Raw genomic sequence first — 208,025 nt, 5'->3', positions numbered from 1 at the left:
CAAAAGTAATAGCTAAAAGCTCTTTTTCTATCTGAGCATAATTTTTCTGACTTTTTGTTAGTGCTCTGGAAGCATAAGCAATTGGTTGGTTTTCTTGTAGTAAAACAGCACCTAATCCTTCAGAACTTGCATCTACTGAAAGAGTTACATCCTTATTAACATCATAGAATTTTAATACGGGTGCTTTTGCAATCAATTCTTTAAGTGTTTCGAAAGCTTTTTGATGCTTTTCAGTCCAGCGGCAGAGGACATTTTTCTCAAGTAACTGTCTTAATGGTGCAGTAATAGTACTTAAGTTAGGAATAAATTTGGCTAAATAATTAATCATTCCCAAAAATCTTTGTAGTGAAGGGACATCTGTAGGTTCTGGCATTTTAACAATTGCTTCCACTTTAGAAAAATCAGGTTTTAGTCCATTTTCACTTAACTCGTGCCCTATATAATTCACACAATTAACTTTTATTTTACATTTAGCCTTATTGAACTTCAAATTATTTTCTCGTGCTCTCTGGAGTACTTTTTTAAGTCGTAGCTCACATTCCTTTTCATTAGATCCCCATATTAAGATATCATGTATAATACATTCAACGCCTTCTAGACCTTCTATTATTTGGCTTAATTTTCTTTGGCAAATTTCTGGAGCTGAACATATGCCAAAAGGTAATCTTTTAAATTTGTATCTGCCAAATGGTGTATTGAATGTACACAAATTACTACTTTCTTCATCAAGCTGGATTTGCCAAAAAGCACTATTAGCATCTAAAGCAAGAAATATTTGTGCGTTAGGCATTCTAGTGACAACTTCGTCAATGTTTAACATCGGATAATGTTCTTGTTTTATAGCTTTATTTAAATCTCTAGCATCTAAACATATTCTTATTTTGTTCGGTTTGACAACTGTGACCATTGAATTTACCCATTCAGTTGGTTCTCTTACTTTCTCAATAACATTTAAATTTTCCATTCTTTGTAATTCTTTCTTAACTTTATCACGTATAGCTATGGGTATTTTTCTTGGAGGATGAATGACTGGTGTTACATCTTGTTTTAACTGGATTTTATATTCTCTATTCAAACAACCTAAGCCTTCAAATACATCTTTGTATTCCTCCAGTAAGTCTTCAGTGTAAACAGACATTACTTTCTGAATCAAACCTAGTTGCAAACATGATTTTAATCCTAATATAGAAGGTACTTCTGTGTCAATAACTTGGAATTCCACAACATAATTATTTTTTCCATATTGGCAGTTAAGTACTACTTTTCCTAAAGTATCCATTTTATTCCCAGAGAATGTAACTAATCTTTTAATTTCAGACTTCTGTATCGGAACATTTAGCAATTTCACTTTGGTTTTAGAAATAACATTGCACATTGCTCCAGTATCTAACTGCAAATTTAGTTTACTTTTATTTACATTAACGTCAACAGTCCATTTCTCTTCCTTGTTATCTGAATTAAGGTTTAATGTGCCAACATAAAATTCTAACTCTTCCTCAGAGTCATGATTTATTAATTTAATTTGTCTATCTTTTTTGTTTACCTTGACTGCTTCATTTTTTATTATATTGCTTTTACACTGACTCGCGAAATGATTTGCCTTTTTACATATATGACAGATTTTTCCATATGCTGGACACATTCGATACTCATGAGATGTTCCACATTTAGAACAAATTTTTGTCTTTTGTTTATCGGTATTTACCTCTTTGTAAGTATTCTTATAATGTTTACTTAGTTTCTTTTTCACTAAGTTTACAGCAGTTTCCTCATCTTTTATGATTTTCATTTGATGTGCACTTATTTCAGCAGATCTGCATATATTAAGAGCTTTTTCTAATGTTAATTCTGTTTCATGAAACAATCTTGCTCTCACTATATCATCTTTAATACCACAAACAATTTTATCCTTTATTAAACTATCCGTTAATTGTGCAAACTCGCATGTTCTAGCTTTATTTCGATGGTCAGTTACGTATTCATCTATGGTTTCTGACGCGGTTTGATTTCTAGTAAAGAATAAATGTCTTTCATATGTAATATTTTTCTTAGGAATACAATATTCCGTAAATTTTGTTTTAATTTCACTTAATTTAATTTCTTTACCCTCTTCTATAGGAAATGTATTATATATTTCAAGACCACAAATTCCTATTACATGAAGAAAAGTATTAACTCTTACCTTCTCTTCTTTATTATGTAATTCACTAGCTACTTCATATATTTCAAATGATTGCAGCCATCTCTGCCAATTCCAAGCTAGATTTCCATCAAATTTCATCGGCTCTGGTGGTTTTAAACTTTCCATTTTGAAAGCAAAACACTCCTGACACCATATAAAATTATGAGGGTACACTTTTAGCTTTTAGAAACTATTTATTTACAATCTTAGAATGTATAATCACAGAGAACTGCAATACCAGCATAGTTCTATTTTTCAAATCTGTATCCAAAGTGTTGTTAATTACAAGTTACTAAATATTAAGTGTTACCATTTACAAATTATTAAATATTACAATTACGAGGAGGAGGCTAAGCATTTTCCTCTCTGTCTGGCCTAGTATTTTCCTTGCCTAATGGGGTCTTCTCTTCCCAACAGGTCAGTGTAATTGCAATTCCTGTGTATAAACCAATTTTGTTTCAGTTTTTTCCGAATTTAGATTCTCTCTATGAAGTGCTGTTTCTCTTAAAACCATTGAAAGTTAAATGTTGAACAAAAAAGAAATGTAAATAAAAATTTAATGAGTACTCATAAAGAAAGTTAGTGGGGCCAAATTGTCTTCTGTTAAGGCTGCTCAAAATGTGTTTTTATTAGTTGTTTTAAGCATACTTTATTATATTTTTCCCTTAATCTCAACTATTTTGGCATATTGTGAAGTTTTATGAACCTATTTGCGAAGATCTATTTAAAATTGATTCCACAAATAAAAATTCGTTTTGAAATAAAATAAGAGATGTTTTATTATTATCGAAGTAAAATTCTGCAGAATAACTTTCCACTTTGTTTTGCAAAGCACTCTGAAAGTTTCTTTTGGACTTCTTTCCGTTCTCTTGGCAAATGCATGACAGAATTATTTTTTGAGAAAGCTGATGTCTTTTGCTTATAAGAATGATTGATGCAACTGTATGAGTGTCGCTGTAAAGAGCACATGTTTCCCAGTGTCCTTAATTGGGTTTTTCTTCCTTAATAATTCCAGTTTCTTCCTTAATTGGGTCATTCTCCGCTAGATCAGACATTGCTTTTGTGTTATTTAACAATTCCTTCATCTTATCTTCAGTTAAAAGCTCTTCTTCATAATGAGCACTTTTATTATCAAGGAGTTTTATAAGACCTCAATTCTTCTTTTGTAATTTTCTGATTCATTGTTTGACTTCTCTGTCTTCCATATGTGAAAATTCTTTGGCATCGATTGCTTTTGAAATTTGTAAGATTTTTCGGACTTCATTTTCAGTCGATGGAAATTGTTTAAAGTAGCAGATAAATTCTTTCCGGTGTTGATGGATGAATGTAGCACCACGTATGAATGAAATTCTAGCAGTGGACAAATTAAATGGGATCCTTTAAGGTACTGCTATACGCGAAATCACGCTTTACAATTCTGCGCTGAGCAAGTACCTGCCGTATTAAAAATGATAGACTACGAAATATGACTTGAAGAATTGTATGAGTTATTTGGAATGCAGATTGGGAGTTTAGTCGTGATAGGTAAACAGTCTATACAGATGACCGGAAATAATAAAAATTTAGATGGGTGTACTATAAAGTATTTTACTCCTGGACCATGGATTAGTCATAAACAGTACTTGTGTAAAAACAGATTAAAGTATATGAATTCCCTGTTTAAGAAAGGAATTTCTCTATGACAGTATGCAGTCTGTATCGTAGCTGGAATCGCGAGGTGTTGTGTCTTCAGGGAAACAAAATCTGTTATTCTGTAATTTTTCCTGAAAATGTGTGTTTAAATTTTGTTACCTAGGTAACCTATTTTTAACTCTTTCTATATGAAAATGAAACCAAATACAGACAAAGAAATAAAATTGCATTCCTTCCCTTGGTGCAGTTATTAACAACTTTAACTTAATGGGAGCCAATTTTAAGTTTATAAAATTTTGGCTAGCTGCAATTATATATTGCACTTTTAATATATCAGTTATAAGTGCATTACATAAAGTATAAAAATGTGTGGTATAATATCTTAAATAAAAGGTATACTCTTTGTATTATTTACAAAAAAATTCAGCAAGATGAAAATTAAATACAGGGAAATCATATTTTAATGTGAAATTTAACATTGCATTTCTTCTGAGAGTTTTTTTTTCTCCCTCTGGTACAGGCGATGTTATTGCTAAATCCATGCAGTCGTCCGGATGTTTGTTTGTTATTCTCTATCTGAACATTGATTTTAACAAGTTTGTTGTTGAAAATCCTCTTTCACATTTTTAGTAGGTCAAAAGCAGGAATTTATCTTTTTGAAAGTTTAACAGTTCATGATTTTTCTGATCTAGGACTATTCAAATGGCTTTTTGTGATATTCTTCATCTTAATTAGGATGAAAACCAATTATTTCTATTTCTAGATCAGTAGAATTGTTAACATATTTGAAATCTTTTACCATTTTTCTTAAATACTAGTCTTATGTAATGGGTTTGAAGTGAACGTAGTAGTTGGCCAATTTTAAATACACTCAAAACATCTAATTTAGAAACTGATTTAAGCTCGATGAGATTTTCCAAATGTTTGTTTCAGTTTTCTTATATTTCACGCTTTAGTTCTCCAGATTTTCAAAGTGGCAAAATGTACATTGCATTATGGTAAAAATGTATATTCCTTATATTTGTGTAATATTTTAACAAAATTAATTCTGATTTAAAATTAATTAAAAATACCCTTAAATCCAAAAATTGTAGTTCAGTTCTCTCCCCCCCCTTCAAGTTTAAGATTTTAGTTATTATGTCTGTAAGAATGACTAAATCATAGAACCAATTATGGTCGATAATTTCTTCATAAGTTTCGTTTCTAGATTTTTAAAATTCTTCTATGAAAGTTTTGTAACAGAAGCTGGTATGGAACCCAGGCAGCCAGACAGAATGTCCCTTCCCTGAGTGAAAATTTCTATCATTTCACTGAAAGTGACATTATTATATTTCAGAATAAACCCTCGTAACACTAATAAATGTATGTAGATTTTTTTTTTAATGTTTATATAATGCGTGTTTGGTTCTTACAACATTTTGCGCTATTATATTACTAATTCTGTATGTGAGCTAAGACAGTTTAATATAGAACATCTGCTTCAAGACTAAAAGTAAAGTATTTGAATTGTGTTTTACCTTTCGTGTGTTTTGAGAGGTACGTTCTAATCTACAATTTATGGTATTTCTCGGTATTGGACATCTCACATAGCTGACAAAATTTCATTCCTATGTTTAGGTTTTATAGTACAATAAGTTGAGCATCCCTACATTAGTATATGACTTTGATTCCTTCGAAAGAAAAAAAGAGTATCTTAGTTTTGTTGAATTTTTGGTCAAAATTTTAGTATATAGGTAATTGCAATAGCTCATTCACGAAATTTTATTTAAATTTTTTGCAACATTTCAAAATGGTATATCATTCAATGGCATTTGATGTGTTTTGGCTTGCTGTATTAAAGCTGGGCTCGAACTTGGGCAGCTAGACAATATGTTCTTTCCCTGAGTGAAATATTGCTATAATTTCATTAAAGTGACGTGGTAATATTACAGGATAATTTCTTGAACATTCGACTAAGCTCTCCTCTCTCATGGATGAGTGTACCTAAGTAAAGAACTTAAAATTAGAAACGGTTTTTGCGTTAAAATTCTGAATGAAATATTTATTTTATGGTTTATGACTTTTCTTTCCAAGATGTTTTTCGAAATCTGTTTTTAGAATGGTGTTTTTGAACCCTTTCTTAAAAAAAAAAAAAAAAAAAAAAAAAAAAAAAGCAATAAAAGTATATATGTATAGCTCTTTTAGTGTCAATATATTGCGAGTTTGATTCTTACTCTTTTTTGATCTGTTATGTCACTAATTCTGTGTGTGAATTAAGATAGTTTTATATATAACACCTGCTTCAAAGCTAACAGTAAAGTTTATTTTGTTTATTTGTCATTTAAAATTACCTGCTTATTGACTTTCGGTGCCATTTTTGTACCAGCGCTAAAATTATTTACTTTTCTCGAAGATCATTATCCCTTTTATTCTGTGTATCTGTAATAACTGTATAATTTTTTTTTTCTTTCATTGTTCATGTTGTACCCATACATTAAAAACCTCTTTCGCTTACTGTACACCTGTCGTATAAGGAAAATCATTTGCTTTTCTATCGACTGCAATCATGATTTTTGTAACAATGTAGCACATTGCTGGAATTTAAAACAAAGAAGGCTACTTTCGAAGTTTTATATATTAAGAAACAATATTAGATATTTCTCTTTGTGTATAGATATTCTTTAATTTCAAAGTAGTTAAAATCTAATGATTTCTTCCCCCCCCCCCATGGCCTCTTCTAGTGTAATTTGTCATCACTTTTGTGCACTCTTGGATTGCAGAACATATCATGAAAGAAAAAGAACGGAGAAATAGTGCAGAGCAAAAAGACATCTGTGGCTGGTAATTCTTGTTTTATATTAACTTTATTTTCACTAGAAAAGCTTGAATGTTATAATTTGTAGGTCCCTTTTCACATGTTGCTTTATATTGGAGTTTTACTACTTATTTATTTTACGTGAACGCTTCACATTATGTTTTAATATTTAGTGTAGCGTCTATGCATTAATTTCTTAGGTTTTGAATTCCATATTGAAGTGTCTGAATTGGTTCTTTCTTTATATTGTATTGTAATATTCGAAGTGAGGTTGAACTGTTAATCACACTATAATTATCAGAAGCCTGAAATTTGTTAGAGTTCTGTTGCTTCTTAGTGGTTTCAAAATTACTGCTGTAGTGTAATTTTTTCTAAGTGGCCTCCTTTCGCATTACGAGAAGGAGGCTAAGCCTTTTCCTCTCTGTCTGGCCTAATATTTTTCTTGTCCAACAGGGTCTTCTCTTCCCAGCAGGTCAGTGTAATTACTCTGCCTGTGTATAAACCAATTTTGTTTCAGTTTTTTCCAAATTTAGAGTCTGTCTATCAAGTGCTGTTCCTCTTAAAACCATTGAAAGTTAAATGTTGAACAAAAAAGAAATGTAAATAAAAATTTAATGTGTACTTGTAATGAAAGTTAGTGGGGCCAAATTGTCTTCTGTTAAGGCTGCTCAAAATGTGCTTTTTATTAGTTGTTTTAAGCATACTTTATTAAATTTTTCCCTTAATCTGAATTATTTTGGCATATTGGGAAGTTTTATGAACCTATTTGCGAAGATCTATTTAAAATTGATTTCACAAATAAAAATTCGTTTTGAAATCAAATCAGAGATTTTTTATTATTATCGAAGTAAATTTCTGCAGAATAACTTTCCACTTTGTTTTGCAAAGCACTCTGAAAGTTTGTTTTGGACTTCTTTCCGTTCTCTTGGCAAATGCATGACAGAAATATTTTTTGAGAAAGCTGATGTCTTTTGCTTATAAGAATGATTGATGCAACTGTATGCGTGCTGCTGTAAAGAGCACATGTTTTTTCTTTAATTGGGTAATTCTTTGCTAGAAGATCAGACATTGCTTTTTGTGTTATTTAACAATTACTTCATCTTATCTTCAGTTAAAAGCTCTTCTTCATAATGAGCGCTTTTATTATCAAGGGGTTTTATAAGACCCCAATTCTTCTTTTGTAATTTTCTGATTCATTGTTTGACTTCTCTGTCTTCCATATGTGAAAATTCTTCGGCATCGATTGCTTTTGAAATTTGTAAGATTTTTCGGACTTCATTTTCAGTCGATGGAAATTGTTTAAAGTAGCAGATAAATTCTTTCCGGTGTTGATGGATGAATGTTGCACCACGTATAAACGAAATTCTAGCAGTGGACAAATAAAATGGGATCCTTTAAGGTACTGCTATACGGAAAATCACGCTTTACAAGTCTGCGCTCAGCAAGTACCTGCCGTATTAAAAATGATAGACTACGAAATATGACTTGAAGAATGGTATGAGTTATTTGGAATGCAGATTGGGAGTTTAGTCGTGATAGGTAAATAGTCTATACAGATGACCGGAAATAAGAAAAATTTAGATGGGTGTACTATAAAGTATTTTACTCCTGGACCATGGATTAATCATAAACGGTACTTGTGTAAAAACAGATTAAAGTATATGAATTCCCTGTTTAAGAAAGGAATTTCTCTATGACAGTATGCAGTCTGTATCATAGCTGGAATAGTGAGGTGTTGTGTCTTCAGGAAAACAAAATCTGTTATTCTGTAATTTTTCCTGAAAATGTGTGTTTAAATTTTGTTACCTAGGTAACCTATTTTTAACTCTTTCTATATGAAAATGAAACTAAATACAGACAAAGAAATAAAATTGCATTCCTTCCCTTGGTGCAGTTATTAACAACTTTAACTTAATGGGAGCCAATTTTAAGTTTATAAAATTTTGGCTAGCTGCAATTATATATTGCACTTTTAATATTTTAGTTATAAGTGCATTACACAAAGTATAAAAATGTGTGGTATAATATCTTAAAGAAAAGATATACTCTTTGTATTATTTACAAAAAAATTCAGCAAGATGAAAATTAAATACAGGGAAATCATATTTTACTGTGAAATTTAACATTGCATTTCTTCTGAGAGTTTTTTTTTTCTCCCTCTGGTACATGCGATGTTATTGCTAAATCCATGCAATCGTCCGGATGTTTGTTTGTTATTCTGTATCTGAACATTGATTTTAACAAGTTTGTTGTTGAAAATCCTCTTTCACATTTTTAGTAGGTCGAAAGCAGGAATTTATCTTTTTGAAAGTTTAACAGTTCATGATTTTTCTGATCTAGGACTATTCAAATGGCTTTTTGTGATATTCTTCATCTTAATTAGGATGAAAACCAATTATTTCTATTTCTAGATCAGTAGAATTGTTAACATATTTGAAATCTTTTACCATTTTTCTTAAATACTAGTCTTATGTAATGGGTTTGAAGTGAACGTAGTAGTTGGCCAATTTTAAATACACTCAAAACATCTAATTTAGAAACTGATTTAAGCTCGAGGAGATTTTCCAAATGTTTGTTTCAGTTTTCTTATATTTCACGCTTTAGTTCTCCAGATTTTCAAAGTGGCAAAATGTACATTGCATTATGGTAAAAATGTATATTCCTTATATTTGTGTAATATTTTAACAAAATTAATTCTGATTTAAAATTAATTAAAAATACCCTTAAATCCAAAAATTGTAGTTCAGTTCTCTCCCCCCCCCTTCAAGTTTAAGATTTTAGTTATTATGTCTGTAAGAATGACTAAATCATAGAACCAATTATGGTCGATAATTTCTTCATAAGTTTCGTTTCTAGATTTTTAAAATTCTTCTATGAAAGTTTTGTAACAGAAGCTGGTATGGAACCCAGGCAGCCAGACAGAATGTCCCTTCCCTGAGTGAAAATTTCTATCATTTCACTGAAAGTGACATTATTATATTTCAGAATAAACCCTCGTAACACTAATAAATGTATGTAGATTTTTTTTTTAATGTTTATATAATGTGTGTTTGGTTCTTACAACATTTTGCGCTATTATATTACTAATTCTGTATGTGAGCTAAGACAGTTTAATATAGAACATCTGCTTCAAGACTAAAAGTAAAGTATTTGAATTGTGTTTTACCTTTCGTGTGTTTTGAGAGGTACGTTCTAATCTACAATTTATGGTATTTCTCGGTATTGGACATCTCACATAGCTGACAAAATTTCATTCCTATGTTTAGGTTTTATAGTACAATAAGTTGAGCATCCCTACATTAGTATATGACTTTGATTCCTTCGAAAGAAAAAAAGAGTATCTTAGTTTTGTTGAATTTTTGGTCAAAATTTTAGTATATAGGTAATTGCAATAGCTCATTCACGAAATTTTATTTAAATTTTTTGCAACATTTCAAAATGGTATATCATTCAATGGCATTTGATGTGTTTTGGCTTGCTGTATTAAAGCTGGGCTCGAACTTGGGCAGCTAGACAATATGTTCTTTCCCTGAGTGAAATATTGCTATAATTTCATTAAAGTGACGTGGTAATATTACAGGATAATTTCTTGAACATTCGACTAAGCTCTCCTCTCTCATGGATGAGTGTACCTAAGTAAAGAACTTAAAATTAGAAACGGTTTTTGCGTTAAAATTCTGAATGAAATATTTATTTTATGGTTTATGACTTTTCTTTCCAAGATGTTTTTCGAAATCTGATTTTAGAATGGTGTTTTTGAACCCTTTCTTAAAAAAAAAAAAAAAAAAAAAGCAATAAAATTATATATGTATAGCTCTTTTAGTGTCAATATATTGCGAGTTTGATTCTTACTCTTTTTTGATCTGTTATGTCACTAATTCTGTGTGTGAATTAAGATAGTTTTATATATAACACCTGCTTCAAAGCTAACAGTAAAGTTTATTTTGTTTATTTGTCATTTAAAATTACCTGCTTATTGACTTTCGGTGCCATTTTTGTACCAGCGCTAAAATTATTTACTTTTCTCGAAGATCATTATCCCTTTTATTCTGTGTATCTGTAATAACTGTATAATTTTTTTTTTTCTTTCATTGTTCATGTTGTACCCATACATTAAAAACCTCTTTCGCTTACTGTACACCTGTCGTATAAGGAAAATCATTTGCTTTTCTATCGACTGCAATCATGATTTTTGTAACAATGTAGCACATTGCTGGAATTTAAAACAAAGAAGGCTACTTTCGAAGTTTTATATATTAAGAAACAATATTAGATATTTCTCTTTGTGTATAGATATTCTTTAATTTCAAAGTAGTTAAAATCTAATGATTTCTTCCCCCCCCCCTTGGCCTCTTCTAGTGTAATTTGTCATCACTTTTGTGCACTCTTGGATTGCAGAACATATCATGAAAGAAAAAGAACGGAGAAATAGTGCAGAGCAAAAAGACATCTGTGGCTGGTAATTCTTGTTTTATATTAACTTTATTTTCACTAGAAAAGCTTGAATGTTATAATTTGTAGGTCCCTTTTCACATGTTGCTTTATATTGGAGTTTTACTACTTATTTATTTTACGTGAACGCTTCACATTATGTTTTAATATTTAGCGTAGCGTCTATGCATTAATTTCTTAGGTTTTGAATTCCATATTGAAGTGTCTGAATTGGTTCTTTCTTTATATTGTATTGTAATATTCGAAGTGAGGTTGAACTGTTAATCACACTATAATTATCAGAAGCCTGAAATTTGTTAGAGTTCTGTTGCTTCTTAGTGGTTTCAAAATTACTGCTGTAGTGTAATTTTTTCTAAGTGGCCTCCTTTCGCATTACGAGAAGGAGGCTAAGCCTTTTCCTCTCTGTCTGGCCTAATATTTTCCTTGTCCAACAGGGTCTTCTCTTCCCAGCAGGTCAGTGTAATTACTCTGCCTGTGTATAAACCAATTTTGTTTCAGTTTTTTCCAAATTTAGAGTCTGTCTATCAAGTGCTGTTCCTCTTAAAACCATTGAAAGTTAAATGTTGAACAAAAAAGAAATGTAAATAAAAATTTAATGTGTACTTGTAATGAAAGTTAGTGGGGCCAAATTGTCTTCTGTTAAGGCTGCTCAAAATGTGCTTTTTATTAGTTGTTTTAAGCATACTTTATTAAATTTTTCCCTTAATCTGAATTATTTTGGCATATTGGGAAGTTTTATGAACCTATTTGCGAAGATCTATTTAAAATTGATTTCACAAATAAAAATTCGTTTTGAAATCAAATCAGAGATTTTTTATTATTATCGAAGTAAATTTCTGCAGAATAACTTTCCACTTTGTTTTGCAAAGCACTCTGAAAGTTTGTTTTGGACTTCTTTCCGTTCTCTTGGCAAATGCATGACAGAAATATTTTTTGAGAAAGCTGATGTCTTTTGCTTATAAGAATGATTGATGCAACTGTATGCGTGCTGCTGTAAAGAGCACATGTTTTTTCTTTAATTGGGTAATTCTTTGCTAGAAGATCAGACATTGCTTTTTGTGTTATTTAACAATTACTTCATCTTATCTTCAGTTAAAAGCTCTTCTTCATAATGAGCGCTTTTATTATCAAGGGGTTTTATAAGACCCCAATTCTTCTTTTGTAATTTTCTGATTCATTGTTTGACTTCTCTGTCTTCCATATGTGAAAATTCTTCGGCATCGATTGCTTTTGAAATTTGTAAGATTTTTCGGACTTCATTTTCAGTCGATGGAAATTGTTTAAAGTAGCAGATAAATTCTTTCCGGTGTTGATGGATGAATGTTGCACCACGTATGAATGAAATTTTAGCAGTGGACAAATAAAATGGGATCCTTTAAGGTACTGCTATGCGCAAAATCACGCTTTACAAGTCCGCGCTCAGCAAGTACCTGCCATATTAAAAATGATAGACTATGAAATATGACTTGAAGAATTGTATGAGTTATTTGGAATGCAGATTGGGAGTTTAGTCGTGATAGGTAAACAGTCTATACAGATGACCGGAAATAATAAAAATTTAGATGGGTGTACTATAAAGTATTTTACTCCTGGACCATGGATTAGTCATAAACAGTACTTGTGTAAAAACAGATTAAAGTATATGAATTCCCTGTTTAAGAAAGGAATTTCTCTATGACAGTATGCAGTCTGTATCATAGCTGGAATAGCGAGGTGTTGTGTCTTCATGGAAACAAAATCTGTTATTCTGTAATTTTTCCTGAAAATGTGTGTTTAAATTTTGTTACCTAGGTAACCTATTTTTAACTCTTTCTATATGAAAATGAAACCAAATACAGACAAAGAAATAAAATTGCATTCCTTCCCTTGGTGCAGTTATTAACAACTTTAACTTACTGGGAGCCAATTTTAAGTTTATAAAATTTTGGCTAGCTGCAATTATATATTGCACTTTTAATATTTCAGTTATAAGTGCATTACACAAAGTATAAAAATGTGTGGTATAATATGTTAAAGAAAAGGTATACTCTTTGTATTATTTACAAAAAAATTCAGCAAGATGAAAATTAAATACAGGGAAATCATATTTTAATGTGAAATTTAACATTGCATTTCTTCTGAGAGTTTTTTTTTCTCCCTCAGGTACATGCGATGTTATTGCTAAATCCATGCAGTCGTCCGGATGTTTGTTTGTTATTCTGTATCTGAACATTGATTTTAACAAGTTTGTTGTTGAAAATCTTCTTTCACATTTTTAAGCAGATCGAAAGCAGGAATTTATCTTTTTAAAAGTTTAACAGTTCATGATTTTTCTGATCTAGGACTATTCAAATGGCTTTTTGTGATATTCTTCATCTTAATTAGGATGAAAACCAATTATTTCTATTTCTAGATCAGTAGAATTGTTAAAATATTTGAAATCTTTTACCATTTTTCTTAAATATTAGTCTTATTTAATGGGTTTGAAGTGAACGTAGTAGTTGGCCTAATTTTAAATACACTCAAAACATCTAATTTAGAAACTAATTTAAGCTCGATGAGATTTTCCAAATGTTTGTTTCAGTTTTCTTATATTTTACGCTTTAGTTCTCCAGATTTTCAAAGTGGCAAAATGTACATTGCATTATGGTAAAAATGTATATTCCTTATATTTGTGTTATATTTTTACAAAATTAATTCTGATTTAAAATTAATTTAAAATACCCTTAAATTCAAAAACTTTAGTTTAGTTCTCTCCCCCCCCTCAAGTTTAAGATTTTAGTTTTTATGTCTGTAAGAATGACTAAATCATAGAACCAATTATGGTCGATAATTTCTTCATAAGTTTCATTTCTAGATTTTTAAAATTCTTCTATGAAACTTTTGTAACAGAAGCTGGGCTGGAACCCAGGCAGCCAGACAGAATGTCCCTTCCCTGAGTGAAAATTTCTATCATTTCACTGAAAGTGACATTATTATATTTCAGAATAAACCCTCATAACACTAATAAATGTATGTAGATTTTTTTTTAATGTTTATATAATGCGTGTTTGGTTCTTACAACATTTTGAGCTAATTTATTACTAATTCTGTATGTGAGCTAAGACAGTTTAATATAGAACATCTGCTTCAAGACTAAAAGTAAAGTATTTGAATTGTGTTTTACCTTTCGTGTGTTTTGAGAGGTACGTTCTAATCTACAATTTATGGAATTTCTCGGTATTGGACATCTCACATAGCTGACAAAATTTCATTCCTATGTTTAGGTTTTATAGTACAATAAGTTGAGCATCCCTACATTAGTATATGACTTTGATTCCTACGAAAGAAAAAAAGAGTATCTTAGTTTTGTTGAATTTTTGGTCAAAATTTTAGTATATAGGTAATTGCAATAGCTCATTCACGAAATTTTATTTAAATTTTTTGCAACATTTCAAAATGGTATATCATTCAATGGCATTTGATGTGTTTTGGCTTGCTGTATTAAAGCTGGGCTCGAACCCGGGCAGCTAGACAATATGTTCTTTCCCTGAGTGAAATATTGCTATAATTTCATTAAAGTGACGTGGTAATATTACAGGATAATTTCTTGTACATTGGACTAAGCTGTCCTCTCTCATGGATGAGTGTACCTAAGTAAAGAACTTAAAATTAGAAACGGTTTTTGCGTTAAAATTCTGAATGAAATATTTATTTTATGGTTTATGACTTTTCTTTCCAAGATGTTTTTCGAAATCTGCTTTTAGAATGGTGTATTTGAGCCCTTTCTAAAAAAAAAAAAAAAAAAAAAAAAAAAAAGCTATAAAAGTATATATGTATAGCTCTTTTAATGTCAATATATTGCGAGTTTGATTCTTACTCTTTTTTGATCTGTTATGTCACTAATTCTGTGTGTGAATTAAGATAGTTTTATATATAACATCTGCTTCAAAGCTAACAGTAAAGTTTATTTTGTTTATTTGTCATTTAAAATTACCTGCTTATTGACTTTCGGTGCCATTTTTGTACCAGCGCTAAAATTATTTACTTTTCTCGAAGATCATTATCCCTTTTATTCTGTGTATCTGTAATAACTGTATAGTTTTTTTTTTCTTTCATTGTTCATGTTGTACCCATACATTAAAAACCTCTTTCGCTTACTGTACTTCTGTCGTATTAGGAAAATCATTTGCTTTTCTATCGACTGCAGTCATGATTTTAGTAACAATGTAGAACATTGCTGGAATTTAAAACAAAGAAGGCTACTTTTGAAGTTTTATAAATTAAGAAACCATATTAGAAATTTCTCTTTGTGTATAATTATTCTTTAATTTCAAGGTAGTTAATATCTAATAATTCCTTCCCTCCCCCCTTGGCCTCTTCTAGTGTAATTTGTCATCATTTTTGTGCACTCTTGGATTGCAGAACATTATATCATGAAAGAAAAAGAACGAAGATGAAAAGAACGGAGAAATAGTGCAGAGCAAAAAGACATCTGTGGCTGGTAATTCTTGTTTTATATTAACTTTACTTTCACTAGAAATGCTTGAATGTTATAATTTGTAGTTTTTTCACATGTTGCTTTATATTGGATTTTTACTAGTTATTTATTTTATGTGAACGCTTCACATTATGTTTTAATGTTTAGGGTAGCATTTATGCATTAATTTCTTAGGTTTTGAATTCCATATTGAAGTGTTTGATTTGGTGCTTTCTTTATATTGTATTGTAATATTCGAAGTGAGGTTGAACTGTTAATCACACTATAATTATCAGAAGTCTGAAATTTGTTAGAGTTCTGTTGCTTCTTAGTGGTTTCAAAATTACTGCTGTAGTGTAAGTTTTTTCCAAGTGGCCTCCTTTCGCATTACGAGGAGGAGGCTAAGCATTTTCCTCTCTGTCTGGCCTAATATTTTCCTTGTCCAACGGGGTCTTCTCTTCCCAGCAGGTCAGTGTAATTACTCTGCCTGTGTATAAACCAATTTTGTTTCAGTTTTTTTCCGAATTTAGAGTCTGTCTATCAAGTGCTGTTTCTCTTAAAACCATTGAAAGTTAAAAAATGTAAATAAAAATTTAATGAGTACTCGTAATGAAAGTTAGTGGGGCCAAATTGTCTTCTGTTAAGGCTGCTCAAAATGTGCTTTTTATTAGTTGTTTTAAGCATACTTTATTAAATTTTTCCCTTAATCTGAAGTATTTTGGCATATTGGGAAGTTTTATGAACCTATTTGCGAAGATCTATTTAAAATTGATTTCACAAATAAAAATTCGTTTTGAAATCAAATCAGAGATGTTTTATTATTATCAAAGTAAAATTCTGCAGAATAACTTTCCACTTTGTTTTGCAAAGCACTCTGAAAGTTTGTTTTGGACTTCTTTCCGTTCTCTTGGCAAATGCATGACAGAAATATTTTTTGAGAAAGCTGATGTCTTTTGCTTATAAGAATGATTGATGCAACTGTATGCGTGCCGCTGTAAAGAGCACCTGTTTTTTCTTGAATCGGGTAATTCTTCGCTAGAAGATCAGACATTGCTTTTTGTGTTATTTAACAATTTCTTCATCTTATCTTCAGTTAAAAGCTCTTCTTTATAATGAGCGCTTATCCCAATTCTTCTTTTGTAATTTTCTGATTCATTGTTTGACTTCTCTGTCTTCCATATGTGAAAATTCTTCGGCATCGATTGCTTTTGAAATTTGTAAGATTTTTCGGACTTCATTTTCAGTCGATGGAAATTGTTTAAAGTAGCAGATAAATTCTTTCCGGTGTTGATGGATGAATGTTGCACCACGTATGAATGAAATTTTAGCAGTGGACAAATAAAATGGGATCCTTTAAGGTACTGCTATGCGCAAAATCACGCTTTACAAGTCCGCGCTCAGCAAGTACCTGCCATATTAAAAATGATAGACTATGAAATATGACTTGAAGAATTGTATGAGTTATTTGGAATGCAGATTGGGAGTTTAGTCGTGATAGGTAAACAGTCTATACAGATGACCGGAAATAATAAAAATTTAGATGGGTGTACTATAAAGTATTTTACTCCTGGACCATGGATTAGTCATAAACAGTACTTGTGTAAAAACAGATTAAAGTATATGAATTCCCTGTTTAAGAAAGGAATTTCTCTATGACAGTATGCAGTCTGTATCATAGCTGGAATAGCGAGGTGTTGTGTCTTCATGGAAACAAAATCTGTTATTCTGTAATTTTTCCTGAAAATGTGTGTTTAAATTTTGTTACCTAGGTAACCTATTTTTAACTCTTTCTATATGAAAATGAAACCAAATACAGACAAAGAAATAAAATTGCATTCCTTCCCTTGGTGCAGTTATTAACAACTTTAACTTACTGGGAGCCAATTTTAAGTTTATAAAATTTTGGCTAGCTGCAATTATATATTGCACTTTTAATATTTCAGTTATAAGTGCATTACACAAAGTATAAAAATGTGTGGTATAATATGTTAAAGAAAAGGTATACTCTTTGTATTATTTACAAAAAAATTCAGCAAGATGAAAATTAAATACAGGGAAATCATATTTTAATGTGAAATTTAACATTGCATTTCTTCTGAGAGTTTTTTTTTCTCCCTCAGGTACATGCGATGTTATTGCTAAATCCATGCAGTCGTCCGGATGTTTGTTTGTTATTCTGTATCTGAACATTGATTTTAACAAGTTTGTTGTTGAAAATCTTCTTTCACATTTTTAAGCAGATCGAAAGCAGGAATTTATCTTTTTAAAAGTTTAACAGTTCATGATTTTTCTGATCTAGGACTATTCAAATGGCTTTTTGTGATATTCTTCATCTTAATTAGGATGAAAACCAATTATTTCTATTTCTAGATCAGTAGAATTGTTAAAATATTTGCAATCTTTTACCATTTTTCTTAAATATTAGTCTTATTTAATGGGTTTGAAGTGAACGTAGTAGTTGGCCTAATTTTAAATACACTCAAAACATCTAATTTAGAAACTAATTTAAGCTCGATGAGATTTTCCAAATGTTTGTTTCAGTTTTCTTATATTTTACGCTTTAGTTCTCCAGATTTTCAAAGTGGCAAAATGTACATTGCATTATGGTAAAAATGTATATTCCTTATATTTGTGTTATATTTTTACAAAATTAATTCTGATTTAAAATTAATTTAAAATACCCTTAAATTCAAAAACTTTAGTTTAGTTCTCTCCCCCCCCTCAAGTTTAAGATTTTAGTTTTTATGTCTGTAAGAATGACTAAATCATAGAACCAATTATGGTCGATAATTTCTTCATAAGTTTCATTTCTAGATTTTTAAAATTCTTCTATGAAACTTTTGTAACAGAAGCTGGGCTGGAACCCAGGCAGCCAGACAGAATGTCCCTTCCCTGAGTGAAAATTTCTATCATTTCACTGAAAGTGACATTATTATATTTCAGAATAAACCCTCATAACACTAATAAATGTATGTAGATTTTTTTTTAATGTTTATATAATGCGTGTTTGGTTCTTACAACATTTTGAGCTAATTTATTACTAATTCTGTATGTGAGCTAAGACAGTTTAATATAGAACATCTGCTTCAAGACTAAAAGTAAAGTATTTGAATTGTGTTTTACCTTTCGTGTGTTTTGAGAGGTACGTTCTAATCTACAATTTATGGAATTTCTCGGTATTGGACATCTCACATAGCTGACAAAATTTCATTCCTATGTTTAGGTTTTATAGTACAATAAGTTGAGCATCCCTACATTAGTATATGACTTTGATTCCTACGAAAGAAAAAAAGAGTATCTTAGTTTTGTTGAATTTTTGGTCAAAATTTTAGTATATAGGTAATTGCAATAGCTCATTCACGAAATTTTATTTAAATTTTTTGCAACATTTCAAAATGGTATATCATTCAATGGCATTTGATGTGTTTTGGCTTGCTGTATTAAAGCTGGGCTCGAACCCGGGCAGCTAGACAATATGTTCTTTCCCTGAGTGAAATATTGCTATAATTTCATTAAAGTGACGTGGTAATATTACAGGATAATTTCTTGTACATTGGACTAAGCTGTCCTCTCTCATGGATGAGTGTACCTAAGTAAAGAACTTAAAATTAGAAACGGTTTTTGCGTTAAAATTCTGAATGAAATATTTATTTTATGGTTTATGACTTTTCTTTCCAAGATGTTTTTCGAAATCTGCTTTTAGAATGGTGTATTTGAGCCCTTTCTAAAAAAAAAAAAAAAAAAAAAAAAAAAGCTATAAAAGTATATATGTATAGCTCTTTTAATGTCAATATATTGCGAGTTTGATTCTTACTCTTTTTTGATCTGTTATGTCACTAATTCTGTGTGTGAATTAAGATAGTTTTATATATAACATCTGCTTCAAAGCTAACAGTAAAGTTTATTTTGTTTATTTGTCATTTAAAATTACCTGCTTATTGACTTTCGGTGCCATTTTTGTACCAGCGCTAAAATTATTTACTTTTCTCGAAGATCATTATCCCTTTTATTCTGTGTATCTGTAATAACTGTATAGTTTTTTTTTTCTTTCATTGTTCATGTTGTACCCATACATTAAAAACCTCTTTCGCTTACTGTACTTCTGTCGTATTAGGAAAATCATTTGCTTTTCTATCGACTGCAGTCATGATTTTAGTAACAATGTAGAACATTGCTGGAATTTAAAACAAAGAAGGCTACTTTTGAAGTTTTATAAATTAAGAAACCATATTAGAAATTTCTCTTTGTGTATAATTATTCTTTAATTTCAAGGTAGTTAATATCTAATAATTCCTTCCCTCCCCCCTTGGCCTCTTCTAGTGTAATTTGTCATCATTTTTGTGCACTCTTGGATTGCAGAACATTATATCATGAAAGAAAAAGAACGAAGATGAAAAGAACGGAGAAATAGTGCAGAGCAAAAAGACATCTGTGGCTGGTAATTCTTGTTTTATATTAACTTTACTTTCACTAGAAATGCTTGAATGTTATAATTTGTAGTTTTTTCACATGTTGCTTTATATTGGATTTTTACTAGTTATTTATTTTATGTGAACGCTTCACATTATGTTTTAATGTTTAGGGTAGCATTTATGCATTAATTTCTTAGGTTTTGAATTCCATATTGAAGTGTTTGATTTGGTGCTTTCTTTATATTGTATTGTAATATTCGAAGTGAGTTTGAACTGTTAATCACACTATAATTATCAGAAGTCTGAAATTTGTTAGAGTTCTGTTGCTTCTTAGTGGTTTCAAAATTACTGCTGTAGTGTAAGTTTTTTCCAAGTGGCCTCCTTTCGCATTACGAGGAGGAGGCTAAGCATTTTCCTCTCTGTCTGGCCTAATATTTTCCTTGTCCAACGGGGTCTTCTCTTCCCAGCAGGTCAGTGTAATTACTCTGCCTGTGTATAAACCAATTTTGTTTCAGTTTTTTTCCGAATTTAGAGTCTGTCTATCAAGTGCTGTTTCTCTTAAAACCATTGAAAGTTAAAAAATGTAAATAAAAATTTAATGAGTACTCGTAATGAAAGTTAGTGGGGCCAAATTGTCTTCTGTTAAGGCTGCTCAAAATGTGCTTTTTATTAGTTGTTTTAAGCATACTTTATTAAATTTTTCCCTTAATCTGAAGTATTTTGGCATATTGGGAAGTTTTATGAACCTATTTGCGAAGATCTATTTAAAATTGATTTCACAAATAAAAATTCGTTTTGAAATCAAATCAGAGATGTTTTATTATTATCAAAGTAAAATTCTGCAGAATAACTTTCCACTTTGTTTTGCAAAGCACTCTGAAAGTTTGTTTTGGACTTCTTTCCGTTCTCTTGGCAAATGCATGACAGAAATATTTTTTGAGAAAGCTGATGTCTTTTGCTTATAAGAATGATTGATGCAACTGTATGCGTGCCGCTGTAAAGAGCACCTGTTTTTTCTTGAATCGGGTAATTCTTCGCTAGAAGATCAGACATTGCTTTTTGTGTTATTTAACAATTTCTTCATCTTATCTTCAGTTAAAAGCTCTTCTTTATAATGAGCGCTTATCCCAATTCTTCTTTTGTAATTTTCTGATTCATTGTTTGACTTCTCTGTCTTCCATATGTGAAAATTCTTCGGCATCGATTGCTTTTGAAATTTGTAAGATTTTTCGGACTTCATTTTCAGTCGATGGAAATTGTTTAAAGTAGCAGATAAATTCTTTCCGGTGTTGATGGATGAATGTTGCACCACGTATGAATGAAATTTTAGCAGTGGACAAATAAAATGGGATCCTTTAAGGTACTGCTATGCGCAAAATCACGCTTTACAAGTCCGCGCTCAGCAAGTACCTGCCATATTAAAAATGATAGACTATGAAATATGACTTGAAGAATTGTATGAGTTATTTGGAATGCAGATTGGGAGTTTAGTCGTGATAGGTAAACAGTCTATACAGATGACCGGAAATAATAAAAATTTAGATGGGTGTACTATAAAGTATTTTACTCCTGGACCATGGATTAGTCATAAACAGTACTTGTGTAAAAACAGATTAAAGTATATGAATTCCCTGTTTAAGAAAGGAATTTCTCTATGACAGTATGCAGTCTGTATCATAGCTGGAATAGCGAGGTGTTGTGTCTTCATGGAAACAAAATCTGTTATTCTGTAATTTTTCCTGAAAATGTGTGTTTAAATTTTGTTACCTAGGTAACCTATTTTTAACTCTTTCTATATGAAAATGAAACCAAATACAGACAAAGAAATAAAATTGCATTCCTTCCCTTGGTGCAGTTATTAACAACTTTAACTTACTGGGAGCCAATTTTAAGTTTATAAAATTTTGGCTAGCTGCAATTATATATTGCACTTTTAATATTTCAGTTATAAGTGCATTACACAAAGTATAAAAATGTGTGGTATAATATGTTAAAGAAAAGGTATACTCTTTGTATTATTTACAAAAAAATTCAGCAAGATGAAAATTAAATACAGGGAAATCATATTTTAATGTGAAATTTAACATTGCATTTCTTCTGAGAGTTTTTTTTTCTCCCTCAGGTACATGCGATGTTATTGCTAAATCCATGCAGTCGTCCGGATGTTTGTTTGTTATTCTGTATCTGAACATTGATTTTAACAAGTTTGTTGTTGAAAATCTTCTTTCACATTTTTAAGCAGATCGAAAGCAGGAATTTATCTTTTTAAAAGTTTAACAGTTCATGATTTTTCTGATCTAGGACTATTCAAATGGCTTTTTGTGATATTCTTCATCTTAATTAGGATGAAAACCAATTATTTCTATTTCTAGATCAGTAGAATTGTTAAAATATTTGCAATCTTTTACCATTTTTCTTAAATATTAGTCTTATTTAATGGGTTTGAAGTGAACGTAGTAGTTGGCCTAATTTTAAATACACTCAAAACATCTAATTTAGAAACTAATTTAAGCTCGATGAGATTTTCCAAATGTTTGTTTCAGTTTTCTTATATTTTACGCTTTAGTTCTCCAGATTTTCAAAGTGGCAAAATGTACATTGCATTATGGTAAAAATGTATATTCCTTATATTTGTGTTATATTTTTACAAAATTAATTCTGATTTAAAATTAATTTAAAATACCCTTAAATTCAAAAACTTTAGTTTAGTTCTCTCCCCCCCCCCCTCAAGTTTAAGATTTTAGTTTTTATGTCTGTAAGAATGACTAAATCATAGAACCAATTATGGTCGATAATTTCTTCATAAGTTTCATTTCTAGATTTTTAAAATTCTTCTATGAAACTTTTGTAACAGAAGCTGGGCTGGAACCCAGGCAGCCAGACAGAATGTCCCTTCCCTGAGTGAAAATTTCTATCATTTCACTGAAAGTGACATTATTATATTTCAGAATAAACCCTCGTAACACTAATAAATGTATGTAGATTTTTTTTTAATGTTTATATAATGCGTGTTTGGTTCTTACAACATTTTGAGCTATTATATTACTAATTCTGTATGTGAGCTAAGACAGTTTAATATAGAACATCTGCTTCAAGACTAAAAGTAAAGTATTTGAATTGTGTTTTACCTTTCGTGTGTTTTGAGAGGTACGTTCTAATCTACAATTTATGGAATTTCTCGGTATTGGACATCTCACATAGCTGACAAAATTTCATTCCTATGTTTAGGTTTTATAGTACAATAAGTTGAGCATCCCTACATTAGTATATGACTTTGATTCCTACGAAAGAAAAAAAGAGTATCTTAGTTTTGTTGAATTTTTGGTCAAAATTTTAGTATATAGGTAATTGCAATAGCTCATTCACGAAATTTATTTAAATTTTTTGCAACATTTCAAAATGTTGGATGTGTTTTGGCTTGCTGTATTAAAGCTGGGCTCGAACCCGGGCAGCTAGACAATATGTTCTTTCCCTGAGTGAAATATTGCTATAATTTCATTAAAGTGATGTGGTAATATTACAGGATAATTTCTTGTACATTGGACTAAGCTGTCCTCTCTCATGGATGAGTGTACCTAAGTAAAGAACTTAAAATTAGAAACGGTTTTTGCATTAAAATTCTGAATGAAATATTTATTTTATGGTTTATGACTTTTCTTTCCAAGATGTTTTTCGAAATCTGCTTTTAGAATGGTGTATTTGAGCCCTTTCTAAAAAAAAAAAAAAAAAAAAAAAAAAAAAAAAAAAAAAAGCTATAAAAGTATATATGTATAGCTCTTTTAATGTCAATATATTGCGAGTTTGATTCTTACTCTTTTTTGATCTGTTATGTCACTAATTCTGTGTGTGAATTAAGATAGTTTTATATATAACATCTGCTTCAAAGCTAACAGTAAAGTTTATTTTCTTTATTTGTCATTTAAAATTACCTGCTTATTGACTTTCGGTGCCATTTTTGTACCAGCGCTAAAATTATTTACTTTTCTCGAAGATCATTATCCCTTTTATTCTGTGTATCTGTAATAACTGTATAGTTTTTTTTTTCTTTCATTGTTCATGTTGTACCCATACATTAAAAACCTCTTTCGCTTACTGTACTTCTGTCGTATTAGGAAAATCATTTGCTTTTCTATCGACTGCAGTCATGATTTTAGTAACAATGTAGAACATTGCTGGAATTTAAAACAAAGAAGGCTACTTTTGAAGTTTTATAAATTAAGAAACCATATTAGAAATTTCTCTTTGTGTATAATTATTCTTTAATTTCAAGGTAGTTAATATCTAATGATTCCTTCCCTCCCCCCTTGGCCTCTTCTAGTGTAATTTGTCATCATTTTTGTGCACTCTTGGATTGCAGAACATTATATCATGAAAGAAAAAGAACGAAGATGAAAAGAACGGAGAAATAGTGCAGAGCAAAAAGACATCTGTGGCTGGTAATTCTTGTTTTATATTAACTTTACTTTCACTAGAAATGCTTGAATGTTATAATTTGTAGTTTTTTCACATGTTGCTTTATATTGGATTTTTACTAGTTATTTATTTTACGTGAACGCTTCACATTATGTTTTAATGTTTAGGGTAGCGTCTATGCATTAATTTCTTAGGTTTTGAATTCCATATTGAAGTGTTTGATTTGGTGCTTTCTTTATATTGTATTGTAATATTCGAAGTGAGGTTGAACTGTTAATCACACTATAATTATCAGAAGTCTGAGATTTGTTAGAATTCTGTTGCTTCATAGTGGTTTCAAAATTACTGCTGTTATGTAATTTTTTCCCAAGTGGCCTCCTTTCGCATTACGAGAGGAGGCTATGAATTTTCCTCTCTGTCTGGCCTAATATTTTCCTTGTCCAACGGTGTCTTGTCTTCCCAACAGGTCAGTGTAATTGCACTGCCTGTGTATAAACCAATTTTTTTTCAGCTTTTTCCGAATTTAGAGTCTCACTATCAAGTGCTGTTTTCTCTTAAAACCAATGAAATTTAAATGTTGAACAAAAAAAAGAAGCGTAAATAAAAATTTATTTAGGAAGTTATTTGGCTTAATTTTAAACACACTCAAAACATCTAATTGAGAAACTAATTTAAGCTCGATGAGATTTTCCAAATGTTTGTTTCAGTTTTCTTTTATTTCGCGCTTTAGTTCTCCACATTTTCAAAGTGACAAATCGTAGATTACATTATAGTAAAAATGTATATTCCTTCAATTTGTGTAATATTTTCACAAAATTAATTTTGTTTTAAAATGAGTTTATAATACCCTTTACCCCGTTCAGTACAGGCGTGTGATCATATGTGCATCAGCAGCGAACATTACCTCAAGGCTGGGTATGTTATATTTGAATCGCCATTTAATTCACTGTATCGACCGGGTGTACCACATTTGACTTTTTAGCCGCTAGATGTAGCTGTATGCCTGTTATGGGGAAATATATGGAAAGTTAAGTATGGTTACCTTCATTCCTATGCAATGATTTTTATTTTTGGTATTTTGTTTCCGAATGCGAGTGAGATTTGTGGGTGGGTGTTGAGCAATGTAATGTCTCTTAAACGGGCTCTCCCTGCATTGAGGTACCATTTTTATTTTTGGGATATAGTGAGGTAGAGGTTCTATCATTAGAGTATTTTTTTATTATTATTACTCTGATATTTTCCCTCCCTTGTTTTTATTTATTTTATTACTCTTAGATTTTTGGTGCTTTGTGATGAATATTTTTAATCCTCAGCGAAACATACAGGGGTTGGACAAAAATATGGAAACACCTTTAAAAAAACATGTTTCTTTGCTTAATATGGTGTAGGAAACTCGTTGGCATCAAAAACAGCTTGCAGTCTTCTCGGAATGGATAAATACAGTTCCTGTATGTTTGCCAAGGGAATATTATACCATTCTTCCTGCAAAACGGTGGCAAGTTCAGATAACGATGTTGGCGGTGGATAACGAGAACACACTTTCCGTTCCAATGTAGATCACAAAGGTTTGATAATATTCAGGTCTGGTGACTGTGATGGCCAGGGGAGATGGGACAACTCATCCTCGTGCTCAGAAAACCAGTCCTGGACAATGTGAGCTGTGTGAACAGGGGCTTTGTTGTCTTGGAAGACACCATCACCATCGGGAAACAAAGTTTGTACCATGGAATGAACTTGATCGGCCAAAATGTTCACATAAGTCTTGGCAGTCATGTGCCCTGACACAGTTATCATGGGGCTAGCAGAGAACCACGATATGGCTGCCCAAACCATAACAGAACCCTGCCATGTTTCACTCTTGGCAACAAGCAGTCTGTATTATAGGCTTGAGATGGCGTTCTTCAAACGTAAACTCGGCCAGAAGTGGGAAACAATGTGAAAGAAGACTCGTCAGACAATATTACTCGCTTCCACTGCTCTATAGCCCAGGCTTTATGACTTAAACACCACCTTTTCATGTTACGGGCATTAGCATCACCGATGAGTGGCTTCTCAATTGCAGCACGGCCAGCAATTCCCTGTTTATGAAGCTCCCTTCTAATTGTTTTGGTACTCACAGGGTTCAGTAACACAACATTCATTTCAGGAGTAACTTTTGCAGCTGTGGTCTTCTTATTTTTCGTCACAATTGCCCTTAATGATCGTCTGTTACGATCACTCAGGACACACTTTCATCTGCGCTGTGATTTAGCAGATGATGTTTTTCAGCTTTTCAAATATGCGGAATAAATCTTCGATACAGTACCTCTTGAAACACTAAACACCTCGGCTACCTTGCTTACGGAAGCACCTACCATACGTGCTCCAACAATTTGCCCACGTTCGAAGTCTGTTAACTCTGACATAATGCAATGACAACCTCACATAACAGTACTCCGACAACAACTGGACTGTTTAGCACATTTACGAAGTTGTATAGGTGGTGTCAGTAGTCAAAAACGCCAGCGCCACCTACATATTTCATTAAAATCAATCTTTCTTTTCAAACATGCATTTCACAAGGTGTTTCCATATTTTGGTCCATCCACTGTATATCTTTTTTTAATGGCAAACGAAAGCAATCTAAACTAAATGTGTAGAATATACACAATCACTAAGTGTTGAGTAATGTAATGGGTCATTTTATATAAACAAATGAATGTAGAATTTATTTTCGTAATATGAGGAGAGCACGGATATTGCATTATTAAAAGCTTTATTTTACTAATAAGAAATATATGAAAGTAATAAAGGTAAGTCAAGTAAAAATTAATATTGCAGGTGATGTCATGATAGTTAAACTCAGTCCACAGGATTCATGTAATGATGAACATTTCAGTCCTATACACATGCAACATCCACAGCTATTTTAGATAATATGATCAGCTTGGCTACATGGAACTTAAACATCAAAGGAAATTGTCTGTTTCCACCAACTCTTGGAGAATTTACAAGCCATCTGATTGCCTCTGCTCGTCCCCCCGTCTGGACGCTATCTCGCATTGGTCTCGACTGCTCCGCACTGTGCTAAGCTGGGATGACGTCACCTCCCTAGGTATTCTAAGTCAGCATTGGTCGTCGATGATTTCTACATGAATATGTTCTGGATGCTCTGGAATACTTTTAATTTAATTTATTAATTTGTCTTATTTTTATTATCGGTTATAGTGAAGTAGATGTTCAATTATTAAAGACTTTTTTGTTACTCTGAGTTTTCCGGCATTGAGAGGAATATTTTGTATCGCTTAGTGAAAGTTTTTTTAATGGCGATATGAAAGCTCTATCTGACCGTATAACATATACAAATGCTAAATGAGTCAAATTTGCTGAGTAAAATATCAGCAGATATTATATTCCTGTGACTAATGCAAGGTTGGACTTTGTGTACAGCTATGTTTCAAAGAATATCATACACTGTCTCATTTTGAAACATTGCTTACTTTTCGTTGTTTGCTCGTTGAATTTTATGAAACATGCTTTTAATATTTTTTAATTGTGTGTTGTGTTAAATAAAATTTGCGATTGTTTGGATATTTTTTCATGTATATTTATTTGTGGGAAAAGGGCAAAATTATATTATTTTAGAAGGAGTATTTTATAAAATCTTTAAGGAAAATATAATAATAAAGGTTTAGAATTAATTCTGACGACTACATGAATGTTCTTCTCATAATGTAACTAAAATTATAAGACGAATTTCATTTATCTTTTTTTTTTTTTTTTAAGTTAGGCTTAGCATAGTAAATTGCCCATCGTGAACGGGTTAATTCAAAGACTTTAGTTCTCCCCCTTCCTTGAAGTTTAAGATTTAGTTATTATGTCTGTAAGAATGGCTAAATCATAGAACCAGGTAAGTTCAATAATTTCTTCGTTAGTTTCTTTCCTGGAATTTTAAAATTCTACTATGAAACTTATGTTACAGAAGCTGGGATGGAACACGGGCAGCCAGAGAGAATGTCCCTTCCCTGAGTGAAATGTTTCTATCATTTCTTTGAAAGTGACCTTATAATATTTCAGTATCAATCCTCGTACACTAATAAATGTATATAGATTTTTTTAATGTTAATACAGTCAAAAGTCGTTAATCCAGAATGATCTATAATCCGGACCTCAAAGCTACAAACTTTCTGCGCATGTGTTGTGCGTACGGCAACGCAGTTGATAAACAGACGGCGCGCAATGAACTGTAAGTTGATCTGTCAGCACTATCCTTATCTTCAGGGCAGATGTTTTTATTTTATTCGGCTTATAATGTAGATTTCATCTCGATGTACTCAGTCTTTGATATGATTTAAATCAAATTCCTCGTCATTATAAATATCACGAATACAAATCAAATAGTTTTCTGGTTGCAATTTTCTACTTTCGACTATGCGTAATGTATGCTTTACGCATGCGCGCGTTGAAAGAAATGTTTAATAAAGTAAACAAATAAATATTAAGCTTTTTTTTTTTTTGTAAATTTTGATACCCTTTAGATCATAATTGCTCTTTATTTCATAAATTACGGTTTCATATTTTTCATTTTATAATTTCTGCATGCCATCTTACCAGATTTAAACTGATGATCTATAATCCGTAAAAATCGATAATTCGGAATCGCCGAAGTCCCGACGAGTCCGGATTAAAGACTTTTGACTGTATAATGCGTGTTTGATTCTTACAATATTTTGAGCTATTATATCACTAATTCTGTATGTGAATTAAGACAGTTTAATATAGAACACCTGCTTCCAGGCTAAAAGTAAAGTATTTGAATTATGTTTTACCTGTCATCTGTTTTCAGACGCAGGTTCTATTCTACAATATATAGAATTTCTAGGTATTGGACATCTCAGATAGCTGACATAATTTCATTCTTATGTTTAGGTTTTATAGTACAATAAGTTGAGCAATCCCTATATTAGTATATGACTTTTGTTCATTGGAAAGAAAAGGGAGTATCTTTGTTTTCTTGAATTTTTGGTCAAAGTTTTAGTATGTAGGTAATTGCAATAGCTCTTACACAAAATTGCATTTAAAATTTTTGCAACATTTTAAAATGCTGTATCATTCAATTGTATTTGATGTGTTTTGGCTTTCTGTATTAAAGCTGGGCTGAAACCCGGGCAGCTAGACAACATGTTCTTTCCCTGAGTAAAAATTAATTCTGTTAAAAATACATTTATGTCATTAAATGAAGAGGTTAGATGAAATATTCAAATCGTCTAGCTTCTACATTTAGTTTGACAGTAAAAAGTCTGAAAATAATATTAATTCTTTGGTGAAAAATATCTTTATTTATACCAAGTGTTGCAAATCAATGTTAAGTTATTTCTCAGCATAATATATAAAAACTGTTACCCTCTAGCTACATTCCTGAAAGTAAGCATTAAGTATTTAACCTTTTCGCGACGGCGCACCTTTGTTTAAAACGCTCGAGCGGGATGGAAGAGAATCGAAGGCAGTCACCGTACAGGACGGAGGTTTTGCATCATTAAGCCTAATTTTATAACAAAAATCAGAAAAACAAAAGTTTCGCTTCTAGCATCGTAATTTTTGGTATCATTTTAGATTATTACTTGAGCTCTTATATATGTTAAAATTAGCCCTTAAAACATTTATTTCTTTATTTTACATGGAAATATACTTAAAAAATTGCTTATCTTCCATAATACTTTTCGGAAGAGCTATTCAAATTATTCTAAAGTTTTAATTGATAAAATCCATCAATAAAGTTTAAAATTATTAAAAAGAACACAATAAAGACTATTTACAGTAAGAAGTAACAAAATTTAAAATGAAAACGAGCGTGGTAAATTTCGAAGCACAGAGAAGTATCACCTTGTAACTCTTAGAAAAAGTATCACTTTTTAACTCCTTAGAAAATGAATCAGTACTCTCATTTACGTTAGTAAATGGTTCACTAACCATACTAGGGTATTCTTCCTCTGATAAATAGGGCCTCCTTCCCGTCATAATAGACTGGAGGTGAGGCTTTCCTAAATAAAAAAAGAAGGAACGGAAATATATCTGAAGACAATGCAAAACGTAAAAAAACTCCGCACAGTAACCCTAAAAGACCGTACAAAGTAGAGGGAAAAAATAGAATAAAAAAGGAATTGGATATAAATCAGATACGAGAATGTTTTCATTAGCACGCAGCGATTTAAAGAGCCGAGCTGCGTTTGTTTACATTACGATTTCCCCCTACCCCAGCCACAGCTGACAAGCAAAATACAGCCAGAATATAAACAATCTGAAGGTCAGAATACTAAAACTACGTTCAGTTTAAATGTAATGGACACAGAGTGCCAACTAGTGGCTATTAAAAATTGTTTCAGCTTAAAATGCATATCTGCACTGCCCGTTCACTTGGCCAGTTCTCCAGGAGTGCACGGGTGAACCGCCCGGGCCTCACATGCGTCCGTACGAAATGCATATATGATTCGCCCGTCGCGAAGAGGTTAACAAATAGATTTGATCATATTTTATGCATCATGCAGACTATATTTCCAGCTCTTTCATTAAAGTGCAATTTATTTTCAGTGTATGAACATGAAATATCTTCTAAAATACTGTACAAGCCCAGTCACTTATTCGAAATTTAATTCAGTTTTCATATAAGAATTAAAATTTGCCAGACAATTGCTTTCTTAACAGTTGTAATTTAACACTTTTGACTTTAATGTTTCAGAAATTTGCTAAATCGAGTTTATCTTTGTGTGACCTTGCATCAAAGGCACCGATAATAAATTTGTTTTGGCATTCACTGGTTAAATTTTTAAAGAAAACTTATTGATGTAAAAGAAGGAACAAATTATACTTATCTTGGTAGTATGTCTTATGATATTGTCTTAAGTTATCGCGTCTTATGGTTATTTATGGTGTCTCATGATATTGCAGTAACTTAAAGTGCATTTCATAGAACTTGTTGTTTCTTAAGTTGCATAACCTATTTTCATAGCTTCTTGTGATCTTTATGTTTTACTGTTCCATGTTATCAAATATATATAAAAGGTAAATTTCTAATTAAATATTCTTCCATTCACAGCACAGTGATATAATGTGTGTTCGCATTTATTATACAGTTATGATCATTATTCATTATAGAGTTTTATATATTTATTATATGTATTTAATTTATATCATTATGTATTATATAATTTTGCTTTTAGAATACAGTAAGACCCCGCTTAACGCTGTTTCGGTTTAGCGCTCTTTTATTTCAAACCGGGGATTCCACGAAATCGCTCGCAGCATACGGGGATTGCCCGAAATATTATGCAGCGATAGGTTTCAAATACATATCCGAAAGAGTGTACTTGTATTTCTTGTTTGGTGCGGTATTTTACAGACATATTTTGAAGGGGTAAATGTGGAAGATGTCGAAGAAATAATTCAAGAAGCAGCGGCTAGTCTTTCTAATGATGAGCTCAAGGAATTAACTGAACAAGAAGAAAACAAAAATGTTGACAGCAGTGATTCAGAAGAAGAGCAAAATGAATTTTCGATGGCGTTTGTAAAAAGGAGTTTGTCTACCATAACTGAAATAATGGATCAATTCATTGAAAATGATCCGAATTTTGACAGGAGCTCAAAAGTAAGGCGTGGTGTGAGAGATGCTCTATCCGTTTATGAAGAACTTTTAAGAGAACAACGCAAAAGAAAAAGGCACCAACATTAGATGCTTTTGTCACAAAAAGGCAGAACACTGAAAACGCGGAAGGCTAACTAAATATGACTGACTTAGAATTTTATTTGTTTTTTTTAAGAATATTCGTTTTGTTATTTATATTTTGTTTTTATTTTTGCAAGAAATAATAATGTGGTATTAATTTGGGCTTTAAGAAATAAATGTTTGGTTTTATTTTTATTAAAAAAACATACTTTTTAAATTTAATACCTAACCAATTTCCTAGCCATCTTCCTCTAACCCCAAAATTTACATGTAAAGATAGCCTCGTTTAGCGCTGTTTCGCATTACGCTCTATTTTAATGGAACGTATCCCCTGCGTTAAGCGGGGTCTTACTGTATATCACAATATATAATTTGAATTGCTTATAGAACTATTATGTTTTTCATATGTTAATGAGATCTGTGTGTCTTTTAGGTTAATTATTTTCATAAAGGAATTAAAATAAAATCATACCCTTTTAATGCAATTCACATTTTACTATAAAAAAAAAGAATTTTTTAAAGTCACATTTGATAACAATATAAAAAATGTTGACAGAAACTTTAAAATTATTCCTATTTTTATTGGCAAGTTTAAATATTCTTCACAAAATTCCATTTCTCAGCACACACCATCACAATTAATTTAATCAGTTTCCAAATAGAAATTAAATTCAGTATGTCGCAGAGTAAGTACCAGAAGTAGAACTGCATGAAACACACAAGAACATATCCATATTTAGCCAATCACTATTCATTTCTAACTGTTAATGATTGAATAAAGGAAAATACAAGTATAAAATTCTATGAATAAAAGAACAGTTACACTAAAGAAAAATTTTTTAATATATATTACATCTTAATTCTATACAATTATTCTTTTGTTTTTGACTTGCTCTTGACATTAGTTGATGACAGCTGATTCATATCAGAAATATTGTTCATTATAAAAAAATACACACATAAATTTTATGTTTTATTATATAGAAAAATCTATGTACTCTTCTGTTATAGGGACTGGATTCAGAAATGTGTGTATGCACTTTTATATGTGTGTTTATATACAAACATACATGCATACGTACATATATACGTGCATATGTGAACGCATTCATACATACATTTCTGAATTCGGTCCTGAGAACAGAAGTGTACCAAATTTTGCCGCAGTTGTTAAATGAATAGTCTAAGGTAAAATGGTTATGGTTTATTTGATTACAGTAAAGCTTGCTCAGGCTCATCTATACCTAAGGGTGTAGATGATGCCCTTGTGTAGTGCTTTCGATTGAAAACTGGCACACATTAATATTACATGTGTATAATCAGCTATGAAATATGCACCAAGAAACTGAAATTGTCAACAGTAATTTAGTATACTTTATTCTGTGTTACGTACGAATAGTACATTGTTTTTGGACAAAGCTATATAAAGCATACACAATCAACTTCATTCAAATACTAAATATTTAAGTATTTTCTGATTATCCAAACCCTAGTTTCAGCATTTTATAAAAGTGTTAGGTTTTTTTTTTTATGCATTCCTGGTACACATGCGACCAAAGACAGTGCATACAAATGGTTATATTATACAAATGGTTATGATTTTATAGTTAACCGTTATTTTGCTGGCAAATGCCTTTTTTATTATAATTATTAGAATTCTGGAGTCTATGTACTTATAAGAAAGAAAGCGTCGTCTTTCTTTCAAAATACAATGTTTTCCGTAAGAATAAAGAATAAAAAATGTGCATTATATGAAATTGTACTTTTTAAATGATCAAATTTCTACTAAAGTGCTTTTAATATTCTGTGATGGGTGGAATTCTCTTATGAAAATTATATTATGGTACTTGAAATGGTTTCTTGTTTGCTTAAGAATTTTAACCAGATAATGAAGCTCTTACAACAAATTTTATCTGATTAATGTAATTTATGCCTTTTTTTTTTAATGAAATGGCTGTTGTATATAATGATTGTAGTTGTTTATCTAAGAGGTGTGTTATATTTTCCCATGAAACTGTTATGGCATACTAAAATTCATTTGATAAATATTTTTTTTTTGGGGGGGGGGTATTATATTTCTGTTGCAAAGATATTAAGGTATATTGATGATTATCTTCAAACTCCTAATATTTTTACTCAACCTTCGACCATTTCGGGCAAACATAAACTGATAACAATGTATGTTAGCCCCAATAATGGATAAACATGATATCGAAACATACTCATAAATTCTCGTTGGTTTCTTATAGCACTGAGAAATTTTTAATAAACCACTTTTACCTCTTGATTATCGAACCAAATAAATTTCCCCAAATTTCCACAAGTTTCAACATATAATTTTTCAAAGTTTTTTTATACGCTATAGCTGTATAGTTTCTGTTGATCATGTAACTCAAAAAGAAATATATGTTTCTCCAAATATATGTCAGAATAATTTTTGTAAGAACAATATTTCCATCAATCTTCTTGACTGACAGGAAAACACATGTGTAGATAATGTGTAAAGTTATTATAGCACAAAGACATGGCACCAGTTTTACAACAAATCTGAAATTTTTTTTTATGTGTCTTTCTTTACTCTAAATGCTATAGTTTATTCAGGAAATTTAAATAATTCTTTGGCATAATGTAATTTATATTATCTATGTTGCTACAATTCTGTTTCAGTACAAGACCATTATGTCAGTGTAAGATTTTGTAAGTGGAGACTTGGTTTCTAATCTTTGTGTAATATAATACGGAGAAGCTCTTACTGTGAATTTTGATATGTATAATTCATTCTTGTATTAGATTGAAATGGACTCGGTGTTTTCATTTAGGATGTTTCATATTCAAAGAGTTAGTTCAGTGTTTCATATTCAAAGATGATGAAGTTCATACAATGTTATTAATTAATAGACTTATCACACAGACCTTTTTAATAGACTTAATCTTAAATTTTTTGTTCAGACATAATGTTACTAATTAAAAACAGCATTAGAAAAGCAAATCTGGTTAAAAGAAAACTTCAGTTATTTTTAAAATTGATATTTTATATTTAAATGCTTTTGTTAATATAAAAACAACAATAAACGCATTTCTAAATAATAAGGTTATTAAGAATCCTTAAGAAAATTTGGAACATTTATAAAGGTTTGCAAGGTGAAAACATCGATTTTGTTATCAATCACATGGATTTGACGTTTTGAGTATGCTCCTGCTGGATTGGTAGAAGCTTGGTGATCCTGTTATGAACAAATCTTAACAGATAAAGATATAACATGTGAATATGGAATCTAAAGGAAAGGTAAGGTTAGATTACGGTCTTTGAATATGACTAAGCACATTGGTTATCAGCCTGAAGAAGAATGCTTTATGAAGAACTTTATAGGGAAAACTCGCTTGTATTCGGAAAAAAAAAAAAACTGCACTGCTTGTTCACCCGGATTTGAGCTGAGATTGAACTATCAGTTTTAACCACTCGTAGGACAAATCTAAAGAAAATGCTTGTACTATTATGTAATCAAAAATTAACTACACGTTATATGGCAGGATTGCTTTATAGTACTGAGTACTGAAGTAGAAAATACTTAATCTGCTTTTTTTTTTTTTTTTTTCTTTTTTTTTGAAGTGTTTGGTAATGGTATTATTCATTTCATGTATTTTCTAGAATACATATAGAACACTAATATTTCTTTTACAAGTGTCTTTTTTTCATTTTTAAGTGGTTTGCTTGTTGATATTCTCAAAATTGCATCTGATAAGTAGTGCTATTATGTATATAATAGCCAGTGCTTAAAATGCATTAGAGCCCAGCACCGGTACTTCTCAATTTTTAAAATAAATTACAATTCTAGCTGGAGGGCACCGGAGCCCTAACTAAGATGAGGTCCGGTACTTCATTTTACAAAACTGAACTACAATTTCAAGGGGAAAAGAGTAGAATTCCTAACGTTTTAGTTTAACAATAAGCAGATCTTGCAATACTCAATTTCCCTAGAAATGCGAACTAATGAGAACATGAGACATTCAAGTAAAGTCCCCTCACTGATATTCGGAAACCTTTCCCTTTAGGAATGGCTATAAATTTGGGCGACTTGAGTTGGAACGCGTAAATTTCTCGCCATGCTATCGTATCTAGTGTATTGTTATCGATGGTTAGAGTTAGTTATCCTCGCAGGAAGGAAAATTTGTGTTCTTAAATGTGCGTAAAGTGACAACGAGTACAATAAGAGTGAAATACTGCAATAAATGGCTCATTGCTTCTATACATCGTCTTGTCACAGTATCCACAAGTGTAACCAAATACGGGGAGCGAAAAGTGTAACCAGTAACTTTACATTCATCCTTAGGATTCAGATTGAGGACTCATTTTACCCGTGACACACATCCGTTTAATGGCTATAATTATATCAACAAAAAGCCGCGGTCAAAGAAAACATTCTCTTTCACCAAGATTTCCCTCATTTTTTGTTTCCACCCTCTCATACGCTAACACCGTCATTCTCTTTTGCCCTGTTTTCAGCATTATCTGAATTTTCATCAGCTATACTTTATAAATTTTAATTATTACTTTATATTATTTTAATAATATTTAATTTTTGTGATGATAAAAGAAGTTTTTTCACCCTACGATCAGAGCTTAAATTGGGCCGGAGCTTCCCGGATCCCGGCTCCGATGCTTCTTAGATTTTGTAAAAAATCATAATTCCAGCCGGAGTGCACCAGAGCTCTAAAGAAGAAGGATGCTGCACTTGTAATTGAATATTGTAATTGCAGCTTTTATGTAATTGAATAACAATTTCAGTAGGAATTCTATCTTGAAAATTTTATTTTTAGCAATAAATTTATATTAAAAATCGCTTATTAAATTGAAATTTATCTGTTTACATTTAATTTAATTTTAAATATTTAATTACTTTAATTATTAAATCTTTCAATAAATAATTAACTAATTATCTAATAGCTATCAATTAAATTTAATTAATTATATATAATTATTGATTAAATAGCATTTAATAAACAATAATTAGGTAGATATTAATTAATTTGATAATAATTGACTATTGAATTTTAAAATTATTAATTAGTTTAATAGTCGTTTTATTTATTTACTCTTGTTCCCTATTTGCTGACGGTCTTCCATAGGGCTCCGGCACTTCTAATTTTAGAAATTAAGCTAAATAGCTATATATTATGTATAAATTATAATATAATATATAACATATAATGCTATGTATTATGTGTGCTATTATGTATGTATAAATACAATAAACGCATATATAGATCAATATATTTTTAGTATATAATGATTCAAAATAAATTTTATGGAAAAAAAACACACTTTTGACAGCAAAGAATTTCTGGACATCCCAAGTTAAATACATATGAAATCATTTGCTTACATTCAGTGAACGTTAAAATCAAAACAGCGACACAATGCTTACAACAGCCAGCAATTCCTCCTTTACATGAACAAGAAATTTAAAAAAAAAAATAATAAATTATTTTTCCTTTTCCAACAATGAAATGTCCGTCGATTTCATGCGATCATTACACTATAGAACTTACCCTTCAATAGGAAGTCAAAATTTGTACATTGGGTTTTTCAAGTAAAATTCCGTGCTTTACCAAATTATGCGCTTTTTAAAATTCTCTCTGCTTCAGTAATATAGCGAGAATTTACGCCTCCTTGAACAAAATCAAACATTTCGCAAAAGCTAAGCAACTCCATTTTTGGATGGACGAAGTCAGATCACAAATCAAAATACCGGTTTTTATCCGCCATACCTACATGCGAATTTAATCGCGGATAAAAAGATAAGGAAAAGTAGTAGAAAATATCATATCTAGAGCTTTAGCAACTTTCCACACAGAATGGTCGGTGCGCGAAAGACTTTCAATGAAGTTATCCCAGCAATTGTTTCTGTACTCTTGGATAAGTTTTCTGAGGTTCTGATTGGCAGCATTAAATCTTCTTTTGTCTTGGGTGGAGTGAGAACGTTGATAAATTTTTGTTAGTCTATTTTTCTCTGTAATTTTCTGTCTAATATTCTGTGGGACCGTATAATTAGTCTCTTTTGGAATAAATTTGGCGTGGTTGATGGCTTCGTTGATTTTACTGCTAAGATAGACTGTGGCATCATGAATATCGCTTTTATTAGTCATTTTAGTGGTAGCAGATATGTTTTCTTCAAGGTGTTAAGCATAGTTTTCCCAATTAATGCGGCACTTTATAGGCGGAAGATCATGCTTTAAGCCATACAAAGTGAAGCGTACTGGTAGGTGATCTGAAGAAAGTTCATTATCCACTTGGAGAAAAGGTATTTGAGGAACATTGAAGGTAATTAAGATGTCTAATACATCAGAAGTATTTGAGATTTGATGAAGATGCGTAGGTTCATCTGGACCATAAATATTGATATCAGGGTTGTTGATGATGTAATTATTAAGAATAATTCCGTCTGGATTATTTCGCCTGGAGTTCCAGTTAGCGTCCTTACAATTTAGGTCCCCCGCAATAATAGTTGGATAACTTGAGAATATAGTCAAGATCTTGAGTGTTGAGGCTACTGTTGAGTGGCTTATAAACAGCAATGATGAGATATTCTTTATTATCACTGTTCAAATTAGATACACTTGCTTCAAAGCTCATAAGGGGAAGAGGAAAGATGGTACTGTTCAGACATTTTTTCATGAGAATAGCTGTACCGCCACTACGATTATGAAGACGGTCAGTCATAAAATTACATCCAGACTGTGCTGGCTGAACATCACTGGCAGAACTACTTTTTCGACCTGTAAACAGGTTCCCCCTCCCTCCCACCTCGAAGAACGCGCATCGGAATTCCCCTGCGTATTCTTCATCTGACGTATGCTAAAAATCATTATCAAGGTTCAAGGAAACTTCACCTTTTATTTTTCTAGTCAAATTTTTATGGCTGACCCTATCTAAAGTATTCTGGCCCTTTTTCGGCGCAAAATTAAGACCTTCTGAGTTTTTTGCCTTTTTTTGACTCAGTGTGAAGGCACTTACTCCAAGTCATTCGGCTTATCAAAATTTTTACCCTATTTGACAATCCCCTCTTTCGGATGATTTAATTTCCTTTGAAGATGTGGAGGTAAAGGCGTAATTGCCTATGAACTCAGTAAATTGCACTTCCTTGATCCTTGATCCTTACGTGATTGGCTGAGAGTAGACTGAGTGTGTTGATTTTGCATATTTGGGGAATTTTTTGGTGTTTCTTCATTAATTTTTTCAATATCTATATTTCCTGGTCTTTAGGGACCTTCCTTTTGGCTCGTATGCACGTTACACATGGGAAAACCACGAAAACGCCCATGCAGCCAGCCCGTTCGCGGGATTCGAACCTCGGACCGAACTACCAGTGTTCAGCGACTTTACCGCTCGGCCGCTGGTGAGTAGATAGTAATAGGACTGAATGCTGTATGTGTTTGTTTTGGTATCAAAAAAGAAATATGTATATATTATAACTTAAATGTTACATTTTATTTAGCATATTCAGTTTAACCATTCTATGAATGAAAAAAAATTAGAGTTATCAGTTTAGTTGTGGAAAAATATTATTCATACACAGATAAATACACTCATAAATACATTATGCAGTTTATCTTAACGTCATTTGACTGTCATCGTGCTTTCTGTGAACACATGGAAAAAGGGTGGATGTTTATTTAATATGATGACCTGTGTACAATATCCCCACAGACATAATGATTACATTCGTAGATACTAGCAAAATATAATTCTGCAGGTAAATTTATATAATTAAATGCGAAAGTCAAATTTGGTAATAAATTTTAAACACTACATTCCACAAAATATGGATCTTAATTTTATAAAGGAAATTTTGTATGAAATATATCATGGTGCACTGTATAGTAATGGAATGCAAATTTTAAAACTATAATAAATAAAATATTTGCTTAAGTTATATTATTCATTCATAATACAAATCATAACAGATAGAAAATGAAATTTTATATTTTACAAGAATTTTAGCATATTTGTTTTTTAAACGTTTCTATATTCTTAAATCATACATTTCCTAAATTTTGATTGCATTTAAATGCATGCTCTGTATTACTCTGTTTTCAAATAATATGAAAGAAAAAGCCTTAATAATTAGAAAATTAATATTGCTGAAGGAACTGCTTTACTATCTTTGCAAAATTACTGTAACTAAATTATCCAGAACTGATAGCCTTAAGTATAATAATACAACTTAATTTGCTCGCCAAATGAATTGTGGACTTCTATGTTGCTTTCTGTACTCTGCGGTGTTGTTAGTCCTTCTTATTATTTATATGTATCCCGTGTATTAATGATATTGTATTTCTGGCATGTACCATATTAACAGTACAATAGGCTCAAATTCTAAGTAATTGACAAGGCTCATCAGCTGAACACTGGTGGTTTGACTTCAATTCCTGGAGAAAAGGCTGGTTGCATGGCCATTTTTAGAGGAGCCTTAACTCTGCCAACACCGACTCTACTTCAAGCCTAAGCGCGCGGTTCGAAAATTCGTGTGACGTCACGACTTCTGGTCATAATAAACTTCGGAACACATGCAGTGGCTCTTTGCTGATTGCTGAAGCTTCTTACGTTGTGCGAACGCTGAAGCAGAATACTTTGATTTTTTTATGGTTTTAAGGTTGGATGTATTTTAGAGAGGTAAGAATACATTACTTTACTTCTGTAAAGTTATATTTTTCTAATTATATCAACGTTTTTAGGCGTATGTTCTAGTATACATGTGTTATTTCTGGTAGAGACAAGGCTGCTGTGCTATGTATAATTTCTTTTTGAATAATGTTGTGTCAGCCCATCGTAGAATAAACGGGCTTTGCATAATTATATTACCTGATCTGTTTCAGAATAAAACATTTTTTTATGGACCTGTATAAATTTGATGTTATAATATAAGCTAACACAGCTTATTCTTAAAATTTTACATGCCATTAGCTATACACTATAACTATTTACTCCCTTTTATATTTAGAAATAATTAATTTATATTTTATACATAACTATTTACTCCCTTTTATATATTAATTTAAATAAAAACATTTCAGTTATTAAAATGCCGGGTAGATGCTGTGTACCATTATGTAAGGGAAACTACCCAACAGGACCAAAAGTGTCTGTATTCTCCTTTCCTAAAAATGAAGATTTGAAGAGAGAGTGGCTTTCTGCAATCCAACGGAAAGACTTTTCACCCAAAAAGAGTTCAAAGGTAAGTAAAGTAGAGTTATTAATTAATAGTGTAGATTCTAATTACATATAAGGGTTCATTCAGAAATTTTTAACTGATAATATTTTGTTACATAAACCAGGATATACAGAAATAAAGGATTGAAATAGAGCTTTAATCACTGCAAATATTCTCTGGTTCTATCTGTGAAATGAATATTCTTTACTACAAATGCTCAGAATGAACCGTCTGATTTTTAAACTATTACTATTAACATAATGTTTTTTTTTTTTTTTTTTTTTTAATTTTCTCTAAAGGTTTGTGAATTGCATTTCAAGAAAAGTGATTTTAAAGTTGAAGCTTCAGCATTTGATTCTAAGAATGGAATTTTAATTTCTGCTCCACTTCAGGTGCGTAGATTAAAAGAAAATACAGTGCCATCAATATTTAAGGACTATCCATCTGTATACAGTTCAAAAAGTAGCACCATTGTACGAGAAGATCCTGATGCAAAAAAAACTGTCCGCGAGTGCTATAATTTACAGAAAGCATTGCGTGAAAGCCTTAAAGAATATGAAATGTATAATAATGATTTGAAAATTAATTGTTCTAATGATATTTTGTCATGTATTGATCGCTATGGAATATCAGCATTTTGGCATGTATACACAGTTCCAGATACCTCAACTGTTTGCTTTATTCATATTGTTTTTAGTCCTGGGCCATCAATTGATTATTCTGTAGTTGTGAATGACAATCAAGAAATGTCTGTATTTATTAAAGAAAAATCTATTATGCAATTATCTCCCTACACATTCCCACATAAAGTTACAAATTTTAATGAAATTAGGACTGTTTTAGATAAATTGGCTAATCTTCAAACCAAAAAGTTAAATTCAAAATTAACCATAACAATTGATATAATTAATGAATTACTGCAAACTATTTCTAACGACAAAAATGAGAGCATTATTAAATTTTTGCAAGACCAGATGAATCTTTTACTTTGCCCTAAAAATAATTTTAGATACAATCCTGATGTACTAGTGTTAGCATGCTTGTTAAATACTATATCACCACATGCATATAAATTTTTAAGGGATAGTAGCAGTATTATTATGCCTCATCCTTTGACTTTAAAAAAAATTTGTAGCAATTTAGTACAATGTACTAGTGTTAGCATGCTTGTTAAATACTATATCACCACATGCATATAAATTTTTAAGGGATAGTAGCAGTATTATTATGCCTCATCCTTCGACTTTAAAAAAAATTTGTAGCAATTTAGTATTGTCACCATGTAATGAAACTATTGATGAAAATTTTTTAAAATATATAAAAAATCGTGTAACTTTCCTTGAGGATCGAGAAAGAAAAGTGATTCTTTTGGTAGATGAAATTTATGTTCAGCCATATTTTGATTACAAAGGAGGCTCTGTCGTTGGGGCTGCATTTGATTCTTCCAGTCCTGCAACCAGTGCATTTGCTTTTATGATATCCAGTTTGGAATCATCATTCAAAGAGGTAGTACATATTATGCCTGTTAACACAATAAATTTTGAAACATTACATTATGTAATTAAAAAAGTGATTAGAGGTCTTGAAAATATGGGAATTATTGTTATTTGTGTTATTACAGACAACAATGCAATAAATAGAAAAGCCATGAGTTTGTTTTCAAATCCACCACGTAATTCATTTGTTTACAAACATCCAATGAATGGGAATAGGCCTCTTTTCTACATAATAGGTGCAGTTCATTTATTTAAAAATATAAGGAACAATTGGCTGAACCAGAAAAATCCTGGTACATGTATGTTTTTTCCAAATATTGAAGGTCTTTCAAAGAAGCACTTCAAAACTGCTTCGTTTATGTCTTTGAGAAAGCTACATGAAATTGAAAATGACCAACTGATTACATTTTCTAATGGTTTAACTCTAAAAAGTCTTTCACCTTCTAATTTAGAGAAACAAAACATTAAACTGGTTCTTAAGATTTTCAATAAATTTACTATTGAAGGTCTGATTCATTTGGGTCCTTTGCATGAAATACCACACTATTCAGATACATCTGAGTTTATATCCATAATATGCAAATGGTGGGATATTATGAATGTTAAAACTATGTTTAAAGGTATACATCAAAAGAGTGAATTTATGAAGCCATTAACAGCAGATGATTCTGATCTAAAAGTTATTTTCCTCAATCAGTTTCTTAACTGGTTAGATGCATGGGAATCAATGAAATGTTCAACAGGCATGCTTACAAAAGAAACTCATGCAGCTCTCAAACTACTTATGCTATACTGGAGTTGACTAGATATTGTGTTGAAGAGCTTGGAATGAAATATATACTTCCAGGAAAAATTCAGACTGATGCTCTTGAAGCCCGGTTTGGTAAATACAGACAACTTTCTGGTTCTCAGTATCATATTTCAATGAGACAGTTAATAGAATGTGAAAAAAAATTAAGAATACAATCAAGTATTAAGTTAGAATTGATTATTAAAAATACTACTGTCCCTTTAACATCATTTGAATATGATGATAATCTTCATGATATTATAGAATTAGATAATACAGTATATTATCCATCATTAAATATTACGGAGAGTGATGTGAAGGGCATTAGTAGCCATCTGCCAGTTCTGACTTATTTGGGTGGTTACTGTTGTCATGCAGTTTTAAAGAAAGTGAAATGCTGTACCTGCAAACAAAACATTACAATAAATTCCACAGTTAATCATGATCAAACGTAAGCTGTGTAGTGAAGAATATGAAGATTTTTTGTTGGAACAAAATCAGAGGAAAATTGTTGCAAATTTGACTTTTAAAATTTTAGAATTAAAAGAAATGCTCTTTGATGATATTATTTGTGATAATGGTCATACAAGTGAAAGTATAAGCAAACTGATAATTTGGATATCAACAAATATCATGCTCAAGAATCTTTGAAATAGGAAAAATGACGATATTAAGTCCAATAAAGAAAAAAAAAGAAAACTTCAGACACTTGCAAAGTAACATTGATGCTGTCTTTAAAAGTAATTTTTAAAGTTCTCTTAAACTGCATCTTTGCTAAATATCTACGTGTCATCTTTGGTGAGCAGCTGAGATTTAAGAAGCATGTTTGTTATACATTTAAATTGCTTTATGCCAAAATTTATTTTGGACTTGTATATATTATTCTTTGCTTATTTAACCAAGTTTTTAATATTACTCAAGATTTTATATAATTTTTAATTTGCTTTATACTAAGTTACTTCTCAAGGTCCTGAAATTTCTATATTGTATTTACAAGCGCCTTTGCTAAATATCTACGTGTCATCGTTGCTGAGCAGCTGAGATTTAAGAAGCATATTTATTATACATTTACATGCTAAATATCATAATTTATTCTGGACTTGTAGATATTATTCTTTGCTTATTTAGTTATTTAACCAAGTTTTTGGTATTACTGAAGATTTTATATTATTTAAAATTTTCTTTATACTCAGTTACTTCTCAAGTTCCCAAAGTTTCTATTTTGTATTTCAATTGTGTTTCTTAAAATGTTCATCATTATTTAAGATTTTGTATCCTGCAATTACATGGCATAGTGTAGTCATAGTGTAGTAGTGTAGAAAGAACATATTACATGGCATAGTGTAGTAGTGTAAAAAAAAGACAAATTCCATAATGTCTTCTTTCTGCACAATCTAACTCTAATATTTCTATTTATGCAATAATTGTATGGACTCTTTCTGGATAGTACTACATGTTCAGCTCAAGTAATATTTGCTCTTCACATTATTCAAAGTGAATAAGCACAAATCAATCTACTAATATACCTGTGTGGTGACTGGGTATGAAAGAATAGTCCCAATGTAGCTCATATACGAGGGCCATCCAGGAAGTAGATTACGTTTCCGTCTGTGTCCGCTAGGGGCGGGGCTAGTGCGGCCATCTTGGACTAGCGTCTACGGAGAGAAGGCAACTTTTGGGATTGTGATCTGATCCTCCTGTGCGCATCTCAATTTGCGCATATGCTGCCGTGCACTTCGTGAAATTTTGTTTATTTACGTGAAGTACTTTGTGGTTTTGAAATTTGCGTTATGTGTTGAGAATGGATGAAATTGTATTACATCTGTATTTGATCTACAGTGAAATACAGTTCAATTAATAAATTGGTGTTTGTTAAAAAAATTAATTTATGCTTAGAGATAAAAAAATAAAATTTTTGCTAATGAAAGTTATTAAGTAATGCACTTTTCATTAAAAAAGTTCATTTCTTTTTATACATTAAACATTAAATTAATTATATACATTAAAAAATAATGAAATATTACCTATGATTGTTGTTAATTAAGCATGCCTATCTTCTGTAAATTATTGCTAAAACGTGCAAATAATGAGGAAATATACGTTATGCTAGTTTATTTCTTAGCAGGTAATCACAGGACCATGATAGAGAGTGTCTATTATTTGTTCCTGAAATTTCTTTATTGCTTATACTAAGCTTATGCGTTAAAGTGTATTAAAAAGCTTATTTACGACACATATGAGCACATTCTGTTGCATCAGCTATGTGATAAGTTGGTGTTACAACTGGCATTTCAACTATGAATTAAACTATTGACATTTCATCATCTGTACAAGAGATTTTAATTATATCATTAAGTCGTGCATGTGAGACAAATGCATTAAATTGTTATTACAATAGTGTGAAAACAAGAAAATTAAAGTCAATTTCTTTGAAAAAACTGTTACTTTTTGGAAAAAATAAATACTTTAGACATTCATATTCATCATGTTATTCTCAATATATTTACAATGTCAAGCTAATAATACCTAAGTATTATTTGTGATAATTTATCATTTTAAAAGAGGTATATTATATGTCAAGGACAAGGTTGACAAAGAAAGTATAAGAATTCTTTCTGTAACTAAACATGATTCACTACTCAGTACTAAAATAAAGAGGTTTATCAATCCATGAATAACGTGTTTTTATGTACATTATCTTACTGGATGGTTGCTGCCAATGAATCGACTGTCTGTGTAACAGCTGGAGAACAAGGTGCTCAGAATTATCATTGATGCTCTGTGTTTTGTCTTAAAAAACATACATCAACCTGGATTTTAAAATGAAATTAATAGACATGAAGCTTAAATAGAAGTATCTAATTTTAAAATAACTGTAAGAGCCATAGCTGCAGTTTACTTAATAGTTCAGATATTTATGATTTTATCATTGAGGAGCCTTTCAATGGCTAAGGATTATGTAACATAACAGTATAGTAGTAGACTACAGTTAGTAAATTTGCAACATTTTTATTGCTAGTTCATAGTTGAGATATTAGTAAAGACCATTTCAGGTTGAATGTTAGCTATAACATTCTACCTGAACTGCCTACAGTACTTCGATCTTGCATGTATTTTCACTTACTGTCTCCAGAGGCAGTATTTTTGTTTTTACATCCAGAGCTCTTTGATAGTGTTTTTTCCACACATGACAGTTCAACACAAATCGAAAACGGGGGACACTTCTACATAAAAGAAACATTCAATTGTTGGATGGATAATAGTACTTTGTACAGTTTGGTGGCATTTATGTAAAAATTATGTGTTGGTTATTTTTCAATAACTTGCAACAGTGATTTTGATTATAAATTTGTTTTAGGAAATTCTAAGCTACTGGATAACAAAAATATAGATTTTAGCAAAATGTTCATGTTATGCGTAAAAAATGAAAAATACCTTAAGATACATTTAAAATGTCAAAATTTCGGAAAAATATAACACTCTTTAAACCTCAGTTTCCTTACATCTAAATAGTATTAAGTGTGAAAATTTGTATAATTTATATATTTTTAATTACTTGTATAATGTATGCACTTGTGAATTCAGATCAATTAGTTGTTTTAACTGTTTTAAAAAATGAAGCAATATTATGCAGAGTAAGGAAATCAAGATTGTGATCCGATGACAATGAGATTAATGTTTAAATGTGAAATGGAAAGTTGTTATTTATTATATTATCAGAGAATTATTAAACTGGGCATAATCGCCAAGGAAGGTATTGAATGCTACGTGAAAATATGTTTACTAAAAAATTTGAATTTCATAATGAATGTATCCAAACACATGTTTTGAGTCAAAAGTTTGAAACTTGATGGCTGAGTGTAAATATAAAATTATGGATGTTTAAATACTTTGTAATTAGGCACATAGGTCAGGTTAATCTTTTTAAATAAGGTAAGGAATGCAAGAGCTATATGCCTAAAGGAAAATATGCCTTCATGGAGGAATTTCAAGGCAAAACTGACGTTTGAGTGCATATTAAAAAATAATACATCTAATTTTCATTCAATTTATACATATTTCATATGTAAAAAATTCTGATATATGCTACATTACTGTTAATTACTTGACTTGAAAAATATAGTAAATACACAGAAATTTAAGATTTGCACATTTCAAAAAATATTAAATATATGAGTATACATTATCCTTGTGAAAAGCATAAAATACATAAATATTTATTAAATTATTATAAATGTATTTGGAAATGAAGGATTTATTCTTTCATAAACCCCTGTTAACGTTATTGTGAAGAAATCTAGTTATTAAATATCTCTAAATTTATAATGATTATAAATATTATTTAAATATATAATAACCTTAACATTTAATTGTAAACATAAATTGAAAATTTTTAGCAGGAATTTTTTATTTGCTATTTCAGCAAGAATTATTCATACTGGAAAGCAATCTGTTAAAAAGTGCTGTAAAGCACAGTCTACAAGATGTGTACTTAATTTTATCTATCAAATGCCTGGCTATTGACCATTAAAGTGCAGAGCACATGTCCAGATGAGCAGTGTCCATGACTTGTCCAGAAACACACAAAGTACATAAAAGTGAGGTAGACAGATGTGTACTTAAGGAATTAGTAAAAAATAATTTTTAGAATATGCATTGTTGAAATTAAGGATATAAAAAAATATAATACAGTTAAAAGTCTTTAATCTGGACTCGTCGGGACTTCAGTGATTCCGGATTAGGGGTTTTTCCAGATTATAGATCATAAATTTAAATCTGGTAAGATGGCATGCAGAAATTATACAATTAAAAATATGAAACCATAATTTCTGTGTTGACGCATGCGCAGAAAGTTTGTAGCTTTGAGGTCCGGATTATGGACGTCCAGATTAAAGACTTTTGACTGTAAGTATCAAAAGAATTCTTTCCTTACATTTTGTAATAAATCAGTTACAAGTTTTAAACAATATTAAAAATAAACTTTTTTAATCCGTTTCAAAAATACTCATAGAAAGTTAAGTACATGGAAATCAGTAGCAATATTTAACGTATTTTACTATGGAAATAACAGCTGCTCTAATTTGAAATTAACTGAACTGAGCATTAATTATAAAGTAACTCTGATTTTTAAAGGATGCCTCAGAAGCTAAAAAATCATTCTGCATTTGAGAAGGTATTTCAGGAAGAAGCTCTGTAAATAGGAAAGAAATAATGCATAATTTTGATTTTAGTATTATAATAAACTTTGATCTTAATTTTTGTAATTATTAACCAAATAAAATCAAATTAACCTAAAATTTCTTTGTAATGTAATTAACAAGAACGTGTGAAAATATTTCATTCAAATTAAACTTTTCTGGGAAAGTATAGCATTTAATTCCGCTCAGAATAAAACATTGTTTTAAAATATTTTCTTTTTACATACTTATGACTTTGAAGTATTACGGAAAAAGAAAATATATATATTTATATGTATATTTACGATGTAATTACAAAATGTTTACCGCCGATTATGTTAAAACCTATTGATCTTAATGGATAGTCACTGAATAGTTTGGTTTCCACGAGAGGTGCACTACTGCTTCAGGGCAGTACACGAGGAAAACCAGTTAAGACCTCTCCTCTTATTTCTACCTCCATTATTTAAATTGAGGATTTTGGATCTTTAGAGAGTGTTTCTGGCATCTGTGTTGGATGGTCAGATTCTTCCAGCTCTAGTATAATTAAAAGTATCAGCTTTGTGTTCTCATGCCACCGATACTTTAATCTGATGTGCCAGTAAATTAGTGGCTAGCTTAATAATTAACTATGTAGTCTTAGACTACTGATCAACATTTTTCATTTATTTGATTGTTCGCATTTATTTGCATCGCCACTAGCCGTGGTTATGCTCTAAGTTCAGGCCATGCTCTGTTTTGTTAAAAGTTCAGTTTAAATAAAAAGGTTGTTTTAAAATCTTTCATAAAGCTTTGTCATAATATCTCAAGTGATAATTATATTAGGGTTATAAGACTAAAATTCCATTATTAGACCAAGAATAACCTTATAACTTAATGGAAGTTTAAGATATTCATAATGACTAAATGTGTAAGTTTATTAAAAAGTTAATAGAGACAGAGCTTAAATTGCAACGGAGCCTGGCTCCGGTACTTCTTAGTTTTTGGAATAAATCATAAATATAGCCGGAGCCCTAAATAAGAAGGCTCCGGCACTTCTTTTATGCAACCGAACAAAAATTTGATCTCAAACATTTAATTTTTTGCAGTAAAACTGTATTACAAATCGCTTATTAAATTTTAATTTATCTCTTTACATTTTACTTAATTTTAATTACTTTAATAATTTATTTAATTAAATAACAATCATTAATTAAAAATAATCGATACTTATTAATATTAATTAAATAATAATGAATTAATTTGGTATTAATTAACTATTTAATTTTTAAATTATTAATGATTGTAACAATCATTTTATTTATTTATTTACTTTTCTTCCCCTTTGCTGACAGTTTAGCATAGGGTTCTGGCACTTCTAAGTTTAGAAATTAAGTCCTGAATAAGGATATTTATTAATTATAGGAACTTGATAAGTAACCTTCACCAGCAATTTAATAGCCAGTTGATTGTGTTGTTGCCAAAGTAATTTTGTCATGATTTGAATATGGTTATCTTCCACTGTCGGGGCCGTTCCTAGCGCGGTGCAGCTGTAAAATTATGCAACAACTGAACACTCGCGATACCACAACTAAATATTTTTAATTCATTGTACTTGTCACATGTAAATACTTTTTATACAATTTGTCACATATAAGTACTTAGTGAGTATGAAATAAAAATTCAACTAATCATTAAGAATTTTTTTTTTTTTTTAATTTGGGCACTGTATTCTTAGGAAAGTACACAGGCAGCCAATGGCCTAAAGACGGCCCTGTCCACTGGTGTAAATCTGTGGTGTTAGTCCAGCTGACAAGTATTTCATATTTCTGGTGTATAACTCTCAAGCTACGTTCTGCAGTAGAATTGCTTAAAAGTAAGAATGAAACAGGGATAACACATATGTCATTCATTTGCTGCACAAAGTATAACTCAAGATATTTGAAGTTAAAGCTCAGTTATATTCACTGCATTGCAACATGTCGAGAGAAAGGCAATTTTTATCCTTACCGTCCTACACCAGGGATGGCCAACACACGGCTTTTACTTTTTATGCAGCAACTACAGAAAAGTATATCATTTTTAATAAAATTCCCAGCAAGTCTGTAAATTACTTCCAGAGAACAGGCTCTAAACAATAATGATATTGCTAATATGAGCTCTAAACAATCATGCATACTGCTTTATTTCAAGCCTTTCACATTAACTATTACAGACTTTGATTTAATATTGAAGCAAATAGACATAGAAGATATGCAAATTCTAGTGATCTGTTTGCTCTAATGCGTACCAATGATGGTGATATGTTACTTAGGGTTATCATGTTTTAGGTTTGAAAATGCTAGACTGTAGGAATCTGCAGGAAACGGGAAAATGAACACTTTCCCCCTCCTCCAGAATTGAGTAAAAAATATATTTTTGCATCAATATAATATTGTATATTTCATAATCTGCTATAAAATCTTCAAAATGTGTGCGTGTGATTATGGCAAAGCCTCGAGGGCTATCTGCCTAAGAGGAGGGATGCCTTCGTGGAGGACTTTCTATGGAAAACTGGCTCCTATACACGTTACACATGGGAAAACCACGAAAACGCCCATGCAGCCAGCCCGTTCACGGGATTCGAACTTCAGACCGAACTACTAGTGTTCAGCGACTTTATCGCTCGCTCGGCCGCTGGTGGGCCCAAAAATCTTCAAATTAAGTAGTTAAATAACAATGTGTTGATTTGATTGTTGGAACTGGAATATGGGAAAGATCATGTGGGGGAAGAAATACCTTCATGGAAGACTTTTTAATCAAAACTAGTTTGTTGGTTTGGTTTATTTTATTATGGCAAAGCACTTGATGGCCATCTGCCTAAGGGGAGGGATGCCTTTGTGGAGGACATTCTAAGGGAAACTGGCTCGTATACACATTACACATGGGGAAAACATGGAAATGCCCATGCAGACAGCCCATTTGAGGGACTTGAACCTCGGACCAAACTACCAGCGTTCAGTGACTTTACCGTTCGGCCGCTGGTGAGCCAAAACTAGCTTGTATTCATATTCATAAATATTTCGGGTGTTAACTGACATATTTATCTTTCAGATGTGCAAAGAAAACAGACAAAACTTCCTGCTCACTTCTGTTTGTAATAATAAATGCACAGGGAAAGCCGTGAAGCAAAGCATCAAGTAAAAGCAGTGTGATTAATTCAATTCTGTAACCGTTCAACCTATGTGTACCATTTATACATATATAGTCTGATCCCAACTTCTGAAGAAAGTGCCTGTGGGAGTCATTCATTTTCATTAATGTGAAATCATCATTTTAAAATTCAGGATAACTTTCTAAAATTTTATTTTAAGGCTTATAAAATAAAAGAGTTGTTATCCTCACTAGTAATTTCATTAACCCCAGGCATTTCATTAACATTTATACAATCATTTTTATGCCTTACAGCATTTGATTGTGGATTATAAGAATTTTCGGTACACTTCTGATACTGGGACCAGATTCAGAAATGTATACATTCATATGTACATATATATATGCATACATGAACACATCCATCCAGCCATACATGCATACATTTCTGATTCTGGTTCTGATAACGGAAGAGTACCGAATTTTCAATATTCCATAAATCATTCTTTGTCAAAAGATGCAGTATCATATACAGAATCTTGAATTTTATCTAAAATTTTATCAAAAGATATTTTTCCAGCAATTTAAGTTACATAAATTAACATTAGAATGGTATAACTGCCGTTCTAATTTTGTAAGAGACAGATGCCCTATACCCTTTCTATGACTTACAATGGGTTTTTCTATATAAGCAGTACATTTTCCATTATTAAACTGGCTTACTGGGCAATAAGCATTAATTTTGTTACTCCCTTGTATTTTTAAATGTCCCATACCTTGCACTTTAGATATAAAATAATGTCCTGAATGATGGCATACAAAATAAATATCTTTTACATGTAATGGGTCATGTTTCTTTGTAAGTTAAAAAAATTTAGATTATGTTTCCATTTCAAAATTCTCCTTTCACAACATGAAATCATTAAACACAGAGAAATCTCTCTCTTCTTTTTAAATGACTATTTCATGTTCCATTTGCAAATGTAATGAAAAGTTTTCCTTTGGAAAACCTTCATCACATAATGTGCATTTATATAATTTTTTAATGATGAACACTCAAGGGCAGTAAATGCACTATCTGATTGTGAAAATAATAAATTTTTATTATTGTTGAACTGACGACTATATAAACTGCATTTAAATTGGAAAACTTTATTTTTACTTGCTTTGAGTAATGTTGTTTGTTGTGATATATGCAATTTCATGCAGTGACATTTTAGATTGCTGTTACTTGAGAAACATTTTTTTGGAATCAGGGCAGCTAAAACTTTTTTGAAGTTATACTGGATTTTGAAGCAAAAGTATATGAAATCGAATTACCATTGACGACTTTATAAAATGCATGATCTGAATTGGAATTAAATATTTCAGCAGTAGAAATATGCTTTTTATTGGAATGTATGTTCTTCAAATGATGCTATAAATTGCTGGCATTTGAAAAACACTTTTTGCAAATAGAACAGTTGTAAGATTTTGAAATTACAGTTTTCTGAAAGATGTTACCAATCGTAATCAAAGCGGAAATGTGAATTTCAGATCTATTGTCTTGAATGATCATTGATATCACCACCCAGCTCATTTAAATTGGTGCTATATATTCTAATATTCTGAAGCAGAATCCTCACAATATTCCTAAGTATTTGGCCGTGAGAAGGGTCTTTTATTGAGAGATTCTTCAGTTCATTATAAATATGTGAAAGCAAAATTCACATACTAACGAAGCATAAAACGCACGAAGTCAAATGCAAAATGTAAACAGACACATTTTTGACGTATCTGTTAACGTCACATGATGCGCAAACTGAGATGCGCGTAAGACGGGAGGATCAGATTCATGATCCCAAAAGTTGCCTTCTCTCCGTAGACGCTTGTCCATCTTGGGGTCAGAGCGTTGCGCAGCTCAGTCTGCATCTAGCCGTGCTAGTGAGAGGTTCGTGCTGTGCTCCGTTCAGATACTGTGACGGTTTGAAATGTCTGCGTTAATTGAAAATCCCGCGAGGTGCGCTCAGTAATAAGGTTTCTGACTGCAAAAAACTGTAAACCGATAGAAATCTATCGGCAGCTTCGTGAAGTGTATGGGGACAACATTATCACTGAAGGTGGAGTGCGTCAGTGGGTCATAAGATTTCAAAATGGCCGAACCAATGTTCACGACGAAGATCGAAGTGGGAGACCCAGCATAGTGACCGCCGAACTTCTCGAAAAAGTCGATGCTAAAGTCCGTGAAAATCGAAATTTCACAATAACGGAACTTTCTTTGAGTTTTCCACAAATTTCGCGAAGTTTGTTGCACGAAATCATCAGCGAAAAGCTTGGTTACCACAAGTTTTGTGCAAGATGGAAGGCAAGAAGAGGTAACGAAGTGGTTGAAGGCGCAGGCGGCCGAATTTTTCGACGAAGGAATTTCCAAGCTCGTACATCGCTACGATAAATGCCTTAATTTGTCTGGTGACTATGTAGAAAAGTAGTATTTGAGTGTGGCTTTCATCTGTATATAATAAAATTTGTTTCCTATACTTTGTTTATTATTTTATTCCAAAACGTAATCTACTTTCTGGATAGCCCTCGTATGTCGTAAAAGGCGACTAAAATGGGTACCCAGCGTCTGGGGGTATAGCCGGGCACCCTGCCCCTGGGGATTATATCAGGGAACTGGTGCTCCAGGTTGGGTGTGGGGCTAACTACCCCACCCCATAAAAAATCTCACTGTTAAGAAATCCAAATATAGAATTAGCCGGACTGCTTCTACTGGAAAACGACTTGGAAATGGCCTAGGGAATTTCCTTTTGGAACATGAAAAATAAGCAAACAGACTAAAAGTTTGAAAAGTTATTGAAATAATTAAATAAAGAATGATGAAGTGTGACTGCAAGGGACGTCCGGTATCCTTTTCTGTCATTGCACTTTTCCTGACATGATAAGGCTCTACCACGTACACTTTGGTAACGAGGCTTGGAAACCTCGGCTAACACCTTGTTGTTTATTAAAAAGAAAAAGAGACATACAGCAATAATTATATTTCATAATAATAATTTTGACCCAAGCCCTATAAATATATTATGATATTAATTTATAAGTCTTTACAAAGTTACATACATAGGTCTTTATAACATTTCACCTGTATAATAGTTATATGATATATGATTTTAAAGACTAAAAAATAAATTTGTTCTGTTTTTTTCTTTGTTTCAGGTATTCATAACAAAGAAAGGAGTGTTTTTATCATGAAATGGCTCTCAGGTGTAAAAATGCATAGGATATATCTTAGTTTATTGAAGTTAAGAATTGGTGCTTTGTGGACTAAAAAATATGTGCAATATCCATTGTCACACCACTCTGTTCAAGAATATCGATCAGTCCTGAATGATAAAGAAAATGATTAACAAAGGAATATCTAGAACTTGATTGTGTGCATGATTTAATTCCAAATATAAGTATTGGAATAATTCATCCTCCTTATTTTCAACAAAAACTCTTCATTTGGTAATATACATTTGTGCTTATCAGTGTGGTGTCTTGTGTAACAAATCGTCAGTATTATAAAATAGATGGAAAGATCTTTGATTATTGCAAGAGCTTTATGTGCTGAAGAAGTAAAAAAATGTCCCAGATAATTGTGGATATTATGAAACTGAGTATCATAAGAATGGAAAAATATTTCTTAAACAAATTACCTTGTGATACATGTAATGGGTATGTTTATTTTATTTCATATAACTGTAAATTTAATTATTGATAATAAGCAAACTTTTTTTTCCCCTAAAATGCCATTGGTGTATTGTCATTATTCTATATTGACATGTATTCTCTTACATTTATCATTGAAACCAGAGATTTTATAATAGAATATGGGAAACTTGTGTTGAAGGCCTGTTGATTGAAATACAAGTGACCATTACATCTTTGGAATTTGCATTCTCATTGCCAATTTTGAAAAGACATTCTTTTACATTTTCTTAAAAAAGTTAACATTATAATGACTTTAGAAGTAAACATTGGTGACTTCATATGAACCAGTCTCTTGGCGAGTTTAGCAAAAAATTTGCCGATGGCTTCCCCATAACAGAACTGTACTGGATTCTATACCTGAATATTGCATTAAAAGGAGAGAAAACCATTTATTATGAAGATAATAAATGATTCATATTACGAATGTTCATTTCTTATAATGATCGAGTTTTATATTCTTGCTTTGTATTTCTTTTGTGTCAACACAGAATAAATTGTGTCGGATTTCAGTTATAATGATATGTGTAAAGATGCTGTAATAAAATTTGTTATAAATGTACTGTTGTGTATTTTTCTTTAGCAGTTGAATTTATGAAAATTTGTATTATTTTCTAACAAATAAAATTTTATATTTTAATATAAATCCATCTATGGACATTACAACAGATATATTCTGGAAAATAATTTATTATGCCTTTTCGAAACTAAGTTTAAAATGAAAACAAACTTGAATGCATAATAATTTTTAATGAATAAATAAAATGTGAAATATGAAAAGTGTTCTGACATGTTACATTAAGACTGCAATCAAATAAAGGATTCTTTATACGTGCATTGGTTTTTGTTTACAATTTGCATAGTCTTGAATATTTTACTGATCTAAATTCATTTTAAAAAATTTGGTGTCATGATGAGTAGTGATTTTAGGTAAAAGTTTACAATTGGGTGTCCCTTGTATTTTGGCGATTCTTTTTTGACACCAAGATTGGCGTCAGGAAGGCACAATTTCAAAATGGCTGCTATACAAAACCAAAATAAGAAGTCAAAGAATCGGACAAGCCCACCATTGGGCAAGCGGTAAAAGCCGCTGAACACTGATAGTTCGGTCCAGGGTTCGAATCCCGGCAAATGGGCTGGCTGCATGGGCGTTTTCGTGGCTTTCCCCATGTGTAACTTGGATATGAGCCAGTTTACCTTAAAAAGACCTTGGTTTAATCCTAGTATCCGGTGCACACAGGATTTGGCTACTTTTGGCGACTTTGTGATGAGCAGTAAAAACGGGACATATATGATGAGTAGTAAATGCGTCATTCAAAGAATATATATAGTTATACATAGCATATACTATGTATATAGTGTATAGTATATACATAGACGTTCTTTGGGTCATTTTTGGTGTTGGCGATAAGTTTCAAAATCGCACCAAGGCTGCACCGTATACTAGGATTTTAAAAGTTTAATCCTAGTATTTGGTGCACAAGGGATTTGGCTACTTTTGCCCACTTTATGATGAGCAGTAAACGGGACATATACGATGAGTAGTTAAACAGGTCATTTTGATGTTGGCGATAATTTCAAAATTGTACCAAGGCTGCACCGTATACTAGGATTTTAGCAAGACCTCCACGGGGCATTCCTCCTTTTCCTGTAGTGCCTAAAGGCGGAGCATGTAATAAGTAAAAGGGAAAAAAAAGAATTGCACAAACTCTGTGTCCATGTACACATCGATATGTTTTCACTTAAAAAAGCATCCTAGAATTACACAAACTAGGCATTGCGCACTGCCTTAAATTTGTCCATGTACACATCAATCTATTTCCATTTAAATAAGGAAGCTAAAACAAAGTTAAAACTATCATGGTAACCTGAAGCGAGGTTTCATTGCCAAAAAAAAAAAAAAATGTTGCTAATCAAAGGGGCACCCAATTCTACACTAGAGCCTGATTTTATTTTCTTAATATATATATATAATGTTTAAAAACTGATACCATTTTTACTTTAAACAATATTTCCGAAAATATATGCTCTCTTTTGTGAAATGTTTACTTTATAATCTGTGCAAAATATTACCATAAATAAAAAAACTTAATTATTTCTTAAATATAAAGTAATTAAATACTTTCGTTATCCCTATGATTATAAGAATTATAACTGAAAGGGCATAAACAAAAACACAATTAAAGGAAATGCAGTACTGAAAGTTTCTGGTTAGTGAAAAATTTGCAATAGAGCATGCCATTACAATACTATAAGAATTGATTAGTAAGGTAAACATTAGTTGAGCATTCTTTCACAGTAGCAATAAATTTTTCATTTATAATTCTTAAAACACGCCAAAACAGATTCACGATTGGTGCCTCTGATTTAAGGTCACACAAAAGTAAATTTGATTTAGCAGACCAAGAGATATTCCATGTCAAATTTACGAGAAAGATCTTCACCAATGTTAAGCTTATTATCTAATATTCATAACAGTTTGGTTAATTGACTATCACAAAGCTCAAAAGTGCTATCTGCTCATGGTGAAGGACTTTCTAATGAGAATTGGCTTGTATTCACTTTATACGCAAAAAAAACTAAAAAAAAAACCATGCAGACAGCATGTTCAGAAAAAGAACAGAAAATGTACTCTTACCATTCAGTAACCTTAACCATTCAGCTACTCGTGGGTATAACTATTGTTCTAAGAGATAAGCAACAATTTTTCAGCAATAACTAATGTACTTTTTCACAGACAGAACTGAACAGTAAAAACTTCTTAAACTGTTGATTCAGATTCTAATTTAGTTTCTTCCTTTTAAAAGCAGGAGCTTCAAAACTCTCCTCATGCTGCTTTTTATTTTGAATAAGCTTCTTGAAAAAAAAATTCCACGTGCAGTCCAACATTTTATGATCTTTGTTTTGATATTGTAACAGGATGGAATATTTACCTCATCTGATTTTGCATATTTATAAATTCTTCGTCCATAGTTATATTTCCACATATTATTTTGTCTTGAAAATTTTGAATTATTTTTTCACATAGAAAGCATAATTTAAAAATTTCAGGAGGACTTTTAAATCCCCCCTAAATTTGCAAAATTAATTAATTAATACTGCTAATTAAAACATATTTCCTGTTCACACATTGAAAATAAATTTAAAGTAACTATAGTTAGAAATACAACATGAAGGTTTACTATAACATAAAAGCATGATAATAGGATCAAAATGATGCATAGAATATTTAAATTAATACTTCTTCAAAATGCCTAGACAAATACACTATTTATTTATCTTAATATAACGAAAAACCTAAATAATTTATAATTTAGATCATAACTATGTATCCAATTTTTAACAAAGGTGCAAACCAATAGGTTTGGTGACAATACATCAAAATATAGCATGCGACTTTAAATTGGGAAATTTTCCGTAACCGGCCCTTGGCTATTTTTTGGCCATGGCGGCCAAAATTGTTTTCCCTGTCCGAGGGAAATCGGAAAGGGAAAACAACTCTGACCTACCAAACATGGAAAAAACAAGAAAAAACGAACTTACCGAATTTATGGTGCCATCCTGAAGGCTACTCATCGCTGTTCCTTCAGATATCTATCAGGATACCTGCAAATAATAAGAAAAACAAAATATAATATTTTTTTGCTGAGCACAAGTTTAAGAAATATTAAATGAAATTGTTTAAATTACATTAAATACAACTGCTTAGCAGAACTGCAAATTATAAAATATATATATATAATATTTTTTTGCTGGGCAAAAGTTTAAGAAATAATAAATGAAATTAATTAAATTACATTAAATACAACTGCTTAATATTTTCAAATATGCGATTATTAAAAAATATATATATAATATTTTTTTGCTGGGCAAAAGTTTAAGAAATAATAAACGAAATTGCTTAAATTACATTAAATACAACTACTTACTTAGACCATCAATACTTTTTCACAGCATTCTGATGAGGTTCAGAAAATTAGAAAGTACCAAAATTCATCATTTTAGAATTATTTTGAGTAAGTTATACACTTTGTGAACTGTGATGAACAAAAATTAATAAGCTGTGCTTCCCTCAAACCAATTTCCTTTCTTCCACATAATGATTTATTTGCACATATCAGAACTTTACTATTGCAATATGCTTTTGGAATGATTATTATTTCAATTTATGAGATTTTTATTTTACCACCAAAGAAAACGCACAGACATCATTGCTGGGAAATAACTACCTCTAAAAATCTTACATGTATTAATAATAAATAGATACCTTTGTCACAATTTGAATTATCATTTTTAAAGCATATATGCTTTATACTTTATATTTATTTATGTTAAAAAAAAAAAAAAAAAAAAAGCACTATCCTACTTGATCTGGTTTTCCTACCTGAGTTGGTGAATGAACTCACTAGTTTGACTCATTTATTAAGATAACATAATCTGTATGTATGGCTGTTACAGTTATATTATTCTTCAGTTCAGAACTAAGTAAGTGCTACATAGCAAAAAGTTAAAGTAGTTTTTTTTAAAGTGACCATTGTTTCAGCTAACTTTGGTAGAAAACATAAGCAGCCCTTAGATGCTTTGCCATGTTCAAGTAACCTAACCAAACCCTCGTTAGAACATTATAAGTGACTACAGCTATAGTTGTGCATAGAACTTTGCAAATAGAAGGATAAATAATATAAATGAATTTTTTCCAGATGAATCTTAATACATCAACACCATCAAGGATCACATCCATGGTCTGCATCAAAAAAATGCCACGTTATGTCATGCATTATGCATCCCCATACAGGTCTGAAACCAAGTGTAATCGTATGGTCCATTACATTCCAGTTGCCTTCACGTTTAATGCTCATCGGTGGCCAGGGCAACCTGTATGAGTGCAATGGGCAGCAAGACATAGGAGCGTCAAAATTTTTAGAATTTTGGCAAGAACTGGAAGGCATAATTTGCAAGCAGCAGTTATTCTATTTAGGTGATAAAATATCTAGCTCTGGCTTCGCTAGCAGCCAAGCAGTAAAGTAATTGAATACTGATAATTCGACCTGGGTTTACATTCTAGCGAACAGGTTGGCTGCACGTGTGTTTTCATAGTTTTCTGCATATATGAAATATGTATAAGCTAACTTCTCTTTGAAAGTACCTCTAACCTTAGCCAAGTTACTATACTGTAATCAAATAAATTAAACACCCCCCCCCAAAAAAAACAGCCTCCATGTTTAATGTGCAGTTGAACAGGTGCCATTGTTTAGGGCTACTGTAAATGATTTATCAGATTTAAAAATTCTAATATCGAAAATATTATGCATATTATAATGATTGAATCCAAGTAAAGAATGAGAAATTATCCAAATTTTCTTTACGTACAACAAATGTTTTGCTGTGTATGTTATGTGAGCACCAGCTACATTGTGTACAGAAATACCATGTGAGCACCAGGTGCATTTTGTACATAACATATTAACAGTACATTATGTACAAAAATGCACTCCTTAATGTTTGCCCAATCGAAGACTTCAAATGTGATAGATGATGCAGTATGGAAACTCGTACAAAAAATGTGAAATCAATAGCCATTTGGAAGTGTGCTATGTGATCAATGTTCATAAAATGTATGTAGCATGCGAGGTAATTTTTTAGTTTCTAGTTCATTTCCAAAAATTGATTATTGTATGTATACCATTTATGAAAAGGCAGTGTTTTTAAAATCTGATGAATCATTTATTATTACTCTGAGGTTTTCGAAGCTCACTGCTGTCTATCTTTAGAGGTTGTCTAGAACTAGTGATCAACAAGGAATGTATGGCACATAACAGAGAACAAATCCTAAATTCCCACCATTTTTTTTATTGATCTATTAATTCCTTGATCTATGATTTCATCAGATCTGTTATCTACTGAATATATCAGGCCTATGATTATAAAAAAACTAACATACCACAGTCTACCCATGGCTACATCAGCTGAAAACTGGTAATAACTGAAATCTACTTTTCTCACATATTCTAGGTGCACATCCAGTATCTGTTTATCTTCATGCAATGATTGTACGAGGTGATATACTCCAAGTTTAACTGTTTTTTAAACCATGTACTTTAAGTCTAACTGATTTGCTTACACATGTACAGTTAAACCATGTATTAAAATTTATTTGTATAATAAATATGGCTTTATCTCCCGTCTTCAATAATGTTATGCTTTTGCCATCAGTGTTTTAAGATTACAACAGTTATTTATATTAATGTTAACCCCCAAAATATTAAATCATTGTGGAAATCTACAAATTAGACAAACTGCAATTATCATTTTCTTCTAATATTTAATCTAAAGCAACGGTTCTCAACCTTTTGACTAACACGTACCATCTAAACAAAAATTGAAAACCTTTAATATCACCACCACTCCTGAACAAAGCTCAAATCACATAAATTTACAAGTGTTAGAAAAAAAACTCAATCAGGATGTTGGGTTTTAATTTTTTAATTAATAGTTAAAAATACTTTGCTTCTTTGTATACCATGGTTGAAAACCCCTGATCTAAAGAAATGTTCCTATGTTGTTTAGATTCATCCACACTCATTCTGCAAATAAATTGAGGAAATTTTTATATTTTTGTCTATTAACAGTCAAATGGTAACTGCATTAAGTGATAATATCAGTAGAACATATTCGCTGTACTGATGATTTTCATAGTCTTTCTCAAATGTACACATAACTACTAATAATTTATTCATAGTAAATCATTAATAGAAGATTTTACTCTTTGATGAAACACATTTTACTTAACTTATCTTTTATGCACTTTTGTAACATACATGTTAAACGTCAGTTTACATATTTTCTAATTAATATTTTTTTCACTTAAATCATCATTTCCTAGAAACCGGTATTGCTGTTTGTTATTAATTTTTCATTAAAATGCTTTCATAAGTTTTTTTTTTTTTCCTTCTCAGAATTTTACTTCATGTGATGAATAAGCATTATTTCCATTAAGTTGGAAAATTTGGATCTAGGAAAATATAAAGTTTGTCCAGTTTTGTCTGACATCATTCTAAATCTCAAAACAAATCTATAGCACATTACTTTAGAGACAATTTTGATTAAAAAATCTGTGCAAAATAACATTAACAAGAGAAGTTATCCTAGCTGTATCTAAGCAAATGTTCTGTGATACATATTTATGCAGTGGCGTAGCAAGCATAACTGGCGCCCGGGGCAAAATACATTTTTGGCGCCCCCCACAATAAAAACTTTCAGTAATATAATGTATAGAATATATTCGTAATAAGAAAACAATGCAAATAATAATAAAATGTCGAATCTGCCATCTCAAAAATATATCAAGAATAGTCACTACCTAACTACACTAGCCTTGGATTCGGAAATGCATCTGTGTGGGCGGAAAAATCAGACATACGATGATCTAGAATTAGTTAAAATGGTGTTATTTATTTTACATATTTATACAAGTGTTTTTAAAAAGTACAGTTTTTAAACAATTAAAAGTTTAATATACATTATAGATAAATAGATATGCGGCAACTTGCCTACTACAACTCAACTCTGCCAGTCTGGTAACAAATAGCAACCAAAAACAAAATAATATTTATTCTATTCAGTTGTTATAATTATTTAATGATCTGTCTCAAAAAATTGTAATACCATAATTGGTGACACGTATTTATTACGAATAGCAACCTTCAATGTTGCACGAATATGGAGTTTATATGTCAAAATAGCAGCAGTAAGTTACCCAGTGTGATGAGATGCAAGTAAAACATTTCTCCTGTCATTTCCAGCGTTGTGCCGCATTCCGGTGAGTCAACATATTTCTGTCATAATTTCAGTGGATATATGTTGAGCATTTGAGCCGCCAATTTCTCTGATTTCAAGTACCAAGAAACTGTGTCACTATATACATATTGATTATTTTTCTATACATATTATTATTGTGCATATTTGATTGATCTAAAGCGGTTGACAACGATGCTGCTTCACAATTGGCGTGAGTGGCAGTTAAGCCACCACCTTTTTGTCGCCGAGACCCATCGTTATAGTTCATTCAATTGGATGCGCATTTGAGTCACATTACTGCCGACGAAACTCAATTTTATACAGCGATCGCCGCGTTAGAATAAGAGGTACTGCAATCAGCTCGTGAAATAATTTTGAATTCACCGGTGACGGACAAATACAAATCTTTTAAAAAAATTAATTTCTGTTTATGAAGAATCCGAGACAGAATCAAGCAGTTGTTGCATGATTTACGGTTGGATGATATGAGGCCTTCTCAATAGCTGTCTAAAATGTCAGACTTAGCCGCCGGTAACCTAACGGATAACATTCTTAAAACAAAATATGGATGAATAGACTCCCATCTAACATGCAAACTATTTTAGCGGCCAGTAGGAAGACACTTAAAAATATTCCCGAAATCGCTGATAAAATTCACGAGCTGGCCATTCTAGCGCAAATACACGCAGGGCAGGCTCCTGCTATTGTGGGGTTACAGGCTCAAATTGATGATTTGTCCAAACAGGTTGCTCAGTTAGTAGCCATCCAAGCTGAACCTTTTCAGCGCAACCGCTCCACATCACGTGGTCGAAATAGACGTCGTAGCCCACTGAGGAAACGTTATGAAAGCCAGGTATTCATAACCCGGCTATTTGTTTTTACCACCACAAATTTGGAAACAAGGCGAACAAATGCCGCCCACCGTGTCGTTATAACGACCAGGGAAACTAGAAGGGTTGTTGCTCGAAGTTGTGAACGACAGCGGCCGGAATTTTGCACGCCTTTTCGTCATCGAAAAGAATTCGGGCTCAATCTTTCTTGTAGACACCGGGGCTGATGTTTCTGTCGTTCCACCACATTTTCACGAACAAAAGGCCTTACCAAGTTACAACTTTATGTATAAAATGGAACTCCTATTCAAACTTTTGGTGAACGCCTGATATCTGTTGATTTAGAATTGCGCCGCAGCATCCAATGGCCATTCATTATTGCTACTGTTTCAAGTCCTATTAGTGGCGCTGACTTTTTTCAAAAATTTTCTTTGCTTGTCGATCTTAAGAATCGCCGTTTGATAGATTCCACAACCAACTTAACTTATCCGGGAGTAATTCGCAATAGTCAAGATTTGAGCATTAAACTGATTTCGGGTAACTCCCCATGGCATCATTTTCTCAGAGAATTCCCTACAAACACGCGCCCAGTTATGGGTATTTCCGAACCCAAGCACGATGTACTACACTATATTGAAACTACCGCATCTCCAATTGCAGCTAAACCAAGACGCTTACCTCCGGACAAGCTTAAAGCCGCCAAAGAGGAATTTCAATACATGATGGAACAGGGATTTTGCCGTCCTTCAAAAAGTTCATGGGCCAGTCCGCTCCATCTAGTTCGGAAACGAAATGGTAACTGGCGCCCGTGTGGCCATTATCGTCGGTTAAATGCAGCTACAATTCCTGATCGTTACCCAGTCCCCCACATTCAAAGCTGTATGCAAGTTTCAGAGGGAAAAGCTATTTTTACAACACTTGATCTTGAGCGGGCGTATCACCAAGTGCCCGTTAACCCAGCTGATATTCCAAAAACTGCGGTTATTCCGCCTTTTGGACCATTTGAGTTTCCGGTCATGACTTTCGGCTTATGCAATGCTGCTCAAACGTTCCAACTCTTCATGAATCAGGTGTTAATCTGACTCGACTTTTATGTACCTTATTTTGATGACGTCTAATCTCCTCCTCTTCAGAGCAAGAACACCTATCACATTTGAGAACAGTTTTTGAACGGTTTTCAAAGGTACGTTGTCAGTCTTAATCCTTCCAAATGCTTTTTTGGCCAACCAAGAGTACTTTCTAGGTCATGAAATTTTCGCTGATGGCGTTCGACCCCTTCCAGATAGAGTCATGGCTATCCGCGATATACCTGAACCATCTTCAGTGAAGGACTTGAATCTTGCTATGCTCAATTTTTATCGACGTTTCTTACCTCATGCAGCGACCATACAAGCACCTCTAAATTCTTTTTTGGTTGGAAGCAAAAAAACGATAAACGTGTTATAACCTGGACCACAGAATCTCGCGGAGCGGTCCAAAAATGCAAAAATGATTTAATTTCGGCAACAAATTTTCGGTATCCTTCCGCATCTAAACCATTATCACTCTACGTTTATAAGTTATTTCTCTCGCTTTCCTAGCATGCCTTCGTGGTGTAGTGGTTCTGCACGCTGGGCCGGTACTCCAGAAGTCCGCGGTTCGATTCCCGGCGAGGGCGTTCCATATTTTTCATATCTTCTGCTTCCAAAAAATAACCTGATGTCTCTACACGTTGACGCATCAACAACAGGTATAGGAGCAGTTTTACAACAGAAATATCAAGAATTATGGAGACCACTTTCATATTTTTCTAAAAAACTCTCACCAGCACAAACTAGATACAGCACTCACGATCGCGAATTATTAGGAATTTATGAAGTTGTCAAATGTTTTCGACATATGCTAGAGGAACGCGTTTTCATGATCTTCACAGATCACAAACCCTTAACCTATGCTTTTCAACAGCGTTCGGATAAAGCTTCTCCTCGTCAAATGAGACACTTAGACTTAATAGGGCAATTTTCAACGGATATCCGTTATATTGAGGGTTCGCAGAATATTGCTGCAGACATCTTGTCTCGCATTGAACAACTAGCCGTTCCTTCGCCAATAAACTTTGCTGCCCTTGCGGAAGAACAACACCGGGATTCAGAACTACAAACCCCCTTGAAAAGCAAATCTTCCACCAATCTCAACTTGCAGCCTATGCAGCTGTCACCTGGAAAATCACTTTATTGTGATGTTCAGGATTCAAGATTTCGACTTTATGTTCCCTCCGGGTTTCGCCATGCCATTTTTAGTCAATTATATCGTCTGTCACATCCTGGCATCAAGGCTTCGAGGAAACTGATACAGCAACGTATCGTATGGCCTAGCATGCAAAAGGACATAGCCAACCGGACACGTTTGTGCTTGGAGTGCCAAAGATCTAAAATTGTCAGACACACCACCAGCCAACTTAAAAATTTTAATTTGCCCTCATCTCGCTTCAGTCACGTGCACCTCGACTTGATCGGGCACTTATATTTATTAATAATAATATAATACATGAATACAATTAATTACTGTGTATACATTTTTCTTACCTTGGATGAAGCACATTTATCATTTACTTCATCAAAGTCGATCCTTTCAAATGTTTCTCTTTCCACACTTAAAAATGCTAGCTGACTTAGGGGATCTTGGCCCATCGTTGATTATAAATATGTGAAAATTTATTTTAATTTGCTGAACAAACGTTCATTTGATAATGAAATAGTAAGTAGTATTTGAAGTGCGACTTTTAGGTTTAGAAAAACATTTTCTCTATAGATTTGTAGTGGAGTTTTAGGTTCCGTTTCTTTTCTACTGCGGAGTAACGTCATGCAGTCACATTCAGTGCTCAAAACAATTAGGGGATATTGTGGGTTCGGTATGAAATAACCATATAATCGATAACCTTTTTGAACAAAAGGAAATAGAAGAGATTATAAAGGGAAATTATAACGTTTACAAAGTTGGGAATATGCAAATTTAGCCTGTGACGTCGAAAACTGCGTTTAAGATAAGGAGTGAAAAGCGACCTGCAGCATTCCTTTTGTAGTAGGAGATTAAAAACAATTGACAAGAGTTGACTGTTTGTAGCAGTCAGTCCGATGTCTCAGCAAGATGACTTAGTTGAATCGGTAGCCTGGGAGGCCATCAGTCGTTTACAGGAGAGTCAAACGCAATCCATTGTAGCGGAAGCGTTAGGATTTTTCCAAAATGTCATTTTCAGATTATGGAATCGGATTTCGGAAACTGGATGTGTTTGAGAAATTCGGGACAAGGTCGTGTTATCGTTTTAAAATAAAAAGCTGGAGGTATACGTGCATTTCGTTTAAAAAAATAAAAATATATCTCTACTTTGGAGAAATAAAATGGTCAGAAAGAACGTTTTGGTTGATGTACTGCAAACATTTTATTACACATTTTATCAGACAAATCAAGAAAATAAATAATTAATTATATTACAATAATTATTAATTTTAAATTTATTTTCTAGAAATCGATCAAAATAAAAACTGAAATTTTACGGAAAATCTAGTTTGGAGACCATTTGGCGCCCCTCTACGAGCGGCGCCCGGGGCATCATGCACCCCCTTGCCCCCCCCTCGCTACGCCACTGCATTTATGTAGGTATAATATATTTATGATATATTTTATTATAAAGATTAAGAGTTTTACTAAACATACATCACTTAACCTAGCTTCATATTTAAAGACACAAAACATTTGTACTGTAGCGATTTTAGCTGTAGCAATTATTATTGGTAGCGTAATTAAAAATAAGGTAAGTGTTAAATTTCACAAATTGAATTTTAAGGTAAGTTCAACTGCTTATCATAACAAAGTAGTTTGCTTAGCAAAGTAGTCCATTTCCAATAGGAAACGATAATCACTTGAGTTCAAACAGAGGTAGCGGAGAAAAAGTCTGGCTACGCTTCTTTGAGGGTTTCTTTTTCCGCTCTTGACAGAGCTTAGTAGCGACTCGGGACGAGCCGTAAAATACACAAGAGAGAAAGGGGCTCTCTAAAGCTTACTAGCGACTCGGGAAGGGCCGTAAAATACAAGAGAAAGGCTCTCTCTTCTCTACGCAACGACTGCGTATTCTTCAGACTAAAAAAAAAAAACCTCTCTAATTATTTTCACTCACTGTTTTTATGTCCAGGTTTTCTGGGCGTGTCTTGTGCGTCTGCTGCAGTGATTCGCTAAACGTCTTTTTCGGAGCATCTCTCCATTGGTCAACAGGCGCTGATTTGTTCTCAGATACTGTCTTGACAGCCTGAGAAACTGAAATTTTCCGTGGGAAAAATTCAGAACGTCTTTTTGGGAGGTCTACATAAATTATTTCGAAAAACAGGCAGTTGGCGACAGTCTATCGCATACACACAATGGACAGTCCACAACCCGTGAGAACTTGTATGAAAGTTTTCTCCTTTCGTAAAAACAATATGCTTTCCGCACTTTGTTGGGTGTCACGTTCGACCTCAAGAATTCGTAAGTGTCATCACGGTGGTCATCTGGCGCCCATTTGAAGTCTCCTTTTCCCAGACTTCGTGGGAGCCCGTGGGAAAATAGCTGACGACGTTACAGCTATAGATTCTTTCCCCCTTCGGAAGAACTTTTCTCGAGTTGAAACGAAGAGGAAAGTTCTCCTCATCATTTCACTAACTTAAAAAATGACACGAAATAAACTGTTCTCTCGATAACACTTTCAAACACACCTTTACAGGAACACAGCTACATTGATTAATAACAGTACTAGTAATGTCACTATTGAAAAGTTCACATATAAGTCAATAAGGCATTAACTCTAGAGGCGAGAATTAATGGAATTTTTAAAATCAGAATCACATACATATATATATACACATACACATCACAAATATTCTTAACAAAGGGACAAAGTGACTGATGATATATACTTATATTACACTTTGACTGTATACAAAATACTTATTCAGATAAGAAACTGGCATGATCACCTCTTTACACTCTATGTTTCGCCCGATTCGAAACGACTCAGCCCATCAGCATTTTTATTCAATTTGCCTGGGCGGTAAACTACCTCAAAGTTGCAAGGCTGCAACTGTACTATAAAGCTAAGGAACACAATAAATCCTAAGTAATTCTAAAAGGATCAACACTCAATATACAAATACAAAGTACTACAATAAACAAAACAAACAAAAAATTATTGTACTCAAAACAAGCTGTCGGCTCCTATTGGTACCTAATTCAGATAAAATCTCAATTTATTTGGTGCGTTTTCGCACCTATGATCTTTCATTATGTCTGTGGGTTTCCCACTTACGGCTAAATATTTTGTGTTTCTATCTTGAAAACTACTTTGCCAGTGATCTGTTCGATTTCGATGTTCAGTTTCAGGTTTCCGAACAGCACATCGTGAATGGAAACGCTCCGGGGGTCTTCCTGCACTTCTTTCTTTCCGAGTTTTTTCTTCCGGGATTCCAGACAAAAATTCGTCCTGATGGACCAGCGTTTTTTTCTTAGAAATGTTTCGCTTTCTTCGTAAATCTAAAGAAGTCCATGCACTTCGTGGGTTAATGACCGCTTTTGTTATCTTGATTTGTCCATTTCTTGACATATTCTCCGAACGGTGAGGACACTTCACCCTTTCTTTGCCTCTTGCGTTAGCTGACTGGACGGGGAAAATTTCACCCTCCTCCTCGTCATTCATTTGCCCCGCGGGGCGCTCAACTTCTTTGTTCTCTGGACCTTGGCTAGGGGAATTTTCTTTCCTGCTGCAAGCTTTCGTTTGACTGCGAGTCATAACAGCATTGATTTTATGGGGCTGCATTTTATTCTGTTCTATCAATCGGGCTGTTCGATTTCCCAGCAGATAATATTTTTGATTCAGGTCGGAGCTAATCACTGCGGCTTTAGTAATGACTTTCCCAAAGTCCTCTCCCTCTAATTCAATTCGAGCCAAGGGTAAACACCAGGGATGTAAATCTAGCGGCTGCTTAACCCACACTGTCTCTCCTAGAAGCATCTGATGTGTTACTTGGTCCCATCCGATCAGATCGATAGTGGAGCCAGTATCTCGGAGTACAGGCATTTCTCGATTATTTACTCTTGCTATACTCATATAGGGAGCTAGCCATGTATCTGGAGATTCTGAAGTGCCTAGTTTGTTTACTACTTCAGCGGCCTCTTGTCTTTTTCACCGAGGACACTGAGGTCGGAGATGACTATCTAAATTACATTCATAACATCTAGGTATTCTCCGTTGTTCGAAAACACTTGACTTCCATTTCTCCGCGGTTTTTTCTTTCGAAACATTATCATGGCGACGTACTCGATCTGAAAATTCTCCTTTTTTCCTTTCGTTAATATTTGAATCCTGTTCGGTATTTTTAGTAAAACCTGTTGGTTTTTTTTACGGACTTTCGTACTGCTTCATATTCATCTAATTTCTTCACTAGTTCGGCAGAAGATATTATACGCGGCCACTCATCCACGAAGTGTTCGCGAATTTCGCTGTTTACTCGACGTTTAATTTGATCCGTCAACATTAAGTCTTTTAGCGCATCGAAATCTCGTACGTCTACTCCGTTTAACCATTCATCTAGATAGTTTTTTAACTCAAAAGCAAAGTCTTTATATAAACTACCCGCACGACGCTGGTGTTGAACAAATTTGACGCGGAACGCCTCTGTGTTCAACTTAAACCGCTGCAAAAGAATTTTCTTTACGTAGGAGTAATTATCTAGCTCCTGTTCCGGCTCTCGTAGAATAATAGAAACAATGTCCATTGGCAATAGAGCCATCAAATGTGACACCCAGTCTCCTTCCTCTACCTTCGCTTTGCGAGCCTGACGCTCAAACATCGCTAAGTAAAGCGAAATATCCGATGATTCGGGATTATATCTCTGCATTAAATTTTGCAAATCTCTCATAGATCTCGGAATATTATTTTGAGAATTTTCTCTGCCATTATTGGCGTTTGTCAACCTTAGACGTTCTAATTCAAATTCTCTCTCCCTTTCCCTTTCAAGTTTACGCTCTTCGGCTTCTTCGAGTCTATGCTGTTCGATTCGCGCTTCGATAATCGACTCTAGTGTTGCCTCGACGAATTTTTCGTCATACTGAGGGCTCTGTACAATGAGGTTTTTAAGATCTTGTATTTTTGCATTTGGGGGAACTTCTAGACCTAATTCTACAGACAGATTTATGAGGTCTTGCTTTCTAACCTTGCCAAGATATGACATTTTGCCAGCGGCAAAATTTTAAAGTGATACAATAAAATAAAACTAAAGGTACCAGTTTGTCTACTCTGAAAGTTTCACACTATCCAGAAATACTACAGTAAAACAACATAGCAATGCAATTTATGGTATGTATGACATAAAATACGTACCATTAGCAACATAAAAAAAATTTAAGTAAATTAAGCATTTCTTAAATAATCTGTTGCAACTTAACACATAACCATACTTAATGCAGTATATAAAAAAATTTGCTAAATACTTACTGGCAAAAGAATATTAGTCACAAAGAGCAATACTTATTGACTCAATTTACAACTGATGCGTGCTTTCTAAAGGTTGAAAATACTATTATAAAATTCTCTACTCATCAAAAACAAAACATTTACGAGTAACCATTTAAACATATAATTTCGATACACGAAAAACAAACTCCATTAAAATGCCTCTTTAAAAAGATAATGCCATATCAACTTACCCATTGCAGACAAAAAAATAACAGCTCTTCTTTCCTTTCTTTTCTATTTGCACACGCGATTCAATGACCGAAGAAGGAAACCAATTGAACAATAGTCGACTGGGCGATTCTTCTTTCACTAAACACCAAAAGCACTTTCACTGCACAGAGGGTGGTAAACACCAAACGCGAATTCACAACACTTCACTCTTGTCTGGACTTCTTGTGTCTTGTCTTTACACCCGAGGGAGAATTTTACTTCACACTCTTTCCCAGGCACTTCCGGAACTAGTCTTTGTAGTAGTTGATTCTTCACGAACGCTTCTCATTGATGATCCCTTTTCAGCTGCTGGTTAAACTCTCCAAACTTTACTGCGAAAGAATTCTTTTCCACTGCTAGAATCGGCTGATTCTGAATGAAGATAAGAACCGGGACGGTTCTCCAAAACGATCACGTCTTTCTTTGTCTATTGGGTTTTTACGATCCCACCGCTGCCACCAATTAACACATACCTTCTAGCTGTAGCGATTTTAGCTGTAGCAATTATTATTGGTAGCGTAATTAAAAATAAGGTAAGTGTTAAATTTCACAAATTGAATTTTAAGGTAAGTTCAACTACAATCAATCATAACAATGTAGTTTGCTTAGCAAAGTAGTCCATTTCCAATAGGAAACGATAATCACTTGAGTTCAAACAGAGGTAGCGGAGAGAAGTCCGGCTACGCTTCTTTGAGGGTTTCTTTTTCCGCTCTTGACAAAGCTTAGTAGCGACTCGGGACGAGCCGTAAAATACACAAGAGAGAAAGGGGCTCTCTAAAGCTTACTAGCGACTCGGGAAGAGCCGTAAAATACAAGAGAAAGGCTCTCTCTTCTCTACGCAACGATTGCGTATTCTTCAGACTAAAAAAAAACTCTCTAATTATTTTCACTCACTGTTTTTATGTCCAGGTTTTCTGGGTGTGTCTTGTGCGTCTGCTGCAGTGATTCGCTAAACGTCTTTTTCGGAGCATCTCTCCATTGGTCAACAGGCGCTGATTTGTTCTCAGATACTGTCTTGACAGCCTGAGAAACTGAAATTTTCCGTGGGAAAAATTCAGAACGTCTTTTTGGGAGGTCTATCTAAATTATTTCGAGAAACAGGCAGTTGGCGACAGTCTATCGCATACACACAATGGACACTCCACAACCCGTGAGAACTTGTATGAAAGTTTTCTCCTTTCGTAAAAACAATATGCTTTCCGCACTTTGTTGGGGGTCACGTTCGACCTCAAGAATTCGTAAGTGTCATCACGGTGGTCATCTGGCGCCCATTTGAAGTCTCCTTTTCCCAGACTTCGTGGGAGCCCGTGGGAAAATAGCTGAGGACGTTACAGTACACTGATCTCAGGCAGGTCATGGCTGGCTTGGTCTTTCATGTATTTTCTATTCAGAAAAGCAGGTATGAGACAAATATCATTTAGTAGCTTCCATGAGAGCATCTCTCAAGTAAAATACTTGTCAAAATTAATTAATTAGCTTTTAAGGGTACATTAAAAGCATGATGTTATGAAGAAGAGAAAAGTTTCACAAAGCAGAAAAAAAATCTAAATTACAAATTAGCAGGAAATCCAGCCTTAGTCCTACGAAGCTTTATTATAGCACTATTATATTTATTGTTTTAAACTCTAATTCATTTACTCAGAGAAACCATTCTATTAAGAAATTTTATATAACCATCATTAAGAAAAATATATTGTTTTGGAAGCACTTCCGCAGAGGATCCGTTAAATGTAAACATTGCCAAAATTGGCGATAACAGTTCAAAGTTGGTAACCCGGCGAATTCGGTGGTCGTAGGTAGCAACCTGATTCCTCAAACGCTTAGACAACGAATCTGTTCTCGTATGTTCTGTGCGTGCTCCGTTTTGCCGCTGGCTGGTGGTGCATCACTACCGGATGCGTAATGGCAGACCGCACATTGAGTTGAACAGTGTTAAGCGAATTTCGCTTACTGCGCATGCTTGATGGTGTACCTTTGGCGCGGGAAGAAATATTGGCGACTAAAAGCAACCCTACGCTAGCTCATTCGTGATCTCCATGGCTGTCGCGTGATGTGTACAACTGCAATGTTGTGGAACTTTGTTTATTAGTTATTTTAACGTTCATACCGATTGCACTTGCTTATTTTTCTAATATATGTTTCATTTTAATTTGTCTAACAGTGCATTTAATAATTGTTACCATATATTGTGCTTAATAATTCGTTATTTAGATGTAATTTGTTTACATGTTGTAATTCTCAGTAATGTAAACTGAATTTTCCCGCTTAGTTTGTTAACGTATATTCGCGCTTTTATTTCTTATTTAAAAGAATTAAATAAACAGCATTAAGGAATTGTAAAATTTCTTCAATGTTATTTGCAAACACTTGCTATATTTTTTACGTATGTCCGTGTTTCTTTGCGTACGTACGACCGTAAGGCAGTTTTCGGATAACCGGCTCTTGGCGACCTCGCTACGGCGGCCGGTGGTGGCGATTTCCGCTAAACCCGGCTACCCACCCCGACAACTTTCTGCTGACGTTTAGGTTACTGTAGAATCCGGAGTATCGGGAGGGATTTAGGGAAAACTTCTGTGTGCTCATATTGAAGGTCACGTGACCATTTTTCTTCGCTTCTGCTGCGTGGTTAGAAGTTGAGAAGTTTGTCTCCTACTTGATCGGAGCGTAATAAATAATAGTGTTAAATGCGAATTAAAACCGATAATTATAAATAAATAATAATGTTAAATGGGAATTAAAACCGATAATTATAAATAAATAATAATGTTAAATGGGAATTAAAACCGATAATTATAAATAAATAATAATGTAATTAATTATTATTTTTATATGTTTCTTTCCCTTTTGCTTTTCATTTCTTACATATATACGGATAATTAAATATAATAAGAAGATTAATTATTATTTTTATGTTTTTCCCTTTTGCTTTTCATTTTTTACATATATTGTTCGTAATTGGAGTTTCAATAAAAAAAATTTAAATTCCCTTTTGCTTTTCATTTTTATTTTTAGAATTAAAACGGATAATTAAATAAATGATAAATTATTAATGTAAATAATAAATTAATGCATGTAAATTCGGTGTCTCCTACTTGATCGGAGCGTACGCAAATAAAAAGGCGACCCACCCTTTAAGGAAATGTTCCTCTTTTTGCAATCACAACTCGAAAATTATAAATCAGAGAAGTAACTAGGCAGGATTCTGATACTTAATTTGGAATGAACTTTGCAAGTCATTCCGTAGCGTTTAATTTTTTTCATATCTTGAATCTCTTACTATCATTAAATAAGGAAGAAATTGCAGGTTTAAATGTATAGTTCTCACAATGTAATAAACGACAGTACTTGCAACCTGTGCAATCGCACGAAGAGGCATGGTTAGGGACAGAAAAAGTTTGGATTTAGAAGTACGATTGACATTACCAAATGGCAAAGTTAAAGGCAGATAGATTTTTTCTCTGTTATTTACACTAATAAGCGGGAGGGCAAGAACGCCTTTCTAATTGTTATTTGAAATTAAATTTTAAAATTTACTTTACTTTTGCTTTTAATTTACTTTCTACAGCATTCAGTACGTGAAACCGTCAATAATAATATAATAATGATAATAAAAATGGTATCACACAACTAAAAGTATATACTACTTCGTAAATTTCGATAAATTAATTACTGAAAATATTAAGCATATCAATGGCAGCGTTGGACCTAATAGTTTTAAGTTGCATTTCAACATTTGAAAGAACGCGAATTACATTGCTATTTTCACCACACAAACGAATGGAATATTTCAGAAAAGAATTCTCCCCCGTTATTACAATATTTCAATAATTTTCGCAAATTAAAAAATTTATTTAATACGTTTTAATAATAAATGAAGCGATTTTCACTCATATAATCCCTTTGTACATTACTATCTTTCATTTCAGAACCACTGCATAACTTTTCTAAGACATAAATAGCTTCCGTTAATATATGTTCCCATACATTATATTTATTTTTTTATATTTTTGTCTTTAATAAATTAATGATAGATAGATAAAAAAAATTGATACTGCTTAATTTATAAGCAGCGTAAGAACTGGAAATCTGAGGTCATTAATTTCCGAGACATTAATAGTTTTTCAAGATGCAAATAAAGCAGATAACAATAATCATAAATATTAATGCTCCTAAAATATATCCGCTTAACCTAATTGATTTTTGCTTTTTGATCCACCACAAACCTATTTTCATTAAATGAAGTTTTGCGCATTTCTCTGCAAAGTACGCAAAACTTGTTTCATACAACTTTATTTTAACTAAACGTTATACTTCTTTAGGGAAGTATAAAACAAGTATTTATGTGTACTACTTTTAAAATCCATGTGACAGAGTGTGAGTTCTCATCTTGAAATATACGTTGTGTCGATGAGCTTAACTACAAATTATTAAACATTTCTGGCAAAATGCCAAAAATTAAAAACAAAATTTTTTAAACATGTCCTGCGCTGTATCTGCAGGATCTATCAATCAATCAATCGACTCGACAATCGAAAATCAATCGACTCGACAATCGAAAATCAATCGACTTGACTGGAGCTCACCAACATGTAAAAAGCGTTTCTATTAATATGCAAGATATGAGAAAGAAGTTTGAAGACATTATGAAAGAAGCAGAGTTTTGAATATACAAAAATACAAATTTATATACAAATTTTTGTATATAAAATAAATGGGACATAGAAACTAAATTTGAAAAATGGAAGAAAATAAAAACAAGAAAATATTGATGAGTTATGTGAGGATAACAGGCTTGAAAATTCCGAAATGTCTTTTAAAGTAACAGTTTTTTATGCTGCTCTCGACATTTTAAATACTCAGTTAAAATACAGAATGACTGGAATAACAAAAATCGCAATGATGTTTTCATTTTTGAAACTTAAATTTCCGTATTTGTCATTGTTAACAAATACGGAAATTATTAATAACTAGCGGGCTGAAGCCCGCTTTTAATTGTTGGCGTGTATAAGAGTTCCTATGTTAAATATCACCGTTATGCCATAGTTGGACCGAACTACCAGGGTTCAGCGGTTTTGCGCGGGTTCCCCCTGCTTTATTCCCGTGCGCATCCAGAAGATACTGCATACACGTGAGACATGCGTAAAATCACGAAAACACCTAAGCAGGCAGCCCGCTCGCCGGAATTCGAACTTTGGACCGAACTACCTGTGTTCAGCGGATTTGCGTGGTCTGCGCCCGCTTTATTCACTTGTGCATCCAGAAGATACTGCATTCCCAATACACATGTGGAAAATCACTGAAACACATATAGAGTCAGCCTGTTGGCCGGGATTCAAAAGTTGGACCGAACTACCAGCGTTTAACGGTTTTGACCGGGTTACGCCTGCTTTATTCACGTATTCATCCAGAAGATACTCCGCACACAATACACATGCGTAAAATCACGAAAACACCCATGCAGCCAACCCGCTAGCCGGTATTCGTAAGTTGGACCGAATAACCAGCGTTCAACGGTTTTTCGCGGGATTCATCCGCTTTATGCACCTATGCATCCAGAAGATACTACATACACGGTACACATACGTAAAATCACCCAAACACCCATGGACCCAGCCTGTTTTCCGGGATTCGAAAGTTGGACCGAACTACCAGCGTTAAACGGTTTTGCGCGAGCTACACCCGCTTTATTCACGTATGCATCCAGAAGATACTGCAAACATCATACACATGCGGAAAATCAAGAAAACACGCATTCAGCCAGCCCGTTAGCCGGGATTTGAACGTTGGACCGAATTACCAGTGTTCAGCGGTCTAAGCGGGCTGCGCCCGCTTTATTCACATATGCATCCACAACATACTTCATAAACGTTACACATGCGGAAAATCACGAATATTTGTCATTGTTAACAAATACGGAAATTATTAATAATGTTTCAAAAATACAGAAAAAAATATAAAGAAGACTTTGCTAATGTACTAGAAGTACAACTTTTATTATTTATAAATACTTTCAGAACAGATATCCAAAATTTGAAATCCGTTAAGGATTTAGCTAAATTAGCAATGGTAAAATACTATGACATGACAAGCAGTTAATCGGGAGTGCAATTAACTTATATTGTATTTATCATTCATTATCTGTAACCAAAGCCACGAGCGAGAGGTCATTTTCAATAATAAAAACATATTTAAGAAACACTATGATACAAGATCGGTTGTTAAACCTATCACTATTGAGCTTTGAAGATGACTTGGCTGTGAAAATGGACGTCCAGGTATTGATAAACAATTTTGCGGAAATGAAGGTTAGGAGACGCAAATTTTAATAAAAAAGATTTTTGTCTTTATGATGAATTTCGGTCACCAGTGTTATAATTACACTTATTGGGGGGGGGGAATTAGAGAAGAACAGCAGTACGGGCTGAGGGAAAATTAAAAAGAAACAGGAAAAATCTTTAGCATTCATGTTTTTTTATAAAAATAATGTATTCAAGTAGTTTAGTGTACCAAAAGGATTTTTAAAAGGACAGCAAAAATATTACATATTTTCTACTAAAATTGTATATTCAAATAGTTTTCTTTATGAAGTTTATGATAAATATGTTTTATATTTAACAAATGTACTTGTATATTATTGCATAAATTATGTTCGTAAGTTGAGTAAAATCACAGAGTACTATCTATTGATGTAATATTTTTTCTGTACGTTTATCAATTATCTTGTCTGTCAATATCAATTATCTATCACTCACACGCACGCACACAAAAAGTCTTAAATTACAGAATTAAAATCATCTGACGTCAAATACCCAGACTAAAGCAAATTTGCATTTCACCAGTTAGCAAAGGAAAAATATTTTCCTTTTTATTCTTTATTCATATTACATAACTTTCAAATGGTTCCCTGAGAACGTGCTTTTATTTTTTAACAATTAATCCAGATGTGATAAAAATCATGAAAACATTGGCTCCAGGAATCCTTGATTTTTTTTTTTTTTTTTTTTTTTACTTTTCACGTTTTTTTCTTTAGTTTAATTTTTATTTTTAAGCACATTAAATTTATTGGTTTAGGGACCCAGGAAATTATTTTGCATACGGGACCAAGAATTCTAGTTACACCACTGTCTATAATGTATATATGCGTAGCTAGTATATGTGTAATGAGATGAACTACCAGTGCTTACATACTTTACCGCCAGGCCGCTGCTGAACCCTTCATTAATTAATGACATAATCACACAAAGCCACGCATTTACACACAACTCCTGAACATAACAAGCAACCAGCGCATTAGCGGGATTCGAACTTCGGAGAGAACTACCAGTGCTCACACACTTTACCGCCAGGCCGCTGCTGAAATCTTCATTAATTAATTACATAATCACACAAAGCCACGCATTTACACACAACTCGTGAACATAACAAGCAACCGGCGCATTAGCGGGATTCGAACTTCGGACAGAACTACCAGTGCTCACACACTTTACCGCCAGGCCGCTGCTGAAATCTTCATTAATTAATTACATAATCACACAAAGCCACGCATTTACACACAACTCGTGAACATAACAAGCAACCGGCGCATTAGCGGGATTCGAACTTCGGACAGAACTACCAGTGCTCACACACTTTACCGCCAGGCCGCTGCTGAAATCTTCATTAATTAATTACATAATCACACAAAGCCACGCATTTACACACAACTTGTGAACATAACAACCAACCCAATTATTCTACACTTATATAATAATTCTATAATTATTCACATTATTTAAGTGATATGATTCATTAGTGTAATTGTACTGGCTCGTATACACACGAGGAAAACCACGAAATTTCCAATGCAGCCAGGGCAATATGAAAGACAAAAAATGTAACAAATAACCAACAATTAAAGGTTACCAATAATAGTGTACAACAGAGATGTATACCTCTCGCCAACTGAAAACAACTGTTAAATTCAATGGAAATGAATTTTCAAAATCAACAGACATGCGGTCTTTAAATTTTGTACATCCGAACTGTCTTCTCTCTTAAGCAGCAATATGACAAAATATTTAAAAGAAGAGCATATCTTTAGAATTTCCGATAGACAGTCTTGCGCCGAACAGTGTTGCCATTGCTCGCTTAGAAATCGTCGAGTTTCTTAATCAAAAACACATAAATGCTTTACAAAATGTTAAATAGTTAATAAAACAAATTACAAATTTGAGCTTTCAGATGCCCATATTCGGGTGGTGACGTACATATTCAAAATTTCATAGCTGTAGGTACCGTTGTTTTATCACAGTATCTGCATAAATGTTATGTACGTTAAACATACGTATATTTATGCTGATTCTTTATTATTAAATATCTTTAAATATAACACACAGCGATAATATTCGGTAGAAACAGTTCAACGCAAAATGCGAAAACGAAATTAATAGCCCTTCTGGGCTAACGCGCTTTGGGATAAAAACGCAAAAATAGAACATAACAGCTTTCATTGTCAGTGCTTAAAAAAAAAAAAAAAAAAAAAAAAAAAAAGATAGGCCTTATTTAATTTAATAAAATCGAAAAGTTGAGCAAGTTGCATATTTTTGAGAGGATAAATATGCCACGAAACCTTCAAAATCATTTTTTAGTTCATCACGCACGCATATCTGCACACAAAAATAACAATAGCTATTATTCTTCTGCATCTCTGTTTAAAAATGTTTTAAAAAAACATATGTACCGAAAAACATTTATTTGTAAAGTAAAATTTTTTTTTTTTTCGAAAATATTTTAAATAAATTTAAAACAGAAGATTTTTCGCGATCATATTTTGCCGCGGTTAAGCCCGTGCAGCTGTCTGTCTGTCAGATACTGAAAAAAATCAGTACCTCGGTACTTACGTGAAAACTAAGTTTACTTTTAATCTATTTTCATCCATTACATTTTTTAATATTATTTTTCACTTGCAATTTGTTTTAATACTTTGTTTTCATAGATACATATCATTACTATTATTTTTATTTTCCTTTTTTTTTTTTTTTTTTTTTGTAACAGTACTTTCTAGTTTGAACTTTTCACTTCTCTATCTTCCTATAATGAACTAATATTGTTTAATTAAATTTATAATTACTTTTCATCTTTATTAAACTTTTTTATTTCTGATAGTTTTGACTTTTGCATAATTGCCAAGTTTCTGAAATTTCTAACAATAAATTTCATTAAACTATTTCTGTCACTGTACTGACTTTTTTGAATATGGCTTCTTTGCATGAAAAACTGAAATATTTCTGTTTAATTACTGATATGCATTTAATTAATACAGAGGCAGCTGCACTCGAGTTTGCCACCGATGCTGGACTTCTTCCCAGAGAGGATGAGGCACCACCTTGCCCCAAGTGCCACGCACCGATGAGAAGCAACAAGAGAAAGGAATCAAAGCTCGGATGGCGTTGGGTCTGCAGCCTGAGAAATCGCAACAACTGCTCTGGCATGATTAACCCCATTGAAAATACATTTTTTGATGGTACAAAAATCCCAATAAGGGAAGCTTTAGTCATAACTGTGTACTTTGTTCTAGATCACAGTTTCAGTTACATAAATCAGCAGCTAAAGCTATGGAAGGAAAAGCAAAAATTACCAGTAATTGCAAATGAGACTATTGTTGACTTTTTATCATATTGTTGTGAGGTATGTGAAATTTTTGCCTCTCATCATAGCAGAATGTTAGGTGGTAAAGGAAAATCTATTAATTGATGAAACATTTTTGACCCGCCGCAAGTACAACCGCGGCAGGGTAACCAAAAATATGACCATCGTAGTTTTAGGCATCTACTGTCGAGAAGACAAAGAAGGATTATTTTTCAAGGTTAAAGGAAAAAGCAAAAGGCATTTGTGGCCTTACATTAAACGTCATGTTCACCCAGAAACCACCTTCATATACACTGACTCTGCTCCACAATATAAAAGGATAGAAAATTTATTTCCGGCAGCAACACATAAAGCTACCAATCACAAGAAAGGTAAATATGTGTCTTTTTTTTTAATGAGTGACATTTTTTTTCGCATCCTTAACATTCATTAATCCTTTATTTACAGGCGTATTCGTAGATCCCGATGATAAACAGAATACTATAAATGATCTTGAGGGTGAAAACAAACTTTTTAAGAGGTCTATAAAGAGCAAGAGAACAGATGATATTTGCACGCAGTACATGGCTGTACATTATTACAGGCGGTTCCGCTTGAAGCCCTTTACTTATGATGGAGAAAGACTTGCTCAGTTTCTACAGGACATTAAAGTTGTGTATCCAGGCCATGGAAAAGTCGGCCTTGAACTTAAAATGTTGGACGAACCAACATCAGAAAGCGAAGGAATTGAGGACCTGATGCCTCCAAAGAAATCAGCCCGACAAGATGATGATATACCATTCATTCAGGAAGATGATGATAAATGGGGTAAAAGCAACAAATATAACTTTATTTTTGACATAATTTATTTATTTACATATATATACATACAAAAATTGCATTTAAATATTAAATTACATACCATTATAATCTATGTGCTTATTTTTCAGAGTAAGGGAACACAGACCAAGTTTTAAAACTGGAATAAATGATAAGAAAAGCATACAAGTAAATTGTTTACTATAATTTGTGTAAATGTTCAGATGGTCCACAAATTTTGATTTAATACCTTTTTGTTTTTCACTACATGAAATTGTTATTTTTTATTTCCTTTTAGAATTCAACCAAAAAACAGAGCCCAGAAAACAAAAGGATGGAAATGTTGCGAAAATGTTGCATATCTTTTACAGAAAGAGGTAAATGTGTATTTCAGTTATTCTCAACTTTTATTTTGACGTGAGAGCTATTCTTTATATATTTTCTTATTCCTTCATTAAAATAAACTTTCTTTCACAGCTGCAGATCCAAAATGTCATGAAATACTATGACAGAGGTAAGACAAAATTTTAACCATTCACAGCTTATGTTTCAAATTAGTGCTTCACTTTATTTTAATACTACTCCTTCAGTAAAAGTAACTGTAAAATTTATTTAGTTATTATTAGTATAAGTTTACCTACTTATTTTTCAGTAAAAAAAATTTATTGCAAATTAGGTAATCCAAAAAAAAAATAAATAAATAAATAAATAAATAAATAAAAGAAAGAAGAAAACTAATTTTGACAGATAAATTGACAAACATAGAGGTGAGTTGATTAATTTAAAGGTTTCCAGCCTACTTCTTACCAGAAAACATTTTATTGTTAAGGATAATTTATCACCCCTTTCAGGTAAAGAATATTGCAGAAATGAGAAATGAATCATGGAAAGAAATGAATCTTCAGTCAGAAAACATACAGGTGAATTCATTACTTTTAATGTTTCCAGCCTGTTTATTTTAATTATGTATTTTCATACTACGTTTAGTATTTTAATTTTACCGTTTATTTATTATTTTAAATATAAGGATTCAATCTTACATTATTAACTTCTTAAACTTGCCACCCTTTTGTGGTAATTGTGTATTTTTGTACTATGTTCAATTATTATTTTCTAGTTAAAAAGAGTATGTAGTTAACAAAAGATTAAAACTAAACAACAGAAAGAACACTTTTAGAAAAAATATTAAAACATTTAATAAAAGTGTTTACATATACGCTAACTTATGTTTTCATTATCGTAACCTTGTTTAGTTATCTTGTATTATGAATATGCATAATATGGATATTTTGTTTAGGGACTTCAAAAATAACATTTTGCTGCCACTTAGACGAGGGAAGAAGCAGATGGAGAAATCAATTCGGATGACAAACCCAGTACCTGGGGGTATAGCCAGGTTTTTCTTTCAAGAAACACATCCGAGTTGAAACGACTGATGCAGGCCACACCTGAAAGCGAAGGAACTGAGCAACTGCTGCCACCGCAGGAAATCTCGACGATCATGAAATTTAAAATCTTGTTTACTTATCTTGTATTTTGAATATGCATAATATGGATATTTTGTTTAGGGAATTCAAAAATAACATTTTGCTGCCACTTAGACGAGGGAAGAAGCAGATGGAGAAATCAACTCGGATGACAAACCCAGTACCTGGGGGTATAGCCAGGTTTTTCTTTCAAGAAACACATCCGAGTTGAAACGACTGATGCGGGCCACACCTGAAAGCGAAGGAACTGAGCAACTGCTGCCACCACAGGAAATCTCGACGATCATGAAATTTAAAATCTTGTTTATTTATCTCATATTCTGAACATATATAACATGGATATTTTCTCTACAAAAAACTCCAAATAGTGAATTGCCAAGTAATACTGCTGAAAACTGCAAAATGTGGTGCTGAATGGTAAGTAATATAAAATATATGTGTACACATTAAAATTAGAGGATTATGGCTCCTGGCGAAACCTCGTAAAAAAAAACGCATCAGGATTCCTACCTCCTAGTCTTACACATACTAGCTTAAAAATTGGGATTATTTGTAACTATTTTGTTTCACTAATACCATTAATCACATTTCTTACTGTTTCTATTTTTTTTTTATCAAATTTAGATTTAATTAAAAATCACTTTAACCTGCATGTAACGTCAAGTAATGTGAAAATAGATAGTGCCTATTTTTTAAACGAAATTATATGATAATACCCGCATAAATATATTTTTTATAAATAATTGATTTAAATATAATTATAAAAACTCTAATTTACAAAATTTGGTAATGCTTCAATTAAAATGAATAGTCAAAAAGCAGAAGAAAAGATTTTTCTTTTTTTAAGTACGTGTAAGTCTTAAGGTGATGTGGAAATGGAATCATTTCTAATTTCAAAATGCAAAATGCTTGTAAAAATTGTTCTTTTTCAGATCTGATGAACAGGCCTCGATCTATAAGAGTGGAGTTCAGTGAAACGAAGTATTGGATTTTAACAAGGAATGAATCTATAACAGTTTTTCTTGTGAAAAAATGAAATTTTATAAGTTATCGGCAGAGTCATAGTTACTGTTTTCAGCGCCCAGGGACAACTGAAGATTTTGTGCCCCTCATTCCGACTACTGGCCAAAAATGGAAAACATTCAACTCTAAAAATTCGTAACATCATTTTGGCTTCCCTTGGATGATGTGCCCACGGACATATGCCCCCTTTCTAGCCCTGGTTATCATATACACAGTTTCTTGTGAACTTGTTGACTGTGAGAACCTGGATACATATTTTCTTGCAAAACTATGAGAAACTAGATAAAAATTTTCTTGTGAAAAGATGAAACTGTGAGAACCTGGATAAAAATATTCTTGTGAAAAGGTGAAACTGTGAGAACCTGGATAAAAATTTTCTTGTGAAAAAGTGAAATTTTTATATAAATATAAATAACATAATTTAAGAAGACAAAGATTGTACAAGCAATGTCATCTAGGGGTAAGTACCTTCATTTTGCAATATATGTTTACATTGATAAATTAAAAAATATGAAATTCTAGCATATTGAAACATAAGTTAAGAAATATTTGTTTAAATTTATTAATTAAAAAAGGTGAAATTCTTACATATTGAAACAAAAGTTAAGAAATATATGTTTAAATTGATTAATTAAAAGAGTTGAAATTCTTGCATATTGAAAAATAAGTTAAGAAATGTATGTTTAAATTGATTAATTAAAAAAAAGTTGAAATTCTAACACAGGGAAAAATAGAAAATATATGTTCAAATTGATTAATTAATAAAAAAAATGAGTGCTATATACTGAAAAATAAGTTTCTTAAAAAGAACTTAGCATATTACAAATACCTTAATAAATGTTCTAATTTTTCATTTCTCATCCATATATATCATGTTTAACTATCATACACTTACCTGCATAACATAATTAATTTAAATATAAATTCATTATTAATTTAAATGCCAAATAATATAATGCCGAAATTACATGCAAGTCAAATTTTTAGGTTGAAAGCTTTCTTTTAAATCGATTGTTTACAGTTTGAGCATAAGTACTTCTTCGCCCTATAGCGTTTCATGCAAAACATTTCACTCATTAAAGTACACGTTAATTAAAAGTTCTTGTTCTATTACTTTAGACTGAATTACAATTAGTAAGTTATCATATCATGCTTAGTAATATAACATTAACTATGTTGTACAACATTGAAGAAATAGGGAATGTCAGGCGTCATCATGTCAACATGAACAAGGGTAAGTTCAATTTTTCCTTTTGGCAGTTCCGAATTGTTTTCCTTCGAAGATGGCGGCCAAATTCAGCCAAGAGCCGGGTATCCGAAATGAGCCGAATGTAACGTATGGTAAATTCTGAATTGTTTTTATTCCTTAAAAGTGTAACTAATATATCCTGAATTTCAGTCTTTTTCTGAGCGAAAATTCGTACAGTTCCAAAGTGAAGTGCAGAATTTCATAAGTATAACATCTTACATTTTGAATGCAAACACTGCTTCACATTATTTCGTAATAATTATTTACATCTTCTCCATCTATGCCTGTATCAATTTTTTCATCGGGTTATTTATCAATAATTCCTGGTAGAATTAGAAATATATTATTAGAAAAGGTTTTTCCTGTATCATCTGCAAGGAACAGAAATTTAAAGCGATGAATTATTGGAATGAATTTTAGCCAGCATTTGAAGTTATTTAGATTTCTGTTGCATTAAAAATTATTTAAAAGCTGCATAGAAATATTATTTTGAAATGCAAACATTTTAAGTGCCAAAATTAAAAGTATTTAAAAGGTAGCTATTGTCATTGATGATAGATTAATTGACTTGTCAAGGGAACCAAACCAAAACTTCAGTACATAAACAATATAATTTTTATTCTGGGGGGGTGAACATTGTTATTAATGGTGATATAATCAAATAAATAACAAAGAATCTGCAAGTGAAACGTATTTTACCATTTCTTTGAATTTAGATATTTTTCCGAATATTCCAAGCATTTAAAAGAAATATATTTTACATATTTTGTAACTGTGAATGTATTCGTAGTTCCGGAAGTTCTGAATATCTGCAGAAACACATATTTCGGTCTATGACTTAGCTGGCTTAGTTAAGTTAAGAAATTAATTTTTCCTTTAATATTAACAAATGATTATATATTAATAAGAAATTGGTACATTTGTAATTCCCCCCAAAAATTCTATAAGAGTGGCAAATACGTACATAAATTTGATTCCTCTCCAGTATGTGTGACGAGTACGTTCCATTAGACTTCATGATTATTTTGTAACAGCTCTACTTATTGCCAAAATTGGGTCTTTATGCATATATATATGTATAACGCATACAACATACATGCAATTATGATAGCTGTTAATATATCATAATTGACTAAACACTACGAATACTGTTTCTCTTTCAAGACATGTACTCTCAAATGTTTTCATAACAACTTCTGTATTTATTTAGGAAAAATTCTACTGATAAAATACTACACACAGAAATATTTTTAAAATGGTGTTTAAGAATGCTGTTGATTTTTCAGAGACACAGTAACAATTTAACTGGTTATAACCTTAACAGAGCAGAGATGTCAAACAGAAAAAGAAATGCCATTAGAAATGCTCAAATGCCAAATTAAAATATTTGATCATAAAACAAATGCAATTACAGTTAACTTATTTTCAAAGTTGAAGATTGATTATCAAGTATAAGTTAATGCTTAATAAAAGAATTTCATGAAAACAACCTAAATTTGAAGTACAATGAAAATAGCTTAGTACAATGATTTTGTCAATGTATTCTTTATGTTTATTTATGGGAAATTAACAGAATGTAACCTATGTTATGAATATAAAGGTAATTTTTATTTTAAACTCTCGCTAATTAAATATAAAACAGTTACAAAAGTCTGAATATTTGGTGTAAAATTCGATTTTTCATTATTAAGATTAAATGCCTTTTCCACCGATTACTTTTCTTGATTTAATAAATCTCCTTTTGGTCTTTCTTACACCTTATACGAGTTTCACCCACTTTGGTAATATATACTGTGTGAGAACTCTGGAAAACTTAAGCGACTTCTCGTTATGTTTTGGAAATTACAACAGAGGTTTGGAATAGGTGTAAAAAAAACCTTTTATAGACTCAGACAAATTAACAGAATGCACAGCTTGTTCATACAGAATCAGCTAGCATTTATGGCGTAAATCAAAAGTAACGAAATGAATTCACCTCATTTGAATACACTCAAAATTAGCATCCTGGCAGGAAAATGGAAAGGAAGAAAGAAAAGCTAATTATCATAAAATAGCTGGTTAATAAAAATAAATGAGAACTCTACAACCTCAATTCACTATTTTAATTTAGCCATTTTCATTTTTATGCAGCCTTTATATCGAAGTATGCATTTTTTTTGGTGTCAATAAACTTAATTCTTTCATTTTTTACTTGATTACATAACATCACATGCAACAGCTGTAAATATTAAAAACACATGCATATATCCAGCATCATGTTAATTTCTTTTGAATATATGGTGTCTGTCATCTACAAAAGAAAACTGTAAATTCAAAATATAAGATGTGAACATAGGTCTTCTGTTGGATAATATAAGAAAGTCACACTTTCTGGTATTATTATTATTTTTTATTATTTGTAGGACCTCAGGTCCAACAAATAATAAAAAATAATAATTAAAAATTAAACATTGTGTAGAGAGTAAAAAGCATAACGCAGAAACTTGTTGAAAAATTAACATGTATATCACTTTGCCTGAATGTTATGGTCAGAATCCCATTCTGTATAATAATATATGCTTTTGACATTATTAGATATTGCTAATTAAATTAACATTTAAATACTTCAATGAAATATTAAGAAAATGAGAAAAATTATGAATACTACTGACTATATGATATGAATTTTTTAAAAGTGAGCTAATTAATAAACAAAGAGCAAAATATATAGTTCCATATTCCTTACGCTGAAGTCTACTTCATGCTGATTATATCATCATTAGTTATGAGGGCAGAACATTTGTGGTCTTCACCTTGCAAAATCTTGAGGAACATTTTAATAATATAGGAAAATTTCATATAATGGCTAGTAGCTGAACTGAATGAAATGAGTATTTTAAATTCACTAGAAATTTAGGGTCGTGTAATGTTTAAATATTTCAAGTTTGGAAGAAACTATTTAAAATGTCTTCCTTTTTGGAGGTGGGTTGCTTTAACTGCTTTTGGGCTACAGATTCCAGCCATATAATCTCATAAATAGGATTTAAAGATTAATTTTTTAACCCAGGCTGATCATATTTCTTCATATGAAATTATTGTTCAAAATTTATTCACTGCCTTACTTATTCATTACACACAGTATATTCATATACTAATTAATCATATATTAAAACAATATTCAAATACTAATAATTAAATCCTTAAAAAATGTTCCTCTATTAAAAGGAAAAACATTTTAAAATGTCCAATTGAGCAGTATTTATTTTACCTCAAAATATGTCACTCTTGTATTATTTTTCAAATTCGCTATTAATACATGAATTAAGTAAACTCAAGTATTATTTAGAATTGAGGATTAGTGATATGGGATGTTTAGAATGCTCAGGGTTTTATGGAAAAGTACTACTGAATGGTAAAAAGGTTTATTAAAATTCAAATACAGTAATTCAATGAAGTAATATACACATATAATTAATATGCACAACAAACAATTAGTATGAAATGCATGACAGAGCAAGAATGAAAACATACATGAATTTACAATAACATAAGTTGCAAAATAAACAGAATACAGGAAAACTCGCATAAATTTACAATAATACGAAACAATTAAGTGTTATGAGTAATAATATTAGTCAGATTTTTCTTTATAGTTAAATCTTCATTTTCATTGCTCTTTTAATATCTTGTGTTGGTGGTTGGCCTGTACGCATTCTTTAAGCGATAATCTCTGTGGCACTTCATCAAACCCTAAATTGTTGAAACAAACATTATCAAATGCTAACTTGTAATGACATTAATACATGAATCATAACAAATACACAATGAATATTAAGAAAATGTTAATGTACCAATATTTCTTGTTTCAGTAGTATCAATTATTGAAATATCATAAAAGAGGAATTAGACATTTTTGATTAAACATTCAATTATACATCTATCAATTTCAGTGTTATAGTGTGGCACCAGGGTAACTATGCGAGACACACTAATCCCCTCGAAGATTTCTGATTTACAAAATAATTTTGGCAGTAACTTGTAAAGGTTAAATAATATTATCAAAAAGATACAATTCTTAAGTAATTATGTATATTTTGCAGAAATACTTTGGAACTGTTTGAGCTGGTATTCGTGAGAATCCTTGAGTAATTTTTTGAATGCAGAATAGTTTAACTGAGAAACAACAGAATGCAGCCAAATGATATCCCTAAGTATTATTTCATTTCACTTTCTAATGCATGCATAATAGCATTAATTAAGAATTTAATAAAAACATTAAAAATAATTACATGAAGCAAGATCTCTAAAATTTCAAAATTGCATATAAAAATCTAGTTTAATATCTGCAATACATTTTTAACTCATCATATTTTCATAAATTTAACTTTACTATCTAAGACTAATTACAATAAAGCATACTTTATGACACAAGAATATGAACTTCCAGATAATGTGTATCATTTAGTCTGAGATTAAAAACTATGCTAGGAAACATTCTGGAAAACCATATTTAATACGTTTTAAACTATTTTACTTTCCTAGATAATCTCATCAAAATTATTAAATATTCATCAATCTTTTGATCGTCAGTTTCTGTTACCTGCCAGCGAGGTAGAATGTATTCACCAAGACACAAAGAATATGTATTACAGTGGGTAAAAAAAGTATTTGCACACCTTGTAGGTGTGCAAATACTTTTCCTTTCCTTTTGTTTGCAGTTCATAAAAAAAAGCATTAAGAAATAAAAAAATTGGTATTGCCAAATCAGAATAAGTTTAATCATCCAAAACAAACAGAAAAATTACAATAATATAAATAACAATGCTTTTTTTGTAACAAAATTAAAATATCTCGTATCAAAAAAGTATTTGCACACTTGCATGAATACAAAAGAAATAAAATATATAAGCAAATTTCAAATAACTAATATTTAGTATGCATGCCTTTAGCATCTATTACTGCTTGTAATCTTGCTGGCATTGATTTAATTAAATTTTCTGTAACAGTAGGCTCAGTATTCGGTCACCCTTCAATAAGGGCTTGTTTAAGGGCAGATTTGCTTGAAATCTTCCTTTTTCTTATTTTTAAATCCAAAGAATTCCACAGATTTTCCAAAGGATTTAAGTCTGGTGATTGTGGTGGAGCGGCAAGTTTTCTGGGTACATTATAAAGCAACCACATACGAGTTATACCGGCAGTGTGCTTGGGAGCATTGTCTTGCTGAAAATAGTACGAATTACTGATACCCAATTTTATTGCACTTTGTGGCGAGTTATCTCGCAACACATCAATATAGGTTCGAGCTGTCATATTCCCATCAATGAAACACAAATTACCAATTCCTTTGCTAGCCACGCAACCCCAAATCATAACAGAACCTCCTCCATGTTCAACTGTAGGTAACACATTTTTGGTATGAAAAGCAGCACAAGGTTTTCTCCAAACTAATTTTCTGCGATCTGATTTAAAGATATTGAACTCACTCTCGTCGGAGAATATGACATTTTTCCAAAAATCTATTGGCTTATTGATATATTCCTTAGTGAATTCAAGTCTCTTCAGTCTGTTTCGTTCAGTTAGGAGAGGTTTTTTTCCTTGGTGATCTCCCATAAATGTGTGCATCGTGCAGGACATTTCGAACATTTTGGGCACAGATTCGAACTCCAGATGTTGAAGTGACATCATTGGCTAAAGTAATTGCACTAACAAATGGATTTTTTTATGCTTCTCTTATGATTTTTCGCTTCATTCGCAGTGAAAGTTTCTTTGGGCGTCCAGAGCACAAGTTATTTGATGTAGATCCTCTTTCTTTATAACATACCAAATAGTAGAGAAGCAAACATTTACTTTTTTACCTATTTCTTGATAACTTAGGCCATTTTCAGGTAGAGAAAAAAAATTTTCTCGCAATGAAATCAACAATTCAGATTTCTTAGGTGCCATTACAATTTGAATCGGCAATCAACTGATAACGTTTCGACAACACCTCCTTTTATAGTCGTCTTACATATATTATTTACTGCGGGATGACTGTCAAATAATAGCATAAAATGCAAATTTGCTAGGTTGAGTTGAGTGTACAAATACTTTTTTGACATAAGCTATTTTAATATTGTTGCAAAAAAAGTTTTTTATTAATATTATTGTATTTTTTGTAATTAATTTAAATGAATAGGCTTATTCTATTTTTAAATGCCAATTTTTGTATTTATTAATGCATTTTATTATAAATTGTGAACAAAAATGTATGTGTGCAAATACTTTTTGTACCCACTGTATATACATGTAAAATATAGAAAATACAGTGGCTTTGCTCTGCGAAAGAAATATAGAAAATACAGTGGCTTTCCTTTGTTAAAGCAGATATGACGTAAAGTCTAAATTTAATCTTACTTAGTTTAAATCAATATTGAATATATAATTTTGAGAATTTCATCTAAAGGCAAAGTGATCTGCTGAGAGAATTGAATAAAGATGTGGGATCTAAAAAGCTAAATCCTTCTTTGTCGTCATTTTGCAACCTTCTATCCAGCCATAACAATGCCTGGCCATACAATGATGTAGTTATATCGTCAAGCTTTGGTCATTCCTGTGCCTGCCAAAATATTACATATACACGTATGAAAATTATTAATATAAGCTACATAATGTAATATTAATAATTTTCACATGTGTATAATTTTCTAATGATTGTTTTGTCACAGTAATTACAATAAAAGTCTGAAATATTGCCATGTCTTGCAAAATATCAACTAAATCTGTACACAAGATAAGAAATATCAACTAAATCTATACACAAGAATTTTCCATTAAAAATTTCTGTACAGACCTGATAATCATTATATATACTGCTCTTTGTATAATGTACTGAACTGTAAAGCTCCAGGTATACAAAACATTTCAAGACACTCGATATTTATTCTGTTGCAGAAGCAAACTGTTTATTTTCAATATATATAATAATAAGCAAAGATGATACGTGACAAATCTTTCAGTTCTATAATTTTTATATCTAATATTCAGTGCACTATTATGCTAATAAGCAATCTTTATTCTCAAATCCTTGCATTATATGTTGGTGATTATGGGTGGTCTATTATTCATCTGTTTTCTTATCCGTCATGGGGACTACGCTAAGTCTGTTAATCAAAGCTCAAATGTATGCCTGTCTCGTGTAATTTTAAAGAAGATTGAAATATTTAAGATATTTGAAGGAAAGATAGGTTAAATTACATAATAATTATACATACTTTGCCTGTGTGTTTAGAGTCAGACATAATATTCAACAACTAATATGCTTGAAAATGAAAATGCCCAAGTGGGATTTGAATGGCTTCAATAACATATACTGGAAAATTAAATAAAAGTATTATAAAAATATTGTGCCCATTTGGATGGCTTAAATAATAGTTGTGTAATAAAAGAACATTTTAGTTTTGATATTAACTAATTGTTTTTTTTTTTTTTTTTTTTTTTTTATCTTTTTGACCTTTAAAATGAAGAGGTAATGTTTCTAGTTGATATTATGTGAAAACCTGAAAAGCAAACAAAAACTACACTAAATCTAAAAATGTTTCCAAAGTTCACACATCTGCAAGAAACTAATAAGGGCAACAATGCCTGATTAACTGAATTTGTTGGCAGATGATGATTCAAATCTGAATATAGAAGACATGTAAACAATATAAAAGCATATCAAATTTATATCAGTGTACGAGTCATCATATGTGTGAATGAGTGCGTACTATAAATTAAGTACAAGTCTTACTCTGAACTATTTAGTATGCTTATACACTAATTTTTGCATTTTCTTAATTCATATTTTTAATTAGCATTATTACAAAATTAAATAATATTTGTAATAATTGTAACTGAAACAATTGTATTTGAAATTTCACCTCTTTCATAATAGCCACAATTGCCTAGTACATATTCATTAGCAAAGCATACAATTAAGTGCTTCACAGTATTATTAACAGTAAGGATGCTATCACATGTCAGTTTGTTTCGGAAGAATAACTGTTTGGCACAATTTTTCTGCTTTGTCACAACAGCCAATTATCATAGATCACTTTGGGGTTAACATGGGAACTGGTTCCCCATTACAAACAAGCTGATAGTTGATTGATTGAAAATGAACAATTTGCAATTTTTTTAGAAAGGAAGGAAAACGTTGCATGTCTTTCTTTCAATAGTAAACCAGGCAGAAAAATTGTCCGAAACAAGTTGTTCATGTGAAACAAATGCCGTGTGATAAGGGTCTCAGACATCATTACTTACATCTAACATTTCACTTCCAGAAACAAGGGTCAAAATTTTTCAGCTGCCGTTCACTGTGCCAATGCCTGAAATTAAAAAAATCATTTTATAAAAATCTTTAAAAGGATGATTCAAGTATTGAAAAATCTTAGATCATAACTTGGTCATACACACAAAATATATTATTTTTTATACCAATAAAATAATATGTTGTTCAGTGCTGAATGAATTATTTAACAATAGGAGAGGGTCAATGGTTGTGAAATCACATCATAATAATAAGAGAATTTATAAAAAATGAAATAAGGCGTTTTATTTAAATTTTATTATTTAGTTAAGAATAATTATCCTACAAACTTTAATTCATATATTCAACTCTGAAACACACTTTCTACAACTTATCTTTGGCTACTATAGTCTATGTAGTCAGCTTGACAGATACAGTCAGCAAATGATGATTGACAGTCATAATTGTTATCTTGTCGTCCTGGTACATGTGCAGTACATGTACATGTTTTCCTACAACTTGCATGATCGCATACATACTTTTTCACAGCAGAAATATACAATTTTATGAAGAACTAATTTGCAATAATATATAGTATACATGAAAATAATCCAAGCATACTTTATATTAAAGTGCAATTTTATGTAATCATTGATGAAAATTACATACATCAAAATATACTTTATTGTTGACTTTACTATTACTTTAGGATTATTAAAAATCATCATCAATTCCTACATGCTGTACAATCATCTGCCTTTTAAAAATAGAACTTGTTACATTTTATAGTTCAACAGGTTTTTCTATTCAATAGATATTTGATAATATAAGGAGTTAAGTAAATTTGAGCTAATTATATTTTATTTTTACCAATTCTTTACAGTTATACCACAATTCATTACATTATTTTATATTAACTTCAACCAAAACATTTCAGCAGATTTTGAGATAAAAGACTCAAGTACCTTGCATCAGTTTTAGCTGTAATAAAATTACGCTAATAACTTTCTTCTTGAAATTTCTCGAAAATGATGTTTCTTTTCGAAAAAATTAAAACAGTAAGGAAACAAATTTCTTAAAACATCTTTCTTAATGCTACATTATATAGAAATTTAGGAAATGTTAATGAACTGTATATGTGTTAAAATACAATATATCACATATTGCACATATAACATATCAAATTTACTGAAATGGGAAAATATATACATACCTGAAAGCAATCTCGCAATAGCATTTGGTTTGAAGCTCGCGCTATCCACTGGAGCATCTGCATTTACGCTACTTCCTTTACCCATTTTGTGCACTCTTCAATCGAATTCAAACTTGATCGTATCGTTCAACTTTCCAGTTGTTGGAGCAGTACAGGAAAAAAATCTAATTTTACACAGTAATTACTTTACATTGCACATATACTCTACGAAGATTTAAACGCCGGATTTGTTTACAATCAGATGGCGGTACATCTACCACATACCGTATTTATCCTCTTTTCAAATCGCGCCAACATAATAATTACGCCAAATTTGTTTCTGGTCATGCGCAGTATGCGACATTCGTTTAACACTGTTCAACTCAATGTGCGGTTTGCCATTACGCCTACTGGATGAGCAGGTGAAATTGCGGTGGAGGGGGGGGCTTATTGATAATTGGTAACACGCCTGTTTAGAGTAGTATGACTGTGTTCTTAATAATTAAAAGACTAAACACTCAGAACCATAAGGTACCCAAGTCCTTAAACATGATTAACGTGGGCCGCAATAATATAAGGTTTTAAATAATTGACTAAAGTTTTTATTTTTATTACTCTTATTTTTATCTAAAATAATAGGAATTACATCACTTTTCATGCTTAAAAATTTGACATATTTTTAATGTATCTTAGCAATTACCTTTCAGAAGATGCTAGGTGTTTATATATGATAGATGATTAGAATGAAATAAAGAAGTAATAATGAATAAAAAAAAGTATTATTGGTTCTCTGAGATGAGATTTAAAAAAAAAAAAAAAAAATTTCAAGATTTTTTATTGGTCATCAAAGTTAGTAAACCACTGCTTTGAGTAATTAATCAAAGTTTGACTTTTGAAAGATAACAAAATGTATAATGTTCTTATAGTTTTATTTACAATGCTACTCTAAAAGATTTGAATATTATTGAAGATTCTTGGCAATGTCCAGTTTATTGTGAAAAAGGCAGTTGTTTCAAAATAAAATATTTTAAGTTATCAGCAAGTAAATTCAAAAAATAACTTTGAAAATTGCTTGCATAAAATGGATATTTGAAATGTATTATTTTGTAATGAATCCATTAATCTATTATATGTACAGTAGCACTTAACATATGAAACACAATTTTGGGAATATTGACAAGCAAAGCACTTAATGAAAAAGACACTTTTAAATGTACTAAAATATTAGTATGTGTATGAACAACAGAAAATATATGTAATGAATAATACCATGACCAAATACCTATATAAACAAAACAAAATTAAGTATTCTCATCCTCGACACTTGAAAAAGTAATCCTGCTGTGCAACATTTAGTGAACTTCTGATTGCATGATATTGCAAGCATTTTTTTAGATTTTTCCTACAAGTGCTTAAGACCATTGAATACTGGTAGTTTGATCTGTGTTCATATCATGGTTAAAGGGCTGGCTGCATGGTTGATTTTTCTAGTTTTCCTCATACGTAATGCAAATACAAGCCAGTTTCCCTTAGAATGTTCATAAAGGCATCCTTCTTCAGGTCAACAGCTGCTATGCTTTGCCATATTCGAATAACCTAAACTTTCCTTCAGATTATACATTGAAAGGTTATATCTGTAGTAAGCAGGACAATGATCATTCAGCTTCTATCCGTGTGAAAGGAGTATATTTAAAACATGTCAGAACCATGGGATTCATAACAAAATCAACCATTAATCTTGAACATTTTATCAAGTGTGCCGCTTTTCTTACGTTATGGGTTTCACTAACAAGATATTCATACTTTTGTTCAAGTTCACAAGCAGTTCAGCAATACAATTGCTGGATACTGGTAGTTTGAATCTTCAGTACTCAGTATCTTGGGCCATCACACTGTCATGGCCCCTAAAGCTATTACTGCTTGGCATAATATAAGCAAAGCATTTACGACTCATTTATGATACAACATTCTGAGAAGTGTTTCATCTGCCTTTCTCATACACCTGAATGCATCATTCAGAAGAATTTGTTGCTGCATTTAATTTCATCAGGCCTGATGAAAGGTCTAGAATGCTGCAAGTGCTGGTTTTTTCCCACATCTGTTTTAAGGAGAAATAATTTCAGTGATATCCTGGAACTAGAATTATCCTAGTTTACATATGAATTTGTCAACAGCATATGCTATTTCCTAAAAATCAATGAAAATATTGCTTTTTTCATTCTCATTTTGGATATTCTAAAATGCAGTAATGTATATAGCATTGATTTACGTCCATTTTAAGGTAAATTTGCTGATAATTTCTTATAAGTTTCCAAACATCTTTTTAGAGATGGACTTTCTTCTTTCCAAAGTGAAATGTGTGTCAATACAATTTATTTCAAATGACTGTGGCATGACATCTAGTCTTCACTTAGGCATTCATGTTTGTTTCATTATTTTACGGAGACATTGCTATTTATTTTTAAGTGTTTTTAATGTGTTATTGAAAATATTTGTAATATACGCATTTACATAACTTTGCACTGACCAGAGATATAAAGTTAGTCTTCAGTTAAAAGACTAAAGTTTAGGATTGTGTAAAGTTGAACAATTACTTTGTTTATATAAGTTGAATAGGAGATTGTTGTTTTATGATTTTTTTTGTAATGTTGGATAGTTTCCACAGGCTTTGGGAATTTTCTTCATTTGATTATCTCTATGTAGTTGAATAGAAAAATATTTTGAAATTATCAAAATAAATAAGTTATCTATTTTGGAGATTAATTTTGATAACCAGCATTTTGTAACAGCATCATGTTCTTAGCATATGCTAAGAATATCGTCAAAAGAAAAGAGTCAACCAACGTGTGCAGATCTGTGATAAATTTTACTACTTTTTGTTATTCCCATGTATATGTAGTTATATAATGATTTGAACAACTGTAATTTTGGAACACTGAGAAACAACTGCTTCAAGTGATTGTTAGACTGTAACTAAATTACTTCAAGTTGCAAATGTAGTCTCACGGCTTCATAGTTTATATTGCAAGGCATGCTGAAAATTTCTAGTTACATTTGAATTGCATTGAAATCTGTGTTTAAACTCAAAATCAGACTCAAAATGCAGGTTTCGTTTTCAGGCTATCTTCATAACTATTGCATTTTGACATTTAAATTGTTCATATGACAAAGAAATGTGAAAAATGCTAAGTTGAAAACCATGCTGTATCAATATAAATTAAATCCTGTGACTAATCACTTACTAGCCCTGTGAAAATTTGCAAATATGACTCTGATTGCTTTCTAAATTAATTGATGCTATATATTTTAAAATTTCACACTTTTCAGAACAATGTTTCTCATTGAAGAATGGCACAAATTCGTTAATCAGTTGCCAAACTTTCTCGAAAACACATCTTGCACTAAGCCATCTTACTTTTGTTTTGTGTAATACAGCACATGCAAGTATTCAGATTTTAAGGGCTTAAGTGAATCTCGTAATTCCCTGTGGGTACATCAACAAGATTGAATACTATTCCCAAGCCTCATGGTTACATCAAGCACAGGTTTAATGTTCAATGGAAATTTAAACAGACCACTTGAAAATAGTTAAAATTTCCACATTCAAAAAAAAAAAAAAAAGATTACCTTTCTTCATTTCGTTACATTATCAGTAATTCTCGCTTTCTGGGGAATTTTCAGTGGGAGATCTAAATTTTGTTATACTTATCTGTGTTCATGATGTAACAAAGTCGATGAGCACAGTATACATGTCGATGAAGTGAGATAACAGATATTTATGTGAACTCATGTTATGCGCAAATCACGTGATATTCCTTTACGTTTTATTTATACAAATACAGTATACATTGTATAGCCAAAACAAAAATGAATATATATTTACAATATACATTATGTATTGCATAGTAAAATCCTAAATATATTTTGATAATTTGCTGAATAGAATAATATATATCTATATAGAAGCTTTAAACAGGTAGCTGTTCACTGGCCATAGTTTGTCCATCCTTGAACTCAACTTTCGGATTTGATTGAGTGAGATTGTGACTACATTTTCAGTAACTTATTTGATAAAATTATGATTTGAAAATTCAAAATAGATTTAAAATCAGAAGATGAATTTAAAAGAAATACTGTGCCTAAATATATTATTAATAATAATTAATGAGCCCAACAGCGGCCGAGCGGTAAAAGCTGCTGAACACTGGTAGTTCGATCCTGGGTTCAAGTCGCGGCGAACGGGCTGGCTGCATGCGCATTTTCGTGATTTCCCCATGTGTAACATGGATATGAGCCAGTTTCCCTTAAAAAGACCTCTACAGGGCATCCCTCCCTTTCCGTGGAGTGCCTAAGGGCGGAGCACGTAATAAGAAAAAAATAAAAATAATTAATAACAAAAAAATTAAGTAATCATATAATAAATATATGCAATATCACACTTACATGATAATTTATACAAAACTATTCCTACATGATTTTTCAATGAAATTTTTTTCTTATTCATTGATCACTCAGCATAGCTCTCCAATAACAATAACCGAAATCAGGTTAGGGTTTGAGGGTTAGTTAGGGAATATTTTGAGTTTAAAATTGCTGGTGGCATGTATCCGTTTGGTTTGGTGTGTTTTAATTATGTCAAAGCATGCAAAAAATATCTGCGTAATAGAAGGTGTGCCTTTGAGGAGAACTTTATAAGAGATTTTTGGCTTTGCATTCCTGTAACATATTGAAGCACCGTGAAAACACCCATGCAATTAGCTGTCTTTTTTTAGATTAGGACCTAAATCAAACTACCAGAATTCAGTCACAGAACATCAGTTGGAAAGTAATGAATCATAGTATGCTTGTTAGAGTTACATGCAAAAAAGTTAAATTCTGCCCTTACTGTTTCTGAGGTTAGCATGATTGTTAATAAAAATAGTGGATATGTTAGTTTTTATTTTATGACACATGCACACATAAGCACACACTTATTTATGCATGCATAAGTAAGTCAGAGCAGAATATAATTTATTCCTATACAAACTTTATTTTTTACCTAGTCAAACAGTTGCAATAGTTTATATTTCAATGAAAACATTGTTTATTTCATTTATGTGATGAGAATTTATTTTCACTCATACTTTGGATAGCATTTTGAAATTATGTAATGAAGGTACAAGTAGTAAAAGTGCCTTTTTGTTTCTCTTGTGTTTTGACAATTTCCCAAGAAACTGCACTGTTAAAAACAGGAATATTTTCTAATTTTATATTCTTAAAGCATATTTAAAGAAAGATATGAATTTCACTAAGTTATTTTTCAACAAATTGATAACTTTGCCATGAAAGACTCATTATTTGCTGTGATCTGCAAATATGATCTGGTTCTGTTTTAAATGGAGAAGACATGTATGTATCACCAAAATAGCTAATGAACAGTCAATTACGATCAAAGCATTTCGCGGAAATTCGTTAACAGGCTGTTTTTTATTACAAACAGGAAATGGCATACTGCAAGACAGAGAGAATGTGGAGTTATGGGATCTATGGGAACATAATATGCAGTCCTTTCATTGCTATTAACGATTTTCAGTTTACGGTTTGTATTACGGTTAACCTTTTTAAATATCTTGTAACGTAACTGTACACCGCTAAACTCATGATGGCCGATTAGCCGTTGACGAGCTTGGCGAGTAAATACGCTTCGCCGCCAACGGATCCTCTCCGGAAGAAAACCCATCGTTTTTATTTCATTTTAGACAACATATTACTTTATGAAGCCAAATAATAGATATACGAGACTTAGTTGAATATCAATTGTGTAGATCTTTTGAAATTTTAATATATAATTAGGTGCTTTATTAGTGTTGGAAACATGATTTTGTAAATAATTATTTTCTTCTCAGAAGACATGCTGTATTTTTGTCTTAAATCTGGCTGGTATTTTCTAGGGAAGATAATCTTTTAGAAGACTTTTGCTTACATTTTTGTTTGATTTATCCCTTAGAAAATTTCATGAATATCATGATGTTGACTGAGCAATGCTACTAAGGCATTAGTTTTATATCATTATGCACAATGGCAAATGGTATGAGAGAGACTAAATGGCTAATCAATAAGACAATGATTATTTCTGATGTTTTTTAATAAACACGATCTGTAGCTTTCATAAGTATAATAAAATCTGAGATAGAGTTAGTAATTCATCATGAATCAACTTGACTGCTTTATGTAATCTTAAACAATGCCTAAGACCAAGATGGAAAAGCCACTTTAATACGGGAGTGTACCAAGTGTCTTTCTAAATTTACAGCTGATATCACTCAAAACAGTTTTATGTATCTTATCATGCACATAAATTATGTCATGATGCAAAATATTTTCCCAACATGATGATAATGTAAGTCGAGCCTCCAGCAATGCACATTTCACATTATCAGATATACCCCATTAAATAGAGAGTTCCTGATTTCGAAGCAGAGAACCACTGTACACATATATAGCAATCCTGTAACTGTCTAGTAGTGGGTGGTTTTACTATACTTTACCTTGTTGTAATGATGCTATTAATTATATCTTCAAAGATATCCCTAATTAATATATATTCAAATATTAATTTGATCCAAGACACTCTGATATTTATTAGTAACAAAGTGTCATACACATATTATGCGAATATAATTATTTTGGCTTTGTATATATTGTTAATGTTTACTTCAGGACAGTTTGGCTATGTTGTAATTGTAAGTCACTTTGTTTTTTATTTGCAATCTACTGGTGGTTGGGAAAAGTATAAAAGAAAATCATCTAATATGAATGTGTTGTCAGCTCCATTGATGGCTTCATGAAGTCTTTAGGTGCTATCTATTCTGCATCAATAATTTTTTATACAGAAATATGCAATAGTTTTATAAACTATGTAAAGTACTTACTCTTGAAGTCTCTTAGATAACTGTTAATCAATAATACACTAATAGCCATTAAAATTGCTATAGCATGAAGGAAAGCAAATAAAAAAATTATTTGTTGTGCATAAATAGTATGGCATGAAGATAAAATGATTAAATTTGTAAGCAGCTTGGGGGTTTACAAGAGTGCGAAATCAGTCGAAACAACTGCTCCACCTGGCAGCTAAAAACGGCCCTCATCCAGTTAGGCACTGAGTAGAATTTCATTTGAATGACAGAAATCGGCATCTCATTCCATTCTGCTTCAAGTCCATGCCACACTTCATCAACCGTATTAGATGGAGAGGGTTGCTAGGCCAGTCCTCAGCAAACCACGAGCAGGTATTTTCAATGGGTGACAGATCTGGAGACCGTACAGGCCAGGGCAGCAATCAAATGCACTGCATACTGAGGAAGGTCAGAACACAATGTGCAACATGTGGTCTTGAATTATCCTGTTGGAAGATTGCATTTGGCAGGCCTCAAAGATAGAGCACAATCCCTGGATGTAAGATGTCACAAATGTACCGATCTGGCATTCAAATTACCATCGATCCGAACTAAAGATGTGTGTGCCATGTGCTCAGTGGCTGCCTATACCATCACATTACGGTTCCTATGCTGATACTGAATGCAACCAGGCGATGTGTGGTCTCCTTGGAGCCTCTAGACACTTATACGACCATCAAAATAATGCACACAGAAACGGGACTCATCTGAAAAGACAACATTGTACCCCTCCTATATCCAGCTTTGTTGTTGGACACACCACAGTAGCCATCTTTCTCTGTGCTGCATTGTTAAGGAAAGCTAAAGTAATGGACACTGTGCTGATAGTCCATGCTGATGCAAACGTTGACACACCGTACGAGCAGATACTGGGCATGCTGCAAATATGCCCGTTTTCTGGTCTGTGATGTGGTTGTAAATTTGGAGGACTGACCTCACAATATGCCTGTCCTTTCGGGTATTAATCATGGGACGGCAATGAGATCCTGCATGCCGTTCAGTATAATCCTCAGCATTCCATACATGCCATATTCGCTTAACAGTGGTTGGATGTCGACTAGTGGAACGGGCGATATCACAGAACGATAATCCACACACTCTATAGGCAACAATCCTGGCTCTAATGAATTCTGACCCTTGCTGGTAAGCATTTCTTCTTATTATTCAAGGCATACCATGATATTCTGAGCACATTCCAACCTTGCAAAGTGCTTTCCGAATGACAAATCCACTACAAAACATTTTGAAATTATTAATTCACCATGCCAAACTTTGCCTAGAAATACCATAATGACTGTTTCCAAGTTATTGAATGCTTATTTTTTTCCTGTGCTTCACATAAATTAGTATGCAACTGAATACCCACATCCAAAACTGAAACAATGTTTTTTTATACATTACTTGTGACAAAGTAGTGTTCTACTTTGCCTTTTTGTACCTTTTTAAAAGACAGACGTCATAAGAAGTTGCTCTATATTTTTAAATAATCGAAAACAATATCGATCGATATCAAGGCCCCAAATATCGATCTTGCATTATACACAGACGATACAGCCATCATTTCTCAACACTCCAACACCCTCCAGGTAATCTCACAATTGCAGAGTTATCTTTCGACCTTAGAACTCTGGCTCGGTCTGTACAAAATCAAAATTAATGTCGCAAAATGTGCTGCCACCATGTTCATCCGAAGAAACATCCCAAATTTACCTAACTTAATGCTCTTCGGTGAAACCATTCCCTGGGTCTCTTCTTACAAATATCTAGGTGTTTTACTAGACTCAAAATTAACTTGGCAGCCTCACATCCGCAAAATCATACCGGGTGCGACAGCTGTCAAAACCGCCCTACGCCCCCTTCTAGCTAGTAATAGCGACCTGTCAACTGATAACAAAATCTTGCTCTACAAATCAATGATTTGGCCGGTTCTTACGTATGCGTGTCCCGTATGGGGCCCATGTGCACTGACTAACAGAAAACGTCCAAATTTTTCAATCTAAAATGCTTCGGCAAATTCTAAAAGCTCCGTGGTTTGTACGGAACGAAGAGATTCATAACGACCTCAAAATTATGCCCATTAATCACTATATACAGCGACTTTCGGAAAAATTTTTCAAAAATATTCAACGTGTTGCAAATCCTGTGCTTCATATGCTACCCGTATACGATCCTGCTGTTGCTTCTTCCCGAAAAAGACCCAGAGCGGTTCTTAACAGGGAATATTCAGCTGTGCCATTTAAACGGGCTAGATATGAGCACACTGATAGCCACGTGAATAACTACCTCTCGTTCCTTAACCCCCCGCCTCTAAAGTTCTTTAATGCACACGGCATTAACTCGAGGAACCTCCTTAACGTTTCTTTAATAAGAAACATCACAGTCAAATAGGACTGATTTAACATACTTTAATCTATCAACTGAAATAAAACTCAAAAAGATTCTTTAAACTTTAACTTCTCTCTTCCTTTAAAAAGGAACTTTCTTAGGCGCTTAACAGCGTCCTTTTGGCTTTTAAAAACCGCATTGAATAGCGGTCAAAAATGAAACTTTTCCGTCCCAGCTGATCACTGACAGGACTACTTCTTCTAAAAAGCGACCCAGAGCAATCTTACAAGCTGATTATGCTCAACTACCTTTTAAACGGCGTCGGTATTGGAATACAGACGCCCAAGTGGATGCTTTCCTCTCGTTCCTAAACCCCAACCGCCCCCGCGTTAACAATGCGTAAGGGCATTGACCGGGGGAACCCTGTTCTTTAACTCTTTAAGAAGAGTCTTCTAACGTTTCTTTAACAAGGGACAACTTATCTCCGCAGCCGCACGCGAGTGCACTTAATTTCTCAATAGCTTCTTAAAAGCTTCTTTTCCACCCGCTAAACGGGTTGGTTTCGACCCCCTAAGGGGACCTTTTAACGTCGCACTAAATAGCGACCGATAATTTTCTTCTCCTGCTTCAGTGTATCACACTGAACTGCTACCAGAACCCGCCCAACGGGTTTCGCCCCCAGCCCTTTTTGCCCAACTCTCCGGATTGTCCTAAGGATTTTATTTTGCTGTTGATATCAAGAATCAAGGAAATGTATTGCACCTTTTTATTCTTTTCAAAACTTTTTGAATGTTGACTCCTCTCTCAAAATTTATTCCTGGCCCTTTTTAAACACAAAATTTAATTTAAAGACTTTCTAAGAGTTTTCCTTTTTTCTCATGCGGAAGGCATTATCTGAAAAGCTTTTATTTTTATAATTCGGCTTCAAAATTTTCCCTTATTAGATGAACCCCTCTTTTGATGTAATTATTCTATCTCTGATGATGCGGAGTTAATAGCCTAGGCTAGCGCACTCCGTAAATTAACTTCCTTGATCCTTGATGACGTGATTGGCTGAGAGTAGAGTGAGTCTGGTGATTTTGTATATTTGGGGAATTGTTTGGTGTTTCTTCATTAATTTTTTCAATATCTATATTTCCTGGTCTTTTGGGGCATTTCTTACTGCAAGATGCATGTCCTCCTCCACAGAGGACACATTTCGCAGGAAATTCTTTACCTGTTTGAGGGCACTGGAAGGATTTGAGATTCTCGGCGCATCTGACGTTTTGTCAACGAACGTTTCTTCTTAACACGTGTTCCTCAATTTCCTGTACAAGCGGTCACAAAAGTATTCGATTACCGGTACCCTATCAGAAAATGACAAGATGGCGTTTTTTCTCTCTATCTCTCTCGTATTATTCCATCCTAGGTTTTCTTCTTTCCCCATCTTGGAAAAGACTAAAAAATGGTCACTATCTCTCTTTGAATTGGGACGCCATTTTGAGAAAAGAGGACGACATCACCTTGGAGAAGGGATATGACCCAAGGAGGTTAGAATATAAGGAGGAGGGTTCGCAGTTTCCTCCACTATCGGGAAATGAAACTTCACCGAACAAGCGGCGTCCATGTTTGTAACTTCAAAACATTGCATTACGTCAGTGAAAAGTACGTGTTTTGAAGCTGTTCCGTGCATGTATTTTCCACTAAATATATATAAAATTTATAATGAAATTTTACATATTTTATATATGATATCTTATAAAGATGATAATACCCGTAATTTAGTACGTACAGAAAATCATTAAGAAATAGTTCGAAATCTAAATGCATGTGCATTACATTAAAGCCTTTAAAAATAGAATTTGTTTAGGTTTTATTAGCAACCTGTTGGGTGTACTTTCCAGTTTTTCCTTTAAGAAGTGATATTTCTGATTTATTCACAGTATTGTAAAATTTCAAAGAATCATTTAAAATATATTTAACCTGAAATTAATAGCAGATAATTATCTAAAAAAATAGTCACAGGTTGCATTTTTTTTTAAATGAAAGTTTTAAACTCTTTTCACAACTGACAATTTTATAACAACAAGAATATAAATATTAATAAAATAAAACAGATTTTTGTGAATTCAGTGATTTCAGTTTATGCGCGTTTCATATTTAAAAATCTGAAAGAAATTGCCTTGAATTAAGCTAAATTAGAGAAATATACCTATATTTTTGGATACATCTTTACACATGTTCAGTTGTGTAAATATTTTACTTACTTTTATTGCTATACTGCCCACAAATTTGTAAATTTATGCAGAAACATTTTAACAACAGAAAAGTTAGTTTATCTTGATCAAATGCACAAATTATATTCTTAACAGTTCAAAAATTTTAAATTGAATAATAAATAATACATAAAGAAAAGCATTACTTTATTTAATACCTTTAAAAACCATAAAAATAGTAACAATTGGTGTCTAATTTTTCATGAAAATTATCAAACGAATTACATAAAACGTTCAAATTATACAGTTTAAATCCTAGCATACATCATTGTGTGTTAAGGAACAAAGATTCCAGCTATAAACAGAGACATTAAAATGTATTTAGCATATTTTGATTATTATTAAGTCCCTTTTTTACATCTGGAAAAAACAACAACAACATGACATTGTGATATTTTTTTACCATAGTTATCAAATTACATAAAAAAAAAGATAATCAATACTTACGCGTGAAAAGTAATCCCAGGAATCTTTTTCAAAAATCTTTTTGTGCATCCATATACAAGACAAGATGACATGCTTCAAAAAGAAAAGAAAAAAAAAATATTCCAATTACAGACTTCCTTGCACAAGTCACAGCGATAACAGGAACATGGCCGCCAACCTCACCTTTTGAGTTGAACCTTCCCTCCTTCTATTCTAACCTCCTTGATATGACCAAAGAAAATGTATTGTTGTTGCATAGACATTCTTTGATATGACCGCTCACCACGCCCAAAGAATCTCCTACCCCTCTCCCTCTCTTTGAATTGGGACGCCATTTTGGGAAAAAGCGGACGACTCCATCTTGGAAAAACGGCATTAGATATGTTTTGGCTTGCTGTATTTAAGTTGGGGTGGAATCCAGTCAGCTATGCATGTTCTTTTCCTCGGTGAAATATTGCTGTCATTTCGTTGAAAGTAACCTGGTAATATTTCAGGATAAACCCTCGTACATTGGGCTAAATTGTCACCTCTCATGCATGAGAGTACCTAGGTAAAGAACTTAAAATTAGAAACGTTTCTTACGTTAAAATTCTGATTGAAATACTTCTTTTAAGTTATGTGACATAACTTTCCAAAATATCACTAATTGTGTGTGTGTGAATTAAGGTAGTTTAATATATAACACCTGCTTCAAAAATAACAGTAAAGTTTATTTTGTTTATTTGTCATTTAAAATTACCGGCTTATTGTCTTTCGGTGCCATCTTTCTACCATCGCCGAAATTATTTACTCTTCTTGAAGATCATTATCCCATTTATTCTGTGTATCCGTAATAACTGTATAATTTGTTTTTCTTTCATTGTTCATGTTGTACCCATACATTAAAAACACCATTCGCTTACTGTACTTCGTAGTATTAGGAAAATCATTTGCTTTTCTATCGACTGCAGTCATGATTTTAGTAACAATGTAGCACATTGCTGGAATTTAAAACAAAGAAGGCTACTTTTGAAGTTCTATATATATAGAAACAATATTAGATATTTCTCTTTGTGTATAATTATTCTTTAATTTCAAAGTAGTTAAAATCTAATGATTCCTTCTTTCTCCCTCTTGGCCTCTTCTAGTGTAATTTGTCATCATTTTTGTGCACTCTTGGATTGCAGAACATATCATGAAAGAAAAAGAACGGAGAAATAGTGCAGAGCAAAAAGACATCTGTGGCTGGTAATTCTTGTTTTATGTTAACTTTTTTTTCACTAGAAATGCTTGAATGTTATAATTTGTAGGTCACTTTTCACATGTTGCTTTATATTGGAGTTTTACTACTTATTTATTTTACGTGAACGCTTCACATTATGTTTAAATGTTTAGGGTAGCATTTATGCATTAATTTCTTAGGTTTTGAATTCCATATTGAAGTGTCTGAATTGGTTCTTTCTTTATATTGTATTGTAATATTTGTAGTGAGGTTGAACTGTTAATCACACTATAATTATCAGAAGTCTGAGATTTGTTAGAGTTCTGTTGCTTCTTAGTGGTTTCAAAATTACTGGTGTAGTGTAATTTTTCCCTAGTGGCCTCCTTTCGCATTACTATAAAATTATGAGGGTACACTTTTAGCTTTTAGAAACTACTTATTTACAATCTTAGAATGTATAATCACAGAGAACTGAAATACCAGCATAGTTCTATTTTTCAAATCGGTATCCAAAGTGTTGCCAATTACAAGTTACTAAATATTAAATGTTACCATTTACAAATTATTAAATATTACATCTTCCGTTTTTTTAAAGAGTTCAAAAGTTTTAATAGTCTAAAATCAGTCCAAATACCTGGCCGGCTTTCTAATCAGTCTCCGACTTCTAGTTCTTAGCTCGCCGTTCCTTGTTTCTGAGTTAGCAGAGTTTGGTAGTTGATCTTCTAAACTTTGCCCTTGAGAATATCTGGAATCATATCCTTTTACATCTGTTTTCTGTGTATTAACTCCTTGTTCTGTTCCTCTGATATTCTCATCAACAGCTGAACTGTTTTCTCTAATATCTTTTCTATTTCTTCTCAATACTGATCCACCTGATCTAAATATATATAATCTAGGCGTCTTATGCACTTCTTCTACAACTGCTGGTTTCCAGCGATTATCGTGATATATCCGAACACAATCTCCTTTATTTAGTGATGGTAATGTTTTTGTATGACGATCATAATATGACTTCTGTTGAGTTCTTTCTTGGTTGATTTTTTCTTTTACATTTCTCACAACTTGAGGTTTAAGTAATTCTTCAGATGTAGGAAGAATTGTTCTTGTTCCACTCATAAGTCGTTGAGCTGGTGATCCTAGCATCTCATTTGTTGGAGTGTTCCTATGAGCTAACAAAACTAAATAAGGATCAGCATGATCTGCTTGAGCTTTCTTTAACAATTTCTTCGCCGTTTGTACTGAACGCTCTGCTAATCCGTTCGACTGTTGATGGTATGAACTGCTTGTTATATGTTTAAATTGATATTTCTTTGCAAATTCTGAAAATTCTTTACTTGCAAACTGAGGTCCATTATCAGATATCACTATCAATGGTATACCGTATCTTGCAAAATGAGATTTCATGTAACTGATCACTGTGTGACTTCGAGTATCCGGTAGTTTGGAGATTTCAAAAAAGTTGGAATAGTAATCTACAATTAATAAATATACATCTTTGTTAATCTCAAATAAATCTGTCGCAACTAAGGTAAATTGGGAATTTCATGTGGTATCATAGGCTCTCTTATGTTTTTGTTCTGGTATTCATTACATATAGAACATTTTGAAATTTTATCTTCTATCTGCTTGTTGATAAGTGGCCAAAACAAAACATCTCTAGCTCTTTTCTTACATTTTTCTATACCAAAATGACCCTCATGAATTAAATTTAACATTTCCTTTTACATAGATAAAGGAATAATTACCCTTCCTCCTTTGAAAAATAAGTCATTTTCCATTGTCAACTCTATCTACAATTAATAAATATATCCCAAATACTTTACAAAGTCCCAAAATACTTTGACTTGAGGTTCTACCTGATGTTTCCTTTCTGGCCAGCCTCTCAGAATATATTTCTTTAAGCACTGTAGTGTAGCATCACATTCACTTTCTTTCTTCAATGCATAAATTTTGTCATCAGATGCTGGAATCAGTGTACAAATTTCTGTATCTTCATCATTATCTTCTGTTGTATTCAAATTTGCTCTACTCAAAGTGTCTGCTATTAATAAGTCTTTCCCCTTTTTGTATCGTACATCTAGATCATATTTTTGTAAATTTAACAGCATTCTTTGCAATCGCTGTGGTGCTTTAAAAAGAGGTTTCTTAGTTATGCTTTCTAATGGTCGATAATCAGTTTCAACTGTAATACGTTTGCCATATATATATTGATGAAATTTAGAACATCCAAAAGTAATAGATAAAAGCTCTTTTTCTATCTGAGCATAATTTTTCTGACTTTTTGTTAGAGCTCTGGAAGCATAAGCAATTGGTTGGTTTTCTTGTAGTAAAACAGCACCTAATCCTTCAGAACTTGCATCTACTGAAAGAGTTACATCCTTATTAACATCATAGAATTTTAATACGGGTGCTTTTGCAATCAATTCTTTAAGTGTTTCGAAAGCTTTTTGATGCTTTTCAGTCCAGTGGCAGAGGACATTTTTCTCAAGTAACTGTCTTAATGGTGCAGTAATAGTACTTAAGTTAGGAATAAATTTGGCTAAATAATTAATCATTCCCAAAAATCTTTGTAGTGAAGGGACATCTGTAGGTTCTGGCATTTTAACAATTGCTTCCACTTTAGAAAAATCAGGTTTTAGTCCATTTTCACTTAACTCGTGCCCTATATAATTCACACAATTAACTTTTATTTTACATTTAGCCTTATTGAACTTCAAATTATTTTCTCGTGATCTCTGGAGTACTTTTTTAAGTCGTAGCTCACGTTCCTTTTCATTAGATCCCCATATTAAGATATCATGTATAATACATTCAACGCCTTCTAGACCTTCTATTATTTGGCTTAATTTTCTTTGGCAAATTTCTGGAGCTGAACATATGCCAAAAGGTAATCTTTTAAATTTGTATCTGCCAAAAGGTGTATTGAATGTACACAAATTACTACTTTCTTCGTCAAGCTGGATTTGCCAAAAAGCACTATTAGCATCTAAAACAGGAAATATTTTTGCGTTAGGCATTCTAGTGACAACTTCGTCAATGGTTAACATCGGATAATGTTCTCGTTTTATAGCTTTATTTAAATCTCTAGGATCTAAACATATTCTTATTTTGTTCGGTTTGACAACTGTGACCATTGAATTTACCCATTCAGTTGGTTCTCTTACTTTCTCAATAACATTTAAATTTTCCATTCTTTGTAATTCTTTCTTAACTTTATCACGTATAGCTATGGGTATTTTTCTTGGAGGATGAATGACTGGTGTTACATCTTGTTTTAACTGGATTTTATATTCTCTATTCAAACAACCTAAGCCTTCAAATACATCTTTGTATTCCTCCAGTAAGTCTTCAGTGTAAACAGACATTACTTTCTGAATCAAACCTAGTTGCAAACATGATTTTAATCCTAACATAGAAGGTACTTCTTTGTCAATAACTTGGAATTCCACAACATAATTATTTTTTCCATATTGGCAGTTAAGTACTACTTTTCCTAAAGTATCCATTTTATTCCCAGAGAATGTAACTAATCTTTTAATTTCAGACTTCTGTATCGGAACATTTAGCAATTTCACTTTGGTTTTAGAAATAACATTGCACATTGCTCCAGTATCTAACTGCAAATTTAGTTTACTTTTATTTACATTAACGTCAACAGTCCATTTCTCTTCCTTGTTATCTGAATTAAGGTTTAATGTGCCAACATAAAATTCTAACACTTCCTCAGAGTCATGATTTATTAATTTAATTTGTCTATCTTTTTTGTTTACCTTGACTGCTTCATTTTTTATTATATTGGTTTTACACTGACTCGCGAAATGATTTGCCTTTTTACATTTATGACAGATTTTTCCATATGCTGGACACATTCGATACTCATGAGATGTTCCACATTTAGAACAAATTTTTGTCTTTTGTTTATCGGTATTTACCTCTTTGTAAGTATTCTTATAATGTTTACTTAGTTTCTTTTTCACTAAGTTTACAGCAGTTTCCTCATCTTTTATGATTTTCATTTGATGTGCACTTATTTCAGCAGATCTGCATATATCAAGAGCTTTTTCTAATGTTAATTCTGTTTCATGTAACAATCTTGCTCTCACTATATCATATTTAATACCACAAACAATTTTATCCTTTATTAAACTATCCGTTAATTGTGCAAACTCGCATGTTCTAGCTTTATTTCGAAGGTCAGTTACGTATTCATCTATGGTTTCTGACGCGGTTTGATTTCTAGTAAAGAATAAATGTCTTTCATATGTAATATTTTTCTTAGGAATACAATATTCCGTAAATTTTGTTTTAATTTCACTTAATTTAATTTCTTTACCCTCTTCTATAGGAAATGTATTATATATTTCAAGACCACAAATTCCTATTACATGAAGAAAAGTATTAACTCTTACCTTCTCTTCTTTATTATGTAATTCACTAGCTACTTCATATATTTCAAATGATTGCAGCCATCTCCAAGCTAGATTTCCATCGGCTCTGGTGGTTTTAAACTTTCCATTTTGAAAGCAAAACACACCTGACACCATATAAAATTATGAGGGTACACTTTTAGCTTTTAGAAACTATTTATTTACAATCTTAGAATGTATAATCACAGAGAACTGCAATACCAGCATAGTTCTATTTTTCAAATCTGTATCCAAAGTGTTGTTAATTACAAGTTACTAAATATTAAGTGTTACCATTTACAAATTATTAAATATTACAATTACGAGGAGGAGGCTAAGCATTTTCCTCTCTGTCTGGCCTAATATTTTCCTTCCCTAATGCGGTCTTCTCTTTCCAACAGGTCAGTGTAATTGCACTTCACGCTTTACAATTCTGCGCTCAGCAAGTACCGGCGGTATTAAAAATGATAGACTACGAAACATGACTTGAAGAATCATATGAGTTATGTGGAATGCAGATTGGGAGTTTAGTCGTGATAGGTAAAGAGTCTATACAGATGACCGGAAATAAAAATTTAGATGGGTGTACTATAAAGTATTTTATTCCTGGACCATGGATTAGTCATAAACAGTACTTGTGTAAAAACAGATTAAAGTATATGAATTCCCTGTTTAAGAAAGAAATTCCTGTATGACAGTATGCAGTCTGTATCATAGCTGGAATAGCGAGGTGTTGTGTCTTCAGGGAAACAAAATCTGTTATTCTGTAATTTTTCCTGAAAATGTGTGTTTAAATTTTGTTACCTAGGTAACCTATTTTTAACTCTTTCTATATGAAAATGAAACCAAATACAGACAAAGAAATAAAATTGCATTCCTTCCCTTGGTGCAGTTATTAACAACTTTAACTTAATGGGAGCCAATTTTAAGTTTATAAAATTTTGGCTAGCTGCAATTATATATTGCACTTTTAATATTTCAGTTATAAGTGCATTACACAAAGTATAAAAATGTGTGGTATAATATGTTAAAGAAAAGGTATACTGTTTATATTATTTACAAAAAAATTCAGCAAGATGAAAATTAAATACAGGGAAATCATATTTTAATGTGAAATTTAGTTTTGCATTTCTTCTGTGAGTTTTTTTTCTTCCTCGGGTACATACTATGTTATGGCTAAATCCATGCAGTCGTCCGGATGTGTGTTTGTTATTCTCTATCTGAACATTGATTTTAACAAGTTTGTTGTTGAAAATCCTCTTTCACACTTTTAAGTAGATCGAAAGCAGGAATTTATCTTTTTAAAAGTTTAACAGTTCATGATTTTTCTGATCTAGGACTATTCAAATTGCTTTTTGTGATATTCTTGATCTTAATTGGGATGAAAATCAGTTATTTCCATTTCTAGATCAGTAGAATTGTTAACATATTTGCAATCTTTTACCATTTTTTATGAATACTAGTCTTATGTAATGGGTTTGAAGTGAATGTAGTAGTGGCCTAATTTTAAATACACTCAAAACATCTAATTTAGAAACTAATTTAAGCTCGATGAGATTTTCCAAATGTTTGTTTCAGTTTTCTTGTATTTCACGCTTTAGTTCTCCAGATTTTCAAAGTGGCAAAACGACATTGCATTGTGGTAAAAATGTATATTCCTTATATTTGTGTAATATTTTTACAAAATTAATTTTGATTTAAAATGAATTTAAAATAACCTTAAATTCAAACACTTTAGTTCTCTTCCCTGCTCAAGTTTAAGATATTAGTTATTATGTCTGTAAGAACGACTAAATCGTAGAACCAATTATGGTCAATAATTTCTTGATGAGTTTCGTTTCCGGATTCTTAAAATTCTTCTATCAAACTTTTGTAACAGAAGCTGGAATGGAACCCAGGCAGCCAGACAGAATGTCCCTTCCCTGAGTGAAATTTTCTATCATTTCACTGAAAGTGACATTATAATATTTCAGAATAAACCCTCGTAACACTAATAAATATATGTAGATTTTTTTTTAATGTTGATATAATGCATGTTTGGTTCTTACAATATTTTGAGCTATTATATTACTAATTCTGTATGTGAGTTAAGACAGTTTAATATAGAACACCTGCTTCAAGCCTAAAAGTAAAGTATTTGAATTGTGTTTTACCTTTCGTGTCTTTTGAGACGTGCGTTCTATTCTACAATTTACGGAATTTCTCGGTACTGGACATCTCACATAGCTGACAAAATTTCATTCCTATGTTTAGGTTTTATAGTACAATAAGTTGAGCATCCCTACATTAGTATATGACTTTGATTCCTTCGAAAGAAAAAGAGAGTATCTTAGTTTTGTTGAATTTTTGGTCAAAATTTTAGTATATATAGGTAATTGCAATAGCTCATTCACGAAATTTTATTTAAATTTTTTGCAACATTTCAAAATGGTATACCATTCAATGGCATTTGATGTGTTTTGGCTTGCTGTATTAAAGCTGGGCTCGAACTTGGGCAGCTAGACAATATGTTCTTTCCCTGAGTGAAATATTGCTATAATTTCATTAAAGTGATGTGGTAATATTACAGGATAATTTCTTGTACATTGGACTAAGCTGTCCTCTCTCATGGATGAGTGTACCTAAGTAAAGAACTTAAAATTAGAAACAGTTTTTGCATTAAAATTCTGAATGAAATATTTATTTTATGGTTTATGACTTTTCTTTCCAAGATGTTTTTCGAAATCTGTTTTTAGAATGGTGTATTTGAGCCCTTTCTAAAAAAAAAAAAAAAAAAAAAAAAGCTATAAAAGTATATATGTATAGCTCTTTTAATGTCAATATATTGCGAGTTTGATTCTTACTCTTTTTTGATCTGTTATGTCACTAATTCTGTGTGTGAATTAAGATAGTTTTATATATAACACCTGCTTCAAAAATAACAGTAAAGTTTATTTTGTTTATTTGTCATTTAAAATTACCTGCTTATTGACTTTCGGTGCCATTTTTGTACCAGTGCTAAAATTATTTACTTTTCTCGAAGATCATTATCCCTTTTATTCTGTGTATCTGTAATAACTGTATAATTTTTTTTTCTTTCATTGTTCATGTTGTACCCATACATTAAAAACCTCTTTCGCTTACTGTACTTCTGTCGTATAAGGAAAATCATTTGCTTTTCTATCGACTGCAATCATGATTTTTGTAACAATGTAGCACATTGCTGGAATTTAAAACAAAGAAGGCTACTTTCAAAGTTTTATATATTAAGAAACAATATTAGATATTTCTCTTTGTGTATAGATATTCTTTAATTCCAAAGTAGTTAAAATCTAATGATTCTTTTTTTCCCCCCTCTTGGCCTCTTCTAGTGTAATTTGTCATCATTTTTGTGCACTCTTGGATTGCAGAACATGATATCATGAATGAAAAAGAACGGAGAAATAGTGCAGAGCAAAAAGACATCTGTGGCTGGTAATTCTTGTTTTATATTAACTTTATTTTCACTAGAAATGCTTGAATGTTATAATTTGTAGGTCCCTTTTCACATGTTGCTTTATATTGGAGTTTTACTACTTATTTATTTTACGTGAACGCTTCACATTATGTTTTAATGTTTAGGGTAGCGTCTATGCATTAATTTCTTAGGTTTTGAATTCCATATTGAAGTGTCTGAATTGGTTCTTTCTTTATATTGTATTGTAATATTCGAAGTGAGGTTGAACTGTTAATCACACTATAATTATCAGAAGTCTGAGATTTGTTAGAGTTCTGTTGCTTCTTAGTGGTTTCAAAATTACTGCTGTAGTGTAATTTTTTCTAAGTGGCCTCCTTTCGCATTACGAGAAGGAGGCTAAGCATTTTCCTCTCTGTCTGGCCTAATATTTTCCTTGTCCAACGGGGTCTTCTCTTCGCAGCAGGTCAGTGTAATTACTCTGCCTGTGTATAAACCAATTTTGTTTCAGTTTTTTCCGAATTTAGAGTCTGTCTATCAAGTGCTGTTTCTCTTAAAACCATTGAAAGTTAAATGTTGAACAAAAAAGAAATGTAAATAAAAATTTAATGAGTACTCGTAATGAAAGTTAGTGGGGCCAAATTGTCTTCTGTTAAGGCTGCTCAAAATGTGCTTTTTATTAGTTGTTTTAAGTATACTTTATTAAATTTTTCCCTTAATTTGAATTATTTTGGCATATTGGGAAGTTTTATGAACCTATTTGCGAAGATCTATTTAAAATTGATTTCACAAATAAAATTTCGTTTTGAAATCAAATCAGAGATGTTTTATTATTATCGAAGTAAAATTCTGCAGAATAACTTTCCACTTTGTTTTGCAAAGCACTCTGAAAGTTTCTTTTGGACTTCTTTCCGTTCTCTTGGCAAATGCATGACAGAAATATTTTTTGAGAAAGCTGATGTCTTTTGCTTATAAGAATGATTGATGCAACTGTATGCGTGCTGCTGTAAAGAGCACATGTTTTTTCTTTAATTGGGTAATTCTTCGCTAGAAGATCAGACATTGCTTTTTGTGTTATTTAACAATTTCTTCATCTTATCTTCAGTTAAAAGCTCTTCTTCATAATGAGCGCTTTTATTATCAAGGGGTTTTATAAGACCCCAATTCTTCTTTTGTAATTTTCTGATTCATTGTTTGACTTCTCTGTCTTCCATATGTGAAAATTCTTCGGCATCGATGGCTTTTGAAATTTGTAAGATTTTTCGGACTTCATTTTCAGTCGATGGAAATTGTTTAAAGTAGCAGATAAATTCTTTCCGGTGTTGATGGATGAATGTTGCACCACGTATGAATAAAATTCTAGCAGTGGACAAATAAAATGGGATCCTTTAAGGTACTGCTATACGCAAAATCACGCTTTACAAGTCTGCGCTCAGCAAGTACCTGCCGTATTAAAAATGATAGACTACGAAATATGACTTGAAGAATTGTATGAGTTATTTGGAATGCAGATTGGGAGTTTAGTCGTGATAGGTAAACAGTCTATACAGATGACCGGAAATAATAAAAATTTAGATGGGTGTACTATAAAGTATTTTACTCCTGGACCATGGATTAGTCATAAACAGTACTTGTGTAAGAACAGATTAAAGTATATGAATTCCCTGTTTAAGAAAGGAATTTCTCTATGACAGTATGCAGTCTGTATCATAGCTGGAATAGCGAAGTGTTGTGTCTTCAGGGAAACAAAATCTGTTATCCTGTAATTTTTCCTGAAAATGTGTGTTTAAATTTTGTTACCTAGGTAACCTATTTTTAACTCTTTCTATATGAAAATGAAGCCAAATACAGACAAAGAAATAAAATTGCATTCCTTCCCTTGGTGCAGTTATTAACAACTTTAACTTAATGGGAGCCAATTTTAAGTTTATAAAATTTTGGCTAGCTGCAATTATATATTGCACTTTTAATATTTCAGTTATAAGTGCATTACACAAAGTATAAAAATGTGTGGTATAATATCTTAAAGAAAAGGTATATTCTTTGTGTTATTTACAAAAAAATTCAGCAAGATGAAAATTAAATACTGGGAAATCATATTTTAATGTGAAATTTAACATTGCATTTCTTCTGAGAGTTTTTTTTGCCTCCCTCTGTTACATGCGATGTTATTGCTAAATCCATGCAGTCATCCGGATGTTTGTTTGTTATTCTCTATCTGAACATTGATTTTAACAAGTTTGTTGTTGAAAATCCTCTTTCACATTTTTAAGTAGATCGAAAGCAGGAATTTATCTTTTTAAAAGTTTAACAGTTCATGATTTTTCTGATCTAGGACTATTCAAATGGCTTTTTGTGATATTCTTCATCTTAATTAGGATGAAAACCAGTTGCAATCTTTTACCATTTTTTTAAATACTAGTCTTATGTAATGGTTTTGAAGGGAATGTAGTAGTTGGCTTATTTTAAATACACTCAAAACATCTAATTTAGAAACTAATTTAAGCTCGATGAGATTTTCCAAATGTTTGTTTCAGTTTTCTTATATTTCACGCTTTAGTTCTCCAGATTTTCAAAGTGGCAAAATGTACTTTGCATTATCGTAAAAATGTATATTTCTTATATTTGTGTAATATTTTTACAAAATTAATTCTGATTTAAAATTAATTTAAAATACCTTTAAATTCAAAAACTTTAGTTTAGTTCTCTCACCCCCTCAAGTTTAAGATTTTAGTTATTATGTCTGTAAGAATGACTAAATCATAGAACCAATTATGGTCGATAATTTCTTCATAAATTTCGTTTCTAGATTTTTAAAATTCTTCTATAAAACTTTTGTAACAGAAGCTGGGATGGAACCCAGACAGCCAGACAGAATGTCCCTTCCCTGAGTGAAAATTTCTATCATTTCACTGAAAGTGACATTATTATATTTCAGAAAAAACCCTCGTAACACTAATAAATGTATGTAGATTTTTTTTTTAATGTTTATATAATGCGTGTTTGGTTCTTACAACATTTTGAGCTATTATATTACTAATTCTGTATGTGAGCTAAGACAGTTTAATATAGAACATCTGCTTCAAGACTAAAAGTAAAGTATTTGAATTGTGTTTTACCTTTCGTGTGTTTTGAGAGGTAGGTTCTAATCTACAATTTATGCAATTTCTCGGTATTGGACATCTCACATAGCTGACAAAATTTCATTCCTATGTTTAGGTTTTATAGTACAATAAGTTGAGCATCCCTACATTAGTATATGACTTTGATTCCTTCGAAAGAAAAAAAGAGTATCTTAGTTTTGTTGAATTTTTGGTCAAAATTTTAGTATATAGGTAATTGCAATAGCTCATTCACGAAATTTTATTTAAATTTTTTGCAACATTTCAAAATGGTATACCATTCAATGGCATTTGATGTGTTTTGGCTTGCTGTATTAAAGCTGGGCTAGAACTTGGGCAGCTAGACAATATGTTCTTTCCCTGAGTGAAATATTGCTATAATTTCATTAAAGTGACGTGGTAATATTACAGGATAATTTCTTGTACATTGGACTAAGCTGTCCTCTCTCATGGATGAGTGTACCTAAGTAAAGAACTTAAAATTAGAAACAGTTTTTGCGTTAAAATTCTGAATGAAATATTTATTTTATGGTTTATGACTTTTGTTTCCAAGATGTTTTTCAAAATCTGTTTGTAGAATGGTGTTTAAAAAAAAAAAAAAAAAAAAAATAAGTATATTTGTATAGCTCTTTTAATGTCAATATATTGCGAGTTTGATTCTTACTCTTTTTTGATCTGTTATGTCACTAATTCTGTGTGTGAATTAAGATAGTTTTATATATAACACCTGCTTCAAAAATAACAGTAAAGTTTATTTTGTTTATTTGTCATTTAAAATTACCTGCTTATTGACTTTCGGTGCCATTTTTGTACCAGTGCTAAAATTATTTACTTTTCTCGAAGATCATTATCCCTTTTATTCTGTGTATCTGTAATAACTGTATAATTTTTTTTTCTTTCATTGTTCATGTTGTACCCATACATTAAAAACCTCTTTCGCTTACTGTACTTCTGTCGTATAAGGAAAATCATTTGCTTTTCTATCGACTGCAATCATGATTTTTGTAACAATGTAGCACATTGCTGGAATTTAAAACAAAGAAGGCTACTTTCAAAGTTTTATATATTAAGAAACAATATTAGATATTTCTCTTTGTGTATAGATATTCTTTAATTCCAAAGTAGTTAAAATCTAATGATTCTTTTTTTCCCCCCTCTTGGCCTCTTCTAGTGTAATTTGTCATCATTTTTGTGCACTCTTGGATTGCAGAACATGATATCATGAATGAAAAAGAACGGAGAAATAGTGCAGAGCAAAAAGACATCTGTGGCTGGTAATTCTTGTTTTATATTAACTTTATTTTCACTAGAAATGCTTGAATGTTATAATTTGTAGGTCCCTTTTCACATGTTGCTTTATATTGGAGTTTTACTACTTATTTATTTTACGTGAACGCTTCACATTATGTTTTAATGTTTAGGGTAGCGTCTATGCATTAATTTCTTAGGTTTTGAATTCCATATTGAAGTGTCTGAATTGGTTCTTTCTTTATATTGTATTGTAATATTCGAAGTGAGGTTGAACTGTTAATCACACTATAATTATCAGAAGTCTGAGATTTGTTAGAGTTCTGTTGCTTCTTAGTGGTTTCAAAATTACTGCTGTAGTGTAATTTTTTCTAAGTGGCCTCCTTTCGCATTACGAGAAGGAGGCTAAGCATTTTCCTCTCTGTCTGGCCTAATATTTTCCTTGTCCAACGGGGTCTTCTCTTCGCAGCAGGTCAGTGTAATTACTCTGCCTGTGTATAAACCAATTTTGTTTCAGTTTTTTCCGAATTTAGAGTCTGTCTATCAAGTGCTGTTTCTCTTAAAACCATTGAAAGTTAAATGTTGAACAAAAAAGAAATGTAAATAAAAATTTAATGAGTACTCGTAATGAAAGTTAGTGGGGCCAAATTGTCTTCTGTTAAGGCTGCTCAAAATGTGCTTTTTATTAGTTGTTTTAAGTATACTTTATTAAATTTTTCCCTTAATTTGAATTATTTTGGCATATTGGGAAGTTTTATGAACCTATTTGCGAAGATCTATTTAAAATTGATTTCACAAATAAAAATTCGTTTTGAAATCAAATCAGAGATGTTTTATTATTATCGAAGTAAAATTCTGCAGAATAACTTTCCACTTTGTTTTGCAAAGCACTCTGAAAGTTTCTTTTGGACTTCTTTCCGTTCTCTTGGCAAATGCATGACAGAAATATTTTTTGAGAAAGCTGATGTCTTTTGCTTATAAGAATGATTGATGCAACTGTATGCGTGCTGCTGTAAAGAGCACATGTTTTTTCTTTAATTGGGTAATTCTTCGCTAGAAGATCAGACATTGCTTTTTGTGTTATTTAACAATTTCTTCATCTTATCTTCAGTTAAAAGCTCTTCTTCATAATGAGCGCTTTTATTATCAAGGGGTTTTATAAGACCCCAATTCTTCTTTTGTAATTTTCTGATTCATTGTTTGACTTCTCTGTCTTCCATATGTGAAAATTCTTCAGCATCGATGGCTTTTGAAATTTGTAAGATTTTTCGGACTTCATTTTCAGTCGATGGAAATTGTTTAAAGTAGCAGATAAATTCTTTCCGGTGTTGATGGATGAATGTTGCACCACGTATGAATAAAATTCTAGCAGTGGACAAATAAAATGGGATCCTTTAAGGTACTGCTATACACAAAATCACGCTTTACAAGTCTGCGCTCAGCAAGTACCTGCCGTATTAAAAATGATAGACTACGAAATATGACTTGAAGAATTGTATGAGTTATTTGGAATGCAGATTGGGAGTTTAGTCGTGATAGGTAAACAGTCTATACAGATGACCGGAAATAATAAAAATTTAGATGGGTGTACTATAAAGTATTTTACTCCTGGACCATGGATTAGTCATAAACAGTACTTGTGTAAGAACAGATTAAAGTATATGAATTCCCTGTTTAAGAAAGGAATTTCTCTATGACAGTATGCAGTCTGTATCATAGCTGGAATAGCGAAGTGTTGTGTCTTCAGGGAAACAAAATCTGTTATCCTGTAATTTTTCCTGAAAATGTGTGTTTAAATTTTGTTACCTAGGTAACCTATTTTTAACTCTTTCTATATGAAAATGAAGCCAAATACAGACAAAGAAATAAAATTGCATTCCTTCCCTTGGTGCAGTTATTAACAACTTTAACTTAATGGGAGCCAATTTTAAGTTTATAAAATTTTGGCTAGCTGCAATTATATATTGCACTTTTAATATTTCAGTTATAAGTGCATTACACAAAGTATAAAAATGTGTGGTATAATATCTTAAAGAAAAGGTATAATCTTTGTATTATTTACAAAAAAATTCATCTAGATGAAAATTAAATACAGGGAAATCATATTTTAATGTGAAATTTAACATTGCATTTCTTCTGAGACTTTTTTTTATCTCCCTCTGGTACATGCGATGTTATTGCTAAATCCATGCAGTCGTCCGGATGTTTGTTTGTTATTCTGTATCTGAACATTGATTTTAACAAGTTTGTTGTTGAAAATCCTCTTTCACATTTTTCAGTAGATCGAAAGCAGGAATTTATCTTTTTAAAAGTTTAAGAGTTCATGATTTTTCTGATCTAGGACTATTCAAATGGCTTTTTGTGATATTCTTCATCTTAATTAGGATGAAAACCAATTATTTCTATTTCTAGATCAGTAGAATTGTTAACATATTTGCAATCTTTTACGAATTTTCTTAAATACTAGTCTTATGTAATGGGTTTGAAGTGAACGTAGTAGTTGGCCTAATTTTAAATACACTCAAAACACCTAATTTAGAAACTGATTTAAGCTCGATGAGATTTTTCAAAGGTTTGTTTCAGTTTTCTTATATTTCACGCTTTAGTTCTCCAGATTTTCAAAATGGCAAAACGTACATTACATTATGGTAAAAATGTATATTCCTTATATTTGTGTAATATTTTCACAAAATTAATTTTGATTTAAAATTAATTTAAAATACTCTTGAATTCAAAGACTTTAGTTAAGTTCTCTCCCCCCCCACAAGTTTAAGATTTTAGTTATGTCTGTAAGAATGAGTAAATCATAGAACTAATTATGGTCACTAATTTCTTCATAAGTTTCGTTTCTAGATTTTTAAAATTCTTCTATGAAACTTTTGTAACAGAAGTTGGGATGGAACCCAGGCAGCCAGACAGAATGTCCCTTATAAGGAAGTAATAAAGGTAAGTCAAGTAAAAATTAATATTGCAGGTGATGTCAGGATAGTTAAACTCAGTCCACAGGATTCATGTAATGATGAACATTTCAGTCCTATACACACGCAACATCACAGCTATTTTAGATAATATGATCAGCTTGGCTACATGGAACTTAAACATCAAAGGAAACCGTCTGTTTCCACCAACTCTTGGAGAATTTACAAGCCATCTGATTGCCTCCGCTCGTCCCCCCCGTCTGGACGCTATCTCGCATTGGTCTCGACTGCTCCGCACTGTACTAAGTTGGGATGACGTCACCTCCCTAGGTATTCTAAGTCAGCATTGGTCGTCGATGATTTCTATATGAATATGTTCTGGATGCTCTGGAATACTTTTAATTTAATTTATTAATTTGTCTTATTTTTATTATCGGTTATACTGAAGTAGATGTTCAATTATTAAAGACTTTTTTATTACTCTTTGAGTTTTCCGGCATTGAGAGGAATATTTTGTATCGCTTAGTGAAAGTTTTTTTAATGGCGATATGAAAGCTCTATCTGACCGTATAACATATACAAATGCTAAATGAGTCAAATTTGCTGAGTAAAATATCAGCAGATATTATATTCCTGTGACTAATGCAAGGTTGGACTTTGTGTACACCTATGTTTCAAAGAATATCATACACTGTCGCATTTTGAAACATTGCTTACTTTTCGTTGTTTGCTCGTTGAATTTTTATGAAACATGGTTTTAATATTTTTTAATTGTGTGTTGTGTTAAATAAAATTTGTGATTGTTTGGATATTTTTGCATGTATATTTATTTGTGGGAAAAGGGCAAAATTATATTATTTTAGAAGGAGTATTTTATAAAATCTTTAAGGAAAATATAATAATAAATGTTTAGAATTAATTCTGACGACTACCTGAATGTTCCTCTCATAATGTAACTAAAATTAGAAGACGAATTTCATTTATCCTTTTTTTTTTTTTTTTTTTAAGTTAGGCTTAGCATAGTAAATTGCCCATCGTGAACGGGTTAATTCAAAGACTTTAGTTCTCCCCCTTCCTTGAAGTTTAAGATTTAGTTATTATGTCTGTAAGAATGGCTAAATCATAGAACCAGGTATGTTCAATAATTCTTCGTAAGTTTCTTTCCTGGAATTTTAAAATTCTACTATGAAACTTATGTTACAGAAGCTGGGATGGAACACTGCAGCCAGAGAGAATGTCCCTTCCCCGAGTGAAATGTTTCTATCATTTCTTTGAAAGTGACCTTATAATATTTCAGGATCAATCCTCGTACACTAATAAATGTATATAGATTTTTTTAATGATAATACAGTCAAAAGTCGTTAATCCGGAATGATCTATAATCCGGACCTCAAAGCTACAAACTTTCTGCGCATGTGTTGTGCGTACGGCAACGCAGTTGATAAACAGACGGCGCGCAATGAACTGTAAGTTGATCTGTCAGCACTATCCTTATCTTCAGGACAGATGTTTTTATTTTATTCGGCTTATAATGTAGATTTCATCTCGATGTACTCAGTCTTTGATATGATTTAAATCAAATTCCTCGTCATTATAAATATCACGAATACAAATCAAATAGTTTTCTGGTTGCAATTTTCTACTTTCGACTATGCGTAATGTATGCTTTACGCATGCGCGCGTTGAAAGAAATGTTTAATAAAGTAAATAAATAAATATTAAGCTTTTTTTTTTTTTTTTTTTTGTAAATTTTGATACCCTTTAGATCATAATTGCTCTTTATTTCATAAATTACGGTTTCATATTTTTCATTTTATAATTTCTGCATGCCATCTTACCAGATTTAAACTGATGATCTATAATCCGTAAAAATCGATAATTCGGAATCGCCGAAGTCCCGACGAGTCCGGATTAAAGACTTTTGACTGTATAATGCGTGTTTGATTCTTACAATATTTTGAGCTATTATATCACTAATTCTGTATGTGAATTAAGACAGTTTAATATAGAACACCTGCTTCCAGGCTAAAAGTAAAGTATTTGAATTATGTTTTACCTGTCGTCTGTTTTCAGACGCAGGTTCTATTCTACAATATATAGAATTTCTAGGTATTGGACATCTCAGAACCATAAGTTGAGCATCCCTAAGTTAGTATATGACTTTTGTTCATTGGAAAGAAAAGGGAGTATCTTTGTTTTCTTGAATTTTTGGTCAAAGTTTTAGTATGTAGTTAATTGCAATATCTCTTCCACAAAATTGCATTTAAAATTTTTGCAACATTTTAAAATGCTGTATCATTCAATTGTATTTGATGTGTTTTGGCTTTCTATATTAAAGCTGGACTGAAACCCGGGCAGCTAGACAACAAGTTCTTTCCCTGAGTAAAAATTAATTCTGTTAAAAATACATTTATGTCATTAAATGAAGAGGTTAGATGAAATATTCAAATCGTCTAGCTTCTGCATTTAGTTTGACAGTAAAAAGTCTGAAAATAATATTAATTCTTTGGTGAAAAATATCTTTATTTATACCAAGTGTTGCAAATCAATCTTAAGTTATTTATCAGAATAATATATAAAAACTGTTTCCCTCTAGCTACATTCCTGAAAGTAAGCATTAAGTATTTAACAAATAGATTTGATCATATTTTATGCATAATGCAGACTATATTTCAGCTCTTTCATTAAAGTGCAATTTATTTTCAGTGTATGAACATGAAATATCTTCTAAAATACTGTACAAGCCCAGTCACTTATTCGAAATTTAATTCAGTTTTCATATAAGAATTAAAATTTGCCAGACAATTGCTTTCTTAACAGTTGTAATTTAACACTTTTGACTTTAATGTTTCAGAAATTTGCTAAATCGAATTTATCTTTGTGTGACCTTGCATCAAAGGCACCGATAATAAGTTTGTTTTGGCATTCACTGGTTAAATTTTTAAAGAAAACTTATTGATGTAAAAGAAGGAACAAATTATACTTATCTTGGTAGTATGTCTTATGATATTGTCTTAAGTTATCGCGTCTTATGGTTATTTATGGTGTCTCATGATATTGCAGTAACTTAAAGTGCATTTCATAGAACTTGTTGTTTCTTAAGTTGCATAACCTATTTTCATAACTTCTTGTGATCTTTATGTTTTACTGTTTCATGTTATCAACTATATATAAAAGGAAAATTTCTAATTAAATATTCTTCCATTCACAGCACAGTGATATAATGTGTGTTCGCATTTATTATACAGTTATGATCATTATTCGTTATAGATTTTTATATATTTATTATATGTATTTAATTTATATCATTATGTATTATATAATTTTGCTTTTAGAATACAGTAAGACCCCGCTTAACGCTGTTTCGGTTTAGCGCTCTTTTATTTCAACCCGGGGATTCCACGAAATCGCTCGCAGCATACGGGGATTCCCCGAAATATTATGCAGCGATAGGTTTCAAATACATATCCGAAAGAGTGTACTTGTATTTCTTGTTTGGTGCGGTATTGTACAGACATATTTTGAAGGGGTAAATGTGGAAGATGTCGAAGAAATAATTCAAGAAGCAGCGGCTAGTCTTTCTAATGATGAGCTCAAGGAATTAACTGAACAAGAAGAAAACAAAAATGTTGACAGCAGTGATTCAGAAGAAGAGCAAAATGAACTTTCGATGGCGTTTGTAAAAAGGAGTTTGTCTATCATAACTGAAATAATGGATCAATTCATTGAAAATGATCCGAATTTTGACAGGAGCTCAAAAGTAAGGCGTGGTGTTAGAGATGCTCTATCCGTTTATGAAGAACTTTCAAGAGAACAACGCAAAAGAAAAAGGCAAACAACATTAGATGCTTTTGTCACAAAAAGGCAGAACACTGAAAACGCGGAAGGCTAACTAAATATGACTGACTTAGAATTTTATTTGTTTTTTTTAAGAATATTCGTTTTGTTATTTATATTTTGTTTTTATTTTTGCAAGAAATAATAATGTGGTATTAATTTGGGCTTTAAGAAATAAATGTTTGGTTTTATTTTTATTAAAAAAACATACTTTTTAAATTTAATACCTAACCAATTTCCTAGCCATCTTCCCCTAACCCCAATATTTACATGTAAAGATAGCCTCGTTTAGCGCTGTTTCGCATTACGCTCTATTTTGATGGAATGTATCCCCTGCGTTAAGCGGGGTCTTACTGTATATCACAATATATAATTTGAATTGCTTATAGAACTATTATGTTTTTCATATGTTAATGAGATCTGTGTGTCTTTTAGGTTAATTATTTTCATAAAGGAATTAAAATAAAATCATACCCTTTTAATGCAATTCACATTTTACTATAAAAAAAAAAGAATTTTTTAAAGTCACATTTAAATGCTTTTGTTAATATAAAAACAACAATAAACGCATTTCTAAATAATAAGGTTATTAAGAATCCTTAAGAAAATTTGGAACATTTATAAAGGTTTGCAAGGTGAAAACATCGATTTTGTTATCAATCACATGGATTTGACGTTTTGAGTATGCTCCTGCTGGATTGGTAGAAGCTTGGTGATCCTGTTATGAACAAATCTTAACAGATAAAGATATAACATGTGAATATGGAATCTAAAGGAAAGGTAAGGTTAGATTAGGGTCTTTGAATATGACTAAGGACATTGGTTATGAGCCTGAAGAAGAATGCTTTATGAAGAACTTTATAGGGAAAACTCGCTTGTATTAAAAAAAAAAAAAAAACTGCACTGCTTGTTCACCCGGATTTGAGCTGAGATTGAACTATCAGTTTTAACCACTCGTAGGACAAATCTAAAGAAAATGCTTGTACTATTATGTAATCAAAAATTAACTACACGTTATATGGCAGGATTGCTTTATAGTACTGAGTACTGAAGTAGAAAATACTTAATCTGCTTTTTTTTTTTTTTTTTCTTTTTTTCTTTTTTTTTGAAGTGTTTGGTAATGGTATTATTCATTTCATGTATTTTCTATAATACATATAGAACACTAATATTTCTTTTACAAGTGTCTTTTTTTCATTTTTAAGTGGTTTGCTTGTTGATATTCTCAAAATTGCATCTGATAAGTAGTGCTACTAAGTATATAATAGCCAGTGCTTAAAATGCATCAGAGCCCAGCACCGGTACTTCTCAATTTTTAAAATAAATTACAATTCTAGCTGGAGGGCACCGGAGCCCTAACTAAGATGAGGTCCGGTACTTCATTTTACAAAACTGAACTACAATTTCAAGGGGAAAAAAGTAGAATTCCTAACGTTTTAGTTTAACAATAAGCAGATCTTGCAATACTCAATTTCCCTAGAAATGCGAACTAATGAGAACATGAGACATTCAAGTAAAGTCCCCTCACTGATATTCGGAAACCTTTCCCTTTAGGAATGGCAATAAATTTGGGCGACTTGAGTTGGAACGCGTAAATTTCTCGCCATGCTATCGTATCTAGTGTATTGTTATCGATGGTTAGAGTTAGTTATCCTCGCAGGAAGGAAAATTTGTGTTCTTAAATGTGCGTAAAGTGACAACGAGTACAATAAGAGTGAAATACTGCAATAAATGGCTCATTGCTTCTATACATCGTCTTGTCACAGTATCCACAAGTGTAACCAAATACGGGGAGCGAAAAGTGTAACCAGTAACTTTACATTCATCCTTAGGATTCAGATTGAGGACTCATTTTACCCGTGACACACATCCGTTTAATGGCTATAATTATATCAACAAAGAGCCGCGGTCAAAGAAAACATTCTCTCTCACCAAGATTTCCCTCATTTTTTGTTTCCACCCTCTCATACGCTAACACCATCATTCTCTTTTGCCCTGTTTTCAGCATTATCTGAATTTTCATCAGCTATACTTTATAAATTTTAATTATTACTTTATATTATTTTAATAATATTTAATTTTTGTGATGATAAAAGAAGTTTTTTCACCCTACGATCAGAGCTTAAATTGGGCCGGAGCTCCCCGGATCCCGGCTCCGATGCTTCTTAGGGGCGAATTCAAGTGCAACGCTTGTCATGGTAATCGCACTTGCATTGCAAAACCGAATTCAAGTGCAACGCTTTTCGGACACGCCTACTGAAAATACGTCACTACCATAGAGGAATTTTGCGGCTACTCCTGACCTGCCGCAAACTCTTAACAGCGACTGTAAACAAGATGGCTGAAGTGATTTTGCTCAGACGTTTAAGAAATCGGAGAAATGCTGATCGAATCCCTTGGCATTTAAGAGACAGTCGTAATGCTTTTGAAATGGTGAAGCGTGAATTCATCAGTTGATTCAGATTAAATCGGTTTGCTTCAATGAATTGAAACCTTTTCTGAAGGCAACTGCCAATGGATATTCTCTGCAAAAGCAGGTTTGGTTTTACTTCAGATTATGAAAACTGAAATACTTCTGGAAATGTTTCCGAATCAAAGACTATGCTTAAATGACCTATTTGAGAATATTATATATTTTTATACGTAAACACACAAATTTTTAATGTTATTGTATCAGGATTCTTTCTTTTTCATCCCGTTTTTTTTTCGTAGTAATGATCGAAATCGTTAATTGAGATATATATATATATATATGTATATATTTGGGATTAGTTTTTTGGAATATTATATATTTTTTTCATGGTTTTAGATACGTGCATTTAATTTACATATGCTCTCAGAATTTCAGTGATATAGTAAATTAGTTTGCAGCAATAATTAATCTTTGATATGTATGCAATTAAAATTTCATAATTTAAATTAACTTTATATGAATAGAGAATATTTGTTAAATTCAAATTTCATTCTTTGCAGCAATGGCACATGAGAATTATTTAAATTTAACTTTACTTTTTATTCTTATGAAACAATATATATATATATATATATTCGGTAACTGTAGGGGGAAAAACCATGAATTTTTCTCAGCTGTTCAAACAGTTCCCATGTATAAAATAGTATTTCATCCCCCAAAATATTAGTTAATTTTCTCCTAATGTATAATGTCTTGCCTGTTCGTACAGTGTGATTAATGTCATGGTAATTTTGGATACTTTCTATAGATCTTGCATAATAACTACACGTGTAAGTTATATACACATTCATAAATCTCTTATGATATGAAAAGTTATTGCAGACTTTCACATAACTATTAATAACTTGGTGACTTACCTTACTTCCGTAGACCATGATCAGAATTAAATAATAAACTTATAAGGTTATCATACTAAATTACACGAAAAGCAGCATAACATAAATAAATACAAAGAAATTAAATGTATTTACTGTACTAATAGATTATTATATTACATGACATTGGTTTTGCCCATGTATAATGGTAATGAAAGCCAGTTTTCCATAGAAAGTCCTCTACAGAGGCATCTGTTTTCTTAAGCAGATTGCTTTTACCACATTTCAGTGACCTTGATTTAAGTATGAAACTGGATAATATTTTCTTTCTGCATGAAATGTGTTAACCGAGTTTTAGAAATATAAGCCATCTTGCAGTTACTGTGATAATACTAATTTTTGGTACCTCCATATTATACCATCAACCATGAAAGTTGTGCAAGTTACTGCTGTGGAATTCTGAGCCAGACATTTGTATACAGCAGTTACAACAAACCATACAACAGTCTCTCTGCAGAATACATGAAATAACCCTGCTGTGAAAGTATTGGACCCACTTCGTGAAAAAACATTCTTTCATTACTACTGTTTTATTTGCGGTCAAATTTTACTAAAAGCTCATTTTAGAATGCTATGAATACAAGTTGTCCACAGGTAATTGTTCCAATTTCTTACTGTTTTGTTCGCTATTTCCATATGCAGTAGATGTTAATTCTTTCGACCAGCTGTAAAAGAACTGGAGTGCAATCGCAAATGTGATTCTACCTAGCTTACCAAGAATTATTTTGGATTACATACAAATGAAACCGCAGATGTTGCGAGTATGGTGATATTAATTTTTGTTTTGTCTTCATTAACCGGAAAAATAAATTTTCCATTAATGGTGAAAAGGTAAGAAATATATGATAATAAGTATAATATTATAGTCATTTCAAATTACTGCAAGAATGTTTCATTATTATTCAAATAATAATAACAAAAAGCTATCTATACTATAATTATAGTGAAGTATAGGTATTAAATAATACAAAATATTAAATAAATTTTAGAATCACCTATTTACTATAATTACTACAATTTAATAAAAAAAGGGTAGCTGTATTTTTTTTTTTTTTTTTTTTGTGTGTGTGTGTGTGTTTGTTTTAACGTTTTATTGCATATTTTTTAATAATGAAAAAACAGTGACATATTTCTGTTAAAAATGGAAAGTAAACTCCTTAAAAAGACTGATTTATTAATATATCAACTATATTTAATGTTAAAAATCTGTATATTAAAATTTCAGATGAAACTTTCTTTTGACTTAGGATTTATGTTTTTCTAGGTATGGAATGCTGGTCTGAGGGTTCTCTATGCTACAGGACAATGGCCAGGCAATACTCATGATGCATTTATATGGAGTGGACTGAAACAAAATCTAGATAGTATTTTGTCGCATCGTGCATATCTTTGGGAGATAGTGGATTATATTCCCATTTTATCATGGGAATATCTCTATAATGAGAAGCACAGAAAAGTTCGTGCAGCTATAGAGATCAAATCAAGATTTAGGGTACTGCACGATACTGGTGGAACACTATTCTATTCACAAAGCAAAATATGTAAAATGGTCATATCTGGTGGCCATTTTGCATAATATATGCTTAAGGTATTGTGTTGAAAATCCTGAGGATGATGAGTTGGTACCTTCAGAAAGTTTTCAGCATGTTGAAATTGCATTGCACAATGAATTATCTTTAAATTTTGAAACTCGATAATAAAAACCCAAAGTGGGCAACAATGAACCTCTGGCAAAGGTGAAACCCCCTTCATGGATAATAAAGAATATATTATGAAAAAAATTACTTTCATAATATATTCTTGGGGACCCACAAGCAATGGTTTATATTTAAACCTGTAACTAAACGCACAACCCTAAATGATTTTAATTTATAATAATAATCCTAAATAATTTTATTAGTCCTGGTTTCAAATGCATACTGACAACTTTTATCATTATTGTTCTTCCCTCTAAATTTCTTGTTTCCATCATTTATGTTTAAAAACTCTTCACTACCAGAAATAACTTAATAGGCTTGATATATATATTAGTGTTGGGTATGCCAGTCATGATTTACAATAGTAAGTCACTATAAATTAGCATTGCACTTAATTTATCTTAAACTTAGAAATAAGATTTACTGCACCGAAATTCAGTTTCTTCCAAAAAGTCAAATGTTTCCCTTTCGTCCCCTTCCGTGGGACAAGATAGAAAATTTCCATGTGACAATACACATTTAATAGCATAAGAACTTCATGCTTATTTATTATAGTATAAATTAAAACTGACATATTCTGTCAAAGATATTTAAATGTATTTCCTAAAAACAATTATTTCACTCTATACTGTTTATGTCTTCTTGGGGGTGGGCAAAACAAATATTGGACAGTTCAATTTTCCTCCACCATTCCTGTGAGCGTATTCTTCGATTAAGCAGGGTTTTGCTCCAATTCCTGATTAGCATAATATGCAAAGAATAAACAGCTTATGATTTATGCCTCCATATATATCCTCTTGTATTATTTAAAGAACATACATTTTTCTTTTAATTCTAGATTTTAAAACATTAAAGTAAGGGAAAGATTGTTTGCTGAATTTAGATTTATATCATCATTACGCATTCACTATAATAACTTACTGCATACTTACCTCAGTGGGTTTGCCATTAAAAGAAATACATTTAAGTAAAATCATGAGTGTATAATAAATTGTTTTTCAGCCAAAAAAAAGAGAAGGGGGAAAATAAATACAGTTTGATTCACTTACTTTTTAGTACGCGACTCAACATTGTTATTGTAAACTAGACATTAGCCATAATTTAATAGTTGTCATCTCTGTATTTTTAGAACTTCGAAATTAGAATGTCAATTTTATCTGCCATTGTTATGGAGCTGTAGGATATCGAATGTTATTTCTTCAATGATAAAAAGAAATGAAATTTTTAATACCACATCTCATTCATATAACTTATTAACATAATTGAAAAACAATTTAATTCATTTCGTGTTATATCTGAAAATTAAAATTTGTAATACATTGACTAAAGATTCTTACAGGTCTTATTCCCATTTTCCTCCAGGAAAAAGATAATTGCTGTGTAAAATGCATAAATATTTTCATGAGACTTATAATAGTGGTATTAGAATTATTATAATGTTTGTCATATAATGGATTTGTGAATTTCTTTTAAATAATTTTTATAATCACAAAATTTTATAAAATTAAGAAAGTAGTAAATTTTACAATTAAAATATGAATCCCACACTGCAGAAATACATACAAGAATGAAAACACTGTAATATTTGAAATGCATGATTTATTTTTTTAATAAATTAATAATTATATTTTGATTTTCTATGACAGCAGACTGATTTGCAACTGATTGCTTATATAAGTCACATATTTCACACAGTACATTAATATATTCTTCTGCGTTTTAATTATTTCCTTTTCTGCAGCTGTAATATCATCTCTCTTCCTTTTTTCTCTTCGGTCTCCTGCTTCGAATAGTTGAGCTTCTATCTGTTGGGAAAATTTTAAAATATTCATTCAAATTCAAATATTCTTAATTTTTATATTTCATAATGTAAAACACTTTTTATAATTAATTAAACAATGAAACTTCTCTAAAAAGGAACAATTCATAATATTGATTTCTTTAACTTTCAATTTTTTTCCCTTTATAATTTTTAAGACTGTTTATAGATCAAGAGGATTTAATGATTATTATTTTAAATTCTTAAAATCTTGTTGTTAATAAAAGACATACTCTGTATATAATGTTCGCAATAAAGAATTGAAATAACTCTTTTGTATGAGAAATATTAATTTACATCTGTTATAATTAATTTATACCAGCAGTTCTCAGCCGGTGGTATGCAAAGAAACAAAATATTTTTAACTATGAAATTCAAAAATCTCATAAAGAAAAGAATAGTTAATAGAAATTTTCTTTGATCGAAATTGACTTGAAGATTTGGAAAATGACACACTTGTTAACTTTTGGCTGAACCGAAGAAAAGAATTTAAAGGCATTTCAAATAAAGCTATCAAATTTGTATTGTCTTTTCGCACAACCTGTTTGTGTGAAAAATTATTTTTTCCATGTTAAATTTGAAATATAAATACTCATCAAAATAAAAAGTGGATCCTAATTTACCATTAAATGAAATAAGAGCAGACATAAAGAAATTAAACATTAAAGTATTATAACTGAAATTTTGATAATCAAGTGAATAATTAATTTAATTAAATTTAATTTTGATAATTAAGTAATCATCAGTTTTTAATCTAATAGTTCATTATGTGTACATATTTAATACAAAGAGTGTGCAAATGGAAATATATATTATATATATATATATATATGTTTTTAATATTTCTATTGAGGAATTGAAAAATAATCATTGTAAAATTAGTGGTAGTCTTAATGTTTTTCAGTTTTTGCTTAGATGGTACACTACAGTCAAAAGGTTGAAAACTGCTGATTTATACCATTAAAGTTTTCCTGTTGGGAGGAAAAGGAAAAGAAGAATGCAGAAAACATTAGATTTTATGTAATAGATACAAACTTGTCATTCCTAAATGCCATTACAGATTTCCTCGTGATAAAGGTGTGGAATTTTCTAATGTAAAAAAGAAAAAAAGCATAAAATAAGCACAATTTACTCAACAATCTTGACTGAAATATACATGCTTTCAGAGATAGCATGAAGCAAGAAAAGTTTACTCAACAATCTTGATTGAAATATACATGCTTTCAGAAATAATATACAAAGCATACTGCATAATCAAAGTTATGAGTTTATATACTATGAGATACTATACATGTTTATAATATACCACGTTCCTGTACACCTAACACCTCGTCCACAATTTTCTATACAATTCATTAAAGATAGTTCCTGAAACATAACTGACTTAAGAGAAACATGCATACTTCTAATTTATGCACAACAATTTGACAAACATTAATTTCAGGTAAAGAGCTACATGTATTATTGCTACATACATTATGTATTATATCAAAGAAAGAATGAATAAGTGTAATTTGCCTTTATCCTACAAATACTTAAAAACATTTACATTAAAAAATTAATTATACATAATGGTAGCAAATTTTTAATGAAAAACAAAACAAGAGTTGAAAACTTAATGCAGTTTTTGTCAATATTTTACTCTCTTAAAATTTATATAAATGTATAGAAACTTGAAATGCATACCGCATTTGGCTGGAAAACTTGTGGTATTGTACTGCACTCTAGGGAAAGGGAAAAAGTATACAATGAAGCAATCATAAGAATAAAAGATATTTGCATATTATTGAAACCAGCTTAATAAAAGTTACCAAATTTTCAAAAATGTGCCAAACTCTGACAACGATTATGTATCAAAATTTTTCAGGTAACATGCTCATGATAATTTTTCATTCAAGCAATGTCAGCATTTTCATATGTGTTTCTTATGTTGTATTTCAAGTTCCAATGGATTTTAGATATGAATAGTTGTTTTAGATTAATTTCAGATTTAAAATACTGCTTGTGGAGCTTACCATCAAAAGACGAAGCTGTGTTAAAAGTTCTGCAGGAATAGAACATTTTAGTACAAAAATTTCTAATGGAAACAACTATGAGATGAATTTGGTACATAGACAAGGCATGCAGTATCAAGTTTATGTAATTCTCTGATTTTTTTTTTTTTTTTTTTTTTAAGTGAAAACAGATCACTTGGCACAAGTGCTCAAAATTTAGACAAAAAATTTGTGGAAAATATATTTTTTTAAACTATCATATAATTTTTATTTAATAATTCAAATTAGTATTTTAAAATTTGTTAAATGTTTTTTCCTTTGATATGTTGATAACATTTTGCCAACTTAGATAAATATTGATAGTTTGGTTATGCTAAAAGCAAGCTGCAAAAACAACGTACTTCTCCTGATAAGTATTTTTCTCTTTTCATTTATAAAGACCACCAAACTGATCCAGGTGTTTGTGTTAATACGTTAAGTACCAAAAAATATTGAAGAATGCACAATGAAAGATGGCAACCAGTATGGTAAAAGATATAATTAATATATGCAATGAAAGAAATCTTATTAAAAGACGACTTTCATTATCAGCAGAGAAGCATGACACAGTTACAGTAAAGAAATTAAGCTTTTGTTTCTGCACTTGTAGCTTTTACTAGCCAAAAATTGTTTTTTGAAATTTTATGAAATAAATAAATCTGAACATAACTGATATCAAATGAGAATGGGTCCAAACTTTCACTTAAGAAGCAGAAAGTGTACTGTAAATGCACAATATAATGAGCAGAACACAAAGCATAATTTATAAATTAACCTTTACTCTGGATGTATATATTACATTAATATCACATTAGAATTATCAGGGTTTCATATAATTTTTTATTTATTGTATTACATTGAAATACCTTTAATTTCATTTTTATATTTTCCCAACGATGTACAATATAAATCTAAAAATTGCTCTTAACTGTTTCATCACATAATGAATGTCTAAGGGAAGGAATGCCTGCGTGGAAGACTAAGGAAAACTTAGTATTCATGTTATACATTGAAAAAATGAAGAAAACACTCATGCAGCCAGCTTTTTCACCTGGATTTAAAGAGAGACTGGGATAGCGGTGTTCAGCTGGCTTATCTGCTTGTAGATAGATGGGCTTATTAATTACTGTATAATTCAAGAACTAGTTAATTTTCATATGGTAAACATGCCTACTGTCACTGAAGAATCATGCATCTGCATTAAACAATAAAAATATAACACAAATTTGAATTTTAAATTAAACTTACTATTAGAAGAATTAAAACCAAATGCTGTAATTTGAAAATGGGAAAAAAATGTGGTTTATATTTGAAAAAGCAAGGATTTTTGTCTGAAAAGTAAAATATATTTTACACACACCTGTTGCTGTAGATTACTTTGGAGGGAATTTTCTATGGGATAAAGTAAATAAAGTTGTACACATTAAAAGAAATATATTTCTTTCGTTTTCAGGACTGGAACAATTCGTTACACCACACTACAACGCAGTAAACACTTGACCAAAAGCTCAGAGAAATCATGGGAACTGATGTTTTTTGTTTACATCGACACGCAGTCTCATTGGATATTGATGTAGTTTATCGGACAAGCTCTCCTGGCACGAGAGCAAACCAGCTCCCCATTGCAATTTTGACGTCATCAGTTACCAGAGCGGTAAAGCGTTGCACTTGAATTCGACTTTAACAGACGATAGCAGGAACGCCTCTTGCGAACTAACATTTGCAATTTATCAGAGCGTTGCACTTGAATTCGCCCCTTAGTTTTTGTAAAAAATCATAATTCCAGCCGGAGTGCACCAGAGCTCTAAACAAGAAGGATGCTGCACTTGTAATTGAATATTGTAATTGCAGCTTTTATGTAATTGAATAACAATTTCAGTAGGAATTCTATCTTGAAAATTTTATTTTTAGCAATAAATTTATATTAAAAATCGCTTATTAAATAGAAATTTATCTGTTTACATTTAATTTAATTTTAAATATTTAATTATTTTAATCTTTAATTATTAAATCTTTCAATAAATAATTAACTAATTATCTAATAGCTATCAATTAAATTGTAATTAATTATATATCATTATTGATTAAATAGCATTTAATAAACAATAATTAAGTAGATATTAATTAATTTGATAATAATTGACTATTGAATTTTAAAATTATTAATTAGTTTAATAGTCGTTTTATTTATTTACTCTTGTTCCCTATTTGCTGACGGTCTTCCATAGGGCTCCGGCACTTCTAATTTTAGAAATTAAGCTAAATAGCTATATATTATGTATAAATTATAATATAATATATAACATATAATGCTATGTATTATGTGTGCTATTATGTATGTATAAATACAATAAACGCATATATAGATCAATATATTTTTAGTATATAATGATTCAAAATAAATTTTATGGAAAAAAAACACACTTTTGACAGCAAAGAATTTCTGGACATCCCAAGTTAAATACATATGAAATCATTTGCTTACATTCAGTGAACGTTAAAATCAAAACAGCGACACAATGCTTACAACAGCCAGCAATTCCTCCTTTACATGAACAAGAAATTTAAAAAAAAAAAAATAATAAATTATTTTTCCTTTTCCAACAATGAAATGTCCGTCGATTTCATGCGATCATTACACTATAGAACTTACCCTTCAATAGGAAGTCAAAATTTGTACATTGGGTTTTTCAAGTAAAATTCCGTGCTTTACCAAATGATGCGCTTTTTAAAATTCTCTCTGCTTCAGTAATATAGCGAGAATTTACGCCTCCTTGAACAAAATCAAACATTTCGCAAAAGCTAAGCAACTCCATTTTTGGATGGACGAAGTCAGATCACAAATCAAAATACCGGTTTTTATCCGCCATACCTACATGCAAATTTAATCGCGGATAAAAAGATAAGGAAAAGTAGTAGAAAATATCATATCTAGAGCTTTAGCAACTTTCCACACAGAATGGTCGGTGTGCGAAAGACTTTCAATGAAGTTATCCCAGCAATTGTTTCTGTACTCTTGGATAAGTTTTCTGAGGTTCCGATTGGCAGCATTAAATCTTCTTTTGTCTTGGGTGGAGTGAGAACGTTGATAAATTTTTGTTAGTCTATTTTTCTCTGTAATTTTCTGTCTAATATTCTGTGGGACCGTATAATTAGTCTGTTTTGGAATAAATTTGGCGTGGTTGATGGCTTCGTTGATTTTACTGCTAAGATAGACTGTGGCATCATGAATTTCGCTTTTATTAGTCATTTGAGTGGTAGCAGATATGTTTTCTTCAAGGTGTTAAGCATAGTTTTCCCAATTAATGCGGCACTTTATAGGCGGAAGACCATGCTTTAAGCCATACAAAGTGAAGCGTACTGGTAGGTGATCTGAAGAAAGTTCATTATCCACTTGGAGAAAAGGTATTTGAGGAACATTGAAGGTAATTAAGATGTCTAATACATCAGAAGTATTTGAGATTTGATGAAGATGCGTAGGTTCATCTGGACCATAAATGTTGATATCAGGGTTGTTGATGATGTAATTATTAAGAATAATTCCGTCTGGATTATTTCGCCTGGAGTTCCAGTTAGCGTCCTTACAATTTAGGTCCCCCGCAATAATAGTTGGATAACTTGAGAATATAGTCAAGATCTTGAGTGTTGAGGCTATTGTTGAGTGGCTTATAAACAGCAATGATGAGATATTCTTTATTATCACTGTTCAAAATAGATACACTTGCTTCAAAGCTTATAAGGGGAAGAGGAAAGATGGTACTGTTCAGACATTTTTTCATGAGAATAGCTGTACCGCCACTACGATTATGAAGACGGTCAGATCTATAGATGTTGTAGTTGGGAATTTTAAATTTGTCATTTGATTTGAGGTGGGTTTCACTTCATAAAATTACATCCAGACTGTGCTGGTTGATGTAGTTTTGAATTTCAATTTTTTGATTTTTAATACCATTACTATAAACTTGGCATAATTAATATGTTGCATGGTATTTGGATTAGCCGTATGGGCGTAATTATTGGCCGATGCTATTCGCACCAACATTAAGCACGCATGCGCATTGAGTTGTAAAAGGCGGGTTTCTACCTTGGCGTAGTTTATCATTTTTTCAGCGTTGGCGACTTTCAAAAGTTTAGAATGGAAAATGGGTTCCTTTTCTTATAAAAAGAAGGAACGCATTTCCTTTTATTAAAGTACATCTAAAAAAGGGAGATTTTTATGTTCGCAATGTTTATCCTTTTCCTGAACGGTTTGAATAGTTTAAATGACTGATTTAAAGGGGTGGGGGAAATCGTGCTGAAATTTTTTATACTTCTTAGAATACATTTAGCTTTAAAGATGTGTTTTGCTCAATCATGCCTTTAATTAATTCCTCTTTGAAAAATTTCGTCCGATAAAAGATACTAAAAATTAGACACCGGATTTCTGTGTAGAAAATTTAGACATGAAATAAGTTAAAAGCGATTATATGAAATATTAAATGAATTATTCTGTATGCCTGCTTATTTTTTTTATGCAATTCCTTGGTATTTTCAGGACACAAAAAGTACTTCAAAGAACTTTGAAATATTAGTACAAACACATTAATCAATTAAATTGAAATAAATAATGGGATGTAATTTAAAAGACAGTTATAATTTAATGTAAGAGATTTAGATTTAAAAATTTGCACACACAAATCATTTATCAGATTTTGTAAGTCTTTATTTCATAAATAACTTTAATTTTGAAATATGGCATTTAAACCTATAAACCTGCGTGGATACTGAAGAAGTGCTGAATATATAAGAATATTATCATTTTCAGTAAGTTTTCTTACTGAATAATAAATTCTGACAGTCCTATACTATAAGAACAGGTCTAAGTTTGCATAAAAATTCCTCTGTTAAAAAAAAAGAATTTAAGTAATTTCTGTAGCCTTTTTGTCAATACACTAAAGATTTTAACTAATTACTTGTCCTCGTTTGCAATCATTAAATCCCTATTTTATCTAATCATTTCCTGAACATTTTCATGTATATAGATTGACTTCGTCTTTGTAACTGATAATTATTACTTGCAAATTATTCTCTTGTTGGTGAACTACTAACAAACCTTTCTATTGCTGAGTTAGGGTTAACAACCTTCGCTCTCACTACCGCCTGTCTTACGGAAATCGGCGTAAAATGCTGGTACCTGGGCTGATTGTGCGTATGCGCGAACGTAGGTGGTGTAAATAGGCTTTTAGCTATTCGCACCGTCGGTGCGATTAGCCACTGCGGTAAAATGCTGGTACCTGGGCTGCTTGTGCGCATGCGCGAAAGTAGGTGGTGTGAATAGCCTGTTAGCTATTCGCACTGTCGGTGCGATTAGCCACTGCGGTAATTATTCATGCTCGATCTGGATGAATATCTTTAGTGCGAGCCATTGCAATCTTGAGCCTGGAGTCGGGGTTAGAAGCCTGCTTGTATTGCTGGTAAATTTGGTAAATTTCAGTAATGAACCCGGTGAATTCTTCAAAGGATTGGTTTTCTATGTCTCTGTTTACTGATTTTCGTTTATTTTTGGAGGATTGGGCTTCTTTATCGTTATTATAGATTTCTTATTTATAGATTTCTTGAGGAATTTCCTGTCGTTAACCGTGTTTGGGTTGCTCTTGGTAATCGCTCCATATGATTGGTTGTACGGGGCAGTGCCCAAATTACGTGATTTGGGGGATTCCGAGGATGGACGGCAAGAGTGACGGTCGCTCGTGTGACGAGCTCCCGCCAACTCAGCTTAATTCGGGGAATTTTAATGTCGATAATGATGTTATTGATGCGAATATGTGTGATATTAGGGATCAGGCTCCCCCTGTGCAATCTGCGTCACCAGATGACGAACGAATGCAACTCATCATTCAATTTTATGACCTCAAGCAACGGTTCGAGGCAATCCAGCGCCAGAAGAACTTTATGAAAAGAACGCCTTCGCCCCTGGACTTAGCTGGATTGAGCAACTGGACCAAGCGGGTAAGACCCTTTTTCATAAAATCAACGACATTGCCATTATCTTAGATGTCCCAATTTTCCACCTTCCCTCGACCAGAGAAGAATTTCTTAATATTTTGGAGAGCGAGCGCTTAGCCAAGATGGCTGCCGCTCAATCCGCAGAAGATCCTCGCAAGCAAGAGGCATCTATTCCCACGCACGAGGTGCGGGGAAAAGCGGTCCAGTCGACGTGATCGCGGAAGCGAAAGACGCACACAATCGACTCTGACGTGTTTATCACCCCCGCGGCTCGAAAGCAAGGGAAGGCGCCTATTGTGGATCTCACAATAGATGATTTGGCACAAAACGCTAAAGAAACAAATGCTACTATTCCAAATTCTAAATTGCTAACCAGTTCAAAAAATGCTACTCCTAAAAAGGAGAAGAGTACTAACAAGTACGAAAAAATTAAAAATTCCTTAATCAGCGATCAAACCAATGACGCAGAAATAGCTACTGCAAGTACTACTGAGGGAGTTAATTCCGAGCAGGCACGGAACGTATCCCCCCACCGCAGTCTGAGATTCCGGCAATACATCTCAAAAGCAGCAAGAACTGGAAGACACAAGTGTCTTTCATGAGAGAAATTGCCCCTAATTTACGGAGCATCCTGACTGGACCCTATCTAAAAATTTTTGTTCAAACATAGCTGGAGTTCAGGGGGGTCACCCACTGGATGAAGCAAGCCGGCATCCAGTTCAAAACTTTTGATCTCAAGCAGGACCGGCCAGTCAAAATTGTCATCAGAGGTCTCCCTGTTGAAACAGATGTCGGGGACATCAAAGAGGAGGTTGAGGCGATGGGATTTAAAGTGCATCGCATCGTTCGGCTTACTCAGCCTGGCTCCAGACACCCAATGCCACTTGTGTATTTACAAGTCATCCCTCACGCCTTCCTCGATCATCTGTTTGCTGTCACTGACATGTGGGGCACAGAGATCAGCATTGAGCATTACCGCGGGCGCAAGGGCCCTACTCAGTGCTTTCGGTGCCAGGGCTTTTTCCATTCTTCGGAACTCTGCACACTTCCAATCCGTTGTGTCAGATGCTCTGGACCCCATTGGGTACGTGAGTGTACCAAAGGCTTAGATGTACCTGCCACTTGCTGCAACTGCGGTGGAGATCATCCTGCTTCTTATAAATCTTGTCCCCGCTACCCAGGTAACAAACGGGCTCGTGGTAAAAATTCCGCGCCTAAGGTTAGGGAAGCTGCTCAGACAGCCCCCGCAGGGTTCTTCTAAGCCCCCAGCAACTGCTGAGACAAGACGTCCCATGCCTGCTCCCCCAAGCAACGTCAGTTCACTATCTTATGCACAGATGGTGAAGAACACCACCGAGCACGGATTCAAATCCACGAATCCCAGACTGCCGGCTGCAGAAGCCCCTGCAGCCCCAGCAGTGTCAGCCACAGCAGAGTGTAGCAATGATTCCGACGATGTCTTCTCATCTACACTTAAATGCTTAATTGAAATCTCCCGCGACCCAGCGGTAGACAAGCATATTCTGCTCCTTGCCTTCAAAAAAGCAATGCCTAAACTCAGGCAAGCAGATGCTTTAATGAGGGCATTTTATATCTATGAAAGCTATGTTGAGCTTTCAACCTAATTAGGCTTTTTTAGACCCATGTCTTCTGTTTTTCAGTGATGAACCTCTAATAACGGCTTAAAATTCAATTTTATGAATAACAGTTCAAACACCACTAGAGAACTGACCATTTGCACGTGGAATGCCAATGTATTAACATCGAAAATTCACGAAGTTCGTGATTTTGTAGTAGAGCACGATATTGACGTGTTTTTAGTCCAAGAGACTCACCTTACCACAGGGAGTACTCCCAAAATTGGGAATTATGACATTTATTGTACTGACAGGGTGTCACAGGGCAGAAATCCCTGTGGTGGCACTTGTATCTATGTGAAGCGTTCGTTAAAGCACCACATGATACCGTCCCCTGATTTAAATTTTTTGGAAGCGACAATCATCAAAATTTTCCTTCAAAATTTCTCCCCGCTGACAATAGTCTCAGCTTATCTACCTCCACTGTCTAGAGCACGTGGAAGGCCAGCTTTTCCTGTCAGTGATTTTGATAAACTTTTGAATATTTCAAATCACCTAATAATTGCTGGTGATCTAAATTCACGCCATACCGCATGGTTTTGTTCTAATAGGGACAGGTATGGTATTAGTCTAAATTCATGGTGCCAGAGTAACCATGTACAGATCATAGCTCCTACCCTCCAGACTTTTTACCCTGTTAGAGGGTCCCCTGCATTTCTTGATCTGGCTGCCTTTTGTAATATATTTTTTCGGTATGAGATAAAAGTGATTCAGGAATTGGACTCTGATCACTACCCCGTTTGGATAACCCTAGATATTCAAAATCGATACTCAAAATTAGAGGAGCAAGTCTCAACAAATTGGGACGACTTTAGATTTATTTTGGAAAAAACTTCACTCCCTCCCATCAAAATTTCCAGCAATTCGGACTTTGACAGGCATATCAAAAGTCTGGAGTCTTTACTGAAAGAAGCGAGAGCTGCGGCTTCAAAACCACGCAAACACCCAGGTGCTAGGCTCCCACCTGAGACTAAATTCAAAATTAAGCAGCGAAATTACTTGCGAAGAATTTGGCAAAGGTCACGAGATCCCAATATCCATGCCCAATTTCGCAAGATACAGAACGAGATAAGGACCGAAACCTGCTTATTAAAACAAGCGGAGTGGAAAACATACATTGAGTCCCTAACGACTGAAGACAAATAGATTTGGCGCGCAGCCGCCCGATTACGCAAACATAAAACATACATTCCGCCCCTTGAAACGGCCGATGGCGCACAGATGGCCTACACTGACTCAGAAAAGGCGAATATCATAGCTGACAGCCTTGCAACTCAATTCACACCAAACCACGACTCCTACTGTAACCGTCCGGTTACACAGGGGCGCATACAAGCACGGGTTAAAATTTTTTAACACAACCTATCACAACTGAACTCAGGCCAACGGACCCTACTGAAGTCATGGTTTTCATAGATAAATTGAAACCTGACAAGGCACCTGGCATAGATTCTATTTCGAATCGCGTGATCAAAAATTTCCCCCCTATGTTTATCGTATGGATCACGGTACTGATAAATTTAATGCTCAGTTGAAGCTATTTCCCCGACTGCTGGAAAATTGCAGCAGTCGTCAACATTCCAAAACCGGGAGAAAATTTTAACTTGCCCTTCAATTACAGACCCATAAGTCTGTTATCTTCTCTCTCTAAGATCTATGAATTTGTCTTACTTAATCGCCTGAATGAATTCTGTCGGGATCAAAATTTACAAATGCCGGAACAATTCGGCTTCCGACCTAAACACTCCACGGTACACCAGTTACTCCGTGTAGTGGAATTCATTCATGAAGGCTTTCGTAAGCGAGAGAAAACTGGAATTGTCTATCTGGACGTTGCCATAGCCTTTGACAGGACTCGGCATGACGGGATTATTTACAAGTTCATGTGGCTTGGTTTTTCGGTCCATCTTATTAAAATTATTAACTCATACTTTACCGGACGCAGTTTCCGCGTGCGAGTTAACCACGAATTCTCCTCTCCCCGCCCAATCTATGCTGGGGTGGCTCAAGGTAGCCTCCTCGCCCCTGCAATCTTTAACCTTTATGTAAATGATATTCCTAAGGCCCCAAATATCGATCTTACGCTATACGCAGACGATACAGCCATCATTTCACAACACTCCAACACCCTCCAGGTAATCTCACAATTGCAGAGTTACCTTTCGACCTTATAACTCTGGCTCGGTCTGTATAAAATCAAAATCAATGTCGCAAAATGTGCTGCCACTATGTTCATCCGAAGAAACATCCCAAGTTTACCTAATTTAATGCTCTTCGGTAAACCCATTCCTTGGGTCTCTTCTTACAAATATCTAGGTGTTTTACTAGACTCAAAATTAACTTGGCAGCCTCACATCCGCAAAATCATAGCGGATGCGACAGCTGTCAAAACCGCCCTACGTCCCCTTCTAGCTAGTAATAGCGACCTGTCAACTGATAACAAAATCTTGTTCTACAAATCAATGATTAGGCCGGTTCTTACGTATGCGTGTCCCGTATGGGGCCCATGTGCACTGACTAACAGAAAACATGTCCAAATTTTTCAATCTAAAATGCTTCGGCAAATTCTAAAAGCTCCGTGGTTTGTAAGAAACGAAGAGATTCATAACGACCTCAAAATTATGCCCATTATTCGCTATATAGAGCGACTTTCGGAAAAATTTTCAAAAATATTCAACGTGTTGCAAATCCTGTGCTTCATATGCTACCCGTATACGATCCTGCTGTTGCTTCTTCCCGGAAAAGACCCAGAGCGGTTCTTAACAGGGAATATTCAGCTCTGCCATTTAAACGGGCTAGATATAAGCACACTGATAGCCACGTGAATAACTACCTCTCGTTCCTTAACCCCCCCCGCCTCTAAAGTTCTTTAATGCACACGGCATTAACTCGAGGAACCCCCTTTAAGTTTCTTTAATAAGAAACATCACAGTCAAATAGGACTGATTTAAAATTCTTTAACCTATCAAATGAAATAAAACTGTAAAAGATTTTTAAATTATAGCTTCTCTCTTCCTTTAAAAAGGAACTTTCTTAGGCGCTTAACAGCGTCCTTTTTGGCCTTTAAAAACCGCATTGAATAGCGGTCAAAAATGAAACTTCTCCCTCCCAGCTGATCACTGGCAGAACTACTTTTTCGACCTGTAAACAGGTTCCCCCCTCCCTCCCACCTCGAAGAACGCGCATCGGAATTCCCCTGCGTATTCTTCATCTGACGTATGCTAAAACTGATTATCAAGGTTCAAGGAAACTTCACCTTTTATTTTTCTACTCAAATTTTTATGGCTGCCCCTATCTAAATTATTCTGGCCCTTTTTCGGCGCAAAATTAAGACCTTCTGAGTTTTTTGCCTTTTTTTGACTCAGTGTGAAAGCACTTACTCCAAGTCATTCGGCTTATCAAAATTTTTACCCCATTTGACAATCCCCTCTTTCGGATGATTTAATTTCCTTTGAAGATGTGGAGGTAAAGGCGTAATTGCCTATGAACTCCGTAAATTGCACTTCCTTGATCCTTGATCCTTACGTGATTGGCTGAGAGTAGACTGAGTGTGTTGATTTTGCATATTTGGGGAGTTTTTTGGTGTTTCTTCATTAATTTTTTCAATATCTATATTTCCTGGTCTTTTGGGACCTTCCTTTTGGCTCGTATACACGTTACACATGGGGAAACCACGAAAACGCCCATGCAGCCAGCCCGTTCACGGGATTCGAACCTCGGACCGAACTACCAGTGTTCAGCGACTTTACCGCTCGGCCGCTGGTGGGTAGATATTAATAGGACTGAATGCTGTATGTGTTTGTTTTGGTATCAAAAAAGAAATATGTATATATTATAACTTAAATGTTACATTTTATTTAGCATATTCAGTTTAACCATTCTATGAATGAAAAAAAATTAGAGTTATCAGTTTAGTTGTGGAAAAATATTATTCATACACAGATAAATACACTCATAAATACATTATGCAGTTTATCTTAACGTCATTTGACTGTCATCGTGCTTTCTGTGAACACATGGATAAAGGGTGGATGTTTATTTAATATGATGACCTGTGTACAATATCCCCACAGACATAATGATTACATTCGTAGATACTAGCAAAATATAATTCTGCAGGTAAATTTATATAATTAAAAGCGAAAGTCAAATTTGGTAATAAATTTTAAACACTACATTCCACAAAATCTTAGTAAATATGGATCTTAATTTTATAAAGGAAATTTTGTATGAAATATATCATGGTGCACTGTATAGTAATGGAATGCAAATTTTAAAACTATAATAAATAAAATATTTGCTTAAGTTATATTATTCATTCATAATACAAATCATAACAAATTATAAGTACAGATAGAAAATGAAATTTTATATTTTACAAGAATTTTAGCATATTTGTTTTTTAAACGTTTCTATATTCTTAAATCATACATTTCCTAAATTTTGATTGCATTTAAATGCATGCTCTGTATTACTCTGTTTTCAAATAATATGAAAGAAAAAAGCCTTAATAATTAGAAAATTAATATTGCTGAAGGAACTGCTTTACTATCTTTGCAAAATTACTGTAACTAAATTATCCAGAACTGATAGCCTTAAGTATAATAATACAACTTAATTTGCTCGCCAAATGAATTGTGGACTTCTATGTTGCTTTCTGTACTCTCCGGTGTTGTTAGTCCTTCTTATTACTTATATGTATCCCGTGTATTAATGATATTGTATTTCTGGCATGTACCATATTAACAGTACAATAGGCTCAAATTCTAAGTAATTGACAAGGCTCATCAGCTGAACACTGGTGGTTTGACTTGAATTCCTGGAGAACAGACTGGTTGCATGGCCATTTTTCCATGTGTAACACGAGTTATTTAATGCAGTGAGCTACATACACACAATTTAAAACTATTTAAGCATATTTATATGCATCTGTCACAATTCACAACAATATTCAAAACCGTTGGCATTTAAATACACCTAATAAAATGCATAGAAGTTTCTATATATATTAATGAATAAATTAATTTAAGTAACCCGAAAATTCAAAATAAGCTGTATCAAATCAAAACACACTGTAAGTTTCTATACCGATGAAATAATACATTCTGCTGATTATTTTTTATTTTGCCTGCATTATTGTGCATAATGCAATCGCGCAGTGCGTACCAACCATTATGCTACATAAATTTAATTATATTTGAGAGGAAAAGAAACAAGAAACGAATGAGTTTCCACAGTCGTGCACAAGCTTACATTCAGCTTAAATCAATGCAAAAATCTATGTTGATCTGAGGAGAGAAAACGTCAATGACGTCACAGCCAATAGGCAGCGAGAACGCATTTTCGTTTGTTTACCCCAAGTGAGTTAACCTGTTCTTTCTACGGACCTTGGGTGCGATTAGCCACTGCGGTAAAATGCTGGTACCTGGGCTGCTTGTGCGCATGCGCGAAAGTAGGTGGTGTGAATAGCCTGTTAGCTATTAGCACCTTCGGTGCAATTAGCCACTGCGGTAATTATTAATGCTCGTTCTGGATGAATATCTTTAGTGCGCGCCATTGGAATCATGAGCCTGGAGTCGGGGTTAGCAGCCTGCTTGTATTGCTGGTAAATTTGGTAAATTTCAGTAATGAACTCGGTGAATTCTTCAGAGGATTGTTTTTCTATGTCTCTGTTTACTAATTTTCGTTTATTTTTGGAGGATTGGTCTTCTTTATCGTTATTATAGATTTCTTATTCATAGATTTTTTGAGGAATTTCCTGTCGTTAACCGTGTTTGGATTGCTCTTGGTAATCACCCCATATGATTGGTTGTACGGGGCAGTGCCCAAATTACGTGATTGGCTGAGAGTAGAGTGAGTCTGTTGATTTTGCATATTTGGGGAATGTTTTGGTGTATCTTCATTAATTTTTTCAATATCTATATTTCCTCCTCTTTTGGGGCATTCCTTACTACAAGATGCATGTCCTCCTCCACAGAGGACATATTTCGCAGGAAATTCTTTACCTGTTTGATGGCACTGGAAGGATTTGAGATTCTCGACGCATCTAACGTTTTGTGACGTGACATAGCTTAACACGTGACATAGCTAAAGCCTTTGACAGGGTTCAGCACGACGGACTTATTTACAAGCCCATGCGACTTGGGTTTCCGGCTCACATCATTAAAATTATTAGCTCGTACTTAGCCGGACGAAGCTTCCGCGTACGAGTTAACCACGAACTCTCCACTCCCCGCCCGATCCATGCTGGATGTCCTCAGGGCAGTCTTGTCTCACCTCTGCTCTTCAATATCTATATCAACGCCGTGCCTAAGGCACCTAGTATCGATTTAGCTTTATATGCAGACGATACGGCCATCCTAACTCAACATAACAACATCACCACGGTAATCTCTACATTACAGAGTTACCTTTCAGCCTTAGAACTCTGGCTCGGACTGTATAAAATCAAAATTAATGTCGCTAAATTTGCTGCCACTTTATTCATCCGAAGAAACATCCCTCGTTTAGATAATCTAATTTTCTTCGGTGAACCTATACCCTGAGTTACTACTTACAAATACCTTGGTGTTTTACTAGATTCAAAACTAACTTGGCAACTTCACATTCTAAAAATTATTGCGAATGCGGAAGCTGTCAAAGACAACCTGCGCCCCTTTTTCGCTAAAAATAGCGACCTGTCACTTGATAACAAGATCTTGCTTTATAAATCTATCATAAGGCCTATTCTCACTTACGCGAGTCCCATCTGGGGCTCAGCTGCTCTGACTAACCGTAAACACGTCCAAATTTTTCAATCAAAATTTTTACGGCAGATATTAAACGCTCCATGGTTCATAAGGAACGGTGATATTCATAACGACCTCAAAATTATGCCCATTAATCGCTTCCTTCGAAAGTCGCTGTATACAGCGACTTTCGGAAAGATATTTCAAAAACATCCATCTTGTTGGAAATCCAGTATTACATACCCTGCCGTTATATGCGGTTGCCTCTTCTAAAAAGCGACCCAGAGCAATCTTACAAGCTGATTATGCTCAACTACCTTTTAAACGGCGTCGGTATTGGAATACAGACGCCCAAGTGGATGCTTTCCTCTCTTTCCTAAACCCCAACCGCCCCCGCGTTAACAATGCGTAAGGGCATTGACCGGGGGAACCCTGTTCTTTAACTCTTTAAGAAGAGTCTTCTAACGTTTCTTTAACAAGGGACAACTTATCTCCGCAGCCGCACGCGACTGCAGTTAATTTCTCAATAGCTTCTTAAAAGCTTCTTTTCCACCCGCTAAACGGGTTGCTTTCGACCCCCTAAGGGGACCTTTTAACGTCGCACTAAATAGCGACCAATAATTTTCTTCTCCTGCTTCAGTGTATCACACTGAACTGCTACCAGAACCCTCCCAACGGGTTTCGCCCCCAGCCCTTTTTGCCCAACTCTTCGGATTGTCCTAAGGATTTTATTTTGCTGTTGATATCAAGAATCAAGGAAATGTATTCCACCTTTTTATTCTTTTCAAAACTTTTTGAATGTTGACTCCTCTCTCAAAATTTATTCCTGGCCCTTTTTAAACACAAAATTTAATTTAAAGACTTTCTAAGAGTTTTCCTTTTTTCTCATGCGAAAGGCATTATCTGAAAAGCTTTTATTTTTATAATTGGGCTTCAAAATTTTCCCTTATTAGATGAACCCCTCTTTTGATGTAATTATTATATCTCTGATGATGCGGAGTTAAAGGCCTAGCCTAGCGCACTCCGTAAATTAACTTCCTTGATCCTTGATTACGTGATTGGCTGAGAGTAGAGTGAGTCTGGTGATTTTGCATATTTGGGGAATTGTTTGGTGTTTCTTCATTAATTTTTTCAATATCTATATTTCCTGATCTTTTGGGGCATTCCTTACTGCAAGATGCATGTCCTCCTCCACAGAGGACACATTTCGCATGAAATTCTTTACTTGTTTGAGGGCACTGGAAGGATTTGAGATTCTCGGCGCATCTGACGTTTTGTCAACGAACGTTTCTTCTTAACACGTGTTCCTCAATTTCCTGTACAGGCGGTCACAAAAGTATTCGATTACCGGTACCCTATCAGAAAATGACAAGATGGCGTTTTTTCTCTCTATCTCTCTCGTATTATTCCATCCTAGGTTTTCTTCTTTCCCCATCTTGGAAAAGACTGAAAAATGTTCACTATCTCTCTTTGAATTGGGACGCCATTTTGAGAAAAGCGGACGACATCACCTTACGGGCGGCTAAAACCCGCCGGGAACTGAAGACATTCAACCAATCAGAATAAGCTACCGCCGGAGACTGTTTTTGGCGACCAATTTTTATGCCAGCAATTGAAGGGTTTGTTTTGGATTTATTTTCCGCTCATATTCCTCTTTTCGTATCTTTTGATTACGTCTTTTTCGCATCAATTTATAATAGTTTTCTAACTTTTATTGCTATAAAAGACAATGTAGTGAATACGGAAAATTCGGTGGATTATCACGTGAAATGTGTAATAAAATTTCTAACCTGTTCCCGCAAAAAAAGGTGTACGGTGTTGTATCGCAAAAGTTTTATGCTAAATCGTACATTTCACATTATTTTGTGGCACTGAAAATTACAGAAAGAATTTATTTTTTGATCATCAAGAAAAAAATGCACATGAAAAAGGCTTATTAATTTGGCCTGTGCAGAAGATGTGTTGCTTTTTTCTTTCTTTATATATAAGTATTTATTAGGTACTCAAATTTAGCCAACAAAGCCACATGCAGAACATATATATATATATATATATGTATATATATATATATATATTAGAAGATTCCTAAATAATAATAAATAATTTGACTGAACTTTTTCTAAAATGCATTACGTTTTTGTGTGATATTTGATTATTAAGAAATGTAGTATGTTGAATAAATTGATAGTAAAAATCTCAAATGTACTGTATTTTTGAAAAGGTTAATATGAAATTTTATTAAATTGTTTTGTTTATGTTTTCAAATGTTTGTTTCAGTTTTCTTATATTTCACGCTTTAGGTCTCCAGATTTTCAAAGTGGCAAAACGTACATTACATTATGGTAAAAATGTATATTCCTTATATTTGTGTAATATTTTCACAAAATTAATTTTGATTTAAAATGAATTTAAAATACTCTTGAATTCAAAGACTTTAGTTAAGTTCTCTCCCCCCCCCACAAGTTTAAGATTTTAGTTATGTCTGTAAGAGTGACTAAATCATAGAACCAATTATGGTCTATAATTTCTTCATAAGTTTCATTTGTAGATTTTTAAAATTCTTCTATGAAACTTTTGTAACAGAAGCTGGGATGGAACCCAGGCAGCCAGACAGAATGTCCCTTATCTGAGTGAAAATTTCTATCATTTCACTGAAAGTGACATTAATATATTTCAGAATAAACCCTCGTAACACTAATAAATGTATGTAGATTTTTTTTTTAATGTTTATATAATGCGTGTTTGGTTCTTACAACATTTTGAGCTATTTTATTACTAATTCTGTATGTGAGCTAAGACAGTTTAATATAGAACATCTGCTTCAAGACTAAATGTAAAGTATTTGAATTGTGTTTTACCTTTCGTGTGTTTTGAGAGGTAGCTCACATAGCTGACACACTCACATAGCTGACACATTCTCACATAGCTGACAAAATTTCATTCCTATGTTTAGGTTTTATAGTACAATAAGTTGAGCATCTCTACATTAGTATATGACTTTGATTCCTTCGAAAGAAAAAAAGAGTATCTTAGTTTTGTTGAATTTTTGGTCAAAATTTTAGTATATAGGTAATTGCAATAGCTCATTCACGAAATTTTATTTAAATTTTTTGCAACATTTCAAAATGGTATATCATTCAATGGCATTTGATGTGTTTTGGCTTGCTGTATTAAAGCTGGGCTCGAACCCGGACAGCTAGACAATATGTTCTTTCCCTGAGTGAAATATTGCTATAATTGCATTAAAGTGACGTGGTAATATTACAGGATAATTTCTTGTACATTGGACTAAGCTGTCCTCTCTCATGGATGAGTGTACCTAAGTAAAGAACTTAAAATTAGAAACGGTTCTTGCGTTAAAATTCTGAATGAAATATTTATTTTATGGTTTATGACTTTTCTTTCCAAGATGTTTTTCGAAATCTGTTTTTAGAATGGTGTATTTGAGCCCTTTCTTAAAAAAAAAAAAAAAAAAAAAAAAAAAAAAAGCTATAAAAGTATATATGTATAGCTCTTTTAATGTCAATATATTGCGAGTTTGATTCTTACTCTTTTTTGATCTGTTATGTCACTAATTCTGTGTGTGAATTAAGATAGTTTTATATATAACACCTGCTTCAAAGCTAACAGTAAAGTTTATTTTGTTTATTTGTCATTTAAAGTTACCTACTTATTGACTTTCGGTGCCATTTTTGTACCAGCGCTAAAATTATTTATTTTTCTCTAAGATCATTATCCCTTTTATTCTGTGTATCTGTAATAACTGTATAATTTTTTTTTCTTTCATTGTTCATGTTGTACCCATACTTTAAAAACCTCTTTCGCTTACTGTACTTCTGTCGTATAAGGAAAATCATTTGCTTTTCTATCGACTGTAATCATGATTTTAGTAACAATGTAGCACATTGCTGGAATTTAAAACAAAGAAGGCTACTTTCAAAGTTTTATATATTAAGAAACAATATTAGATATTTCTCTTTGTGTATAGATATTCTTTAATTTCAAAGTAGTTAAAATCTAATGATTCCTTCCCCCCCCCTTGGCCTCTTCTAGTGTAATTTGTCATCATTTTTGTGCACTCTTGGATTGCAGAACATATGATGAAAGAAAAAGAACGGAGAAATAGTGCAGAGCAAAAAGACATCTGTGGCTGGTAATTCTTGTTTTATATTAACTTTATTTTCACCAGAAATGCTTGAATGTTATAATTTGTAGGTCACTTTTCACATGTTGCTTTATATTGGAGTTTTACTGCTTATTTATTTTACGTGAACGCTTCACATTATGTTTTAATGTTTAGGGTAGCGTCTATGCATTAATTTCTTAGGTTTTGAATTCCATATTGAAGTGTCTGAATTGGTTCTTTCTTTATATTGTATTGTAACATTCGAAGTGAGGTTGAACTGTTAATCACACTATAATTATCAGATTTGTTAGAATTCTGTTGCTTCATAGTGGTTTCAAAATTACTGCTGTAATGTAATTTTTTCTCAAGTGGCCTCCTTTCGCATTACGAGGAGGAGGCTATGAATTTTCCTCTCTGTCTGGCCTAATATTTTCCTTGTCCAACGGTGTCTTGTCTTCCCAACAGGTCAGTGTAATTGCACTGCCTGTGTATAAACCAATTTTTTTTCAGTTTTTTCCCGAATTTAGAGTCTCTATATCAACTGCTGTTTCTCTTAAAACCAATGAAAGTTAAATGTTGAACAAAAAAAGAAATGTAAATAAAAATTTATTTAGGAAGTTATTTGGCTTATTAGGAAGTTTTTTGGCTTAATTTTAAACACACTTAAAACATCTAATTGAGAAACTAATTTAAGCTCGATGAGATTTTCCAAATGTTTGTTTCAGTTTTCTTTTATTTCGCGCTTTAGTTCTCCACATTTTCAAAGTGACAAATCGTAGATTACATTATAGTAAAAATGTATATTCCTTCAATTTGTGTAATATTTTCACAAAATTAATTTTGTTTTAAAATGAGTTTATAATACCCTTTACCCCATTCAGTACAGGCGTGTGATCATATGTGCATCAGCAGCGAACATTACCTCAAGGCCGGGTATGTTATATTTGAATCGCCATTTAATTCACTGTATCGACCGGGTGTACCACATTTGACTTTTTAGCCGCTAGATGTAGCTGTATGCCTGTTATGGGGAAATATATGGAAAGTTAAGTATGGTTACCTTCATTCCTATGCAATGATTTTTATTTTTGGTATTTTGTTTCCGAATGCGAGTGAGATTTGTGGGTGGGTGTTGAGCAATGTAATGTCTCTTAAACGGGCTCTCCCTGCATTGAGGTACCATTTTTATTTTTGGGATATAGTGAGGTAGAGGTTCTATCATTAGAGTATTTTTTTTATTATTATTACTCTGATATTTTCCCTCCCTTGTTTTTATTTATTTTATTACTCTTAGATTTTTGGTGCTTTGTGATGAATATTTTTAATCCTCAGCGAAACATACAGGGGTTGGACAAAAATATGGAAACACCTTTAAAAAAACATGTTTCTTTGCTTAATATGGTGTAGGAAACTCGTTGGCATCAAAAACAGCTTGCAGTCTTCTCGGAATGGATAAATACAGTTCCTGTATGTTTGCCAAGGGAATATTATACCATTCTTCCTGCAAAACGGTGGCAAGTTCAGATAACGATGTTGGCGGTGGATAACAAGAACGCACTTTCCGTTCCAATGTAGACCACAAAGGTTTGATAATATTCAGGTCTGGTGACTGTGATGGCCAGGGAAGATGGGACAACTCATCCTCGTGCTCAGAAAACCAGTCCTGGACAATGTGAGCTGTGTGAACAGGGGCTTTGTCGTCTTGGAAGACACCATCACCATCGGGAAACAAAGTTTGTACCATGGAATGAACTTGATCGGCCAAAATGTTCACATAAGTCTTGGCAGTCATGTGCCCTGACACAGTTATCATGGGGCTAGCAGAAAACCACGATATGGCTGCCCAAACCATAACAGAACCCTGCCATGTTTCACTCTTGGCAACAAGCAGTCTGTATTATAGGCTTGAGATGGCGTTCTTCAAACGTAAACTCGGCCAGAAGTGGGAAACAATGTGAAAGAAAACTCGTCAGACCATATTACTCGCTTCCACTGCTCTATAGTCCAGGCTTAATGACTTAAACACCACCTTTTCATGTTACGGGCATTAGCATCACCGATGAGTGGCTTCTCAATTGCAGCACGGCCAGCAATTCCCTGTTTATGAAGCTCCCTTCTAATTGTTTTGGTACTCACAGGGTTCGGTAACACAACATTCATTTCAGCAGTAACTTTTGCAGCTGTGGTCTTCTTATTTTTCGTCACAATTGCACTTAATGATCGTCTGTCACGATCACTCAGGACACACTTTCATCTGCGCTGTGATTTAGCAGATGATGTTTTTCAGCTTTTTAAATATGCGGAATAAATCTTCAATACAGTACCTCTTGAAACACTAAACACCTCGGCTACCTTGCTTACGGAAGCACCTACCATACGTGCTCCAACAATTTGCCCACATTCGAAGTCTGTTAACTCTGACATAATGCAATGACAACCTCACATAACAGTACTCCAACAACAACTGGACTGTTTAGCACATTTACGAAGTTGTATAGGTGGCATCAGTAGTCAAAAACGCCAGCGCCACCTACATATTTCATTAAAATCAATCTTTCATTTCAAACATGCATTTCACAAGGTGTTTCCATATTTTGGTCCATCCACTTATCCATCCACATATCTTTTTTTAATGGCAAACGAAAGCAATCTAAACTAAATGTGTAGAATATACACAATCACTAAGTGTTGAGTAATGTAATGGGTCATTTTATATAAACAAATGAATGTAGAATTTATTTTCGTAATATGAGGAGAGCACGGATATTGCATTATTAAAAGCTTTATTTTACTAATAAGAAATATATAAAAGTAATAAAGGTAAGTCAAGTAAAATTTAATATTGCAGGTGATGTCAGGATAGTTAAACTCAGTCCACAGGATTCATGTAATGATGAACATTTCAGTCCTATACACACGCAGCATCCACAGCTATTTTAGATAATATGATCAGCTTGGCTACATGGAACTTAAACATCAAAGGAAATTGTCTGTTTCCACCAACTCTTGGAGAATTTACAAGCCATCTGATTGCCTCCGCTCGTCTCCCCGTCTGGACGCTATCTCGCATTGGTCTCGACTGCTCCGCACTGTGCTAAGCTGGGATGACGTCACCTCCCTAGGTATTCTAAGTCAGCATTGGTCGTCGATCATTTCTACATCAATATGTTCTGGATGCTCTGGAACACTTTTAATTTAATTTATTAATTTGTCTTATTTTTATTATTGGTTATAGTGAAGTAGATGTTCAATTATTAAAGACTTTTTTATTACTCTTTGAGTTTTCCAGCATTGAGAGGAATATTTTGTATCGCTTAGTGAAAGTTTTTTTAATGGCGATATGAAAGCTCTATCTGACCGTATAACATATACAAATGCTAAATGAGTCAAATTTGCTGAGTAAAATATCAGCAGATATTATATTCCTGTGACTAATGCAAGGTTGGACTTTGTGTACACCTATGTTTCAAAGAATATCATACACTGTCTCATTTTGAAACATTGCTTACTTTTCGTTGTTTGCTCGTTGAATTTTTATGAAACATGGTTTTAATATTTTTTAATTGTGTGTTGTGTTAAATAAAATTTGCGATTGTTTGGATATTTTTCCATGTATATTTATTTGTGGGAAAAGGGCAAAATTATATTATTTTAGAAGGAGTATTTTGTAAAATCTTTAAGGAAAATATAATAATAAAGGTTTAGAATTAATTCTGACGACTACCTGAATGTTCCTCTCATAATGTAACTAAAATTAGAAGACGAATTTCATTTATCCTTTTTTTTTTTTTTTTTTTTTTTTAATTTAAAGTTAGGCTTAGCATAGTAAATTGCCCATCGTGAACGGGTTAAATCAAAGACTTTAGTTCTCCCCCTTCCTTGAAGTTTAAGATTTAGTTATTATGTCTGTAAGAATGGCTAAATCATAGAACCAGGTATGTTCAATAATTTCTTCGTAAGCTTCTTTCCTGGAATTTTAAAATTCTACTATGAAACTTATGTTACAGAAGCTGGAATGGAACACGGGCAGCCAGAGAGAATGTCCCTTCCCTGAGTGAAATGTTTCTATCATTTCTTTGAAAGTGACCTTATAATATTTCAGGATCAATCCTCGTACACTAATAAATGTATATAGATTTTTTTTAATGTTAATACAGTCAAAAGTCGTTAATCCGGAATGATCTATAATCCGGACCTCAAAGCTACAAACTTTCTGCGCATGTGTTGTGCGTACGGCAACGCAGTTGATAAACAGACGGCGCGCAATGAACTGTAAGTTGATCTGTCAGCACTATCCTTATCTTCAGGGCAGATGTTTTTATTTTATTCGGCTTATAATGTAGATTTCATCTCGATGTACTCAGTCTTTGATATGATTTAAATCAAATTCCTCGTCATTATAAATATCACGAATACAAATCAAATAGTTTTCTGGTTGCAATTTTCTACTTTCGACTATGCGTAATGTATGCATTACGCATGCGTGCGTTGAAAGAAATGTTTAATAAAGTAAACAAATAAACATTAAGCTTTTTTTTTTTTTTTTTTGTAAATTTTGATACCCTTTAGATCATAATTGCTCTTTATATCATAAATTACGGTTTCATATTTTTCATTTTATAATTTCTGCATGCCATCTTACCAGATTTAAACTGATGATCTATAATCCGTAAAAATCGATAAATCGGAATCGCTGAAGTCCCGACGAGTCCGGATTAAAGACTTTTGACTGTATAATGCGTGTTTAATTCTTACAATATTTTGAGGTTTTATATCACTAATTCTGTATGTGAATTAAGACAGTTTAATATAGAACACCTGCTTCCAGGCTAAAAGTAAAGTATTTGAATTATGTTTTACCTGTCGTCTGTTTTCAGACGCAGGTTCTATTCTACAATATATAGAATTTCTAGGTGTTGGACATCTCAGAACAATAAGTTGAGCATCCCTATGTTAGTATATGACTTTTGTTCATTGGAAAGAAAGGGAGTATGTTTGTTTTCTTGAATTTTTGGTCAAAGTTTTAGTATGTAGTTAATTGCAATAGCTCTTCCACAAAATTGCATTTAAAATTTTTGCAACATTTTAAAATGCTGTATCATGCAATTGTATTTGATGTGTTTTGGCTTTCTGTATTAAAGCTGGGCTGAAACCCGGGCAGCTAGACAACATGTTCTTTCCCTGAGTAAAAATTAATTCTGTTAAAAATACATTTATGTCATTAAATGAAGAGGTTAGATGAAATACTCAAATCGTCTAGCTTCTACATTTAGTTTGAAAGTAAAAAGTCTGAAAATAATTTTAATTCTTTGGTGAAAAATATCTTTATTTATACCAAGTGTTGCAAATCAATCTTAAGTTATTTATCAGAATAATATATAAAAACTGTTTCCCTCTAGCTACATTCCTGAAAGTAAGCATTAAGTATTTAACAAATAGATTTGATCATATTTTATGCATCATGCAGACTATATTTCCAGCTCTTTCATTAAAGTGCAATTTATTTTCAGTGTATGAACATGAAATATCTTCTAAAATACTGTACAAGCCCAGTCACTTATTCGAAATTTAATTCAGTTTTCATATAAGAATTAAAATTTGCCAGACAATTGCTTTCTTAACAGTTGTAATTTAACACTTTTGACTTTAATGTTTCAGAAATTTGCTAAATCGAGTTTATCTTTGTGTGACCTTGCATCAAAGGCACCGATAATAAGTTTGTTTTGGCATTCACTGGTTAAATTTTTAAAGAAAACTTATTGATGTAAAAGAAGGAACAAATTATACTTATCTTGGTAGTATGTCTTATGATATTGTCTTAAGTTATCGCATCTTATGGTTATTTATGGTGTCTCATGATATTGCAGTAACTTAAAGTGCATTTCATAGAACTTGTTGTTTCTTAAGATGCATAACCTATTTTCATAACTTCTTGTGATATTTATGTTTTACTGTTTCATGTTATCAAATATATATAAAAGGTAAACTTCTAATTAAATATTCTTCCATTCACAGCACAGTGATATAATGTGTGTTCGCATTTATTATACAGTTATGACCATTATTCGTTATAGAGTTTTATATATTTATTATATGTATTTAATTTATATCATTATGTATTATATAATTTTGCTTTTAGAATACAGTAAGACCGCGCTTAACGCTGTTTCGGTTTAGCGCTCTTTTATTTCAACCCGGGGATTCCATGAAATCGCTCGCAGCATACGGGGATTCCCCGAAATATTATGCAGCGATAGGTTTCAAATACATATCCGAAAGAGTGTACTTGTATTTCTTGTTTGGTGCGGTATTGTACAGACATATTTTGAAGGGGTAAATGTGGAAGATGTCGAAGAAATAATTCAAGAAGCAGCGGCTAGTCTTTCTAATGATGAGCTCAAGGAATTAACTGAACAAGAAGAAAACAAAAATGTTGACAGCAGTGATTCAGAAGAAGAGCAAAATGAACTTTCGATGGCGTTTGTAAAAAGGAGTTTGTCTATCATAACTGAAATAATGGATCACTTCATTGAAAATGATCCGAATTTTGACAGGAGCTCAAAAGTAAGGCGTGGTGTTAGAGATGCTCTATCCGTTTATGAAGAACTTTTAAGAGAACAACGCAAAAGAAAAAGGCAAACAACATTAGATGCTTTTGTCACAAAAAGGCAGAACACTGAAAACGCGGAAGGCTAACTAAATATGACTGACTTAGAATTTTATTTGTTTTTTTTAAGAATATTCGTTTTGTTATTTATATTTTGTTTTTATTTTTGCAAGAAATAATAATGTGGTATTAATTTGGGCTTTAAGAAATAAATGTTTGGTTTTATTTTTATTAAAAAAACATACTTTTTAAATTTAATACCTAACCAATTTCCTAACCATCTTCCCCTAACCCCAATATTTACATGTAAAGATAGCCTCGTTTAGCGCTGTTTCGCATTACGCTCTATTTTGATGGAATGTATCCCCTGCGTTAAGCGGGGTCTTACTGTATATCACAATATATAATTTGAATTGCTTATAGAACTATTATGTTTTTCATATGTTAATGAGATCTGTGTGTCTTTTAGGTTAATTATTTTCATAAAGGAATTAAAATAAAATCATACCCTTTTAATGCAATTCACATTTTACTATAAAAAAAAAAGAATTTTTTAAAGTCACATTTGATAACAATACAAAAAAATGTTGACAGAAACTTTAAAATTATTCCTATTTTTATTGGCAAGTTTAAATATTCTTCACAAAATTCCATTTCTCAGCACACACCATCACAATTAATTTAATCAGTTTCCAAATAAAAACTAAATTCAGTATGTCGCAGAGTAAGTACCAGAAGTAGAACTGCATGAAACACACAAGAACATATCCATATTTAGCCAATCACTATTCATTTCTAACTGTTAATGATTGAATAAAAGAAAATACAAGTATAAAATTCTATGAATAAAAGAACAGTTACACTAAAGAAATTTTTTTTAATATATATTACATCTTAATTCTATACAATTATTCTTTTGTTTTTCACTTGCTCTTGACATTAGTTGATGACAGCTGATTCATGTCAGAAATATTGTTCCTTATAAAAAAATACACACATAAATTTTATGTTTTATTATATAGAAAAATCTATGTACTCTTCTGTTATAGGGACTGGATTCAGAAATGTGTGTATGCACTTTCATATGTGTGTTTATATACGAACATACATGCATACGTACATATATATATACGTGCATATGTGAACGCATTCATACATACATTTCTGAATTCGGTCCTGATAACAGAAGTGTACCAAATTTTGCCACAGTTGTTAAATGAATAGTCTAAGGTAAAATGGTTATGGTTTATTTGATTACAGTAAAGCTTGCTCAGGCTCATCTATACCTAAGGGTGTAGATGATGCCCTTGTGTAGTGCTTTCGATTGAAAACTGGCACACATTAATATTACATTTGTATAATCAGCTATGAAAAATGCACCAAGAAACTGAAATTGTCAACAGTAATTTAGTATACTTTATTCTGTGTTACATACGAATAGTACATTGTTTTTGGACAAAGCTATATAAAGCATACACAATCAACCTCATTCAAATACTAAATATTTAAGTATTTTCTGATTATCCAACCCCTAGTTTCAGCATTTTATAAAAGTGTTAGGTTTTTTTTTTATGCATTCCTGGTACACGTGCGACCAAAGACAGTGCATACAAATGGTTATGATTTTATAGTTAACCGTTATTTTGCTGGCAAATGCCTTTTTTATTATAATTATTAGAATTCTGGAGTTTATGTACTTATAAGAAAGAAAGCGTCGTCTTTCTTTCAAAATAGAATATTTTCCGTAAGAATAAAGAATAAAAAATATGCATTACATGAAATTGTACTTTTTAAATGATCAAATTTCTACCAAAGTGCTTTTAATATTCTGTGATGGATGGAATTCTCTTATGAAAATTATGTTATGGTACTTGAAATGGTTTCTTGTTTGCTTAAGAATTTTAACCAGATAATGAAGCTCTTACAACAAATTTTATCTGATTAATGTAATTTATGCCTTTTTTTTTTTTAATGAAATGGCTGTTGTATATAATGATTGTAGTTGTTTATCTAAGAGGTGTGTTATATTTTCCCATGAAACTGTTATGGCATACTAAAATTCATTTGATAAATATTTTTTTGGGGGGGTATTATATTTCTGTTGCAAAGATATTAAGGTATATTGATGATTATCTTCAAACTCCTAATATTTTTACTCAACCTTCGACCATTTTGGGCAAACATAAACTGATAACAATGTATGTTAGCCCCAATAATGGATAAACATGATATCGAAACATACTCATAAATTCTCGTTGGTTTCTTATAGCACTGAGAAATTTTTAATAAACCACTTTTACCTCTTGATTATCGAACCAAATAAATATCCCCAAATTTCCACAAGTTTCCATATATATTTTTTCAAAGTTTTTTTATACGCTATAGCTGTATAGTTTCTGTTGATCATGTAACTCAAAAAGAAATATATGTTTCTCCAAATATATGTCAGAATAATTTTTGTAAGAACAATATTTCCATCAATCTTCTTGACTGACAGGAAAACACATGTGTAGATAATGTGTAAAGTTATTATAGCATAAAGACATGGCACCAATTTTACAACAAATCTGAAATTTTTTTTGTGTGTCTTTCTTTACTCTAAATGCTATAATTTATTCAGGAAATTTAAATAATTCTTTGGCATAATGTAATTTATATTATCTATGTTGCTACAATTCTGTTTCAGTACAAGACCATTATGTCAGTGTAAGATTTTGTAAGTGGAGACTTGGTTTCTAATCTTTGTATAATATAATACGGAGAAGCTCTTACTGTGAATTTTGATATGTATAATTTATTCTTGTATTAGATTGAAATGGACTCGGTGTTTTCATTTAGGATGTTTCATATTCAAAGAGTTAGTTCAGTGTTTCATATTCAAAGATGATGAAGTTCATACAATGTTATTCATTAATAGACTTATCACACAGACCTTTTCAATAGACTTATTCTTAAATTTTTTGTTCAGACATAATGTTACTAATTAAAAACAGCATTAGAAAAGCAAATCTGGTTAAAAGAAAACTTCAGTTATTTTTAAAATTGATATTTTATATTTAAATGCTTTTGTTAATATAAAAACAACAATAAACTCATTTCTAAATAATAAGGTTATTAAGAATCCTTAAGAAAATGTTGAACATTTATAAAGGTTTGCAAGGTGAAAACATCGATTTTGTTATCAATCACATGGATTTGACGTTTTGAGTATGCTCCTGCTGGATTGGTAGAAGCTTGGTGATCCTGTTATGAACAAATCTTAACAGATAAAGATATAACATGTGAATATGGAATCTAAAGGAAAGGTAAGGTTAGATTAGGGTCTTTGAATATGACTAAGCACATTGGTTATCAGCCTGAAGAACAATGCTTTATGAAGAACTTTATAGGGAAAACTCGCTTGTATTAATAAAAAAAAAATAAAAAAAAAAAAACTGCACTGCTTGTTCACCCGGATTTGAGCTGAGATTGAACTATCAGTTTTAACCACTCGTAGGACAAATCTAAAGAAAACGCTTGTAATATTATGTAATCAAAAATTAACTACACGTTATATGGCAGGATTGCTTTATAGTACTGAGTACTGAAGTAGAAAATACTTAATCTGCTTCTTTTTTTTTTTTTTTTTTTTTTGAAGTGTTTGGTAATGGTATTATTCATTTCATGTATTTTCTATAATACATATAGAACACTAATATTTCTTTTACAAGTGTCTTTTTTTCATTTTTAAGTGCTTTGCTTGTTGATATTCTCAAAATTGCATCTGATAAGTAGTGCTATTATGTATATAATAGCCAGTGCTTAAATTGCATCAGAGCCCAGCTCCGGTACTTCTCAATTTTTAAAATAAATTACAATTCTAGCTGGAGCGCACCGGAGCCCTAAGATGAGGTCCGGTACTTCATTTTACAAAACTGAACTACAATTTCAAGGGGAAAAAAGTAGAATTCCTAACGTTTTAGTTTAACAATAAGCAGATCTTGCAATACTCAATTTCCCTAGAAATGCGAACTAATGAGAACATGAGACGTTCAAGTAAAGTCCCCTCACTGATATTCGGAAACCTTTCCCTTTAGGAATGGCAATAAATTTGGGGGACTTGAGTAGGAACGCGTAAATTTCTCGCCATGCTATTGTATCTAGTGTATTGTTATCGATGGTTAGAGTTAGTTATGCTCGCAGGAAGGAAAATTTGTGTTCTTAAATGTGCGTAAAGTGACAACGAGTACAATAACAGTGAAATACTGCAATAAATGGCTCATTGCTTCTATACATCGTCTTGTCACAGTATCCACAAATGTAACCAAATACGGGGAGCGAAAAGTGTAACCAGTAACTTTACATTCATCCTTAGGATTCAGATTGAGGACTCATTTTACCCGTGACACACATCCGTTTAATGGCTATAATTATATCAACAAAAAGCCGCGGTCAAAGAAAACATTCTCTTTCACCAAGATTTCCCTCATTTTTTGTTTCCACCCTCTCATACGCTAACACCATCATTCTCTTTTGCCCTGTTTTCAGCATTATCTGAATTTTCATCAGCTATACTTTATAAATTTTAATTATTACTTTATATTATTTTAATAATATTTAATTTTTGTGATGATAAAAGAAGTTTTTTCACCCTACGATCAGAGCTTAAATTGGGCCGGAGCTCCCCGGATCCCGGCTCCGATGCTTCTTAGTTTTTGTAAAAAATCATAATTCCAGCCGGAGTGCACCAGAGCTCTAAACAAGAAGGATGCTGCACTTGTAATTGAATATTGTAATTGCAGCTTTTATGTAATTGAATAACAATTTCAGTAGGAATTCTATCTTGAAAATTTTATTTTTAGCAATAAATTTATATTAAAAATCGCTTATTAAATTGAAATTTATCTGTTTACATTTAATTTAATTTTAAATATTTAATTACTTTAATCTTTAATTATTAAATCTTTCAATAAATAATTAACTAATTATCTAATAGCTATCAATTAAATTGTAATTAATTATATATAATTATTGATTAAATAGCATTTAATAAACAATAATTAAATAGATATTAATTAATTTGATAATAATTGACTATTGAATTTTAAAATTATTAATTAGTTTAATAGTCGTTTTATTTATTTACTCTTGTTCCCTATTTGCGGACGGTCTTCCATAGGGCTCCGGTACTTCTAATTTTAGAAATTAAGCTAAATAGCTATATATTATGTATAAATTATAATATAATGTATAACATATAATGCTATGTATTATGTGTGCTATTATGTATGTATAAATACAATAAACGCATATATAGATCAATATATTTTTAGTATATAATGATTCAAAATAAATTTTATGGAAAAAAAACACACTTTTGACAGCAAAGAATTTCTGGACATCCCAAGTTAAATACATATGAAATCATTTGCTTAAATTCAGTGAACGTTAAAATCAAAACAGCGACACAATGCTTACAACAGCCAGCAATTCCTCCTTTACATGAACAAGAAATTTTTTTTAAAAAAAATAAATTATTTTTCCTTTTCCAACAATGAAATGTCCGTTGATTTCATGCGATCATTACACTATAGAACTTACCCTTCAATAGGAAGTCAAAATTTGTACACTGGGTTTTTCAAGTAAAATTCCGTGCTTTACCAAATGATGCGCTTTTTAAAATTCTCTCTGCTTCAGTAATATTGCGAGAATTTACGCCTCCTTGAACAAAATCAAACATTTCGCAAAAGCTAAACAACTCCATTTTTGGATGGACGAAGTCAGATCACAAATCAAAATACCGGTTTTTATCCGCCATACCTACATGCGAATTTAATCGCGGATAAAAGGATAAGGAAAAGTAGTAGAAAATATCATATTTAGAGCTTTAGCAACTTTCCACACAGAATGGTCGGTGTGCGAAAGACTTTCAATGAAGTTATCCCAGCAATTGTTTCTGTACTCTTGGATAAGTTTTCTGAGGTTCCGATTGGCAGCATTAAATCTTCTTTTGTCTTGGGTGGAGTGAGAACGTTGATAAATTTTTGTTAGTCTATTTTTCTCTGTAATTTTCTGTCTAATATTCTGTGGGACCGTATAATTAGTCTGTTTTGGAATAAATTTGGCGTGGTTGATGGCTTCGTTGATTTTACTGCTAAGATAGACTGTGGCATCATGAATTTCGCTTTTATTAGTCATTTGAGTGGTAGCAGATATGTTTTCTTCAAGGTGTTAAGCATAGTTTTCCCAATTAATGCGGCACTTTATAGGCGGAAGACCATGCTTTAAGCCATACAAAGTGAAGCGTACTGGTAGGTGATCTGAAGAAAGTTCATTATCCACTTGGAGAAAAGGTATTTGAGGAACATTGAAGGTAATTAAGATGTCTAATACATCAGAAGTATTTGAGATTTGATGAAGATGCGTAGGTTCATCTGGACCATAAATGTTGATATCAGGGTTGTTGATGATGTAATTATTAAGAATAATTCCGTCTGGATTATTTCGCCTGGAGTTCCAGTTAGCGTCCTTACAATTTAGGTCCCCCGCAATAATAGTTGGATAACTTGAGAATATAGTCAAGATCTTGAGTGTTGAGGCTATTGTTGAGTGGCTTATAAACAGCAATGATGAGATATTCTTTATTATCACTGTTCAAAATAGATACACTTGCTTCAAAGCTCATAAGGGGAAGAGTAAATATGGTACTGTTCAGACATTTTTTCATGAGAATAGCTGTACCGCCACTACGATTATGAAGACGGTCAGATCTATCGATGTTGTAGTTGGGAATTTTAAATTTGTCATTTGATTTGAGGTGGTTTTCACTTCATAAAATTACATCCACACTGTGCTGGTTGATGTAGTTTTGAATTTCAATTTTTTGATTTTTAATACCATTACTATTATAAAATATAAACTTGGCATAATTAATATGTTGCATGGTATTTGGATTAGCCGTATGGGCGTAATTATTGGCCGATGCTATTCGCACCAACATTAAGCACGCATGCGCATTGAGTTGTAAAAGGCGGGTTTCTACCTTGGCGTAGTTTATCATTTTTTCAGCGTTGGCGACTTTCAAAAGTTTAGAATGGAAAATGGGTTCCTTTTCTTATAAAAAGAAGGAACGCATTTCCTTTTATTAAAGTACATCTAAAAAAGGGAGATTTTTATGTTCGCAATGTTTATCCTTTTCCTGAACGGTTTGAATAGTTTAAATGACTGATTTAAAGGGGTGGGGGAAATCGTGCTGAAATTTTTTATACTTCTTAGAATACATTTAGCTTTAAAGATGTGTTTTGCTCAATCATGCCTTTAATTCATTCCTCTTTGAAAAATTTCGTCCGATAAAAGATACTAAAATTTAGACAGCGGATTTCTGTGTAGAAAATTTAGACATGAAATAAGTTAAAAGCGATTATATGAAATATTAAATGAATTATTCTGTATGCCTGCTTATTTTTTTTTATGGAATTCCTTGGCATTTTCAGGACACAAAAAGTACTTCAAAGAACTTTGAAATATTAGTACAAACACATTAATCAATTAAATTGAAATAAATAATGGGATGTAATTTAAAAGACAGTTATAATTTAATGTAAGAGATTTAGATTTAAAAATTTGCACACACAAATGATTTATCAGATTTTGTAAGTCTTTATTTCATAAATAACTTTAATTTTGAAATATGGCATTTAAACCTATAAACCTGCGTGGATACTGAAGAAGTGCTGAATATATAAGAATATTATCATTTTGAGTAAGTTTTCTTACTGAATAATAAATTCTGACAGTCCTATACTATAAGAACAGGTCTAAGTTTGCATAAAACTTCCTCTGTTAAATAAAAGAATTTAAGTAATTTCTGTAGCCTTTTTGTCAATACACTAAAGATTTTAACTAATTACTTGTCCTCGCTTGCAATCAGAACCATCATTAAATCCCTATTTTATCTAATCATTTCCTGAACATTTTCATGTATATAGATTGACTTCGTCTTTGTAACTGATAATTATTACTTGCAAATTATTCTCTTGCTGGTGAACTACTAACAAATCTTTCTATTGCTGAGTTAGGGTTAACAACCTTCGCTCTCACTACCGCCTGCCTTACGGAAATCGGCGTAAAATGCTGGTACCTGGGCTGATTGTGCGTATGCGCGAACGTAGGTGGTGTAAATAGACTAGCGTCTACATCCCAAAACGGCAGCCTATGAGAGAGGCGATTCTATTATTATCATCGGGGAGTAGGGAAGTTAGAATGGTTTTCTGAGGAACGCCAACGGCAGTGCACGATGTTTGCTTACATTAGGAAGTTCAGAAAATTGCAAAGGTGGATTGCCTTAGTTTCTGCGGTTACTTTCAGAAAATATTAGGTAGTTTTTTTTTGGTTTGCTGATAGAGGGCAAATAGATAATTTACCTTTATAAATCAACGTTTATCTGTTTAAACTTCAGAAGATTTAATATGAAATGAATATATTTAACACAACAAAACCGAAGCTTAAGACTTGTAAATCTTTTAAAAAACAATACATCGATAATAAGAAATATTATTTATAGTTCATTATTAAAAACTTTTTATAAATGCATAGTTATCATATAATTAACAATTTATCCATGCGTTATCTCATTATTTATTATAATTAGAAGAGAAGATATTTTTTACAGTAATGTTTAAAAATTTGCTGTTGTCTTTTAAAAGATTTACAAGGTCTTAAGATTGTGTTCCATTGTGTTAAATATATTCGCTTCATCTTAAATCTTCTGAAGTTTAAATAGATAAACGCAGATTATAAAGGTAAATTGTCTATTTGCCCTCTGTCAAGAAACCGAAAAACTGCCTAATATTTCCTGTAAGTAACTGTAGAAACTAGAGCAATCCATCTTAGCAATTTTTTGAACTTCCAAATGTAAGCAAACATATAGTGCACTGCCGTTGCATTCCTCAGAAAACCATTCTAACTCCCCTACTCCCCGATGAAAATAATAGAATCGCCTCTCTCATTGGCTGCCGTTTTGGGATGTAGACGCTAGTGTGTAAATAGGCTTTTAGTTATTCGCACCGTCGGTGCGATTAACCACTGCGGTAAAATGCTGGTACCTGGGCTGCTTGTGCGCATGCGCGAAAGTAGGTGGTGTGAATAGCCTGTTAGCTATTCGCACTGTCGGTACGATTAGCCACTGCGGTAATTATTCATGCTCGATCTGGATGAATATCTTTAGTGCGAGCCATTGCAATCTTGAGCCTGGAGTCGGGGTTAGCAGCCTGCTTGTATTGCTGGTAAATTTGGTAAATTTCAGTAATGAACTCGGTGAATTCTTCAAAGGATTGTTTTTCTATGTCTCTGTTTACTGATTTTCGTTTATGTTTGGAGGATTGGTCTTCTTTATCGTTATTATAGATTTCTTATTCATAGATTTCTTGAGGAATTTCCTGTCGTTAACCGTGTTTGGATTGCTCTTGGTAATCACCCCATATGATTGGTTGTACGGGGCAGTGCCCAAATTACGTGATTGGCTGAGAGTAGAGTGAGTCTGTTGATTTTGCATATTTGGGGAATGTTTTGGTGTATCTTCATTAATTTTTTCAATATCTATATTTCCTCGTCTTTTGGGGCATTCCTTACTACAAGATGCATGTCCTCCTCCACAGAGGACACATTTCGCAGGAAATTCTTTACCTGTTTGATGGCACTGGAAGGATTTGAGATTCTCGGCGCATCTGACGTTTTGTCAACGAACGTTTCTTCTTAACACGTGACATAGCTAAAGCCTTTGACAGGGTTCGGCATGACGGACTTATTTACAAGCCCATGCGACTTGGGTTTCCGGCTCACATCATTAAAATTATTAGCTCGTACTTAGCCGGACGAAGCTTCCGCGTACGAGTTAACCACGAACTCTCCACTCCCCGCCCGATCCATGCTGGATGTCCTCAGGGCAGTCTTGTCTCACCTCTGCTCTTCAATATCTATATCAACGCCGTGCCTAAGGCACCTAGTATCGATTTAGCTTTATATGCAGACGATACGGCCATCCTAACTCAACATAACAACATCACCACGGTAATCTCTACATTACAGAGTTACCTTTCAGCCTTAAAACTCTGGCTCGGACTGTATAAAATCAAAAGTAATGTCGCTAAATTTGCTGCCACTTTATTCATCCGAAGAAACATCCCTCGTTTAGATAATCTAATTTTCTTCGGTGAACCTATTCCCTGGGTTACTACTTACAAATACCTTGGTGTTTTACTAGACTCAAAACTAACTTGGCAACTTCACATTCAAAAAATTATTGCGAATGCGGAAGCTGTCAAAGCCAATCTGCGCCCCTTTTTCGCTAAAAATAGCGACCTGTCACTTGATAACAAGATCTTGCTTTATAAATCTATCATAAGGCCTATTCTCACTTACGCGAGTCCCATCTGGGGCTCAGCTGCTCTGACTAACCGTAAACACGTCCAAATTTTTCAATCAAAATTTTTACGGCAGATATTAAACGCTCCATGGTTCATAAGGAACGGTGACATTCATAACGACCTCAAAATTATGCCCATTAATCGCTTCCTTCGAAATTCGCTGTATAAAGATATTTCAAAAACATCCATCTTGTTGGAAATCCAGTATTACATACCCTGCCGTTATATGATCCTGCGGTTGCCTCTTCTAAAAAGCGACCCAGAGCAATCATACAAGCTGATTATGCTCAACTACCTTTTAAACGGCGTCGGTATTGGAATACAGACGCCCAAGTGGATGCTTTCCTCTCGTTCCTAAACCCCAACCGCCCCCGCGTTAACAATGCGTAAGGGCATTGACCGGGGGAACCCTGTTCTTTAACTCTTTAAGAAGAGTCTTCTAACGTTTCTTTAACAAGGGACAACTTATCTCCGCAGCCGCACGCGACTGCACTTAATTTCTCAATAGCTTCTTAAAAGCTTCTTTTCCACCCGCTAAACGGGTTGCTTTCGACCCCCTAAGGGGACCTTTTAACGTCGCACTAAATAGCGACCAATAATTTTCTTCTCCTGCCTCAGTGTATCACACTGAACTGCTACCAGAACCCGCCCAACGGGTTTCGCCCCCAGCCCTTTTTGCCCAACTCTCCGGATTGTCCTAAGGATTTTATTTTGCTGTTGATATCAAGAATCAAGGAAATGTATTGCACCTTTTTATTCTTTTCAAAACTTTTTGAATGTTGACTCCTCTCTCAAAATTTATTCCTGGCCGTTTTTAAACACAAAATTTAATTTAAAGACTTTCTAAGAGTTTTTTTTTTCTCATGCGGAAGGCATTATCTGAAAAGCTTTTATTTTTATAATTAGGCTTCAAAATTTTCCCTTATTAGATGAACCCCTCTTTTGATGTAATTATTCTATCTCTGATGATGCGGAGTTAAAGGCCTAGCCTAACGCACTCCGTAAATTAACTTCCTTGATCCTTGATTACGTGATTGGCTGAGAGTAGAGTGAGTCTGGTGATTTTGCATATTTGGGGAATTGTTTGGTGTTTCTTCATTAATTTTTTCAATATCTATATTTCCTGATCTTTTGGGGCATTCCTTACTGCAAGATGCATGTCCTCCTCCACAGAGGACACATTTCGCAGGAAATTCTTTACCTGTTTGAGGGCACTGGAAGGATTTGAGATTCTCGGCGCATCTGACGTTTTGTCAACGAACGTTTCTTCTTAACACGTGTTCCTCAATTTCCTGTACAGTCGGTCACAAATTATTCGAACACCGGTACCCTATCAGAAAATGACAAGATGGCGTTTTTTTCTCTCTTTCTCTCTGTGTGTCGTGTTATTCCATCCTAGGTTTTCTTCTCCCCCCCCCATCTTGGAGAAAACTGGAAAAAATTGGTTACGATCTCTTTTTGAATGGGGAGATGCCATTTTGAGAAAAAGCTGACGACCCTATCATGGAGAATGAACATGACCGCTCTACACACCCTTTTACTCTCTCTCTCTCTTTGAATTGGGAAGCCATTTTGAGAAAAAGCAGGCGACCCTATCTTGGAGAATGGAAATGAACGCCTCTCCCTCTCTCTTTGAAATGGGAAGCCATTTTGGGACCCTCTATTCTTGGGGAGGGAGAAAACTGAAGTCTGCATTTCGCTGTCTCTGAATGCGGAAAGCCCTTTTGGGAAAAGCGGACCCTCTTCTTCTGATCTTGGAGAACTGGAAATGGACGCTCTACACGATCTCTCTTTGAATTCAGAAGGTATTTTGGGACCTTCTAATGTTGGAAAACTGAAATGAACGCACTACACCTTCTCTCTCTCTCTTTCTCTGAAATGGGTAGCCATTTGAAAATTCCCTAACTTTGGAAAAAAACAGAAGTGAACGCTCTACACCATCTCTCTTTGAAAATGGGGGGGGTGTCATTTTGAGACCTCCCTCCCCTAAACTTGAAAAAAAAACTGAAATGAATGCTCTACACTTTCTCTCTTTGGACATGGGTAACCCTTTGGGGACCCTCTCCTCTTGGTATATAAAAAAAAGAACTGAAGTGAAGGCTCTACACAATCTCTCTTGGAATGGGATCCATATTTCGGGAAACGTGGATCACCTCATGCTGGAAAACTGAAGTGAACCACCAAGATTGGACTCTATATAATATTTTTTTTTAAATTGACATCATGACCCTCCTCCCATTTGTTATTAAAAAAATTGTTTTTTTTTTGTTTTGGTTTTTATCCCATTTCCGATGTGATTTCAGAAATGCAATTCCATAACAGTTCAATTTCATTCGAGGTTAAATGATCTAAACAGTCTTTGACCCACCCATCCGTATGATTATTTTCTTCTCCTTCCTGTTGCACCAAATTTTGTAAGTCCATATAATCATTCCATACGGGAAGGGCTGGATCCTCACAAGGCTGTCTTGAAACACTTGGAGTCTCTTTGGGATGAGTGGAGGGATCTAGGATGTCTGGACCCGGCTGCGATTCTACCTCCATGATTTTTGGACCCGTTGGAACTTGTTTACCCGGCTGAAATTCTACCTCTACGATTTCTGGACCCGTTGGAACTTGTGAACCCGGCTGTGATTCTGCCTCCATGATTTCTGGACCTGTTGGAACTTGTGGACCCGGCTGACATTCTACCTCTACGATGTCGGGACTTTTTGAAGCTTGTGGACCCGTCTGACATTCTACCTCTACGATGTCGGGACAGGTTGGAGGAGAAGAAGAGGATACTGGAAGAGGTTCTGTCTGTGAGGAGTCCGAAAGAGGTTGCCTGTTTGAACAAGTCGGGGAAGAAGAAGAAGAAGAAGAAGAAGAAGCTTCTGGATTCTGAAGCGGATCTTGCACGCCAGGTAGGTTCCGGTAAGTCGACCATTTTTTAAGAGGTAATTTTTTTTCTTCCTCCTCATCTTCAATTGTGATGACTTCAATTTCATTCCGTTGCCGGGTTGATTTTGTTTCGGGCCATGACGACGGTTTGGTCCAGCTCCTCTTATCATCTAAGGAAGGGATGGGTAAAGGTGGCGGAGGGTTTTCTTCTTTTTCTTGAAACATCATCGGCGATTGGAAAGAAATCTCCTCTTTCAATTGTTTCCAAAGCGAGTACGAGCACCGATCGACGAGAAAGAGACTCTTCTGGGTCGTGACGATGAGATATTGCGTTTTCGGGGGAACGACATAGTTTTGAAAAGGTCTTAGAATATATTTCTTATATTTCATCCTGTCGCTGACTTTAAAACTTCTTTCCTTCAGATTGGGGGACGATGATTCGTAATAGGCGAGAGGAGCGGCTGTGGTTTGAACAATATGAACTTCGTCCTCAGCCGTCGTTCTCACTCCAAACGTAAAATATCGTTTCGTGAGAAAAACATTCTTCCACCGAAAACTCGTGCGCGGATCTGTATATCGCCGGTCTGTTTGAATGGGCCGTCTTGAAGCTCGATCCATCCGATTCCAAGAGAAGGGAGATTCCTCTTTCGTTTGTTGCGATTCGAATAAATTTCTGTATATATTCTGAACGAGCAGGTTGGAGGATTCGACATCTTGGTTGAAAGAAACGATCGCTTGATGAGGTGGTAAATGCGGAATAAATGTCGCACAATGACACGCCAAAAAGATTTTCAAGTTGGAGATTTGCTTTAGCGTCTTCAAATCCTCCCCGTTCGAAATCCGTTGAGTTGGAAAAACGTCTAATAGCGACATGGCTCCCAATGGAAAAGAAATGATCTCGCCCAGTACTCTCGTCTTTTTATATATCTATATAGACACACACAGACACACATAGAGGCTCTATGACGTCCGTTTTATTTGTTTTTTTTTTGTTTCTCTCTCTCTCTCTTCTTTCCAAGAAATCTTATCTCCATGACCTCTTTTTCTTTTCTTAAAAAGATGAATGTGTGTGGGAATGAGGAAGTGAAAGTAATAATTTAATAAACAAAAAATTATCCAACCATGACCTTCTTTTTTTTTCAAAGTCACCCTTTCCAATCCAAGGACGTCCAGAGATAGAGGAAGCAGGGAGAGAGGAGGAGGAGGGAAGGGAAGGTCACACTCTCTTTCTCTCTATAAATAAACGAGGAGAGCCCCAAAGTAGTATTTTTGTCCAAGTGGATCATGAGGAGGCATCCCCAGCTCACTACGTGTATTCCTTTCAAATATAAATATGTTGATCTTTCCTTTTATATCATCCAAGGAGTCGTTTACCTGAAAGCCTCCGATTTTTCAAAATGTGCGGGTTATTATACCGTGGGGAGTTATCAAAAGATGCGGGACGAATTTTTGTCCGACGAAAACGTGTTGATGGCTCGTGACATTCCACCTTTGGATGCACAAATTTTGTTAATGAAACGAGCCAAATATTTTTACACGTCCCACTTTCTAACCGTCTCGCAAATGAATAGGATTATGGATCGTCTTGAGAAGACAAAAGGGATTCTCGTTCAGTTTAGTGAATGGTTGCATAAATGTTTGCACGAACCTCTCTCGATCGAGAAGACTGGGAAGAATACCTATTATATTCTTCTCGAGGACTCTCCTCGTTCGTCTCATCTTAGAGAAGCTACGACTTTTGAAAAAATCCTCGAGCAAGAAAAAATAGAATGGTGGAACAACTACCCCATCCCTCTCCCCGAGCATCAAGAGGAGCCTGTTCAGAAGAAAAAGAAAAAACCTTTCCAAAAGCCTATCCTCATCCTCCTCGATAATGATGGGGATGAGGAGAAGCCTGTTCAGATTCCTCTCCGTTTGTCAAAACCCGTCGAGGATGAAAAACCTCTCCCTTCCTCAAAACCCCTTGAGGAAGAGAGACCCCTCGAGAAGGAGAAATCTCTCCCATTGTCAAACCTCCTCGAAAATGAAAAACCTCTCCATTTATCAAGACCCCTCGAGAAGGAGGGACCTCTTCCTTTATCAAACCCCCTCGAAGATGAAAAACCTCTCCATTTATCAAGACCCCTCGAAAATGAGGGACCTCTCGATTTGTCAAAACCCCTCGAGGATGAAAAACCTCTCCCTTCCTCAAAACCCCTTGAGGAAGAGAGACCCCTCGAGAAGGAGAGATCTCTCCCATTGTCAAACCTCCTCGAAGATGAAAAACCTCTCCCTTTCTCAAGACCCATCGAAGATGAAAAACCTCTCCATTTATCAAGACCCCTCGAAAATGAGGGACCTCTCGATTTGTCAAAACCCCTCGAGGATAAGGGAACCAAAACTTCTCTCTCTTTCGAAGAGGAGGGACCTCTCAATCTGTCAAGACCCCTCGAGAATAAGGGAACCGAAAATCCTCTCCCTTTCTCAAGACTTCTCGAGGAGGAGGAGAGACCGCTTCATGTCTCAAGACAGGACCCCCCTCTATCTCTTGAGGATCCGAGGGAAACGATTCCTATTGAAAAACAATCTATCGACGATCCCCAGAAAAGGTCTTCGGAGGAGATTAGACTTCCATGTAGAAAACGAATCTGCCACAATCATAATAATAATAATAATAATAATAATAATAATAATAATAATAATATACCCCCTTCTCAACAACAGAATCCTACAACATTTGCAGATAAATGCATTCAAACCAATCCCTTTATAGTAACCCTCTTGATTGGAGAACCCGTGCATTAGCCTCGAAAAATAAAATGAGATTCTAGACTGTTTCTATGACCAGAATGTTAAGCCAATAGATAGGTCTAGCTCAGAATTTTTCTTTTTAAAAGAAAATAAATAAATAATCCAAAGACTATTCGTAAATATAAATGGTAAAGTCTCGAGTCGGCTGGAAAAAAATTTTCAGAGCTGACAAAAATTTTACAACTCAAAAAAAAAAAAAAAAAAAAAAACTTTTTGTTAATTTTTATCATGTCTTAGACATGATAAAAATTAACGACCCCCCTTTCCTTTTCTTCTGGGAATGTTGTCTCACTCTTTTGAAAAACAAATCGTGATTCATTCATGGAATGATTGCCATTAGCGAAAGGATGAGTCATGGTCTATTTTTAGAAAGGGTGAGACATCCTTCCCAGACAAAAAGGGAGGGTCATTAATTTTTTATCATGTCTAAGACATGATAAAAATTAACCAAAAGTTTTTTTTTTTTTTTTTTTCATTAGAGAATTTTTATCTCAGCTCTGAGAAATTTTTTTTCTCCCAGCCGATTCGATACTTTACCATTTTATTAAGAATGATTTCTCCCTGATCTATTATTTCAAAATTCCAAGTTTCGCTTCAGAACCATCTGTGCTGTTGAAGAAGTAACATGATATATGTATTTTTTTAATGAGTTCTGTCAAGATTGAATTGTGCAGGATCGACCTTGCGAATTTTTTCTCTGTGTCTTTAAATAATAATGATACCGAACCGCTTTTTGTAGAGCGCAATGGAAAAAACCTTTTGTATGGTTAGGACAATTCATGTGTTCGATCCCATTGTATTTGAGAATCTCTTGCGTCGATCCCGAAATGCAATAAATGGATCTTTGCAACCATTTCTCTAAAAACCGCCGTTTCATTTCTCCTCGCACCCAAATCATGGAAAAAGGTTCCGTCAACATCGTTAACACCCATGGAAAATAACTGTACGGAATTTCTCCTTCGTACCACGACAAGCCGTGATAATAATCACTCGCCCACACAGCGGTTCGTTTTTCTTTCTCGGTGAGCATTTGCCATGGAAACGGGGGTTTAAAAACAAATAGCCCTCGAGAAGTACCGTCCAATGTGACGTAAGCCAATTCTTTCACAATAAAGGCTCCTTGAGAATCGTAGAAACCTTCAAAGTCGAGCACGAGTTCCATGTTTTTTATTTCTTTTTCTTTCCAAGGTGACCTTTATTATTATGATGATGGATGTGTATTGAGATACGCACGATATTATTCAAAAAACAAATATATATATACGAATGTGACCTTTCCCAGAATTCATACGACCTGTCACGTGCAACCTTCTCTCTCTATATATATAAAAGAGGAGACGGCGAGAGAACGCTATCCATTTTTTCCTTCAGGACACACAGCGAGAGAGAGAGAGAGAATTTTGTTTTCTTTTTTTCCTCAATTGAAGAAGATGGACATTTTGAGTACCAAACCTCTCAAAGATTCCTACATTGTTCTGGACATGGAATACTTTCACTGTTATGATCCAAAGACGGGAGATATATTCATCATCTTGAAAGAACTGGGCTACATCACTTGTGATTTAACCTTATGCGGATCCATGATTTTTCTCCCTCCTGTCCATTACGATGACTTATCGTCCCGCAATCAAGCTGTGGTCAACCAGACTACAAATAACCGACACGGCCTGCAATGGACCGAGGGTCGTCTTTCCTACGAGCATCTTCCTACGATCCTGAAAATACTGACCGAAAATGTGGAGGTGATCTACGTCAATGGATACGATAAAGCCGAATTTTTCAGCAAGCTCTGCCAGCGATCCGTTTACGAGTTTTACATCCCAGGGAAAACCGAGTGGCGGAACAAGTCGAAATGCACGCGACACCAATATTTCCAAAAGATGATTCATTGTGCCGAGAACAAGGTGAGAAATTTTCGATACCATTTGATGGAGGGTAGTTACGTTTTCCGGAAATTACATTGTTACCCCTCCGAAAGCAAAGCTGTCGAAGAGGAGGCGGAAAAATCTCCCCAGGAGAACTCGTGCGACGATGAGGAGGAGGAGGAGGAGGATGAACTTTCTAATAATAATAATAATAAATGTCTAAGTTGGGATGCTTTAGAGACCCAAGAATATTGGTCTCAACCCTTATCTCACCTAGACCTGAAAGAGGATCCTCAAGTGTACTCTTTGTGGTCCTAAAATTTGGTCTTGGAGAGAACCCTTGAATGTTCATGAATGAAATGGTATGTAAATCCCTAGAGAAAAAAAAATAGAAAAAAAAAGTTCCTTTTTTTTGTAATATGTTGATTTCTTTCCAATCCCATTTCTTTTCTATAACTCCAGCCCAATCGACGAGAAGAAGACGAATTTTCCAAGTTACACAAGACGAATCTTCCAAGTTACACAAGACGTAGAAAGATTTCACAAGGATTTATAAATCACACTCTCCCACATGATATATGTATAGAGAGAAAAAGACCCTCTGTTCTCTAGCGAATACGTCAAGACTTCCCTAAACTAAGAGAGACCATGAGTACCGAGGAAACCTTAGCAGAGCAAGTGGAAAGACTTTCAAAGAGATTAGAATAAGACGGGATAGATTTACAGTTCCGCCGACTAAAGAGGAAAGTATCATCGATTTCAACAAACCGCTGTACTTTCATCCCCTACCCCAAAGAATGAGACGAGTGGACTCGCCGTTGAACAGTTCCAATGAGAAACAAAATGTCACTTATTTGAATAGCCAATTTCAACACATGAATATTTCATAAGTATTTTTTTCCCTAAAGCGTAGGGAGATCGGATCAGTAGTTTTTCCCTTTTCATCGTCGAAAAAGATTGGGAGGAAAAATCTTTCTCAGCTCTCTCAGAAAAATTTTTCTGCCTTTAAAAAAAAAAAAAAAAACTTTTTGTTAATTTTTTTCATGTCTTAGACATGATAAAAATTAACTCTACCCCCCCTTTTGTCTGGGAATGTTGTCTCACACTTTCTAAAAATAGACCATCACTCCTCCTTTCTTAAAGAATAGAATTCCAAGAATGGGATCTGGTCTATTTTTAGAAACGGTGAGACCCTATTCCCAGACAAAAGGCGGGTAGAGTTAATTTTTATCATGTCTAAAGTTCAGGGTCCATCCATCTTCTTATGTGAAACGGTGACCCTGACAAGATCGAGATAAACTAGTCCTGTGAGTTGTTTTGTAATCTTGACGCGATCCAAGAAAGACTTTTTATTATTTTTTTTTTTGAAATAGGCGGGGGGTGGGGAGAGAAAATGTTCTCACGACCCTCAGATATCTTTTCATAAATATATTTTTTATCAAAGTGTTTCTTTCATTCCGATCCTTTTAAGAGGTTGGAATGACCCTGACATTTAGATGGGGTCGCGATCCCGACAGATGTCGCGCGAGTATAAAAGTGTGTGTCCTCCGCGAGATTTCTTCAGAGAACAGAAGAAGACGTGAACTGAGCTGGTAAGTCCCTTTGGTCCTACGAATATGGTTATCTATAAACTCGATTTGATTCTTAGTTTTTTTTAATAATGATAATAATCATAACTTCATTTAAAAAGACCTTTGAAACTTTTTAACCCTTTGAAAAGAAAAATGTCTCTTTCAAGACGACGACTCTAAAACGTTTTATTGTTTTTTTCCGCCCCTTTCTAGATCTTCCCTGTTATACATATATACCTTTTCGATTCTCTTTTTTGCTCCTGTTTGTGGATGACATCACCGTATTCATCGCCATGGCGTGTTCAGAAAACTTTATCGTGCTCGATCTAGAGGGTTTCCAGTCCTACAACCACAAGAAGGGTGAATTTACCTACGTTTTAAAAGAATTGGGCTATGCGACAAAAGATTTTTTGACCGTGGGATCGTTGACGTTTACTCCTCCTCACCCCTTCCACCAACTGAGTGAAAAAAACCAAAAGACAAATGCCTGGCTGACAAGAAACCGGCACGGACTTCGTTGGAACGAGGGTCATATTCCCTACAACCATTTAGGACGCATTCTCCAATCGCTCATTCACAGCTTCTCCACGATTTATGTGGTGGGATGCCAGAAAGCTAAATTCTTTGCTAAAGCCTTGGATTATCAAAAACCCGTGACGGAAACTTATGTGCCAGATGGAATCATTTGGAAAAATCGGGAAAAATGTGCCCGACATCATCAAAGGATGAAATATTTCCATTGTGCCGAAAACAAAGTGCGCAACTATCGATGGCATATTACGGAAGGAGATTTTCATATCAATCACGTCTATCCAGACGGAACGGAGAAAGAGGAGAGGATTCAGGAGGAAGCAGACAATCCTCTGCAAGCTTTTGATAAGGCCTACGATCAGTTAGAGAAGGATCCGTCCCCAAAAGCGTACGATAACCTCATCCAGAAATGGGATAATCTGTCCTGTTTCCAAGTGATGGAACATCCGGATGAGCATACGCCTTTAAACTTGATGGGCTCTTCTACTTCTTCTTCTTTGTCGTCAACTTCCTCCAATAACTCGAGGAAGACGGAGGGTTGGGGAGACATACCTGAAAATATTCCCCATTACGATCCAGCAGCCTGTTGGGATGAACCTTCCAAAGAATCTCATGAGACCCCCAAAATATCTTCAGAGGATCCAAAGACAAAATCCACTGAGTGTTGGGACGATGAACGGACGACTCATGCTCCAAAATCCACTAAGACTATATCCACTGAGTGTTGGGACAATGAACGGACGACCCATGCTCCAAAATCCACTGAGACTATGTCCACTGAGTGTTGGGACGATGAAACCGAAAAGACGACAGAGAATTGGGATGACCGTTCTCAAAAGTATTTGAATTGATAATTACATAAACTCAGGAGAAAAAAAAATAAAGAAAAGATTTTTAGAAATAAGTAGAGAAAGGTTCTCCGCTTTCCCTATATTTATGGAAATGGACTGAGAAGAGAGAGAGAGAGAGACGAATCAGGAGACCAAAAAAAATGGGTCTTGGAAGGAATGAGTGCAAATGCATTCGATTCCTTCCAAGACCCATTTTTTTGGGTCCCTCTCTCATCCAATCTTGGAAAAGAACTTTGTCCTATTTTTCTAGGTCCATTCAAAAAGAAATGAATCTATCCATAAATTTTCTTAAAAGAAAAAAAACAAAAAGATCCATTACCTCTTGACGGTCCAAAGTCGAGAATCTTGGAAAAAGTCATCCACTCTCTCCATCCAGTCAAGCTTCTCTGTAGAAAATCTAGTAGGTGCATCTGCATTCTTGAACACCCGGCAGTTATTATTGGACGCGAAACGTCGAATGCTGAAATAGTTAACAGTGAGCCCATTCTTAAAGAAACGGGGATGTTTTATTCATCCAGTCGAGTGCCGAAAAATTTCTGAGAGCCGAAGAAAAATTTCTCTAGCTGAAAAAAAAAAAAAAAAAAAAAATACCCCCCTTTTAGTCTGAAAATTGATGTCTTCAATTTTTCAAAAATTGAAGACATCAATTTTCAAATTTTCAGAGTAAAAGGGGGGTAATTTATTTTTCAGAAACTTTTCCCAGCCGACTCGATGTGAATAAAACTTTACTGTTTGTTAAGAATGTTATTTAATAGATCGATTTCAACCTATTGAGTTTCACTTGAGTTCCGGCCGTGCTGTGGGCCCACCTGGATACAAGTTTTGCCCTTTTGGAATAGAATAAAACTTTACTGTTTTTTAAGAATGTTATTTAATGGATCGATTTCACTTGAGTTCCGGCCGTGCTGTGGGCCCACCTGGATACAAGTTTTGCCCTTTTGGAATAGAATAAAACTTTACTGTTTTTTAAGAATGTTATTTAATGGATCGATTTCAACCTATCGAGTTTCGCTTGAGTTCCGGCCGTGCTGTGGGCCCACCTGGATACAAGTTTTCCCCTTTTGGAATAGAATTTCCGTCAAGGTAGGCAGGCTACTTTTCGTCTTTTTGCATATTTCATGTCATTTCATTTGTATTACAATATACTAAAAACGGGCGTTCGAACTGATTTCTAGGCTATTTCTATACAAATGGAGCTCGATCGAAGAAAGAAATGATGTCTTTTTTTTTATTTTGTGGACTGCCAATTTGTATTGGAATATACTGAAAACGGGTGTTTGAGTCGATTTTCAGTATATTTCAATACAAATAGAGCTCGGTCCAAGAAAGAAATGATGTCTTTTTTTTTTTATTTTGTGAACTGCCAATTTGTATTGGAATATACTGAAAACGGGTGTTTGAGTCGCTTTTCAGTATATTTCAATACAAATAGAGCTCGATCCAAGAAAGAAATGATGTCTTTTTTTATTTTGTGGACTGCCAATTTGTATTGGAATATATTGAAAACGGGTGTTTGTGTCGGTTTTCAGTATATTTCAATACAAATAGAGCTCGATCCAAGAAAGAAATGATGTCTTTTTTTATTTTGTGGACTGCCAATTTGTATTGGAATATATTGAAAACGGGTGTTTGTGTCGGTTTTCAGTATATTTCAATACAAATAGAGCTCGATCCAAGAAAAAAATGATGTCTTTTTTTTATTTTGTGGACTGCCAATTTGTATTGGAATATACTGAAAACGGGTGTTTGAGTCGGTTTTCAGTATATTTCAATACAAGTGGAGCTCGATCCAAGAAAAAAATGATGTCTTTTTTTTATTTTGTGGACTGCCAATTTTGTATTGGAATATACTGAAAACGGGCGTTCACGTCGGTTTTCAGTATATTTCAATACAAATGGAGCTCGATCCAAGAATGAAATGATGGCTTTTTTTTTATGTTGTGGACAACCAATTTTGTATTGGAATATACTAAAAACGGGCATTCACGTCGGTTTTCAGTATATTTCAATACAAATGGAGCTCGATCCAAGAAAAAAATGATGTCTTTTTTTTATGTTGTGGACAGCCAATTTTGTATTGGAATATACTGAAAACGGGCGTTCACGTTGGTTTTCAGTATATTACAATACAGGTGGAGCTGGATCCAAGAAAAAAATGATGTCTTTTTTTTATTTTGTGGACAGCCAATTTTGTATTGGAATATACTGAAAACGGGCGTTCACGTCGGTTTTCAGTATATTTCAATACAAATGGAGCTCGATCCAAGAAAAAAATGATGTCTTTTTTTTATGTTGTGGACATCCAATTTTGTATTGGAATATACTGAAAACGGGCATTCACGTTGGTTTTCAGTATATTACAATACAAGTGGAGCTGGATCCAAGAAAAAAATGATGTCTTTTTTTTATTTTGTGGACAACCAATTTTGTATTGGAATATACTGAAAACGGGCGTTCACGTCGGTTTTCAGTATATTTCAATACAAATGGAGCTCCATCCAAGAAAAAAATGATGTCTTTTTTTTATGTTGTGGACTGCCCTATTTTGTATTGGAATATACTGAAAACGGGCGTTCACGTTGGTTTTCAGTATATTTCAATACAAATGGAGCTCCATCCAAGAAAAAAATGATGTCTTTTTTTTATGTTGTGGACTGCCCTATTTTGTATTGGAATATACTGAAAACGGGCGTTCGAGTTGGTTTTCAGTATATCAAATACAAATGGAGCTCTATCCAAGAAAAAAATGATGTCTTTTTTATGTTATGGACTGCCCTATTTTGTATTGGAATATACTGAAAACGGGCGTTCGAGTCCTTTTTCCGACTATTTCTACACACATTCCACTATATTAAAATGACGTCATGGTGGAGTCCACACAGAGTCGTCCCCGGACAGAGTCGTCTCCGGACAAAGTCGTCCCCGGACAATTTTATACCGAATTTGTATAGAGATATACTTAAAATGGGGTTGGAAAGTATAGAAAAGAGAAGAATTGAAAGTGAAAGTCAAAAAGCAAAATGGGATCGGCTGGGAAAAATTTCTGAGAGCCGAGAAAAAATTCTGAGTCAGAAAAAAAAGAAAAAATATATAATATATATATTATATAATATATATTATAAATACTTTTTGTTAATTTTTATCATGTCTTCTAGACATGACAAAAATTAACTAATCCCTTTTGTCTAGGAATGTTGTCTCACCGTTTCTAAAAAATAGACCATGACTCATTCTTTCTAAAGAATAGAATTCCAAGAAAAGAATGGGTTCTGGTCTATTTTTAGAAACGGTGAGACAACATTTCCAGACAAAAGGGGGTACATTGAGTCTGTGCTGTAGACCCTGAACAACCTATCGGTCACCGGTAATATATCTGGAAGGACCCCAAAAAGCTATCCACTGTCGTTGGAATTGTGTTCACTGGAGGCTATTTCTTTTTTTCGCAATCTCGCTTTTAGTTTTCTCTGAGATTCTTTAGATATGGGTGAAGATGGGTAGTGTGAAGAGGGGGACACCTGGATCAGGATTCCCGATTAGGGTAGAGAGGGAGGCGTGTTGCCTTTTCAACAGCCCACAGTGTTCTGAACAGAAACGTGGAATGCTTTTATAGAAAAGAGAAGAGTTGAAAGTGAAATTAACTCACCCCCTTTTATCTGGGTATGTTGACTCACCGTTTCTAAAAATAGACCAGAACCCAGTCTTTTCTTGGAATTGTATTCTTTAAAAGGATGAGTCATGGTCTATTTTTAGAAAGTGGGAGACAACATTCCCAGACAAAAGGGGGGTGAGTTAATTTTTATCATGTCTAGAAAACATGATAAAAATTAACAAAAGTTTTTTTTTTTTTTTTTTTTTTACATCTCAGAATTTTTTTCTGAGCTCTGAGAAATTTTTCCTAGCCGATCCCATTTCGTTTTTCGACTTTCACTTTCAACTCTTCACTTTTTCTATCCACTGTCGTTGGAATTGTGTTCACTGGAGGCTATTTCTTTTTTTGCAATCTCGCTTTTAGTTTTCTCTGAGATTCTTTAGAAATGGCTATACAAATTTCACCATCTATATAGAAATGATTTCCAAACAAAGTCGTCCCCGGACCATCTTGATGACCGAATATGTATAGAAGTAGTTTGAAAATGGGCTTGAGGGCCGGTTTCTGGACGATTCCTCTACAAATTCTGCCGCATCCAGAAAAACAAAAATACATAGTTTCTTTTTTGGGTGGACAGGAGATGATAAATTTCTTTTCTCTCTCTCTCTCCCAAGATTGGAGGAGAGAGTGGCCCAAAAAAATGGGTCTCGGAAGGAATCGAATGCATTTTGAAATGCACTCATTCCTTCCAAGACCCATTTTTTTGGTCTCCTGATTCAACTCTCCAGTCTATGGAATAGGGAAAGCGGAGAACGTTTCCCCTTCCTTAAGCGACTGGAGACCATATCGCATCATCATCATCATCATCACCACCATCATCCTCTTTCTGATACTTTTCAACGAAGGCTTGATGTCTCTGGATGATTTTGGGGAGATGATGGATCCCGAATTGAGTGATGAAAAAGAGAGGACACTTTTTCCTTTAATGTTCGTCTTGCACAGTTTCTCGGAGGGTGATATACGTTTCCCCGTCCTCCTCAATTTTCGTCAGAGGTCTCATGAATATTTTACACATCCAAGGGAAGAGCGACTTGTTATGCAGGGATTTCGAAGCAACGAAGGCCGCTTCATTCGAAGTGAGGACAATCTGGTTCGGTTGACCCCATTCTTTGGAGTAGTTGTCCAAATCGCCTAGTCGAAGAAAATGGTGTCGATTAGGAAAAAAGACTTGGAGAACACTCGTCGTATGCGAGACGTTCGTAGGCAAGAGAGTCAAGATATCTTTGGCATTCCAGTACAGGAATCCTAGATCCACATACGCGTGCACGTAATAGTCATCGTTATATTCCAGTTTGAGCAGCATGGCTTTTGTATTTTTTTTCCGTTCTCAAGGCGAAACACTCGTCTGATATGAACAAGAGCTCGCTGGCGATCCGTTTATATAGACTCCTCAGAGAGAGAGAGAGAGGGGGGGGAGGAGGAGGAACAAAGTTGATGAATTCTAAAAGAAAAAAAAATGATAACGAAATGAGATCGGCTGGCAAAATATTTTCAGAGCTCAGAAAAAAATTCTGAGATGTAAAAAAAAAAAAAAAAAAAAAAAAACTTTTTGTTAATTTTTATCATGTCTCCTAGACATGATAAAAATTAACTCACCCCCCCTTTTGTCTAGGTATGTTGTCTCACAGTTTCTAAAAATAGACCAGAACCCAGTCTTTTCTTGGATTCTATTCTTTAAAAGGATGAGTCATGGTCTATTTTTAGAAAGTGGGAGACAACATTCCCAGACAAAAGGGGGGGTGAGTTAATTTTTATCATGTCTAGAAGACATGATAAAAATTAACAAAAAGTTTTTTTTTTTTTTTTTTTTTTTTTTTTTTACATTTCAGAATTTTTTTCTGAGCTCTGAGAAATTTTTCCTAGCCGATCTCATTTCGTTTTTCGACTTTCACTTACTTTCACTTTCAACTCTTCACTTTTCTATAAAAGCATTCCACGTTTCTGTTCAGAACAGTGTCTCTCTCTACCCAAATCTGAAACCCTAGTCACGAGAGAATATGAGACTAGAAAAATAGTTTAGCTTATTGATCTAAAAAATGTCCCATGCTAGAACTCAGAATTATAATCAGAGCGGGGCTTTCCAGTATCCACTTCCAAGATTTTAGATTTGTCATGGGTGACATGTTCCCAAATTCATAAATTCTTCAATTATAGCCCCCTTCTTTGACAAATGGCTAAGAAATTCTTAAAGAATATCATGATAAAGATTTAGCTATCTATATATAACATTATGTTTTCTTTTCAAAAAAAAAATCCAGTCTTGATCGAAATGGACTTTACGCACAATTTATTGTATCCCCACCTTTCCAAGATTGGTTTGAAGAAGTGATAAAAAAAATGGGTCTGGAAGGAAAAGGGTGCATTTCGAGAAAAGAAAAGAGGACCCTCTTTTTCTCGCAATGCACCCGTTTCCTTCCAGACCCATTTCTTTTGCCTCCTCAGAACTCTCTTTCTTTTCTCCTCCCTCTCTCTCTTAAGAGGGATTGAAAGAAAGAGGCTAGATGGAAAAGTTTCTTTTTTTTTCTTTCGAGAAGATAAAAAAAAATTTGGAGGAGGAGCAAATTTTTTTTTGGGTGGTGGTGGTTGTTTTTTTTAGAAGGTGATAACTTTAGTGACATTTAAAGAGACCACCAGAGGATCCGTTTGAGTCTCGACGACCTTTTCTTGACGGGGGTCTGTCTGGCAATAAGCGCTGGCATATTGTTTAGGGTAAGTAGAAGAATCCGTCATGCCTGGATGAGGCGGTATGTAGCGCACTCCCAGATTAAAGAGGGTGATGAAGGGAAATTTCTCCCCCGGATAGAGCAGTCGGTAAACGGGTTGATTGGGTACAACTCGAACCAGCGGCTGAGTTAAAATGCTATACACCCAGGCCAGAAGCTGATTATTTTTAGGATTATTTTCGGCCAGATGTAACATTTCTTCGCTGGAGAGGACATATCCCTCTTGAGAACTGCCGAGACTCTCAAGATCTTTTATTTTCCTGAAGACGTGGTGTTCGTCGAAAAACACGGAGAGAATGTCCCAGGTTCTTTTACTGGAAGTATGAATCAGAGGCAAAATGTCCGTAGCGTTCCAAAACAATCTTCCGTCATCCACATAACAGCGAATGCTCACAAACTCATTATATAAGACGCGGATCATCATCTTGAGTAGAAATATGGATACGCACAGCAGTCTCTCTCTCTGGGAAATAGAGTCTGTCTTCCACTCGCCTCTCTATATATACGAGAAGACCACGTGATGGGCGACGTGACGGTTGACTTCTAGAAAAAAAAATCAACTTTGTCTATCTCTCTCTCTCTCTATGACCTTCTATTTTTTCCTAAAGAACACCCCGTCACCTTTTCAAAGGTCATGGGATTGAGAGGAACGAAAGAAAAAAAAACAACCATCCTTTGTATACTACCTATGACCTTCTCCTAGAGACCCCTGTCATTTTCTTCTCGAGAGCTACGTGATGAAAGCTTTTTTTTATTCTAAAGTTTATCAACTTTGTAGACACATGACCCTGTCACCTTCTCAAAGGCCATGTCGTATGGAATGGGACCCTTTTGGTTTTTTCTTTTGAGAAAATAAAAAATAAAACAACTCTATAATCATCTCTCTATGACCTTCACAAACACTCATTTCGTTATCATTTTTTTTTTATTTTAGAATTCATCAACCTTGTTCCTCCTCCCCTCTCCCTCTCTCTCTCTCTCTGAGGAGTCTATATAAACGGATCGCCAGCGAGCTCTTGTTCATATCAGACGAGTGTTTCGCCTTGAGAACGGAAAAAAAAATACAAAAGCCATGCTGCTCAAACTGGAATATAACGATGACTATTACGTGCACGCGTATGTGGATCTAGGATTCCTGTACTGGAATGCCAAAGATATCTTGACTCTCTTGCCTACGAACGTCTCGCATACGACGAGTGTTCTCCAAGTCTTTTTTCCTAATCGACACCATTTTCTTCGACTAGGCGATTTGGACAACTACTCCAAAGAATGGGGTCAACCGAACCAGATTGTCCTCACTTCGAATGAAGCGGCCTTCGTTGCTTCGAAATCCCTGCATAACAAGTCGCTCTTCCCTTGGATGTGTAAAATATTCATGAGACCTCTGACGAAAATTGAGGAGGACGGGGAAACGTATATCACCCTCCGAGAGACTGTGCAAGACGAACAAGAAAGGAAAAAGAGTCCTCTCTTTTTCATCACTCAATTCGGGATCCATCATCTCCCCAAAATCATCCAGAGACATCAAGCCTTCGTTGAAAAGTATCAGAAAGAGGATGATGGTGGTGATGATGATGATGATGATGCGATATGGTCTCCAGTCGCTTAAGGAAGGGGAAACGTTCTCCGCTTTCCCTATTCCATAGACTGGAGAGTTGAATCAGGAGACCAAAAAAATGGGTCTTGGAAGGAATGAGTGCATTTCAAAATGCATTCGATTCCTTCCGAGACCCATTTTTTTGGGCCACTCTCTCCTCCAATCTTGGGAGAGAGAGAGAGAAAAGAAATTTATCATCTCCTGTCCACCCAAAAAAGAAACTATGTATTTTTGTTTTTCTGGATGCGGCAGAATTTGTAGAGGAATCGTCCAGAAACCGGCCCTCAAGCTCATTTTCAAACTACTTCTATACATATTCGGTCATCAAGATGGTCCGGGGACGACTTTGTTTGGAAATCATTTCTATATAGATGGTGAAATTTGTATAGCCATTTCTAAAGAATCTCAGAGAAAACTAAAAGCGAGATTGCAAAAAAAGAAATAGCCTCCAGTGAACACAATTCCAACGACAGTGGATAGAAAAAGTGAAGAGTTGAAAGTGAAAGTCGAAAAACGAAATGGGATCGGCTAGGAAAAATTTCTCAGAGCTCAGAAAAAAATTCTGAGATGTAAAAAAAAAAAAAAAAAAAAAAAACTTTTGTTAATTTTTATCATGTTTTCTAGACATGATAAAAATTAACTCACCCCCCTTTTGTCTGGGAATGTTGTCTCCCACTTTCTAAAAATAGACCATGACTCATCCTTTTAAAGAATACAATTCCAAGAAAAGACTGGGTTCTGGTCTATTTTTAGAAACGGTGAGTCAACATACCCAGATAAAAGGGGGTGAGTTAATTTCACTTTCAACTCTTCTCTTTTCTATAAAAGCATTCCACGTTTCTGTTCAGAACACTGTGGGCTGTTGAAAAGGCAACACGCCTCCCTCTCTACCCTAATCGGGAATCCTGATCCAGGTGTCCCCCTCTTCACACTACCCATCTTCACCCATATCTAAAGAATCTCAGAGAAAACTAAAAGCGAGATTGCGAAAAAAAGAAATAGCCTCCAGTGAACACAATTCCAACGACAGTGGATAGCTTTTTGGGGTCCTTCCAGATATATTACCGGTGACCGATAGGTTGTTCAGGGTCTACAGCACAGACTCAATGTACCCCCTTTTGTCTGGAAATGTTGTCTCACCGTTTCTAAAAATAGACCAGAACCCATTCTTTTCTTGGAATTCTATTCTTTAGAAAGAATGAGTCATGGTCTATTTTTTAGAAACGGTGAGACAACATTCCTAGACAAAAGGGATTAGTTAATTTTTGTCATGTCTAGAAGACATGATAAAAATTAACAAAAAGTATTTATAATATATATTATATAATATATATATTATATATTTTTTTCTTTTTTTTCTGACTCAGAATTTTTTCTCGGCTCTCAGAAATTTTTCCCAGCCGATCCCATTTTGCTTTTTGACTTTCACTTTCAATTCTTCTCTTTTCTATACTTTCCAACCCCATTTTAAGTATATCTCTATACAAATTCGGTATAAAATTGTCCGGGGACGACTTTGTCCGGAGACGACTCTGTCCGGGGACGACTCTGTGTGGACTCCACCATGACGTCATTTTAATATAGTGGAATGTGTGTAGAAATAGTCGGAAAAAGGACTCGAACGCCCGTTTTCAGTATATTCCAATACAAAATAGGGCAGTCCACAACATAAAAAAGACATCATTTTTTTCTTGGATAGAGCTCCATTTGTATTTGCATATACTGAAAACCAACTCGAACGCCCGTTTTCAGTATATTCCAATACAAAATTGGTTGTCCACAAAATAAAAAAAGACATCATTTTTTCTTGGATCCAGCTCCACTTGTATTGTAATATACTGAAAACCAACGTGAATGCCCGTTTTCAGTATATTCCAATACAAAAGTGGTTGTCCGCAACATAAAAAAAAGACATAATTTTTTTATTGGATCGAGCTCCATTTGTATTCTAATATACTGAAAACCGACGTGAACGCCCGTTTTCAGTATATTCCAATACAAAATTGGCTGTCCACAAAATAAAAAAAAGACATCATTTTTTTCTTGGATCCAGCTCCACTTGTATTGTAATATACTGAAAACCAACGTGAACGCCCGTTTTCAGTATATTCCAATACAAAATTGGCTGTCCACAAAATAAAAAAGAGACATCATTTTTTTCTTGGATCCAGCTCCACTTGTATTGTAATATACTGAAAACCAACGTGAACGCCCGTTTTCAGTATATTCCAATACAAAATTGGCTGTCCACAAAATAAAAAAGAGACATCATTTTTTTCTTGGATCCAGCTCCACTTGTATTGTAATATACTGAAAACCAACGTGAACGCCCGTTTTCAGTATATTCCAATACAAAATTGGCTGTCCACAACATAAAAAAAAGACATCATTTTTTTCTTGGATCGAGCTCCATTTGTATTGAAATATACTGAAAACCGACGTGAATGCCCGTTTTCAGTATATTCCAATACAAAATTGGCTGTCCACAAAATAAAAAAAAGACATCATTTTTTTCTTGGATCCAGCTCCACTTGTATTGTAATATACTGAAAACCAACGTGAACGCCCGTTTTCAGTATATTCCAATACAAAATAGGGCAGTCCACAACATAAAAAAAAGACATCATTTTTTTCTTGCATGGAGCTCCATTTGTATTGAAATATACTGAAAACCGACGTGAACGCCCGTTTTCAGTATATTCCAATACAAAATTGGTTGTCCACAAAATAAAAAAAAGACATCATTTTTTTCTTGGATCCAGTTCCACTTGTATTGTAATATACTGAAAACCAACGTGAATGCCCGTTTTCAGTATATTCCAATACAAAAGTGGTTGTCCGCAACATAAAAAAAAGACATCATTTTTTTCTTGGATCGAGCTCCATTTGTATTCTAATATACTGAAAACCGACGTGAACGCCCATTTTCAGTATATTCCAATACAAAATTGGCTGTCCACAAAATAAAAAAAAGACATCATTTTTTTTCTTGGATCCAGCTCCACTTGTATTGTAATATACTGAAAACCAACGTGAACGCCCGTTTTCAGTATATTCGAATACAAAATTGGCTGTCCACAAAATAAAAAAGAGACATCATTTTTTTCTTGGATCCAGCTCCACTTGTATTGTAATATACTGAAAACCAACGTGAATGCCCGTTTTCAGTATATTCCAATACAAAATTGGCTGTCCACAACATAAAAAAAAGACATCATTTTTTTCTTGGATCGAGCTCCATTTGTATTGAAATATACTGAAAACCGACGTGAATGCCCGTTTTCAGTATATTCCAATACAAAATTGGCTGTCCACAAAATAAAAAAAAGACATCATTTTTTTCTTGGACCCAGCTCCACATGTATTGTAATATACTGAAAACCAACGTGAACGCCCGTTTTCAGTATATTCCAATACAAAATTGGCTGTCCACAAAATAAAAAAAGACATCATTTTTTTCTTGGATCCAGCTCCACTTGTATTGTAATATACTGAAAACCAACGTGAACGCCCGTTTTCAGTATATTCCAATACAAAATTGGCTGTCCACAACATAAAAAAAAGACATCATTTTTTTCTTGGATCGAGCTCCATTTGTATTGAAATATACTGAAAAACCGACGTGAATGCCCATTTTCAGTATATTCCAATACAAAATTGGTTGTCCACAACATAAAAAAAAGACATCATTTCATTCTTGGATCGAGCTCCATTTGTATTGAAATATACTGAAAACCGACGTGAACGCCCGTTTTCAGTATATTCCAATACAAAATTGGCAGTCCACAAAATAAAAAAAAGACATCATTTTTTTCTTGGATCGAGCTCTATTTGTATTGAAATATACTGAAAACCGACTCAAACACCCGTTTTCAATATATTCCAATACAAAATGGCAGTCCACAAAATAAAAAAAGACATCATTTCTTTCTTGGATCGAGCTCTATTTGTATTGAAATATACTGAAAACCGACACAAACACCCGTTTTCAATATATTCCAATACAAATTGGCAGTCCACAAAATAAAAAAAGACATCATTTCTTTCTTGGATCGAGCTCTATTTGTATTGAAATATACTGAAAACCGACTCAAACACCCGTTTTCAGTATATTCCAATACAAATTGGCAGTTCACAAAATAAAAAAAAAGACATCATTTCTTTCTTGGACCGAGCTCTATTTGTATTGAAATATACTGAAAATCGACTCAAACACCCGTTTTCAGTATATTCCAATACAAATTGGCAGTCCACAAAATAAAAAAAAAGACATCATTTCTTTCTTGGATCGAGCTCCATTTGTATAGAAATAGCCTAGAAATCAGTTCGAACGCCCGTTTTCAGTATATTGTAATACAAATGAAATGACATGAAAAATGCAAAAAGAGGAAAAGTAGCCTTCCTACCCTGACGGAAATTCTATTCCAAAAGGGGAAAACTTGTATCCAGGTGGGCCCACAGCACGGCCGGAACTCAAGCGAAACTCGATAGGTTGAAATCGATCCATTAAATAATATTCTTAAAAAACAGTAAAGTTTTATTCTATTCCAAAAGGGCAAAACTTGTATCCAGGTGGGCCCACAGCACGGCCGGAACTCAAGTGAAACTCAATAGGTTGAAATCGATCCATTAAATAACATTCTTAACAAACAGTAAAGTTTTATTCACATCGAGTCGGCTGGGAAAAGTTTCTGAAAAATAAATTACCCCCCTTTTACTCTGAAAATTTGAAAATTGATGTCTTCAATTTTTGAAAAATTGAAGACATCAATTTTCAGACTAAAAGGGGGGTATTTTTTTTTTTTTTTTTTTTTTTTTTCAGCTAGAGAAATTTTTCTTCGGCTCTCAGAAATTTTTCGGCACTCGACTGGATGAATAAAACATCCCCGTTTCTTTAAGAATGGGCTCACTGTTAACTATTTCAGCATTCGACGTTTCGCGTCCAATAATAACTGCCGGGTGTTCAAGAATGCAGATGCACCTACTAGATTTTCTACAGAGAAGCTTGACTGGATGGAGAGAGTGGATGACTTTTTCCAAGATTCTCGACTTTGGACCGTCAAGAGGTAATGGATCTTTTTGTTTTTTTTCTTTTAAGAAAATTTATGGATAGATTCATTTCTTTTTGAATGGACCTAGAAAAATAGGACAAAGTTCTTTTCCAAGATTGGATGAGAGAGGGACCCAAAAAAAAAATGGGTCTCGGAAGGAATCGAATGCATTTGCACTAATTCCTTCCAAGACCCATTTTTTTTGGTCTCCTGATTCGTCTCTCTCTCTCTCTCTTCTCAGTCCATTTCCATAAATATAGGGAAAGCGGAGAACCTTTCCCTACTTATTTCTAAAAATCTTTTCTTTATTTTTTTCTCCTGAGTTTATGTATATATCAATTCAAATACTTTTGAGAACGGTCATCCCAATTCTCTGTCGTCTTTTCGGTTTCATCGTCCCAACACTCAGTGGACATAGTCTCAGTGGATTTTGGAGCATGGGTCGTCCGTTCATTGTCCCAACACTCAGTGGATATAGTCTTAGTGGATTTTGGAGCATGAGTCGTCCGTTCATCGTCCCAACACTCAGTGGATTTTGTCTTTGGATCCTCTGAAGATATTTTGGGAGTCTCATGAGATTCTTTGGAAGGTTCGTCCCAACAGGCTGCTGGATCGTAATGGGGAATATTTTCAGGTATGTCTCCCCAACCCTCCGTCTTCCTCGAGTTATTGGAGAAAGTTGACGACAAAGAAGAAGAAGTAGAGGAGCCCATCAAGTTTAAAGGCGTATGCTCATCCGGATGTTCCATCACTTGAAAACAGGACAGATTATCCCATTTCTGGATGAGGTTATCGTACGCTTTTGGGGACGGATCCTTCTCTAACTGATCGTAGGCCTTATCGAAAGCTTGCAGAGGATTGTCTGCTTCCTCCTGAATCCTCTCCTCTTTCTCCGTTCCGTCTGGATAGACGTGATTGATATGAAAATCTCCTTCCATAATATGCCATCGATAGTTGCGCACTTTGTCTTCGGCAAAATGGAAATATTTCATCCTTTGATGATGTCGGGCACATTTTTCCCGATTTTTCCAAATGATTCCATCTGGCACATAAATTTCCGTCACGGGTTTTTGATAATCCAAGGCTTTAGCAAAGAATTTATCTTTCTGGCATCCCACCACATAAATCGTGGAGAAGCTGTGAGTGAGCGATTGGAGAATGCGTCCTAAATGGTTGTAGGGAATATGACCCTCGTTCCAACGAAGTCCGTGCCGGTTTCTTGTCAGCCAGGCATTTGTCTTTTGGTTTTTTTCACTCAGTTGGTGGAAGGGGTGAGGAGGAGTAAACGTCAACGATCCCACGGTCAAAAAATCTTTTGTCGCATAGCCCAATTCTTTTAAAACGTAGGTAAATTCACCCTTCTTGTGGTTGTAGGACTGGAAACCCTCTAGATCGAGCACGATAAAGTTTTCTGAACACGCCATGGCGATGAATACGGTGATGTCTTCCACAAACAGGAGCAAAAAAGAGAATCGAAAAGGTATATATGTATAACAGGGAAGATCTAGAAAGGGGCGGAAAAAAACAATAAAACGTTTTAGAGTCGTCGTCTTGAAAGAGACATTTTTCTTTTCAAAGGGTTAAAAAGTTTCAAAGGTCTTTTTAAATGAAGTTATGATTATTATCATTATTAAAAAAAACTAAGAATCAAATCGAGTTTATAGATAACCATATTCGTAGGACCAAAGGGACTTACCAGCTCAGTTCACGTCTTCTTCTGTTCTCTGAAGAAATCTCGCGGAGGACACACACTTTTATACTCGCGCGACATCTGTCGGGATCGCGACCCCATCTAAATGTCAGGGTCATTCCAACCTCTTAAAAGGATCGGAATGAAAGAAACACTTTGATAAAAAATATATTTATGAAAAGATATCTGAGGGTCGTGAGAACATTTTCTCTCCCCACCCCCCGCCTATTTCAAAAAAAAAATAATAAAAAGTCTTTCTTGGATCGCGTCAAGATTACAAAACAACTCACAGGACTAGTTTATCTCGATCTTGTCAGGGTCACCGTTTCACATAAGAAGATGGATGGACCCTGAACTTTAGACATGATAAAAATTAACTCTACCCGCCTTTTGTCTGGGAATAGGGTCTCACCGTTTCTAAAAATAGACCAGATCCCATTCTTGGAATTCTATTCTTTAAGAAAGGAGGAGTGATGGTCTATTTTTAGAAAGTGTGAGACAACATTCCCAGACAAAAGGGGGGGTAGAGTTAATTTTTATCATGTCTAAGACATGAAAAAAATTAACAAAAAGTTTTTTTTTTTTTTTTAAAGGCAGAAAAATTTTTCTGAGAGAGCTGAGAAAGATTTTTCCTCCCAATCTTTTTCGACGATGAAAAGGGAAAAACTACTGATCCGATCTCCCTACGCTTTAGGGAAAAAAATACTTATGAAATATTCATGTGTTGAAATTGGCTATTCAAATAAGTGACATTTTGTTTCTCATTGGAACTGTTCAACGGCGAGTCCACTCGTCTCATTCTTTGGGGTAGGGGATGAAAGTACAGCGGTTTGTTGAAATCGATGATAGTTTCCTCTTTAGTCGGCGGAACTGTAAATCTATCCCGTCTTATTCTAATCTCTTTGAAAGTCTTTCCACTTGCTCTGCTAAGGTTTCCTCGGTACTCATGGTCTCTCTTAGTTTAGGGAAGTCTTGACGTATTCGCTAGAGAACAGAGGGTCTTTTTCTCTCTATACATATATCATGTGGGAGAGTGTGATTTATAAATCCTTGTGAAATCTTTCTACGTCTTGTGTAACTTGGAAGATTCGTCTTGTGTAACTTGGAAAATTCGTCTTCTTCTCGTCGATTGGGCTGGAGTTATAGAAAAGAAATGGGATTGGAAAGAAATCAACATATTACAAAAAAAAGGAACTTTTTTTTTCTATTTTTTTTCCTCTAGGGATTTACATACCATTTCATTCATGAACATTCAAGGGTTCTCTCCAAGACCAAATTTTAGGACCACAAAGAGTACACTTGAGGATCCTCTTTCAGGTCTAGGTGAGATAAGGGTTGAGACCAATATTCTTGGGTCTCTAAAGCATCCCAACTTAGACATTTATTATTATTATTATTAGAAAGTTCATCCTCCTCCTCCTCCTCCTCATCGTCGCACGAGTTCTCCTGGGGAGATTCTTCCGCCTCCTCTTCGACAGCTTTGCTTTCGGAGGGGTAACAATGTAATTTCCGGAAAACGTAACTACCCTCCATCAAATGGTATCGAAAATTTCTCACCTTGTTCTCGGCACAATGAATCATCTTTTGGAAATATTGGTGTCGCGTGCATTTCGACTTGTTCCGCCACTCGGTTTTCCCTGGGATGTAAAACTCGTAAACGGATCGCTGGCAGAGCTTGCTGAAAAATTCGGCTTTATCGTATCCATTGACGTAGATCACCTCCACATTTTCGGTCAGTATTTTCAGGATCGTAGGAAGATGCTCGTAGGAAAGACGACCCTCGGTCCATTGCAGGCCGTGTCGGTTATTTGTAGTCTGGTTGACCACAGCTTGATTGCGGGACGATAAGTCATCGTAATGGACAGGAGGGAGAAAAATCATGGATCCGCATAAGGTTAAATCACAAGTGATGTAGCCCAGTTCTTTCAAGATGATGAATATATCTCCCGTCTTTGGATCATAACAGTGAACGTATTACATGTCCAGAACAATGTAGGAATCTTTGAGAGGTTTGGTACTCAAAATGTCCATCTTCTTCAATTGAGGAAAAAAAGAAAACAAAATTCTCTCTCTCTCTCTCGCTGTGTGTCCTGAAGGAAAAAATGGATAGCGTTCTCTCGCCGTCTCCTCTTTTATATATATAGAGAGAGAAGGTTGCACGTGACAGGTCGTATGAATTCTGGGAAAGGACACATTCGTATATATATATTTGTTTTTTGAATAATATCGTGCGTATCTCAATACACATCCATCATCATAATAATAAAGGTCACCTTGGAAAGAAAAAGAAATAAAAAACATGGAACTCGTGCTCGACTTTGAAGGTTTCTACGATTCTCAAGGAGCCTTTATTGTGAAAGAATTGGCTTACGTCACATTGGACGGTACTTCTCGAGGGGTATTTGTTTTTAAACCCCCGTTTCCATGGCAAATGCTCACCGAGAAAGAAAAACGAACCGCTGTGTGGGCGAGTGATTATTATCACGGCTTGTCGTGGTACGAAGGAGAAATTCCGTACAGTTATTTTCCATGGGTGTTAACGATGTTGACGGAACCTTTTTCCATGATTTGGGTGCGAGGAGAAATGAAACGGCGGTTTTTAGAGAAATGGTTGCAAAGATCCATTTATTGCATTTCGGGATCGACGCAAGAGATTCTCAAATACAATGGGATCGAACACATGAATTGTCCTAACCATACAAAAGGTTTTTTCCATTGCGCTCTACAAAAAGCGGTTCGGTATCATTATTATTTAAAGACACAGAGAAAAAATTCGCAAGGTCGATCCTGCACAATTCAATCTTGACAGAACTCATTAAAAAAATACATATATCATGTTACTTCTTCAACAGCACAGATGGTTCTGTAGCGAAACTTGGAATTTTGAAATAATAGATCAGGGAGAAATCATTCTTAATAAAATGGTAAAGTATCGAATCGGCTGGGAGAAAAAAAATTTCTCAGAGCTGAGATAAAAATTCTCTAATGAAAAAAAAAAAAAAAAACTTTTGGTTAATTTTTATCATGTCTTAGACATGATAAAAAATTAATGACCCTCCCTTTTTGTCTGGGAAGGATGTCTCACCCTTTCTAAAAATAGACCATGACTCATCCTTTCGCTAATGGCAATCATTCCATGAATGAATCACGATTTGTTTTTCAAAAGAGTGAGACAACATTCCCAGAAGAAAAGGAAAGGGGGGTCGTTAATTTTTATCATGTCTAAGACATGATAAAAATTAACAAAAAGTTTTTTTTTTTTTTTTTTGAGTTGTAAAATTTTTGTCAGCTCTGAAAATTTTTTTCCAGCCGACTCGAGACTTTACCATTTATATTTACGAATAGTCTTTGGATTATTTATTTATTTTCTTTTAAAAAGAAAAATTCTGAGCTAGACCTATCTATTGGCTTAACATTCTGGTCATAGAAACAGTCTAGAATCTCATTTTATTTTTCGAGGCTAATGCACGGGTTCTCCAATCAAAAGGGTTACTATAAAGGGATTGGTTTGAATGCATTTATCTGCAAATGTTGTAGGATTCTGTTGTTGAGAAGGGGGTATATTATTATTATTATTATTATTATTATTATTATTATTATTATTATTATTATTATGATTGTGGCAGATTCGTTTTCTACATGGAAGTCTAATCTCCTCCGAAGACCTTTTCTGGGGATCGTCGATAGATTGTTTTTCAATAGGAATCGTTTCCCTCGGATCCTCAAGAGATAGAGGGGGGTCCTGTCTTGAGACATGAAGCGGTCTCTCCTCCTCCTCGAGAAGTCTTGAGAAAGGGAGAGGATTTTCGGTTCCCTTATTCTCGAGGGGTCTTGACAAATTGAGAGGTCCCTCCTCTTCGAAAGAGAGAGAAGTTTTGGTTCCCTTATCCTCGAGGGGTTTTGACAAATCGAGAGGTCCCTCATTTTCGAGGGGTCTTGATAAATGGAGAGGTTTTTCATCTTCGATGGGTCTTGAGAAAGGGAGAGGTTTTTCATCTTCGAGGAGGTTTGACAATGGGAGAGATCTCTCCTTCTCGAGGGGTCTCTCTTCCTCAAGGGGTTTTGAGGAAGGGAGAGGTTTTTCATCCTCGAGGGGTTTTGACAAATCGAGAGGTCCCTCATTTTCGAGGGGTCTTGATAAATGGAGAGGTTTTTCATCTTCGAGGGGGTTTGATAAAGGAAGAGGTCCCTCCTTCTCGAGGGGTCTTGATAAATGGAGAGGTTTTTCATTTTCGAGGAGGTTTGACAATGGGAGAGATTTCTCCTTCTCGAGGGGTCTCTCTTCCTCAAGGGGTTTTGAGGAAGGGAGAGGTTTTTCATCCTCGACGGGTTTTGACAAACGGAGAGGAATCTGAACAGGCTTCTCCTCATCCCCATCATTATCGAGGAGGATGAGGATAGGCTTTTGGAAAGGTTTTTTCTTTTTCTTCTGAACAGGCTCCTCTTGATGCTCGGGGAGAGGGATGGGGTAGTTGTTCCACCATTCTATTTTTTCTTGCTCGAGGATTTTTTCAAAAGTCGTAGCTTCTCTAAGATGAGACGAACGAGGAGAGTCCTCGAGAAGAATATAATAGGTATTCTTCCCAGTCTTCTCGATCGAGAGAGGTTCGTGCAAACATTTATGCAACCATTCACTAAACTGAACGAGAATCCCTTTTGTCTTCTCAAGACGATCCATAATCCTATTCATTTGCGAGACGGTTAGAAAGTGGGACGTGTAAAAATATTTGGCTCGTTTCATTAACAAAATTTGTGCATCCAAAGGTGGAATGTCACGAGCCATCAACACGTTTTCGTCGGACAAAAATTCGTCCCGCATCTTTTGATAACTCCCCACGGTATAATAACCCGCACATTTTGAAAAATCGGAGGCTTTCAGGTAAACGACTCCTTGGATGATATAAAAGGAAAGATCAACATATTTATATTTGAAAGGAATACACGTAGTGAGCTGGGGATGCCTCCTCATGATCCACTTGGACAAAAATACTACTTTGGGGCTCTCCTCGTTTATTTATAGAGAGAAAGAGAGTGTGACCTTCCCTTCCCTCCTCCTCCTCTCTCCCTGCTTCCTCTATCTCTGGACGTCCTTGGATTGGAAAGGGTGACTTTGAAAAAAAAAGAAGGTCATGGTTGGATAATTTTTTGTTTATTAAATTATTACTTTCACTTCCTCATTCCCACACACATTCATCTTTTTAAGAAAAGAAAAAGAGGTCATGGAGATAAGATTTCTTGGAAAGAAGAGAGAGAGAGAGAAACAAAAAAAAAACAAATAAAACGGACGTCATAGAGCCTCTATGTGTGTCTGTGTGTGTCTATATAGATATATAAAAAGACGAGAGTACTGGGCGAGATCATTTCTTTTCCATTGGGAGCCATGTCGCTATTAGACGTTTTTCCAACTCAACGGATTTCGAACGGGGAGGATTTGAAGACGCTAAAGCAAATCTCCAACTTGAAAATCTTTTTGGCGTGTCATTGTGCGACATTTATTCCGCATTTACCACCTCATCAAGCGATCGTTTCTTTCAACCAAGATGTCGAATCCTCCAACCTGCTCGTTCAGAATATATACAGAAATTTATTCGAATCGCAACAAACGAAAGAGGAATCTCCCTTCTCTTGGAATCGGATGGATCGAGCTTTGAGACGGCCCATTCAAACAGACCGGCGATATACAGATCCGCGCACGAGTTTTCGGTGGAAGAATATTTTTCTCACGAAACGATATTTTACGTTTGGAGTGAGAACGACGGCTGAGGACGAAGTTCATATTGTTCAAACCACAGCCGCTCCTCTCGCCTATTACGAATCATCGTCCCCCAATCTGAAGGAAAGAAGTTTTAAAGTCAGCGACAGGATGAAATATAAGAAATATATTCTAAGACCGTTTCAAAACTATGTCGTTCCCCCGAAAACGCAATATCTCATCGTCACAACCCAGAAGATTCTCTTTCTCGTCGATCGGTGCTCGTACTCGCTTTGGAAACAATTGAAAGAGGAGATTTCTTTCCAATCGCCGATGATGTTTCAAGAAAAAGAAGAAGAAAACCCTCCGCCACCTTTACCCATCCCTTCCTTAGATGATAAGAGGAGCTGGACCAAACCGTCGTCATGGCCCGAAACAAAATCGACCCGGCAACGGAATGAAATTGAAGTCATCACAATTGAAGATGAGGAGAAAGTAAAAAATTACCTCTTAAAAAACGGTCGACTTACCGGAACCTACCTGGCGTGCAAGATCCGCTTCAGAATCCAGAAGCTTCTTCTTCTTCTTCTTCCCCGACTTGTTCAAACAGGCAACCTCTTTCGGACTCCTCACAGACAGAACCTCTTCCAGTATCCTCTTCTTCTCCTACAACCTGTCCCGACATCGTAGAGGTAGAATGTCAGACGGGTCCACAAGCTTCAAAAAGTTTCGACATCGTAGAGGTAGAATGTCAGCCGGGTCCACAAGTTCCAACAGGTCCAGAAATCATGGAGGCAGAATCACAGCCGGGTTCACAAGTTCCAACGGGTGCAGAAATCGTAGAGGTAGAATTTCAGCCGGGTAAACAAGTTCCAACGGGTCCAGAAATCATGGAGATAGAATCGCAGCCGGGTCCAGACATCCTAGATCCCTCCACTCATCCCAAAGAGACTCCAAGTGTTTCAAGACAGCCTTGTGAGGATCCAGCCCTTCCCGTATGGAATGATTATATGGACTTATAAAATTTGGTGCAACAGGAAGGAGAAGAAAATAATCATACGGATGGGTGGGTCAAAGACTGTTTAGATCATTTAACCTCGAATGAAATTGAACTGTTATGGAATTGCATTTCTGAAATCACATCGGAAATGGGATAAAAACCAAAACAAAAAAAAAAAAACAATTTTTTAATAACAGATGGGGGGAGGGTCATGGTGTCAATTTAAAAAAAATATTATATAGAGTCCAATCTTGGTGGTTCACTTCAGTTTTCCAGCATGAGGTGATCCACGTTTCCCGAAATATGGATCCCATTCCAAGAGAGATTGTGTAGAGCCTTCACTTCAGTTCTTTTTTTTATATACCAAGAGGAGAGGGTCCCCAAAGGGTTACCCATGTCCAAAGAGAGAAAGTGTAGAGCATTCATTTCAGTTTTTTTTCAAGTTTAGGGGAGGGAGGTCTCAAAATGACACCCCCCCATTTTCAAAGAGAGATGCTGTAGAGCGTTCATTTCTGTTTTTTTTCCAAAGTTAGGGAGTTTTCAAATGGCTACCCATTTCAGAGAAAGAGAGAGAAGGTGTAGAGCGTTCATTTCAGTTTTCCAACATTAGAAGGTCCCAAAATACCTTCTGAATTCAAAGAGAGATCGTGTAGAGCGTTCATTTCCAGTTCTCCAAGATCAGAAAAAGAGGGTCCGCTTTTCCCAAAAGGGCTTTCCGCATTCAGAGACAACGAAATGCAGACTTCAGTTTTCTCCCTCCCCAAGAATAGAGGGTCCCAAAATGGCTTCCCATTTCAAAGAGAGAGGGAGAGGCGTTCATTTCCATTCTCCAAGATAGGGTCGTCTGCTTTTCCCCAAAATGGCTTCCCAATTCAAAGAGAGAGAGAGAGTAAAAGGGTGTGTAGAGCGGTCATGTTCATTCTCCAAGATAGGGTCGTCAGCGTTTTCTCAAAATGGCATCTCCCCATTCAAAAAGAGATCGTAACCAATTTTTTCCAGTTTTTTCCAAGATGGGGGGTGAGAAGAAAACCTAGGATGGAATAACACGACACACAGAGAGAAAGAGAGAAAAGAAAACGCCATCTTGTCATTTTCTGATAGGGTACCGGTGTTCGAATACTTTTGTGACCGATTGTACAGGCGGTCACAAAAGTATTCGATTACCGGTACCCTATCAGAAAATGACAAGATGGCGTTTTTTCTCTCTATCTCTCTCGTATTATTCCATCCTAGGTTTTCTTCTTTCCCTATCTTGGAAAAGACTGAAAAATGGTCACTATCTCTCTTTGAATTGGGACGCCATTTTGAGAAAAGCGGACGACATCACCTTGGAGAACGGATATGACCCAAGGAGGTTAGAATATAAGGAGGAGAGTTCGCAGTTTCCTCCACTATCGGGAAATGAAACTTCACCGAACAAGCGGCGTCCATGTTTGTAACTTCAAAACATTGCATTACGTCAGTGAAAAGTACGTGTTTTAAAGCTGTTCCGTGCATGTATTTTCCACTAAATGTATGTAAAATTTATAATGAAATTTTACATATTTTATATATGATATCTTATAAAGATGATAATACCCGTAATTTACTACAGAAAATCATTAAGAAATAGTTTGAAATCTAAATGCATGTGCATAACATTACAGCCTTTAAAAATAGAATTTGTTTAGGTTTTATTAGCAACCTGTTGGGTGTACTTTCCAGTTTTTCCTTTAAGAAGTGATATTTCTGATTTATTCACAGTATTGTAAAATTTTAAAGAATCATTTAAAATATATTTAACCTGAAATTAATAGCAGATAATTATCTAAAAAAATAGTGACAGGTTGCATTTTTTTAAATGAAAGTTTTAAACTCTTTTCACAACTAACAATCTTATAACAACAAGAATATAAATATTTATAAAATAAAACAGATTTATGTGAATTCAGTGATTTCAGTTTATGCGCGTTTCATATTTAAGAATCTGAAAGAAATTGCCTTGAATTAAGCTAAATTAGAGAAATATACCTATATTTTTGGATACATCTTTACACATGTTCAGTTGTGTAAATATTTTACTTACTTTTATTGCTATACTGCCCACAAATTTGTAAATTTATGCAAAAACATTTTAACAACAGAAAAGTTAGCTTATCTTGATCAAATGCACAAATTATATTCTTAACAGTTCAAAAATTTTAAATTGAATAATAATTAATACATAAAGAAAAGCATTACTTTATTTAATACCTTTAAAAACCATAAAAATAGTAACAATTGGTGTCTAATTTTTCATGAAAATTATCAAACGAATTACCTAAAACGTTCAAATTATACAGTTTAAATCCTAGCATACATCATTGTGTGTTAAGGAACAAAGATTCCAGCTATAAACAGAAACATTAAAATGTATTTAACATATTTTGATTATTATTAAGTCCCTTTTTTACATCTGGAAAAAAAAAAAAAAAAAAACATGACATTGTGATATTTTTTTACCATAGTTATCAAATTACATAAAAAAAAGAAAATCAATACTTACGCGTGAAAAGTAATCCCAGGAATCTTTTTCAAAAATCTTTTTGTGCATCCATATACAACACAAGATGACATGCTTCAAAAAGAAAAGAAAAAAAAATATTCCAATTACAGATTTCCTTGCACAAGTCACAGCGATAACAGGAACATGGTCGCCAAGCCTCACCGTTTGAGTTGAAACTTCCCGCCTTCTATTCTAACCTCCTTGATATGACCAAAAAATATGTATTGTTGTTACACAGACATTCTTTGATATGACCGCTCACCGACGCCGAAAGAATCTCCACACCTCTCCCTCTCTTTGGGGAGTTGGTGATCACCGAGGCAAGCGGCAGCACGATCCCTGCGCTCCGTAAAAAAGTGAAAATTTTTCCTTTCCTCTTGGTGATTATCGATTAAATTTCTTTGAAAAATGTTTATTTTTCCCCTACAAAACCTATATCATTTCAATGAATTTCGGCTCCGATGTTGACGAGAATAAAACAGCGGACAATGTAAGGATATACTCCAAAAGCCTGGAATTTTAAGATAAGTACTTTTCTTTCATCTAAACTAAATCAAATTTCTATAAATAAGTGCCTTTAAATCAATAAATCTTAATTTTTCATCAGTTTAAAGCATCAAAAAATACTTGAAAATGCCATTGCTTGTGGCTTCCTTTGTGTATCAACTCGAAACAGACGCCAGCGTTATCAGTTCACGTCTGTCAACACTTACAAAGCCCTTAAGGAATCTCGAGACAGGGAAAATTTGGGGATGAGAGGGATAATTTGGGCATCGCGCTATTTCCCTCTCGGATCTTCTGGATTCTCTTTTCTTTCTAGATCGCTTGAATATAGTTTCGCCTTTAAATAATATTATACCTCACCGATTTTTTCTCATACTGTTCTTTGCCATCTGTTAAATGTCCATATGTAAGGGATGGTTTATTCTTCACCGCCTTAAATGAATTTTTAGAACTATGAGCTGATATAAATAACAGTGTGCCTCATTGTGTTATACTAACATTAATTAACCAGTAATAAATTATGATAGTAAAATAATTAATCTTGTAATAAATTATGATAGTTAAATTAAGAGATACTTTTTAATTTGTGTTTTTAATACATATACTCAGTAATTTACACAATATATATATATATATATATATATATATATATATTTGGGTATGTGCGTTTTTTTTTTTTTTTTTTTTTGTTCTATGTTGTTAGTCTGCTACTGTTTTTTGAAAAATGTATGAAAATGTTGAATATAAAAGTAGCATAAGTTACTTTGGTTTAATTAATATATACTTTTGTTTGATGACTTTTGTTGATATCTCAGGATGCAAGCATACATATTACTTTAATATTACTTTATATTACATGCTAAATACCTTGATACGAAGCATTTTAACACCGTCAATATTTGTTTTTTCCCCAGTAACACATCTATTCACCATTACCAAACACACTCACTACACACACTTGCCCCTCTTTCTATATACCTTTCCTTCGCACCTATGCTTGATTTTTCGCCCATCGGTGCAGAAAGACTTAGCGGGTGTAAAACAAGACATCTGTCTACTTTGTCTGTCTGTCTGTCTCCCTCTCTTTGAATTGGGACGCCATTTTGG

General features: G+C 33.4%; 2 protein-coding genes and 5 long non-coding RNA genes across 10 annotated transcripts in view; 5 read left to right on the top strand and 2 right to left on the bottom strand.

Moving 5' to 3' along the window:
* Positions 1–19,778: 19,778 nt before the first annotated feature.
* Positions 19,779–116,893, top strand: LOC146993167 (uncharacterized). Its single transcript, XR_015038739.1, has 3 exons — positions 19,779–19,936; positions 24,229–24,346; positions 116,410–116,893. It is a non-coding gene; the product is annotated as an uncharacterized LOC146993167 (long non-coding RNA).
* Positions 40,277–46,195, top strand: LOC146993171 (uncharacterized). The gene is given in 5 exon segments (XM_085807640.1): positions 40,277–40,696; positions 41,098–41,258; positions 41,534–42,326; positions 42,376–43,509; positions 43,512–46,195. Coding segments are annotated over 4 exon segments (2,544 nt in total). The 5' UTR covers positions 40,277–40,696; positions 41,098–41,105; the 3' UTR covers positions 43,976–46,195.
* On the top strand, positions 53,754–56,096 carry LOC146993170 (uncharacterized). Its single transcript, XR_015038740.1, has 2 exons — positions 53,754–54,908; positions 55,001–56,096. It is a non-coding gene; the product is annotated as an uncharacterized LOC146993170 (long non-coding RNA).
* LOC146993169 (uncharacterized) lies at positions 82,004–82,840 on the top strand. 3 transcript variants are annotated; one of them, XR_015038329.1, is made up of 4 exons: positions 82,004–82,324; positions 82,447–82,504; positions 82,614–82,692; positions 82,793–82,840. It is a non-coding gene; the product is annotated as an uncharacterized LOC146993169 (long non-coding RNA). The 3 variants fall into 3 exon arrangements; XR_015038328.1 differs by lacking the exon at positions 82,004–82,324 and having other exon boundaries at positions 82,430–82,504; XR_015038327.1 differs by lacking the exons at positions 82,614–82,692; positions 82,793–82,840 and having other exon boundaries at positions 82,447–82,552.
* LOC146993168 (uncharacterized) lies at positions 82,326–85,650 on the bottom strand. Its single transcript, XR_015038330.1, has 2 exons — positions 85,146–85,650; positions 82,326–85,069 (listed from the first exon to the last, which is right to left on the bottom strand). It is a non-coding gene; the product is annotated as an uncharacterized LOC146993168 (long non-coding RNA).
* A 17,348-nt stretch (positions 116,894–134,241) lies between the features above and the next one.
* On the bottom strand, positions 134,242–138,187 carry LOC146993166 (uncharacterized). The gene is made up of 2 exons (XR_015038375.1): positions 137,875–138,187; positions 134,242–136,205 (listed from the first exon to the last, which is right to left on the bottom strand). It is a non-coding gene; the product is annotated as an uncharacterized LOC146993166 (long non-coding RNA).
* Positions 138,188–208,017: 69,830 nt separating this feature from the next.
* The window catches only part of LOC118200570 (uncharacterized), a 16,484-nt gene continuing 16,476 nt past the window's right edge, over positions 208,018–208,025 (top strand). For both annotated transcript variants that reach the window (XR_015038810.1, XR_004760111.2), the window contains exon 1: positions 208,018–208,025. This exon is cut by the window's right edge and continues 351 nt beyond it. The gene's annotated coding sequence lies outside the window, so the exon portion shown is untranslated.

Source organism: Stegodyphus dumicola, chromosome X1 (genome assembly GCF_044657685.1).
Source record: "Stegodyphus dumicola isolate Sdum_Otavi_A_Nest chromosome X1, ASM4465768v1".
NCBI classification, from domain to species: domain Eukaryota; kingdom Metazoa; phylum Arthropoda; class Arachnida; order Araneae; family Eresidae; genus Stegodyphus; species Stegodyphus dumicola.
Note: the sequence above shows the minus strand (reverse complement) of the source record. Positions and strands in the feature narration are given on the sequence as shown.